At 32.5% G+C, this 288,358-nt stretch overlaps 3 protein-coding genes across 6 annotated transcripts; 2 read left to right on the top strand and 1 right to left on the bottom strand.

Annotated features, from left to right (window-relative positions):
* Positions 1 to 36,455: 36,455 nt before the first annotated feature.
* LOC143082702 (protein FAM72A-like) lies at positions 36,456 to 42,623 on the top strand. Its single transcript, XM_076258520.1, has 4 exons — positions 36,456 to 36,681; positions 40,251 to 40,328; positions 41,541 to 41,665; positions 41,995 to 42,623. Exons 1-4 carry the CDS (start codon positions 36,503 to 36,505, stop codon positions 42,081 to 42,083), a joined length of 471 nt encoding a protein of 156 aa, XP_076114635.1. The 5' UTR covers positions 36,456 to 36,502; the 3' UTR covers positions 42,084 to 42,623.
* Positions 42,624 to 49,306: 6,683 nt separating this feature from the next.
* On the bottom strand, positions 49,307 to 153,723 carry LOC143082719 (plexin-A4-like). 2 transcript variants are annotated; one of them, XM_076258553.1, is made up of 34 exons: positions 153,567 to 153,723; positions 147,885 to 149,015; positions 147,069 to 147,257; positions 139,867 to 139,995; positions 103,875 to 103,975; positions 98,999 to 99,137; positions 97,179 to 97,347; positions 85,504 to 85,600; positions 78,638 to 78,755; positions 77,508 to 77,636; positions 76,975 to 77,088; positions 76,559 to 76,661; positions 75,995 to 76,164; positions 75,431 to 75,582; positions 74,294 to 74,405; positions 73,197 to 73,333; positions 72,335 to 72,499; positions 71,717 to 71,813; positions 69,182 to 69,445; positions 68,541 to 68,699; positions 67,453 to 67,693; positions 66,797 to 66,948; positions 64,065 to 64,255; positions 63,579 to 63,656; positions 63,089 to 63,155; positions 62,621 to 62,767; positions 62,023 to 62,179; positions 59,260 to 59,387; positions 58,656 to 58,755; positions 58,299 to 58,405; positions 57,582 to 57,850; positions 56,611 to 56,899; positions 55,934 to 56,008; positions 49,307 to 54,953 (listed from the first exon to the last, which is right to left on the bottom strand). In XM_076258553.1, the coding sequence occupies exons 2-34, from the start codon at positions 148,998 to 149,000 to the stop codon at positions 54,852 to 54,854; spliced, it is 5,763 nt and encodes a 1,920-aa protein (XP_076114668.1). In that variant the 5' UTR covers positions 149,001 to 149,015; positions 153,567 to 153,723; the 3' UTR covers positions 49,307 to 54,851. The 2 variants fall into 2 exon arrangements, with proteins under 2 accessions (XP_076114668.1, XP_076114675.1); XM_076258560.1 differs by having other exon boundaries at positions 59,260 to 59,363.
* LOC143082734 (hepatocyte growth factor receptor-like) lies at positions 153,685 to 227,591 on the top strand. 3 transcript variants are annotated; one of them, XM_076258579.1, is made up of 30 exons: positions 153,685 to 153,704; positions 165,330 to 165,369; positions 178,155 to 178,267; positions 183,299 to 184,339; positions 190,064 to 190,252; positions 190,977 to 191,102; positions 192,699 to 192,799; positions 193,661 to 193,799; positions 194,074 to 194,242; positions 197,811 to 197,901; positions 198,695 to 198,785; positions 199,162 to 199,281; positions 200,063 to 200,167; positions 200,628 to 200,727; positions 201,692 to 201,858; positions 202,332 to 202,483; positions 203,421 to 203,526; positions 204,198 to 204,334; positions 208,555 to 208,719; positions 209,508 to 209,601; positions 210,854 to 211,111; positions 211,476 to 211,634; positions 217,736 to 218,018; positions 219,179 to 219,298; positions 220,536 to 220,619; positions 223,176 to 223,360; positions 223,658 to 223,767; positions 224,360 to 224,519; positions 225,725 to 225,861; positions 226,291 to 227,591. In XM_076258579.1, exons 4-30 carry the CDS (start codon positions 183,308 to 183,310, stop codon positions 226,466 to 226,468), a joined length of 4,758 nt encoding a protein of 1,585 aa, XP_076114694.1. In that variant the 5' UTR covers positions 153,685 to 153,704; positions 165,330 to 165,369; positions 178,155 to 178,267; positions 183,299 to 183,307; the 3' UTR covers positions 226,469 to 227,591. The 3 variants fall into 3 exon arrangements, with proteins under 3 accessions (XP_076114694.1, XP_076114703.1, XP_076114686.1); XM_076258588.1 differs by lacking the exon at positions 153,685 to 153,704 and adding an exon at positions 153,705 to 153,750 and having other exon boundaries at positions 194,074 to 194,236; XM_076258571.1 differs by lacking the exon at positions 153,685 to 153,704 and adding an exon at positions 153,705 to 153,750.
* Positions 227,592 to 288,358: the final 60,767 nt, after the last annotated feature.

The following is a 288,358-nucleotide window of genomic DNA, read 5'->3' as shown; positions in this document are numbered from 1 at the left end:
ATTTACTTGCTATCCAAACAACATATTACTGAATAAGGTATACCTATGTATACTCTATATTCATAAAATCAAAATACACACATTCTACACATTCCTAAGGTTACAACATTCTTGATGACATCATTCTGACAATTGCTGGAATGTCACTTATTTGAACTTTGATTGACCTCCTGTGTCCTTAGATCATTACTCAATCCAAAAGTTGTTCCAGAACGTGCATAACTGTGATTGTTTCCCTTAGAAAAACTTAGTAGATACAGCCGTAAGCGGTTGAGCTAAGGAAGTACTTCTTTAGCTCAGTCGGTATACTCGCTGCCTTGTAACACATAGGTCCCGGGTTCGAGTCCCGGAGGAGACAAGCAATTTTGTAATGAAATTCGTGCTCTCCGGTTACATAATCCTCAGCCGGAAGTTGTGCCAGAACGTGCATAAGACTACTACTCAGACATTAGGTCTACGACAAATAGACAGGTCGACACATTGTATAGTATAAATTCAACAGAAACAATCAAAGATCTGCTATTAATACTCAATTCTCTAAATAAAGTGGAAAAAAGAAGGGAGGCATAACCATTAAGATATGATAAACGACCTTTCACGACGACGTACCTGACGTGGGACACACACACATGTTTAACAAAATGTAAATGACCTGTTAATATATATAAAGCTTATGTTTTTTTGAAATGTTATTTGTAACGCCCCCCCCCCCCCCCCCCCCCCCTTTATCGTAGATCTTAAACTGAACAGAAAAGGACTACTAGCAACTAAGATTGTAATCTTTCGCCCCATTGAACGTACGGGTTTCATTCCGTCCCGTCGAAGGCTAAGTTCCCAACAGACCTAGACATGGTTACTAGACTGTGGTATGATAATGTAGCATCCAATGCAAACCATGCCAAGTAATTGCCTCCGTTGAAATTTTTCAATCATCCCATAGAGCAAATTACATGGAAGATTATTATTAACTATTTGGTATATGGCCGTGTTCTAAGCGACACGTACATGCAGGTCATAAATTAATTTGTTGAATGAAATCCAATCTTTAACTACTAATAGGTGCCGCAGGAGGTCAACCGGAATTTTTAGCGAGGATTTCTTGGCATGTAACAGATAGAAAACTCAGGGTAAGAATTTAAAGAGCAGACAAGGGGCAGTGGCAAATATTTCATGTATATTATGAACACAGAGAAGATTACCCCGGCACCCTTTGCCCAAAAAAAATCTTTTTCTTCCATGTGCCTTTGGACTTTGAATTGTAGTTTCACTTTCCATATTCGGTATTCATTCTAATGTAAGCTCCACGTGGCAAAAATCACGTGATGCAGGAATATTGTATCTTGGAGTTAGGCTATTTCTTTCTTTTCGGGCGGGGACTCCAAGCAGACAACATGCATGTTTTATAACGCAACTGTATATTTTCTTATTAAATGAAGAAAGTTGCCGGTCCAGTACAAGAATAGATCGGTTAGAAAGCAAGGTTTTAATTTTAATTAGATTGGAAAGCTTAATTTGAGAGTTAAAATCGGAGAGGACGAAAAAAAAGGGGGGGCGGGTTCATCCACAGGGAATATTTTTATCTAAGAACTCTACATTAGAAAGTTTTTTTTAATTATTTATTTAAAAAAAAAAAGAAAGGGAAAAACAATTGTAAGGCAAATTGTGAAGGTTCTTTCTTCCTTTCTCCCGTGGGGCTATCTCACATATATCTGGTTTACCGTCAAACCGAGCGCATGCGTGTCTTTTGGTTGTTTCTGTCACTAGGTGGCTGTATCATTGACGTTAATCCCATATTTTCATATTGAAGCACAATGCACACGTAAATATTGTTTTTAGAACATGAATTTAAAGTTTCATGCCATGCATACTAAAGTAAAGAAAAGCAAAAAAGCGACTCAAAGAACTAAATAGAAAAAGACGAAATGATTTGATTTTCTGTACCTCAATTTTTTTAACTCAAACAAAAAAAAAATGACTTCACTGGGAACTCTCGAGCTGAAACCTACACTCTTCAGGTTAGCAGGGACAATACTCTGTCTTTAATTTTGTCATTTTTGCGCATTGGATCGTTAAAGACCCTGTCAGTGGTTCAAAGTATTGCTTATCAAAGACATGTCTACTAAGTTAACGAATGCTGCATTCGAATAGGGACAGCTCTATTCATTCTCAAAAATTTTGCAATCTTTTGACATAGAAAACACCCTTTTCTATTTAAAATAGATATTCTACATTATAAGGTGTCGACTTTAAGTTAGGAATGGAACTTGAATAACTTTGAAAAGTTTAATTTGTTATAAAACTTAAACAAAAGGTTGCCACATATGTAATATGATGGTCACACCAACCTTTAATGACAGTACCCTTTTATGTTCCCTTATCCTTGGAAATCTTAAAAATCTTAAATATCTTCTTATTAATTTTTGGTTTCCCCTTAAACATCTGACATTAATTTAAAATAGTTCTGCTTTAAAATTCATCTAGTAATCTTTCTATTATTTAAAATTATTAAAGGTTAAGCTTTTTCATGTCCAGCGGCACATATTACAGTGTTATCCGGATTCATCGTTATACGATGCGGGGAAAAATGCTATTGTCAAGTTCAATTTCAAATAAATAGATTCGTGTTTGAACAAAACTATGATCTGATGTACAATGATTGGTGTATTCATTGTTGGTCTTTAATGCCACTTTTATCATTATTTGCTATTTCATGGCGCCCAGCTGTTTTTGAGTGTAGAAAGCTGAGACGCCCGGAGAGAACCACTGACCTTCGGCAGGGAAACTGTCAATCCTAGTCACTTAAGATTGGAGTCGAACCAAGCTACCACGTGTAGGAATATTGTATCTTGGAGTTAGGCTATTTCTTTCTTTTCGGGCGGGGACTCCAAGCAGACAACATGCATGTTTTATAACGCAACTGTATATTTTCTTATTAAATGAAGAAAGTTGCCGGTCCAGTACAAGAATAGATCGGTTAGAAAGCAAGGTTTTAATTTTAATTAGATTGGAAAGCTTAATTTGAGAGTTAAAATCGGAGAGGACGAAAAAAAAGGGGGGGCGGGTTCATCCACAGGGAATATTTTTATCTAAGAACTCTACATTAGAAAGTTTTTTTTAATTATTTATTTAAAAAAAAAAAGAAAGGGAAAAACAATTGTAAGGCAAATTGTGAAGGTTCTTTCTTCCTTTCTCCCGTGGGGCTATCTCACATATATCTGGTTTACCGTCAAACCGAGCGCATGCATGTCTTTTGGTTGTTTCTGTCACTAGGTGGCTGTATCATTGACGTTAATCCCATATTTTCATATTGAAGCACAATGCACACGTAAATATTGTTTTTAGAACATGAATTTAAAGTTTCATGCCATGCATACTAAAGTAAAGAAAAGCAAAAAAGCGACTCAAAGAACTAAATAGAAAAAGACGAAATGATTTGATTTTCTGTACCTCAATTTTTTTAACTCAAACAAAAAAAAAATGACTTCACTGGGAACTCTCGAGCTGAAACCTACACTCTTCAGGTTAGCAGGGACAATACTCTGTCTTTAATTTTGTCATTTTTGCGCATTGGATCGTTAAAGACCCTGTCAGTGGTTCAAAGTATTGCTTATCAAAGACATGTCTACTAAGTTAACGAATGCTGCATTCGAATAGGGACAGCTCTATTCATTCTCAAAAATTTTGCAATCTTTTGACATAGAAAACACCCTTTTCTATTTAAAATAGATATTCTACATTATAAGGTGTCGACTTTAAGTTAGGAATGGAACTTGAATAACTTTGAAAAGTTTAATTTGTTATAAAACTTAAACAAAAGGTTGCCACATATGTAATATGATGGTCACACCAACCTTTAATGACAGTACCCTTTTATGTTCCCTTATCCTTGGAAATCTTAAAAATCTTAAATATCTTCTTATTAATTTTTGGTTTCCCCTTAAACATCTGACATTAATTTAAAATAGTTCTGCTTTAAAATTCATCTAGTAATCTTTCTATTATTTAAAATTATTAAAGGTTAAGCTTTTTCATGTCCAGCGGCACATATTACAGTGTTATCCGGATTCATCGTTATACGATGCGGGGAAAAATGCTATTGTCAAGTTCAATTTCAAATAAATAGATTCGTGTTTGAACAAAACTATGATCTGATGTACAATGATTGGTGTATTCATTGTTGGTCTTTAATGCCACTTTTATCATTATTTGCTATTTCATGGCGCCCAGCTGTTTTTGAGTGTAGAAAGCTGAGACGCCCGGAGAGAACCACTGACCTTCGGCAGGGAAACTGTCAATCCTAGTCACTTAAGATTGGAGTCGAACCAAGCTACCACGTGTAGGAATATTGTATCTTGGAGTTAGGCTATTTCTTTCTTTTCGGGCGGGGACTCCAAGCAGACAACATGCATGTTTTATAACGCAACTGTATATTTTCTTATTAAATGAAGAAAGTTGCCGGTCCAGTACAAGAATAGATCGGTTAGAAAGCAAGGTTTTAATTTTAATTAGATTGGAAAGCTTAATTTGAGAGTTAAAATCGGAGAGGACGAAAAAAAAGGGGGGGCGGGTTCATCCACAGGGAATATTTTTATCTAAGAACTCTACATTAGAAAGTTTTTTTTAATTATTTATTTAAAAAAAAAAAGAAAGGGAAAAACAATTGTAAGGCAAATTGTGAAGGTTCTTTCTTCCTTTCTCCCGTGGGGCTATCTCACATATATCTGGTTTACCGTCAAACCGAGCGCATGCATGTCTTTTGGTTGTTTCTGTCACTAGGTGGCTGTATCATTGACGTTAATCCCATATTTTCATATTGAAGCACAATGCACACGTAAATATTGTTTTTAGAACATGAATTTAAAGTTTCATGCCATGCATACTAAAGTAAAGAAAAGCAAAAAAGCGACTCAAAGAACTAAATAGAAAAAGACGAAATGATTTGATTTTCTGTACCTCAATTTTTTTAACTGAAACAAAAAAAAATGACTTCACTGGGAACTCTCGAGCTGAAACCTACACTCTTCAGGTTAGCAGGGACAATACTCTGTCTTTAATTTTGTCATTTTTGCGCATTGGATCGTTAAAGACCCTGTCAGTGGTTCAAAGTATTGCTTATCAAAGACATGTCTACTAAGTTAACGAATGCTGCATTCGAATAGGGACAGCTCTATTCATTCTCAAAAATTTTGCAATCTTTTGACATAGAAAACACCCTTTTCTATTTAAAATAGATATTCTACATTATAAGGTGTCGACTTTAAGTTAGGAATGGAACTTGAATAACTTTGAAAAGATTAATTTGTTATAAAACTTAAACAAAAGGTTGCCACATATGTAATATGATGGTCACACCAACCTTTAATGACAGTACCCTTTTATGTTCCCTTATCCTTGGAAATCTTAAAAATCTTAAATATCTTCTTATTAATTTTTGGTTTCCCCTTAAACATCTGACATTAATTTAAAATAGTTCTGCTTTAAAATTCATCTAGTAATCTTTCTATTATTTAAAATTATTAAAGGTTAAGCTTTTTCATGTCCAGCGGCACATATTACAGTGTTATCCGGATTCATCGTTATACGATGCGGGGAAAAATGCTATTGTCAAGTTCAATTTCAAATAAATAGATTCGTGTTTGAACAAAACTATGATCTGATGTACAATGATTGGTGTATTCATTGTTGGTCTTTAATGCCACTTTTATCATTATTTGCTATTTCATGGCGCCCAGCTGTTTTTGAGTGTAGAAAGCTGAGACGCCCGGAGAGAACCACTGACCTTCGGCAGGGAAACTGTCAATCCTAGTCACTTAAGATTGGAGTCGAACCAAGCTACCACGTGTAGGAATATTGTATCTTGGAGTTAGGCTATTTCTTTCTTTTCGGGCGGGGACTCCAAGCAGACAACATGCATGTTTTATAACGCAACTGTATATTTTCTTATTAAATGAAGAAAGTTGCCGGTCCAGTACAAGAATAGATCGGTTAGAAAGCAAGGTTTTAATTTTAATTAGATTGGAAAGCTTAATTTGAGAGTTAAAATCGGAGAGGACGAAAAAAAAGGGGGGGCGGGTTCATCCACAGGGAATATTTTTATCTAAGAACTCTACATTAGAAAGTTTTTTTTAATTATTTATTTAAAAAAAAAAAGAAAGGGAAAAACAATTGTAAGGCAAATTGTGAAGGTTCTTTCTTCCTTTCTCCCGTGGGGCTATCTCACATATATCTGGTTTACCGTCAAACCGAGCGCATGCATGTCTTTTGGTTGTTTCTGTCACTAGGTGGCTGTATCATTGACGTTAATCCCATATTTTCATATTGAAGCACAATGCACACGTAAATATTGTTTTTAGAACATGAATTTAAAGTTTCATGCCATGCATACTAAAGTAAAGAAAAGCAAAAAAGCGACTCAAAGAACTAAATAGAAAAAGACGAAATGATTTGATTTTCTGTACCTCAATTTTTTTAACTGAAACAAAAAAAAATGACTTCACTGGGAACTCTCGAGCTGAAACCTACACTCTTCAGGTTAGCAGGGACAATACTCTGTCTTTAATTTTGTCATTTTTGCGCATTGGATCGTTAAAGACCCTGTCAGTGGTTCAAAGTATTGCTTATCAAAGACATGTCTACTAAGTTAACGAATGCTGCATTCGAATAGGGACAGCTCTATTCATTCTCAAAAATTTTGCAATCTTTTGACATAGAAAACACCCTTTTCTATTTAAAATAGATATTCTACATTATAAGGTGTCGACTTTAAGTTAGGAATGGAACTTGAATAACTTTGAAAAGTTTAATTTGTTATAAAACTTAAACAAAAGGTTGCCACATATGTAATATGATGGTCACACCAACCTTTAATGACAGTACCCTTTTATGTTCCCTTATCCTTGGAAATCTTAAAAATCTTAAATATCTTCTTATTTATTTTTGGTTTCCCCTTAAACATCTGACATTAATTTAAAATAGTTCTGCTTTAAAATTCATCTAGTAATCTTTCTATTATTTAAAATTATTAAAGGTTAAGCTTTTTCATGTCCAGCGGCACATATTACAGTGTTATCCGGATTCATCGTTATACGATGCGGGGAAAAATGCTATTGTCAAGTTCAATTTCAAATAAATAGATTCGTGTTTGAACAAAACTATGATCTGATGTACAATGATTGGTGTATTCATTGTTGGTCTTTAATGCCACTTTTATCATTATTTGCTATTTCATGGCGCCCAGCTGTTTTTGAGTGAAGATAGCTGAGACGCCCGGAGAGAACCACTGACCTTCGGCAGGGAAACTGTCAATCCTAGTCACTTAAGATTGGAGTCGAACCAAGCTACCACGTGTAGGAATATTGTATCTTGGAGTTAGGCTATTTCTTTCTTTTCGGGCGGGGACTCCAAGCAGACAACATGCATGTTTTATAACGCAACTGTATATTTTCTTATTAAATGAAGAAAGTTGCCGGTCCAGTACAAGAATAGATCGGTTAGAAAGCAAGGTTTTAATTTTAATTAGATTGGAAAGCTTAATTTGAGAGTTAAAATCGGAGAGGACGAAAAAAAAGGGGGGGCGGGTTCATCCACAGGGAATATTTTTATCTAAGAACTCTACATTAGAAAGTTTTTTTTAATTATTTATTTAAAAAAAAAAAGAAAGGGAAAAACAATTGTAAGGCAAATTGTGAAGGTTCTTTCTTCCTTTCTCCCGTGGGGCTATCTCACATATATCTGGTTTACCGTCAAACCGAGCGCATGCATGTCTTTTGGTTGTTTCTGTCACTAGGTGGCTGTATCATTGACGTTAATCCCATATTTTCATATTGAAGCACAATGCACACGTAAATATTGTTTTTAGAACATGAATTTAAAGTTTCATGCCATGCATACTAAAGTAAAGAAAAGCAAAAAAGCGACTCAAAGAACTAAATAGAAAAAGACGAAATGATTTGATTTTCTGTACCTCAATTTTTTTAACTCAAACAAAAAAAAAATGACTTCACTGGGAACTCTCGAGCTGAAACCTACACTCTTCAGGTTAGCAGGGACAATACTCTGTCTTTAATTTTGTCATTTTTGCGCATTGGATCGTTAAAGACCCTGTCAGTGGTTCAAAGTATTGCTTATCAAAGACATGTCTACTAAGTTAACGAATGCTGCATTCGAATAGGGACAGCTCTATTCATTCTCAAAAATTTTGCAATCTTTTGACATAGAAAACACCCTTTTCTATTTAAAATAGATATTCTACATTATAAGGTGTCGACTTTAAGTTAGGAATGGAACTTGAATAACTTTGAAAAGTTTAATTTGTTATAAAACTTAAACAAAAGGTTGCCACATATGTAATATGATGGTCACACCAACCTTTAATGACAGTACCCTTTTATGTTCCCTTATCCTTGGAAATCTTAAAAATCTTAAATATCTTCTTATTAATTTTTGGTTTCCCCTTAAACATCTGACATTAATTTAAAATAGTTCTGCTTTAAAATTCATCTAGTAATCTTTCTATTATTTAAAATTATTAAAGGTTAAGCTTTTTCATGTCCAGCGGCACATATTACAGTGTTATCCGGATTCATCGTTATACGATGCGGGGAAAAATGCTATTGTCAAGTTCAATTTCAAATAAATAGATTCGTGTTTGAACAAAACTATGATCTGATGTACAATGATTGGTGTATTCATTGTTGGTCTTTAATGCCACTTTTATCATTATTTGCTATTTCATGGCGCCCAGCTGTTTTTGAGTGTAGAAAGCTGAGACGCCCGGAGAGAACCACTGACCTTCGGCAGGGAAACTGTCAATCCTAGTCACTTAAGATTGGAGTCGAACCAAGCTACCACGTGTAGGAATATTGTATCTTGGAGTTAGGCTATTTCTTTCTTTTCGGGCGGGGACTCCAAGCAGACAACATGCATGTTTTATAACGCAACTGTATATTTTCTTATTAAATGAAGAAAGTTGCCGGTCCAGTACAAGAATAGATCGGTTAGAAAGCAAGGTTTTAATTTTAATTAGATTGGAAAGCTTAATTTGAGAGTTAAAATCGGAGAGGACGAAAAAAAAGGGGGGGCGGGTTCATCCACAGGGAATATTTTTATCTAAGAACTCTACATTAGAAAGTTTTTTTTAATTATTTATTTAAAAAAAAAAAGAAAGGGAAAAACAATTGTAAGGCAAATTGTGAAGGTTCTTTCTTCCTTTCTCCCGTGGGGCTATCTCACATATATCTGGTTTACCGTCAAACCGAGCGCATGCATGTCTTTTGGTTGTTTCTGTCACTAGGTGGCTGTATCATTGACGTTAATCCCATATTTTCATATTGAAGCACAATGCACACGTAAATATTGTTTTTAGAACATGAATTTAAAGTTTCATGCCATGCATACTAAAGTAAAGAAAAGCAAAAAAGCGACTCAAAGAACTAAATAGAAAAAGACGAAATGATTTGATTTTCTGTACCTCAATTTTTTTAACTGAAACAAAAAAAAATGACTTCACTGGGAACTCTCGAGCTGAAACCTACACTCTTCAGGTTAGCAGGGACAATACTCTGTCTTTAATTTTGTCATTTTTGCGCATTGGATCGTTAAAGACCCTGTCAGTGGTTCAAAGTATTGCTTATCAAAGACATGTCTACTAAGTTAACGAATGCTGCATTCGAATAGGGACAGCTCTATTCATTCTCAAAAATTTTGCAATCTTTTGACATAGAAAACACCCTTTTCTATTTAAAATAGATATTCTACATTATAAGGTGTCGACTTTAAGTTAGGAATGGAACTTGAATAACTTTGAAAAGATTAATTTGTTATAAAACTTAAACAAAAGGTTGCCACATATGTAATATGATGGTCACACCAACCTTTAATGACAGTACCCTTTTATGTTCCCTTATCCTTGGAAATCTTAAAAATCTTAAATATCTTCTTATTAATTTTTGGTTTCCCCTTAAACATCTGACATTAATTTAAAATAGTTCTGCTTTAAAATTCATCTAGTAATCTTTCTATTATTTAAAATTATTAAAGGTTAAGCTTTTTCATGTCCAGCGGCACATATTACAGTGTTATCCGGATTCATCGTTATACGATGCGGGGAAAAATGCTATTGTCAAGTTCAATTTCAAATAAATAGATTCGTGTTTGAACAAAACTATGATCTGATGTACAATGATTGGTGTATTCATTGTTGGTCTTTAATGCCACTTTTATCATTATTTGCTATTTCATGGCGCCCAGCTGTTTTTGAGTGTAGAAAGCTGAGACGCCCGGAGAGAACCACTGACCTTCGGCAGGGAAACTGTCAATCCTAGTCACTTAAGATTGGAGTCGAACCAAGCTACCACGTGTAGGAATATTGTATCTTGGAGTTAGGCTATTTCTTTCTTTTCGGGCGGGGACTCCAAGCAGACAACATGCATGTTTTATAACGCAACTGTATATTTTCTTATTAAATGAAGAAAGTTGCCGGTCCAGTACAAGAATAGATCGGTTAGAAAGCAAGGTTTTAATTTTAATTAGATTGGAAAGCTTAATTTGAGAGTTAAAATCGGAGAGGACGAAAAAAAAGGGGGGGCGGGTTCATCCACAGGGAATATTTTTATCTAAGAACTCTACATTAGAAAGTTTTTTTTAATTATTTATTTAAAAAAAAAAAGAAAGGGAAAAACAATTGTAAGGCAAATTGTGAAGGTTCTTTCTTCCTTTCTCCCGTGGGGCTATCTCACATATATCTGGTTTACCGTCAAACCGAGCGCATGCATGTCTTTTGGTTGTTTCTGTCACTAGGTGGCTGTATCATTGACGTTAATCCCATATTTTCATATTGAAGCACAATGCACACGTAAATATTGTTTTTAGAACATGAATTTAAAGTTTCATGCCATGCATACTAAAGTAAAGAAAAGCAAAAAAGCGACTCAAAGAACTAAATAGAAAAAGACGAAATGATTTGATTTTCTGTACCTCAATTTTTTTAACTGAAACAAAAAAAAATGACTTCACTGGGAACTCTCGAGCTGAAACCTACACTCTTCAGGTTAGCAGGGACAATACTCTGTCTTTAATTTTGTCATTTTTGCGCATTGGATCGTTAAAGACCCTGTCAGTGGTTCAAAGTATTGCTTATCAAAGACATGTCTACTAAGTTAACGAATGCTGCATTCGAATAGGGACAGCTCTATTCATTCTCAAAAATTTTGCAATCTTTTGACATAGAAAACACCCTTTTCTATTTAAAATAGATATTCTACATTATAAGGTGTCGACTTTAAGTTAGGAATGGAACTTGAATAACTTTGAAAAGTTTAATTTGTTATAAAACTTAAACAAAAGGTTGCCACATATGTAATATGATGGTCACACCAACCTTTAATGACAGTACCCTTTTATGTTCCCTTATCCTTGGAAATCTTAAAAATCTTAAATATCTTCTTATTGATTTTTGGTTTCCCCTTAAACATCTGACATTAATTTAAAATAGTTCTGCTTTAAAATTCATCTAGTAATCTTTCTATTATTTAAAATTATTAAAGGTTAAGCTTTTTCATGTCCAGCGGCACATATTACAGTGTTATCCGGATTCATCGTTATACGATGCGGGGAAAAATGCTATTGTCAAGTTCAATTTCAAATAAATAGATTCGTGTTTGAACAAAACTATGATCTGATGTACAATGATTGGTGTATTCATTGTTGGTCTTTAATGCCACTTTTATCATTATTTGCTATTTCATGGCGCCCAGCTGTTTTTGAGTGAAGATAGCTGAGACGCCCGGAGAGAACCACTGACCTTCGGCAGGGAAACTGTCAATCCTAGTCACTTAAGATTGGAGTCGAACCAAGCTACCACGTGTAGGAATATTGTATCTTGGAGTTAGGCTATTTCTTTCTTTTCGGGCGGGGACTCCAAGCAGACAACATGCATGTTTTATAACGCAACTGTATATTTTCTTATTAAATGAAGAAAGTTGCCGGTCCAGTACAAGAATAGATCGGTTAGAAAGCAAGGTTTTAATTTTAATTAGATTGGAAAGCTTAATTTGAGAGTTAAAATCGGAGAGGACGAAAAAAAAGGGGGGGCGGGTTCATCCACAGGGAATATTTTTATCTAAGAACTCTACATTAGAAAGTTTTTTTTAATTATTTATTTAAAAAAAAAAAGAAAGGGAAAAACAATTGTAAGGCAAATTGTGAAGGTTCTTTCTTCCTTTCTCCCGTGGGGCTATCTCACATATATCTGGTTTACCGTCAAACCGAGCGCATGCATGTCTTTTGGTTGTTTCTGTCACTAGGTGGCTGTATCATTGACGTTAATCCCATATTTTCATATTGAAGCACAATGCACACGTAAATATTGTTTTTAGAACATGAATTTAAAGTTTCATGCCATGCATACTAAAGTAAAGAAAAGCAAAAAAGCGACTCAAAGAACTAAATAGAAAAAGACGAAATGATTTGATTTTCTGTACCTCAATTTTTTTAACTGAAACAAAAAAAAATGACTTCACTGGGAACTCTCGAGCTGAAACCTACACTCTTCAGGTTAGCAGGGACAATACTCTGTCTTTAATTTTGTCATTTTTGCGCATTGGATCGTTAAAGACCCTGTCAGTGGTTCAAAGTATTGCTTATCAAAGACATGTCTACTAAGTTAACGAATGCTGCATTCGAATAGGGACAGCTCTATTCATTCTCAAAAATTTTGCAATCTTTTGACATAGAAAACACCCTTTTCTATTTAAAATAGATATTCTACATTATAAGGTGTCGACTTTAAGTTAGGAATGGAACTTGAATAACTTTGAAAAGTTTAATTTGTTATAAAACTTAAACAAAAGGTTGCCACATATGTAATATGATGGTCACACCAACCTTTAATGACAGTACCCTTTTATGTTCCCTTATCCTTGGAAATCTTAAAAATCTTAAATATCTTCTTATTAATTTTTGGTTTCCCCTTAAACATCTGACATTAATTTAAAATAGTTCTGCTTTAAAATTCATCTAGTAATCTTTCTATTATTTAAAATTATTAAAGGTTAAGCTTTTTCATGTCCAGCGGCACATATTACAGTGTTATCCGGATTCATCGTTATACGATGCGGGGAAAAATGCTATTGTCAAGTTCAATTTCAAATAAATAGATTCGTGTTTGAACAAAACTATGATCTGATGTACAATGATTGGTGTATTCATTGTTGGTCTTTAATGCCACTTTTATCATTATTTGCTATTTCATGGCGCCCAGCTGTTTTTGAGTGTAGAAAGCTGAGACGCCCGGAGAGAACCACTGACCTTCGGCAGGGAAACTGTCAATCCTAGTCACTTAAGATTGGAGTCGAACCAAGCTACCACGTGTAGGAATATTGTATCTTGGAGTTAGGCTATTTCTTTCTTTTCGGGCGGGGACTCCAAGCAGACAACATGCATGTTTTATAACGCAACTGTATATTTTCTTATTAAATGAAGAAAGTTGCCGGTCCAGTACAAGGATAGATCGGTTAGAAAGCAAGGTTTTAATTTTAATTAGATTGGAAAGCTTAATTTGAGAGTTAAAATCGGAGAGGACGAAAAAAAAGGGGGGGGGGGCGGGTTCTTCCACAGGGAATATTTTTATCTAAGAACTCTACATTAGAAAGTTTTTTTTAATTATTTATTTAAAAAAAAAAAGAAAGGGAAAAACAATTGTAAGGCAAATTGTGAAGGTTCTTTCTTCCTTTCTCCCGTGGGGCTATCTCACATATATCTGGTTTACCGTCAAACCGAGCGCATGCATGTCTTTTGGTTGTTTCTGTCACTAGGTGGCTGTATCATTGACGTTAATCCCATATTTTCATATTGAAGCACAATGCACACGTAAATATTGTTTTTAGAACATGAATTTAAAGTTTCATGCCATGCATACTAAAGTAAAGAAAAGCAAAAAAGCGACTCAAAGAACTAAATAGAAAAAGACGAAATGATTTGATTTTCTGTACCTCAATTTTTTTAACTGAAACAAAAAAAAATGACTTCACTGGGAACTCTCGAGCTGAAACCTACACTCTTCAGGTTAGCAGGGACAATACTCTGTCTTTAATTTTGTCATTTTTGCGCATTGGATCGTTAAAGACCCTGTCAGTGGTTCAAAGTATTGCTTATCAAAGACATGTCTACTAAGTTAACGAATGCTGCATTCGAATAGGGACAGCTCTATTCATTCTCAAAAATTTTGCAATCTTTTGACATAGAAAACACCCTTTTCTATTTAAAATAGATATTCTACATTATAAGGTGTCGACTTTAAGTTAGGAATGGAACTTGAATAACTTTGAAAAGTTTAATTTGTTATAAAACTTAAACAAAAGGTTGCCACATATGTAATATGATGGTCACACCAACCTTTAATGACAGTACCCTTTTATGTTCCCTTATCCTTGGAAATCTTAAAAATCTTAAATATCTTCTTATTAATTTTTGGTTTCCCCTTAAACATCTGACATTAATTTAAAATAGTTCTGCTTTAAAATTCATCTAGTAATCTTTCTATTATTTAAAATTATTAAAGGTTAAGCTTTTTCATGTCCAGCGGCACATATTACAGTGTTATCCGGATTCATCGTTATACGATGCGGGGAAAAATGCTATTGTCAAGTTCAATTTCAAATAAATAGATTCGTGTTTGAACAAAACTATGATCTGATGTACAATGATTGGTGTATTCATTGTTGGTCTTTAATGCCACTTTTATCATTATTTGCTATTTCATGGCGCCCAGCTGTTTTTGAGTGTAGAAAGCTGAGACGCCCGGAGAGAACCACTGACCTTCGGCAGGGAAACTGTCAATCCTAGTCACTTAAGATTGGAGTCGAACCAAGCTACCACGTGTAGGAATATTGTATCTTGGAGTTAGGCTATTTCTTTCTTTTCGGGCGGGGACTCCAAGCAGACAACATGCATGTTTTATAACGCAACTGTATATTTTCTTATTAAATGAAGAAAGTTGCCGGTCCAGTACAAGAATAGATCGGTTAGAAAGCAAGGTTTTAATTTTAATTAGATTGGAAAGCTTAATTTGAGAGTTAAAATCGGAGAGGACGAAAAAAAAGGGGGGGGCGGGTTCATCCACAGGGAATATTTTTATCTAAGAACTCTACATTAGAAAGTTTTTTTTAATTATTTATTTAAAAAAAAAAAGAAAGGGAAAAACAATTGTAAGGCAAATTGTGAAGGTTCTTTCTTCCTTTCTCCCGTGGGGCTATCTCACATATATCTGGTTTACCGTCAAACCGAGCGCATGCATGTCTTTTGGTTGTTTCTGTCACTAGGTGGCTGTATCATTGACGTTAATCCCATATTTTCATATTGAAGCACAATGCACACGTAAATATTGTTTTTAGAACATGAATTTAAAGTTTCATGCCATGCATACTAAAGTAAAGAAAAGCAAAAAAGCGACTCAAAGAACTAAATAGAAAAAGACGAAATGATTTGATTTTCTGTACCTCAATTTTTTTAACTGAAACAAAAAAAAAATGACTTCACTGGGAACTCTCGAGCTGAAACCTACACTCTTCAGGTTAGCAGGGACAATACTCTGTCTTTAATTTTGTCATTTTTGCGCATTGGATCGTTAAAGACCCTGTCAGTGGTTCAAAGTATTGCTTATCAAAGACATGTCTACTAAGTTAACGAATGCTGCATTCGAATAGGGACAGCTCTATTCATTCTCAAAAATTTTGCAATCTTTTGACATAGAAAACACCCTTTTCTATTTAAAATAGATATTCTACATTATAAGGTGTCGACTTTAAGTTAGGGATGGAACTTGAATAACTTTGAAAAGTTTAATTTGTTATAAAACTTAAACAAAAGGTTGCCACATATGTAATATGATGGTCACACCAACCTTTAATGACAGTACCCTTTTATGTTCCCTTATCCTTGGAAATCTTAAAAATCTTAAATATCTTCTTATTAATTTTTGGTTTCCCCTTAAACATCTGACATTAATTTAAAATAGTTCTGCTTTAAAATTCATCTAGTAATCTTTCTATTATTTAAAATTATTAAAGGTTAAGCTTTTTCATGTCCAGCGGCACATATTACAGTGTTATCCGGATTCATCGTTATACGATGCGGGGAAAAATGCTATTGTCAAGTTCAATTTCAAATAAATAGATTCGTGTTTGAACAAAACTATGATCTGATGTACAATGATTGGTGTATTCATTGTTGGTCTTTAATGCCACTTTTATCATTATTTGCTATTTCATGGCGCCCAGCTGTTTTTGAGTGTAGAAAGCTGAGACGCCCGGAGAGAACCACTGACCTTCGGCAGGGAAACTGTCAATCCTAGTCACTTAAGATTGGAGTCGAACCAAGCTACCACGTGTAGGAATATTGTATCTTGGAGTTAGGCTATTTCTTTCTTTTCGGGCGGGGACTCCAAGCAGACAACATGCATGTTTTATAACGCAACTGTATATTTTCTTATTAAATGAAGAAAGTTGCCGGTCCAGTACAAGGATAGATCGGTTAGAAAGCAAGGTTTTAATTTTAATTAGATTGGAAAGCTTAATTTGAGAGTTAAAATCGGAGAGGACGAAAAAAAAGGGGGGGCGGGTTCTTCCACAGGGAATATTTTTATCTAAGAACTCTACATTAGAAAGTTTTTTTTAATTATTTATTTAAAAAAAAAAAGAAAGGGAAAAACAATTGTAAGGCAAATTGTGAAGGTTCTTTCTTCCTTTCTCCCGTGGGGCTATCTCACATATATCTGGTTTACCGTCAAACCGAGCGCATGCATGTCTTTTGGTTGTTTCTGTCACTAGGTGGCTGTATCATTGACGTTAATCCCATATTTTCATATTGAAGCACAATGCACACGTAAATATTGTTTTTAGAACATGAATTTAAAGTTTCATGCCATGCATACTAAAGTAAAGAAAAGCAAAAAAGCGACTCAAAGAACTAAATAGAAAAAGACGAAATGATTTGATTTTCTGTACCTCAATTTTTTTAACTGAAACAAAAAAAAATGACTTCACTGGGAACTCTCGAGCTGAAACCTACACTCTTCAGGTTAGCAGGGACAATACTCTGTCTTTAATTTTGTCATTTTTGCGCATTGGATCGTTAAAGACCCTGTCAGTGGTTCAAAGTATTGCTTATCAAAGACATGTCTACTAAGTTAACGAATGCTGCATTCGAATAGGGACAGCTCTATTCATTCTCAAAAATTTTGCAATCTTTTGACATAGAAAACACCCTTTTCTATTTAAAATAGATATTCTACATTATAAGGTGTCGACTTTAAGTTAGGAATGGAACTTGAATAACTTTGAAAAGTTTAATTTGTTATAAAACTTAAACAAAAGGTTGCCACATATGTAATATGATGGTCACACCAACCTTTAATGACAGTACCCTTTTATGTTCCCTTATCCTTGGAAATCTTAAAAATCTTAAATATCTTCTTATTAATTTTTGGTTTCCCCTTAAACATCTGACATTAATTTAAAATAGTTCTGCTTTAAAATTCATCTAGTAATCTTTCTATTATTTAAAATTATTAAAGGTTAAGCTTTTTCATGTCCAGCGGCACATATTACAGTGTTATCCGGATTCATCGTTATACGATGCGGGGAAAAATGCTATTGTCAAGTTCAATTTCAAATAAATAGATTCGTGTTTGAACAAAACTATGATCTGATGTACAATGATTGGTGTATTCATTGTTGGTCTTTAATGCCACTTTTATCATTATTTGCTATTTCATGGCGCCCAGCTGTTTTTGAGTGTAGAAAGCTGAGACGCCCGGAGAGAACCACTGACCTTCGGCAGGGAAACTGTCAATCCTAGTCACTTAAGATTGAAGTCGAACCAAGCTACCACGTGTAGGAATATTGTATCTTGGAGTTAGGCTATTTCTTTCTTTTCGGGCGGGGACTCCAAGCAGACAACATGCATGTTTTATAACGCAACTGTATATTTTCTTATTAAATGAAGAAAGTTGCCGGTCCAGTACAAGGATAGATCGGTTAGAAAGCAAGGTTTTAATTTTAATTAGATTGGAAAGCTTAATTTGAGAGTTAAAATCGGAGAGGACGAAAAAAAAGGGGGGGCGGGTTCTTCCACAGGGAATATTTTTATCTAAGAACTCTACATTAGAAAGTTTTTTTTAATTATTTATTTAAAAAAAAAAAGAAAGGGAAAAACAATTGTAAGGCAAATTGTGAAGGTTCTTTCTTCCTTTCTCCCGTGGGGCTATCTCACATATATCTGGTTTACCGTCAAACCGAGCGCATGCATGTCTTTTGGTTGTTTCTGTCACTAGGTGGCTGTATCATTGACGTTAATCCCATATTTTCATATTGAAGCACAATGCACACGTAAATATTGTTTTTAGAACATGAATTTAAAGTTTCATGCCATGCATACTAAAGTAAAGAAAAGCAAAAAAGCGACTCAAAGAACTAAATAGAAAAAGACGAAATGATTTGATTTTCTGTACCTCAATTTTTTTAACTGAAACAAAAAAAAATGACTTCACTGGGAACTCTCGAGCTGAAACCTACACTCTTCAGGTTAGCAGGGACAATACTCTGTCTTTAATTTTGTCATTTTTGCGCATTGGATCGTTAAAGACCCTGTCAGTGGTTCAAAGTATTGCTTATCAAAGACATGTCTACTAAGTTAACGAATGCTGCATTCGAATAGGGACAGCTCTATTCATTCTCAAAAATTTTGCAATCTTTTGACATAGAAAACACCCTTTTCTATTTAAAATAGATATTCTACATTATAAGGTGTCGACTTTAAGTTAGGAATGGAACTTGAATAACTTTGAAAAGTTTAATTTGTTATAAAACTTAAACAAAAGGTTGCCACATATGTAATATGATGGTCACACCAACCTTTAATGACAGTACCCTTTTATGTTCCCTTATCCTTGGAAATCTTAAAAATCTTAAATATCTTCTTATTAATTTTTGGTTTCCCCTTAAACATCTGACATTAATTTAAAATAGTTCTGCTTTAAAATTCATCTAGTAATCTTTCTATTATTTAAAATTATTAAAGGTTAAGCTTTTTCATGTCCAGCGGCACATATTACAGTGTTATCCGGATTCATCGTTATACGATGCGGGGAAAAATGCTATTGTCAAGTTCAATTTCAAATAAATAGATTCGTGTTTGAACAAAACTATGATCTGATGTACAATGATTGGTGTATTCATTGTTGGTCTTTAATGCCACTTTTATCATTATTTGCTATTTCATGGCGCCCAGCTGTTTTTGAGTGTAGAAAGCTGAGACGCCCGGAGAGAACCACTGACCTTCGGCAGGGAAACTGTCAATCCTAGTCACTTAAGATTGAAGTCGAACCAAGCTACCACGTGTAGGAATATTGTATCTTGGAGTTAGGCTATTTCTTTCTTTTCGGGCGGGGACTCCAAGCAGACAACATGCATGTTTTATAACGCAACTGTATATTTTCTTATTAAATGAAGAAAGTTGCCGGTCCAGTACAAGGATAGATCGGTTAGAAAGCAAGGTTTTAATTTTAATTAGATTGGAAAGCTTAATTTGAGAGTTAAAATCGGAGAGGACGAAAAAAAAGGGGGGGGCGGGTTCTTCCACAGGGAATATTTTTATCTAAGAACTCTACATTAGAAAGTTTTTTTTAATTATTTATTTAAAAAAAAAAGAAAGGGAAAAACAATTGTAAGGCAAATTGTGAAGGTTCTTTCTTCCTTTCTCCCGTGGGGCTATCTCACATATATCTGGTTTACCGTCAAACCGAGCGCATGCATGTCTTTTGGTTGTTTCTGTCACTAGGTGGCTGTATCATTGACGTTAATCCCATATTTTCATATTGAAGCACAATGCACACGTAAATATTGTTTTTAGAACATGAATTTAAAGTTTCATGCCATGCATACTAAAGTAAAGAAAAGCAAAAAAGCGACTCAAAGAACTAAATAGAAAAAGACGAAATGATTTGATTTTCTGTACCTCAATTTTTTTAACTGAAACAAAAAAAAATGACTTCACTGGGAACTCTCGAGCTGAAACCTACACTCTTCAGGTTAGCAGGGACAATACTCTGTCTTTAATTTTGTCATTTTTGCGCATTGGATCGTTAAAGACCCTGTCAGTGGTTCAAAGTATTGCTTATCAAAGACATGTCTACTAAGTTAACGAATGCTGCATTCGAATAGGGACAGCTCTATTCATTCTCAAAAATTTTGCAATCTTTTGACATAGAAAACACCCTTTTCTATTTAAAATAGATATTCTACATTATAAGGTGTCGACTTTAAGTTAGGAATGGAACTTGAATAACTTTGAAAAGTTTAATTTGTTATAAAACTTAAACAAAAGGTTGCCACATATGTAATATGATGGTCACACCAACCTTTAATGACAGTACCCTTTTATGTTCCCTTATCCTTGGAAATCTTAAAAATCTTAAATATCTTCTTATTAATTTTTGGTTTCCCCTTAAACATCTGACATTAATTTAAAATAGTTCTGCTTTAAAATTCATCTAGTAATCTTTCTATTATTTAAAATTATTAAAGGTTAAGCTTTTTCATGTCCAGCGGCACATATTACAGTGTTATCCGGATTCATCGTTATACGATGCGGGGAAAAATGCTATTGTCAAGTTCAATTTCAAATAAATAGATTCGTGTTTGAACAAAACTATGATCTGATGTACAATGATTGGTGTATTCATTGTTGGTCTTTAATGCCACTTTTATCATTATTTGCTATTTCATGGCGCCCAGCTGTTTTTGAGTGTAGAAAGCTGAGACGCCCGGAGAGAACCACTGACCTTCGGCAGGGAAACTGTCAATCCTAGTCACTTAAGATTGGAGTCGAACCAAGCTACCACGTGTAGGAATATTGTATCTTGGAGTTAGGCTATTTCTTTCTTTTCGGGCGGGGACTCCAAGCAGACAACATGCATGTTTTATAACGCAACTGTATATTTTCTTATTAAATGAAGAAAGTTGCCGGTCCAGTACAAGGATAGATCGGTTAGAAAGCAAGGTTTTAATTTTAATTAGATTGGAAAGCTTAATTTGAGAGTTAAAATCGGAGAGGACGAAAAAAAAGGGGGGGCGGGTTCTTCCACAGGGAATATTTTTATCTAAGAACTCTACATTAGAAAGTTTTTTTTAATTATTTATTTAAAAAAAAAAAGAAAGGGAAAAACAATTGTAAGGCAAATTGTGAAGGTTCTTTCTTCCTTTCTCCCGTGGGGCTATCTCACATATATCTGGTTTACCGTCAAACCGAGCGCATGCATGTCTTTTGGTTGTTTCTGTCACTAGGTGGCTGTATCATTGACGTTAATCCCATATTTTCATATTGAAGCACAATGCACACGTAAATATTGTTTTTAGAACATGAATTTAAAGTTTCATGCCATGCATACTAAAGTAAAGAAAAGCAAAAAAGCGACTCAAAGAACTAAATAGAAAAAGACGAAATGATTTGATTTTCTGTACCTCAATTTTTTTAACTGAAACAAAAAAAAATGACTTCACTGGGAACTCTCGAGCTGAAACCTACACTCTTCAGGTTAGCAGGGACAATACTCTGTCTTTAATTTTGTCATTTTTGCGCATTGGATCGTTAAAGACCCTGTCAGTGGTTCAAAGTATTGCTTATCAAAGACATGTCTACTAAGTTAACGAATGCTGCATTCGAATAGGGACAGCTCTATTCATTCTCAAAAATTTTGCAATCTTTTGACATAGAAAACACCATTTTCTATTTAAAATAGATATTCTACATTATAAGGTGTCGACTTTAAGTTAGGAATGGAACTTGAATAACTTTGAAAAGTTTAATTTGTTATAAAACTTAAACAAAAGGTTGCCACATATGTAATATGATGGTCACACCAACCTTTAATGACAGTACCCTTTTATGTTCCCTTATCCTTGGAAATCTTAAAAATCTTAAATATCTTCTTATTAATTTTTGGTTTCCCCTTAAACATCTGACATTAATTTAAAATAGTTCTGCTTTAAAATTCATCTAGTAATCTTTCTATTATTTAAAATTATTAAAGGTTAAGCTTTTTCATGTCCAGCGGCACATATTACAGTGTTATCCGGATTCATCGTTATACGATGCGGGGAAAAATGCTATTGTCAAGTTCAATTTCAAATAAATAGATTCGTGTTTGAACAAAACTATGATCTGATGTACAATGATTGGTGTATTCATTGTTGGTCTTTAATGCCACTTTTATCATTATTTGCTATTTCATGGCGCCCAGCTGTTTTTGAGTGTAGAAAGCTGAGACGCCCGGAGAGAACCACTGACCTTCGGCAGGGAAACTGTCAATCCTAGTCACTTAAGATTGGAGTCGAACCAAGCTACCACGTGTAGGAATATTGTATCTTGGAGTTAGGCTATTTCTTTCTTTTCGGGCGGGGACTCCAAGCAGACAACATGCATGTTTTATAACGCAACTGTATATTTTCTTATTAAATGAAGAAAGTTGCCGGTCCAGTACAAGGATAGATCGGTTAGAAAGCAAGGTTTTAATTTTAATTAGATTGGAAAGCTTAATTTGAGAGTTAAAATCGGAGAGGACGAAAAAAAAGGGGGGGCGGGTTCTTCCACAGGGAATATTTTTATCTAAGAACTCTACATTAGAAAGTTTTTTTTAATTATTTATTTAAAAAAAAAAAGAAAGGGAAAAACAATTGTAAGGCAAATTGTGAAGGTTCTTTCTTCCTTTCTCCCGTGGGGCTATCTCACATATATCTGGTTTACCGTCAAACCGAGCGCATGCATGTCTTTTGGTTGTTTCTGTCACTAGGTGGCTGTATCATTGACGTTAATCCCATATTTTCATATTGAAGCACAATGCACACGTAAATATTGTTTTTAGAACATGAATTTAAAGTTTCATGCCATGCATACTAAAGTAAAGAAAAGCAAAAAAGCGACTCAAAGAACTAAATAGAAAAAGACGAAATGATTTGATTTTCTGTACCTCAATTTTTTTAACTGAAACAAAAAAAAATGACTTCACTGGGAACTCTCGAGCTGAAACCTACACTCTTCAGGTTAGCAGGGACAATACTCTGTCTTTAATTTTGTCATTTTTGCGCATTGGATCGTTAAAGACCCTGTCAGTGGTTCAAAGTATTGCTTATCAAAGACATGTCTACTAAGTTAACGAATGCTGCATTCGAATAGGGACAGCTCTATTCATTCTCAAAAATTTTGCAATCTTTTGACATAGAAAACACCCTTTTCTATTTAAAATAGATATTCTACATTATAAGGTGTCGACTTTAAGTTAGGAATGGAACTTGAATAACTTTGAAAAGTTTAATTTGTTATAAAACTTAAACAAAAGGTTGCCACATATGTAATATGATGGTCACACCAACCTTTAATGACAGTACCCTTTTATGTTCCCTTATCCTTGGAAATCTTAAAAATCTTAAATATCTTCTTATTAATTTTTGGTTTCCCCTTAAACATCTGACATTAATTTAAAATAGTTCTGCTTTAAAATTCATCTAGTAATCTTTCTATTATTTAAAATTATTAAAGGTTAAGCTTTTTCATGTCCAGCGGCACATATTACAGTGTTATCCGGATTCATCGTTATACGATGCGGGGAAAAATGCTATTGTCAAGTTCAATTTCAAATAAATAGATTCGTGTTTGAACAAAACTATGATCTGATGTACAATGATTGGTGTATTCATTGTTGGTCTTTAATGCCACTTTTATCATTATTTGCTATTTCATGGCGCCCAGCTGTTTTTGAGTGTAGAAAGCTGAGACGCCCGGAGAGAACCACTGACCTTCGGCAGGGAAACTGTCAATCCTAGTCACTTAAGATTGGAGTCGAACCAAGCTACCACGTGTAGGAATATTGTATCTTGGAGTTAGGCTATTTCTTTCTTTTCGGGCGGGGACTCCAAGCAGACAACATGCATGTTTTATAACGCAACTGTATATTTTCTTATTAAATGAAGAAAGTTGCCGGTCCAGTACAAGGATAGATCGGTTAGAAAGCAAGGTTTTAATTTTAATTAGATTGGAAAGCTTAATTTGAGAGTTAAAATCGGAGAGGACGAAAAAAAAGGGGGGGCGGGTTCTTCCACAGGGAATATTTTTATCTAAGAACTCTACATTAGAAAGTTTTTTTTAATTATTTATTTAAAAAAAAAAAAGAAAGGGAAAAACAATTGTAAGGCAAATTGTGAAGGTTCTTTCTTCCTTTCTCCCGTGGGGCTATCTCACATATATCTGGTTTACCATCAAACCGAGCGCATGCATGTCTTTTGGTTGTTTCTGTCACTAGGTGGCTGTATCATTGACGTTAATCCCATATTTTCATATTGAAGCACAATGCACACGTAAATATTGTTTTTAGAACATGAATTTAAAGTTTCATGCCATGCATACTAAAGTAAAGAAAAGCAAAAAAGCGACTCAAAGAACTAAATAGAAAAAGACGAAATGATTTGATTTTCTGTACCTCAATTTTTTTAACTCAAACAAAAAAAAATGACTTCACTGGGAACTCTCGAGCTGAAACCTACACTCTTCAGGTTAGCAGGGACAATACTCTGTCTTTAATTTTGTCATTTTTGCGCATTGGATCGTTAAAGACCCTGTCAGTGGTTCAAAGTATTGCTTATCAAAGACATGTCTACTAAGTTAACGAATGCTGCATTCGAATAGGGACAGCTCTATTCATTCTCAAAAATTTTGCAATCTTTTGACATAGAAAACACCCTTTTCTATTTAAAATAGATATTCTACATTATAAGGTGTCGACTTTAAGTTAGGAATGGAACTTGAATAACTTTGAAAAGTTTAATTTGTTATAAAACTTAAACAAAAGGTTGCCACATATGTAATATGATGGTCACACCAACCTTTAATGACAGTACCCTTTTATGTTCCCTTATCCTTGGAAATCTTAAAAATCTTAAATATCTTCTTATTAATTTTTGGTTTCCCCTTAAACATCTGACATTAATTTAAAATAGTTCTGCTTTAAAATTCATCTAGTAATCTTTCTATTATTTAAAATTATTAAAGGTTAAGCTTTTTCATGTCCAGCGGCACATATTACAGTGTTATCCGGATTCATCGTTATACGATGCGGGGAAAAATGCTATTGTCAAGTTCAATTTCAAATAAATAGATTCGTGTTTGAACAAAACTATGATCTGATGTACAATGATTGGTGTATTCATTGTTGGTCTTTAATGCCACTTTTATCATTATTTGTTATTTCATGGCGCCCAGCTGTTTTTGAGTGTAGAAAGCTGAGACGCCCGGAGAGAACCACTGACCTTCGGCAGGGAAACTGTCAATCCTAGTCACTTAAGATTGGAGTCGAACCAAGCTACCACGTGTAGGAATATTGTATCTTGGAGTTAGGCTATTTCTTTCTTTTCGGGCGGGGACTCCAAGCAGACAACATGCATGTTTTATAACGCAACTGTATATTTTCTTATTAAATGAAGAAAGTTGCCGGTCCAGTACAAGGATAGATCGGTTAGAAAGCAAGGTTTTAATTTTAATTAGATTGGAAAGCTTAATTTGAGAGTTAAAATCGGAGAGGACGAAAAAAAAGGGGGGGGCGGGTTCTTCCACAGGGAATATTTTTATCTAAGAACTCTACATTAGAAAGTTTTTTTTAATTATTTATTTTAAAAAAAAAAGAAAGGGAAAAACAATTGTAAGGCAAATTGTGAAGGTTCTTTCTTCCTTTCTCCCGTGGGGCTATCTCACATATATCTGGTTTACCGTCAAACCGAGCGCATGCATGTCTTTTGGTTGTTTCTGTCACTAGGTGGCTGTATCATTGACGTTAATCCCATATTTTCATATTGAAGCACAATGCACACGTAAATATTGTTTTTAGAACATGAATTTAAAGTTTCATGCCATGCATACTAAAGTAAAGAAAAGCAAAAAAGCGACTCAAAGAACTAAATAGAAAAAGACGAAATGATTTGATTTTCTGTACCTCAATTTTTTTAACTGAAACAAAAAAAAATGACTTCACTGGGAACTCTCGAGCTGAAACCTACACTCTTCAGGTTAGCAGGGACAATACTCTGTCTTTAATTTTGTCATTTTTGCGCATTGGATCGTTAAAGACCCTGTCAGTGGTTCAAAGTATTGCTTATCAAAGACATGTCTACTAAGTTAACGAATGCTGCATTCGAATAGGGACAGCTCTATTCATTCTCAAAAATTTTGCAATCTTTTGACATAGAAAACACCCTTTTCTATTTAAAATAGATATTTTACATTATAAGGTGTCGACTTTAAGTTAGGAATGGAACTTGAATAACTTTGAAAAGTTTAATTTGTTATAAAACTTAAACAAAAGGTTGCCACATATGTAATATGATGGTCACACCAACCTTTAATGACAGTACCCTTTTATGTTCCCTTATCCTTGGAAATCTTAAAAATCTTAAATATCTTCTTATTAATTTTTGGTTTCCCCTTAAACATCTGACATTAATTTAAAATAGTTCTGCTTTAAAATTCATCTAGTAATCTTTCTATTATTTAAAATTATTAAAGGTTAAGCTTTTTCATGTCCAGCGGCACATATTACAGTGTTATCCGGATTCATCGTTATACGATGCGGGGAAAAATGCTATTGTCAAGTTCAATTTCAAATAAATAGATTCGTGTTTGAACAAAACTATGATCTGATGTACAATGATTGGTGTATTCATTGTTGGTCTTTAATGCCACTTTTATCATTATTTGTTATTTCATGGCGCCCAGCTGTTTTTGAGTGTAGAAAGCTGAGACGCCCGGAGAGAACCACTGACCTTCGGCAGGGAAACTGTCAATCCTAGTCACTTAAGATTGGAGTCGAACCAAGCTACCACGTGTAGGAATATTGTATCTTGGAGTTAGGCTATTTCTTTCTTTTCGGGCGGGGACTCCAAGCAGACAACATGCATGTTTTATAACGCAACTGTATATTTTCTTATTAAATGAAGAAAGTTGCCGGTCCAGTACAAGGATAGATCGGTTAGAAAGCAAGGTTTTAATTTTAATTAGATTGGAAAGCTTAATTTGAGAGTTAAAATCGGAGAGGACGAAAAAAAAGGGGGGGGCGGGTTCTTCCACAGGGAATATTTTTATCTAAGAACTCTACATTAGAAAGTTTTTTTTAATTATTTATTTTAAAAAAAAAAGAAAGGGAAAAACAATTGTAAGGCAAATTGTGAAGGTTCTTTCTTCCTTTCTCCCGTGGGGCTATCTCACATATATCTGGTTTACCGTCAAACCGAGCGCATGCATGTCTTTTGGTTGTTTCTGTCACTAGGTGGCTGTATCATTGACGTTAATCCCATATTTTCATATTGAAGCACAATGCACACGTAAATATTGTTTTTAGAACATGAATTTAAAGTTTCATGCCATGCATACTAAAGTAAAGAAAAGCAAAAAAGCGACTCAAAGAACTAAATAGAAAAAGACGAAATGATTTGATTTTCTGTACCTCAATTTTTTTAACTGAAACAAAAAAAAAATGACTTCACTGGGAACTCTCGAGCTGAAACCTACACTCTTCAGGTTAGCAGGGACAATACTCTGTCTTTAATTTTGTCATTTTTGCGCATTGGATCGTTAAAGACCCTGTCAGTGGTTCAAAGTATTGCTTATCAAAGACATGTCTACTAAGTTAACGAATGCTGCATTCGAATAGGGACAGCTCTATTCATTCTCAAAAATTTTGCAATCTTTTGACATAGAAAACACCCTTTTCTATTTAAAATAGATATTCTACATTATAAGGTGTCGACTTTAAGTTAGGAATGGAACTTGAATAACTTTGAAAAGTTTAATTTGTTATAAAACTTAAACAAAAGGTTGCCACATATGTAATATGATGGTCACACCAACCTTTAATGACAGTACCCTTTTATGTTCCCTTATCCTTGGAAATCTTAAAAATCTTAAATATCTTCTTATTAATTTTTGGTTTCCCCTTAAACATCTGACATTAATTTAAAATAGTTCTGCTTTAAAATTCATCTAGTAATCTTTCTATTATTTAAAATTATTAAAGGTTAAGCTTTTTCATGTCCAGCGGCACATATTACAGTGTTATCCGGATTCATCGTTATACGATGCGGGGAAAAATGCTATTGTCAAGTTCAATTTCAAATAAATAGATTCGTGTTTGAACAAAACTATGATCTGATGTACAATGATTGGTGTATTCATTGTTGGTCTTTAATGCCACTTTTATCATTATTTGTTATTTCATGGCGCCCAGCTGTTTTTGAGTGTAGAAAGCTGAGACGCCCGGAGAGAACCACTGACCTTCGGCAGGGAAACTGTCAATCCTAGTCACTTAAGATTGGAGTCGAACCAAGCTACCACGTGTAGGAATATTGTATCTTGGAGTTAGGCTATTTCTTTCTTTTCGGGCGGGGACTCCAAGCAGACAACATGCATGTTTTATAACGCAACTGTATATTTTCTTATTAAATGAAGAAAGTTGCCGGTCCAGTACAAGGATAGATCGGTTAGAAAGCAAGGTTTTAATTTTAATTAGATTGGAAAGCTTAATTTGAGAGTTAAAATCGGAGAGGACGAAAAAAAGGGGGGGCGGGTTCTTCCACAGGGAATATTTTTATCTAAGAACTCTACATTAGAAAGTTTTTTTTAATTATTTATTTAAAAAAAAAAAAGAAAGGGAAAAACAATTGTAAGGCAAATTGTGAAGGTTCTTTCTTCCTTTCTCCCGTGGGGCTATCTCACATATATCTGGTTTACCGTCAAACCGAGCGCATGCATGTCTTTTGGTTGTTTCTGTCACTAGGTGGCTGTATCATTGACGTTAATCCCATATTTTCATATTGAAGCACAATGCACACGTAAATATTGTTTTTAGAACATGAATTTAAAGTTTCATGCCATGCATACTAAAGTAAAGAAAAGCAAAAAAGCTACTCAAAGAACTAAATAGAAAAAGACGAAATGATTTGATTTTCTGTACCTCAAATTTTTTAACTGAAACAAAAAAAAATGACTTCACTGGGAACTCTCGAGCTGAAACCTACACTCTTCAGGTTAGCAGGGACAATACTCTGTCTTTAATTTTGTCATTTTTGCGCATTGGATCGTTAAAGACCCTGTCAGTGGTTCAAAGTATTGCTTATCAAAGACATGTCTACTAAGTTAACGAATGCTGCATTCGAATAGGGACAGTTCTATTCATTCTCAAAAATTTTGCAATCTTTTGACATAGAAAACACCCTTTTCTATTTAAAATAGATATTCTACATTATAAGGTGTCGACTTTAAGTTAGGAATGGAACTTGAATAACTTTGAAAAGTTTAATTTGTTATAAAACTTAAACAAAAGATTGCCACATATGTAATATGATGGTCACACCAACCTTTAATGACAGTACCCTTTTATGTTCCATTATCCTTGGAAATCTTAAAAATCTTAAATATCTTCTTATTAATTTTTAGTTTCCCCTTAAACATCTGACATTAATTTAAAATAGTTCTGCTTTAAAATTCATCTAGTAATCTTTCTATTATTTAAAATTATTAAAGGTTAAGCTTTTTCATGTCCAGCGGCACATATTACAGTGTTATCCGGATTCATCGTTATACGATGCGGGAAAAAATGCTATTGTCAAGTTCAATTTCAAATAAATAGATTCGTGTTTGAACAAAACTATGATCTGATGTACAATGATTTGTGTATTCATTGTTGGTCTTTAATGCCACTTTTATCATTATTTGCTATTTCATGGCGCCCAGCTGTTTTTGAGTGTAGAAAGCTGAGACGCCCGGAGAGAACCACTGACCTTCGGCAGGGAAACTGTCAATCCTAGTCACTTAAGATTGGAGTCGAACCAAGCTACCACGTGTAGGAATATTGTATCTTGGAGTTAGGCTATTTCTTTCTTTTCGGGCGGGGACTCCAAGCAGACAACATGCATGTTTTATAACGCAACTGTATATTTTCTTATTAAATGAAGAAAGTTGCCGGTCCAGTACAAGGATAGATCGGTTAGAAAGCAAGGTTTTAATTTTAATTAGATTGGAAAGCTTAATTTGAGAGTTAAAATCGGAGAGGACGAAAAAAGGGGGGGGGGCGGGTTCTTCCACAGGGAATATTTTTATCTAAGAACTCTACATTAGAAAGTTTTTTTTAATTATTTATTTTAAAAAAAAAGAAAGGGAAAAACAATTGTAAGGCAAATTGTGAAGGTTCTTTCTTCCTTTCTCCCGTGGGGCTATCTCACATATATCTGGTTTACCGTCAAACCGAGCGCATGCATGTCTTTTGGTTGTTTCTGTCACTAGGTGGCTGTATCATTGACGTTAATCCCATATTTTCATATTGAAGCACAATGCACACGTAAATATTGTTTTTAGAACATGAATTTAAAGTTTCATGCCATGCATACTAAAGTAAAGAAAAGCAAAAAAGCGACTCAAAGAACTAAATAGAAAAAGACGAAATGATTTGATTTTCTGTACCTCAATTTTTTTAACTGAAACAAAAAAAAATGACTTCACTGGGAACTCTCGAGCTGAAACCTACACTCTTCAGGTTAGCAGGGACAATACTCTGTCTTTAATTTTGTCATTTTTGCGCATTGGATCGTTAAAGACCCTGTCAGTGGTTCAAAGTATTGCTTATCAAAGACATGTCTACTAAGTTAACGAATGCTGCATTCGAATAGGGACAGCTCTATTCATTCTCAAAAATTTTGCAATCTTTTGACATAGAAAACACCCTTTTCTATTTAAAATAGATATTCTACATTATAAGGTGTCGACTTTAAGTTAGGAATGGAACTTGAATAACTTTGAAAAGTTTAATTTGTTATAAAACTTAAACAAAAGGTTGCCACATATGTAATATGATGGTCACACCAACCTTTAATGACAGTACCCTTTTATGTTCCCTTATCCTTGGAAATCTTAAAAATCTTAAATATCTTCTTATTAATTTTTGGTTTCCCCTTAAACATCTGACATTAATTTAAGATAGTTCTGCTTTAAAATTCATCTAGTAATCTTTCTATTATTTAAAATTATTAAAGGTTAAGCTTTTTCATGTCCAGCGGCACATATTACAGTGTTATCCGGATTCATCGTTATACGATGCGGGAAAAAATGCTATTGTCAAGTTCAATTTCAAATAAATAGATTCGTGTTTGAACAAAACTATGATCTGATGTACAATGATTGGTGTATTCATTGTTGGTCTTTAAAGCCACTTTTATCATTATTTGCTATTTCATGGCGCCCAGCTGTTTTTGAGTGTATAAAGCTGAGACGCCCGGAGAGAACCACTGACCTTCGGCAGGGAAACTGTCAATCCTAGTCACTTAAGATTGGAGTCGAACCAAGCTACCACGTGTAGGAATATTGTATCTTGGAGTTAGGCTATTTCTTTCTTTTCGGGCGGGGACTCCAAGCAGACAACATGCATGTTTTATAACGCAACTGTATATTTTCTTATTAAATGAAGAAAGTTGCCGGTCCAGTACAAGGATAGATCGGTTAGAAAGCAAGGTTTTCATTTTAATTAGATTGGAAAGCTTAATTTGAGAGTTAAAATTGGAGAGGACGATAAAAGGGGGGGGGGCGGGTTCTTCCACAGGGAATATTTTTATCTAAGAACTCTACATTAGAAAGTTTTTTTTAATTATTTATTTAAAAAAAAAAAAGAAAGGGAAAAACAATTGTAAGGCAAATTGTGAAGGTTCTTTCTTCCTTTCTCCCGTGGGGTTATCTCACATATATCTGGTTTACCGTCAAACCGAGCGCATGCATGTCTTTTGGTTGTTTCTGTCACAAGGTGGCTGTATCATTGACGTTAATCCCATATTTTCATATTGAAGCACAATGCACACGTAAATATTGTTTTTAGAACATGAATTTAAAGTTTCATGCCATGCATACTAAACTAAAGAAAAGCAAAAAAGCGACTCAAAGAACTAAATAGAAAAAGACGAAATGATTTGATTTTCTGTACCTCAAATTTTTTAACTGAAACAAAAAAAAAAATGACTTCACTGGGAACTCTCGAGGTGAAACCTACACTCTTCAGGTTAGCAGGGACAATACTCTGTCTTTAATTTTGTCATTTTTGCGCATTGGATCGTTAAAGACCCTGTCAGTGGTTCAAAGTATTGCTTATCAAAGACATGTCTACTAAGTTAACGAATGCTGCATTCGAATAGGGACAGCTCTATTCATTCTCAAAAATTTTGCAATCTTTTGACATAGAAAACACCCTTTTCTATTTAAAATAGATATTCTACATTATAAGGTGTCGACTTTAAGTTAGGAATGGAACTTGAATAACATTAAAAAGTTTAATTTGTTATAAAACTTAAACAAAAGGTTGCCACATATGTAATATGATGGTCACACCAACCTTTAATGACAGTACCCTTTTATGTTCCCTTATTCTTGGAAATCTTAAAAATCTTAAACATCTTCTTATTAATTTTTGGTTTCCCCTTAAACATCTGACATTAATTTAAAATAGTTCTGCTTTAAAATTCATCTAGTAATCTTTCTATTATTTAAAATTATTAAAGGTTAAGCTTTTTCATGTCCAGCGGCACATATTACAGTGTTATCCGGATTCATCGTTATACGATGCGGGAAAAAATGCTATTGTCAAGTTCAATTTCAAATAAATAGATTCGTGTTTGAACAAAACTATGATCTGATGTACAATGATTGGTGTATTCATTGTTGGTCTTTAATGCCACTTTTATCATTATTTGCTATTTCATGGCGCCCAGCTGTTTTTGAGTGTAGAAAGCTGAGACGCCCAGAGAGAACCACTGACCTTCGGCAGGGAAACTGTCAATCCTAGTCACTTAAGATTGGAGTCGAACCAAGCTACCACGTGTAGGGTTCGAACTCTGAAATAAGCAGTGAAGTAGTAATTTTTACTAACGAAAGAAAGTTGTTTCTCACTTTATCCAGTTTTCGTTTGATATATAGTTTTGTTTTCTATTATTCAAATTGAAGAAACCAAGACGTTTTAAAAACGATTTGAAGAAAACAATGTAGCCGAGTGCATAGTTCTTTCAAACATATTATTTTATCGCTAGAAGGCTGTGTCGTCATGCCAAGAAATTGCCTCCGTTGAAATTTTGCAAACATCCCATAGAGCAAATTACATGGATGATTATTATTAACCATTTGGTATATGGCCGTGTTCTAAGCGACACGTACATGCAGGTCATAAATTAATTTGTTGAATGAAATCCAATCTTTAACTACTAATAGGTGCCGCAGGAGGTCAACCGGAATTGTTAGCGAGGATTTCTTGGCATGCTTAAATGTATAGATTATTCAATGAAAAAGGTGTACTATTTAAATTTTTGCAAAATTTTTTTTGTTATCACGAAAAAGCCCGATCAAAGACTCATTTTATGTTTGAGTCGTTGTTTTAAATTTTTAGGGATTGTTAGATTTTAATTTATGCAGGGCACAACTTCAAAATACAAGAAAAACGCCACAAGCCACAAACGTATACTATATGCAAAAACAAGACAGATTTTTGCCAATACCTTCTCTGAGGAAACTTTGCAAATTGGGTACTATATAAGGGTTTCAAACCCATTACATGGTATGCTTACCTCTGAAAGACGAAGCTTGTTTTGTTACGAGTTATGTCTGGAAAACGATTTTTTGGTGTTTTGTGCTTTTTGTTTTGCTTTTGCATTGTTTTGGTATAAATTATTTTATGAAGAAAAGGGGGATACCTTGAAATAGATTTTTCAAATGCTAAACATCAGCTATAAAATGCAAATTACCTTCATTGTTTAGAAAATAAGCAGCAACTTGTTGACACATAAAACAGTCATATGAATCATAGGAGATGCAGTGTATACGTCAATCAAACAGCAAACCAACAACACAAAACTGAACGGTATGGTATGAAATTCGCTGTTTTTGTTTGTCGTATTATTTTAGAAGAATCTCAGTGTTAAAATATACACTTCTGTTCACGTGCAAGTGGTGGAGTTTCAAAAAAGAGTCTGACTATTGTTGATATGAAAAAAGAAATATTCAAGAAAGCCGTGACGGACTGAGGTTTTTTTTTATTTTTTAAATTCTGTTTGGTCATTTTCTTTTTCGTGTAGTTTTTTGCTTATTTGTATGTGTCGGCAGAAAACTAGTAAGACTTACGTAGGTAGAGCTGTGCTTATTTTTCAAAATTGTGTGTGCGTTAACTCCTTTGTGTTTTGTTTCGATTGACACCACCAAGAAGGTATAGATTATTTCGGGTCCGGTCACAAAGAACATACAAGAAGTAGTACATATTTTAGACAAAATGCAGTTCCTACGAGTAGCTGTAACTTTATGTAAAAGTAAAAGAACATGGGTAATGAATTAATATCAATTGAAAGCTTCACGTCACAGAGTGACGGTAGAACCCGTGACGGAAGTTTCTCGTGAAGATATAATAGATATATGAAAGTATGATGGGGCCAATGTTTGCCTTATTGCCCAGAACGGAAGTACCAGCTCTCTTATACTATCCACTTTTCGGCTACCAGTGTGTTCTACTATGTAATATGTTGCTTTTTTCATCCAAGTCAAGTCGGGATCAGATAATTTGGCTTTGAAATAACTGTCACTTTATTCTAACTTAAGTCGAAATAGCCATCAATGCTTAAAAATGCATAGTGCATGGTTTTATTCCAGAAAACACATTTGAGGCAAGTGCGTGTCTGCAATTCTATATCGTTCGGTTTTTTTTTCTCTCCTTCTCTCAGAAAAATACAAATAAAAGCTAATGTTTAAGTAGACTTGAGGTTTATTTCTAAAACAATGGCTTTATTTTGCATGGAATATTTGCCACTGGACGTTAAGCAAAAACAAGCAAATCAATCCACTCACATGATGCAAAGAAACACTGACAGTGCTTAGTCTATCCGATTAATATGATATTTTTTGTCAGCAATTAGTGCACATTGAAAATTAAGTACTGCGTAAATAAAAGGAGATGAGAGGTAATTGTCAATGAGACAGCAACCCAACTACAGAAATAACCAAAAGAAATCTAGAGGGAGACGCGTAATCTGCAACAATAAACAGGTGATCTTACAATATATCACATGAGTTCTGTCAGGTTTATATTTATTTTCAGCCAGCAGTATTCACGTAATAGTAAGTGTGAAATAGAAGGAGAATCGGATGTTGGTTATACGTTTAATTGAACATCAGCACAACGACAGAAAATAAACAACATCTTGATGCAGACATTAAGTTTACGACAAATAGACAGGTCGACACATTGTCGATATGATCTGCTCTGAACTATCTCTATTACATCAAAGATCTGCTAGTAATACTCAATTATCTAAATAAAGGGGAAAAAGGGGATCATAACCATTAAGATACGATAAACGACCTTTCACGACGATGTACCTGACGTGGTACACACACATGTTTAACAAAATGTAAATGACCTGTTATCATAAATCTTTTTTTTTTTAAATGTGATTTTTAACATCCCCTTTTTTCGTACATGTTAAAAAGAACAGAGAAAGGACTACTAGCAAATGAGATTGTAATCTTTCGCACCATTGAACGTATGTGTTTCACTCCGTCCCGTTGGAAGCTATGTTCCCAACAGACCTACCCATGGTTACTAGACTACGGTTTGTTACCATAGCATGCAGTGAAAAAGGTGTACTTTTTAAAAATGTTTTTTTGTTTGTTATCACGAAAAAGCCCGGACAATGACTCATTTTATGATTGAGTCGTTGTTTGTTTGTATTTCACAATTTGTGTCTGTATTTTCTGGATAATGATGCACAAATAATGCATTTTGCAAGTGTATTATATGATTGTACAAAGAGAGTTTAAAAATGCAAATTATAAGATAACTGTATTATTGTTCTAAAACACAAGTAAAAATACTTGTATAATATCATTATACGACAGTGTAAACGTAATACTTGCTGTTATATACATAATAAATGATAAATATCATGATGTAAATAAATGTTTCTCATTTTGTTCCTATCAATATTAACTTCCTTGTAACTAAAATTGTTTTCTTTTGCATGTTCTTTTAATATTTATTGGAATAGGTAATTTTAATAAAAAAAAAAATATGTTGTTTTCTTGTCGTTAAATAGTCTCTTGACGCTTCTTGTCGCTAATAAGTGAGACCACATTTTTCAATTCCGTTTGAAAATATTTCCCCCCTGAAGAAATTTTTTTTGTGTTGACTAAAATAAATTGTCAGTGCCTAAGTCGTTTATGTATAATAAATTTACCGAACTAATATTGGGTCTTGTTACAGATAGAGTTCACTTGTTTTAGACTGTTCTCAAATATGCCCAATTAAATTTCTTGTATCAAAAGCAAGAAATGCGTTAGCCTATCAGAAGTTTCGTTACAAAGGTAAACAAGGACATTTTGACAAGTGGTCACGTTCGTTATGGAATCTGACGATAATTTTAAAAAGCAAACAGATATAGGACCCCAATATTCAAATGAACCTGTTTTTACATTACAATGTAACCAATGTGAATCAACTGCGTGTAGGAGAGGAATGAGTGCTGTACTATTAGCAAATGCTGAGGTCCAACTTTTTTCAACTGACTGTCCTGAAATCTGGTAATGACTGGAGAATACGCTTTCGGGTCGATCCGGCCCCACGTCGATCCGGCCCAAGTCGATCCGTCCCACGTCGATCCGGCCCCACGTCGATCCGGCCCATATGTAAAGTCGATCCGGCCCCAATAAAAAATATATTTATAGGGAACAGAAATAAAGATATATAAATGATTTTATTAATAAATGTTTATGATTTTTATTATAATGTAATAGTTGTAGACTACGGTAAAAAAGAAAAATCTTCAGATGAGTATAAAACAACTAGATTGATTATGTTTTTATTACAAGTTTTCAAGATTATCGGGTATAATTATAATTAAAACAATTCAAACATCAACATTAATCAGCAGAAATTAGCAATTTCTTTCAATTGACTTTGATTCTAACAAGTCTTTCATCTTGTGTAATAACAAATAGTTACATACACAACGGTACGTAACTTTAATTAATCAGGATTTGATTTAATTAAGTGATTACAAGTGGCATTACCTTAGTTCACAATCATCAGACAATTGTTGAATAAACAAACCAATTATAGACTAATGATTTGATTAACCATCAAGTCATTATGATGAGTTAATTTTTATAGGTTCCAGTAAATATGTATTTAGATATTCTGTGTATGAACTAAACAAAATGAAATCGCCAAGACATTCAAAGTTAAAGTTATCATTGAAAATAACTTCATATTTTAAAATATGTTGAAAGTGCTATACAACCAGCGACACATTAACTCTCATTTTCGTATCGATTTAAAATAGTTCTTTAACTGGTACTTCAATACTTCACTTACCTTTTGTCACCCATCATCGGACACTTTTTAAAAATTCCATTTATACTGTTGAAATGTGTCACAAATTCCTCCAAAATCAATACAGTTTATTCATATTTTATTATGGGGCCGGATCGACGTGGGGCCGGATCGACGTGGGACGGATCGACTTGGGCCGGATCGACTTGGGGCCGGATCGACTTGGGGCCGGATCGGTTTGGGGCCGGAACGACCGGATACCGAGAATACTAAATCTTTTTATCAAACTTGTTCACATATACATGAAATAATAACATTGACATAACATAAGAAAAATATGTTGGCAATATAAATATGTAGACAGCATGCTTAAAACAGTAGAACATTTAGGGAAAGCATTGTCTAAAGGATGATAAGCACAAAAGCAAGTCCACTATAGACCAATATAGAACTGTTTTTATCAGTTTATATGAATGAATTACACTGGTTTATCTAAAGTACAATCTGCATTAACAGCATCACGGAGCAATCTGTCCTTACTACTTGTTGATAACATAAGCACTGTGAATACACAAACATGTAGGAAATGAATAAGAAAATGTATGAACTTGAAAGTTGTCTATACTTGTATATATAATAGCCTCACCGGACACAATTACAAACGATTTTTTTAACTGTGATTAATATTTTTTTATGTAGACTACTTTTCTTGAATTGTTTATACCATAGAATTTAAGATGTATGAAGGCTTTCCATTTTGCATCATATCCCACATAAATTTTTATTCAGGTTGGGATACTTTAGTAAGATTTGCGTGACCTCGTTTTACGGGTCAAGAGAGCCACATATGGACGCAATTCCGAACTTTATTGCAAAAGAAATCAATGACAACAGTCTAGATTGATAAAGCATACATTTAATCTTTATCTCAAACACATTTTCATAGAGTCTAGATTGATAAAGCATACATTAATCTTTATCTCAAACACATTTTCATAGGAAAATAAGATGCAGAAGTTTGTTTTTTTACTTCAATTACTTCAGCAGTGGTTGCAGACGAAATGTGGGTCATGTGTAAAGGAAAGCTTTCTGATTTTTTTTGTTTTTATTTAAGTTCCTCCTTTAACATGTTTAAAGGAGCACTAAATTCAAGTTTATCCATTTCGATGATTACTTGTCATTCATCTATGATTTTTTTTTTATATAGGTCAACATTTCTTTCGGAGTTCTCTGCACTTTTCAATAAAATTAACGTATTTTCTTTTGGCCATAAATATGGTTACTAGCGTCTAAAAAACGTCAATTGTGGGGTTATTAGGGCAAGATAAAAGGCATCACGCATATGAACAGAATCAGGAGATATTTTTCTTTCTATATATTAACATGTACAATAGAAGGCAATACGTACTTACCTTTATTTTTTTTTATATAACTTGCAGGCCAGATTGCAGTTCTTATGATATTTTCAGACTGATTTTGTCATCGTCATCAACAGTCACCAAGTGCACATAAATTGTATTATCATGAAAACAAGGGAATTTTAATAGGGTTTTTATTTATAAAAACATTTATTGATAAATATAAAGAAATATGATCTCAGAGGGCAAACATTGGAAGTCGTTCGTAATTGTGTCCAGTCATAATTGCGTCCTGTTGGGCTAGGTTAATTATAACAACACATGCAAGAAAAGTTGGTACTCTAATAATTACAAATAACATTATAGCAGTGTAGAGCTTTTTGACCAAACTTTGCAATTATAAAAAATAAACAAGCTAAGGCATGTAAGGTAAACATACATGTAGGTAGCATGCTTACAATAAAATTGAGAATGGAAATGGGGAATGTAGTATACTGTAAATTCAGAAATTATTGTCATGTTTTTATTATTGCGAAAAATGCGACAGGGTTGAAATCGCAAAAATTTAAACTCGCATTTTAAAATTTTGTATGTGAATTTCATAGGATTTTTCTCAACGCAAAAATTAAAATGACAAAATCGCAATAATTTCTGAATTTACATTTACAGTAACATCAAAGGCAAAATATTGTTAAAGCAAGTCAATATTAGTTTCATGTGTAGCAAACCACATATACATGAAAGCAGCTTATTGTTAAAATAAAAACACCATCTAAAAAGTGTATATATTTGATATAATATTTTCTAATATCTACAGGAGCCACATGTGCATGAGCTGCCATTCCAGTTATAATTAACTGTATATACAAAACTTTTGATGACCCCAACATACATGTACATATATATCTTACTAAAAATAATCCAAGACATTTGTTCTCATCTGAAGATTTTCTGCAATATTTATAGATTAATGTGGATCATCTCAACGAGATTAATTTTCTCGCTTGAGCCAGTACGGTGAAAGTGAGAAAAGCAATGGAGTTGAGATGATCAATGATAATCTGTTTATCTCTATTTTACCTATGACGACGATGTCAATTTCATGTCAATTTCATTAGCAACGCCATGTGCATCCTTAGTTTCTAGCGATAATTTTCCATCTCAAGCGAGTAGCATGATATGAAAATTATCACAAAAATAGATCAAAGGAAAAAAGCACAAAATAGCGATAATATTCCTTCTACAAGAATAGATAAACATATATTTTAAACTTAATGTTTTATATCATTTTATTTTGTCACTACCGGTAATTTAGAAAAATTGCCAGTTGTGAAATATTTAAGTAAAGTTCCATCAGATGACATACTGATAATGACTGATTGATATGAGATACCAACATTTTTCCTTTAACTTTGAAAAAGAGACCTTGATCATCTATTGAATGTGATATTTTTTTTCAGTGATGTTGCCACAACCACCAACTTGTTCCTGGCAGAGAATTGTGATTGTTGGTTAGTGAACATGGCATGTATTAATTGGTAAGTATTTGTGTTTGTACATTTGTAAATTCATTTTCATGTGTACATTTTGTACATGTACATTAATTCACAAACTTTATATGTATATAGGTGTTCAGATATTGCTTCTCTTTGGAAAAAAGATTGAGTTGTATTATTACTACATTTATATAATGAAACAAAAAACAACAACAACCTAAATCATACCGCCAGTATGATTCAGGTTGTTTTTATTATGCCCCACCTATGATAGTAGAGGGGCATTATGTTTTCTGGTCTGTGCGTACGTTTGTTCGTCCGTCTGTCCCGCTTCAGGTTAAAGTTTTTGGTCAAGGTAGTTTTTGATGAAGTTGAAGTCCAATCAACTTGAAACTTAGTACACATGTTCCTTATGATATGATCTTTCTAATTTTAAAGCCAAATTAAACTTTTGACCCCAATTTTACGGTCCATTGAACATAGAAAATGAAAGTGCATGTTTCAAGTTAAAGTTTTTGGTCAAGGTAGTTTTTGATGAAGTTGAAGTCCAATCAACTTGAAACTTTGTACACATGTTCCCGATGATATTATCTTTCTAATTTTAATGCGTAATTAAATTTTTTCATCCAATTTCACGGTCCATTGAACATGAAAAATGATAGTGCGAGTGGGGCATCTGTGTACTTTGGACAGATTCTTGTTTTCATTATATTTATGGATATGTAGTTTTATTGTCATACTAATTTTCTATTCTAGTGAAACACGAGAAAGTACCATAAGTAGATCATTGTTTCAGCTTTTTTTATGAAGAAAACACAATTGTGTTGTTAAAAACAATAACTTTCTGATTCTAAACATTCATCGGATAACCTGTGACAAACAATAGGGGCCAGCTGAAGGACGCCTCCAGGTGCGGGAATGTCTCGCTACATTGAAGACCTGTTGGTGACCTTCTGCTGTTGTTTTTTCTATGGTCGGGTTGTTGTCTCTTTGACACATTCCCCATTTCCATTCTCAATTTTAAAACTTCAAAATGGACACATAAAAACAAAGTGAAATACAAGTAAAACATTAGAAGAGAAATTAGCTAAAACATACTTTGTAGTATATAAGTTTTGAAGTTGATTTATGTGGGAACAAGTATAAAAAGCATGTAAAACTGAATATGATAAATCATGCATCTTCATAAAAAAAAGAGATATGGGGTCAGATATATATTAATTTGATGTGACCTATAATTATTATTTTTTTCAGTGGGAATTGCCTTGGTTACAACGTCAGAGTTCCATGTCGTGATTGTCTTTCATCTTCCAATAATGGACATTTATGGATGTTCTATGTAGGTGCTGTTTCCTCATATGAACGATTGAATTATAAAGGTTTGTAAAAACATTTGCCTACAAAATGATATTTGTACATATTAACATGTAAATACTTACTTGTATAATTACTTAAGTGAGATAGCTACCAAAAAGACTTGACATACACCCATAAAACTGAAGATAAGCATATATTTTTCATCAAAAGACAAGTACCTGAAGGATATGCTAAGCTCTTTATGGTCCTCATGAGCTGGTAGTTAAATATGCTGTATTTTTTTATTTAATTTAATTTTTGCAGACATTATTGTGCATATTCTTTCTAGAAACTGAAGTGATAAAATTTGCAGAATACTATTAGAAGGGAATTTGTTTGTTTTTCTTTGCAGGAGAAGAAGTTCTTTTGTGGGGCAATTTAAATGAAGATGAAAAGAAATTTGAACAGTTTTTGAAAGATCAAGATATATGTTGCAGATAATAGATCAAAGATAGAAAAAAAATAATTAGGGATGCAAATAGACGAAGAAGCTAAACAGTGGCCATAATTTGAAATTGTATTCTCTTGCCAGCTGATTAGTTTACAGCAAAATGATTAGAGTGTGTAGGTAGAGGTAATTTCTTTGGTAAGCTTGCTTGCTAGTTGAACCGTTCATTCATTATTAGGTTAGGTATACTTCCCTCCTTGAAGAGTATAGACTAATCCTACATATAGCCAAACTATTTGTCCGTAGGACTAGACTTCTCTGAAAGGAGGGTAGTATAGTTAACCTTATGATGATTTCATGGTTCAGCTAACAAGCAAGCTAGCCAAAGATAAAACCTTTACCTTCACACTCAAGTTATTTTGCTGTAAGTATTGAATGGGATGTAATAAACATATTCAATGCTATTGATCCCTGCATTTCCAAGATTAACCTCCCACCTAGATTTGTCTATTTTTACACTTGCCATTTGATCTGAGGATTCTACTTATAGTTATTTTGAGCCAGGATGGTTTTTTTTTCAAAATTTAAGAAGCAAGAGATTGATTGAAAACTGCTTTAGTTTGTTTTTCATTGTTTTTGTTGTTATTAGTTGTTGTTGGTTGGTTTTTTTTGGGGGGGGGGCATGTATGATTTTAGGAGAACATTGTAAATTCTGTTCTACAATGAAAATTTTAAATCTAAGTCTTTTTTTCAATTGAAAACAAACCAAACACAAATCTTTCATAAACATTTTTATCATATATACCCTATCAGCATAATATGTAGAAGCTATTGTATAATTATTGTAATTTATTATAAAATTCAGGAAATGTTTGTATAAGTATATGCAATTTTAACTATCATTGATAATTGTTTGTTTTAAGTATTAAGAACATTATACAATTATGGCCCGTTGAAAAGGTGATTATCCAAAATTGTCAACACGAGAAGGTTATTTCATTGAGGGCGCAGCCTGAAGTGAAATAAGTTTTAAGGGTTGACAATTTTGGATATTCACCTTTTCAAAGGGCCACTATTGTTTTATTATACCGAGCTAACAGTGGAAGGGCATTTCGACCACTTACTATAGTCTATATTTTTAAATTAACACACAGACAGTGACTGATATTTGAAAATACATTTGTGTTCGAATTTCTCGAATTTACAACAAAAGTAGAATCTTTTTGTAAAAATATTGATGGTCCTGAAAAGGACTGTTTTTTAAGGGATATCATCAGCTGCTGGCACTCTTAGCTCTATTGATGTCCAATGCCTTATTCCCTTGTTTCTCGATGGGCTTCCAGTGTAACACGAACGCTGCCATTTTGTTTATTTACATCTGTGACATCATTTTCACGGGAGGAAACTCAAGTACAAATAAACAAACTCAAAAGGTTATTCACCAGTGAATAATAGGGTTATTCACCACTGGTGTAAATGTTTAGGGTTATTCGTCCTTCCTTACAATTTAATGAAAAACAACTGAATTATTCCATGTCACATGATAACGTTTCACCCAATAGAATTGTTTAAAATATACCGGTATGTAAGGTATAATAATAGCTGTTGTTTTCATTTGTATAACAGCCAATTGCATTGAGTGTGTAGGTGAAGTTAATATAACTGGTTAGCTTGCTTGTTAGCTGAACTGTGAAGTCATTATTAGGTAAGGTAAACTACCCTCCTTTTAAATGAGTATGGTTAACAAATTTATCTGTCTAATCCTAAACTACTTAGAAAGGAGGGTAGTTTACCTTACCTAATCTACACACTCAATGCAAATGACTGTAGGTGTATAACAGATGTCACATGATTGGTTAATACAAAATTATTGAAATGATACTTATTTATTTTCAGCAATTAAATAAATCATAGACCATCAGGTATATTTTAACATCTGGTTATATATTCGAAACATCAGTTTTCTCAGGGTATTTGTTCAATATTATAAACAAATATCAAATTCAAATTAAATTTGTTTTTTTCTCCATACATTTGATATTGTCATAATTTGAAGCAATTGCACTTTTTCTAAAATTGAGAATTAGTCTTCAACAAGAGCTACCTATGCTGTAACTTGTTTGATTACTTTTTGATTTTTGGAATTTATCTACATAATAGATGTATGGGTAATGATTTCACATTGTAATAATCCGTTGAAACATCTGTACCTTACCTATATTTTTTCAAATGGTTGGTGTTATTCAAAATAACAATTTTTCTAATATATGACAATATGTCTTGATTTAAGTATTTTTGCAGTAAAATGGAAAACCCTAGGCAACCATAGTGTTTTATAGATTTCATATTGTATATTAATAGCATGAAACATTCATATGATAGCCAATTTTCTTTGTCTCAATTTTCATTTGGAAATAGTGATGACAAATGAGAATTTTTTGTTTCTGTGTCTGTTTAAACTAATTAAAGGCATCTTACCCCTCAGTACTCTCAAGTGCTTTGATTTTTTTTTAAACTGAAGAGAATATGATTAAGTGATTGTGAAAAAATAAAAGGTTAACACATGAATGGTTTATGCTACAGGGTAACAAACTCAGGCATAACAGGTATTGATATACCAAGCTTTTGTGTGTATATTAAAGTATATATTAGATTTTTTTTATGTAAACTGTGATATCTTTTGTTTATAGTGCTGGCATTATTGTTTATAGTTATGTACTGTGGTTTAAGTATTTTACAAATTTTGTCCAGTCCTTTTTGAGATTTGCTTTAAAGAAAAATAGTAAGGTTGTCATAATTGCTAGTATATTTTCTTGCTACATCTGTTATGCTTTACTACTTTGGAATTCTAAGAAAATAAATAGAATGACAAAACTCATAGGTGCTTGAGGACAGGATCCTGTAACAAGACCCTGAGATAGCCACTCCCCCTTATCATAAATCCTAGATATTTCAATATATATCATGTTGATAGTTAAAATGCATATTGAGAGTAAAATATGTTATATTGGTATATTTATATTACAAAATTACAGGATCCTGTCATCAAACCCCTATGACAAAACTAAGGTCATAATAAGTGAAAATTGGACCAAAATTTCATGTGCTATATGTTTATAAGACCAAAAATACTTAAAGTGACAGGTTTCTGAGGAAGAAGTCATCTTATTTTTATATTGACTTATGTCCTAATGAAAATAATGTGAATTTCATGTCTACCTATAGTTGTACTTATAGTTGAAATCATTTAGGGTTATTAGTAAACTGCAGTATTACGTTTTTTTTTTGTAGTGGTTGTATTGTTGGTGATATTTTCATTACTTGCAATTGTGAGGAAAACATAGCCGATTAGGATGAATTGTGTTGTAATGTAAAGGGGTCTGAAAAATGTGATTTTCAGAAAAGATTGTTGTGTTGCCAATTTTCTTTTTTCAGAAAATATAAAAGTAAACTAAGTGTCTATTAGGTTTTTGAAGATTATGTAAAAAAACCAACTTTTTTTATATAATCATATAAATTTTACTCTTAAACCATGACCTTTGGTAAGTCTTTTTTTATTGTGTGATCAGATTTGCAGTGTACATCAAAATCAAACCTTGACAATATTGGTTTAAACATTTGAAACTAGACAAGAGAGGTAAATTCTTGAGGAAACTATTATGACAAAATGAAAAAAGGAAAAAATACCAATTTTCTCAATAATAAACTAAGATAAGAGTTAATGATTTATAATTCAATCAATTTTATTGTCTTATTTATTATTTACCTAATAAACCTTACAGTCATTTTTCCCCCACTCAATTGTTTTCTGGTCAATTTTGCACATTTTTAGCTCACCTGGCCCGAAGGGCCAAGTGAGCTTTTCCCATCACTTTGCGTCCGGCGTCCGGCGTCCGTCGTCGTCCGTCGTCCGTCGTCGTCCGTCGTCGTTAACTTTTACAAAAATCTTCTCCTCTGAAACTACTGGGCCAAATTAAACCAAACTTGGCCACAATCATCATTGGGGTATCTAGTTTAAAAAATGTGTGGCGTGACCCGGCCAACCAACCAAGATGGCCGCCATGGCTAAAAATAGAACATAGGGGTAAAATGCAGTTTTTGGCTTATAACTCAAAAATCAAAGCATTTAGAGCAAATCTGACATGGGGTAAAATTGTTTATCAGGTCAAGATCTATCTGCCCTGAAATTTTCAGGTGAATCGGACATTCCGTTGTTGGGTTGCTGCCCCTGAAATGGTAATTTTAAGGAAATTTTGCTGTTTTTGGTTATTATCTTGAATATTATTATAGATAGAGATAAACTGTAAACAGCAATAATGTTCAGCAAAGTAAGATTTACAAATAAGTCAACATGACCAAAATGGTCAGTTGACCCCTTTAGGAGTTATTGCCCTTTATAGTCAATTTTTAACCATTTTTCGTAAATCTTTGTAATCTTTTACAAAAATCTTCTTCTCTGAAACTACTGGTCCAAATTAAACCATACTTGGCCACAATCACAATTGGGGTATCTAGTTTAAAAAATGTGTGGCGTGACCCGGCCAACCAACCAAGATGGCCTCCACAGCTAAAAATAGAACATAGGGGTAAAATTCTGTTTTTGCCTTATAACTCAAAAACCAAAGCATTTAGAGCAAATCTGACATGTAGTAAAATTGATTATCAGGTCAAGATCTATCTGCCCTGAAATTTACAGATGAATCGGACAACCTGTTGTTGGGTTGCTGCCCCTGAATTGGTAATTTTAAGGAAATTTTGCTGTTTTTGGTTATTTATCTTGAATATTATTATAGATAGAGATAAACTGTAAACAGCAATAATGTTCAGAAAAGTAAGATTTACAAATAAGTCAGCATGACTGAAATGGTCAGTTGACCCCTTTAAGAGTTATTGCCCTTTATAGTCAATTTTTAACCATTTTTCATAAATCTTAGTTATCTTTTACAAAAATCTTTTTCTCTGAAACTACTGGGCCAAATTAATCCAAACTTGGCCAAAATCATCATTGGGGTATCTAGTTTAAAAAATGTGTGGCGTGACCCTGCCAACCAACCAAAATGGCTGCCATGGCTAAAAATAGAACATAGGGGTAAAATGTAGATTTTGGCTTATATCTCTGAAACCAAAGTATTTAGAGCAAATCTGACAGGGATAAATTGTTTATCAGGTCAAGATCTATCTGCCCTGAAATTTTCAGACAAAACAGACACCCTGTTGTTGGGTTGCTGCCCCAGAATTAGTAATTTTAAGGAAATTTTGCAGTTTTTGGTTATCTTGAATATTATAATAGATAGAGATAAACTGTAAACAGCAATAATGTTCAGCAAAGTAAGATCTACAAATAAGTCAACATGACCAAAATTGTCAAGTTACCCCTTATGGAGTTATTGCCCTTTATAGTCATTTTTTAACAATTTTCATTAATTTTTGTAAATTTTTGTAAATTTGTAGAATATATTTTCCACTGTAATTACTGGGCCAAGTTCATTATAGATAAAGATAACTGTAGCAAGAAGAATGTCCAGTAAAGTAAGATCTACAAACACATCATGATCACCAAAACACAATTTTGTCATGAATTTATCTGTGTCCATTGTTTAATATGCACATAGACCAAGGTGAGCGACACAGGCTCTTGAGAGCCTCTAGTTATGTATGTAATGTAATATAGTGCTTTTGCTCATGCAATAAAAATTAAGATATACATATATAGTGTATTTAACTAGCGTGTATTCCTGAAAGTGATATTGATGATTTTTTGTGTATGTTTTGTATAATTATTTAGACACAGCTACAAAATAGTAGATACTTATGTAAAGTTTATATACAAATGTTTACATTTTTGTTCATGTTACACAAATACATTAAAGTAAATTTTCATTTGATTATGTGTTTCTTTAATTTGTTTAGGGAGCTACCATATGATTTTTACAGTGAAGCTAGTATGGCAAATTTTGTCCAGCATTTTTTTTAGTTGAAATTGATGGTCTTCCCTTTTTAATTTTCACTCTGTTTGGTCCTGCATTTTTTATATTAGTTTATGCTGACTTTTTAAACATAATTTGTCATCCTGTCTTTATTTTTTTGTAAAGTTGCTCATCCTGGCTTATTTTTAGTGGAAGAAGACTTTCAAGTTTTCTAAAGTCCTATACTGCCAGCTGTAAAATCATTGAACTGTTACCAGGAGTGTTGCCATGTCCCTTTCTGTGCTTCACAATTTCATAACAACTTCCATGCCATATCTTAAGCATCTGCCTCATTTTATTAGTTAGCTTGAAAAAACAATCACTCTCATTAGTGTTGTAATTTCTCATGTTTTAATGTATTAATATCTACCCTTTGTATGTAAATTATTAGATTTCATCTCATCTTACATGAACGTTATTTGTTTACTTGTAACCAGATGTTTTTAAAGTAGATTTGGAAGTATACAATACATGAATTTGGTATCGGGTAGGGGTGTCCTGATTGCATGTGTGAGTTCATGGTCTAGTGGTTGAGCCAAATAGCTACAGTGCTGAAGGTCCTGACTCTGGGTGCTTAAAATATCAGTACATCAGAAGGGTGATTTTCGTTCTCTCAGACACATTTGTGGTACCCAGACCTTGTTTTAACAAGAATGGGTAGTTTGGGGGGCCTTGGTTGGTCAAAGTTGGCCCTTCTTTGACCATGAGATCAATCTACTGATATCTCTTATGTTTGTGTTTGTTTAAACAAAAGTTAAAATATTTTTAAAAGTATGTTATTGCGATAATAAAGTGTTAAGTGCACACATGAACCTGCTGGTGTTTTACACATTAAACAATGCACCGTCAGTTGACAGAAATATCAATGAACAAACTAATGTCAGTTGATGGATGCCATTTCAAAAGTAAAAAATTTTCATGTGGGTCATTGTAGGAATGTCCCCAATGATTGCCTTTATTGCCTAACACTATTTAGACAATAATAGTGCAGTGGCTTAGAAACGGAGAAATGTGAGGCTGTGCTGCTCATTGACATATGCCCAAGATATCCTCTTAATTTGTAGATGGATGTACAAGTGACTCCCATTATGTGTGTGTTTGAGAACTTTTAGTGCTCCATGGGATAGGATAATGCATGCAGTTGCAATTATTTCAAGGTGTAGGGTTATTTTGGTCCTCAGTTTTCAGATGCTTTATTTGGAATGGTCTTTCCTTACTTTTGTCTTGTCTCAAGCACTCCTAGAACTGTATACAAAAACATTAAACATACATGAATAAATTATCCAATTAATTCAAAAACAAAAACAAAATCATACTTATATTTTTATTTTTATAAATTTCAACAGTTTTTGACATTTTCTTATATATCAAAATTACTACAAAACGCTTCTATTCTCATACAACTTAAGATAAAAATTTTACAACCATTTTTCAACTTTCACACACTTCAAAATACCTCCTGTTTACATTACTGACTAAATATACGCTACTGTAAACAAGTATTTATTTTCTGATGATATGGGCTTCTTCTTTGCAGCACAAGTCCCTATTCAACTGTTTTTTTTTTATCGTCTTTGAAATCACTTCCAAACTCAGACTGTTTGGAATACTTCTTTAAAATTTTTAATTTTATCCTATTCAATTTTAAAAATAATTTTTATGATTTTTTTGGTAAACTATGTCCAAACAATTAACTTTTAATGTAGGAATTTGAATTTGTTTACACAATAATAAATTCATATACTGTACCCTAAATAAAAGTATCCTTACTTTCTGAAATTGAATACAAAACTACACCATATTCAAAAGAAATCCTAAAACTTAAATAGTTAAAATAAACTTTCAACCAGGAAGTAAGTTCCACACAATCTGAGAAGTGGATTCCACAATGATTATTTTTAGACATCTGTCCATACTACCTGCTCATGATTTTAAATATTTTTCAATATTTTAAAAGTCTTGTACATTTCTTATTAAGCTAAGAAAAAAACATTACTAAACTATATGTGTACATTATCAGTCTCATAAATATAATATAATATTTCTGTGGTTATATTTCTGACTAGAATCAACCTATGTTCATAAGTTTTTAGTATAATGCAAGAAAAATAAATCATTTATAAATGATGTTTACCAACACTTTAGCCTAAATTTAAAGTATAAACTGTATATCCAAAAGATAAATCTACAAGAGCGTACTTTATAATATTAAAGTTTTGATTGTTGAACCGATCTACCGGTAATAAATATATGAAAATGGTTCAGTTTTGAGTAATGTAGCTATCTGTACAATGAATGCAGTTTTAATTTCAAAATAACTTTCTGAAAATTAAAATTTGAAGATGCAAGAAATGAGATTCTATATAGATGGAAATTATATGAAGGTATAATTATTTTTCATTAAAATAATGATTTTCCAAAAATTAAAAGCTATTTAAGGAATGACTGTAATATTTTTTCTGTCTATGAAGAAATAACATAAAAAATGTGGTGCACACTGAATAACGCGTGTAGCGGGTTATTTAACAGTGTGCACCACATTTTTTTATGTTATTTCGAATAGACAGAAAAAATTTATAATTTAATTCAAAATTTCATTTTAAACCGTAGAAAACCATGAAAAAACGTTGATGACGTCATGGTCACATGACCAAATTATAGGCTCATAACAAAATAACGTCAGCCAATCAGAAGACGCGTTACATCCAAAATTAAATTATATCAGTATGGATATAGGGAAACGTAGAACTAACATTCAAAACTTTGTACCTAAATAACTGCAAATTGCCATTTGAAATTTCTAAATTTGCTTTCATAAAATTATGAATATACATGATTTACTTTTGTATAAAATTCTACATTAATGGAAAATAGTTGTTGAAACAATCAACATTCATAAACTTCTGTTATGGTGCAACTAATAGTTATTGCATATACATGATCACTCACAAATAGGCAGAAGACATATAATTTAATTACTTGGGAAAAACTGAAAATACTGTATCTAATGTTTTTTAAAATATTGCCAAAATTGTAATTACAATTAAAATAATTTGCTAGCAGCATTTTGTTTCCAAAATTCGCAATGTTTAATCTCATATTATTTTTTCATTGCTTAATAAATACAGTAATAAATGCATGTAACATCTTTTGAATTTACAGTATTTTGGATATTTCTAAACTCATAATTTTTTCCATAATCTCAATTTTTTTCCAAGAAATTTTAATCTGAACCATTTAAGAGTTATCACACATAAGCAATAACTTCATAACATCAACTACATTCTATTTAGTTTTCTCAGTACAAAATCTGTCTTTTCAAATCTTAAAAATTTGAATAATGACTTTTTTTCATCAAAGCACAATACACTAAAAATACACATACCATAAGCCCTATATCAACTACATTTGCATAGTTAAATCTGAGCAAATATTAAACATTTTAGCACTGTTTGAAATATTTAACTAGTGAAAAATAAAATTACATTCAAAATTAAAGCAAACAATTTAAAACAACCTACTTTTTGCATATTACAATCATTATTGAAATGGAAAACAATTTTCACAGTCAAATATTTCAAAATGACAACAGTTTTGAAATACTACAGGAGAAAAATCAAACTAAAACAAAAACAACCGGCAAAATTCAGTTCTTGTATAGTACACAATCTCGATTCATCTGCAGTATTGGCAAGATCCTAATAAACCTTTAAATCAATATGGACAAATATTTAGGCAAAAATATTTCAAACGTTTAATTACTTCTTTGAAAACTACAACTACATGCTGCAAAATCTACATCTACATGAACACATTGAATAATCAACAAAATATTATCATTTGAAAAACATGTCAATGTATGTCATAAAATCAGTCAAAATTAAAATGAACAAATATTGAAAAACAAAACAAAATGGATGACAGACAGATAGATAACTTGCATTTGAATGAAAATCCATTGAAATTTTGTTACTACTGTTAAAGCTTAAGAATTTATTAAACCTTCTTAACACTACTACTAAGTAAATTTCATTCAAGGATTTGTAAGTATGGTATGTTCTGTTTCAGAAAGTTAATTTACGAATAAGCTTCTCATTGCATAATCTGATGCATTATGGGATTTTCTATTCAGCAGCTTTAGTGGTCCGTCATCCATTTCTATTAGTGCAAACTTACTGGTATAAAAATAACATAAATCTAGAAGGTAAATCCAACTTAAAAATTTCTCAAAGCCACCATGTGACCTAGTAAATCATCATACTTTAATCATTTCAAAGTAACACTTCACAACTTGGTAATTAGAACTTATGCAGTGGGTATTGTATACTGATATTAACTTTAAAGCTGTTTATGTTTGGGGAGTTTCTGGCTACTTTTTTAGGACAACATCAACTTATTGTAAGTATATAAAATATTTTAAAATATTGCCCTACATCAAAACAATCACAGAACTCAAGTGGAATGTTCTGTCACAAGCACCATCGTAATTAATCTACAAAAATAAAAATTACACTAAAATGATTGAAACATCTAATGATTGTTCCATAAAAAATGGTAAAACATTGAAATCCAGACATGTAGCATTCAGGGTATGTATTTGTACTGAGTATAAAGTTTCATCAATAGCAATTTAGAACGGTCTTCCAAGTGTAACGTAAAATTTTATAATATAATTTAACAATACTAAATATCAAATTTTGAAAGCATTAGCTATATGAGAATTCTATTATGAATAGTCACAGGTAAAACTTTTCACTGCTATTTTTATATCGATAACAATAATGCCATAAAATTGTCGGCTAAACGACCAACATTAGATGATAACTGATGGTATATATATTATGAAACTTGAGTATTTTGTTCAAATGAGGAGAAACAAGTTATTATTTTTTAGCAGAAATTTTTTCACCACTAAAATATTAAAAAGGTTTACAAAATATTGTTTTCTTTATGGTAAAAATTCTCCTTATTTCTATACTACTGATGAAATACTTATGTGTTCTGAAATGATAAATAAATAGCTACTGGGGCAAGGTGAGCCAATGAACTGTGTGTTTCCTATTCTATTCTAAAACACTAATTTCATATGCTTAAGCAAAAAATGTATTTTACATGGCCTAAATGAAATGAAATTTAACTTGTAAGGATCACAAATCTATAAACTTCAAACATTTTTCAAAGTAATATTCATATTTTACATAAAAACACCACTCAATTAGATTAATTTCTAAATATTGCATAGTCTGTACAGATTATCATTCTCTTTCATATTTCAGCAAAAAATAAGGGGGGGGGGGTCTATCCTAAGTTATTTATTGCTTAGAATTTTTGGAAGAAATTTCAATTTCAAAATTTCATCTCAGAAAACTTATTGCTTTATCCATATATGGTTGTTCAAAAGTTGCCAAAAAAAAATACAGAATTGTGTAACAATTCAATAAAGCAAAACTATTATTTTCAATTTTGGCAAGAGCATGAAGATCATAAGAAGTATTTATTTTTACTAATTTTAACATGAAACAATCTACATAGAAATGGAACCAGTAATGAGTACTGTTACACAGAAAAATGTTGTTATGGTAAAAAGTGCAAGTCCACAGGAAAAAAATTCCTTTTAAATCTTTACACTTTTTATGATAAAAAGGGGTGTATTCACATCACTATCTCCTGCGTTCAGAATACTGAATATGTATAATGATATTTAAACCTGTTGCAGCAATTTGTTTCTGGAATTTTTTTTTTTTACATAGTTATCATAGTAACTTGTAAACAAATCCATCTCTTTGGTAAAATATGATATGATTTTAAATATAAACAATGTCGTCTACACTAATAGTGAAAGAAAAATCACGAAAATAATTCCCTTTCCTCTATAGCTCTAACAAATGACAAAATTGGACAGTTATATACATCTGACAAAACAGATATATATATATAAAATGAGATCGTATATAAAACATGCATAATTATTGTTTTTATAAATTTGATATTATGAACATATTACAAATTACAAAAACACTATACTAAAATCTTTGGCACAATGGTCAGATTTTCTAGTGATAAAAGTTTTTAACAGTGAGCATTCTGCCTTCTGTCAGAATAAAAATGATTTTTCTATACAAATTCTATTTAAATATTTGTTTGGTAAGTTTAATTCGGCCTCAAAGTCTGAGCTTTGTTTCTTCAAAAAATTTCTAAACTGTGAATAGAAATATATCTTATTGAACTATCAAAGCTATTATAGAAATAATTTATCAGAGAAAATATTGTAAAGCAATAATATTATGGCACCATGAAATCGGTGGCAATGCCATGTCCTGCACGGAACAGTAAAAATATGACAACATTTGTATAAAATATCCTGGATAATACATATTTCACTGCTTAATTGACATAAGAAAATCACACTTCGAAACTTATGTTAAAAAAAAAGAGAGAGTTACTTCCCTTTATAATTAAATTAAAATCCTTTTCTCTCTTTGCTTCAAAAACATTTTCCTCCACGATAAACTTACAAAACAATATTCTTACTTATAACCATACAATTAACAAAGATGACAGTTTTTTATACAAAGAGAGAACACTTTGTAAATTATAAAAATGAGAAAAAAACTTATCTAGGCACAAAAGTCTTATAATACAAGTAGAAACAATTTTCATCAACAAATAATTTTCAAACATTATTAAAATAAACATAAAAAACAAATAATTTGCAATCATCTTTTTCTTTTTTTACAGCATAGCAACTGACTACATGTACATGTTTTTATACAGTTAGAAATGAATACAAATGAATTGATGAAATATGTATTATCACAGCAGTAAACATAGCACTAAAAAGTCCTGAGATTTCTGTCAGCAGTATACTTCTCTGTCCATTGCTAACCTCACTTGCTCTAACTTGAACTGCAGTCTATTTTTCTTTGCAAATTCATCTTCTTCCAATGCTTGCCATAACTACAAAACAAAAATATACTACAGATATGTCCTTTAATATTTCTAAATATACTTTAATGATATATTTTACACATATATTGCTGGGTGTTTGTTATATTCAGCATTGGTTAGAGGTATAGGAGGAGAGTTGAGATCTCATATATAACTTTGCTGTATTTTTGAGCCTGTCTAAGATTATGATCCTCTCGCCTTTGTTAGTTTTGTATGTTTTTTTAATTTTGTTTCATTTATATGTTTCAGAGTTTCAGAGCGTGACTTCCATTTCCTCTGAACTATTCCTCATTTTTGTTTAGGGTCCAGCTAAAGCCTGCCTACCCATGCAGGATCTTCTCGCTGTGTTGAAGACCCATTGGTGGCATTGGGTTGTTGTCTCTGACACATTTCCTGTTTCCATTTTTAATGATATTCGTCATAACCATTGTTATAGAAAACTCATGATTAACAAGGGAAAACCTCAAGCTGACAAATCCACTTTATGCAAATGATTCCTTACCACAGTATCAATAGCATAGACAGATCCAAGGGGGGGGGGGGGGGAGGGGGCCTGGCCCCTCTTTTGTAGGAAAAAATTTGGTTGATTATATAGAGAATCACTGAAGCATGACTGGAGCGGGACCACCTTAGGTCATCAGTCAGCGGGCCCCCCTTATGAAAACTTCTGGATCCACAACTGAATAGGTAATATATATAGCTAGATAAACGTCCTTTGAGTACCTCCAGACTACCAACACCAACACCCCATGTATGTGTAGTACATATATTGTTTTGTGGTCAACAATTATATTTCACTCCCGAGGAATTACCGTCTCTGATAGATTTCAATCATCATAATATGAACTTTGGTTAAAATAATATAATAACACAAAAGTATGAATGTATCAAAGAATGTTACAATGAAATTATTAATCTCAATTTTAAACATATTTTAGTATGCAAGTTTGTTGTCTTTGAGAATGTCTCTATACACAATTTTAACTAACCTCTTCATTATATTTCATAACATATTTATACAATTCATGTAATGCCGCTGTTGTGTTGAATTCATCTTGATGAACCTACAATAAAAATTTCTCAATCAGCAAATATTTCAAATAGATTATCAAATCATTATTTTATTTCTAAAGAGTTTATAAATGGAAAGATAAGTTTTGACACAAATATACCAAAGAAAATTTATCAAACTTCTATACCTTAAAAAATAAATTCACAGGCCTTAGATATCTTTTCTATACTGTTAAGAAATTATTGTGATATTTCTGTAATTATGAAAACAGCGACAGTATGTGTTACATTGACAAATAACTTCAATAGCATTACTGTATGCAGCATTTACTGAAATCACAATAATTTTTCACATATCTGTGCCCATTGTTCAATGACTGCAATAATAAATACATGCAATGATTTCTGAATTTACAATATTTTTCCCATTGAGTTGAAAAAATTATTTTGCCTGAAAGTAACTAATATATATTTTTTCTAAAGTAGTCCATAGTGTGACCAAATATATCATTATCTAATGTGAAATATTTAGTGGCAATGTATTTGCTGATCTGGCCAGTAATTCAAATCATTATCTACATCCCTGTATGATATAAGCAATTAAAAAATGTTTGAAGATCTACAATAAAACTATTTGTAAATTTGAATATATTACCCTAGATTCCTCAGTCATCATGGCTGTCATGTCTTGATCACTGATGGCGGGCATCATCGTAATGTCTTGATAATACCGTTCCACCCATTTCTTAAATTTAGGAATATCCTTAGCGAATAATAGTTTACTAGAAGGTGAGTCCTTCCCCAATCGATGGGGGCTCTGTGAACATGAGTCCATGAATGTTTGAGCTACTACACTTAAACACGAGTCAACAATGTTTGATTTATATATGTCAAATACAAAGTTTGGATTCTTTATCACATTCACCCAGAATCTCAGAGGCAAGCTGAAACAAAAGTAAAATGCAAATTAGAAATGAATAAAATGATTTGAAAATATACAGGTGTACAGCTAAACTTTTCTTCTGCACCTGAAAACTGAGTTTCAAAGGTTAAGATGAGACATTATTAATTTGTGTGTGTGCTTTAATCTGCCAAGATGTTGTTGCCTATAAACATATTTTTGGTCTTGTATATTGTTGAATTTAATTGTCACTGTGATTAACTGCGATAAATATTAGTTTACTATTTTTCCGTTAGCAGGACACACTGTTGATCTATTATTCAGTTTGTAGGTGTCTATTTCTGTAACTGTCTTACTCACAACTATATAATCTATACTACTAAAAGAATAGACCGATTTTATTGAGTCACAACTCCTCTTACAACATACAAAGTCCGAAATATTTGTGATTTGATGTATAAATGTAGTGTTTTGTACTCCTAAATTTGTCTTTGAAACAATCTTTTTTCTACAGAAAACATCAATTTTTGAGAAAATGTTCCAAATCAGAGACTATCATTGATTTGTGTCCAATACACTTTCGCATATGCTCAGTCGACTTACTGCCAGTGAAATTTAAAAATACTTTATTTGAACATTTCCCACTTGTAGCGCAATTTCGCAGGCATCTTCTAGTTTATTCTTTATCTTAAACATTTAGAATTTCCGTTCAGTATCAAACTCACCTATTGGATTTCCATGTGTATACAACTTCTTGGTCCTGTATATTGTGTAACAATGCTTGATCATCTAAGAAATCAAACATATACTTAATGGCAAGAGGGAGTGCATTCCCTCGGTGAGCAATACTGAAAATTCTCTCAAACAAATCATCCACATACTGTTGTAGGGTACCCTTTGTAGCTAGTAACCTCGTCAGATAGATCTCGGACACCATCTTGCTTCCACGATCTGTACCTTCTTTGTTGAAGTTCTCAGTTTCATGTGGTCGCACCTATGAAAAGAAATATTTGATAAAGATTTGTTTCTAATAATGTTCAAGTTAACTGTAGATCTGTTTTGTTAACTTTAAACAAACAGTCATTTCTCTTGTTTTTAAATTTGCCAGCTTATTTCTCCTTTCTTGATGAAATATGATAATCAGATTTATTTCAATTTGGATAAGAAAAACATTTTTGTTTATTTATAAAATTAAGAATAAATAAAAATAAATACACATAGACCATTGAGCTCTGTAATCCAAGTTGTGCTGAGGTAGTGCATTACTTTATCCTTATAAAAAACCTAGCACGCAAGACAACAATGAATATTATGGATAGTATATTATTTTGTGGATTTCCTAAAACAATTTTCCAGATATAATGGAATAACCAAGTTAGCAGAAAAATGTAAAATAAAATGAGTATGTATTCTGAACTCAACATAGATATGACGTAACTTACTAAATGATAAACTTTATTGACACCGGCTATCTCCATCTCCAGTGCTACGTTCTGTGGAGTAACTGTTCTATTTAATGAAGGACTTCTCGTAGAAAAAGGAAAATTGTCTGAAATGAAAAAATTCAAAAGTTAAAATTACTACCTGATATTTCTGGTACAGAAATGTATGAAATGTGTAAAATACCCCAAAACATGTTAATAGAAGTATGTATGTTTTCGACTTAAAAACATTTAAAACAAGTAACAACACCCTGATTTAGCTAAATGTTCCAATTCCTTTGATAAATATCTGATCAGTTACTGATCCTATTTTTAAGCTCACAAAACATATGTTAAAACACTGAAAACAATACTGACCATAGAATTTGGACCCTGATTTCTCTGATGAATTCAGTGAGGACTGATTGAACTGGACTGTCTGTTTTGGCACTAATGACATGTAGGCTCCATCATTAACCTTCAATATAAATATCATAAGATTAGATTTAGTACAAGATGTACTCAAATTCAACTCATAACTCCACTTGTAAGGTATGGTAGCAGTGATCAAAGTGCATGTGAGCACTTGAGATTTAAAATTGCTTTAATATTGCATTGTGAATTTTAAATGAAACTTTGAGAAAATTTGGAAATGAGTTATCTGAATCTCCCTTTGTAGGCAGATCAACCATACTTGTATGATTTTACACACACATTTCATTTTAAAAATTGAATAGATGAGGTTTGAAAAATGGTTAAATATACCAGTAGCTATCCATCCAGTGGCAATGAGGTTTGGAATGCAATTTGTGCAATCTTTACCTTAAAAACCCTAATTGTCCATCATACCATTGCATTTATTGTTTACTGGCCCAAAAAGTTCCTGTTTTGGCTTGTGGTTGATATTTTACAATAAACTGTGATGAGAAAACTTAAACATATTGTTTTGATAAATCTTGCATTATAAACATAATCAATTTACCTTATAATGTAGTAAAGTATTTATCCTTCTGTACTCTCCTTCCTGTTTCGTCGTATTGTCGTCATCTTGTAAGATTAAGCGACCTTTTGTGCCGCTGTTCCATTCTGTAGAAGATGGATCAAACAACACTGTAACCATGGAAATAATACATATAAAAACCCACTCTCAAACCTCTGCAGTGTAGCAGACAATAATCGTCATGGTGATGATGGTGATGATGATGATGAACAAGAAAATAATACAAAACAACAAATTTTGCAACTTCCAAACCTAAGGTCTGAACCTATAAGGATTTACAGCCCATTGCATTGAGGGTGTAGGTAAAAGCAATATGTTTGGTTAGCTTGCTTGCTAGCCGAACCGTGAAGTCATTATTAGGTAAGGTATACTACCCTCCTTTCAGAGTAGTAATATAGTCCTAAAGACAGACAGATCGGTTATCTGTGTGACTAGTCTACCCCTAAAAGGAGGGTAGTTTATCTAACCTAATAACGACTTCACGGTCCAGCTAGCAAGCAAGCTAGTTAAAGATATTACTGTGACTTACACACTCACTGCATTTTGCTGTAAGCTATTATATTCCTCTCATTTACATTAATTTATTCTTGATCATTTGTTGGAAAATTTCCCAATTTTTTGTATTCAGGAAAATGAGGATTAAAAATGATGTATAAATTATCTCCCCTTTTTGTAATTTGAACAGAGAACTGCTTTTTCTAAATGAATGGCATAAATGATAATATTGCAAAAATGCAAAATTTGTTGTTGGATTCAATACCATCAATGAACAACCAAGTGAAATATTTTTGATTATTTTCTTTCAAAAACATGATTTACATTTCTTTGTACCATAGATTTTGAATCGAAACAGGTCAACTTTCATTGATGGTATTAAGAAAATGATATAAGAAAAATCTAAAAATCTAGAACTAAAACTAATTAGAAGAAAAATGAACCAGCAACAAATAACAATTTTCCTTCACCAGTGACATAACATACAACATTGAAAATACAAATAAAAGATAACATATTTTATATCATGCACATACATTTACTATTTCCAAAACTATGTCTTTCAAATCACCCCCCTTGCCTAGTTCAAATAAATAAATAACCCTTAAATATGAATATGAAATCATTTAAGAACTAAAATTGTGTAAAATTTGTGTAGAAATAGCATTTTCACATGGTCCTATATATTTTTTCCAATTTGGAACATAAGCAGTTTAGCATCAGATTACGATCCAAATGACATTGGGACATTTTATCCAATCCTTTTTTTGTTCATAGTTTTTCATTACAAACGTTTTAAAATCTTCAATTTTTTGTCAATAATCTTTAAAATGTACTGATTGACAACTTATAAAACAACATTTTATTCAAGTCTTCAATTTATAGATGCCAGGATATCATATTTTTTTTTCATCCCTTATCAAAATACTACAAAACGTCACTTCCCCTTTTCTTATTTTTTTCTGCATAAAATATAGAACAACGATTTGGAGAAACAAAAAGAAGCTGTTGGAAAGAACATATTTTCTTATTTTGTTTACATGATTTTTCTCCCCTATTTAAAAACAAAGTTAGTAAACATCTACATGCAATATACTTGTTGACACATATAATACACACACAAACAAACACATTAAATAGTAGTTAGTAAGGGATTGTTCTAACAAACACATCAGTCATAACCATGATTACATAGTAACTGTTGTTTTTGACAGAATTTAGTAAAGATTAACAAATGCATCATGCAAATATGACACACCTTATGCTGTTACTAGCAGTAGGGTATGAATAATATATCACAGTTAGCTTGAGTCTATTCAATTCAAGTAGAAATCAAAATTATAGAAAGTGTTTGTTACTTAAAACACCAAAAATTGCTTTTTAATATACATATGCAATTTTGAAAATTCATTTTTTTTTTAAATTTTCATTTAACATTCTTTAAAGTTTTGACTGTTCCATTTAAACAAGTAAGATATCTTTGGAAAGTCTTCAAATTTTATAAATAATCTGTTCGACAAAAATAATTTCCAAAATCACACTACATGTTTCTACTACCAACATTACTGTGACATAGTTTCTATAAATAAATATTGTTAGTATATTACAAGAAGTTATAGATTAGAATTGTTAGTAACACCCTTAACCAAATATAGACCGATAGCCAGATAGCCACCATACACCGATCATCACTCAAGCTTGGGGTAAAGACTGCCATTTGGAAATTTTATCATCATTTTGATAGTGGAAAATTTCAGTCAAATACATCACTGGATTTAACTTATTTAAAAAATCAAACTGCCAAATTTGGAATTTAGCACCTGCCAAAAGTTTTAACACTGCAAAACACACTCACACCCTTTCAACCAATTGCAAACCGAATTCTCCATTAAAATCAACATCTTTGAAAATGACATTACAAATTTTTTTAATTATAAGATCGCAAATCAAATCAATGCGAATGAAAGTAAGACGAAGGCAAAGAAATATTTTAATAGATGCATATGCAATTAATTATTAGAATTGGTTAAATCGACACAATTAGTCAGTAAACAATTAATCATATTAAAAGTTAGATATTAACTTGCAAATAAGATTTTTTCTGCATACAATGCTAAGATTAAGAATTGAACTTGCTATAAATAACTCTTCTAATTTTACATTCTAATAATAGATTTTCAAACAGAAAGTAGAAATAAAAATAATGAAAATCTACAACACACTGCAATACAACATCCTGGTGCTTCTTACCTAAATCTACATCGTCTTTGATTGGTCGACTACTAAATGGAGCATTTTTATAAATAGCATCCAATATTTTCTCTTTCACTTGAGATACAGTATCACAGTCAAGAACTTTAACCGGGTGAGCAGCCTGATACTGTTCCATGTCTTGGACATAAACAGTCTGAAAAAAATATCAAATATATTGTGATTAAAAATTAGTTTGGTTTCCTCTTTCTCCTGAGATAAAAGTTTATTTTGATATTCCAATGTGTGTCTTTTCTGATTATGATATCATGCTTTCTTGCTTTCCTCTGATTTTACATTTGTTAAGATGTTGATCCTTCTTATTATGACAAACAGACAGAATACAATATTTGCAGACGACAAAAAAAATATCCCACCAAATTTATTACTGAGCAATTTTCAGTACTGTAACTAAAGCAATACTACATTTCTACACAAAAATGTTGTGATTGGATAAAAAGGTTCTTAACAATGTAAACTCAACCAATGGCGTGACACTGTTTTCATTTGGGGTATGAACAATGAACAATGAAATTATCAATATAATTATATTATAAAACAGTGAATTCTAATAAAGGTTACAGTTACTTGTACATACCAACTGTCTATACTCTATTTGTTGTCTTATAAGTTTGTCCTCACTAAGAGAGTATCTGGCCTCACTTGTGGCAGAATCTACAGGACCTTTTGCTACTTGTTGTTTCATAGCTAAATATAGCATAAACAGAGGCTCACCAGCAACCTCCTGTATAAAAGTAAAAAAAGAGAACTTAGCACACATTAAATTACTTAAAAAAGTTTTATATTGAAAGCAAAATGAGAAGAAGTAAGATTTTTTTCCTTTCTATATTAGAGATTTAACCTCACAATCAAGATTTCCAAATAACTGATAAAAAGATTAAGTTCTCATATATATCTTGAGAATTTATAGTTAAAATTTTGATGTTAATTAGATATCAAAACCTATTTCCAGCCTGTTGACTGTAAAAAATATTTCTAATGTCTAAAAATGCAATCAACTTAAAGGTTTTTGTACAATCAAGTTAAAATATTTGTCAAAACCTACCTTTAAAAATTTATACAATAAAAATGTAAACCAATTAGTCAACATCTTCTCTGCTACAGATTCATTCCTGAAATATAAAATGAATAAATTGTGAAACACAGAAATGTAATTTCAAATATCTCAATTTTTTCCTGTGGAACTAGATAATCTCAAGTTGTCTCCCTTTTGATGATTTTGATAGTCACATGTCTCACTATGAAGTTAGTCAGCTGGCAAGTTTTAGCATATTTAAATCATTTCAGTTGCAAGATTATGTGCAGGTTCAAATTGTAAATAGAGTAATTTTATAAGATTATGGTGATATATGCAAAGTTATTATATAAAGCAATTCTACTTCCTTCTACCATTAACATGCTAGAATTTATAACTGGTCAAAAAAAAGATTTTTTAAAAATAATAATCCATCAAGTAGTTCTTAGTGAATCAGTATTTCCGTATTTAAGTTTTTATCAGGTTTTAAGTCCACACACAATATTGTAGTATACATTACCTTCTAAACAGAAGCTTAGGTTCTTTCTTCCCATCTATGGATCTTTCTATTAAATCACTCAGTAAAGTTTTTAAGATACTAAAATAAATAAGAGAAGTTTGTATAAAATTCCTTCAACTACATCAAACAAGAAATAATACTTCCTCACCAGGAAAATTAACTAATATTAGTAATAAGTTCTACTTTGTTTAAAATAAAGGCCAAAAATATTTTATTTTAATAAATCTTTTATGGTAAAATATGTGAATACTTTATTTCTGTTTTAGCCCTGAAAAACTGACTTTGCATCAATTTAATTTTGCAATATTATAGCAGATAGTTAATGTATTAAAAAAAATATTATCTAAATCTGACATGTCTATGATGATTATTATGTGATTTTTTTTCTACAAGTGAAAGTTAAAAAAAATATTATGTCACTCAGCAAAAATTGGATAATTAACAAGTTATTTTTGCTATGTAATAACAATATAAGTGACTACTTACTCTGTACTATATTCCATTTTAGTTTGTAATGCTACTGATATCAAGGATGCTACATTAACTTTGTCCTTCATCGAGAAATTTTTATGCGTTTCCAGAGTTCGTATAAAGGTCAAGAGGAATGTTTTGTTACCAATCAACTGAGAGAACAGAGCCAGTCCTTTCTCAACACTATCTCTCCTATTGTAGTCAACCTGCAGAAGGAAATGTTAGTTTAAATTTGTTTTACAAACAAAAAGAGTTCAAAAATTTGCATAATTCCTTTCTTGTTCTCTTAAAAGCAGGAAAGATTTATTGGTAAAGATTTATTTGCAAGTTGTACAGCAGTTTTCATATCATTAATTCTACTTAGCTTTCTATTTCTTATTATAGACAACAAAAATAACCAGATGCTCCGCAGGGCGCAGCTTTATACGACCGCAGAGGTTGAACCCTGAACGGTTGGGGCAAGTATGGACACAACATTCAAGCTGGATTCAGCTCTAAATTTGGATTGTGATTAAATAGTTGACACAGCATAGGTTTCTGACACAGAATGAATGTGGTCTAATGAACTTAAAAAAAAATGTTTGCCTTTGAGCAATTCACTATGCTGTTGAATATTAATCCTTTCAAAAAAATGTTTGAAGAAATTTTCTTTTTATTTATGAAATCTGAAATGAAAAAAATTGACCCTCCAATTTTTTTTTCACATCCCCCTTTCCCTTATTTCAAAACTGATCTCAATTCAAATTTCTAATGAAGTTTGCAACAATAACTACTCATTTAAATACATCATAAAATATTAAAATGTAAAAAAAGTGCTTGTTATCACTGAATGGTAAAGATTGTTTTAATCTATCAGTTGGTAGTAAAAGTGAATATACATTGTATATTGTATAAAACAATGATTTAAGTTGATTCAACTACTATTCTGGACAAAGAAAGATAACTCCAATTGAAATCCAATTGGAATTTCTTGCTATTGCACAATATTGTGCAATTAGATATTTCTTGATATTGTGGAATACTGTGCAATTGAAAATATTTGCTATTGCACAATACTGTGCAATTGAAGATTTCTTGCTATTGCACAATACTGTGCAATTGAAGATTTCTTGCTATTGCTGAATACTGTGCAATTGAAAATTTCTTGCTATTGCACAATACTTAATATAATAATTTTGGATCCTGATTTGGACCAACTTGAAAACTGGGCCCATAATCAAAAATCTAAGTACATGTTTAGATTCAGCATATCACAGAGGCCCAATAATTCAATTTTTGTTAAAATCAAACTTAGTTTAATTTTGGACCCTTTGGACGTTAATGTAAACCAATTTTAAAACGGGACCAAAAATTAAGAATCTACATACACAGTTAGATTCGGCATATCAAAGAACCCCAATTATTCAATTTTTGATAAAATCTAACAAAGTTTAAATCTGGACCCTTTGGGCCCTTTATTCCTAAACTGTTGGGACCAAAACTCCCAAAATCAATACCAACCTTCCTTTTATGGTCATAAACCTTGTGTTTAAATTTCATAGATTTCTATTTACTTATACTAAAGTTATGGTGCGAAAACCAAAAAAAATGCTTATTTGGGTCCCTTTTTGGCCCCTAATTCCTAAACTGTTGGGACCTAAACTCCCAAAATCAATACCAACCTTCCTTTTGTGGTCATAAACATTGTGTTTAAATTTCATTGATTTCTATTTACTTAAACTAAAGTTATTGTGCGAAAACCAAGAATAATGCTTATTTGGGCCCTTTTTTGGCCCCTAATTCCTAAACTGTTGGAACCAAAACTCCCAAAATCAATCCCAACCTTTCTTTTGTGGTCATAAACCTTATGTCAAAATTTCATAGATTTCTATTTACTTAAACTAAAGTTATAGTGCGAAAACCAAGAAAATGCAATTTTTGATAAAATCAAACAAAGTTTAAATCTGGACCCTTTGGGCCCTTTATTCCTAAACTGTTGGGACCAAAACTCCCAAAATCAATACCAACCTTCCTTTTATGGTCATAAACCTTGTGTTTAAATTTCATAGATTTCTATTTACTTATACTAAAGTTATGGTGCGAAAACCAAAAAAAATGCTTATTTGGGTCCCTTTTTGGCCCCTAATTCCTAAACTGTTGGGACCTAAACTCCCAAAATCAATACCAACCTTCCTTTTGTGGTCATAAACATTGTGTTTAAATTTCATTGATTTCTATTTACTTAAACTAAAGTTATTGTGCGAAAACCAAGAATAATGCTTATTTGGGCCCTTTTTTGGCCCCTAATTCCTAAAATGTTGGGACTAAAACTCCCAAAATCAATCCCAACCTTCCTTTTGTGGTCATAAACCTTGTGTTAAAATTTCATAGATTTCTATTCATTTTTACTAAAGTTAGAGTGCGAAAACTAAAAGTATTCAGACGACGACGACGACGCCAACGTGATAGCAATATACGACGAAAAAATTTTCAAATTTTGCGGTCGTATAAAAATTCAAAGGAAATAAAAAAAAAAAATACTCATGAATTAAAAATGTCTTTAAACACAACATTTATAAATGAAAGCTATAATATTAAGGGGTAGGATAGAAATGACTCGATTACATAAAAGTACATTTATACTACATGTATAAAAATTTAATATTGTATTACTTTTAAAAATATTTAGATTACTACAAATTAATTTCAATGGTTGCCCCTGCGGTATGATTGGAAAACATTTAATGCATGACATTTTATGTATTTACCTCCAAATCTTTGATAACTGGATGATCAACGGTATTGTCTTGTGGGAACAAAACTCTCATACAATAAGTCTGATAGTTCCAGAATGGTATTGATACCTGTCCATACAAATCATTTGTCAACTCTGTCATGTCTGTCTGGAGTTCAGCAAAGGCTGGAATTATAAAATTGTCAATTATAATATCAATATGTTGACAATTAATTATATACTCTAATACACATGCTATTTCCATCCAAATCTCATATTTTTCCAAAATTCCACATCGTTTAAAAATATACTTCAGTCTGAAAAGAACATATGACACGCCATCTTGAAATGACCAAGTCATTAAGGTTGTGCATTAAAATTTGACATTAACATTCCCCCCAAGTTTCTTAATTTACAAACAGCATGTTAAAAAAGATTTGATATGATGTATAGGAGAAAAAACCTACGAAAAAATAAGAACTATTTTATCAAAGAAAACACACTTTTATTTTGGCTTTTTATATTTAGAATATTTGTCCATTATCATCTACCAACCATTTCATATATGATTAACCAAGAACTTATTATCATATCAAAGGAACTGCCATTTAATTGTGGCTTTCTATTTATAGAATATTTAGTCATTATCATCTACCGACCAATTCACCTATTTCCCTAACGACTACATACCTTCTTTGCACTCTTTTGCGACTTTCAATTCTAAGTTGTCCATTTGATTTTGCATCTTTTTCATCATGCTGTCGTTCTTCTTTGATTTGACCCTGTACAAGCACAACACCATGATAACAACCAACAGCAGCAATCCACCACCAGCACTGATCAGGATAATATACATTGTAGGAAGACCAATCTCATTTTCGCCATATTTCAGGTTTCCTAATGTCACCGTCAGATTTTTGCCAACACTTATCTGTAGTGAATGAACATAATTAAAAACAGTTTTAACACAATACTGTCTAGAAAATAATCAAGTAGTTAACACAATATCAAAGACCAATGATTTATCTTAATTTTACTGATTTCTCTCTTTTCATTACTGCTTTCAAGGTAAACTCCAAAAACATAAAAAGTTTATATAGATTGCAATTGCTTACATCATCCATAGTTAAAACAAAGGATGAAGTTGGTAGTCTGTAATGTTCTGTAGTCTATTCCTTATAAAAACGAGGCTTGTTAAACCTAATTGAAATCTTAAGTAGTTAAGTTTTAATTCAGTTATTTCCTGTTCAATCATCAAAAATGTTCCCTAATATTAAAATTTCTGTAACTTCCTTAAATAATCACAACTAAAAGAAAGAAAAACTTTGGCACATACACAAAAACTTTATGATAGAAAATTGACAATAATTTGGACTTTGTAAAAATTTATGCAAAGAGATAGTATAACCATTATCCCTAATATATAACTTTATAATCCATAAAGTAAAGGACTAAAATATTCAAAATAACCTTATACTTAAAATATTTCACGTGTTCTTTATAATTAGCCCTATGAACCCTGCCAAAATACATGTATACTGAAAACCAACCTATTTTAGCTGATACTTTATTTTGCATTTAGAAATTTTTAGCCAACTTCACTGAGATTTCTTTTCATGACATTCTAAATTGTTAGATGTATTCATATCAGGAAAGATATAAGATTTGTGTATTTGCAATTTAAATCAACATTAATTTTTCTACTCATAAAAGTGGCGAAAAATAAATCCCTATCAGTTGGTTTACTGTATCAATAAATATTCCAGTTTTTGACTTACAATGACTTCTGGGTATTGTCCTCCACCCAAAGCTGTTGGCTGATTCTTAGGAGGTTTACAACTCAATAAGAACTGTATGGATTTAACTTCACATTCTCCTTTACCAATCTGTACTTTCACTTGGTTGTGTACAAAGCCAGTATCTGTTAAATATTTACCCTGTGGAAAAATATTTATAAAAAACATAAGGTACATGAAATGCTGTGTACTATTTTCAGAAAGAAATTTGGTTAAGCACATAGTTTTCTTGAAAATAATTGCTGATTCAAAAGGTACAAAGGGGTACCTTATCATATTTGCAACATAAATAGCAGACAAAGAAAGACAAAAAAGATTTAACATAAATGCTCAACAATGTTAATAAATTCTGTATATGTTTCACTTGAAATACATTGCATGGTTATCAGAAGTAGAAAGACAAACAAAAAGTTTCAACCATACCAAAAATATCAAAACCATTGTTTACAATTTTGGGTATTTAGCTGAATATGCTCGAAATAACCCTTGATCTCTCTCTGACACCTTCTGATGTCATGTAACCATAACTTTTAAATCATGAATAAATGTGGTTTTCAGGAATGCCAAACAAATTTACATACAAGTGTTAATATGTCTATATCATATCACAAAATTAAACTTACACCAATTGTAAGAAAATCATTAGTCCTTCCACCTGAGAATATCTTGGTACTGGGACTAAATGCTTCAAATTCAGGGTCTGGATAGACTGTGATGTTACCAAATTTCTGATAGGCTTTCACATTATCTAACATAAAACCATACTCTAAGACAATGGATGGGGTCTTTTCCTGTTCTTCTGATCTCTTTCTACGATGTGTAAAGTTGATGGCGACATATGGTGTCCAGCAGGTCATTTCTTGTACAGTTGAACCCTTGTAACAATCCTACGATAAAAATGTATTATCAGCAACAACATTTTTCAGCAGAAGATAACTTTTCATGAATATAGTCCTATTTCCTTTTCATATTTCTTAACTATTGGGTTCAAAACATCCAATATAGATATTTTCTTTATTAACATGTAATGGAAATCTTTGTTTTTATACTTATATGTACATTTGTAATTGAAATGATTTTTTTCTTCTGATGGGACTGAAACATTTTTTTTCCTTATTTAAATGTAATTGAAACGTTTTTTTTTTTAATTTATATATGTAATTGAAATGATCTCTTTTATTCATATGTAATTGAAATGTTGCTTTTATTAATATTGATACATATTTGAAAAGAAGATGTTTTATATCAAAAAACTAGAGGGTCCAAGGACCCTGTGTCGCTCACCTGATATTTTTATTTACAATTGTTGCATGATAAATGCAACTGTTGTACTGTCGTTTAGTTTCAGAGATATAATACTAAAAAGTGCATTTGAAACCTATGTTTTATTTCAGCCATGTGGGCAGGCAGGGTCATCATACACAGTGGTCCCTGGATATCCTAGTGGTGATTTAAACCAAGTTTGTTTAAATTCAACAGTTGTTTCAGGGGAGAATTTTTGTAAAATTTATCTAACAAGAAATGCAAAGTAATGAGAAAGTTGTGAAGTAGTTTTGTTGTTGTGCAACCCCCCCCCCCCCACTTTGCCAAAAAAAACCAAAAAGGTAATAAAAAATTATCATATAAGGGCAATCTATCCTATTAATGATTTCTGCAAAATTCAGTTGATTGTGCAAGGGTTGTATAGCCAGCTGAGGTCGTTAAAAACTCTCTTTCTTTTGTTGTTGCAGATAGATCTTGACCTGATAAGCAATTTTACCACATGTCAGATTTGCTCTAAATGCTTTGGTTTTTGAGTGATAAGCCAAAAACTGCATTTTACCCCTATGTTCTATTTTTAGCCATGGCGGCCATCTTGATTGGTTGGCCGGGTCACCGGACACAATTTTTAAACTAGATACCCCAATGATGATTGTGGCCAAGTTTGGTTTAATTTGGTACAGTAGTTTCAGAGGAGAAGATTTTTGTAAAAGATAACTAAGATTTACGAAAAATGGTTAAAAATTAACTATAAAGGGCAATAACTCCTAAAGAGGTCAACAGACCATTTTGGTCATGTTGACTTATTTGTAGATCTTACTTAGCTGAACATTTTTGCTGTTTACAGTTTATCTCTATCTATAATAATATTCAAGATAATAACCAAAAACAGCAAAATTTCCTTAAAATTAACAATTCAGGGGCAGCAACCTATCAACGAGTTGTCCGATTCATCTTAAAATTTCAGGGCAGATAGATCTTGACCTGATAAACAATTTTACTACATGTCAGATTTGCTCTAAATGCTTCGGTTTTTGAGTGATAAGCCAAAAACTGCATTTTACCCCTATGTTCTATTTTTAGCCATGGCGGCCATCTTGGTTGGTTGGCCGGATCACCGGACACAATTTTTAAACTAGATACCCCAATGATGATTGTGGCCAAGTTTGGTTTAATTTGGTCCAGTAGTTTCAGAGGAGAAGATTTTTGTAAAAGATAATTAAGATTTACGAAAAATGGTTAAAAATTGACTATAAAGGGCAATAACTTCTAAAGGGGTCAACAGACCATTTTGGTCATGTTGACTTATTTGTAGATCTTACTTTGTTGAACATTTTTGCTGTTCACAGTTTATCTCTATCTATAATAATATTCAAGATAATAACCAAAAACAGCAAAATTTTCTCAAAATTACCAATTCAGGGGCAGCAACCTATCAACGGGTTGTCCGATTCATCTGAAAATTTCAGGGCAGATAGATCTTGACCTGATAAACAATTTTACCCCATGTCAGATTTGCTCTAAATGCTTTGGTTTTTGAGTTATAAGCCAAAAACTGCATTTTACCCCTATGTTCTATTTTTAGCCATGGCGGCCATCTTGGTTGGTTGGGCGGGTCACCGGACACAATTTTTAAACTAGATACCCCAATGATGATTATGGCCAAGTTTGGTTTAATTTGGTCCAGTAGTTTCAGAGGAGAAGATTTTTGTAAAAGTTAACGACGGACGACGACGACGGACGACGGACGACGGACGACGGACGACGGACGCCGGACGCCGGACGCCAAGTGATGAGAAAAGCTCACTTGGCCCTTCGGGCCAGGTGAGCTAAAAAAAAAATTAAACATGAAATTCAAGAACCTGAATTCCATTCCCTAATATTCCTTTGAACCTTACCCCTTCGAATGTTTCTTTGTTATCTCCCCAGAAAACTATTCTTGGATTCTGAATGATATGTAACCTTTGACCTGTTACATTGACAGGCATACCTCCACTAAAAGTATAATAATAAAAATAATGTTAAATATATGTTAAATAAATAAAAATAGCTACAAGGACTTGCATAGTAAGCTCCTTACTATACTATTCATTGATAGCTAGATGACCATTTTTTTTTTCATTTTTGTAATGATTTGCCATTTCTTCCACAGTTGAAACTATCCTACTCAAAATTATGTTATCTTATTGTCATTTTATTAATGTTATATCAATTCAGTTTCTAAGGTCCATACAAGACACAATTAGTTGTGTTTGTAAAAAGGCAGCATCTTATCTTATTTTAGTTATCAAATTCTGCAAAATACAAGTAAGCATGTAATGCAGTTATCATCTTGTGGAATAATTTTGTTAAAATAAAATGTATGAAGCATTTTTCAACTATAACCAGTCTCAACATCATTGGTTATTTTCAAAGGGAGATAATTCCACCTTTTTTTTTATTCAAATTAACAAAATTAGCAAAATAAAATATGTAAATAATTCATGTGTTATAATTCAAATAAAACAAAAACATACCTTTTGATAGTTTTTAAAGGTTTTGCATTACTAATGACTGGGTCCTCCATATATGTAAATTTTAAAGGACTTTTTATTGTCTGCAAGTCAAAGGTCATGGTAAGACTCCCGATCTTTGTTTTGTTTGAAGCTTGTGTCGCACAGATCACATTGTCTCGTGTTTTCCTAAAAATCAACAAATTGAAAATTACAATAAATTTTCAAAATGTCATTTTATTAAAATGTTATATCAATTCAGTTTCTTAAGTCCATACAAGACACAATTAGTTGTGTTTGTAAAAAGGCAGCATCAACTAATAAAATCCTAAATGTTAAATTCATACAAACAAACAGTCTTTACATATCTGCTTCAAATGCAATGAATATGCAACAAGGGATTCCTCCTTGCTCATTTGAGAATACATTTTCAGCTATATTCATTTTATGAGTAAAATGAGTCACTTTGACAGTGAAGTTTAAAAATAAGTAATATGTAAAATAATTTGTTTAGTCTTTAGTTTTCTATGTTGTATTTTGTGTACTATTGTTTGTCTGTTTGTCTTTTTCTATTTCAGCCATGGCATTGTCAGTTTATTTTTGACTTATGAGTTTGAATGTCCCTTTGGTACCAATTGAAAGTTCTTTGCATATCTTTTTTTCCAAGTGGCCAGTGGGTAAATGGCTGTCATAATCTTTAAGCCCAAGATATACATTTGAAGGCTACAATGTATTAAAACATCAAAATATCATGAAAATTTGAGACTATAACAATCGGTATCAAATGTGGTCCTTTTCCATGTCACAGGAATATTACATCCAATTCCAAACTCATATAAGCTCTACAAAAGAAGGGATTGAAAGAGATTACAAAATCCCTACTTACTTGATCAAAGTACATGGTATATTATCTATAGAGACTGATATGTTAGTCCCTGCATTCATTGACTGTCCTGTGATTGTGATCTCAGTTCCTCCTGACATGGCTCCTTGGGTTGGTGATAAACTGGTTATGTTAGGTGTCTGTAAGTATCAACAAAATACATTTTAAACAAGTCTTAGAGCGCATTTGTTTCTAACCTAAACGATGTAAACGATTACGCGCGTAGTCGTTTAATCCATTTGTTTCTTACATTTTTTGGTCAACGTTGACATCGTTCACATAAACGATGTACGCGCAAAATAGTCGCGTAGTCGTTGATCGTTTATCGTTGAGACGTGTAAACGATAAATTTGTTTCTGCATCTGTCGTTTAAATATTTACGAGCACGTGTTGTTTTCGCAAAGTCCTGGTTATTTATTTCCCACACTTTTACCTGTTTGTTTACAGTGCGTGAGTGTAATCTATTTCTGTCTGACTACGTGGGGTCGATAAAGTTTATTAAACGATGTATTTGTTTCTAGCAGCTTAACGTTTACTAAACGATAGTCATCGATGACAAAATTTCGGGTTAGAAACAAATGCACTCTTAATGAAACATGACATAATACATAACAATAATAGTAAATTACTTCTAAAAGGTTAACATAGATAGATTGACAGGTTTTGGCCAGATTAGCTTGAATAAAGGTAACACCCAGGGTTAAAAACTTTTTATCTCACATAATCTGTATGCCACTATAATGCTTCTAATTTTGTATCTTATACAGCTATACTGTTAATTCATTTCAATCATAAGATACCTACTAAATTTTTAGTGGATTTTTTGGGTATGAGTAAGAGGCAAATCTAAATGTTCAACAAGAGGTTTGTAAGCAAACTTTTGCAAAATCATAAAATTAAATATCCACGAAATCAGTTGTTCATTAATCCACAAAATATGGTACCCATGAAAATGAATTAATTAAAAATATGTGACTTTAATTGCAACATCCTTTCCCCATTATTATAGTTTTTAGCTATAATCAGTCTCAACATTATAGGTCATTTCCAAAGGGAGATCATTCTAGCTTATTCATTATTCAAGCTGATTATACACATACCACGTAAGAGAATATCTGTTTGGATTCAGCTAGATATTGTCCATTGACTGTGACACGTACTGGTCCTCTTTGTTGAAATGCCTCAAAATATTCCCCAGTCTCACAAACAATTCTAAAATTATAAATGGTCAGATAAGATTGCAATTATAATGGTGCATTTTGTTTTTTTAATGGATTATGTACCTGAATTTTGAAATTCTAGCTTCAATATGTCTGTTATAATGGAAACATTCTGGACCAACAGTTATTTTTTGCAGAGATGTCTTGATATTCTAAAGTGCATAATAAATCATCGGTAAAATATGCCTAATAATATTTAGTTTCAACAAACTCCAATAAAACTTACTATCCCAATAGCAAGTGATTTAATTAAACAGTATTATCATAAATAGTCTCTTTATTTATATATGGGTCAAATTTCCCCTGTCTGGGATCTGTACAAAAAGCAACACATCACTCAGGTTGAGCAGGTACAGCGCAAGGCAGCCAGGTTTGTCTTCAATGATTATAAAGACAGATCACCTGGAGCAGTTTCAAATTTAATTAAAATCCTTGGAATGGGAAAATTAAGAAATAAGAAGGAAAAAAGCTAGATTTACTATGCTATATAAAATAAATTGGGGGTTAGTTGAAGTTCCTAAGGACAATTTAACAATATCTGATAGACGTACTAGGGGGAAACATAAATTTAAGCAAATATCAACAAATAAAGATTTCTATAAATTTTCATTTTATCCTCGCACTATTTCAGACTGGGACTCACTACCCGAAGCAATAGGTATGTCTGACACCCTGGAATCCTTCAAAAGTGGCATATCCACTCTAACATTTGAAGGATCCACAACAACTTATCAAACTACAAAGCCACTGTACATAATGTATATATGTTATTGTTAACGATTTTTCTTTGTCATATTATTTTTAAATTAAGTCCATATGTACATAGCACACAAGTTCCGGGAAGTTTTAGACTCCTATTTAGGAGTCTACTCTCGTATTCGGAAGAAGAAGAAATTTGATCTTTATAACTATTATTGAAATAAAAAGTCTTACAAAATGAAGAAAAATTCATGCACAATACATTCAACTTGCATTTGAACATTAAAATCATTTTTTGGGGGTCTAAATTCTACTAACCTGCTAGGTGGCTGATATTTATCTCTGAGTGGTGAACAAGAAATTCCAGCAACATCAACATAACTAACAATATCTGCATATGTTCTGCCTAAATTTTCTCCTATGATTGTCAACTCTGTTCCACCATTCTTTGGTCCCGATACTGGATTTATCTATAGAATAGAGAAGGATCCCTTGAACTTTACCACTATTTTGAATATAATTTTTAAGCAAATAAAATAAGATATTTTATATGTCAAATGAAATTTTAAAATTTTCTGTACAACTGTAATCTGAGTATGTCTTGAAATTTGTTTATACCACAATTGTTGTTTTTCATTATCATGACAGTTGGTTATTCTTTTGACTATGATAATACTTTTTTTAGTTGTTTCAATCAGGTACTTTAACAAAAATGAAATATTTTGAAATCAACTGCCAGTCAAAAAGCAGTGATCTGGTGCTAACAAGTTTTGAATAGAAATCTACTTTCATTTATAAATCTCCCTTGATTTACCATCTTGAAATCTCTCCTGTCCTTGAAGATGACAATCTCAACACTATAATAGAATCCACTATACTTACGCTAATGATCTTAGGGTTAGGACATGTAGAAGAACTATGTAACCAGATAGAGTCTCTACAATCGCCCTGGATACTACATCTAGAATCACACCAGCCACAATTGTAATCTGTGGGGATGATCAAACATGATCCACAATTGTTCCCCATCATCTCACATTTATACATCTTCACTGTAAAAAATTGAAAAAATTAATAACACAAATTAATCTTATAAACCATGTAAGTATGCATCATGTGGACTAAAACAGTAAAAACTGAAAATATATACTGGGTAAGGTGGTATATAACACTACAGGGAGATAACTCTGTAAAACTCAGCTGAACGTTATAATCAAGTTCTATTGTTAATGAAATATTAAGCTTCTCTGCGATCAAACTTAGTGTTCGTCAAAAAAAGCTATATAATCCAATAATTTTTTTCTGATTAAGTGTGTAAGTTGATCTGTAATTCATATTTATGTATTTAATCTTTATGAGAATTGTCTCAATGGCAATCGTACCACATCTTCTTATCTTTGTATGTACACATCATGTCGACTATTGAAGCTACTAGTATAAACTTACCTTGAACATCTCCAGGATTATCAAATGGCTTGTTCAAGTCTTTGGAACCCCATGTTATTTTGAATGGCACATTCCAAGTTTGTGTATTCTCAATATAAGAAAACTGAAAGTAAATAAGTACAAGATTAACAAAACACAATTTATAAATAAAATCTTCGTAAATCATAACTTAAATACAACAAAACAAGGTACATTTTCTTTTAATCTTAAACTATATATGTAATTTTGTCTTGCTCATGTATGGCACCAAATATTTTTTGACATTTGTGTAAATATTGATACCATATGTTGAAGCTTCTATGACAATTCATTAAGATGTATACATGCAGACATATGAACATGATACAAATATTTTGTGCAAAATAATACATTAAAAAAACTTAAATTGTATGAATGGTGAAAGCCTGGGGCCATACCTCAGTATTTTCACATTCTACGATCTTTTCTGACTCTGTGTGTGATATAAGACGAGCTGTAACAGTTCTTCCAGATCCTATGCTGAAGTAACAGTAGATAGGGTACTGAAAAGCCTGAAAAACAATCAAAACAAAAACTTGTATAATCTCAGCAGAAATATCTAAAATTAAACCATTTGCAATCAAAGAATTTTCAGGTTAACTACATATTATTCAAAAGAAATAATTGAAAGGTTTATATTCAAAGATTAATAGCAAAACATTTTGTACGTTCATAGGAAGAAAAGCTGATTTTTGTAAAACAATTTTTTCTATATATAAAACTGGAAATTTGATGTTCAAAAATAGCACAAAAAAGATGTTTTCCTAGTCATTTTCAACTTTAATGACTAAACTATTTTAACTTTCAAATTTTGATAAAATGTGCCAAGTTTGGCCGTAAACAGAAGCATGAACATTTTTTTATTACAAATATACAAGGGAAACAACCAATCAAGTTAAAAATTTGCCTTGATTGATATCAAATAACCTACCCTGAGGTTATGCGCAAATAGGACAACTTTCTTGTAGTTTCCAGAGGGTACCAGTATTTCTGGATGTCCTTTACTTATCCTGGGACATTTTTCTGGTCCTACTGTATGCTTATGTAAAAATCCTCCACTCTGTAAAAATAAAAGTCTTCTTGTTATTTACTGATCAATTTGTGAAATTTTTAATATACAGTGACATTAAACAGTCTAAAAGATGTTTTTGTATTATTATTCCTTAAATGTGAGGGTATATTTGAATTATGTGGTCACTTTATTTTAATTTACTGTTTGCAAAAGTATGAAAAAAATCGAAATACTTATTTCAGTCATTGAATACCATTGCAATTATAACCGTATTTGGCACAACTTTTTGGAATTTTTCGGTCCTTAATGCTCTTCAACTTTAAACTTTTTTGGCTTCCTAACCATTTTAATCTGAGACTCACTGATGAGTCTTATGTAGACGAAATGCTCATCTGGCATATTAAGTTATAAGTTTGGAACCTTGGATAACTATTGACATATATACTTTGTTGAAAATAAGAATCTAGAATTCGTGCAAGGCATTTCTCTCAAAGAGACATTTTCACATATTGCGATAATATTTTGCATATGTATATTAGAGACAATTTGAGGTTAAGTTACCTATAAAACCAGGTATTCAAGTACAGGTTTAATCCACTATCTTCTACATAAGGAAATGTCTGTACCAAGTCAGGAATATGACAGTTGTTTTCCATTCCTTTGATGTGTTTGAGCTTTTGATTTCACCATTAGAATCTCCCTTGGAGTTCTGTATTTTTGTTATTTTACTTTTTACACAGTAAGTCGTAGGTTGATAGACAATTGATAATTTCAAATAGTTAAAATAATTAACGCTCTTTATAGAAGAAAAAAATCAAGGACATTGCTTTATTGAAATCCCTCTTGGTCTTTAGACTGATCTTTAATGCAAAGTTTTTGAATACTGATTCATTGTCTAGTATCATTGAGAGATCTTTGCAGATCTATTAGCAACTTTCCTGTTTAAGATAAATCCTTCAATTGTATTCAATCTACTTAAGATTTGACTTAAAATTAGAATATACATTTTTAAGATTTCCCACTCTTTTAGGTGGCAGACGTCAACTTACATTCAAAGCTGCTACAAATTCATCTGTTTCACTGCAATCCTGAAGTGGATAATATGTACACATATGGTTCTTGATACACCATGTACAGTTGAACTTGCTCAGACTACACTTGTAACATCTGAAGAGAGAAAAAACATGATTTTTTGAAAATTTTACATATAAGATGTATATTTATTTTGTAAACCATGTTATTACTTTAATTTCTAATTTGGACAATTGTCATTAAGCAAACACCAATCACTCATACCTAATTAGAATCTTGTCCGCCCTCTGTAATTATCGATCAATATCCACCTAAATCAAAATTTGGAGTTACCTGTTTCAAAGTTATGTAGGTGTATCATAATTGTTTTAGCAGCCTTTTTAGTTATGTAAGCATGAACAGACAAATCTAAGTTTAAAACACTTTTGTCCATTCTTTTAAATTTTATTTCAAACAAATAAGACCACAATAAAAGTTTGCATTGTAATTTCTTGTTGTCAACCCTGTGTTTTCCCTAGAAATTTTTGATGCAGAAAGATGGACTATTGAAGCATGAGTGACTAATACACAGCTAAAAGGAAATTATAAATTAAAAGGATGGGGCCTAAATTAATGCATAGGGGCCACTTTGCATAAACCCTATGGGATAAACTTTTGCATGGTTCTATGGATCTGATTAAAACATTGCAATTTATATATGTACAGTGGCAAATATATCATGCATATTCTGGAAAAAAACATTGGCGGATCCAGAACTTTTCATAAGGGGGGCCCGCTGACTGACCTAAAGGGGGCCGCTCCAGTCATACTTCAATGATTCCCTATAAAATCAACCAAATTTTTCCCACGAAAGGGGGGCCTGCCCCAATCCCCCCCCCATTGATCCGCCTATGAAAACCAGGTCAATTCCTATAGATTTGTGTTAAATCACTATGCTCAGAGCTGTATCTATTATACCAACATTGATATATGTAAAAAACATTATCATGGGCATCACTTTACAAACCAATTTTCTGTGGAAACATTTACAGAGAGTCTGGTTAGTATCCCAGCTCGATTAAATAACAAATTTCAACATATACACTAATAATTAATGTCTGTTTTTGATTAAATCGTTACCACATCATTTGGAAAATATTATTTTTACTGTTTTCTGGGGTTTATCTATAAAATAAAAAAAAAGCCTGTGTCTATTATGATAACTACATTAGTGATATGTTTTGTCTATGGCTCCTATTGATTATAATGAAAGTATCATTTTAAAGTCTGTATGATTGATGGACAGCCTGTAAAAATCTTAAATTGCTCTTAGAGAAGATGTATATAACTGTTTCACAGACCTATCATTATTTTCTTATCAGTATAAAATTACAAGTATCAGTAATAATTCTCTATTTTTACTATCTGTTTTGCACTTAAGATGTTTTGAGGTTTTGAGTTTTTTTTAAATTCATAATTTTTACTACTTTTTTTAATTTGTGTATCCTCATACATCAGAACTGTTACGTCAGATATTCCTCTCAATTGCAATCCAACTTAGATAAACTCTAGAAGCAATTTACAAAGCACCCTAGCAATATATTCTACATTTAGTTAGAGGCTTGTACTGTCATTTTCCATAGAGTCAGCATCTAAGTGGTTTACCATACACCCTAACAATATACTGTGCATTTTAGCAAATTAGCCCTTATTTGTGATTTACTATAACAGTAAATAATAGCAATAGGTCCCTAGCAATAAACTGTACATTTAAATTGAGGCTTGGATTGTACTTTTACTTCTACCCTATGAAACAATCCAAATGGAGATTAAGCAGATGATCTTTCTGAAAGTTAGGAGCAATTTCATATGTGCAGGTCCTTTCATAGCATGTTAAAAGTCTATATTCAAAGTGAAGCACTTTTATAACAGACAGACAAACAATTTCACCAAATATATAATAGATTCTTTATTCATTATTATACATAACATTTCTTAAATTTGCAGCAATTGAATCCAGAAGTGCAAATTGGAAGCCAGACAAAGGAAGGCATAAGGATAGTGAAAAGAATAATAAAGTCAAATTTCTGCAAAAAAGTGTTATAAACAGTAATTCCCAAACCACCACTTACACTAATAGAACAATAAATAAGTGACAACTCATTGCTGTGGGACAGAATTACTTGTTAATGGCTTAAAACACCTTATAATGAATATATTCATTTATGTACCAAAGTCTAGACCAACTATCTAGGGAAAGATTCATTTTTTTTATTTTTTCAGCAGTCTGAGTGATTGTTCTCATTAAGCTTTGGAAATTACGATACATGTAAAGACAGTTTCGAAAGTTGAATTTAGAATCCAGATTAACCAGCAGATTGTTTTGATATTAAAATTTCATAAATCACTTAAGAATTAGCATATATGTCAAATACAGGATTAGTTCTGCTTCTCAGGTTTCCACATATCTTCCTACATATCTTACATTTTTTTTTTTTATATCATCCTACAATATATTTGATTTCAATATTAATTTTAATCTTTTGACTAGGTTTTTTCAAAAGATTTAATGTCATAAAATGTCAAAGATTATCATGTTTCTAAAATGAAAGAAAAAAATTATCTAGAAAAACCTATTTTCTATTTTTAATATTTTTTCCGTTAAATTTTAATATTCCTATCTAAATTAATGCAACCTGCATCTAAAGTCATTTTATTGTAAGTCATAAGTGTCATTAAGCTGCCAAACCAAATGAGAGCAAACATAAAAGTATTGCAAAAACCCTGGTATTATAGACATGGAGTCCTAGTTTTTGAATAAATTCCAGATTCTTCTTGCCTAATCTTTTCAAACTGTCACTGAAATTGCTTGATTTCAACCATGAACACTTTAATACCACCAGATACTAATACTTTTATTACCATTCCTTCATATAAATAAAACAAAGATGGCTGATTGATTGCCGCCAAATTGTGATTTATTCTTTTATAAATTGGAGTAAATTAATTGAAAGGAAAAAAACTCTGCATCAGAACAAGAGTGAATCACTAATCATTTATTGAATTGTTAAATCTTCTAATCAACCATGAGCAACAGTTGGCGTTGCGTCTTCTATCAATACTATCAGAGCGACGGCCTATGCAAAGATTTTCAGAGGCATCCTGTTTCAATGGCCAATTCCAGTTCAATTCTCTAATCAACCCTTAGCAACAATTGTCGGCTTAAATTCTAATTTATCATTGTCATGTGCGTCTGTCCCAAATGCTTTAAAGTGTGAACTGTCATATCTGTGTGACAGATTTCCTAACAGTCCCACCATATTAGGACAAAATCAAATCAAGCAATGTCTTAAAACTTGATGCATCTTCATCATTCTAGAGGTAAAGTGTAGAATGTCAAATATTTGTGACAACATATCTAAAAGTCTACAAATTTTCAGGCAAGTCTCAAAACTTGATGTATCTTCAGTTGTTTGTGACAATCTTTCTGTAAATTAAGTCTACAAAATTTCAGGGAAAGTCTCAAAACTTGATACATCTTTGGTCATTCTAGCTGTAAAGTGTAGAATGTCAAATATTTGTGACAATTCTTTCTATTAATTTACAAAATGCATATCAATCTAAGCTTTATTAAATGACAAGTGTACATCTGTAAATTGCATCACACTTATTATGTGACTGTCTGGTCCATAAAAGAATTTCATGTCTTGATGTCTTGTCAGAAGTGTTAACATTTTATGTTTAAAAATCAGGTCAGAAAAGTGGTTGTCATTTTTGCTATGCATGCTTTGTCAGCAGTTACTTGGAAAATAGCTTTTTTCATGTAAATTTGTCTGATCATCTTTTTTCCTGCTTTTGCCAACAAAAAAATCAAAACATTTGATGAAAGTTCTGTTTCCTAAATGTATATAAGTAATGTACAAAATTATACAACTTTCATACTGATAACACTTGGTCATATACATCCTTAAATACCATAATGTCTGCTCACAGAACTACACTTATTTCAATTAATTTCAGGTAAAGGTTCATTCTGTACTGTTGGCTATTAGTTTAGGTCAGCTGATGTCTTGAAGATATACCAAGACACTTTAACATACATAGACCACAATTATTCTGGACCTTAATGAACAAAGCACTCAGACATGAATTTTTATAAATCTGTATACAGTTTATGATATCTCAGTCAGTATAAATGTGTACAATGTATACCCTTTCAAAAGAGTTCTTGTAAATGAAACCTTAGTAAGACATGTAATACACCAAATCAATATAATAAGAGAAATTTTGATCAAGTTACTTATCTTGTAGTAATACAATTTATAGTGATTATGATACAATTATCATCTCCGTCAAATTAATCATATTAAAAAGTTGCCCAAGATTTAAAGGACAATAGATCTAATACAGAAAAGGCTATAATTATTTCCATGGCTTATTAATCAGTGTCAAAACTTGTAAAGAAGCATCATTATATTTGCGGAGAACTTTTACGGAGCAAATATTGGCTAATTTGGACACATAATATCTGTGTAAATAAAAAATCAATCATATTAAATCAGGAGCAATTTCCTGCAATCATGGAGAAAACATTATTAAGTTGACAATATCAAAGTGTCCTAAACAGTTTAATGTTGTAAAATAATTTACATTGTCAATGACATTGGTGTTGTGTACAAAAGAGTTCTACTATCGAAATCAAACATACTGAATATAATGCATTCCATAGTACTATTTGAGATTAACATTAATAAATTACGATAGGAGGAAAAAAATTGGAAAGGCAAAAATATTATATGAGGTGCTAGAAATGCAATTATAACAATGATACTATGTCATAAAATAGCAACCTGAAGAAAAGATCATTTTTTTCTCGAATATCACCTTTGACTCTGGCTTTTGGCAACTTGGTAAAATGACAAAATGGATCCATCACTTCCAAATATAATATGTTAACAATAATCACATTGTTTGTATGCAAATTTGCATTTTGACATTTTAGTCTAGTATCTATCTTTTCATGTTTTAATGTACAATTAAATTCAAAGGGTTTGCATACATACAGTCAGATGAATTGAAAGAACGTTTTTTATAATTTTCTTCAAACGGTTTGAATACAAAATTAAGCTTTGAGATTGATTTATCCTGTAACAATCTAGGTGTCTTTATTAAAGGGGGTGGTAAGGGTCACATGACCCATTTAGGTCAAGGTTCCATTTTTGACAAATAGCACAATGCACAAAAAACTTAACCTTATGAGAAATAAAATAAAAAATTAACCTCCATAGATTAAAGAAAACCGATAAAAACATGTAGCTATGGACCAAAAACCTTATGAAAAAAAAAAAAAAAATTAACCTCCATAGATTAACGAAAAACCGATAAAAACATATTGTATCATATCACAACCCAAAGGTAACAGACAGGTGTACAAATATTTACCTAGACACCCTGAACACAGAAAATTATCAATGACATTCTGGGCGACTGCAGCGTAAGTTTGAACTTTAGGTTAACTCCTTCAGGAAATACCTAATCTTACCTTGCATGTCTTAACACTTTGAGAAGGGGTTTCTGAATGACAACAGAATTTATTGGTTATTGACTCTGAGTCATTCAATGTCTGGTCTATAGTTATGATATGATCGTTTACTTTAGTTGAGTAAAGATAAATGTGACTTAAAGAAACTGTCATAAAAAAAAATGCAAGTCTATCCTAAACTAGTATGATCAACTATTAGCTAACAATCAATCTATTATCAATTCATCCATTATGTAAAAAATATAAAAAAGCTAAACAGTAAACTTCATTGTCCAAATCATGATGGTATATAACACCATAAGTGAATTAGACAATTTTTTTTTGCAAAACTGACAAATATGTCTATCTAAAATTACTGTAGTAGTTATGTTGGTTGGTGAATATTTTAGGATTTCTGGATTTTTAGACTTTTTTTCTTTTTTTTAAAATTAAAGTACTATGTCCTTTTTGAGAAATAGACCCAACTTTGCTTTAGTGACAGGGTTATTGAAAACACCTTTCAAAGTAATTCATCTTAAAATAATGCAGCCAAAAATTTGATCCAACTGACCCAGTAATTTCAGCAGAGAAGATTTCTTTAAAAGTTAATGATAAATGTCACAGACAGACAGACAAAAAGTGATCACAAAAGCTCACACTGGCTTTCCTTTGAACAAAGTGAGCTAAAAAAAGAAGCTAAGAGCAAGTATTATCATGCAGTATCTAGCCTATTTATATCAACTTTCAGGATACCAACAAGTACAGAACTCCGCTTGTAATTGACCCTTACTGCAAGATCACGTCTGTCAACTAAAACACAGGAAGAACTCTCTTTGCCAAACTTGATTGTAATTGACAAAAGAAAGGAAAATACAAATCTTTTATCTTATGAACATGAAATGAAATATATGATAAAATAAACCCTATTTCCTCAATTTGTGTCAACACTTTAAGTACCAATAAACTATTGCTTTGTGTTATAATTCAAGTAAGTCTGGGACTGTCTGGCACATTGTTAACACTTACAAAGACTACAACTAAAGATATGTTTACATAATATTATACAATAATAAATTATATAAAAGTGGCATAATATTAAAGATCCAATCTATACTGTGAATTCATTATTATTTGTTTCGTACTAATTTTTTTAGAAGATTTCATGGGAATAGGTGAACCACAATGTTAAGTTTTAAGCAAAGAACAATTTTCATTTTTGGCTTGATATGAGAATGCTGTAAAAACCTTCCCCATTGCATCCTTGACATGCAACATCACCACCTCTCCTCGTTCATAAAATTAAAAAAAAAGTAAAATTTCTAAAAAAAACCAAAATTGCCTCCTGTCCTCCACCATATAACAAAATCAATAAGATATACTTACGCATCATCACTGTGTACCTCACAATCAAAGAAGGTGAAGTTAGTTGACACAAACAAACGCTTGTCGATGACAACAGACAACTTCATAATTATATGATCTGAAATGGAAAGAAAGAATATTATGATTTTGAAGCAGAAGAAGCTTTGAGACATCAGTTTCTGTTTCTATAATGATGCTTGTATTTTACCTTCACTGCTGTTAGTATTCTGAACAACTTTTGTTTTCTTATTCATTTCATTTTCTTTTTCCCCACTGCATTGGAACAATAATGTAAATATGGTGCTCCCTATCAAAAATCTTTAAGAAGAACTAAATTGCACTAATGATTGTTTTTCGTCACAAGCAAAATGACAGGAATCAGTTGTGGAGCAGAAACATAAATTAACCATTCCTGAGCAAATCACTTCACCCCTAGATAAAGCTTAGCTTCAAGTTGATCAATTTAAGCATATTTTGACATTTTTAAATCTGAACTTGTTGGAAATTAGGATTTTGATACCATTAGAAATATCTTGCAACATAACATTACAGACAAGAAGTATATAAATCTACAACTTATCTAACAAACAGAACTGACATTTCCCTTCAAATCTGTTTGATTATCAGAATTACAAACCAAAATGATATTTTATTATCAGATTAGATTCAACAGTCAGAATTATTATCCCAACTAAGGCTAATGTCATTTATCAAATATTTGTCACTGCACATTAAGCATAACAATAATCAATCAATAAATAAAAACAAATTAACATTAACCAAAGATTTGTAAATGCTTTCATCTGTACTTTGAACTTGATACTATCTACTGCCTACAAATGCAACACAACAATCAATCAATCAATCCACTTTGGACAAAGAGATAATAATACAATCCTGATCAACAGATTTCATTTGATTTTATGTGTGTTAATGCCACTTTTAAGCACCGCTTTTGGGCTATTTCGTGGCGGCCAGTTTTTATTGGTGGAGGAGAAGCCGGAGTGCCCGGAGAAAACCACCAGCCTTCGATAGGAAAACTGACAATCTTAGTCAATAAAGATTGGAATCGAGTGCACCCGCACAAGCAGGGTTCAAACTCGCTACCTCAGTGTTGACTGGCTAGTGATTACAGTAGTAACTACTTAGACCATTCCACCACCTAGGCCCCCTTGATCAACAGATTAAAGTACCGAATTGAATGACTGATTGTATAGTTGGCGTGTAATGCCACTTTCAGTACACTTGAACTTATCATTGCAGCTAGTTTTTATTGATAGAGAAAGCCAGAGTTCCTCCAGCAAAAAGCACAACCCCCAGCAGGCTAAGATTATAGTTTTACATAGTTGCAATTTCAAAACTACTATGCAATTAAAATTTAGTCTTTGTGTGGTCAACATTAGACAGCAGATACCTATAATTCTAGATACTGAAAGATCAATTATCACTTAGTTTAGAAATCATAATATAATAAAGTTGTCTTTCTGCCACTTTATCCTTTGCTTCCGAACAATGCCCTAATAAGGTGTTAATATACCCAAAGGACACACCCCTTCAACAAGGAAGTATAAAAATATTTCCATAATTTTAAACAATTTGTGAAATATGAACCCCCAGGAGAACTTTACTTCCCCTTGCAAAGAAAACAGTTAACACCATTACATAACGCAGAACAACCTGACATGATTCCACCAACCGTCAAACCGCTTTGCCTTGGAATGTAATCAAGAAACAATTCCCCAGATATCACACAATTTTCTTCAGATCTGAAGCAAAGTACATCTATCTAAGTCAGCACTTCATGAACAGGTCATTACTAAGATTCTAATCATCTTAAGTGATATATTCCTCATTTATACTTAAAATAAAGCTTTACTAATGATTGTTTTATTTGATGTCATTATTGTGTATTACGTAATAAACAATGGTCCTTAAAAGACAATTGGAAATTGAAAACAGATGTAATTAAAACATATCCGCTCTAGTAATGCTTTAGAACCTTTCCTACTCTATATCTTTTAACTGGTACAAATATTTCACATGCTTTTTTTTTTACAAGAAAAGATAACTAGTTCTTAAGCAACTCATCAAGACCAAAAGAAGGAAAGTACTAAACTGATTTAACAATTCTCTAATGTCTCTTATTTCAAATGGAAAACAAGTATTTTGTGAGCTGCTTCTTGGATATTTTTCCATATAAACAGAAAATTAAAACAGGGGACCATTCATAATTAACCAATTGAGTTTTGTTGAACTGGTTTTTCGTTAGTTGTTGTGAAAGTTACTAGATAGATTAAATGTTAGCTTTTAAAGAGGCACTGTATCAGTTGTAATTTTTATCTTTAATTTGCTCCAGTTTCAAAGTAAAAACTTTCCAAAATAAATAGGGGTAGATGATGTGCTTTTTCTTTGATCTGGACTCATATATAATAGTCTTTATTTTTTATTAAATAGAACACGCCAGTGTTTTTTCAATTCTGTTATTTAGCTGTAAAATGTCATATTTAGGTTACAAATCTGATCTAACCTGTGGTTACTCTAGTAGTCCATCCTCCTATAGGTTACAATAATATAGAATTAAAAAAAAGTGAAAACCTTTTCTGACATTGATAGTGTTTAAGTTTTCACTTTCAAACCAAAAGCTTTTAAAAATTCATTATTATAACCATAGATTTCACAAAAACCTTTAGACAACTGAAATGAGATAAAACACGCATGTAATCTCATTTATTGTCAATTATAAGTTTTCTCCCATTTAAGATGTCTACATTTTCTTAATTTGAAAGGGGTTGGGGACTGGCACAGTCGTTGCTTTGAATGGGGTGTATATATAACATAGTTCTTTTTTCTATCAGGTAGAATTTCAAATTCTTTTTTTGTTGTTGTAAAAATGTCATATTAAGGGTATGATACTGATCTGATGTGTTGTAATTTTACTGCCCTCCTATAGGTTACAATAACATAGAAAAAAACTCAATAGTGAAAACATTTTCTGACACTGATACTGTTTAAGTTTTCACTTTACATACCAAAACCATTTAAAAATTCATTATTATAACCGTAAATTCCACAAAAACCTAAGACATCTGAAATGTGAGAAAGCAAGCATGTATTCCAATTTAATTGTCAATGATTTCAACATTATACACACCCTTATGTCTTGGAAAATAATTATCTTTTTTTCTCTTCCAACTTTTTTTTTAGAAAAACAATTTAATCAAGATGTACTTGTTGATTCTTGCATCACATGTAAATTAAGCTAATATTCTAATGAGAGTAAGCACATGCAGATGTTACATGAATGCAGAAAATATGCATCTTAGCACCATGAAACCCGTGAAAACAGACGTAACCAAGTTATCCGCAGCGAATATGACTGATTCCGATTACATAATGTTGGGACAAGAATGACAACTATTCTGATTCTAGTCAACGTTCTCACAATACTGCCGGTGTACACAAGACAAAAAACAAGTCTTTATAAGAAAGAATTCTTTTTGTCTGTATGACATTTATTTAATACTAATTTCAAAGACAGAAGCTATCAAGTTCTCAATTTTGGCGGAGAATTCTTCAAACGGAATTGTCTGGCAGTACTTTTATTCAATTACATTATTAATAGTCTTGAGAAGATTGTAAAACAAGGCACAGACAATTATTTAAAGTCAAGATTCCACTAACAGGAAATATGCAACACAGGTTTGTCAATAATGGTGATCTAACCACAAAATATTAACCGACAAAATCAGTCATTGTACAAACTATGTAATATGAATAAAAGAAGGTACAGAGTATATCTCAATATGACAGCAATCCAATAACACAACGACCCAAAAAAACACCTGAGGGTCAATACACAGCCTTACAAAAAAGACAAATATATAATATGTCAATCTCTCAATAGACCCCAGTACCTTAAAAACATAATTGACTTTTGTTGTCCACCATTCTGCTGTGTTTATGTTTAGTGACACATTTAATATCAAAAATGCAGATACAAGGACAATAACTCATACATTATCACAAACATTTTTTTTTTTTCAGTTTGATATTTCATATCTTTAGTAATTATCATGTATTAGTGCCAATGCCTTACAAATTAATTCTACAGATTATAAGCCAAGACATGTGTTGTGATGTATGAATTTAAATTTTTGCACAGCAGTCATCGAGATATGGGCTGTGAGGTGAATCAGGTTAGGCATGTTAATATGTGAGCTGATCTGATAAACAGATGTTAAAATTATGACAAATATGACAACTACTTGTGTAACACGAAATATTTACACTCCATAATCTTTCAAACCTTGCTTTACATTTGGTAACTTTATACTTAAATGAAAAACAACATTCCCCCTTCAAAAAAAAAATATGGAGAATTGGCTTTTAAATAACCCCTCAAAACTTGAAGATATCTCAATCTGTCTCAAAACCATTCTAGGGGTCAACAAAGTCTTTCAAAATTTATGCAAACATGGCCTAATTCATTATCAAATATCCTACCCCTCGCCTAGACTTGCTACAATTCTGTTGGACACTTCATGTTTTAATAATCAGCCAATACCCTACCCCTCTAACTGCATGAACTGTCGGACACTTGATGCCTTAATTGTCTTGTTCTTAACATTGTTACCATTAGCTTGCACAGTGTCCCCTCTCCACCCCCTGTTTATGTATCAATCTATATCATGTATATTGTACTTGTATAAAACCACTACCAATTTACAATTCTTGTCTGTAACAGCTGTGGAGCATGTAAACCCAGATAACACTTGTTTTCATACTTGCTACAATTTCCTGTGATTTGCAGACATATTCTGATAGATAATAATGGCGTTACATACATCTGTATTTCTGATTTTCAACTCTATTTTTTCCACTCAAGTGTTCAATGAACGTTTCAAAACCAATTCTCCAAAGCAAGTGATAGATAAACAGGTTATTAATATATAACCTAGTTTTGAAATTAAGCAATGCAGTATTTGATATACATTCAGGACAATTGAAAATATGTTCCTAAAACTCACAGCTATTTATCTGGGACAATGAAAATGATAATAAAAAACAGCATTCACAAAGGTCCTCATTAAAATGAAATATTTTTTTCTAGCAATCATAATAAGAAATATAGAATAAATCTGTGAGAAAGTAATTTAATATAAACTAGTTATAGCTTGCTAATACTACAGGATATGAAATTCATAAAAGGTTCCCCAAAAATTAAAGATTAGAGGTTTCTATGCTGCCTTTGCAAAAAATGTATATTCCATGTATCCTTATTCTTTGCCCAAATATTCCCTATGATGATAGGAGTTTTTAACGTCCTTGACTGGCTATACAGCCCTCGAACGGTCAGTAATTTCCTAAATTATGCAATGTTATTCTTAATCTCAATGTTGTTCCTTATTACCAGACTATGACACACAGTCATATTGTCATACCAACATACTTGATGTTATCCATGACACTAGCAAACACACCCACTGTCACATAACAGCTTCTCTCTCCAAGGAAACTAGATTATCTAACCAGAAAACCTGCATACTGATTGCATATAATATACTACATGCTTACTATATAAATATATCACATGGCAACAGACTTTGTCAGCTTACAATGTCTAAGAACCACAAGAGAATCAACACCAACACTGTATAACTACTTTACAATCCTATGTCACTTTGTCAAAAATTAATCATATCTGATAATAAAAAAAAATATTCTAAAAAATTCTTGACTACATTTTTGCATGTTTATCAACTTCCTACAAGTTTTAATAAGTTCTAATTTTAAAAATGACATCACTTTGTCCAAAATTAATCATTTATGATAAAATATTATTTATTTAAAAAACTTGCATATATATCACTTCCTGAGCGAATTAGCAAGGACACTACATTATATCTTCTTAAATATATTGTGTCACTTTGAAAAAAATAAATCATATCTGGTAAAAAAAAAACTATTCTAAAAAAAAAAATTTTTGCTTTGTCTTATGACTTTCAGACACAAAATAACATGGACAATGTATAAATTCTACTAAAAAATCCTATGTCACACCAGTAAATTTGATAAAAAATATATTATTTCAATTCTCAGGACATTTTTTACATGTCTTATTGTGACTACCAAAGAGAATTTAGGTGGACATTGCCCAAGTTCTTATTAAAAATCCTATGTCACTTAGTAAAAAATTAATCATATCTGACCAAATATTCTATTCTTAAATCTTTAAAAAAAAATTATAAGTCATTATAATCTGATAAAAACAATCTATTCTGAAAATTTTCAAACAACTTTTCTCATATCTATTGACTTTCCCGACTTATATACATTACAAATCAACAGAGCCAATATTCATAATATCAGTTACCAGGGATTACTACAATCAGAATATAAATTGTCAAGATTAACCCCACTTGTCATTGTATACTCCTTCATATACACCCTAGTTCAATGTCCCCATTGTTTTACGGAATTTAATCATAAGTGCTAACTAAACCATGACAAGTTCTTGTTTCATAATGTGTCCCACTCCTTTTGACGGTAATAAGTTCAACGAGAAGTACTTGTTCCACAAAGCATGGATGAATGAATTAAATTGGCTTTTCAACAGCTGTGGTAAGGACTAGGTTACAAGCAACTTACTAGTAAGATATCTATACTATTAAACGAGAAGACCTCATTTTGGGTGTCGCTTCTCTTCTTTCCACAATTAATTGATCAACACGCCTATGTGTCCTATAGGTACAGTGCATAGTGCCATTTGTCATCCATTCATATGATTATTCAGATTGAGTTATTTTTGGAGAAAAACGAGAAAAAAGGCATCCGGATATTGTCCCGTCATTGGACGAAATTTTAAGTAAGATTAGACTTCCGGTTTTCGTTTTTCTGTATACTTTGAACGTACATATACAAAGAATAAAGTGTATTTTCAGAATTCTATCTGCTATCATTTTCAAGTTTACTATCCACGGCAGTCACAGAGTTTATTAAATAGAGAGGGTCTGTATACTATATCAATGACCACTATGGATCGATTAGTAAACTTAGAATTGAAAGTAAATACACTATATTTATATAGTAATGAATGTTCATAATATACAGATAAGCACTAAAAATATTCATGTGAACTTTTGATACCTTTTCTGAAATTCTCCAGTCATTAAATCTTTTACAAAAATCATTGATTACAAAGAAAGAAGATGTGGTATGATTGCCATGTTGAGACAACTCTCCACAAGAGACCAATATATGACACAGATATTAACAATTATAGGTTACCGTACGACCTTCAACAACGAACAAAGCCCATACCGCATACTCAGCTTTAAAAGGCCCCGAACTGACAATGTTAAACAATTCAAACCAGAAAACTAGCGGCCTTATTTATAATCATTTATGTACAAAAAAATGAACGAAAAACAAATATGTAACACATAAACAAACAACCACTGAATTACAGGCTCCTTACTTGAATGTTCATAACATACTAAATGTATGTTCATATTGAAATTGATAGAAAACCAAAAAAAATGGGAATATTGGAAATAAAGGAGGAGGATAAAAAAAAGCATTTTCCTGTCCCCAATAACCTATGACTTATGATACTTTTGCTGAAATTCTCCAGTCATTAAATAATTAACAAAATTCTTCCAACAACACTTTACATACTTTAAACTACGCTTTGAATGCCCGCGATTTCGCGGGTGTGTTCTAGTCAATATTTAACCTAGAAAGTCACAGGTTATGTATAATACATGTATTACATTTACAAGGAAAAACCTCTACAATTCAGATACTTGTCTCTATTATAAGCAGAGATACTAGATACTATATTTCTACCAGTGCAATAGGAAACCGAGAGTAAAAGAGAACTGTGTGAAACTTAATGATGCATTCCAAACTTTCAAAATAAATAAATATGTTATATCATTTATACAATGTTTTTTTTTCAATGATTCACATTAAGAAAGAACTGAAAATAACTTCTCTAATTGAGATAATGCTTGACGAAAATGAGCATGGATTTTACATTTTCAATCTCCCCCACAAGTTATTTCTGTAAAGTCAACAAATTAGGTATTAGGAAACATGTTTTCAAAGTGAGAGGGTTAGTTAGCACTATAAAACCAGGTTTAATCCACCATTTTCTACATTTGAAAATGCCTGTACCAAGGCAGGAATATGACAGTTCTTGTCCATTCGTTTTCGATGCATTTTGTTATTTGATTTTGCCATGTGATGATGGACTTTCCGAATTGATTTTCCTTTAAGTTCAGTATTTTTTTGATTTTACTTTTTTCTTTTGTACTAAAGTAATCACACCACTTCTTTTATTTTTATTTCTGTCAATGTAATATTACAGTAGTAAAGAGTACATCACAAACTTAAGTATTATGACTTTCAACACTTCTATTAGTAAACAAAGCCAATATCAAAGTATAAGTTAATTATTTTTATGTCTTAAGAACAAATCCCCTGCTCTTGATGTCCCAACCATTCAACTAAATGGTGTAAATGCCTTTAATTACCAATACTAAACAAATCAAAATTGAGAAGTACAAATCGGTCTGGCTACATCTAGAGAGAAGCAGAAAAGTGTCTTGAAAAGGGCCTAAAAAAATTAAACTTCTGACAAGTTTTATTCATTTCTGAATTATTCATTTTTATACAACATGAACAAAACAAAACCCACCAAAACTGGAGGTGATTTCAGGTGCACTGGAAGGGCAATGAATACCAATTTCATATCCTTTTTACTCTCCTATAGTATATCCCTTTTAAAAAATCCATGACACAGAACTAATATGCTAAAAGTATAAAGCAGAAAACAGTCTAAGCCTTTGTGGCTTGTATCAGACATAAAACATTAATGTTTTTATATCTCTCTGGCTGTGTTAACAGACAAAATCTTGCTTATATCCAATCAACTTTAAAAAAATCTTAATTAAAAACCCAAATACGATAAAGATATAATCTTACACAGCTCTGAAAGCACAGTATTTCCAATTACAACCCATCAATATAGTAAGAACTAATCTAAATTTCAAATATCTGTCCTCTTTTGTCAACATCTAGATTTTAATCCCAGAATTCCCAGTAGGAAAATATCAATCAATTTGAACATTTCCCCTGAAAAAAGATTAAGGCAATGAACAAAATTCCAGTTTGAAATCCCTCCTTTAATCAATACTTGTATTTGATAAATAAGATAGAAAACTCTAATGTTTCAATGATTATGTCTGAAGGTATCATTATGTCTTTAAGTTAAAATGGCATTAATCCATATTTATCTTCTCAAGGTCATTTGAAGGTTGAGTAGCAGGTGAATAAACATGCCTTTAATTTGTTTCATTAGAATCTTAAATTTTTTAATGACTTTCTTCTCCATCTGTGCAAGAATGCAAAGTGAAATTCCCAAGGTATCTGGGATTTCCGTAAAAAATTACCATATAATGAAAGGAAATATCTACTAAAAAAATACACAAATTTTGAGAGGATGAGAGGGATGGAAGTCACTGAAAAGGGTAGATACCCTTCTAACCTAAATGTCTACCACTGATCAATGATTGATTTCGATTATGTAGTCTTCAAATATAATGCCAAAAAATATACTGTATATTAAATTATTTTCATAGGTTTCAATTTTTCGTGGATTGAGGAAAACATGCATTTTAGTAGATATTTGATTTTGTGGTTTTGCCAATTTCAGCAAAGAAAACCTGTAGAATTTTGAAATTTGTTAAACATTTGAATTCATGGTTCATCTGAACCCACGAAACCCATGAAAATCAAACAGACAAATAGTATAATGAGACTAAAAGGATTGAAAAATGACTCCCAAAATATGGTCTGACTTGTACAGTACAATACAGTATTTGACCTTCAATCTACCACTACCACATCATATGCGGATCCAGGGGGGGGGGGGTGCCTTTCATGGGAAAAATTTGGTTGATTATATAGGGAATCATTGAAGCATGACTGGAGCGGCCCCCCCTTAGGAAAAGTTCTGGATCCGCCACTGCACATACTCACTTTGAACTGTACTATATGCAACAATGTACCAGAAACAACAAATACTTCTAACTAGGTGGTCAGAAAATACTTCTACCCTTGCTATTTCTTATCAATAAGGTAGTTTTACAAGTCTTCAGCTTACATCTTGCATAACAAAATCTACCATTAACATCAGAGATGTACTTAACAATTAGATAAAGACAAGGTGAAACCAATGAGCTAAATGTTTGACAGAAATTTTAAAAGGAGGATGTACACTTCAATGAATGAAAACTTCCCAAAGGCAAGTAAGACAAAAACTTTTTTTCAATTTGCACTTGACTAACAGGGTCAAAATCTTAATAAATCAGCGTGACAATGCATATAGATAACCATCAAACAGAAGTTTAAATTCTAGTCTAAGTATTTGTTTCTGTGCCGATAGCATCACATAAAAGTTTAAATATTGATAATCAGTTAACAGACAGGTATGCTATCTATGTGTTCTCTGCACAGATAAACATCAAAAGATTTATCTGGACATTATAATGAATGAATTTTGAGGTCACATGATAAGGAAGCTATACTGGTCACCTCTGAAACCGCAGAAGCAATGGTCATCTGATAAGGAGCTACCTAACTGGTTACCTGTGATATCTTACAAGCAAGGAAACAGCTGTGGTCCAGTTAATTAAGAAACTGTATACTGGTCATCAGTGATAACATATAGGAACAGATCATCAGTTTTGTGGGATTGTAGTGAATCATTCTTTAAAACTTTATACTAACTGGTACCCTGTATTAACTCTAGAACCAGCAGGTATCTTGAATTTGCATGAATATGATAAATACATGTACTGGTCACCTAGAACATTTACAAACCAAAGTCAGTTATCTTCAAAACACTTTTCAAAAATAATTTGTATTGCTGAAAGCTACAATTCAGAAAACAGGGAAGCAATTAAGGGTTGGTACTTTTTCCATTCAAATTAGTCCTCAATTCCCGAGAAGTAGTAGGGATGTAATATTGGTTCATCAGATAAGGAATATTTGAGACTAGGGAAATCTAACAGAGCCGGATATCAATTGTAAGGAAATGAATCATAACTCTGTGGTTAACTGATAAATAAATATTGTTCACAGGATCAACAATGAATTAAGTAATCTACGATATCTCTAATATCATAGACTACATGTACCGTATACAATTACGACACATGTATCTCAGACATCTTGGGAGTTGTGTAATAAGTTGAGCATGTACATGTAATTAACCAAAACTCTGTGGTTAACATTTAGCCTGAAGCTATTCAGGGTGTGTTTAATTTATAAAGACCTTGATTTAAATTATTTTGCATATTCCATGGTCAAATTAAGCCTTTGTGTAGATAATAATAGTTTTACATGGCAACTTGGGTTGTATTGAGAAATGCTGCATGTCCATTCCTTATCATTTTTTTTTTTAAATCTTAAACAACTTTAATAAAATTCCCTACTATAACTAAGTGTTTGCCATTGTATTTACTCTTGCAAAAAGCAGAAAACAGTCCAAGCTTGTATACAGACTACGGCCAAAACATGCAATCAAATTTTCTTGATTATGCCTTTTCTTCTAGATACCAAAAAAGTCAGTACCAACATAATTAAAAAAAAATCCTCTTAATTATACCAAGAATTCTATAACCACTTACCGTCACCAACAGGGAATGATGGGAGCTGATTTGGCAATGGTGTTTCACATGTCATGGTGTTTGATGATGTCCTGTTAGCTTTGGTTGACAGTACAGTATTATATCCAGAAAATTGACACACCACGTTCAATGGCTTATATGTTGGTAGATTCGATATATTTAAAGTTAACTGAAAATAAATAAAATACTTCTAAATTTTCACTTAAAAAAATAAAATACTATTAATTTTTTCACTAGAAAAAAATTATTTTGATAACAATATAACATTTGATTGTGTCAAAGGATCAATGCTAATTTCAATATGAAAATTTAATTTCTTATTCTTTCAATTTTCATATGGTATCTTTATCTAATTTGTAAAGCAATTTTGCTCTCGCCAGGAGACAGAATATTTACACTTGAAGCCCCAGTAACTGAAATATCAGCAATATTCAATGATCATTAGCAGCAAAAATATAACGCAATGAACAATGCCGTCCTTAAATTCTTTGAGCTTGTTACATATTTTCCATCACAACATGCACTGAGATTGCATTTACCAATTGAGAAATTCTGAAATGACATTTGGAACAAACAATGTTTTAAGATCGAATAAAAAGATGAACAAATTTGATTTAAAAAAATATAATATAAATATTAGTTCATTCCTATTCAATATCAAATAATTACGATAAATAACTTTATCAATCATAAACGTAATTGACGACGAGTTATGGCTACCCTAGTTTTTTCATAACCATCAAAGTACATATCAAATGTATTGTTAACGCTTTGTGTCATTATGGCAATTTAATCAAATTACATTTTTTTCACCAGACTTCTGATCTATGATTACAAACAAATGAACTTGAGGGGAGCGATTTGTTTGCGATTTGTTACTCTGACAATCCAATTACACTGGAGTAAATAACCAAGTGACTTAGTACAGAATCCTTATACAAGCCAACATGACCATACTCTGACCTTTAACATCGCACAAGCGTAAACGATATACACGTTGGTGACTAATACGGAATGTTGCTTTCAGTATCAGCATCATTTTATATAATTTGTTTTTATCGCATTAATCATAATTTTTGTACAGAACCATGTATCAAATATTGTACTCCAAGTGTGTAATTTAATGCATTACGGGAGCCTAAATTACATTGGCAATTTGCATTCTCGTTACAATTCCATTTCCTTAAACAGTGGAGCTTGCTGACACAATCTTTCTCATATTACCAATTCATTTGATAACAATTTCTAATTATGAAAACAAGTTTATTTTCAGGACATATACTGGTTTAAAATATTCCAATGCAGATTTGAGCGATAGGGGGCTATTTCCATAAAGGATGCCTATTGTTAAATTGGAGATTTTCCCACTCCGATCCCTGACAAAAACACATTAGATTCCAATAAAGATGGAAACTGACTATAGCTACCTGATAATAGTTTTGCAATGAACATTAACTGAATTCTATTTAATATTTGACTTGGAATCAGGTTATTTTAAATGCTTCTGTTATTGAAAATTATTAAAATTTGTATCATTTCATCTTTCAATTTCAAACATCTGAATTTTTAATGTTTCAACAAAATGTTATTATTTTTTCTTATATTTGAACAAGATTTGTCTTAACCAATTCAGCTATTTAGCCATGTGTTGGCCATTAATGTCATAAATGTCATGTTTGAATGTCTATTTTTCTTGGAGGTAGTTGTAATAGTTGGTGCAGGTATCTGCTGTATTGTCTAATACTTTGGTCATTTTAAGTAAAACTGCATTCTTTAAATGGATATAAAGTTGACACCATATTTAATGTGGTAATACATACACTTGTAGTCCTTGAAACTTTGTTGTTCTTCTGAAGTTTGTCTGGGTAAACAGATGTAATATTTGTACACGTTGCTCCTTTGTAGCCCAGCCATCTTAGTTCTGACTCATTAGATTCACATTGTTCTCTAACACTACATCTAAAAACATAAACATAAAAATTTAAAAAAAACTAAAGTTAATTATTATCCTCATTTTTGTCCCATAAATATATATATATCAAAATGTCTGATCACCTATGGAATAGGCAACTTAGAGTCAGGGTCTAACTATATATCAAGACAAACAAGAATGTGTCCATAGTACACAGATGCCCCATTTGCACTATCATTTTCTATGTTCAATGGACCGTAAAAATGGGGGGAAATTTCTAATTTGGCATTAAAATTAGAAAGATCATATCATAAGGAACATGTGTACTAAGTTTCAAGTTTATTAGACTTCAACTTCAACAAAAACTACCTTGACTAAAAACTTTAACCTGAAGCAGGACGATCGGACGGACGAACCAACGAACAGACGAACTGACCCACAGACCAGAAAACATAATGCCCATAAATGGGGCATAAAAAATCACAGCTATGGACTTATATGGGACAACTGCAGTGGTGAGTCACAATTTTATTTAAGTCAGAACTTTTTAGCCATACAATTGCACTTTCAATTTTGGAAAATACCTAAGAAAACATATACTTGCAGCTATAACCTTCACTAAATTATAAGATCTACAGCTTAATCTTATTTTAAACTGACATTGATGAAATTTTTAAACAGTTTATTGATAAAGTTCTCAATAATAGCACATATTTGTTAAATGTTTGCAAATATGAAGTGATATCATCAGCAACAATGTTTTTTGGTAGGGAACCAATTTTTCCTTCATTACCATTTTTACCACATACCCGCAGCCTGTAACTGTAAAAAGCACAATACAAGTAACATCATATTCTTGGAATTCCCTGATGGAACATAAAACAATCAGGAAAGCAAATTTCGTAGCCAGCTTTCCGCTACAACAGGTGACAAAATATCGACAAACAATAGATCATAAACGCAAAACAGATATGTTCATGCGGTAAAAAACTCTGAGATAATTATCTATAATTTCATATCTAAAAGAAATATTTCTATATAGCTGTGTTAAGAGTTTTCCCAATAGGAACATGAAGACTGCAAATTTATCATACATGGTGCCACAGCCATTTATTGTTTACTCCCCTAAGACATCTTATTGGATACATTTATTCTTGGGAACTTGTTAGAGATCAAAGATAATGTTATATAATTTTTAGCCCAACACTTAAAGATACCATCATACTAAACAATACGTTTTTTAAAGGGACTTAAAATTGAAATATGGTCAAACTTGATGTGGGCTTTAAGGGCATACGATACAGTTTTGATCCTGTATTTACAGTTTGATGAAAATTTCCATATAGGCTATTTTGTGCCTGATTAAATCAAATATGTAATAAAAAATATACCTTCATGTGCTATTTTTTGAGTTAAATGAGGTCGAAATTTTGTATAATTGCTAAAAATTCGGATTTGTGGTCGTGTTTTTCCTTTCGAAAGAAAGACATAACTTTTTTGTTTTAAAAGATAAACACAAATTGTTTTTTGTTAAATAATTTGTTATTTCTGTATTTTATAAGTATCCTAAAAATTTAGGCTTTTTTTATTCAGAAATAACTCATATTTATCAAATGGTCATGAATTGAGAAAAAAACGTCATTTTTTGCTGTACATTTATCAAAATTCAAAAAATTGCACTATTTACAGTTTTATAAAATTTGGTCCACATAATCTCCCTGCAAAATGAAACAAAATATCGTTTTAAAAATTTGGGGTCCATGCACTCGTTTTCAAATTAAATCAGTCGAAAAATGCATCTTTTCCCGATATGTCACAGTTTGACGTCGCGAAAATAACATTTTACGTTAGCAACGTCATTACCTCCCCTGTAACTGTATCGTATGCCCTTAAGGCAGTGTTGGTTAAAGGTATAGGACCTGTCTTTTCTAGGAAGAATCCTTTGATTTTTGAATTACAATTGTCCAGAACCTAGGATTCTTTACATGGATTGTTGCTTTTTACGGACTTATGAATGTCTTAAAATGGGTCTTTAATTGAAAATCGAAAAGGTCCTGGACCTTTTACAAATAAATGTGAATGTCCTATATCATGTACATGTATAACACTATAGTTAAATGGTAAATATGAAAGCTGAAATTCAACTGAAAAAGTCATTTTTTCTTGTTTGTCAAGCAGTCTTTTGTGACTTGGAAGCTGTGTAAATATCTGTTGACAAAAACTATAAAAAAGTAAAAGAATCAATGCATTTTAATGTTTACCTTAATTTAACATAAAATGTTTTAAAAAAAGTTTAAAGCCTCAATTCAGGAAGTGAGCATACCTAGTTACACTAAATGATGAGTTTGCCAAAACTATCTAAGTAAAAATAAAACAGTGTTTTTCAGAGTTTGTTTTTGTTTTTCCTATGTAATGCAGAAATGATTGAAAAGCTAACAATGTAAATGCGATTAAGATCTGACGAAATCTAACTGAATAGAAATCAAAAGGCCCATCAAATGTGTTATTTCCTTAATTCCTGATGTTAATGGCAACAACCCAACAATTTAAAAACATTGACTAAAATCTCTGTTTCATCCTAAAAAACAATAATTAAAGTCTGCAAAATGTATAAAGATCATTCAATGAACATAACTTATTGAAATGTTGAAATGGAAAAAGAAAATCTAAAATAACTTTTTAGTATTCTTATGTTTCTATAAAAAAAGAATGCAGAGCTATATTTCAATGTTATTTTCAACTTCTATAAAATATTCTTCACAAGATAGTTTCCAGGAGATAGATTATGGCTATAAATGCCTAGACCAGGAACCAGATTAATGTATCATCAGGGTAACAGTAATATTGATTACATCTTTCATTCTACTTTTCTCAAAAGACGCTCGAAATACCCATGACTATTCATCAAATAATTTCTACCAAATAAAAGAGGAAAGCTCGGAATATTCAATATCGGTCTGCAAAGTAATTTATATGTTCTGTCAAACTTTATACAAGTCCAGTATCCAACGATTGTTCATTACGATATACACGGAAAATTCTTACGCTGCTATATTATATTGGGCAATTATAGCAATTGGTTAAGATGGCATTGAACTGAACAAAACTTAAAGTATGTACTCCTATGAGAAATGAGTCAGTTTAATGGAAAATATCCTAACCAAATTTCCATAATTATTATAATTGACTATCCAGGGAGAATAGAACATCACGGAGAGAGTTGGAAACTATGCAACAACTCTGACAAGTCAAGTTATAAGTCTAACGCACATAGGTCAATACTTCTGTAGCTTTCTGAAAGGAAGGTGAAAGTTTTCTACAGCATCTCTTGAAATGATGCAATTAATAAATAAGCAATACTAATTGAGTTTCAAGATGTAAAATGTTTTTAATTTATTTGCACATAAATCACATTCCTAAATCTCAAACTTCAGGGAAAATACAACCCTTAAGTCCTTGTACAACTGACTTTTAAACTCTTTTATTCATATTTGGGGTGTTCATACAGTATAGGCAATGTGTAGGATATATGCCAGTTTGTAAGCAATTAGGATTACCAATACTTGTTTGTGTCATATTTTACTAAATTTCTTGTTTTTCCTTTGTAATAGTTGCTCATAGCTTTATTATAAGGGTTGCCAATCTTTTATAAAACAGAAACTTTATTTCTAATAGTTGCTCATACATAGCCTTAAGAGTAGTCAATTTCTACAAAATAGACTCTACCTTTAATAGTTGCTCATAGCATAAAGTGCGGTCAATCTTTTTCATTACAGGAGAACTATAAATAGGGCTTAAAACACAAAGATGACAGAGAATTATCTAGAAGAATATTTGACCGAACCTATCCCAGAAGGTCACTGTGAAATGTGTATTAAGCATTCCAACAGCTATTAACAAAGATTAACAGCTATCCTTATTACTTAATTAATTGGATTAGAAACTCAGATCTTTAAAAATCGTTTAATCGGTTTTTGTAATTTAATTCAATTGTACGGCACGTCAGGAATGTGCACAACATTACACAATAGGTATTGTAACAGTAGCTCCCAGGCATCAAAATGTTTTATATTATTTCGATTTATTTATATAAAGTCACAGAATAATCACTCATCTTAATAAAGCACCTGTATTGGATGTTAAATTACCTGGTATGTTAATAATATGTTAAAACATATATAAGACGTCAGATTAAAAATTCGACAATTTTGACACTTCCGTATAAAGGTTGACAACAATCGTTAACTTTGTTTAGATCAACGTCAATAATATGCATAAATAAAAGAATTATGAGTTAAAGATCACCACGAATAATATACATAAATGTAAAATTATGAGTTTATCTTTATCCACAATATTACATAAGAAGAAATCTTTTATCTGCAATATTGTTATTAAAAATAAATCTTTTATCTGCAATATTACATAAGAATTAAGAATTACATAATAATGTAACAGTTTTAGAATTTGATTGTATTCACAATTTTCGTAGAGGCTGAATAGCAGTTGGATACATTAACCAAGTAAAAAATCAAGGACAGAGGGGTGCTCCAACAAAGACAAGGTAACATTCATTAAAATGGTGGAAAGGAGAATAAAATCATTAACTTAGTTAGAATCTAACTGTTAAATTTGTAAAAAGAACCATACTGGGGGGGGGGGGGGGGGGGGGGGGGATTGGAACCTGTTATATTGGTCCAGAGAAGGGAAAACGGATATACCAATTAAGGAGCACTTATCTATTATATTTGTGGAGAGAAGGGTGGCGACCTGTCTAAACTTACTTGTCTTCCAAAGAACACCAGCCACAGAATGGATCATTTGCCCCTCTGCATTCACCACAACTTTTATACTGGCTACAGTCTTGTAATGCCAACTTGTATATCTGGAAAATAAAAAAAAATATAAAATTTTATATAAAGATTATTTAGAGTTAATTCATTTTTCAATTCAAAATAAAGTGTCATATACAGCATTACATAACAAACCATTCATTTCATCTTAAAATTTAAACACTGTCCTTTCTGAAATAAGAAGAGTAGTACAATAAAGCAAGTAGTAAAGAATGCAACATATGCTGGTAAACTCATTTGTTATATACGCAAACAACTGTTATTGCAATATCTACATAAAGCCTTTAAAGACCATGACAAATGAAAATCACAGTATTAGGCATCTATTATCTATGGTTATTTCATCCTTGTCTTTGTCTTATTAGCAATCATAAAACACCACTCATATTTAAATTATATCTTTACTGTATCACACACACATAAAAGGTCTTCTTTTACAATTTGGCATTTGAATGCTTTTAACCTCTTTGATACATTGAATGAGTTTTAAAAGCTGCTTAATGTAAATTCTATTGGATTTCTATTGGATTTCCTGCAGGAAAAAAAAACCCATCTCATGTTCTTATTACCATATAAACAGATCTCTTGTTTCTTAATAATGTATCATATCTTCTTATAGTTAATTAACAGATTAGGAGACATAAGTCTGAGGTTTTATGGTGTTCTGACATGCAAGCTATTTCAACAACATATTGAACATTTTCTCTGTCGATAAAAATTTTCTTTGACTGTAGGCAGTTGCTAAAGGTGATCTCTTTTACTGAAACTTTGGACTAAGGGTGATCTCTATTACTAAAACTTTGGACTAATAATGATCTCTATTACTGAAACTTTGGAAACTAAGGGTGATCTCTATTACTTAAGCTTTGGACTATAAAGGTGATCTCAATTACTGAAACTTTCAAGGGTGATCTCTATTATTAAGACTTTTGACTAAAGGTGACATATATCAATAAGGTTACCATTATTCAGGGTTTTTTAGTGCAGATTAATGCATTTTATGCTATTATCAATATTTGTGATCTAAGAAAAAATTGTTCTTAATTTTAGGGTTTCTTCATTTGCAAAGTTCTATCAAAGTAACTTTCAGCACTACTATGCTTTTTCCTGGCAGTCATTTTTTTATTGAAGCAGGATGCTTGGCAGTGCCTGAAGAAACCCATGATCAGTCACCTTCAGCAGGAAAACTGACAATCCAGTCAATTCAAATTGGAGTCAAACGCACCTGCCTTGGTGTTGACAGGCTAAGTTTATACAGTACCAGTAGTTAGACTACTTACAACTGGTAAGCCACTGAATCCCTTTATCATCAAAGTGAGGAATAGAGCTGTTATAATGCTCCTGTATGCTTATAGAGTAATTGCCATAAAATGTCACAAAAATCAGATCATTTGTTTATGTTTCTGACAGAAAACAGTTTTCCTCTATGAATAATTTATAGAGCTTCAAACTGTATTTAATAAGTCAACATGACTGTATATGACCTAATCATATAAATATCAGGAAAAAATAGAGTAAACACCATCTATAACAATAGCTGTACTCCTACCACACAATTAGTACTTTTAAAATTAATTTAGTATAGAATTGTACTTTTACGTTTTTAGTGCAAACAAGGTATTATATAAATAAAGTGACGAATCTTGGAGACATTCATAATCCAAATTGATTCTTACAAGGGACATAGTTCTTGGTATGATAATGAAGTCGGTAAAATCCTTGGTACAAGTATGTTATAGACTCTGTAATTACAGTAAACAATCTATATTATAGCTCTGCTGCAAGATTAAATCATCTTTATTGCACAATTCTCATTTATAACAGGATATCTATTTAATTTCACAAACTTAAATCATTATTTTAATTTGAAACTACAAAATAAATTGTTTTCTTCCATTTAAAGCTGATCTGTTATTAATATTCATCTTTAACGAAATTGTTACTTTAGGGGAAAGAAATATGAGAGGCTGTCATAACATTTAAGGCTCCAACGGGGAAGGAATGTCATAATACAGTTGATTGTTCCACTGAGAGAACACCTGACATTAAACAATAACTGGAAAAAAGATATAATCTCAGACTCCAATGATAAGTGAACACATTCATTGGATTACAGGAGAGGTATGACATGACACACACTAGATAATCTCCCCTTTCAATATATTGGATGGTTTTAAAAAAATGCAGTCAAATCCATGGTAAAATAAAATCTTTATAGTGCATATGTTCATATATTTTAGAAAATTTATTCAATCTGGTATATATGCATAATTATAACTGCATACTCACATAAGGTATAATTATCAAGAGGTTAAAATGACAGCTTGAAGTTGTCAAAGTCATCATGTGACATTCATCAGAGATGCAAAGTTGAGGTGAAGGCCAAATAATATAACACAGATGAATAAACTCTTTTAAATTTTATTTTTTTAATTTTTGATTGCCAATGAGACAACTTAATATCCATGAGAAACCAAGGGACAAGGATGTAGCAAATCATTTATTGTTACTAAGAAATAGAATAATGAGGTCAAGATTAAAATGACAAGGTCACATCAAAACTTTCTCAATACAATTTTCATTATCCAAGAGTGGGTATAAAATATTTAGGTTATTTAAAAATTGTTTCAGCCGATTTCATTGAGTGTGTAGTCAAAGGTAATATTTTTGGTTAGCTTTCTTGTTAGCTGAACCGTGAAGTCATTATTAGGTCAGGTATATACTGCCCTCCTTTCCAAGTGGCCAAGTCCAACAGACATAAAGATTGGTTATCTGTCAGACTAGTCTACTCTTAAAGGAGGGTAGTAACCAAATATAATAATGACTTCATAGTTCAACTAGCAGGCAAGCTAACCAAAGATAAGATATTACTATGCAGTATGGGCTTTGCTCATTGTTGAAGGCCATATGGTGACCTATAGTTGTTAATGTCTGTGTCATTTTGGTCTTTTGTGGATAGTTGTCTCATTGGCAATCATACCACATCTTCTTTTTTATACCTTTGCCTTCACACTCAATGAAATCGGCTGTAACACCATGTACATATATGAAACAGTTCCCAATTGAAACTCAATTCTAAGAGGCTAGACAAAAAAAATAATCTATTGTCTGAAAAATGTTGTTAGTTTCTAAAGCAAAACCACATCAATGAAAAAATCAAAATCTATTTAATTTGACAGCAAAAGCACAAATACATAAATCATTTTGTCTGGGAGAGAATTTCGTTTTCAAACTGAATGCTCTTTATGTCTATATACTATATATCACAAACAAACCAAGCAGCAGACACCCTAGGGAGAAATAATTTACTATTACAGAAACTTATCTTTCAAATTTGATCAAAATTCACAAATAAGTAGTTACATTATCTTTACATAAACATATCCTTTAATGACATAAGTACCGAAATATGGTAAACATAGAGAAAACATTTAAAGAGAGAAAAGAACCAGATAAGGAAGCAACATCCATGAATCATGAAACAATAGATCCTATCTGTTTAAATGAGAAGGAAGATGGGGATCTTTATTTGAACACCAGGACAATCTCAACCAATCAGAAAAGTCCCTGGTTCTTAATGACAGGATGAGTAACTCACTATCACTAATCACTACAGTTAATGAAGCCTCCCTGGAACTTATCAATAAATAGTAATGTTTTTATCGTGTTTTAATGAAGTATAAATATGAGCTAGCAATATTGATTATACTGCATGTTATAAAATAAACATCCCTTTCATAGCAGTTTTGTAGCTGAGTTTATACGGTGAAAATCTCAGGTCTAGGACTTATTAAGATTATGACACGATAGGGGTCTTATGATTTCAAGTACGATTAAAGCAGACGGGAGGTGAAAGGTCAATAAGATAGCAACACAACAACATTAGATAACCAAAAACCTTAGACCTTACAAATCCATGAACTTTTCTTAAAAAGATTTCAAACTTCTTGGGGAGTCCCTAAATCTTTCTCAACTTTAAATTGTTAATTATCAAATAATATTAAGATGTAAAGATTGCTACTAGGAAAAAAATATTTTTATAAAAAAAAAAATATTTGGAAAACCCAAATTCTCTAACAAAACCTTTACACAACATTATTTTCCATCTATAAAAAAAACCTAATTCAAACATTCGTGTCTATCATTCTTTCAAGTAGTATGACATTATAGAATATAAGTTCTGACAACTTCATTGAAAAGAAACCAAGTGAAACCAATGTTTAAATCCATAAAGACTTTCACCATTATAGCTCTAATTTTGGAAAGTACCAATTGAATATAAGAAATTACAAAACATCTTATAATTTCTTGACATGTATAGGGTTTTGTTCCCTTGTCAACTTGACACAATTCAAAAATTTAATCAAGATTAAATATTACATCGACGACTTCTTGTATTGTGATCTGGGTGTCTCAGGTTTGTCATTATGACTTCTGAAAATCATTAAAAAAATCTCACACACCATAAAACAGGATCACAAATGTTATTTGGTTAGATATGAAGAATTGGTGACAAATTTTCATTAATAAAACAAATGTAATTCAAGGATTTATAACAGTGTCAGCTATCTATTATTCTCCTTTAAATACACTTGAGCTTCATATCAATGACTTAAATTTCATCAAAATCTGTCTATAAACATGTGTTTTGCTTGGTTTTAATAACATTTTATTAAATTTAGTCCACTGTTTTACTTAACCTAAGTCAAATACAAACAAACTTCCAAACTGATCAAAGCAAACGCTAAATACTTTTTTTCCCTGAAAAACATATAAACCTCTCTATCTTAATCATACATTTGTCAAATTTTAAATTAAAAAAATTTCAACTGATTTCATTTTTTTAAAACTTTTTTTTTTCATGGATATATAGATTAATTCTTAACCAATGCCATTTTCAGCAAGCAACTTAGATTAGTATAGTGTCTGGCTAGCCCATTAAATAGTACTGGAACTAATTGTCCGGTTAAAAAGAAGAATTATAAGGCTGTGACTATTTTCCAGCTAGCAAAATATTCAGTGGTGTAGGACTATTTTGTGAAAATGACGGAAGAGGAAGAGGAATAATAATAATAACTGAGCAAAACTAGGCTTCCTCCCTGTGTAACAGAAAAGGAAATATCACAGGAAAAACTGTTGAGTTTACTTTAAATATACATCATATTCTTTAACTAATTTCCTTTACAATACATTTTTAGGAAGTGATAACAAAGAGGGAGAGATTGCAATCCAGTAAAAAAACAGTAACAACTTGAAAATTTTATTTCCGATACACCAATGCTATTTATTGTTAAAGGAAACTTGCAGCACACTCTTTAAACAAGTTAACAAAAAGTCTATGAACACTGTATACTTGGTGTTTGATTTAGTCTTTTTTCCCGATTTTGACAATGCTTACTTAATGAACACATTTTTTCCAAACTTAAACATGTTAAAGCCAAAATTATTGTATTTTTACAAAAAACAATGCTTTCAATCATTAAATACCAAATTAAATAAGTCAGATGTCTTAAAGAATATCATGATTTGGGATTTCTGTTGTCCTCAATGAGTCCCTTTTATAAAGTTTGATATCTATTTTAGTTCATTCTAAGAAATGATTGCAACATCCCCTGGTGCTGCTGAAGATAATATTACATGCATGCACACACATGGTGAAAAGTGACATGCTCATTGCATAATGGTCAGACAAATAGTCCTAGAACTTTTCTTCCGATTAGCCAGACAAACTAAGCCACATCCAATTTATAAGCCTTTAACACTGGACCAATTACCAACATATTTTGGCTCTCTCCTCTGTCATCACAGTAACTTTGATAATGTTACTTATCCTTGGTTTTCAGTAGCCATGTTTTGCATCAAAATTAATTGACACAAACACTTGTGCATTCATTCACAGGAAATTTCATTAGGATATGACATCGACAATCGCAATGTTAACACAAGATTACATAACAAATACCTTTGTCCCTGCCTCATGGTTACTTAAGTTTGATGTTTCAGAATCTAATGCGTTCTGGGTAATCTTATTAAAAGAGACACCACAAAGGTTGAGCTTGTTTATTGCAATTAAACATCATGATTCAGGTAACACTCAACTTGGATTTACCCATTATGTTCATAATCTTAGCAGTTTCAGTTTCAACATTTTTTAACACATTCAAGAAGTTGATAAAAGTTCATGTGTCACCTATGTCTTAGTTTTTCTTATATTTCCTGGAAGCAAGGAGCAATAGGAAAACCTAATGTAAGATAGAGACCACATCAAAAAGTCCCAAGGTCTAATTTCAAACTTTCCATGCTTTAAAACATGACTCATAAATACATGATGTGTTTTCTAATAAATTACATGTATGTTATTTATACATACAGAATCAGATCAAATTAGGAAAAAAATGAGTCTAAATGACTTTAATTATGTATCCAGATTGTTGTAAATTAAAGTGGCTGACATCTAGGAGTACTCCAGAACAGAAGCCAAGGTTGCATCTTTCAAATTGTGTTTGACATTTATGTAATAAGACAATTAAATAATATTAAATGAAGAACTTTTTAAGGACTTAAGGTGACTTTTACTGCAGTGTTTATTACATTGTAGTGATTCATAACCATGCTTATAATGGTTAAAAAAAATTAACCAAATTAAGTAACCTTGCCCTTTGTCCAAGAAAACATTACAATTTTGTATAAAAAATGTAGTAATTCTGACATTGAAAAAGTCAACTTCTGACACTAAAAATGAACTGGATCATGCCCAAAATGCCATTTAAAAGAAATCCTAGTCAAATATTTCACTATTACTTTTACCAATTTGAAAAGCCTTTAGTGAAATCTGCAAGACTTACTGATCCAAATAAGAAAAGTACTGTTTCAACTGTTAGGGTTATCTAAATTTGTAACAAATCTTTCTTTGAGAGAACAAGAACAAATCAAAGATGAAAACATATATAAAATTAGAATTCCAGGAAAAAATCTAAAGACTAACATAATTATGAAGTTGGTTTTTTTTTGTCTTGTTTGGTTGCTGCCACATTGATGTTTACCCATACATGCATTTCTTTTAACCCTTAAAATATTACACCAAAAATAATTGTGTTAAAATCTTGATATAAATTAATCTTATCTTAAGAACAAACTTCAGAAATAAATTGTCGTGATGGATTTATTATAGATCTAAATCAAAAGGAAACTAATTAAATTGATGATTCCTTGTTCATTAGAAATTTTAACTTTTAAAAAAGAAAAATTCTTTTTTCAATTTCAATTTGTTTTAAAGATGAGTTGTTTTTCTTGATTTAGCTTGTTTGTGGTTTTCTTCTCAATTAATTACAACAAATGTAATAAAATAAAAAAAAAAATCATTCAATTAAACGTTAAAACAAATTGTATCTTTATAATTAAAGTAGCGAAGAACTTTGGCTAAGAATCAATCTTACTATTCTAACATTGATTGTGCTATTTAAAATTACCACTCTACAATATTTCTAAGTAACAATCATAGTGGAAAAGTCTTTACAAACTAAAAAGAAAAGTGGCTGAAGAACCATCTCTTCGTCTAATTCTATATAACAAAATTGAACAGCATTACGATAAGATCTGAGGCATAAACTAATGGCAAGTTAAAAAGGCGAGGAATTACAGCATTAGTTGTAGAGCTGTCGATTTTACACTTTTCTACTGCATCACATGTTCTGAGTCAATGAATTTAATTCCAAAGAAACACCAATCAAAGAATTTAATGTCACTTCGTGTTAAAACATGCAACATTAATCGTGAAAGACATGTACATATAAGTACACTTGGTCATAAAGACTTCACTTCCAGAAAAGATTTTCCCAGTACGCTTGATTAAAAGGACATACTGATTGCTGGGACCATTCATCATGGACGATAAAACCACTTGATGATTATATCGAAGCCGTATCTGCAGAAGCAACAGACTCAAGTTAAGCTAGGGAAAATGATGTCATTCTTATTCCAAAGGAAGATGCATCAATTAATGCAGAATTTTCCAAGGGATATGGATAAAGTTTGCATCGAAAAAACTAATTTACTCTGACATCGGCTCGGTCACCTCACTTATCAAGACGCTGTACAGCATCATTTCAACGATTCACTATACTGAAATAATCTTAATTAATTGTACATAAAAATTGATTATTTGGACATTTTAACTGACTCCCAAAAACAAAAATGAGATTTATCTCATTTCCAGAAATAATTAATTTTGATCAATTCCGATTTGATTACATTTTTCCCAATAAAACCGAAAGGAAATGCACCATTGGAACAAAAGTTAGCATTGAAAAGAGAAGAAAATGATTCTTTATAAATTGAATTCCTACATTTTTTCAATGTTCGACCCAACAGAATATAACAGGAAATAAATGGCTAATATAGATTGATGAGTTATGTTCAGTTTATGTTAACCTTACAGCATCATTATGGCCTATGTTGTCCTGTTTATAAAAAAAACATAAATGTCATTTCTGGGTGAATATAACTGGCAAAAAATTCAAATCCGTATACAGTATACTCCAAATGTTTTGAAATTTTCAAGAGGGATTTATTTTCGCTAATTTCACAATCTTGATAAAATCTTGAAAATATCCCATTATGTAAATATATTTAAAAGGAGGTTAACGTTATCTAATCTGGGACAATAAAAGCGTAAAAATAAATCCTTTCCAACAGGTTTGACCCAAGAAATTATGTAATTTAAACTCAAAAAAATCATTGACTTTACAATATAATATATGATAACTTTGATTCACTACCAGTAAGAGGATTACATTGATCGAGTGTGTTCGATGGATTAACTGTAGCCCATTACATTATATGAGGGCTTCTGACAGAATTACTATAGTTAGTACATGTGAGATGCTTTGTTGAAAATCAATAAGTGGCCATCAGGGCTGTTCTGCTCTTTGGTCGGGTTGTTGCCTCTTAGACACCTTCTCCATGGGTTCCATTCTCAATTTTATGGCATGGGATATCTCAGAGGTCCACAAATTTGAAGGATGTAAGAGAGGAACAACTGGGAAGGAATACATTTAGTTAACTATATATATAGTTATTCTTGTCGAATCAATGCAAGTCAAGTTCTTCAATAGTGAGGGGTATAATTTAGTTCATAGCATGTGAGGAATATGTACTTAACTCAAGTACTTTTTAAGGAACTTTAGTCCAGATATGTGAGGCGATAATAATTTCTACATTTACATATGAGATTGGCATTAATAAATTTAGTCCCATCAATGTTAGTTCAGTATATGAATATAACTTTAGTCTAAGTACATGTCCCATCAATGTTAGTTCAGTATATGAAGGGTATAACTTTAGTCTAAGTACATGTCCCATCAATGTTAGTTCAGTATATGAAGGGTATAACTTTAGTGTAAGTACATGTCCCATCAATGTTAGTTCAGTATATGAAGGGTATAACTTTAGTCTAAGTACATGTCCCATCAATGTTAGTTCAGTATATGAAGGGTATAACTTTAGTCTAAGTACATGTCCCATCAATGTTAGTTCAGTATATGAAGGGTATAACTTTAGTCTAAGTACATTTAAGTCAAAACAAGAACATGTGAATGAAAAACAACTGTTTTGCATATGCAAGAGAATCTATTAATAACCCAAAGTATTGATGGGGGACAGTACTGTTTAGACTATCTGTGATTGACTGTTAGACACATAATTGTATCAATATGACTTGTTTATTTTGTATAATGATAAGAAGCGTTTGGATAGAGGAGAATAACTTTTGCATTTGTGCCAACATCTAATGGTAGATTTAATCTTTAATCTTTTCTCTGTTGTTTCTCAATTTATTCTTCTTTAAATAATTCAAGTTCAGTTTAAAATGGGATGATTGTCAAGAATAACAAACATCAGTTGGCTCATAAATTTAGCAAAAATGTTTAAATTTATATTTTTCTGGTTATCAGAATCACACATGCACTGTATTTTAGAATTAGTGGATGTCAGAATGGTACAGAAATTATTGATGTAAGAACCACCCCTACTGTGGAACCATTAGAATAAATCAATTTAGGGTCAGATTGGGTAGGTTGGGTTGGGACAATTTGTAAAGGTTACTCATGAAAGTGAGAGTTATTTAGGTTCAGATGTGGCAGGGTATTAGGGGCAGTGAAAACTAGATATCATTGAGATGGGAGCCATCTCTGTGGGCCCCGCTGTGAATAATGTGCATTAAAAAATTGTATCTTTACCATAGGACATGGGTTTGTCAACTGAAATCAAAGTTTTTGACCTTGACCTTTGACCTAGGAAGTTGTAAATAAATTATGACACACCCTTTGGTGTTGGTTTATAAACATGTCAAGTATAAACTTTGAAATCATAACGGTTCTCAAGATATAGAGCGGTCACGATCTTCACCACAGGACACAGGGTTGTCAACTGAAACCAAAGTTTTTGACCTTGAACTTTGCCCTAGGCAGTCGTTCATAAATTATGACACACCCTCTGGTGTTGGTTCATATACATGTCAAGTATAAACTTTGAAATCATAACGGTTCTCAAGATATAAAGCGGACACACTCTTCACCACAGGACATGGGGTTGTCAACTGAAACCAAAGTTTTTGACCTTGAACTTTGCCCTAGGCAGTCGTTCATAAATTATGACACACCCTCTGGTGTTGGTTCATATACATGTCAAGTATAAACTTTGAAATCATAACGGTTCTCAAGATATAGAGCGGACACGATCTTCACCACAGAACACAGGGTTGTCAACTTAAACCAAAGTTTTTTTACCTTGACCTTTGACCTAGGAAGTTGTACATACATCATGACACGCCCTCTGGTGGTGGTTAATAAACATGTAAAGTATAAAGTATGAAATCATAATGGTTCTCTAGATATGGAGCGGACACAAAGTGTTACGGACGGACGGACGGACGGACAGACTGATCACTATAGGGCGACCCGCCTTTGGCGGGGCCCTAATTAGTAAAGGGTTAATCATGAAAGTGAGATTTATATTCACACATTAGAATGACTATGCAAAAACCATTTTATCAAGATAACATTAAAATTCCAATATAAGACTTTTGAAGTTCAATATATACAAATGCATTTGTAAATTGGAGTTTCTGAATTGATAGGTTGGGGTGGGGGTGGGCACAATTGGTGAAGGGTTAGACAACTAAGTAAGAGTAATGTGTACACATTAGAACTATGTTATGCCAAAACCTTTTTATCAAGATAACATTAAAATTCCAATATAAGACTTTTAAAGCTCAAATAAACAAATATATTTGTAAATTGGGCTTTCTAAATTGAGAATATGTCAATAATCTTTATATCATAGGGTAACCAGATTTTATTCAACTTTAAACACAAAAATTTCAAACTGAGACGATAACATAGATAAATGTACCTTTACAACATTCCATTCTCTAGTGTTATTTTACTTACATATATACCTATTAACTCCCTACATATCAATATTTGACAGGTATGTATTTTGAAAATCATCCAATTTCCATATTAAAATACAAGCCATTATCTTTTTTTCACAGAAAGTGAATATTTTATTAGAGTTTAAAAGGTCATCAACAAAAATAAACTACAAACATCAAAGGGAAGCTAATAATCATTATATCCAGGTACATTTCTGTATTCAAAAACAGCATCAGAGTTTAGTAATAGCTGAGCAAGAGAATTGTTTACAAAAGAAACATGGACTTCAGTAAGGAAGTGATAAAACAGCTGTCGTCCAATCTCATTAAGTCTCTCTCTCTCTTCATGTGACATTATATATATCAGACAAGTTTCTTAGCCAAACATCTGTCATCATGTGACAATTCTTAGTGATTTACTTCCTCCTTGATCAGGCCAATAAGGAATCTTAGACTGATATTGTCCTTGTTTGTTCAGTTTAAATGAGTAGGCATGAGTAGAAAAATGAACCAGACAACTATTAACCCCTATCAAAGACAAATACTTATGATTTACAATTTGTCTTTTTTAAATGAAATATTGTTTATAATGTTGTTTTTTTTTTTGTGTTGTCACAAACACGTTTTTATTTGTTTATATGACAATTTATGTATTCCAGGCTACTAAATTTTGACAAATTTAAGATGAAAAGTACATAATGCTTTGGATCATCATGCATAATCAGAGAAAGGTAAACTGCAGTGAGGCTCATGAAGAGTCATTTTATGGTGAACCCAATTCTTGCTGTTCACTGGTACACTTTTAAGCACCGAGTACATCACTGCAATAGCAACCAGTCACAAGCACAACACTAAAAATAAACTGATGACCAATTAATACATGAAAATTACTTATAAAACAACATCTTGTCCAATGCCAAGAAGAAGTTGTAAAAGTTTAATACAGAAAAGACACTATTGATAAAATTCAACATCATTAAAAAAAAATCTCAAAGTTTACTACATGAACTGCCACTGTCAGGGAAATTAGATCTTTCAATAAACCTTTCATTTACAAGTATTCTCTACCAATCTAATCATAACATATCATTCAATGCCAAGTTCCTTTATACAAATCAGTATCACTTAACTCTCAGAGACGTCTTTCAATAAATACAACATGGGCCATTCAGTAAAGTAACTTTCTCAACATTCAAAATTTTTAAAAATATCTTACAATGCAAGGTTCTGTTGGATCTTGGTAGTTACACTCATATTACAGTTTATGTTAAGATCACCGCAGACATTGATTTGGAACAGATATGGCTGAATTTGAATGATAACCCCATAACTACTTGTGTCAACATTTTTAAATTTTCAGCTTTTTTTTTCATTTTTTATACCCTATCACACTGGTTCTAAAACAGTTTATTTTAACATTTCCAACCGATACAATCATGATTAAGTACTTCTTAGTTTATCTAGACTTTTGATCAGTGTAATATATTCTATAATCCTTGAAGTTTTTATTAAGTTGATGTGAAATACTACTTGGTGAAAAGTTCCATTAAAATATATATGAATTTTTATGATTTTAAATTGGTTTAATTTTTTTGAACTGTAGTCTTATAGTCGTTGAATTTCTCTCATCTATTTGATTTATTTGATTGAAAGATATATCTAAAAAAACTTGTCAGACTAGTGAAAACTTGCTGCCTTTTCAAAATACTAGCCCACCAATATTTTGTCCTTTGTTTTCTTTTCAAAGCTGTTATTATGCTTCTGCCAGATAATGGCCACAATCAACAAACTGATTATACTGCCATGGGTTGGTTGCATATACAGAACAATGCCCCTCCCCCCAAATTATTATATTATTAAAATCAGCTTCGTCATCAAGGCTTTAAAAGCCTTGGCTGACAGTGCTCAGGGTTGGCAAATTAATATGCTGGGAAATACTCATAGAAATGGGTAATTCTGGGCAATACTGGGCAATATGATTTTTTAGTTTATTTCAACCTAAAATAGTGAAGACCAGCGGTGCTGATACAATGTAATAAGGTACCAGCACAGCACAGTTCCTTTTTTTTTAAATCTGGATAGGGTAAGCAGCACTTAATAATGTGATAACATAATTAACATCATGAACCTGGTATCATACTATGTATGTAACATTATTCAAAAGGACATTTAACTTGGATGGAGAGTTGTCTCATTTGCACTCATACCACGTCTTCTTACTTCTATTTAAAGTATTTTTCATCCCAGTCCTACAGCAAAATTTGAAGTCCAATTAGTTCAATTCCTGAGAAAGTACGAACAACAAGATCCCACTAGAGATTAGGGTAACCTGATCCCTTAACATCAACAAAACAACATATATATAAAAGTAAAATAGTCAGACACTCTACAAACACTTGTCAACTGCATTACACTCTAAGTGTCTTATTTTCATGTCACAAGACAATTCTACTTGTAAACTTGGTGTCAATACGAATAACAACTGACTGATTTTTAAATATAAGTATTCCCATGTTTAGATAATGATCTTTTTATAGCAACGCTAAAATTAGAACTGCGAAACATGAACAGTGGAAGGTTTTATTGTAATGAGACTTAGACTATGTAAATATTGGGCCTGAATTCAACGGAAGTGCTCAGACAATATTCATGTTAGCTTATGGATTATTAGAAAACACATTGTGTTTACACAGACTCGACTACCATTCATATACTGCTGATTTCCTTAGAATAACTTTAGAATTTTTTCAATTTTTATTGATTTCAATGCATATAATACGATCTTATCATTTACTTTCTTATATTAATAATGTTTAAATGTAAACGGACCACACTTGACATGAATTTTTCTTTTTAAAATTTTAAATGAAATCTATTTTTGGAAGCTTTAAGGTTTTCATACTTGGACAAATTGCTTAACATTTTTTCTATGTTACGTATAAGATTTCAAACTCTAATTTGCAAATGAATATAATTAATATCCGGGACATATATAAATACAAGTGTATCTCAAATTAATACTAATTCAGTTCTTAGAATCATCATTCCGCGGTCATCCTGCACTTAAAATAAAGTAAATTGTAAGTTTGAATGATTAACCAATGTATCATTTAAAACTAAACATGGAATTAAGATTGCATTTACTACAAAAATATCTATTTTGGGACATTTACAAGACAAGCCTTCATCTTGTCACATTATTAAGCAATGACGGAAACTATTTTTAGAGACATGCAGTAAATTTAAATATAAAAAGACAATAAAGAATGATCTAGTTAATTGAGGATGGTACTTTACTGAGAAGTCAAGACAACTGAAATAGAGTCTCAAGACCATAAATCATAACCCTTTTCTCTTCCTACATGTATGAACAATTTTGTTATAAACTATAAAGACTGAGCTTTGAAAAATACACCAGATAAATATCATCATTAAAAATTTAAGACAACTGAAATTCTCAACCTTCAAATTATAAATCATAACTATTTCTCAACAAACCAGGGAGGTCTCAAATAACCTCCTTGTAACAATGACCAGCAAGCTTTGAACAGTACAAAAATAACACCTGATATATCATAATTCAAAATTATTATGTATGGACACCTTTTATAGTCACACCTCAACATACAAAGTCACTACTGCCTTGTATGAATACAAACCCTATACATAGACCCTATACATAGACCCTATACATAGACCCTATTCATAGATCCTATACATAGATGTACAGTAGTTGTCGTTTGTTTATGTAATATATACGTGTTTCTCGTTTCTCGTTTTGTTTATTGTACAGTAGTTGTCGTTTGTTTATGTAATATATACGTGTTTCTCGTTTCTCGTTTTGTTTATATAGATTAGACCGTTGGTTTTCCCGTTTGAATGGTTTTACACTAGTAATTTTGGGGCCCTTTATAGCTTGTTGTTCGGTGTGAGCTAAGGCTCCGTGTTGAAGGCCGTACTTTAACCTATAATGGTTTACTTTTTAAATTGTTATTTGTATGGAGAGTTGTCTCATTGGCACTCACACCACATCTTCCTATATCTATAGACCCTATACATAGACCCTATACATAGATCCTATACATAGACCTCATACATAGATCCTATACATAGACCCTATTCATAGATCCTATACATAGACCCTATTCATAGATCCTATACATAGATCCTATACATAGACCCTATACATAGACCCTATACATAGAGTAAGACCCTATACATAGATCCTATACATAGACCCTATTCATAGATCGCCATAAATAAATGAATACTGACAAGCCAATATCACAGAATCATCAAACATATTTGTATACATTATAAACAGCATGTAGCTTGGTGTGTGGTCAGTTAAATGAGTTCTGACCAAAGGCCAAGATGACCAGAGATATTAATTTTCAGGATGAAGTTGTCATGAAGATAAATGGTATCTGTTTTCTTTCCTCTTCATCTTAGTATCAAATGGTGTAAAGTTTGTAGATAATAAACCAATTATAGACTCCTCACCTTCACAGTATTTATCTTGTGACTATGATCCTCCCCCACAAAAATCTTGAATCATCACCTGGACTTTAAAAATAATTAAAGGTAAAATAACAAAAATACCCAATTTCAAGGAAAATTTAATACAGAAAGTCCCTAATATCAGATGTCAAAATTAAAAGCTCAAACACATAAAACGGTCATAGTCCTGACTTGGCACAATGCTCATCCAGTACATGAATTACATAGCAAATTCAACTGAAGCCAGGGTAATATAAACAGGTTTCAAACCTTAATTATAAAATCAGAAAGTATTGAAGCCTTGTATAAAGCAACAAACTGTTACAAGCTTACACTCTAAATGAGGAAACACCGAAGCCATGACTCTTCTAAGTATATAAATTTCAATGTCCATCAAATTAAGAAAGGACATATAAGTTGGTGAAGCCATAGAAATGATAGGCATTATCTTTGAACTATTTTAGTTGGAGATTATTTATGATTAAATAATACACCCCCTACGACTGGAAAATATATCATTTCAAACCATAAAACCATCAGATTTATTTTTTTTGCCCTGCTTTTTCCGATGCTCTATCTATTCAGTTTTAAGCAATTATACCCTCTTTTAAAAATCCTGGATCCCCCCTAAATATTGGAAGAACACTATGATCCTGACAGTGTTCCTAGCTGACAACTGCAAGTTTATATAGATAGATGAGTCACTAATCACAAGCACACTTCACTATTAAAGAAACATAAATGATTTCATTTACTTTTAACACCCTCTTAAAAGACTTTATCATCCCTTTCACCTGTCGTATTGACATAAATTTGTTTTTCATTATTGAATTCTGCTATAAAACAATCAGTTCTAAATTAATAATTACCACATAAAACAAATAATTAATTCAACTGTGTACTCTGATAAAAATAAACTAAACAAAAGTCATCATGATGTTTTATGAGGTATGAAACCCAACATGTCTCCTTGGTCAATTATCCCCAACCAGCTGGTAACTGAAATTGATTTCTACAAGTCTTGTTATTCTTCAATTTAATTTTCTTGTCAAGTATTTGATGTGAAAACTTTGATGTATTAAGAAATAAGCCTTATTTTTGTTCATCACAATATTATTGTACTAGGGTCTTTTGATGGTATGGATCTGAAAGAAAGAGAATTTCTTATAAATGTGTCAATTTTTGAATAAATTGCTGAGAACGACAAAGGCGTTTTATTTTCATCGATATTTCCATCTTCCTTAAGTATGAATTTTCAATAGATTAATAATATCTTCAAAGCTTGTGTTTTCCAAGGAAAGCAAGTAAAACATTTCAAGATTCAGGATTTTGAACAAGCAATAAATTGTTTCCTTAATTAAAATATGGTTCCTTCAGATGATCTACATCATGAACTTCATTTCATAATTCAAAGACGAACAGTAATTTATTGTTTGCAATCAGAAATGAAATCTGAATAGACAAACCATTGGTTGCACACTCATTGTTTGTTTGTATGTAAGTTGGTGAAAAATCATTTTCAGCAACTTTTACTATATCATGACTTAGCAGGTGAGTTATTGGTGTTAGGCTGAGCAAGAGAGTGGGGGTTTAATTTAAGAGAACCACTAACATTGTTTAGGACCAATCGTAATTTTTTTAAGTGTCAAATATTACACAGAATGCTTTACTAAGATTCTGGAAAAGCAAATTAGAATTGATATTTGGATTTCAGTAAAATGAAGTCAGATTTTTTTGCAAATTATAATTCCAGCTTTCTTTTTGTCAACACAATAAATAAAACTTTTTTCCCAGCCACCGCAAATATGCTCAAATACCATCAACAAAGGGAGATAATTAAGGAATGACCACCAAATAAGCAGATGGCATTTTCCATAGTCAATCATTTGACTCTTTAATGGTTGACAAAGGATTCAATGAATCACAAAATAATTATTATTTGATATTAAAGGTGATAACATTAGATTTATGGTCACTTTCACAATTATCACTAATTGAATAATGATCAGATCAAAACATAGCCAGCATCTGTAGCTTTTTCCCCACTTAATTGAAATGATCAAAAGTTATTCTGTCAAGGTTAAGCATTAGTATTTTCATTATGAGCCGTGTGTAACGGCATATAAATGCCTTGAAGTGGTGAGACACACACCATACTGACTGAATATTGAAAAACTCAAATTATATGATATACATAGTCACTAGTAAAGTATGACAAGTTTGTAAATGATAGAAATTTAATAAATCTCAGATTTCATCTATTTGAAATGATAGACATTTGAAATATTCTTTGATGTAAAGGCCATCAACCTAACCCTTCTTTCAAGATGTAATAAAAAATAGTATTCATGTTACATTCAACTTTCAAATATAAATATATATGTACATATATCATATAACGGATTTTTATCTAGTTCATGATTTTCAGTCACAATCCCGAACATGAAAAGATAGCACTTCTGACCCAACAGCGTTTTCCTAATTTCCATTTCAAAGCAACATTTTCTGGGATTGGCAAACATATGATGCTAACATACAAAACATAAAAACATCTTATTGAGTCTTAATATCCAACAATATTTTCTTAGCAAGATTATGGAAGAAATACTGTAACAAACTATGTATCATGTTGTTATAAATTTTGACAGCACTACAAGATAAATATAATGTAGGAGGCAGCATTAAATCCCCAGAACTAATCAGAGAAAATCATGACACATCTATCTTGCATAAATCTATTTACACTGTGAGACTCTATCTCATACTGCCCAGTACAAGTATCATGTAATCTTCATTCAATTACAGCATAAACCATTACTGTGTTTTGTAACTTTCTTACAAATGAAACTTACAAACATTTTATGTATTTTTAAGTGTCCAAAGCACTTTTCTGGATTTTTATTCATCAGGAATACTCATTCCTATACATTTGAAAACCAGTAGATGTGTAAATATAAGGTAGAACATAAGAGATGAAATATTACAACTAGTCTGTGAGGTCCAACAAAAAATGTCTACAGATATTTAAATAAAAATAGTTTTATAAATGAAAGAAAAATGAATCTGAGGACGCAGTGCCCTTGCACAAGCTTGAAACAAAAATGAGATGGACAGAAAGATGGAAGGACGAACAGTCAAGGGTAACGTTTAAATGCCCCAGTTGCCTAATGGCAGGGACATGAAATCTTCTAACAGTTCTGTTTAAATAAATAGATGCATATGACATTTCTTGGTGATTAACCGAATTACACCTAAGCAGTTATAGTTTTAACACCTTACAAGACATGAACATATAAAAATCAAATGCCATAAAGCAAGGAAATGTTAACACATCCAGGGTTTTTGGACTGTAAATAATACAAAATCTATTACCTGAATATGTTATTAAAAACAAAAAAATGACTCGGACTTCATTTAATCTATCTGTGCGACTGATAAATGTTATGACATTGATTTTAGAGAATTTACCATTAGCATATAGTTAAAAAGAAACGGTAATACAAAATGACACTGTAACCTGATGAATTCCAGAAATGGTGTATCTCCGCCAATTACATAACAGGAAGTCTCTTCTAATTGACAGACTTGTCTGTATACAGACAACCCATATAGCAGCATTGCAAAGATTAAAGTTTTACGATTTCTCTAAATTAAATCTAATCTTAGGTTGTATTCAATACCATACAATCAGATTTAGATCATTTCAATGACCTGCTTTTTATACATGTAAAATCCTATCTGACATTACTGAAAGTCTATATATAGATTAAGAAATCTTAAACTTAAGGAGAAAACTTTTGCATGCTTAGCTTTTTTAAAGTTTGAAAATTAACACTAAGAACATTAGCACTAAGAACATGAGTTTCACACTCAGCAATGAATTATCCTTAGACACTTTATACAAGATCTGATTTCAAAAGTGCTAATATTTTAAGGCAAATGTGATAATTCAAAGTTTCCAATTGTTAGTAATTAAGCTTTGTAAAATACTGAACTTTACCAGAAGTATTGAATTATAATGTGACTTTTAGTTAGTTTTTGTGAGGACCATACAATTCAATGCCCTGACTTCATTTTGATACAAACTGGCTGGACCAAATGACAGTTTGACATATATACTTAGAATAATGTTAATATGTCCCTGACATTTGTTTTGATATTAAGTGTCAAAACTGTGCATTGTCACCCTTCTCTTTAAATGCTACTACATGAATGTCAACCTTTGCAGAGATATTAAACAGATAACACATGCAAAGTGGAATATGTCTTCTTTGAAGGCTATTTTTTCAGAGCATGCTGTATTATGTTACAATGAATAGTATTCCAGTCTTTTTTGTTTCCATGTCTGTTTTTTCCCCTCTGAGAACTCCAACACATTGTCTTTTATTTGTACCCAACAGTTTACATACTTGTCTAGCTTGTCAACCCATGAGTAAGGTATTACAATGTTTCCCTGGATTACTGAGATATCACAAGAACATCTTTTCTAACAGGGATGGAGTGATACTATCATTACAAGATAAGAACTGCTTTGAATTGTAATTAAGTAATAATGTTTTATTGTCAGAAGATGATTCATGGTTGAGGATCTGATTGCCTGGTCAATTCATCTCATCAATGATTAGTATAGTGCCTAAGACAGTAGGAGTTCCTGGGATGTATGCTATTATAAACATGTGCTTCCAATTTGACTGACCATGTCCATGACACACCTTTTAAGAATATCACGCTTAAAGAACATCAAGGCCAAGAAATATATATTATGAACAATTTTTAGAGGAACAGAACCAGAATAGACCTACATAGAACTATTACGTCTTCACTCTTCTTAGACTTGGGTCAGATTTGCAGGAAAAAATATCAAGGTTTTGTCAACTCTTCAGCTATAAAATTTTGTTGAACTTATAAAATAATTGTAACTAGTTATATTTTCCAGAGGTTTTAAGCCAACTGCAGCAGACTTAGGTATACATCCTGATTACTCTACCAGCCTGTATTATTACAAGGAGTTGGTTCACTCCTCTTGATGTCCTATAAAATAATTGTCGGAAAGAGCACATGCTGCAGTAAAAAAGGTCCTATTGTTGTTATTACTACATAAACAACACATAAAGTGTGTGTGTGTTAATTCAAAGCAAGGACAGGACTACAGAAATTTTTAACCTCATATTCAATATTTTAAATTCAGATGAACAAAAGTGTGATTTGAAAAGGAGACTACAAAGGTCACAACATCTACCAGTATTCTCCTACTACCTCGGATAATGAGTCATAAATATGATAAACTCAATTGGTGGTTTACATGTTGTCCAATAACTTGTCTATTGTGATTTGAACTTGTAAGCTTCAGTGTAAATAATGGAAGTTTGCATATAACAAATTAATATCAGAAACAATCATTGACGAGTGATTCACCATCGAATTCACCGTCAAATCTTATATCTGGTCTTTTATTCAGTTATATCCAGGAAAACTTTATTGAATTCTTTGTCAGTATAAATTTTATGGTTATGCACATTTGCGTGCAGAGTATAAAAATATTTACCCAAAGTAACTATTCTAAATAGAATTTAAAATAAAAGTGACATCATTTATATTAACTTAAACTGACAAACTCACATTAGATTTCAGAAAATGGGAACATTTTGAAAAACCCAGTCTTTTAAGAGATGTCAATCAAATTGATATATACATGTATCAGCCATTTAGTTACATAAAAGTCCATAAACTAAGGAACTTAATCCCATAAAACATAGCCATAAAGATTTCTGAAGGAGCCTCATTTACAATAGACCAAATATTTATCTAAGAATCACTTCCACCAAGTGATAATCAATGGTATTGACAATATTTTCTGATTAAGTACTCTTTAATGTATAACATGGTTTATAATTAATTACCTATAACTTTCACTTTATGATATTATCCTCTATAGCTGGGTTAATCTCCTTTTTATTGTTGCTTTAGATAATTTGAAGATAAAAGATTGTTGACAGTTCCAAAGCTTTTATTTACCATGTTTATTTCTCAATTTATTTGACATCCTCAATGGGAATATAGAGTACATCATTAGAACATACATGTGAAGTGCCAGACATAAGGTATAAATTGATTCACCAGACTTTTACAAGGTCCTCCAGCTTAAAATTGACAACCTGCAGCTGAAATTTGGGAAGTCTCCAGCTACATGTACACGTAGGAGTCTGCAAGACCCATGGATACAGTCAAATTAAAAGAGTTGATAACCTCTTTTACATTTAAGGATATTGGATGCATGGGGATATATCTGATCCAGAGGGAGTCCAATCATTCTTAGAATGATGCCAAAGAATTGGCATGGGACTACCAAATATTACATGTATGATGTAGTATACACATTATTCTGTTCCCTAAATATTATTCAAAATGTGAAAAGACATCAATTTCTCAATGACTTAATTTCACCATATAAGTCTGAGACTTACCCACTGTGGACTTTAGGTAGCAAAACAATTCCTACCATGTGTTTTTCAAACTTTCTCTTTCTGAATTCATTTAGCAATACTATCTTTTTGTCTATATCATAAACATATAATGCCATAACTAAGATTTATATTAAAAATTTCTATTACAAAAAATACCAATATATTTTATTCTCATTCAGTAATTCCTATTACGTCAAGAGACACTATGCCATATCGTGACAAATAGCTGTTGCTAAAAAACCTTTTATAGTCTGAAGGTTTAAAAAACATCTGATCAAACACGTAGATTATGTAAAATGGTAGTACTTGAAAATGCTATTAATTTTCAAGTGTTCAACCAGAGCAGAAATGGTTCTGACAGAAATTTTACAGGCAGTTAAAACATAAACACTTTGGTGCCATGAAAGATTCAAGATTCTAGATAAAATAATTCCAATATGTCAAGAAAGATTTTCAAATAAGCTTTTTTAGTGTTGAAATACATTGAAATGTCAGCATGCACTTGGCAGATAAACACTAGAATCACATAAATGCTTAATAAGTTAAAAATAAACTGTTACACATTTCTTGTTTAATTGGGTCATAATATCTATAAAATATGTTGTTATCTAAATTATACCAATCAAATGATATTTTTTATCATTTATTACATCCAATTTTTCAATTCAATTTTCACTCATGATTGCAGTTTTCTCTCAATTAAATTAAGACCACTTAACTCAATTTGTTCAATAAAATTACCCCTCCTATCATGGCACTGACTAGCTGGTCCAAAAGTTCTGCAAATCAGAAATTTGGAAACTTGGTCAGGAGGGTAATTATTCAGGAGATCTTTAAGAAACCTGGTAAGGACTCACTCAGGGTTACACCCTAACCCAAATCTGATTAATATTACTAAATTGAGAACAACAACAGTTTGTACTTTATAAGTGACAAAATAAACAAACAAGAATTGCATTAACCCTATCAGATTCAATCTACAGCTGGTACATGAATGGATTACAAAATGATAAAATAGAACTTGGGAATATACCAACAAAGCAAATTCTTCCTCAGCAAAAATCATCTTTTACATTACAACACTCACGTTAAAACAAAAACTTGTTTGCTGAAAACAAGGATATTGTTTTTGTTGTTTCTGCACTAAAAGCAACAACCGCTATCTCATTTTCACTCGAATTCTGACACTAAACAATGTGAATTCCCCATTTGCTGTTCGTTATATCATAATTCATATCTTAATTGGAATGAAAGAATGATAAATATAGCTTTTTGGTTTTTTGTAAACACGAACAACCTTTTTCCATGTACGTATATGATACATGGAGGAAACCTTGACTTCCATTTAAAACCGGTCCTCTCCAGAAGTCAACCAGTAAGATATTTTCATCTTGGGTCTAAACTTTAGTTATATGATACATGAAGGAAATCGTGACAGTCATTAAAAGAGCCCTCACCAAAAGTCGACCAGACTGATATTTTCATGGTTATCTTTGGTCTACAGAAGCATTATTTTTTTTCATTCACCCGTAAGAATTAAGATACTACAACCGACCCCATATGAAATCTTTATGAGATGTATACTCAAGTCTAAAGAATTATTACCTTTTTTCATTCAGCATAAGAATTAAGATACAACCTACATATGAAATCTTTATGAGATGTATACAGATTATGAGATATGCAGATATGCTAATATAAACATGTGATTTGCCATCAGAATTAATTTTGGTAAAGATCTCACACCTGACATGTTTGTTTGCCTAGATGTGTAACGTTTTCTGACTGTATAGGTCAGCTGTTATCATCTTCATCAACTGTTGTATAACATAGTTCATCTCTAGACATTTTACACATGTTTTAATCTTGTATATCAAGTCTGCTTCTGATATTGCCCCTGAATTAAATTGTATTTCAAGTAATAATGTAATGAGAAAACTTGTTCACTTTTAATAGACTTCTTTATTGCACTCATACTTCATTTTTCAGAAGTCAAACAAACTGCACCTGTTGTGCTTTTTTATGATTGTATGCATGCTCTGAGAACCTCCAAGATGACAACAACAAAATAACATGGTAAACTTTGTCCTGTTAAAATGTCCTCTGTCAGATGAGTCCTACATATAGGTGCTAATTGTGGCTTCCTATTGCATTGAATTCGTTTATAGCACATTCTTTTTGAAAAATAATAAAAAAAAAAGATTTTCCCTCGATCCACCAAAAAATGGTAAACATGTATAAAACATATGAATTTGCAGTTGTCTACAAGGAGCAATATAAAGTATAATATGATGTTGGTTTAGTAAAGAATTCATCATGTCACGAAATACATCAAATTCATCAAAAAAGCTCATTACATTTCAAATGCATTAGTTTTCCCCATTAAAAAAAAACCATCTACATTTTTAATTAATATTATAACTAACTGCAATATGCATTTCAAAATTGTATGAATACTTAATTCCCTAAAGGTATTGCAACTTTGAATGCTAGATTAAAAATTTCCATTTCACATAGTTTTTTTTTTGTCTTTTCAATAAATGAATACATTTAGATGTCTCATTACAAAGACATTATTACCAGTAGGCTGAATTATATAGGAGGTTGTAAGACAAAAGAATTCCCAGACCTTCATTCTAATTTCTTTATACACATATTTCCACTCTAATCCACTCACCTTCATGACTATTCTGAGAAACAGACAATTAACCTAATCATAGTTTTCAGAACTAAATTGTTGTTTTCATCAACCAGTTTTTGTTTTGAATTTCACAAACAATATTAAAGTTATGGGTTTAGGACATACATCATAATGTACGTGTCAGGACATTAAAAGGTATTTCAGATGGGAAATATAAAAATAAGGAGATGTACCCATCATGTGGCAAGATATTATTGCAAATGACAAAACCACCGATCTCAAACCAAAAGAAAAGGAAGAAAACAACTGATGGTAATCTAAAAGTCATCTAGAATGAAGAAGACCAATATACATCTAGTACATGTGTATGTAATTTCAACTGAAAATATTCCCAAAAAGACTTCTGAAACATATCTTTTCTATACTGTAATGCTGTTTTTTTTTTCTTTTCTTTAAATCTGTAAAACTGAGAATGTAAACAGGGAATGTTTCAATATAACAACAAATCCACCTTAGAGCAGAAAACAGACCATGGTCACAAATGGGTCGTCAACACAGCAAGAAAATCCCCCTCCTGTAGGTAGGCTTCAGCTGTCCCCATAACAAAAAAGTATACTAGTTCAGTATGTATATATAGGTGTAAACTAATATACTGTTATTATATACATAAATATATTAACAAAGGAGACAACTAATTATTCCTATCAGCATCCCACCCCATTTATGAGTCACACTTTTATAAAAATATAAGAATCTGATATGATGTTTTAAATCATTTACATCTTAAGTATATTATTAATAATGCAAGCATGCAAGCATCTCCTTAGTCTCATATTTCTTTATATATATATCTACAGGCAAATGTCCAATAACTGCTTCAAAATGTCTATACATGTACTTAAAACCATCCACTTGACCAAAAGTATATATCTGTCTGAAACATTCATAAATTTCTAACAAAAAACTTAATTTCAACATTTTGCAACCCCCTTTTAAATCCATAGTTGTCTTTACATGTTCTTATAACCATCCAGTCAACCTAACGTATATCTGTTTGAAGCATTAATAAATTGTCCTTCTCTTGATGCCTGTTAAGTTCCCACATCCAATTTTAAACTAAGGAATCTCCATTTTCAACATTTTGCAACCCCCTTAAATTCCATAGTTGGTTTTTTCGTGACACCCACTTATGTTACCCTGTTGATTTAATAAACAGCCATAAAATCTGACCCTGACAATAAACAACCTTCTGTAAAGGTGCTGTTTATAACTTGAAAAAACATTTGAGTTATGTGAAATATTATACTGGAACAAGTAGAATTTTATAATGGAATTTTGATGTACAATCCAGATATGAAAATGGTGGAGCTTTTATGGTGACCTTTTTGTACTGTTATGTAATTGGTTTTGCACGATAAACTTTTCATATTTGTAATGAATGCTTGAAACTCTGACAGATTCAGAAGCTTATCTTTCGTTAACAAGAGGTCTCCTCTGATTTCTTGCTACAAAGACACTTGAGTTGTTTTTCAGTTAACATGTACTTTAAGATAAATGCTGCATGATCAGTAAATTTGTTCCATTATAACCCACAAATTAAATAAAAACTTTTATAAAAAAAAATAATCGTGGAGCTATGCTTCGAGACATGGAAAATCTGTAGTAGCAAGATTATATCATTTGTAATGAAGACGTCACATGTCCTTCTATTCACATTTCCCAGACAAGATTAACCAAAACACAGACTAGCCATCTGTTTCAAAGCATCTAAATGCAACAGAAACAACACAGCTTTGATCCTGCACTGTTGCATTTTAAGAGCAATTTTATGAACAATTGAAAACATTCAACCATGTGCATCCAGTTGTCAAATCAACCCGATCGCTTTAATAATAGTCAATTAAAATTAAAACATACATTTACATGAAAATCAATAAAAACCCTGGGTTTGAAATCACATGAAAACAATATTCAACGACATTTTTGGCGAGCACATACAGCGACAATACTGCTATTGACAAGCTTTATAATAATGAAAATTAAAGAATCGATAAAAACAAAATAACACGACAGGAATTAGATGAACGTCATGGTGTTCTTATTGCTCGTTGAGACCATTATACAGAAATTAGTTCTGATTCTCATTGTTTTTAATCATATTGGCTTCACTTTGAAGTACAAATTCATATTGTTTATAATCATCTTTTATTTTTCTTTGAAGTTCGAATAATGGTATTTCTAGTTAGATATGAATGATCATTTTATAAAATGTAAATAAAATATTTGCTGTTATTGAATAGCTTGTTATGTTCAGAATGAATAAAATACCAATTAGGTGGCTGATTTAAGCATAGATTATCGGGTTTTCTACACATTGATATCGTAAAATATCAGCTGCGAGCCACAATGTGAACCTTTTGGGCGAGTGAGCATAGCGAACGAGCTAAAAAGTTTCACATTGTGTCAAGCGGCTGATATTTTACGATATCTATACGAAGAAAACCCGATTATCTTTTTATCGTTCTATTACTGGTCGTTTCTTTCTCCCTAAGACAGTTTTACGCTTGACAAAAGCAAGCTTCATAACGTCTCCTCTTGCATTGTGACGTCGCTGATAACTTCTCCTCTCACATTGTGACGTCGCTGATAATGCCTGGTCTCGTTTTGAAGTCTTGATACGAGGATTACGGAGCAACAGAGCAGGGTGATATAGGCGAAGAGAAGGACGATAAACATCATTATCAGTGATCACTGTTCTGCAGAAAAGACTCACATTTTCAATCAGGGACCCAACCTTCACAACGATATGAAAGACAGATTAATATAAGCATTATAGAGATTTTCAGTTAAAATTTAGGCCCTAGCCAAAATGAAGATGCCAGGTAAACTTTATTTCTGACGTTAATGCAGCAAAATAGTTAAAGTCAAAGAAATCTGTATATATGCAATTACTTTTTATTTCCTTACATATATTGCCATAACTAGGGTCCTTGATGAATTTTTGTTGTTAGGATGCTGTTTCATTGGTGTCTACCCCATAAAAAAATTGCTTTTATCTTGCTCACTTGCTGAATTTGCATTAAATCATAATCTTATATTTTGACAGATATAACTTATTGAGGATACCGCCCAGCAATCACATGATCTTCAATTGTCTTTGAAGTTTATAAGTAATTATATTTTTAGTTACAATTAACTGATATAAATTTACTCAAGTACAAAACCCTGATAAATTGAAGAACAGCAATAAAAGCAGTGGTTCCCTGCTTTGGGTGTGTTCAAGTGCATGTACGGATTTGTGTCATAAATAAATACCCCGTAACCTTTCTTTTCTTTTCACATGAATTAATGTAAAAATGGATAAACAAATCCAAATTAAGAGCATTAAGATAAAGTATATGTACATGTATAATAATCCTTCAAAGAATTCTATTCAGAAAGACTTTGTTTTATCATTTGGAATTTTTCATATCCATAACAAGAGTGAAAGATTTAGCAGTACATGTAGACTGCCTTTAAAGTATATATTTACATGTCACGTCTATCTTTTTACAGGATTTTTATTATTTACTGATTAGACCTGATAAAGTCACAAATGTTAAATTAATTAGAATTTTCCAATTTGTTAATAGCAATTTATACGATTCCACGCCAACATCAAATGTAAACACGAGCTCTTAAAATCCAAATACAGAAAAACAGTCAACACTATCAAGAAAAATGTCCTTTTAAAACAGACATTAAAAAAATGTGTTGTTTTAATTCTATCAAGCTCAAAAGCAGCCTGTAATGAAGATATTTTAAAGTCTGATGCTATATGCAAACAAGATCAAAGCCAGTATTGTAACTAACCTTAATGATGTTAGTAAAGCTTCAAGCCTTTTGGTTTTTCCTATTAAAACAACACTGATCAAAATTCAAAGAGAACAAATCAGACAAACAGGACGGTAAATTACCGTTGTATGTCGGTGTATATATATGTGTTCTTTTTTTCAATTCCGTTTTATAATGACAATTCTTTATTGTTTGTTGAAAAGCCAATTTGGATTTTAAAGAATCTGATATGTTTCATAAAAATATGCACTGAAGTACTTTATTCGATTAAGTCAACTTTAGACAGAAAAAAACTTTTCATGAAGCTTCTAATGATGCAGACTCAATTGAATATTGCAGCCTCTAGAAAACAGCAATTTTTGTACAAGAAATTAAATTGGCATTTAGTTTGTCTATATGGTTGTCACATGACTGTCACATGATTGGTTGAGGTAAAAAAAAAATGCTTTCTTTAACAACAGACATACTAAAAAAATATGTCCAGCTCTAAATGTCCTTGTCTAGAAAATTTAATTTTGTAAAATATTCCATGGACAATTATCAAATTTTCAAAAACCATTAATATTTTACTAAGGGCAACCACTGACTTATATTTGTGTTAGAAAAACACATGAGTATGTGGTCGGGATCGAAATTTAATTCTGAGCACTACCAAGTTCATTGTGATTTTAAATTTTCTGCATGAATAATAGTAGATGGGGGATGGTTATTGGTGGCTTTTATCTATGAGATTAGGCAACACAAGACCATGTAGTAAAACCACGAAAGATAACTTTTGTTCTGTGGTATTTTTTCTCTTTGTCTAGTGGCCATGGCAATTAACAGTAACATATACCTTGGAAACTTTTCATCCTCATCAATTATCAGAAAGTCCAGAAACATACCAAAGGGCAAAATACTGTCAAGACACTTGACAGGCAAATTCAAACACAGAATTTTTTTAAAGAAAATCATTTGCAAAAATAACAGAAAGGTCAAAATAAATGTGCAATAGAGTCTGAACCTTCAGCAAGTCTAATAAAAAATGCAGCTGTCCAAAGCTTGTTTTTCTATTCAAAGTTGTTTACTTTCTCAGAGTTGCTCTTTTTAAGTTCAATGACCAGGATGCAAGACTAGAGTCTATATGCAGACATTGAGAAATGATTACATTCAATCATATGATTTTAATGACAAATCAACCCAACAGGTGTTTACTGCTTGATTTTTGAAATACTGGCATTTTATCAGCAACAGTGATAAGAAATGATCTAAACTGTGAAAAGTTCTGCTTAAATTAAAATCGACAAACTGCAATTGCCTTTAGGACTCATGTGCACTTGATTGTCAATTCCTGCACTACAAGTGGCACCCATCCTGATACTGACCTGTTGAAAACAACTGATGAAACAAATTCAGATATGGCCATCACATGATAGAAGATAAGGATTCGGAATTAATTCAATTCAACAGAACACGAGTGTATTTGTAACAAGGACTATTCAAACTCAATAAACTAACAAAAATAACTGTTTTAAAACTTTCATTTAAAAAAAAATAATAATGGAAAAACAATTGCAGTAACAAGTCAGTGGTTACTTGACAATACTTAAAAGTTATTTAGAATGATTCAATAGTCACTTAATAGTTAATAGCTGAACAAAAAAATACATATGACCTTGCTAATATATTTCTACAGGCACAAACATTATAAAATAAACCAGGCATCAAAAAACATACATCATTACCAAAACTTTTTAAAAAGCTCTATTTTAAAATTCTAAAACTTCTATACAAATCAATGCTTTCTGATTTTAAATTTCTTCAAAAAATCTTTCATCATTCACATAACATTATTTTTATTTTCCTATTTTGTTTTTAATAGATTCTACAATTGTGAAGATAAAACCTTCAATTTTCATATTAATCTTGTATTAATAAGCCTAATTCTTCATCCATGTCTTAACAATCAAGTTGGTGTATAGACAACAAAAGTCCAATTATTCATCCTTTATGCAACATCACTATCTAGAACAGGTATCTCTCCGTAAAAAATTAGTTGTTTCACCTATCTAAATTAGAAATCTATAATTTATGGTAATTGTATAAAAACTGTATATTGCACCTGGTTCTATACTTCTAAAGATGAATTGGAAAATAAAGATTCACTTGAAGAGTACATTCAAATACATCATGTCTCCTTGTCTGTGTGCTGTAAGGCAACAACCATTTAATTATCCAAGGAGAGGGAGATGTGTTTTTACTTATATATGACAAAAAAATGCAAGCCAGTACACTTTTGTATCAAGAGTGGTAATGAAATAGTCTATGTCACCTAAAGAAAATCAAAGCGCTGTAAGCGCTGAAGGCAGTTAACCAAAAACCAAGGCAACCGTAATTATGAAAACTGTGGCAATGTTGCCTCAACATTAAACATTCATATATAGTACATTCATGTTTATCTAATGATTTATTTATTAAGGCAAATAATTTATATGTTATCAAGGTTTCAAAAGCAATGCATATATCAATGTATATTTTTTATGGTGTGTCTGCAGTGGTACAAGTTCCCAATGATTGCAGTTGTTCTACTTGGTAGTTAACCTTGGTTTTATTTGACTGCTAGAAGTTCAATTTGACTTTGTATGAACATGTAATAGTATGAATGGACTGGTTTCCCTGGAAAGAAAACTGAGTTTGTGTTCTATAGTACAAAAATTCTGAGACACGAATCAGACAAATGTTCACTACAACAGGGTTCAAAGATGAGGTCTGACTGACTTGCCCATAGTAAATGTAAATGATTTGTTATTTTGTCCCATACATATGAATATATATAATTTAGGGGTGGGGATCTCAACGGTTTTCAAGTTATCAAACAGGTAGGGGTAGGCAGAGGATTTAGGGGGCAGGGGGCCCGGCCCCCCCTTTTAGGGAAAAAATTTGGTTGCTTATATAGGGAATCACTGAAGCGTGACTGGAGCGGGCCCCTCTTAGGTCAGTCAGTGGGCCCCACTTATGAAAATTTCTGGATCCGCCACTGGGGGTAGGGTGACCCTAGGGACTTCCCCTACATTTCATTTTATTTGTTATATTGTCCCATACATGAATATATATGGTTTAGAGGTGGGGATCTCATTGGTTTCCAAGTTCTCAAACAGGAAGGTAGGGTGACCCAAGGGACTCCCCCTATATTTCATTTAATTAGTTATATTGATCCATACATGAATATATATTGTTTTGGTGTGGGGATCTTGACCGTTTCCAAGTTCTCAAACAGGAGGGTTGGGATGACCACAGGGACTTCCCTTATATTTCATTTGATTTGTCATATTGTCCCATACATGAGTATATATGGTTTAGGGGTAAGGATCTTGACCATTTCCAAGTTCTCAAACAGGAGTGTGAACAGTGACCTCAGTGACTCACCTATCTTTCATCTGATTTGTTATATTGTCCTATACATTAATATATATAGTTTAGGGATGGGGATCTCGACCATTTTTAAGTTCTAAAACAGGAGGGGTGGGGTGACCCCTAGCGACTCTTCCTATATTTCATTTGATTTTTCATATTGTCACAAACATATGCATGAATATATATGGTTAAAGGGTGTGGATCTCGACCGTTTCCAAGTTCTCAAACAGGAGGGGGTGGGGTAACTCCAGGGACTCCCCCATATTTCATTTTTTATTTATTATATTGTCCTATACTTGAATATATGCAGGGGCGGATTCAGACGGGGGAGGGTTGCTATCCCCTCCTGTTTGATAACTTGGAAACGGTCGAGCTCCCCACCCCTAAACCATATGAGGGGCAGATCCAGGATTTTAGGTTAGGAGGGGCGCAAACTTAAATTTTCGCCGAGCAGAACATGTATATTGTTAGATATATACTGTTCCCAGCTGTCACGTTGTATTGGATTTTTAAATTAAAATTTATCAAAAAGTAATTTTTAGTTTCTGAATAAAATATTTTTCTGCTTTTTCTTTCTTTTACATATATCTTTTGGTTTACAATACTAGTGTTTATATTCATTTACCAAGCATAGATGTATTTTTTCACCTGCTTGGATTTATTTTGTAAATGATTGTCAAACCCGGAATTACCCTTATCCGCTTCCGGAATCGGATCCGATTTTGTAAAATTTTGTCTTCACGGCCGCCATTGTTATGTGTTTACAATGTTGTTTTTGTCAATCAGATACGATTTTACTCGAATTTATACAATATTTGTCGGCGATTTTCTGTATAAAGCTAGCAGTTGAACAAAATGAACATCGCCGTCATGAATAATAATAATAAAAATAAGTTTTTAGCTCGTTTAATTGGAGACTTTGGTGAACATGGTGAAAAGGTTTGCAAAGTAATTTCTTATTTTCTTTCAAATGTAAAGCGACTACGTCGGGCATAGCTAGAAACCAACTATCCTAGTCGAAATTCCGCTTGCAAAAGTGGAAGGTCGCGGACCTCGGACCACCGCTAATTTGCACACCTGCCTCCAAATTTAAAAGCTACGAAAATTTCTTTTTCTAATTTGAAATTGCCGCCAACAGCATGAACAGTTGAACTTATTATATAATAGACTACTGACGTAGTTGTACTACGTATTGATGACAAACAATATTCCTACGACTTTTGTCATTTGGGAAATCTAAACTGCTTGTCTTAAGAGATTTTCGGCGATTAAATATTTCATACAATTGTTCTTTGACATCTTAGCTAAAAGCACAAGTCATAATGAACTACACAAGGATTCTTAATAAGCACTACTTCCTATGTGTAACTTTAAAACTTTTGGATAAATCGACGATCATTTAAGGTTTTTCTTGTCATTTTTTTTGTAATCCAGAATAAAAAGTATTAAAAAAGTGTTCAATTAGTTATATATAACATAGTAACAAGCTAGATAATAACAATGGCAAGTATTTCAGGATTTATTGGGTAGAACACAAATCTAGGGTGCTCGCATAATGCAGCTTAACTGCATAAAAAATCATTTGGATGAAGAAACAAAGAAATAAAATAGGAGGTGCTTAAGTCATGAAAATACATCATGTGATTAAGGTTCTCAAAAGTTTATTGAAATTCTGACTATTCTATCATAAGCTTTAGGAGCAAGGGATGAACTGACACTACACCCACATCACCAAACTGTCCACTTGAACAGAAGTATGATAAAGCATAAGGCAAGACTATTTTATAGTGACAAAGTATACAGCAAATTTTTTGACATTATAAAAAGGTGTCCAAAAAAAAAATCGGCAAATCCTATTATCACTTTTAAGAATGTGTAAAGTATTTCCTCTGGGTGAAAAAAAAGTGGTCAACAATTTTTTTTCTCTTTGATAACTAAAAATATAGGTTAATTTTCAATTTCGGATTCATCATTATCGGAAGCCAGTTGATACTGATGACATTTCAGCATTAACACCTATGTAAATCGTATATACATCAGCTGTCCGACCAAATTTATCCATCAACACCTTACAACGAAAAATCAATGGATTCCCGGAGAAAACATGTGAAAAACAAAAAAGATAGCAATTATTAGTAATGTCTTATCATTTGTAATATGTCAGGCATTGTTATAGACGGATTCAGAATAAATTCAATATAGAAAAGGTTTTTATCATTAGATCTCCGATATTTTCTGCTCCACCGATCGACAGGATTCTATTCGTAGTGATTTCCTTTATAACGCTCTTATCACAAGTTAACTCAGTCGACAAACTTTATAAATTTTTAAAAGCAAAGACTCTATATTAGAATCCAATGAAATTTAAAACATTTTTGATGTCAATAAGTATTGAAAAGCAATTTATAATATATAAGTTGTACAATTTGGTTTTTATATCTTAAATACTGATTTCCTTTCGTAAAAGGCTATTATGCAATTTAATCTGAATTTCACAATATGACAATAGGGTCTTGGCTGTCGTATAACTTATTATCTTTACTTATTATTAACAAATCATATTTTTTGTGAATGTTTAAATTATGTTTGAACTATACAAAAGGACATTCCAAAATTGAGGAAATAAAAAAGTAGGAAAATCCTCATCTACAGCCAAAGCACAAAAAAACTGAAAATGGTTTTCTGATGTAAAAATGTTAAGGTCAAACAATAATGTCATACAAACAATAGAAGGTTTGGGATAAATATCAATAAAACAACAAAATCACACCATAGAAAAACGTTTTCATCCATTTCTTGTCCTGACAATATTAAGTACTCCCAATACTAATATATATAATGTCATATATATATCTGTTTAAAAGGTTAGCTGACTAAACACAAGAAAAGACACCCAAATGGTGTTAAGTATATCTACAACAAAGGTATTATAAGTACTTCTAAGTACTTGTACCTAATAATACTGTTTGCCTTAGAGTGAAAAAACAACACAGAATGTACCCCCTGATGACCATATCACATGTTGAAGTGTGTTTTGACAATAACCTGTGATTGATTAACTTGTCGTCTGTCAATCATTAAAATGTCAATAATAGGTATATATGCAGTGATCACTTATCAGGTGTGAAGCCTTGGCAGTTATGACAACTTTCAAATCTACTGTGGACTCAGTGATTTTTACTGGTATCAATTTTTCCTCCATCTACGAAAAAAAATTCGTCAATGGAGGAAAATTTGTATTTTTGTTGCTATTTGATTTTGTGGACTTGCAGAAGTATAATACTTTGTTAAACATTTAACTTAGTTCTGTGTATTTGTATGTGAGGAGGACTTAACTCATAAAAGTTTATTTCATGATGCTGCTTCTGGTGCATGGCCATGGTAAACAAACATTATGGTTTATATGGTTAAAGCATCTTTAAATCATGTGATATTCCACAGTTAGGGCCTATGATCTCTTCCATAAGGTCCATATTCAAGGGCGTCTGATCTCTTCATTAAGGTCCATATTTAAGGCTCTCTGATCTCTTCCTAATGGATAAAGGTACTGTTAATCACAACTTGACCATAGCACATTTAGTTGTTTCCAGAGTCAAATGAACATAGGGCAAAATATGGCAATGGTTCAATTATAATCTATACAGATCGCAAATATTTTACCTTTTTGTCTGTTATAGTAAACAGATATTTCCCAGCCATATCAAACACCATGTCTTCGTGGATCCTAGCTCCATTTTCAATCACAAGATCTTCATACATGTGGGCTAGTTCTTGAGATTCAATGGCCACCTGAAAGATCATACTAAGTGTTAAATTTGAAAAAGCATGTTTTATTGATCAATGACAGTTTTGGCACAATTGATACATTACCATGGTTATATATTCTATTGGTGGAAACAGCCAGAGTATTCAGAAAGAACCATGACCTTCTGCAGAAAATCTGACTATCCTAGTCAATTATTGTGGACTCAAGCAAACATTGCCATGAGCATGGTTTGAGCTCACAATCTTAAGTTTTGGACTAGTGAACAGTAACATTTTCAATCTAGGGCCCTAAACCGGCCATGTTTTGGCCATAGATCATAATTTATTAGCCTAGGACCTCTGCTTTTTTTCAATACACAAATTTACATGAAGCTCATTTTTACATTGTTGAAAATAAAGTACAACGTGAGAAAGTTATTATTCATTTTATGGCATTAACTTAATAGCAACTCATGTGTGGGCATTTCTATTGAAAAAAGTTATACTGTATAAAACATTAGTCAACATATTGACAAATAGAAAGACATTATACATGTTATATGTACAAAATATCTATTTCATGTATTAAACCACAAAAATTTGGGGGAATTGTCTGATGAATTTTTTAACAAATTTCATTGGTTACATATTAACCACAGTGAAAGAAACAAGAGTTCTTTAGCTAATACAACATATATACATAAATATTCTATTTGACACAATGCATTGTAATTTGTAAAGTAATGTTAACATGTATCATAAATAATATGTGATAAAAAATAATTAATTTTACATTTTTTTGGACAATTAACATTTATTGTTTTAAAATAAAATAATTGTTTTGTTTTGTCTTAACGGATGTCCTTTTTTCAAGGATAACTTATCATTTATTTTTTTTAACTCTAGTTTTCCTTTCTAATTGTTTCACATTTTGTTTTCTCGGGTCCTATAGAAGTTGATCATTGGTTGAAGTGTGACATGATATTGTTTAAATACTTGTTCCTGTGTTTGGGGGGATAGTTGTTGCATTGACAATCATACTACATATCCTTTTTTTTATTTATTTTTGGGGGATAGTTGTTGCATTGACAATCATACTACATATCCTTTTTTTTATTTATTTTTGGGGGATAGTTGTTGCATTGACAATCATACTACATATCCTTTTTTTTATTTATTTTTGGGGGATAGTTGTTGCATTGACAATCATACTACATATCCTTTTTTTTATTTATTTATTTTCATTTTTTAGTAAAAATAAAAACGGTATGTACATACATGTAGATATAGAAAGATGTGGTGTATGGTAAATAGGTAATATAAACAAAATGTACTAAGCACATGCCAGCATACATTCTCAGGATTCTGCCAGAAATATATTTTCATAATTAACTTTATTATTTGTCAACTATTTGGTCTCACATATAGTCAGTACAGAATTTAGGACAGAAAGTCACAGCACAAAATGTCATGGACAAAATGTCACAGCACAAAAAGTCTCAGTTTATATACCTTGTTATATCTTATTTTTTTAGATGAGATTGTCAAAATGTTAATACTAATCTGAAATTTTTTCCAAACTGTCTCATATTTTTTTTCATTGGACAGAAATCTCTGTTTATCAATTAGATGATCTTAACAGTCTTCCCTACAACTCAAACTCATATTTATATGATTTCTAATTTTCATTTATTTCACAATAAAAAGAAATGAAGGGTAAATCAATGAGACAGCTACTAAGCCTAACAACACAAAATAAAAGATCTAGATCGAAGATGTCTTTATACAGTCTGTAAGTGTACAATATGTGTCCTGTTCTAAATCGTCAAAAGTCTAGACTAATTCAAGAGAGACTCTCCAAAATCTGCTGTCAACGCCAAATTCCCTAAAGGACCGAAAAAATACAATGATATAACCACTGATGAGGTTACTGATTCATAACTAGTAAATAAAAAAAAACATGAGGGTTAAACGAAATCAGAAGTCTATCCTCCTCTTTTTGTACTTAAAATTATTTCTATCCAAGCAATAACTGACTTTTCTAAAAACAAAATAAATGCACCAGACTTTATTCCCCAGTAGCAGTTGTTTCAAAAACAAACAATAACTTGGGTCTAAAAAAATCTTCAACAAGCTGTTTCTCATTATAAAACATTGTATATAAATGGCCTTGTATTAATCCTCTATCAATCTATTTGATTGGTTGACTGTCCCCTGAGGCCCCACATGTCAATTCTAAGATGCTTTAGTGTAATTACAAGGCCCTAACTTAAACAAATACTTAGATACACTACATAGATAAGAGATAAAAATCATATCAAACCTGCTATTAATATTACATCTAAAAAAACATCTGAAGGTAGTTATTGACCCATTCAGTTATTTTTTAATTATAACACTGTATTTATGAAATGTTTGCAATCTTGTGGGATTTATCTCCGATTTGGTACAAATACTAGCAACAGGTTCGAAAAAACATTACTAGAATTCCAATCTTTGATATGAATACATTTACATCATCAAGATCTCTTAGCATACAAACATAAGTATGTACGGTAATGTTTTGGTAAAATGCAATCTGCCACAGTAATAAGTTTTTGCAAAGTTCACAGTGGGATATATACACTCAGTCAGTCACTGTAGAAATTCTAAAGAAGGTCAAAGCACACATCAGGGGGGTTACAAAAAATTATTATTAAAGTAGAGATTTACATTGAAGTTTGACTAATATTAAAGTCAGAGCATGGAAGTATTATATAGACAATAGTCAATATAATACTTCCATGGTCAGAGCGTCATGACCCCAAATAACCCCCACTGAGACTTCCTTGCTATGCAAATTATCTTAGGGAGAGCTGAGGTCTTATTCAGCAATGAATATTACAAACTAGAGGCTCTAAAGAGCCTGTGTCGCTCACCTTGGTCTATGTGCATATTAAACAAAGGAGTCACAAATGGATTCATGACAAAATTGTATTTTGGTGATGGTGATGTGTTTGAAGTTCTTACTTTACTGAACATTCTTGCTTCTTACAATTATATCTATAATGAACTTTGCCCATTAGTAACAGAGAAAAATATTTGGTAAAAATTTACATAAATTTACCAAATTAATGAAAATTGTTAAAAATTGACTATAAAGGGCAATAACTCCTTAAGGGGTCAATTGACCATTTAGGTCATGTGGACTTATTTGTAGATCTTACTTTGATGAACATTATCGCTGTTTACAGTTTATCGCTATCTATAATAGTATTCAAGATAATAACCAAAAACAGCAAAATTTCTTTAAAAATTACCAATTGGAGGGCAGCAACCCAACAACGGGTTGTCCAATTCATTTGAATATTTCAGGGCAGATATATATTGACTTGATTAACAATTTAACTCCTTGTCAGATTTCCTCTAAATGATTTGGTTTCAGAGTTATAAGCAAAAAACTACATTTTACCCCTGTTCTATTTTTAGCCGTGGTGGCCATCTTGGTTGGATGGCCAGGTCATCGGACACATTTTTCAAACAAAGTACCTCAAAGATGATTGTGGTTTAAGTTTGAATTAATTTGGCCCAGTAGTTTCAGAGGAGAAGATTTTTGTAAAAGATAACTAAGATTTACGAAAAATGGTTAAAAATTGACTATAAAGGGCAATAACTCCTAAAGGGGTCAACTGACCATTCCGGTCATGTTGACTTATTTGTAAATCTAACTTTGCTGAACATTATTGCTGTTTACAGTTTATCTCTATCTATAATAATATTCAAGATAATAACCAAAAACGGCAAAATTTCCTCAAAATTACCAATTCAGGGGCAGCAACCCAACAACAGGTTGACCGATTCATCTGAAAATTTCAGGGCAGATAGATCTTGACCTGATAAACATTTTTACCCCACATCAGATTTCCTCTAAATGCTTTGGTTTTTGAGTTATAAGCCAAAAACTGCATTTTACCCCTATGTTCTATTTTTAGCCGTGGCGGCCATCTTGGTTGGTTGACCGGGTCACGCCACACATTTTTTAAACTAGATACCCCAAAGATGATTGTGGCCAAGTTTGGATTAATTTGGCCCAGTAGTTTCAGAGGAGAAGATTTTTGTAAAAGATTACTTAGATTTATGAAAAATGGTTAAAAATTGACTATAAAGGGCAATAACTCCTAAAGGGGTCAACTGACCATTTCGGTCATGTTGACTTATTTGTAAATCTAACTTTGCTGAACATTATTGCTGTTTACAGTTTATCTCTATCTATAATAATATTCAAGATAATAACCAAAAACAGCAAAATTTCCTCAAAATGACCAATTCAGGGGCAGCAACCCAACAACGGGTTGACCGATTCATCTGAAAATTTCAGGGCAGATAGATCTTGACCTGATAAACATATTTACCCCTGTCAGATTTCCTCTAAATGCTTTGGTTTTTGAGTTATAAGCCAAAAACTGCATTTTACCCCTATGTTCTATTTTTAGCCGTGGCGGCCATTTTGGTTGGTTGACCGGGTCACGCCACACATTTTTTAAACTAGATACCCCAATGATGATTGTGGCCAAGTTTGGTTCAATTTGGCCCAGTAGTTTCAGAGGAGAAGATTTTTGTAAAAGTTAACGACGACGGACGACAGACGACGGACGACGACGACGACGACGACGGACGCCGGACGCAAAGTGATGGGAAAAGCTCACTTGGCCCTTCGGGCCAGGTGAGCTAAAAATATGTGAATGAATATCAGAAAATGTATGTTCAGATGGTAAAACTATCATTATTATTATGACAAACAGATCTAGACTTAGCCCACTTTCTGGCGATACATTCCAAAGGCTTTTATTTCAGACATTTTGAGTTGAGTGCACTTTTTTTAATTGTTGCAGCATGTAAATCAATCTACAGATGACAGTTTAAAGGTCATTTTTTAATGGCGGCAAGATGTAACTCAATACTACTTTAGAGATTTATGAAATGATAAACCTTGGTAATGTAGTGTTGAAAAAAGTTTCCAACATTTTACCAAAATTTCTTTTGATACAAATCCAAGCTAAACACAAATATTTGAAGGGCAAAAAAATACATAAAAAAATATAGCCATGATATCAATATTGAGAGATATTTTTCGGTTAATTTTGAATGGTGGAAAAAGGTGTGTTAGCAGGTAAACACACAGGTAGGTCATGTTTGTATACACTTCAGAGTTCATTGAAGCACTTCAGGTCAATGTCTGAACTATATGAATAGCTTTATAAAAAATCCTCTCAGCGTGTCACTGGTTTGTATGGCTATAATATTTGGGCTTTTGTTCCTTTAGCCCACAATACAGACTGTGTCACTTATATCAATGATTTAACTATACAATATTTTAAGTATGCTGTAAAACTGGCTTTAAATTACTAAAGTACAATTTATGTTAATGCACTAGATTTAGTTTTCACAATGTGCACATGGTTCAGAAGGAAGTTAAAGTGAAACAGTAGAAAAAAAGAATTAAGTTTATTTTGCCTTAAATTTTTATGGGATTGTTTTCACTGCTGAAAAAAATAGGGGGAGGTCTCAATTATCAAAGGGGTAATAGGTTTTAACTATCAGAAAGGAGACACATCAGCATTAACCTCTTACATTTCAGCATAAGCAATGATAAGCAGCTGTTTTGAATCTTAACACATTTACCAAATACTAATCAAAAAATAATTTCATATTTCCCCGTTCAATCATAATCACTAACATTTAATTATTCATTGCATCATATTTTTTAAAATAAATTCAAACTCTATGGTCACATCCCATAAATCATTCAAAAAAGGTAGAAATCTGTTCACAATAAAACTTAATGAAACAGTTTTGCATGAAAAATTCTGAATGTAACTGTACCTAATGCACCCGGAATATCTATGTACATAACAAAACTGGTAAAAAGGACGATATCATTTTATTACTGAAATTATACATATGAATATTCCTTGGTTCAGTAGATTTCTACTAGCATGATTAGTGTATGCAAATACATGTATAGATAAGCAAGCGTTGTTTGTATTCCTAATTGTGTCAAGGCTTCCTAGATACATCTACATTTATTCTTATCACCTTTGAATCATCCTAAAGTGCCAGTACATTTTTTTCTTGAAGAGGAAGATTGCAACACAGATGTTTTTGAAGGTTAACCTGTCTTTATTTGAAGATCCTGCAGACATAAACTGCCTGTCATTAAAGGTGGTACCTAACACTACAGGGAGATAACTCTGTAAAGTCAGCTAAACGTTTTAATAACGTTGGGTTGTAAATGGAATATTAAGCTTCTCAATTATCAAAATTGGTGTTTGTCAAACTGCTATATACCAGTGTTATTTTTCTGACAAAAACGGTTGGTTCAAAATTTTTGAATTTTTTATATTTTTGTTAAAGGGTCAAAGTAAATAATTTGACAAAATTTTATGAAAATTAAACGAGCCAAATCAATTTTGGTGAAAGTGTTGGGTACCACCTGAAATTATGCAGTATTAGCTGAAGGCCGAAAGCAAAATTTAGTCAGTATTTTTAAGGTCTATCTATTAGTAACATCAAAATAAACTGATTTTAGGTTACTGTGGATTCATTTATTTTCGTGGGTACCAATTTTCGTGGATTGAGGAAAACTTGCATAGTCATGGATATTTAATTTGTGGTTTTGGCAATGTCTGCATACATTCCTTTAGAATATTTATCATTCGTTGAATATTTAAATTCATGGTTCCACTGGCACTGTACCCACGAAATCCACAAAAGTGAGTACCCAACAAAATATAATGAATCAACAGAATATGACCGTCTGCTCAAATAAAGTCAATTGTACTCTTTTTGTTTGTTTGTTTGTTTGTTTGTTTGTTTGTTTGTTTGTTTGTTTGTGTCTACCACCACTTTCAGTGACTTTCAGGGCTCTAACCCCCACATCATGGCAGCCAGTTTTTATTGACTGAAAAGCCAGAGTATCAAAATAGAACCAACAACCTTCTGAACAAAAGTTACAATCCTCAACAATTAAGATTTCAATTGAAATCACATGCCATGAGGGACTTCAAACTCAAGAGAGGTGACTAAAGTCTTGACCACTGACACCAACATCAAATTTCCAATATTCATATATTTCTTACCTTTAAAATATGTCCATTTTGTGTACCAATAAAGGCTATTGTGTAATCATATGTAACAGCAACTGTTATTGCTGACACCTTTGTTTTCAGCGTCAGGGCTGCACTCGCTATAATTGGATGTTCCCCATCTATGGGATAATTGAAATCCAGTTCTCTGCAGTAATCCAAAGTAATCTGTTTAATAAAACCCTGCAGTACAGATAAGAAAAAAAGTTCAACAAAAAATCAAAATATGCACTGCCTTTTATATACATGTACCAGTATATACTGCAAATCAACATTTATGATAATCTTCTTATGTATATACAATGTATGCTTTAATTGATCTTTTTGACTCTGATGAATAAGACTTTATAACCACTTCTGCGTGAGTATTCATTAAAAATTAACAGACACTGTTTGGCAGCCTCCAACCTGTCCATAGACCGGCACAGTACATTCCAAAAACAATAAACAATATATTTTTTTCTCGAAAATACATTTTTGATAGATCAATTTTTAGCATCATGTTCATGTATTGCACTATAAAGTATTAATGTCAGACCCACAGACCAGTAAACATAATGCCCCTCTACTATCGTAGGTAGAAATTAAAAAGGATATACTAATTTTTCTTTCTTCAAACCGAAATATGAAGTGATTCTTGAACTGTATTTTGCAAATGTATCATGCATGTCATACATGTCAGTTTTCTTCCAAAGGCATTACAACAGCATGGTAAAATTATCATAAATGTGGTGCTTTAATTTTTGGGGAATGGTGCCAGGAAGAACACTGAAACATAGGAAGATTCTACAAAGTAATGTGATAGCTTACTTCTGCTTTCTGGCATTGCGTTCTATCTACAATGTGATCAGGTCCTATTCTTGCAGTTCCATTAAAACAATTTTTAACATTTTCAATAAATTTTGACTTGATTGCTTCTAATTGGTAAATGCAGACAGCTGTATCATTCAAAGCTTCAGTTGAATGTGCTTTGCCTATGGAAAATGTAGCAAAGAGAACGTCCTTTGACATAGTTATGCCCAAAGCTTCAGCTAACAATTTCCCAGGTTTAGCTTTGCGGGCTGCCTGCAGTAAATTATATTTAGCTCCATTATGCTCACAGACTAGTTCAACCTCTGTATAAGAATAAAGTTTTTCATCATTTTGACAGACACGAATTAACTTTGAGATGTATTTTTCTGATGAAGTGCTCTTTCTCTGCACAGTCGCCATATAACTGAAAGAATCTGATGAGAAACCATATATGTAATTCACTAAAAAGGTATGGCGATGAGTTCCTTCAACGAATTTTGAGGACTTCACAAAATCACCTTTATAAGCTATATCAAGCGTGTTAATATTCCTAGTACAAAATGCCGGAATATCATCTCTTATGAATTTATAACCAGAAGTTGTATAAGTTGTTCCAACATACATTACGTTTGGCTGTGCAAGCTTACCATCTTCTGCCGGACCAGGTGCTATGAAAGCAACAGTACTGGCTGTTGCATTATTTGCAACTACGTACTTATTTTTAGAAGAGTCATTATCAAATTTAGTAATGTCTGACAAATGGTATTTTTTACATGAACCTTGGAAGAGACTTGAACAAGCGATGAGCCTTTTTCCTCGGTCGTCAATCATGAGAGCTTTGCTGTAACTATCCGTCATCTTTTTGGTTTTACACAAGTTCAATTCGTGTGGAAAACAATTTATATCATCAAGCCTTGGTCCAGTACTTATGGACTGTAGCACTGTAAAATTTTCATTTAATTGTATAATTCTATTGACTCCAGCAACATAAATAAGGCCTGTAGCTTTATCTTTGATCATGTGTCGAAAAGGCTCTTTGGAGTTAGGATTTGGATAAGTATCTTTAATGAAAGTCAATTCTGCAGCCGCAAAAACTACCAGGTGTAGTGTCACCAGTAAAATCTCCATTTTCATCTTTCTTTTTCAAGTCTGAAATTAAAAAAACATATGTATCAATAGCTTAAATAAATGATAAATAATTCAACAATAAGACAGTATAAAAATATTTTACAATATATATTTAATTATTTATTTATGTACTACAAAATATGCTTATAATGACAAAGAACAACTATAAAAGTGCTGTTCCCTTGCTTTTTATGTGTTCTTTTTGCTGTGTATATACAAATGTACTGTTTTTTTGTCATGGATCAGGATGGATGCCCCATATCCTTTGTTTTTCTATTATATACTGTCCTCATAAATAATCAGTAAAAAATCAAAATGTCTTTCTACAGAAAGATGGAAAGACCAATTTATATTTGAAATATTCTAATTGGTTTTGAGTAAACTCATCCTAAGACATACCAGTCAAAAATATTGGATGGACTTACATGTACAGGTACCTTTTTCACAAATGTGATAAATTAAATATACATAAGCAAGAGCATAACCAGATATTCGTTATATATACTGTGGATTTTTTGTAATTTGTTGGATACCTCCCCCCCCCTATATTTTACCAAAAAAAAACAGAATCTGGTGGTAACAACTGATGTTATTTTTCTACTTTCATTTTATGGACATAGTAGCTAGTGGTATAAATAACTGGTAATTGTTCAAATTACTTCTTTCATCTTAATGTGTTATTTCTAAAGCTTACTACTTTCATTTTTAAAAGTTTTGAATAGACTGTTATTAGCTTTACATCATTAAATTGGCAAATATTTCATGCATATTCACCTTGTTATCAAATTATGATGTTGTGATAATACATTATGAAAGTTCATTTTTTGTTGCCTGATAATTTTCAAGTTATTCCTCAAGGAAATTTACTGATTCTTTTTCATCCACCAATTCAATAACCCTGACAAACATTCTCTGATATGATGTACGATATAAATGTCTAAACAGATTTTTTTTCTGCTTGTAGATTCAATTAGTCTATGTAGATACAATTACATGAATGTAAGTACTATGTATGAGTTTTGCTCATTGTTCAAAGTCGTAAACAGTAATCTATCCCACATAAATATACATTTGTACTTCTATGTTATTTGGTTTCTGGTTGAGAGTTGTCTTATTCATCATAACACATCTTCTTATATTTATATATATCGTCAATTGCATTAATAACAATGAATTCTACAATATAGATTATACCTTGAACTTATAAGGCCAAATAAAAATATATATTTGTGTGGTTCCAGTAACCCTACCTTCCCTGCTTTTTCGGCTTAAAAATAGCCTACCCTAAAGATTTTATTGTCATTTTTCATTAAGCACTGTTTAAGTCAGAATGTTGCTTCCATAGACTCAATGTAAAAAAAAAAAACGTAAAATAAAAACAAATCCCTACCTACCTACCCGAACTTTTTTTTAGATGTAACTGGAACCACACATACTTTTTTATTTGGCCTAATAGTAATACATTGAATATCTATTAGTCCCAGAATATACACCATCAGTTGCATACAAAACAACATATTCTGCAATACACATTACAATAATTTGTGTAAATTCCTTATAAGGTCTAAAGCTAAAAATAAATCCTTGAAATTCCCTTTCCAAATTGATTACCCCATATCTGTTAAATCAGGTGTATAAATCTCAGGTAATATATGATGCAACCTGTAATAACACTGTAAATCACAGGTAAAACAATCAGGTGTGGACATACAAAGTGTCACCTACCTACTCATTATAAATAATGACCATCATCAAAACTGACAAGCTTGTTTGAGGTACACAAAATTTACTGCTTTTGATATTTTATTTATCTCTGTACATGTATTTGTGATGTTGCCCATAAAAAAATTCCAAATATTTCTTTTCGTCATATCTTACAGTAAAAATAAGACATATGCAATTCAACTCAGTTTATAACCTTCAACAGAAGCTTAATTCCTACCTTCATAATATATGATGATATATATACAAAACTAATATGAATCAGGCTCTACACTACATACCAATCTAAAAAGTTGTGATTATACAAAACTAATATGAATCAGGCTCTACACTACATACCAATCTAAAAAGTTGTGATTATACAAAACTAATATGAATCAGGCTCTACACTACATACCAATCTAAAAAGTTGTGATTATACAAAACTAATATGAATCAGGCTCTACACTACATACCAATCTAAAAATTTGTGATTATACAAAACTAATATGAATCAGGCTCTACACTACATACCAATCTAAAAAGTTGTGATTATACAAAACTAATATGAATCAGGCTCTACACTACATACCAATCTAAAAAGTTGTGATTATACAAAACTAATATGAATCAGGCTCTACACTACATACCAATCTAAAAAGTTGTGATTATACAAAACTAATATGAATCAGGCTCTACACTACATACCAATCTAAAAAGTTGTGCATTTCCAATGCAAAGTCAACTACAGACTGAATCAAGATCATTAAACACGTTAAATACAAGAAACCCTCTAAGTGCTAATAAGTAAATGTCAGATGAAGCGACTAGAATAAAAGAAAAACCTGTGAGCAGTCTCTAATAATAAAGTTTGTACCCAATATTATATCAATTCTTTAACAGGCCCATCAATTATTCCTTAATTATTTTTACATAAAATCCAAATCAATTGAGTTCTAAGCATTATGTGCCTCAAGCATTTCAAATAATTTGAAAAAACTAATAAAAAACTTATTGAAAATGTCTACCTACATATCATGATATATATACCAAAACTTTGAGATAAGATTTGTATGAAAAGAAAAGACAGACTTACAATTCATAGTGTTAGTCAACAGAGTACTTTTTGTAATTTGTGTCAGACCACAACTTTTATAACAAAATGAAATGAATACTATTTTGCTTTGATCATAATTTAGTTGTATAAGAACATTTTTTTTTCTGTTGAAAGGATTTTATGTTAGTGACACAGACAAAATAATGTAGTGTACTTGCTTGACTTGTTAGTTAATTTAATTAGAATTTAAAAGGGTTATAAAAAAAAACAAAGAATTTCTACATTGTACAATGTTGTACAATTTAGCAAAAGTATTTTTTGTCATGTACCTGTTTTTCAGTAACATATATATAACAGGGAAATCTTGAACGTTTTTTCATGGTTGTAATTTCTTTTTAGTGTATACAGATTAATCTGTGCCTGTCTACATGTATTTCTCATGAAGATAATTTTACATATTAGTTGGATGTGATGTTATCAGTTGCTGTTCTGGGGATACCAGAAACTTGAGTGTAAATTAACCCCATTCCAAAGGCTTGCAATTATGTAATTTTATTTGTTAACTGTAATTATACAATAACAATATCTAATTACTGGAATTAAAGATCTATATATATGTATCTTATCTTGGGAATAAACATGTGGATTTGATTGCATAGTTTGTCAATATACAAATATACATGTATAATGTAGAGAAAGATGACCATCTACATGTATAATATTAAAATAGTTTAGCAAAAAACTTAAAATATGCACATGTACCGATAGATTGGAAATATATTAGTTGAAAAATCTGATTTGATGTGTATATTACATTTTGAAAAAAATATTTGGATCAGCTACCAGATAAACTTTTGCTTTGTTATCAAAATGTATTGGTTTTTTTCTCAGTTATAATTTAACATTTAAAACATTTGGACATGGCTTTTTAAAACATAATGGTTTACTTATAATACTTCAATCTAATAAAATCAAATCTTAGCTACACCTACAGAATCCCAGGGTTTCGGATGTGAATTATATTGATTATCTCATAGAAACTCAATATACATGTAGTAATTATTATTAAACTAATGCTTATATAATATGTGCTAATCAAGAGTTATTTTCGTCATTACTTTAAGAAGCACCGCTGTACCAGTACATATATTTTAATATCAAACTAACTGAAAAACAGTAAAACAATAAAAGAAGCCGAATTCTAAAAAACTATTTGAGATTTTTTAAAGACATGTAAAATTATGATTTTGAATGTTACTAACACTCAAAAAACCTGGGACATACTGTATATTGACTGTCCCAGGAAAAAACTATTTTCTCTTTAAAAAATCATTTCACAACTTTTTGGAAATAATTCTGAAAAACCGAAGCTTAACATAGTTTATTAAAAGACTTATACAACCCCTCAATATTTCCTAAATAAACATGATAAATCATAGTTTCTGACTTATCAAGGTTCATGACTTCCAAAAAAATAATATCACTTTCTTTTCCAAGTCTACGATCTTGACAACAAATTGAACAATAAAAAAAATCATGTACTATTTAATAATATACTTAACTGATATTGAAAGATAAACTCCTACACATTATATGAACATCCACATTTTATGACTTAATTATTCACAGTCACATTCCTTTTGAACAGTAATAAATATCGTAATCCACTTTAAATTTACCGGATGCCTTTTACCGAATTTTTTGTCAATGAACTTACCTGCCCCGCTTTTGTCGACAATTTTTAATAAAATCCATGTATAAAAAAATCCTCACATTTTGAATGTGTGATAAAGAATATCCATTTAATTACTTACCATTACTATGTATGTGTGTTTACCACTACAATTCAAATAAAATAAACTTTTTAGGCTCCTGTTATTTTCGTGTTTATTTTTCTTGCTCTTTTTAGCACTTGCGCAGCAGAACCGGAAGTAGCATGGTGTTCTATCGAGGTCAGTAGTCTCTTTGTTTGCTTTGTTTGTTGTTTGTAAGCATCAGGTATATGGCGGTAACATTTAAACGTTTAATGCACTACTTGATTTTTTAAAACTAAATAATTGAAGTATAAGCTACTGATTAAACAGGACGCATCCATGTTCGCGAAAAAAAATTTCTAAAAGATCTTTTACTAGATGTGAGACAGTGTCATGTCTTTTTGAAAGATACTTCATTACTTGGAAAGCAAAAAAGAATGTCAATATAAAATTTAGGAAGACTTTATATTGATTTGAACTGGCATTTTTTTTTGAAATATTGAAGTGATTGTTACTACATGATTAAATTTTGACAGATTGAACTTTATGCATTTAGGAAGGTGACAACCTTGTTTATGAGTGCCTGTGTTTGTCGGAATTGGACAAATGATTTGTATACAAATCCTTGATTGGAATAAATAATTGAAAAATTATAAGGTCTACTTATGGTACCAGCCTACCCGGTAACACTTGCCTAACAATACTGAGGTTGTGAGTTCCAGTCCTGCACATGCAACCTTATTTGACTACGATTGTTAGCTTTTCAATAGACAATCTACCGTTCTCTACTAATAAAACTTGACTACCAAGAAATAGCATATTTGTGCTGAAAGTGGCATAAAATACCAATCAACCAATCAATATTGAATTTTATAAGCTAGTTTACCCTTCAAAAATGCAGCCAAGGGAAATAAGTCAAACTCTAATTAAGTTCATCTTATAGAAAATAAACAAATGCTATAAAGGGGCATTAGCTGTCAAATTCTATTTCTCTATTTACAATAAGTCTAAATTAAGCAATTAACAATGCTGGACCTGATTAAATGAATCATCATTTCATGTAACAGTGTTCCAGCTAGGATTTTAAAAGGGCAGGGTGCCAATCCTGAAAAAGGGCATGACAATATGAAAAGGGCATGTTTTAAACAAATAAAACGATGTCTTTCACAAGTTGTTTATGGTTTTCAACTTTCTGTCATTATGTTTTCTCCATTACACTACTGTAAACATTGCAAATTGTGCCCAAGTTCTTCAAAGATCATTGCCGACTGGACATGACCGATTTTATTTGAATGAATTAATGTTGATGATCATTAATGACCCATCCAATAAACGAATTACCTATAACAACAGATTATGACACCAGTTGTAACCGTTGATTAACTTGGGGTCGTAAACAAAGTCAAACTTTTCGCCTGGTAAAATTTAGTAATTAGCGGATCATATCAATACGAACAAAATAATATACAATCGATCTTCAAAAAAGGCTGGGCACCCTGGAAACTAAAAAGGGCACAGGGTGGTACTCGGGAAAGGGCAGGCGCTGCCCCCTCTGAAAACGGCCTAGCTGGAACACTGTGTAATTTTAGGGACCCTGCATAATTTACTATTGAGGGGCCTTCGTGGCCAATGGTCTAAGTAGTTCTACTTCTGTTATCACTAGCCAGTCAACACTGAGGTTGTGAGTTTGAACCCTGGTCCTGTGGGTGCACTCGACTCCAATCTTAATTAACTATGGTTATCAGTTTTCCTATCGCAGGTCAGTGGTTTCATTGAGTCAGATATGACCTCTGAAGACTGCTGACAGTCATATAGCCAGATATAAATATAAACTTTTAATGACCATGTGGATTTGGACTATTCTAGGATAGGTCTGTTTGATTTCAAATTATAGGTTAAAAAAAATTGTAATTTGCATTTTTTCCTGTACATGTATAAGAATTATTTTTTGATCGAATACCTCAACCAAATGCTTAATCCTTTGTTTACACTCTCAATGTTGACATTCTTTAACATGGTTTTAGTAGAGTCAATTATTTTGACCAGGATTTAGAACTATTTGAAAAATAAAGTCTCAGACTCTCCTCAACAAATGGCAGTTGTTTGATTTAACATGTCAATCATGACGGTACAAATGTACATGTATGACAAATAAATAAAACACAGTATGAAAACTTGTGACTGAGCAGCAAGAATCCAACCAAAAAACAGATAGTAATATATTTTTATTTGCAGTTAAAGACAGTTAAAGAGATCATTATTTTGAATATGTGTAAAAAATATGCCATAAATCTGCTCCGTTTCTACTTCATTTAATTGTAAACTTAACTCCTAATTATCAAAGCTAAATTTCAAGTTGATAGCCAATTTAATTTCCTAATTGAAATCTGTTAGAATACAAAAATGTACATGACTTTTAAAAGTCTAATTTTGAAGCTGTTTACATGTAATTAATGATTATCTATAAATTGAAGGAAAAACCATAGGGAATTCCAAATTAGAATGTGTTTTTAAAGGTAAAGGTAGAATCAATATCGAATTTATTTGTATCATTTACATGTAACAGCCTAACAGGCTATTATTTGAACTTGGAATTATTTTTAATTATGGAATTTGCATAATTTCTTGTGTTCAAATTTTTTTTATAAATTCCATGTTTATTTTGTATTATGATCTTTTGAGTGGTTAATAACACTTTCCATACAATGTATTTTGGTTAGATAGTGTTGTGCGAGGCACAGTACATTCTATTGAAAATATACTATTTTCTTTGTAATAGAAAGTGTTGTGCGCAGCACAGAACATTTCAGTACAGAATAATCATGGAATTTATTAAAAATTTCAATAACAAGAAATCAAGCAAATTCCATAGTTAAAAATAATTCCAAGTTCAAATAATAGACTGTTATGTATAATCATGAATAGAAAATACATTGTATAAATCTTGTTCAAGATAAAAGTCTATTAGAGACAGCATATTAATAATAAATGAAGCAAATTAGTTTTTTTTTTTCATATAGATCTAATATTGAATGTCTATACATTGTATTTGATTTATTATTTATGATACTAGTTGACTAGAAATATCATTCATTTCGTCCTATCATGACATGGTACTCATTTTGGAAATGCATGCATAATAAATAATAGATATCATTGCAGACTGCAGTGGCGGATCCAGGTGGAGGTGTTCCGGAGGTTGGAACCTCCCCTTTTTTTTGGCCGATCAATGCATTTGAATGGGAGCATATAGTTGGAACCCCCCCTTTACTCTGGGTTGGGAATCCCCCCTTTTTAAAATGGCTGGATCCGCCACTGGACTACAATATCAAAATCATACACAAGATACATTGAATGTTGAAATTGGTCATGACCATTTAAATTTTGGAGTTGTTTCCCTTTCAATAGAAAAACAACAATGACTACATAACTTTAGAACTATTAGACAAGTAAAATATCAGACTCTCCACTACAAATGACAGTTGTTTGTTTCAACATGTCAATCATGACAGTACATAAAACGTTCTAGTATATATACATGAACATGTATTTGAATGCAAAAAAAGACTTTTTAATTGTGTTTTTTTTCTATGATAGTCTTAAAGGCAACCACAGTTATCTCCCCTTGTAGACTTGAAGGCAACCCCAGTTGTCTCCCCTTAGAAAAGAAATATTGTATTCAGTAATTTCCTCATTTGAATTATTACAAATATTTGTTTTTATCAATTGCGGTCTTGCTTTTTATAATATAACATTTTTTGGATGTGTATATATTTATATGTTTGTTTAATAAATTTTTAAATATTCTGTACTTAAAAGAGCTTGAATCACTTAAAAATTAATTAAAAGAAATTCTGTGTAATTGGGAATGAGACCGATATCAATCAACATAGTAAAATTGAAAAAAGGATATTTAGGGATCAACTTTTGGTCCTCAATGACAGATTAGTGTCCATACCAAATCAGTGCCTTTTAGCATTTTGGTAATGTGATGCTATCTGAATTGGGTTTCTTATAAGATACATGTAGTGTTATGAATGTGATGCTATAAATTTTAGAATCATGGTATTCCAAATTCCCCTGTTTACCAGGATGCTAAATAAAGTGTCTGGAGAGAACACTGCCAAATGTTAAGCTCTAAAAAGATCTTCAGAAGTCTTATCCAATTGTTTTTGAGTTCAATGTAGATTATCAAAATGGAATAGTTTAATCATTTTAATATTGGTAGGCATAACATTTACAAAAATCTCTTATTTTTAGTAGACTATAACTTCCCCTAAATGGTTGATCAGATTTTTATCAGCAAGTGGTTCATTTGATCTGCATAATCAATGGTCAAAATTCAATTATGACCTCAAATTTTCTAGCTCATCTCTGAATGCTCTCTTGTAATGTCTAGTACAGTCTGGTATTGTCACATGCAAAAAATACATCTTTTTCCAAATCTTTGAAAAAGAATGATAAATTTTGTCACCATTTCATGCAGTAATCATTAAAGTTTCCATCCCTATTCAAGTGCAAAATTATAATTTTTCATTCTCTAATCATGTCAGAGTTAATATTGACAAACATACAATACAAATCCTTTACGTCAATTTGTTATACATCAGTAACATGTATCCTTCTTCAGGGACAAAAACAAAATGATAAGACACTATATATTAGTACTTATTTTTACTTTTCCAAACTTTAATGTATATGAAATTCAAGTTATGTACATAGTTTTCAGTTAAAAGTTTACATTTCTTCATGTACATGTACTTTAATTTTTTTAATCTAGAGTTATCTCCCATCTCACAATCTACAAAATTCAAGTTTCTTTTTTTTTTAGTAGAAAACCTCCAGATATTCATATGGATACAGTATACATTTACGATCTTGCAAAATTTACACCCATGGATCTAAATGACACTTAAAGTCTTGACTATTTCACCCTACCTGATATACTTTCCTTTTAAAGACTTTATAAAAAAAAATGCTGACAGAAAAATTAATCCATTTTTTTACCTCAATTATTGTTCTGTTTATAAAGAACCACACATTTTGTAAATATCAATTTTATTATGCCCTCTTCTGTTGTTTCCGTTCTCTAATTTCAGTTTGACTCAACCAAAACTTTTACACAATACTGATTTCCACAAAACACAGATCAAGTTTAATATTTTTGTGAAGTCATTTTAATTGTTCTAGAGTTATGCCCCTTTACAAATGAAAAAAATGTTTAATTTTTGCATTTCCTTTTTCTAACTTAAGTTTGCATCAACCAAATTTTATGAAACTTATACACAATAATTATTACCACAAAACTCAAGTTAAAATTTGGGTAAGGTAACTTTTACTGTTCTTTCCCACATGTGATTTATAACAATAACTTAAAATATTTAAATCTAAATTACAAAAAAACACAACCAAATACTATAGAAACAATTACCAATGCATGAACTTGATATAATATATCAGCAGATTTAAGACTAAACACCATCTGATTAATTAAGGAGGCTCGCGGGTACAAGATTTTCAGAAAAAAATTAAACATTTATTTTTCATAACAAATTCTATTAATTACCTTTAGTAGTTGTATACTTTATCATATGATACAAAAATCATTCCAAAAAATTAATTAGTGTTGGCCCCAGGTGACTTTTAAAATGGAGATATCATTGAAAAAGCTCCAACTTATCTCCCTTTGGTGCAAAAATGCAATTTTTTGTCATTAAAATTGAAATATCTTTTTTAACTCATTGATGACCTATATTTTTTGTTGTTGTTTTCGAATAAGCTGTACATAACTAAGTAATTGTAAAATTTTATCGATTTCTGTAATTTAGTTCTTTTTTTATTTCGATATTACCGCTATTTCGCCAATTATTTCAACAGAAAAAAAGGACATTTACAAAAATGTATGCTTCTTTCAAAGGCAGATTGTGAGTGTAAATGAACGGTGACCCCATTTTTTTATTTCTTTTTTCTATTAAGTATAAGATAAAGTTCATTTATAGAAAAAAATAGCGAAATCCTATATTAAATAAAAAATTTGATTAAGACCGGCAAGCCTCCTTAACTGAAATTTCATCGAAGACTGCAGACAGACTTATGACCTGTTATAAACATAAATATAAATATAAAGAGACCAACAGAAACATGTAATTATGTAATGATGATTGTTCTAGGTCTGTTTGATTTCATTTTAAATGTTAATCATGGTTTTACCTGTATGTGAATGATTCTGGGACCAATCTGTCAATGAAATGTTATTATCTGGTGGCTTTTCAATGTCAACTTTCTTTTCTCTTAAATAAGTGAACACAGTCAACATGCACAACCCAGGATCAAGTAGGCATGTTCAAAATACGTATTTAATGATATGATTGAATAAAGTTTAAATGACAAAATGCACTTAGATATATAAGAGATTAATATTAGTTGGGGAAACACATGATTTTTACCTCAGGCTAAAAAAAAAATATATGTCTGTTTACGGTACCTGACCGTCCCTATTTTTTTTAGCGCTGACCCTAAGTCATTTTATTTTTGTCGTAAAATAAACTGAACTTGTGTCAAAAGTGAAGTTAGTGTTGCCAAAAATATAAATTAATTGTGTGATACATCCCAATGTTCACAATTGTGAATACGATAGCTGTTTTAAGGAAATTCGCGACTCGTGTGATGAAGTTACAACTTTGGCTCCATTTTTTCCAACCAATAAGAAAGGGAAATAATCCAATCATTAAAAATTTAGGTAAACTCGGCCCATGATCAACTCGGTCCACGACAAGACGAAATGGCATGACACAAAATTATGTCACAAAAAAATAAAATGAAAAAATAAAATGAAATGAAAATACCAACCTACCTACCCTATTTTTTAAAGCGTGTAACCTTAAACAGACATATATATTATTTGTCCTCACCTTGTATCTTTTGCTTTCATTTGGCATCCTTTGTTGTTGTCTATTGCACACTTTGTTCAAACATCTTTTATAAGTTATAATTAGAATCAAAGAAATTAAAGAAGGTGTGGAAGGAGTTGATTGAGGATTTTTTTTTACTCATTTCTTGCATTTTTGGCAATTTTATCATAAAAGCTATATTAAATGCTAAGGTATAATTGTATATGGTCAGTACATACATGACATAGTATCTACATATAAGTCAGTGTCACTGAAGATAGGAGTTTATGGAATGACAATTTTCATTTTTTTATGCTTTTTTTTTTGGTGAATGATCCTATTATAAGTTATAATAGGTAGAGATGAACGTAAACTACACACAAAAACAAAGAAGAATAATAAATCTACAAATAAGTCAACGTGACCTAAATTGTCAATCACCTCCTTATAGATATTATCTTGAGAACTATAATAGATAGTCACAGAAAGAGAGAAAACGTGTCATATCAGCAAAAAATATCAGCAGATATGATCTTCCAGTGCAAGCAATTAAAGTGACGGAAATTGTCAATTGACTCCCTTTTGTAGTGGTAGTGCTTGAATAACTAGAATATTTTTTTTTTTTACACTTGATGTTTTCCAATTAGATCTGAATAATTAGACCTGGTTGATTGACTTTGTGGATGGACTCCTTAGAAATAAAACTTGCTCATTGATGAAGGCTGTACAGTGACCTATAGCTGTTAATTTCTTTATCATTTGGTCTCATTAGTCATTCAATGTCAAACTTTAACACATCCTCTTTTTTATATCTAATATATAGTTCAATGGAAATTTTAGACCAATTTAAGGATATTTTTTTGCAATTTTTTTGAAGATAATATACATGTACAGTATAGATATACAGTGAAAATGAAAACTGCAAAAATATCTACCTGAAATTGAAGTGATTTTCTTTTGACTTTTTTTTGAAGATTTTGTCCTTAAAAGCATGATTTGCCTTTAATTCTATTAAAACAATCTGAATTGAACCTGATTATAATTTTGATTTGTGTGTGAAAGATGACTGCCAATATTTCTAATGATTTGAATGTTGCATATATGTGCCATATGCACAATTCAGGCTACTGGGAGCCTCTTGTTTTAGTTTGTTATGTATTACAATTTATTGTGGTATTCTTCTTCTTACTTGCTTTCCAATTTCCAGATATAATTTGTTGCTACTCTTGCCTAATATTCAAGTAATTCAAAGCCATTGTTATGATTTGTGGCTACTCTTGCCTAAGATTCCAGTGATATTGTTTGCCTTAAATAAGTGGAGAATAAAGGCTTTTTCCCCTGGAGAAGAATCCCAATTTGAAAATAAAATGGCTTAAAATTATTCCCAAAAAGACAACTTTTTTCCCAAACAGTGCAGTCTCAGTAGTAATTGTGCATAAATACAAACTGAAAAAAACACTCATTTAAACAATTTTCTTGCCTAAAATGACTATATGTGCACATTTGAGGGTCTATTTATATATAATCACTCACAAAATGGAGTTTTATTTTAAAGCAGAGTTTGACTCTTGAAAATGGGTCTGTAAATTAAAGTTTCAGTCAAATTTATGGTTTATTTTAAATTTCCCAATTTGATGAAAATGATGCATATTTTCCATATAAAAAAGGGTAGAGGTAGTTTTGAAAAAAAGCCAACAATATCACTGGATTCAATTAATTCAAAGCCCTGGGTAGCTATGATTTGTGGCTACTTTTGCTTAATATTCAAGTAATTCAAAGCCATTGTTATGATTTGTGGCTGCTCTTGTCAAATATTCAAGTAATTCAAAGCCATTGTTATGATTTATGGCTGCTCTTGCCCAATATTCAATTAATTCAAAGCTATTGTTATGATATGTGGCTGCTCTTGCCTAAGATTCAATTAATTCAAAGCCATTGTTATGATTTGTGGCTGCTCTTGCCTAATATTCAAGTAATTCAAAGCCATTGTTATGATTTGTGGCTACTCTTGCCTAATATTCAAGTAATTCAAAGCCATTGTTATGATTTGTGGCTACTCTTGCCTAATATTCAAGTAATTCAAAGCCATCGTTATGATTTGTGGCTGCTCTTGCCTAATATTCAAGTAATTCAAAGCCATTGTTATGATTTGTGGCTACTCTTGCCTAATATTCAAGTAATTCAAAGCCATTGTTATGATTTGTGGTTGCTCTTGCCTAATATTCAAGTAATTCAAAGCCATTGTTATGATTTGTGGCTACTCTTGCCTAATATTCAAGTAATTCAAAGCCATCGTTATGATTTGTGGCTGCTCTTGCCTAATATTCAAGTAATTCAAAGCCATCGTTATGATTTGTGGCTACTCTTGCCTAATATTCAAGTAATTCAAAGCCATTGTTATGATTTGTGACTGCTCTTGCCTAATATTCAAGTAATTCAAAACCATTGTTATGATTTGTGGCTACTCTTGCCTAATATTCAAGTAATTCAAAGCCATCGTTATGATTTGTGGCTGCTCTTGCCTAATATTCAAGTAATTCAAAGCCATTGTTATGATTTGTGGCTACTCTTGCCTAATATTCAAGTAATTCAAAGCCATTGTTATGATTTGTGGCTGCTCTTGCCTAATATTCAAGTAATTCAAAGCCATCGTTATGATTTGTGGCTACTCTTGCCTAATATTCAAGTAATTCAAAGCCATCGTTATGATTTGTGGCTGCTCTTGCCTAATATTCAAGTAATTCAAAGCCATCGTTATGATTTTTGGCTACTCTTGCCTAATATTCAAGTAATTCAAAGCCATCGTTATGATTTGTGGCTACTCTTGCCTAATATTCAAGTAATTCAAAGCCATTGTTATGATTTGTGGCTACTCTTGCCTAATATTCAAGTAATTCAAAGCCATTGTGATGATTTGTGGCTGCTCTTGCCTAATATTCAATTAATTCAAAGCCATCGTTATGATTTGTGGCTGCTCTTGCCTAATATTCAAGTAATTCAAAGCCATTGTTATGATTTGTGGTTGCTCTTGCCTAATATTCAAGTAATTCAAAGCCATTGTTATGATTTGTGGCTGCTCTTGCCTAATATTCAAGTAATTCAAAGCCATCGTTATGATTTGTGGCTGCTCTTGCCTAATATTCAAGTAATTCAAAGCCATCGTTATGATTTGTGGCTACTCTTGCCTAATATTCAAGTAATTCAAAGCCATTGTTATGATTTGTGACTGCTCTTGCCTAATATTCAAGTAATTCAAAACCTTTGTTATGATTTGTGGCTACTCTTGCCTAATATTCAAGTAATTCAAAGCCATCGTTATGATTTGTGGCTGCTCTTGCCTAATATTCAAGTAATTCAAAGCCATTGTTATGATTTGTGGCTACTCTTGCCTAATATTCAAGTAATTCAAAGCCATTGTTATGATTTGTGGCTGCTCTTGCCTAATATTCAAGTAATTCAAAGCCATCGTTATGATTTGTGGCTACTCTTGCCTAATATTCAAGTAATTCAAAGCCATCGTTATGATTTGTGGCTGCTCTTGCCTAATATTCAAGTAATTCAAAGCCATTGTTATGATTTTTGGCTACTCTTGCCTAATATTCAAGTAATTCAAAGCCATCGTTATGATTTGTGGCTACTCTTGCCTAATATTCAAGTAATTCAAAGCCATTGTTATGATTTGTGGCTACTCTTGCCTAATATTCAAGTAATTCAAAGCCATTGTTATGATTTGTGGCTGCTCTTGCCTAATATTCAATTAATTCAAAGCCATCGTTATGATTTGTGGCTGCTCTTGCCTAATATTCAAGTAATTCAAAGCCATTGTTATGATTTGTGGCTGCTCTTGCCCAATCTTCAATTAATTCAAAGCCATTGTTATGATTTGTTGCTACTCTTGCCTAATATTCAAGTAATTCAAAGCCATTGTTATGATTTGTGGCTACTCTTGCCTAAGATTCAATTAGATTGAAGATGATATTTCTGGAGAACCTTTATTGTTATTGGAATCAATCACTTTACCTTCCACTGAGGTTATTCTCTCTATCTTTCTCAGGGGCGGATCCAGCCATTTTTAAAAATGTGGGGTCTTAACCGAGGATAAAGGGGGTTCCAACCATGGCATAGGCGGATCCAGCTCCCCCCTTTTTATGCCCCACCTATGATGGTAGAGGGGCATTATGTTTTCTGGTCTGTGTCTCCGTTCCTTCGTTCGTTCGTTCGTTCATGCGTCCGTTTGCTTCAGGTTAAAGTTTCTGGTCAAGGTAGTTTTTGATGAAGTTAAAGTTTTATCAACTTGAAACTTAGTACACATGTTCCCTATGATTTGATCTTTCTAATTTTAATTCCAAATTAAAGTTTTGACCCCAATTTCACGGTCCACTGAACATAGAAAATGATAATGCGAGTGGGGCATCCGTGTACTATGGACACATTCTTGTTGGATGAAAAATTTGGTTGATTATACATATATAGGGAATCACTGAAGCATGTACTGTACAAATCCTTGTTTTAAGTAAAATCCCCTTTTCACTTTAATGATGAAATGACTCAAATTTGCTTTTACTGAATCTCATGAAATCTTTACATAACAATCAGATCAATACTGTGTCAATGCTATGACAAATTGTGAAGTTGTTATGGAGGAAAAAGTGATACAACATGTAATATTTATGACATGCATTTACTCAACAACTGCTTTAATGTTGCATGGCTCAAAATCTGGTTTAACCTTGAAGGATAAAAGTAATGTTTTTATGTAAAAGATGAACAAGGAGAAATGCCATTATTTTGATATAAAAATCCTGTTATTTTTATTAAAAGCGATCACATTGTCATACTTGAATTTAGCGGGACAGCTTCTCAATAAACAATTATATTTTATCTCTTTTTTAAAGGGAGTTACTAATTTAAAGTATTATTTATTTATTTGCAGATGTTTATTGTTAATCGACTGAGAAGATTGTCACCCTAAGGTAAGGTGCAACAATAAATTAATAACAACAATAATCAATACTAGCGCCCCAGACTCTTGTATGACTAATATCATGATTCATTTCATATTGGAAACAAATCCGGGTGAGTTAAATAATACTTTTTTTCCACATAAAAATAAATTTCCATACAATTATTCTTTAAATTATTGATTTGTATCTGAGATACTGCTTTTAGGAATAAATATAATTTTTAAAAAATCTAAAAATATTAGAGGAAAACAAATAATATTTTTGTATTTTGATATAAGTTTCAATTGATGAAAGTTTCAATGGATGAATTCTGTTTCCAGTACAATCGTAGCCTTTCTGAGTTATATATATCTGATTGTTAATGTAACATTTTTGAATATATATTATTAATAAGACGTTATGACAAAAAGCTCTTTGATGTATTTTAAATTACACCAGGATTTGCACTTTTAATGGAAATATGAGTAAAAAAATCAAGAATTATAGGGTTCATGTCACTGTGACATTGTATTGAAATAATAGGGTCAAGAAATTAATATTATGTTGTGGTTTTTCATACTATTACAAGTGTAATCCAAAAGAAAAAATGTGGTTGTCTCATTGACAATCACACAAGCTCTTACTTTTATACTGAATATAAACACAATGCTTTCCTGTGTGACAAAAATAAATCCTGTTTCAAGACACAAGAGAGAGATATAAATAAGTAATCCTGAAATTTTCTAGCTGCAATCATCATTTATTGTACAGACACTTCAGGTTCTCTACTATTGACTATATAATGAACTCTTTCTAATGTGTTAATGCATATATAATGTATATATCTTCTTTTACTCAGAATAACTAGATTTTTTACCTTCAGAAATTCAGCGGCGGATCCAGCCATTTTAAAAAGGGGGGTTCCTAACCCAGAGTAAAGGGGGAGGGTGTCCAACTATATGTTCTCATTCACATGCAAAGATCGTCCAAAAAAGGAGGGTTTCAACCCCTGGAACCAACCCCTCCTCCTGTATCCGCCTCTGGAAATCAGAGCATGTTTTAATGTTATATATGAAGATATACATCTACCAAAAATTATAGTACAATGTAAAATGTACTACTTTGACTCGAAATTGAAATTCTTGCATTTTTTATATAATATAATGTATATGAATTCAGCTTGTCTACCCAAAGAAATAAACACAGTTTCATTTTTCAACCCATACTTTTTTACACCTTAATTTTACACTTAACAGAGAGCATAACACTTTTGATTTAGATGATGTAGATATAAGAGAGTAAGTCATATGTACCTATTGCTGTCAATGTCAAAATAATTAATGTCCAATCTAAGATGTTTCTGTTACACTGGTAACCATCTGGGATAAGTTTTCTCCTTGTATCAAAAGATATCATCAAAAAGCACAAAGTAGATTGAATGTTAGAATTCCTTTGTACATAGACATCTGATATGATATCAGAAATTTCATCTTATAATAGTGTTAACAATAAGGCCATTATTAAAAAAAAATCATATTTGCTGATACACATTTTTTTTTTGGAGCGGGAAGGTAGTTATAGGGGACAAGGTTTATATTCTATGTTCAAACTAAAAAAAAAAAAATTGTGAGAAGAAAAATTACAAAAATACTGAACTACAAAGAAAATTAAGAAAAAAAGTTAAATAACAAAAATAGTTATTCTGAATATATACCATTTAAATAGGAAATTCAAAATTGCAAATTCAAAAACTCAAACACATCCAATGATTCCAAAACAACTTTCATATTTCTGACTTGATACAAGCATTTCCTAATGTTGAAAATAGTGGATTAAACCTGATTTTATAGCTAGCTAAACCTCTCACTTATATGATAAACACACAAAGTTCCATTATACATTGTATATAGATTCTAGAATTAGAGAAATATATTTACAACTCTTTAACAAGATGAAAGGAAATAGCTTCTCTCTGTAGAAATCCAAGGTTGGGATGTTTTTATTCAATTCTTATAATTATTTATTTATGCTCCAACCATATAATTATACCCCCTTTAAAAAAAGGGGAGTATACTGTTTCACCTCTGTCTGTCCATCCATTTGTCGGTCCGTCCGTCCCTCCATCTGTCAGTCTGCTCATCAGTCCGTCTGTCCCATGAATATTTTTTCGTCGCATTTTTCTCAGGAACTACAATGCCAGGATTTCTGAAATTTGGATTCAGGGTTTATATAAATCAGCTATACCTTTCGATGCATTCTCAGATTCATCACTTAACAACTTCCTGTTTACTGAACACATGCATCATTTTACACATGATAACCAAGTAGAAATTTTCGTCACATTTTTATGATTTGTATCAAACATTTTGCTTGTTTTCATATGCATTGTTGATACACGGTAGTGTGGACTACATGCTTTCATGCATTTTATGAAATTTTATTATGGAATGCCACTTGATTGTTGTCTGCCATTCAAAGGTACAGATTCTTATGAAACATACATGTAATGTAACTACATCTGCTTAAAATTCCTTGTTATTTTAAAAAAAAAAATCATTTATTTTGTGGTAATCGAACAATTTCAGTTTACTTAAGAATCTGTTTGATCTGTTTTTGACAAATGTTCCTCTCTTAAACAAGACAGACATTTACGCATTCCTCATATATTTCTACCTTTTAAACTTGGTCTGTTTGTAATGAAAGCCTTTGAAAATTTTAGTAACAACCCAAGATGAGCTAACAAAGGTTATTAACTGAGATAATAAGGATATCTTTATTGCTGTGTGATGTAAGAAATATTACTGCAAGTCAATAGATCTTCTATGCTTTACTGGAAATAAATTAGCATGAAAGTTTCTAATGTGCTCTACACAGGAACTCTACTTCAAATATTAGATGTTTTTATATAAAGCCCAATGATTTCGTTCTCTGAGCATTATGTGGTTAAAAATTGCAACATTTGCTGAAGACATTTATTTGTGTGTAATGAGTATTTTTAATCTGTATGTATGGAAACATTTGCTGCTCAAAGCCAATTTTGTTATGTGTGATAGACCAAGAAGGGAATGTCATCTTTCTGTATTAACACATTCTTTTATTTTGGTATTATTTGTTCATATTGACCCTGGCATAGTTCTATGTTTGTCGATCATAGACACAAATTAAAAGGGAGGAACTTGGAGAAATGGGAAGGTGTCTTAAACGTAACAGTATGACATTTCTCTAGATGTCTGTTTTTGTCTCAGCTGTATTATAAGACTAAGGGAAAGTAATACTGCAGCAGCAGTGTGTGGTTATCTTTGTGTCAAGCTCATATTTCAAATTGATACACCTTATATTAATCTAGTATACAAATGCCTTATGGTCTGAGGGTTCTGTCTGTCATGTGTCTATTGTCCTTGACCTCAATTTCATGGTTTAGCTGCTACCAATATCACATGATTTTTCAATAAAAATGAGTAATTGGACAATTACATTTATTATGTTATAGATATACATATTTGTCAGAGAGAGTTACCTAATTTTATGGTTTTGTTGCTAAGTTATTTTGAGATTTAAGGGCTGACCTCAGATAATCTCAATCAATAGATAATCTGTTTTTAGATTGAACATATCTGAGGAATGATCTGAATCAGAATGTGATGTGTACATGTCTGTCAGACTGGGTTTATCTTACCTTGACCTCATTTCCATGGTTCATTGGTCAAAATTAAGATTTTATGATGAAGCTGTTTCTCAGATACTTTGAATTATGATATAAATATATTTGTATATATATATATATATTTAATAGATTGTATGACAAAGTTTATCAGACCTTGGCATGATTTTCATTGAGCATTCATAATGATAAGTGTTAGTGATCAGCACATGAAGTAAAACATTCTACAAGGCATGCAAGGAGTCCAATGACTGCTTAGATAACTTTTTAACAATTAGGTCATCATTTCTGTGACATAGGATATTTGGTCGATGTACTCAGTCTGATTTCAGAGACTTTATAATAAAAGCAAAAAAATCAGTTAAAAATTTCAGAGTGTGGATTCTTTATTTAGATTCATATATACATTTACATTTAAATAAATATACATTTAACCTTGATAGAATTGTTATTCTTTGTAAATTAAACTGTTAAAAGGACACCACTTTAAAGGAAAAGTTCAAACACCTTTAATTTCTGATCAACTCATGATTCTCTTTGAGATGAAAAATGGCAATGAACAAACCTCACATTCAATGACTTATTTATTGATAAATTAGAAAATATTTTATTAATTTGTACTAGGAGTATTATAACCCTTGATAACAGTTTAGGAGTTCCTCAGACCACATAATTATCATATTCAATGTATGTGTAGTTAATAAATTGATACTTTTATGAGCCATTTATTTTAATGTCCTCTCTATAAAGCTGTACATCTTAGTAATAAGTGGTATGTTCTCTAAACAACATCAGACTCATAAAATTGTAATATCTGCTATGATCAAGAAAACCTGACCAGACAGTCAGAGTAGAGTTTGAAACTGCATGTACAGATCCTAATAGTTATTTAAGCACATCAAACAGACGGGAGAATTCTGCATTAAAGTGATTGTGATTACGTAAGAAGATCTGAGAGAAGTGCAGTTCGTTACGATTTATACCGTAAGTTATAACATACATTTAGGTTTTCAGATGCCAGGAAGCCATTTGTTTCTCTTTAAAAAGTCATTTTATTTTTTAACTGTTTTTAATAATATACTTTTTGCATGTAGTCTTATTAATTGATTAGTAAGTGAATGCTTGTCTAAAAGTAAATTGATTGGTCAGTCTAGCCTGAAGTGTAGTACCATTGTAGTTCCATTGCCCATTGTAGTACCATGAGCTAATTCCTCTTTGAAGTCTGTCTATGACTTATGATATTTTTCTAGTGTTTTACATATTAGTTGTACTGTAATACAGAGTTGACACATCTACTGCTAACACAACTGAATTAATATCGCTTTGTCTTGCATTCTGAACCATAAATATAGAGAGGTCTATATTTGATTTTTAACAAAATGAACTCATCAAAGATACATCAGTCCTACAAAGTTGAATGCCAAGCACATGTTTAGTCTTCAAAACACTCATTTAGTGATGAAGTTAAATGCCATTTAAAGTCGAAATTGAAGAGCATTGAGGACCTAAAATTACAAAATATTTTACAAAATATAGCTGTGGTAGAAAATTCTTAATTCAAACTTAAGTTTTGTAAACAGTTAAATTATAACATAAGACCATAGCAATGATAACTTGCGTGTTAAAATACAAAATGTAATTCTCCAATTCACCAAAATTTGACATGCCAGATCTCACGGTAACAGTTATGATTAAGATATGACAATCTATGCCTGGACACATTACTCTTGGTTTTGAATAGCGATTCTTTGCTCTTACTCTTGCATGCAGAAGGCTTGGTTGAAAAACAGCAAATACCAGTTTTAAAGTCTTTTGGCGCGGAGATTTAACCCATGACCTCCCACTCCCAATATGAACATGCCACAACAAAACCACCGAAAGGTTTTGCAAATTATATACACCACTGTCCTAGGTTAGAAGGAGAGATCGGCACCAACAAACATGTTTATCCCTGCCACATTAAGAGCATATCTCATGTCAATGCCTGTTATATAGTTGTTGTTAACTTGTTTGTAGATACTACTTAGGCCACACAGCCTCAGTGTGGAAAACTGACAGTCCAGATTGGAGTCCAAGCATCTGCCATGTGTTGGTGTTGACAGGCTTAAGCAATATGGTAGATATACTACTTAAGCCACACAGCCTCAGTGTGGAAAACTGACAGTCCAGATTGGAGTCCAAGCACCTGTCATGTGTTAGTGTTGACAGGCTTTAGCAATATGGTAGATATACTACTTAGGCCACACAGTACAGCCTCAGTGTGGAAAACTGACAGTCCAGATTGGAGTCCAAGCACCTGTCATGTGTTGGTGTTGACAGGCTTAAGCAATATGGTAGATACTACTTAGGCCACACAGCCTCAGTGTGGAAAACTGACAGTCCAGATTGGAGTCCAAGCACCTGCCATGTGTTGGTGTTGACAGGCTTAAGCAATATGGTAGATATACTACTTAGGCCACACAGCCTCAGTGTGGAAAACTGACAGTCCAGATTGGAGTCCAAGCACCTGCCATGTGTTGGTGTTGACAGACTTAAGCAATATGGTAGATATACTACTTAGGTCACATAGCCTCAGTGTGGAAAACTGACAGTCCAGATTGGAGTCCAAGCACCTGCCATGTGTTGGTGTTGACAGGCTTAAGCAATATGGTAGATATACTACTTAGGCCACACAGCCTCAGTGTGGAAAACTGACAGTCCAGATTGGAGTCCAAGCACCTGTCATGTGTTGGTGTTGACAGGCTTAAGCAATATGGTAGATATACTACTTAGGCCACACAGCCTCAGTGTGGAAAACTGACAGTCCAGATTGGTGTCCAAGCACCTGCCATGTGTTGGTGTTGACAGGCTTAAGCAATATGGTAGATATACTACTTAGGCTACACAGCCTCAGTGTGGAACAATATCTGCATGATTCTGGAGCACCTGAGATCACACCCTGTTTTTGATTGGGTTGGTGTTGCTTAGTTTTTAGGTTTCTATGTTGTGTCTTGTGTACAGTTATTTGTCTGTTTCTCTTTTTCTTTGTAAGCCATTGTGTTGTCAGTTTATTTTCGATATATGAGTTTAACTGTCCCTCTGGTATTTTTTTTCCCTCTTCTTGCTAAACCCCTTTCAATGATTGACATATCTGCACAATATATTAAGTTTTTTAGAAATCATCCCAAATCTTAAACAAATCCTAAGAGATTTAGTGCACTGCAGTATTTTAGTTGGTCATTGAGAACTCAGTTGGTTTTGTAATTTTAGGTTGTTTATTCCCATACCATTCCTCATTTCATTGCATTCCTTCAGATTCTTTTTGATAACTGTATACATTTTTGATATGTACCAATGTTTCAATTAGAATACACAGACAAAATAATATATATCTGGCTGTGTGAAAGTCATTAGCTTTGCCTCCTGACATCAAAGACGAAGAGATAGTTTGTATTTACTGATCTTTGATTAGGTACTGATGGTTTGCAGATGGTTTCTTCAACAAAAATGTGTAAAGTCGTCTGTAATCATATTTTCATAATCCATTCTTATTTCCTCATCAAATCACAATTAGTAGCTTATTTTTGGTGAGAGGCTCTCATTTAGGTGTTCATTAAAAAATAATTTAGTTGTCATGGATAATCCACTTTTTAACAGCTTTGTCCAAATTGTTTGTTTATTGAGCGGCCATTTTAGTGTTATTAAATTGACGTCTGCTTTATCTTTCCTGTCAATGGCTGCTTGTGTTTATGTTTGTCAAAAGATTTGTTTTATATTAGAACATTTATTTGCAAATGCAGTTCGATTCATGTAAATATTATGACTAAGACCTTACAGACATACTTCATAGTCAGTAGACATTTTCTTTCAAGTTTCAGATGGCTTTTATGCTCTTTGCTGAAGACCTCACTGTCACACCAAGATGGAGCACAGCAATAAAAGAAATGTGTTTTGTGTTTTCTTGGGTTGGTAATGATTTTATGAGCATTTCAGCCCAATTGTTTGATCAAAATAGGTCATTTTAGCTGTTACAGTTTTTCAGTAAAGACTGAATGAGTTATGCTCTTACCTGCAATCAGTTATTTTGTTCCAAAAACATTGTGCTTGTCAGAATGTCCAGAGTAATGTTTATCCAATTGACAACTTCATATTACCGGTATCATGTTTTTTTGCATGAAAAGTTGAGAACTTTTGTGAATATTTATGGTAAAAAATGCACACATGCTGCTCATAGGCGGATCCAGGGCCCCCTTTTAGATGAGGAAAATTTTATTGATTATAAAAGGAATCACTGAAGCATAACAGTAGTGCCCCCTCCCCGTTCCCTCCATTATGAAAAGGTTCTGGATCCGCCACTGTTGCTTTCAACAGTGATTTGGACTGGACTTGTTGAATTGAATTTTTCTTAGAATCCATGATTAATTACAATTCGGTACAAGCATTAGCCTTTCAAAAAGGACTACGGTCGACTCTTAGCTGATGAAAATGGAAAGTGCTCTCGCTTTGTAGGTTTATTCATTTACTAGAATAGCCACGTGCATCAATCAACAAATTTTACCACACACGTGAGGTCACACGTTATGAAGTAATATATATGGTTTAACGTTGTTGTTTACAAAACTCCAGAAGATTCGACTATTTATAGATAAAAGTTACCTGTGTACCAATATCATGAATATGCATGATTAATGACCAGGCAAAATCTAATTGCTAAAATAGAGAGGACAAATCCGATACTCTACGGTATTGAAGGACATTTACTAGGTTTGGATTGTCCTAACCAATCAATAAACTTTGATTATTCACGTCTCGTAATATCTTCCAATCAGGTAGCAAGAAAAATTCACGCACTGACTGTCTATCGTTCAATTCTTAATATCGACTCCTAGGAGTCGATAACAAACATTTTCATACTTTTATGCAAAATATTTAAAACTATCACTATAGCAACTGATTTAATGTTCAGAAAGCAGAGAATAGATTTACTATGATGAAAGGAAATTTTATTGATACAATTTTATAATTTTAAACATTTTCCCGACTTATTACATAATATTTACTAGTGTTAGTACCTTGAAGAACCTTGTAATTACGGAGATAAACAGGTGTTCAAATGATTAAAAACAAAAAATACATGTAACTATTAAAATAAAGATATTTCAAGATTGTTGTAATGTCTACAAATGCTTGTAATAAAATAGATAGTTTATTTTCTCCTAATTGATACAGTTAGCTGGTTAAAAATGCTTGTATTAGAATATGGGCTCTAGTCAGAGCCCCTTGCGGAAAACAGTCACAGTTAAGAAATTGATTCAGGTCACCAGTTTGCTTTTGAGCAACAAAAAAAAACATTTTAATCAAACAATATTGTGATCATTAAAAAGGTCACATGTCCTTTAAACCAGACACCAGGTTGAATGGTCCCTCACCCAGTTGCCAAACAACCCCCCCATCCCCCTCTTTTTCCAAGGTCGCAGATCATAATTGACCATGTTGGAAACACAATTTAGTTAGCTGTTCCCTGATACTAAATTTCTAAGCTCAGGATCTAGATTATAATTATTGCCAAAGAATGTTGCTTATTTTAGTCAATTTTGGGTTTGAGTTAACCATGAAATACCACAAAATACAAATTTTCTTAGATGTATGTCTATCTTGTTAAAATCAGGAATTCACAAATTGGTTTTTTTTCCATCAATCCACAAAAATTGTTAACTTCGAAAAGAAGCATCCACGTTTAAAGTCAGCAACTCAAAAACAATAAAATCAGAAAATAAAGATAGACCTTCAGATGTTAAGGCAACCCCTGAGAGTTGACTGGGATTATAAGTACATGTATTATCATCTGGACGTCTGTCAGAGTGCCATGCAAGTAGGGCATCTATTTGGTTGGGTGTGATCTAAAAATATATATGCAGTCACATCTTACAGAATGGGAAGGTGACAAAGTCTGAGGTCTTGTGTAGAAAGATAACAACACTATTTGAATTATTGCAACAACTCTTTGAGGCAACTTATTGATACCAGTTGTAAGGCAAAACTGCCTTATTCCAATAATATTTTTTAAAGTGGTTGTCTAAATTTCTTGGCTTTCAAATCCACACCAATGCTCTTTGGATTCAAAGGACCAGTTGATTTGGTTCATCTTTATTTTATTTTTTTATGTCCTGAATATGTATGCATGAAATATTTGCCACTGATAGGTAAACTGAAAAACAATTAATACAGATTGAATTATGGAATCACCCTTAGTTTTATCTTTTTTATATTTTAGAAAAAAAGATACATCAAGTATGAAAAGTTGAAACCATAAAAATGGAAATATGAAAACCATTTTTAGCTCACCTGGCCTAAAAGGCCATGTGAGCTTTTCTCATCACTTGGCGTCCGTCGTCGTCGTCGTCGTCGTCGTCGACGTCGTCGTCGTCGTCGTTAACAATTTTTCAAACATCTTCTCCTCTGAAACTACTGAATGGATTTGAATGAAACTTAACATGATTGTTCCTTAGTATATCCTGCACAAAATGTGCGCTTCGATTTTTGATCCGTCAAAAAACATGGCCGCCGTTACTTAAAATAGAACATAGGGGTCAAATGCAGTTTTTGGCTTATATCTCAAAAACGAAAGCATTTAGAGCAAATCTGACATCGGGTAAAAATGTTCATTAGGTCAAGATCTATCAGCCCTGAAATTTTCAGATGAATCAAACAAACCATTGTTGGGTTGCTGCCACTTAATTGGTAATTTTAAGGAAATTTTGCAGTTTTTGGTCATTATCTTGAATATTATTATAGATAAAGATAAACTGTAAACAGCAAAAAAGATCAGCAAAGTAAGATCTACAAATAAGTTAATATGACCAAAATTGTCAATTGACCCCTTAAGGGGTTATTGTCCTTTAATGACAATTTTTCACAATTTGTTCATCATATTTGCCAACTTTAAAAAATCTTCTCCTCTGAAACTACTGAATGGATTTGGTTAAAACTTAGCATGGTTGTTCCTTAGATTATCCTGCACAAAGTGTGTGCTTTGATTTTTGATCCGTCAAAAAACATGGCCGCCGTTACTTAAAATAGAACATAGGGGTCAAATGCAGTTTTTGGCTTATATCTCAAAAACGAAAGCATTAAGAGCAAATCTGACATGGAGTAAAAATGTTCATTAGGTCAATATCTATCAGCCCTGAAATTTACAGATGAATCAAAAATCCAGTTGTTGGGTTGCTGCCACTTAATTGGTAATTTTAAGGAAATTTTGCAGTTTTTGGTCATTATCTTGAATATTATTATAGATAAAGATAAACTGTAAACAGCAAAAAAGATCAGCAAAGTAAGATCTACAAATAAGTTAATATGACCAAAATTGTCAATTGACCCCTTAAGGGGTTATTGTCCTTTAATGACAATTTTTCACAATTTGTTCATCATATTTGCTAACTTTAAAAAATCTTCTCCTCTGAAACTACTGAATGGATTTGGTTAAAACTTAGCATGGTTGTTCCTTAGATTATCCTGCACAAAGTGTGTGCTTTGATTTTTGATCCGTCAAAAAACATGGCCGCTGTTACTTAAAATAGAACATAGGGGTCAAATGCAGTTTTTGGCTTATATCTCAAAAACGAAAGCATTAAGAGCAAATCTGACATGGAGTAAAAATGTTCATTAGGTCAATATCTATCAGCCCTGAAATTTTCAGATGAATCAAACATCCAGTTGTTGGGTTGCTGCCACTTAATTGGTAATTTTAAGGAAATTTTGCAGTTTTTGGTCTTTATCTTGAATATTATTATAGATAAAGATAAACTGTAAACAGCAAAAAAGATCAGCAAAGTAAGATCTACAAATAAGTTAAATTGACCAAAATTGTCAATTGACCCCTTAAGGGGTTATTGTCCTTTAATGACAATTTTTCACAATTTGTTCATCATATTTGCTAACTTTAAAAAATCTTCTCCTCTGAAACTACTGAATGGATTTGGTTAAAACTTAGCATGGTTGTTCCTTAGATTATCCTGCACAAAGTGTGTGCTTTGATTTTTGATCCGTCAAAAAACATGGCCGCCGTTACTTAAAATAGAACAAAGGGGTCAAATGCAGTTTTTGGCTTATATCTCAAAAACGAAAGCATTAAGAGCAAATCTGACATGGAGTAAAAATGTTCATTAGGTCAATATCTATCAACCCTGAAATTTTCAGATGAATCAAACATCCAATTGTTGGGTTGCTGCCACTTAATTGGTAATTTTAAGGAAATTTTGCAGTTTTTGGTCATTATCTTGAATATTATTATAGATAAAGATAAACTGTAAACAGCAAATATGATCAGCAAAGTAAGATCTACAAATAAGTCAATTTGACCAAAATTGTCAATTGACCTCTTTAGGAGTTATTGCCCTTTAAAGACTTTTTTCACAATTTGTTCATCATGTTGACTTACTTTAAAAAATCTTCTCTTATGAAACTGCTGTATCAATTTCAGCCAAACTTAGGCTAAATGAGTTTCAGAGTTTCAGAGTATCTAGTATAAATTTTATATTTCATTTCCTTGTATGTCAAGAAACATAGCTCCTATGGCTAAAATAGAACATAGGAGAAAATGATTTTTTTTTGTTTTTGAAGAAAATAGGACGATTCAAAGAACATTTAAATAAATTGAAAAGCCAAAATAATCATTGATGAGAGATTAAACCAAAAAAATTCAGGTGAGCGATTCAGGCTCTTGAGAGCCTCTTGTTATTACTGAATATGTTAAGATAATGGAGGTATCCTTAAAAAAAATCCATATACTTTTTGAAAAAAATACATATTGCATGTATGAAAATTAAAAGTCATCAGTAAGAGGAAAATAAAAACCATCATTTTTAGAAACTGAATGTGTTGAATATGTTGAAATAATTAATCTGTTCAGGATTTATACTTCAGATGAAAATGAGATGGTGTATAAAACCTCCTCACACTTTGTCTGATCGACTATTAACTATTTCTTACACAAAGTTAAAAAGCAGATATTAGGTCATAATGAATATTTTCTCCATTAACCCAAACTTGAATGCACACATCACATGTTGGCCCTGTTATTAAAGTTATCTATGAGTTTGACAGCAGACGGTTAAGTTTATGACTCTAATAAATCAGTGCAAGCAGACATTACCCATGATGCTTTGTGTTTCAGGAACAGTTTCTGCTGTCTGAGTGAGATGCGTTTTCACCTGTGATTCAGAGTTTTTACCTGTAGATGTGAAAGATAACAAACATTTTTAGTTGGATTTTATATACTACATCAAGGTAAGCTGATTTAAATTTAAATTGAATCTTTTTTCTTTGTTGACGACTTTTTGATGTTTATTTTTAACACCTTTAGGTATATATTCTGTGACTTTTTCAAACCTAGAGTTCAGTAATTTTTGTAAAATCATTTATTAAAGTGCATATCAAATTTAGTCTTAGTAACATGTGTTTTTTGTTTTGTTGATGTACTTTATTTTAACATTTTGTATGGGTAAAAATCTTTTACCTGTTTTTATCGTGATATAAATAAACATATCACATTTTCACAAAAGACTTCTTTTGCATTTTACTGATAAATTATAAGAAAAGGCCACTACTTTATTGAAACCCTGTGTTTTGTGTTTAAATACCCTGTTTGTTTTTACACCCATAAAGAAAGATATTGGAATTTTTATGTATCCAATTTTGACTAGCTTGACAGACAAGACCGGTGTTTAGTTTTAGTCAGACAACAAATAAGACATTCTTTAGATGCTACAGATATTATACAGTAAAGTTGTTTAGGCTTAATTTTCTTCTTTAATGATCTGTTTTTGGTGTTTTCTTTCATTCTTTTTTTTTATGTTGGTGCTACAAATGTATGTCTCACATTTGAATGTTTTTCCATAAAAAAAGAGGATTATTCAATAAAGGTTATTGATACTAGATATATAATACAGCAAAATAGTTTTTCTTCTGTAGTTTTTGTTTTTTTTCTGTTTTGTTTTTTCCCCTATATCTCACATGTTTTTATTTTTTTTTCTCCATCAAAATTGAGTCACCATAATATTGATGTCAGAGAGATTATATAGTGTAAAATTGTATACTAGTAGCCTAAGGTTGGATTTTCTTCTTTCATGATCAATTTTTGCCTTTTCTTTCTCTCTCCTTTTCTTTAATATAACCTCCTACCCCCATGTTTTATATTTAGATTTTTATCCATCAAAATAAAAGTCATTCAATAAAACATATTGAGACTTAGCATAACATCCTGTTGTTTCTGTTTAATGTGAAATAGAACCCTGCATTTTATGCACCCTGTTTCCTTCATATTCAATCTACGCTTCCCCAAGCCATAGAACTTTATAGTATTTCCTGATGCATAAACTCTTTGTGTGGTATTAGAATTGTTCAGTCAATATAACGCAGCATTGAATAGGACACAATTGTCAAAGCATGTTGTCTTAGTGCTGCACATGCATCTAGGTGACTCATTTCCATGCAATAAATTGATTCTTTAATCCACGATAGAATTATTCAGGTCTACTTTTTGTAAGATCAAAGCGAAATGATTTGAATATTTCCCATTTTTAGATTAGGCGTCTGACGTTGTATTGATTCTAACAGCATTATGTTTCTATTGTCTCTTTCTATGTAGTGACATAATATAAATTGCAAATTAAATTAAAAGAGAAAATCAACTGTTACATCATTATACGCTATAAAAATGCTTTTCACTTGAAAGATGAAAGAGTTTCTTTAGCAGATATTTTTTTGATTCATGGACAATCATACCACATCCTAATTACTTTTAAATAAAGTATAGAATGAAAAAGATGTGATATGATTGCAAAGAGACAACTCAGGACCAGAGATCAAATGATGTTGAAGTTAAGATTAGCTTTTTTTACTCCCAAGTTTTAGCAGTCTTCACACCAAACCACAGGCCACCAGTCCAGAGTAAAAATGCTGTCCAGCCTGTAAATGTCATCTCTACAGACCACTAGAATGATAATTGAACTAAAATTTTTGTAAAATTCCGCTTTGGTATTATGAAGTTTATTTTGAAGACTGCATTAGTGAATATAATTTATTTTTGAATAAATCAGGAAATTAAACTAAAGATAAATTCCCAAATAAAAGGGGGTCAGATTCTAGATTTTCACGATTAAAATTTATGATAAAATAGATCCCACTTTGACATAGATTTATATTTGACAACTCAATAATATGTCCATCAGATAACTTCAAGTGAGAATGACAGAAATTGAAATGAAATATATATGTATCTGGTTACTTGTTTAGAAGCAATTTATAATATAACCAATTATTAGTGAATCATTTAAAAATATTAATTTCAACCAATAATGTATTTTATGACTAAAACTTCAAAAGGACATTTTAACATGAAAAGAGAATTTATTAGCAGGCTTTGTAAAAATATTGCACAATCATACACCCATTGCACAATAGCGCCTTTTATGAAGGGGCAATTTAGATTTAATTGAATGTGAATTGCATTCTGGGTTAAATGGGGGAAATATGCATAAACCAGCTAGCTTGAATAAACTGTTATTGGAAACCTTGTACATTTTTATTACCCTCCAATGTAAATAAATTATCATGAGAGAAAAATAAATATCTGACTGGAAAGAAAAAAACAAAGGAGAAAATTGCAAAGGTGAAAGGTCAAGGGTATCTATGAAATTATGTTGCTTGGGAAAAAATATATCAATAGAAAAAAACATTATGTTCGTTTTCATTTGGAAAAAAAGAAATCAAATATTAAATGCAAATTTCGAATGATTTATGTTTTAGAAGTTAAGTGCAGTACCAAATACATCAAAAGAAACATACTTAAAAGCTAAATAAATCCTCAAATAGATATTTAAAGACCAGCAAATAGCAAACAGATGTGATGTACTTAAAAAGGTTGGAAGCATGGTTTGATGGTTTTCCATTGTTATAGGGGGGAGATATAACTGTTAGTAGCTGATTTATGGTGATAACAGGGACTCAATTAAACTGTTTTCAATATGCTGGTGTTGAGGGGTGTTTTTGTAAGATTATTTTAACATGGAGGTACAATTTGAAGAAAATTTTAAATGTAAAAGTTATAATTTTAATTATAAGTACATTGAAAAAAGAATACATAAATGTTCCTGGAAAACAAGTTTATCTAGATTTGGTGGGTACAGGGGACCCTAAGGATTAAGATATGCGTTGAAGAACTAAGTTATTTATTTTGATTGGTAGAAATGATGTAATTAGGAATGTTAAGTTCCCTAAAAAAGCAAATATTTTTTTATCAAACAGGAAAGTTTTTACCAATGAAAATAAATAAATCTACAGTTAAAACAGTATCATTATCTGAGGACATCTGTGATAGAAATATTTCATATGCTCTGTACCATGAATTAGAAATCCCAAAAATAGAACAACATTTTATCTTCATGAATTCTAAACAAATTGTACAATTTAAATCAAATCAAAATAAGATGATGAGTTTTGCAGGAACATTTAACATGCTTCATTGGTCTATGATGTGCTGAAAGATTGCTGTGTTTTGTGAGAATCTCAGGGTGGTCGGGTGCAGAACATTTTATATTGAAATGATATTGACTTCAACAATTGCACCTATCACTTATCAATCAAGTAACATCTTAATTGTTGACTGGGTTAGCAGAGGGAGTATTATCAAGTTGGTTTGTAGGAAGAACATTTCTTCTTTGGAATGATCATATAAAGAAATAAGAAAATGTGGTATGATTGCCAATCAGACAACTTTATAGTCCACAAGAGAGCAAATGGCACAGAAATAAACAACTGCAGGTCACAATACAGCCTTCAACAATAAGTTAAACCCAAACTGCATAGTCATCTACAAAAGGCCTCAGAAATGACAAATATAAATCAATTCAAACCAGAAAACTAAGAGTCTGATTATTTAATGTACAAATTAATGAACAAAAAACAAATATTTTCAATAAATTCCTTTTTGAATAGTTCTTCTTAAAAGTTATGAACTCAAAAATGTAACTTGCTTTAAAATGAAAGAATTCCAGAATTTTTTTAAAAGTCTCAAAGTTTTATTGAAAAAAAATCTGTAAACTGAGAAATATTTGCAATGTTTTCATTTGTGAAATTTGCAACAAGTTCAGGTCGAAATAATAAGAACTCTCTTTTGAACTTTTGATAGCATTAATTATGTGCAGCATATTCATATTTCATTTTTGTCAATCTTTCAGCGTCTGCAATACTCCCAAATTAAACAAAATTCAATCTTTATAAATTATGTCAACACCATGATATTGCTCTGTCCTGTCTGTCTGTATCTCTACCTTGTCTATCCATCACAAATTAAATTTTTCAATAAAAAATCATCTACATAACATGATAGAATTACTTTGCATCATATGTAATTAAATAAATAATTTGTTATGGGTAAAGAATTTTCATGGTTTTTAACTCACTTGCTTCTTACATAACAATTTCCTCTTTATGTTTTAATGGAAATGCTGTAGATTTTTCAGCAGCCATGTTTTAAAGACCGTATTAATGAATAGAAAAGTGTAAAATAAATGAAGTTTAATGACTTGGGGCTCACCTTGGTCTATACTTTATGTCTTATTCAATTTTGTGTCACTGATCTGGGTCAGTATGCACAATAAATTTCAGGTAGTAACATATTCTTCAATTAAATTGACTGTAATGAAAACTTGGATATACATTTGAATGGTGGATTTTTTTTGTAGTAGAGACTTTTATAGATATGGTTCTATTTTCCCAGGTACCTTAAGAGGTTGGCATTGTACTTTTTGGTACTAAGATTTTACAGGAAATAATAAGCTCCATATCTATATAAAACATGAGATGTGGTATAATTGCCAACGAGTCAACTCTTTGACATATGCATGTTTTCTGGATATTTTTGGGGAAAATCTTGTTTTAGAAAACATGCATACCAGATATTCAAAACTTGCATCTACATGTTTTACAGACAAAAAAATATTAAAATATTTTAGAATAGTGATATTTCACTTTGATTTAGGTATCGGTAAGTTGTAAATCAGATAGAAAGGAATAAACTTAACAACAGGACATTTTCCTATGCTCTGGATTCATTTATTTTTCCTGGATTGAGGAAACATTTTATTTTTATTGGACTATTGGTTTTGTGAAAGTTATCATGTACAGAAAATTTGTACCTTATTGAACTTTTGTTGGTTCACCGAAATAATAAGGACCATTGGATTGATGTCAACCTGTTCTTGTTTCTGTAACGATTGTATTATTATAATTAATCTTTTTTTATTTTTTGAATTACAGATTGTCACCATGTTCAGTCTTCCAGTTTTAGCGTTGTTTGTTGTACAAGTAGTGTCAATGAAAGTGGAAAAATCCTACCGGGACCAACATAGACTACAACAATTTGTTGTCGATAAAAACACTGGTGAAATTTATATCGGTGGACAGAACACTCTCATAAAATTGTCATCAGACTTGAGTGTCATACAGAAGGTCAACAATGGACCAAAGACAGATAATCCCCTTTGTCCACCCCCTCAGATACCTTGTAACTTGACGAAAAATTCTATAAATAGTTTTACAAAGGGTCTTGTAATTGACTATAACAGGAGTACACTTATTCTGTGTTCTAATATATACCAAGGATCATGTCAGATTCGTTTATTACAAAATATTGCATTTATTGAGAAGGATATTTATAAACCAGTCGTAGGTCATAATCCAGATTCATCTGACGTTCTATTAATAGCACCCGGATTCGATAAAGAAGTGCTATATATTGGATCAGAATACAACAATATTAACCCTGGAGGGGAATTAAAAGTCTATCGAGATATGGTACCTCATTTATCTAGTCGGGATTTAGAAAACTTGGAATTCTCTTACCGAGATTTGAAAGGAGGGTCTAAAATCTCACTTCTGAATCAGTACAAAATGGATTTCCACGTCAATTTTCTATATGGTTTTATTAAAGGAGATTTTGTCTATTTCATTGCAACACAAGTAAAAGCACTGGATGATAACACTGTTGAAACGAAACTCATTCGATTATGTCAGAAGGATAAATATTTTCACTCCTATGTTGAAATTCCCTTACTCTGCTACAAGGATAGAACACAGCCTTACACAGTTGCTAAAGGTGCCTTCTATTCGGAAACTGCTGGTAATGTTTATGTGATATATGAAAAGACAGGGGACAAGAGCAGTTCATCGTCGGCACTGTGTAGTTATAAGATGGCTGATATTTCTGTTCGTTTTGATTCTACTGTTGATGAATGTCAGAAGGGAAATGGTAACCTTGGACCCGCCCATCTTCATCCAAAAACTCCATGTCCGAAATCAGTAAGTATATAATATAGTGCTGGCCTGAACCTTTATTTTTTGTCTTACCATGGAAAATAGAAATTAAGCCATGTTTATGATATAAGGAGCATTATATTCTTTCAATCTGTGCAGTCAGTCCATCTAATATCAGGTTCCAATTTTGGTTTAAGGTACTTTTTATCATGAAGATGTGGTCAAATCAACTTTTAGTTTAATCATGGAAGTAATATTGATATTATGTTCATTATGATGTGAAATCTTTTTTTAATTTATGCTTGATTATAGTTTAACCTAGATTTTGTTGTTCACTGAAAATGAAAAGTGATTGTGTAAGCAAGGCATGTTGTCCTATGGACTGTATTCCTATTTAATTATTTTTATCTACATAAAAATAAGGAGATGTGGTATGATTGATAATAAGACAACTATCCACTAGAAACCAGGCAACTAAATTGAATTTGAATTAAATGAAGCTCCTGTTCCAAGATTTGCTGTAAGATTTAAGAGAAACAAATTGTCTAAGCCTGCAGACAGTACAACTTCAAACAAGCAGTTATTAAAGTGGGATGAACGTGTGAATGGATAAGAATCCTTAATTCTGTTATCATAACATCAACATGATCAAATACTTTTGTTTTCAAGTATCACAACTGGTCTGGCAGAATTTGTGTCTTGTGTTGCCATGGCAATGGGGTACTAATTTCATCCTCCATTAAAACTGTCAAGTTCAGACACCCTTTTATCATGTAAAACACAAATGTTCAATAATAACATTTTGTCTTTTGTTGTTAATTAATTCTTTGTAACAGTAAAAAGTAATTGAATAAGGAAAGCTCATCAACTGACATCAAGTGAAAGTTGGAAATGAGGCTGACTTTTGTAGTTCTTGTAAAGTAAAACTTCAGAAGTGTTGCAAAAAGTATCCTGAACATTATTGCAGATGAGGTATAAAGGTTTTATTTGCCCTTTATGATGTCTTTTGTGGTCATATAGCTCTATAACTTTTTGGCTTTTTATAAATCCTTTCAAATATTTGGCTTTGATCGTGTGTTCCTGATGAAGTTAAATACAGTAAAACGCTTCTGATGCAAGAAATTTATAAAGAGTGGTTTTCATTTTTTCCCTGCATGATCACTCATACAGAATGAATGAAATTAGATGCGGAATACATGTATCAATGAGACAGCAACCAAACAACTTAGAAAAGAACATGTAAAGGTCAAAATTAAAAGACTTAGTTTTGGAAACTGACACCAAGCAAGAAACACTTGAACTACTGATATCATTCGATAATAATGTAAAAAAGTCATTGTTTTCACTGTGGCAGCAGGTCAGTAGGATAGCCTGTGGTGTGACCGTGTCCAAAAAGCGATAAGGTGTATAAGTCAAATGTTTATATCTTAATGTCAAGCGCTAAGATGCCTTGAATACATTGGCGAGTTGTGAAAAAATTCAGCTGCGACTAAAAAAAAATCGTACATCATAATTTTTTTTAAAAGACTTGATATCTCTATGTCATTTGGTCTGTTGTGAAGAGTTGTCTCACTAGTAATCATACCACATCTTCTTTTATTTATATTAAAACACTTGATATAAGATTTATGCATATGGAATTATTACAAATGTATGTTTAAGAAATAATTCATGGGGGCTTGAATATATCGTGATTTTACCACGGGTTGGCCCTTTATGACAAATATTTTACCCCTGAGCGATAGCGAGGGGTAAAATATCGGCATAAAGGGACAACCCGTGGTAAAATCTAGATATATTCAAGCCCCCATGAATTATTTCGATTCTGATAGGACACATACGGCAATTCTTTTGGATCGAAGCGCTCTAGGTGTAGGCAAATATTTGCCGTTCCCATAAATAAACGCACTAATAAACTAGCGTAAAAGAACGGAGCAAACTGCATTAGTGACATGTTTAAACTATTTAAAATAATGTATTTAGACAGTTTTGGATGAATTTGAATGATAATTTATTTATATGTCTTATATGATGTACAATAAAGGGCTTTTGCCACATTTTAGCATCATTTGTGTATGTTTCCTTGTGATGATTTTCGGATTCACAAGCGTGTATTTTTCCGTAAAATGCTTACATTCTAACGTCATTGTTCTATGACGTCGGGTATCTCATTCATAAAAAAGCATATGACGTGGGAGTACAATCGGAACAGCACTGGCAATATATTCATATTTTACCACGGGTGTGTACTCAAAGCGTTTGAAGGACGTCATATTAGAATTCCAAATTCCTGATGGAGACACATCAGGATTATTTAATTGTCATCTTGAGTTGTAGGTACATCACACTTTGTTAATCCACAACTCCTTAAAAATTGCTTAACAGAATTAATTGTTTTACAAATACTGAGTGAACTTTTGTTTTAAGGATAGGTCTTTGAAACAAAAAGCTCATTATTATATCATGTACCTTGAATGTGTATCAGTCTACATCTGATTCCATTCAAAATGAAGCTGATTTGTAATTTTACAGAAGGAACTAATTATTTACGCTCCTAATGACCACTATTTTAACTGAAATGTGGTTTACATACAGTTACTGTAATCTTTTTACTTCATCAGAATTCAATTAATTTATCTTATTTGTTATAAAATGCTTTCTAAGATTCTGGTAAATGCGATTTTTATGATCATTAACATATGAAATAAGCATTTAGGTAATTGTCCTTGTAAGGCTTAACTGTTCATTGGTATAAGTAATATAAATCAGATCTTCCAGGTTATTTGTGAAATTAAGTGTGATTTATTTACAGGAAATGCAATTGGAAATTGTTCAAATTAGGGGCAGACAACTCTTAAAATAATGTTTGCTTATGAATTAGTTTGTTACATTAAAATAAGTTAGTACAAGACAAAAAGATAAAAGCAGCATGTATATCATGTATATTGAATTAAGATATCATGAGAAATAAAAGGGGGGGGGGGGGGGTAGATTTTCTTATTCATTTACCAACCATATACTTGAAACTATCTGAATTTTATATGGAATGGCAGTTTGAATCACCGTTACAACGGTATAGGTACTAATGTAATAAAAAAACAGAGCAATTCACAAGCTTAAGTCGACAATGAAACAAGACGACACCATGGCCAAAAAGACAAACATTGAAGGAAAGACAAACAACAGTCAACTTAACATAACACTGAAATCTAAAGACTGGGCAATATGAAACTCAACCAAAACCTGGGGGTTACTTAGGTACTCCAGAAGGGTCAGCATATCCTGTTCCACTAAATAAACTGTAACAAAATTTAAAGGGTACATGGACATGATGGACACTAGAACAGTGAACAGTATCTTAATGCATAAAACAGCACCAATGTCAAAAGTGAACATAGGAATTAAGTAAAATTTTGCAATCAATTCATTTATCTAGAAATTACTGTCACCAAACAAATTCTTGAAACCGCAAAAATGTATATAGCCACAAAAGAGGCTAAAAAGAGCTAGATGTAAAAAAAGTTTTAAAAAATATCCTGACCTGAAAAATGATTTGGTTTAAACTACTGACTATATTCTTTAACTTGTTATTAAACCAACATCAGTCTAATCTGTTGAAAAAAGTTTTTTTTTATACTTTGATTTTACTGTAGATGTTAAAAGAAATTACTTTTGACTCAACATACTGCTTTAAACTATTCTAATATATAAAAAAAGGTGCAAAAAACATCGCTTGTGAATCTATACTGTGTTAAAATGTACACTTATCAATGCCAATAGTGGTGAAAGTCATGAATCTTTGATAGGTGATAAGATAAGTGATTTTCTACATGATTTATCTTAAACTTGTAATGTGTGGTATGAATTTTGTTCTTCCATTGGACAATGAAAAATAAGCATTTGTCTATTGATTGAATTTGATATTTATAAACATAATAAATATATATATCCTATTGAAAAATTGTAATGTCATGAATGTTCTTTTAATGTTATTGGTTTTACTGTAAAACATGTTCATCATGTTCATCCTCCATTCAAATATCCTGTTAACTTGACTTTTTTGGGGCACAATGACAACAAATAATTTTTTCATTAATATAAGTAATAAGGAACACTCTAACTTTTTTGGATGTTCTCACTCAGATTGGTCTGGACTTCATTTGCTAAGACGCAGAGACTACATAAGCAGGATGAAATTAAATTGTGAATGGAAATGGGGAATCTGATTTAATTCTGAATATGGTGGTTATCTTGATTTGAAAGTTTACTTGATTTAGTGAGAGTGTATTTAAAAAAAAAATAAAATTATATAATACCGTCAGTTGAATGAAATTAAGTTAAGAGACATTAAGTGTTAAGAACCTGGCACTTAGATTGTATGGGAAAAGGAAAAGAAGGGGAGTTGTTGAATAACACTAGCTCCTGACCCTAAACCCTTTGGCTAGTAAAATTTGTATGCAATTCCTTTAAACTTTTAATACTCAGACATATTATTTCTAAGATGTTAGGTTGGCATCCTCATTATGATAACTTTATCATAGCTGATATTTTCAGTGAGGGATTGAGTTCCAAGGTTTGCCTTGTCTATCCCAGGTCTAAAACCGTAAAGTTACAGCACAAACATTCGTTTGATCCAGATGGTTTGCATCTGGCAGACGACTTTATCAGGGAGCCAAAACTTAGCTCTGTGACTTTGATCTGTTTCACAGGAGTATTTTACAAGGCTATAAAATAGAAATTAAGGTTTTTTACATATCTCTGGGATGCATAAGTATTGGTGCAGTAATTTTTAAGTTCTTTTTATGCAGATTGATTTTGGGATTTAACAAAGTGAGATGATAGCACAAGCAGCTGTCCTGTAAAGATTTATCACAAGTTTGATAATAATTTACAGTTGGCGAGGGTTTTGAAGAGGGATCCATCCTAAATACTGTTTATCTTTCTTGTGGTTGAAAAACTATGCATTGATTTATAATTTTTATCTTTTTGTATTGATGAACCACAAAAATGAACGATGTCTTGATAATAATTTCATGTTTAAAAGTACAGGTTAAAAAGTACATGTACAATGTAGATGGGAAAATTTGTGTTAAATTTTTAATAACGATTTGAGGGTACCAGTGTGTCTTATCATTGCTTATATGATTTGGAACCAGTCTGATATGGGACACAGAGTCAGATGATGAACCATGGCTTCCAAAACAGTCATATTATCTGACATGGATATGGCCAGATGTGACAGATCACTGACTTATGAAATTTTGAACTATAGAGCTACATGTACATCTATAGCACTGTTTGCTATTTTAAGTTCTTTGTCGGCAATTAGATTGAATATGTTGACCCTTAATTTTCACCCATAAGATTATAATATTCTATGTTTGTAAATAATGCTTATATCCATATATCACGTATATGGACTGTGAGAGCTACTCTTTCATATGTACTTTAGATTTGTCTGCCAATAAAGCATGCATACAAGTTACAACCATGAAAATATAATAATGAAAGATAGTGTCCTTTATACACAACAAACCTAAATCAACAAGTATTGTAGGGAAAATTTTGTTTTACATGAGAAAAATCCATTTACGAAAAATGCTTCTTACATTAAAAGGATATATATATATGAGAAGTCAGATTTCATTTAAACTGAGTATAATGACTTGAAAGTGACCTTATACCTTGTCAAACTTTGAAATCCATCATGGTAATTTTTAAGCCACAACACTTTGTGAAACTCATATATCTATTATTCTATAATTCCAGAATGAGCCACTGAGTTTGTGTGGAGAAGGAAAGAATTCAGACCAGTATTCCTCCATAGAAGGTGTAAACCCTATTGACGAAGAAGCATTGATAGAATTTATGGACACATCACTGACTAGTGTTCTGGCTGATGAGAAAACATTGAATAACAACATATTCATAGGGACCAGTAATGGTCAACTGAAAAAGGTACTAAAGAGGGAAATGACATGATTCTTTTTTGAATTTTTTTTAGAGGTATTGAGTTTACATTGTACATGTATGTAATTAAGTGCCCTTTTATCTTTAAGTTAGAAAGCTGGAATACTACATGGTGTTCAAAATATGAAACATCAAATAAATTTTAAATCTGATGTAAAATAAAAACACTGATAAAAGCCGGAAAACATTTAATGCATAAACTGATGAAAAGTTAGTGTTATACATGTATTCAAGCATTTTTACAGGTCCAATAACCTTTGTACTTCTATACCTTGTATACAGTATAAATATTTTTGTTTTACCATGTTGAGTGCACAAATTTTAAAGAATTATTATTCATTATAAACCATGCCAAGTAGGGGGTATACTGTCTATCATATTTTTTTAGCAACTACAATTCATAGATTCTTCACACTTGATATAGAGTATCAAGCTTAATCTTGTGTAACATGTTTTCTGTTGCTGAATCTCTACTTCTTATTAGCTGAAAAATTTATTTCTTGAGGTAGGTATAAGTAGGGTGCAATACATGTAGCTCACACATGTACAGTTCATCTTGTTTTAATGTAATACAAGTTGAAACATTGCTCAGAACCTATTGTTAAAGAAGTGATATAGGAAGGACGCAAGAGAAAAAACTTAAATTATTTTAAGTTTTAATTTTTTTTTATGTTTAAGAAAATGTGATATAAAAATACTATGTTGATTGTAGGTTATTGTTTCCTCTGGTAACCAAGTAACTGTTGTCAAGGAGATAAATGTTGATATTGGTCAGTCTATAAATGAATTACTCTACAGTCCAGACAAATCTAAAGTCTATGTTTTGACATCTAATAAGGTAAGTTACTGGTGGTTATTGCCCTTGGTAACCATGTGACTTTTGTCTAGGACATTAGGTCACACAGGCAACGATGCCTGTTATATGAAAGTTGTGAGTAGAATAATGTTGACTTAGAATAGTCTGTAAATACACAAATGTAAAAGTTTTAGGGCTATTCCAGAAAAAAAATGTATGGGAGGGTTGGAAGGCATGTATATTAATAATACATGGGTGATGGGTATCAGAGCAACTTTTCACATGTATAATGCTCTAGGATTCTTAATTACAATTGTCTGGGTTGTGGGTGCTGTGACAAACTGCCTTCCAACCCCACCATACATTTTTTTCAGGGATAGTCCTTAGCTCAGTCATGACAATTCTGATAAACTGGTTGTTGCCCTTAATAATCTGCCTGTAGTCAAGGAGGGTGATGTTGGCGTGTTGATATCTAATAAGATAGAGACTGCACTAAGATGATTGATATTGGTTAGTTGTAATAAAAACAATTCATCGCATAGACAGTTTTCTTACAATTGGTCGGTTCGTTTCAAATTTTGTTCTAACAGTTATTAATAGATATAAGAAGATGTGGTATGAGTGCCAATGAAACACCTCTTCATCCAATCTCCATTCATAAGCATTGATAAAATTCAAATGAAACAGCATGATTCATGTGACTTTACCTAAATTCTCTGCCAGAACAAATAAAAGTAAATGCTTGCATAAAAAGCCTGGTGTTGAGATAAGTCATAATGTACAAAACCATTGGAAAATTATTGATATTAACACTTGTTTTATTTATCTTCTATTATATCTATAAAAATGTCTGTTAAAAAAGATACAAATTGGTTTTTATTTCAGTAGACGTCTCTTCATTTTTTCTTATCTGTTTTGTTACATGAATTCTGTGTTTTGATAATGCTATCTTTGTTGATTTGAATTTAGCAAATCGGCTGATAAAACTATTTTTGCTGTGTTAGCTTGTTATCACTTTAACATGGAAACTAGATTCCCCAGAGTGATTTCTGTATTTTAGTAAAAATGTTGTTAGAATTCCCAATTAAACCCATGGTACCATAATAATTTACTCTATGCTTATCTTTAACTCAATATTTGTCTGACAAATGACATTTCTCAAATATTATTTAGTTAAACAAATTATGTTTTAATGTTTTCTGCAGCGAGTACTCTCAAATTGTCTGGTAATACATTTTCAAATATTATAAACTATAAGTTTTTGTGGTTAAACAATTTTTATTTTTTTTTGCACTACATGTACATGTACTTGTAAAAAGACACCCAAAAAATGCAAAGTAACAACAAGTCTTAATTTTATGTGTTTGGAGTCAACACACACCTATTGTATAGTTTGGTTTGACCCAACATGGGATCAAATCTGCAACCTCCTCCACTTCAGTTGAGCACATTACCATAAAACCAGTTGCGCAATATTTCTAATGATAAATTAAAATTAGGGATAAGAATCTAGAGAAATAAAACTTTTTAAGCAGGTTTCCCATAGAAATGATAAACCTCATAATGATATATGGTAAACCTGACTTTAGGATAACTTCGAAGAAATGTATAAATCCAAAATTAATTTCTCAATTTCAGCTGCTGATGGTTGACCCTCTACATTGTGGTGAGAGAACATCTTGTGAAGAATGTTCTGTTGGTCAGGACCCAGTTTGTGGCTGGTGTGTCATGGAAAACAAGTATGTATGTTTTGAAATTAAAGTTGGTTGAAATGTGCAAAACCCCTCACTGGAATACTTATAGTCGGCGTCAGCTAAAATTCGTAGCGGTTATCGGTAAAAATAAACTATCAATCGTGTTCACTCGAGATATAGTTTTTCACATTCCATTCATAAATTGTCAAAATAAAAACCACTACTGACCTACCTTTTAAGTGATCGCACTGTAATAATTCTGACCTTCACATTTTCCAGAATGTTTTCCATTGTAATTCCGCCATCTTTGTTTCTATAAGGATCCTTTGTTTACATATGAAAATCGTCTTTTTCTGAGTTTCCTGTAATATTTTTGTCAGTGATGTGATAAAGCTTCCTGCGCTTTATGCAAATGTTCTGAACTTGAACTCCACTGAAACACTTCCGTTAAAAACAATGGCGGATTCCACCATTTGAAATCGTCTGTGAAAATGTGAAGGTCAGGATTATCACAGTGCAATCCCTTAAAAGGTAGGTCAGTAGTGGTTTTTCTTTTGGCGATTTATGAATGGAAAGTGAAAAACTATATCACGAGTGAACATGGTTGATAGTTTAAATTATTTTTACCGATAACCGCTACGAATTTCAGTTGATGGTGCCTATAACAGAGAATTATTTCTGTGGAGTGTAAATTTTGCAATGTCGAGGACCAAACCTATTTGGAGGTTTTATTTGCTTTTTATTGTCCCTTATTCTGATCATCCTAAGAGATAAGGTTTACAAAACTGGAAATTTTCTAATTCTTTTAAAAATATTTCACATGTCACAATATATAGAATTTGTCGTATTATAAAGATACACATAGCGAGATTCTGTTAAAATATGGTCATGTACTTTCTATCTTAGATGCACTGAAGCAGACGCTTGCCCTATGCATTCTGTGATCCCCCATTGGTTGATGCAGAAGTCTTGTGCTAAAATGGTTGAGATCCAACCCACAAGCCTCAGCTATGAGAAGTTTCAACTAGATGAAAAAAAATCTGAGGTAATTTCTTCTTTTCTTTGTAAGTTCATTCCTTTCTCAGAGCACCTGTATTGCATGGTAACACGAAGTGAGACATAAAAGTGAAGACAATTATATATGAATTTGCATAATGGTAAAATGATAATAAAATTTGATTCTTTAGGAACACATTAACATTAATTCTGCTGATTTCTGAAATTAACTTTCAAAATGATAAACATATTTTCAGAATGCTTTCTGTATTAGGATAAAAGCAAAAATTTATTATCTAATCGATTTATATTTTATTCTGTAGATACAGTTCAAATTGGAGACCATTATGTTTGCGCCAAATATTGATCAATTGGATTTGCAATGTTCTTTTGTTTCCATGACAACAAAATCCAAAACTAAAGCACAGATTGACCAGAACATTATAAAATGTCCTTTACCAGATGACCTTCCTGTTGTTATGAGCGGTAAGGGTGAGTAAATGCTGGGCTCACTAACAGTCGCTTCTAGTAAGCTTCTACTAATCTCCATATACCCGCTGTGTTTTGTGATTATAGTGGATTCTTTATTTTTGGTTGGATTCCAATTTTCATGGATTTTGTGGGTCCAGGGGAACCAATAATATGAAAATTTGACAAGTTACAAATTTTCTACAGTAGTATATGCAGACTTTGTGGCCTTTGGCTGTTGTCTGCTCTTTGGTTGTGTTGATGTCTCTTTGACACATTCCCAATTTCCATTCTCAATTTTATTGGTCAAAACCATGTATCCACAAAAGATATCCTCAATCCACGAAATTTCTACCAATCAAAATAAACGAATTCACAAATATCATATTGTACCTTCATGGTGTAGGACTGTCATTGTTTGGCACAAAAATTTATAATAGCAAGCAAACAGACAAAATATGCATGGTATGGCAAATCAATCATTATATTAACAAAACATACAAAACGAAAAATTGACAGACATTTGCTGTAAAAAAAAATTACTAAAATATACTTTTTCTGAAATTTGATGAAATAAAATTCTTCATCCAATCTTAATGAAAGCAAATTAAGATCTGCTTTTAAATGGGTTTTATTTTGGTAGGAAGTGTTTAATTAGTTTCTGGAATTCAATATCATGACTCAGACACTCAATGTTACATCATTAATTATGAAATGTCAACTGTGGAGTTGACAGCAGTTAATAGAAAAGTAAGCATTTTACATTAAAATTGCATCAGAATTAATTGTAATGGGAACTCATTGCATTTATAACATTTCATTATCTCATGTAGAATAGATATGTATGTGTAGATAGTTATATTTAGTGCATATCCTAAACATCACAAAGTGCCCAGTATTTACAGGTTGAGTATCGCATATGTTATTGTGTATATACATTTTTTTTTGCATTTTTCATCACTATTGCAGAAATGTTTTAAAGCATGTTCTCTTGAATTGAAAGCTATAATTTGTTGTTTTAACAAATTTTGATAACATTAAACATATTAGTTTTAAACTCAACTCAAACTCAACTAAACAAAGTCCAGTTTTATCTACTATGGGAAGGCACTTATAGTAAATTATAATGAAACTATTTCAAGCTTCATGGCATACCAGGGTTATGTATGATAAGGTTAAGAAATTAGATATATATATGACAAGGTTGCTGATTCAATCAAAAGTATCTGGAACTAATCCGATGTCGATTTTTAAAGCAATTGCTTTTATGTCGTCGCGTATGGCCATTTTTGTGACCCAGATCAGAGACTCCGCCCAGATCAAGCCATAGTATTTTGTTAAACAGGCTCCTGGTCAGTCATTCTTTAACACCTATGTATGTTTTCTAATGCAATACATAGCTTGAAACTTTAAAAAAAGTTAGTGGATTTAAGAAGTTTCAGAATATGTTCTTGTAGATGTATTTTTGTATTTAAAGGGTCAACCGTTTGACTATCAAATAACATATAAGTCCGAGTGAAAAAAAGTACATTTTTATAAATGCGATTCCGTTTTCCGCCGTTCGTACGATGTTTCAACAAAATATGATTCATTTCAGTTGTTGATTTAGTATTGAAAATTTAACTGAATTATCTCCTAATAAATACGGTTTTTTATGTTTAATTTGTGTTTCTTTAAGAGGTCAGGTGCTCTTGTTCATTCATAAAATTATCGTTCATTCATACATTTATCGTAAAATCAAAATCACTACACAGGTTAATGCGTAGTGTCAAATTATTACCTGTAATCTAAAAATAGACAAACTTTATTTGCGCAAATAATTTAGCGGAACGAAACCCTTGTTGAAAACACATAACAATAAGTTCGTTTTCCTTTTCTGTCAAAACTCCGTAATATTTATCGATCACCTTACTAATGAAATGGACCCGTCCAAACGTAGTAGATGCCAAGTCGGTCCAGATGAAGAGATATTTACAATTTGGAATTTTCTAGTTTATTAATACATAGATTGAAAAAAAGTACGTCTTTTTCATGATCAAAATTCGGTTTGCATAACAAATGTCAGATGAAACCATTATCCTCGTCTTTTCAGTGAACAAGTCTACTACGTTTGTTGACACTCGACGGTCCACCGTGTTAGCAATTTTATTTCACATGTTTTCGAAATATTGAAGATCATGTTTCGCAATGTTTCCTGAAAATTGATAAATATCAAAGCAACGTAGAGCTGTTTGTTCTTGTTCGTATAATAAAATTGAGAATGGAAATGGGGATATGGTCAAAGAGACAACAACCCGACCATAGAAAAACATACAACAGCAGAATTAAGGTCACCAACAGGTCTTCAATGCAGCGAAAAATTCCCGCACCCGGAGGCGTCCTTCAGCTGGCCCCTATACAATATATATACTAGTTCAGTGATAACGATTTAATGTCATGTTTGTCTGTGATGACCTCCCTTTTCGGGATTGCATGAGAATTGTAGTTATCTCGTACCCACATGCACTTGTTTCTATCCATAGGAAGGTCGACTATCCATATAAAACTATTTATATGGATAATCGACCTTCCTATGGATAGAAACAAGTGCATGTGCTCGTACCGCATCAGAAGGACACATATCAACTGAGCAATAATGTTTGGAACTTAGTTTTAAAAATGATGACAAAGTAACATTATGAAAATATTTTTATTAAGCTGAAATATACATTTATTCTTTACATGTTTATGTCTTGTAAGATATTTTATTTCTTTCCCGTTTTTTAACATTTGCGTCTGGAAAGTTGAAATGTTTTAACTTAATCATTTGTGTTAATGGTTAAATATAAATTAATAATGAAAATTGTTAAAATTAAATCAATAAAGGAAATTATTGCCAAGGAAGTTACAAACACTACCAGGGGATAATCCATGATGATTTCTTTTTGAGTTATATGTTTCAGCACATGTATATTTGACCCCAACTTTAGCCTGGTAAACGTGTTGTCTCCTTGTGAAATATAAAACATATTAAAAATGACTTTCTGCTAAAGTCTTTTATTTATATATATAAAGTTAAAACCTTCTTACTTTTAACTAGACAACACTCATGTCAGGTTTAATTCTTGTATATATGTGGATGAAAAATAAAAGTCCCCAAACATTAACATGGCAGCAATTGCTTTTACAGCCTTTAAGGCTTTGATTTTTCCTAAATGCCATTTAAATTGCAGTCATAAATGCCACAGAAAAGTGTCAAATCTACTTATCTCCCCTTGAAATAGCAAATCTTTATAGCATTTTGAATATTTTGTATATAAAAAAAATAAATGATACAGAATGTATTTATGTTATGATATTTAAAATATATAACAGGGAAAACATTCCTGTAATTCAAAATATGTGAAATGTTTAGGATACTTGATGTCTCGGCTGATCACCCCTATACACAAACATTGCAGTGTCCCTCTCCTTTCTGTTAAAATGTAAACATATACTCTGCTTACCATATGAGACATGCAAAATTCCAATGGCAATGGCAAGGTATGAAATAGTAAGACAAAAATTTGTTTGGAAATTTTTCAAGTTTGCAAATGTTTACTTTTACCAACAGATTACCATGATGTAGAAGTAGAGTTCCACATAGAAGGAAGGCCAATAGTCAAACGTAGTGTACCAGTGTTTGACTGTAGAGTTCATGATAGGTTGGTTTTAATACCATTTTTCTATTGTAAATTCAGAAATTATTTGTAAGGTTTTTATCATTGAGAAAGATGCAATTAATGAGTATAGCAATAATTAAATAAAATTGAGAATGGAAATGGGAAATGTGCCAAAGAGACAACAACCCGACCATAGAGCAGACAACAGCAGAAGGTCACCAACAGGTCTTCAATGCAACGAGAAATTCCCCCACCCGGAGGCGTCCTTCAGCTGGCCCCTAAACAAATATATACTAGTTCAGTGATAATGAACGCCATACTAAACTCCAAATTGTACACAAGAAACTAAAAGTTATAATAATACAAGACTAACAAAGGCCAGAGGCTCCTGACTTGGGACAGGCACAAAAATGCGGCGAAAAATCACTTTCCGATATCTGATACATGTATCTGTATGCAGATTTTCCTGAACTCTCAATAATAAATCTTGCATCTTTGTCCTTTCTTCAAAAATTGCAATAATAATTGCACACAATAATATCTGAATGACAGTTTTACAAACAGTAGATTTTCATAATAAAAGCCACTGTCAAACATGTAAGCTCATTTGCATAGTTCCAATACAAAATGTTAAGCTTTAATTTTATATATAGATTATAAATGTACTTTTAAAATAGTTATAAAACTGATAAAAAACAAATCTCTTTAAAAGCAATAATGAGACCCATAGTAATTCTTTTGTAGATTTCCCATATAATGACAAACCCTGCTATTTTGTATTAAATTTTCTAACCCCCCAAAATAATTGCTAAAATCATTAAATTATATATTTCAGCTGTACAGACTGTGCCAAGTCTAACTTCTCCTGTATGTGGCAGTACCAGGACAATACATGTGTCACTACAACAACAAACAATGCACGACAGGTAACCAGTATTTGAATATGCAGTCCTCACGAAAAACTGTCAACATACACCCCTGAATATCAGTCTTTCATAAAAATTTCATTGCATCAGTGAGCTTTTTTCAGGAAAATTTACTAGCCTGGCAACATTTTAATTTGCCTGGGCTGTGAGCATTGTGGTTAATCAAAAGACTCTGTATGCTTTCATTATGTACATTTCAAACTTCAAGATAAATTTAAACAAATTATTCAAAGATATGCTTCTTTGATGGTATAAAAAGGTCCTTTAGGAATAATTTCAATATAATTTAATATTTTTAATTTGGCTTTTTTTTTTATCTGCTTGCACTAATTGTGAAAAGAACTATGCAGCCTAATCTAAGTCTTTACTATTACAGACAAATGGTATAACAAATGCAGATGAGTGTCCACGAGTAGAAAGTCCCTCTAGTGTATCAGAAATAGTGGTCCATTATGGAGAAACTAAACAGATAGCTGTCAGAGTTATAAATCTAAAGGTTAGGCTTTTTTTAACACTAAGAGGTGCAGATATATTTATTAATGACGATGACATTGTAAACAGAGCTGTTATGGCAAATAGAAAAGCTACATAGTTTTAGAATCAGATTTTCCTTATATTTGTTCAACTACTAATATAAAAAAAAGAAGATGTGGTATGAGGACATTGAAGACGACAACACCAACGCAGATGGAATGTAGGATTGCTATGTCTTGCTTTTTCGACTAAAGTCGAAGGCTCGACAAAATTGAATAAAAAACAAATATGTAACACATAAACAAACGACAACCACTGAATTACAGGCTCCTGACTTGGGACAGGCACATACATACATAATGTGGTGGGGTTAAACAGGATCCCAACCCTCCCCCTAACCTGGGACAGTGTATAACAGTAGAACATAAGAACGAACTATAAAAATCAGTTGGGATAGGCTTAACTCATCAGATGGACAAAAATACATGTGGACTTGGCTGGGTATATGAATATTCTTTTATAGTTGTATTGAACAACAGCAAGATGTTTTTAATTTAATTCAATTTACAAAAATGGTTGTAACGTATGATCACTTTTTTACAACTTTATTATTTGTCCCCCACAATATTTTTTAGAAAAGGGCAATAACTAGAAAAAACATTTGTTAAGTTATTGCCCTTTGAAAGGTAACAACATATGTGCATGGGACATTTGAACTCTGTTATTTTATTCCAATACTTTGAATTACCAGTGCAGGTATAAGTAATGCAGCTTAGCCATACAACTTTTTTTTTAAATTTCAGACAGAGCAGAGAGATAACATACATTGTAGTTTCAAGTATAATGCTGTGTCAATGGTTGTCCCAGGCAGTATATCATCATCTTCATTGACCTGTGATTCTGTTCAGGTAAGCTTTAATGGGAACCTTTATATGAAAGGTTGACACACAGATAAATAGAATTTTTTATGAAAAATTACAGCTTTAAATTTTGTAACCTGGATTTTATTGCAAAATGGAAGGAAAAAGCAATCATTGCTTCCATAAAGATTATATAGTGCTTAATTTAAAAAAAGAAGACCAATTCAACATTATAATATGCTTGGGTATCATTGGGAGAGAAAAAAATCCTTGATATCGTTTGAAAAGAATGGTGGTCATACGGAGTGCTTACTACTTTAAGTGAAGTTTTCTCAAAATGTTAAGACATTGTATAAGACATTTTTATACACTCAAAGAGAAAATGTTTGCATCATATTGAGAAATTAAAAGCTAGAGCTAGAAACAAACTTATACCAAATATGTTTTCATGTCTCCTGTCACCACTTGTATGCACATGTAAACAATGATATTTACTTGTATATTTTAGTTTAACTTCAATGCTACAGACAGCCCATCATTGATTGCTGACTTTAAGATTACCTGGGGACAAAATAACTACATGTTAGATAATCCAAATGGAATCTCAGGTATATATACATTACCAATTTTATATTTGAATAAAACTAGAAATATTCAGTCATGTCAGTAAATTGATATGCATTATTAAACAGTCCTAATCTTTTTTAGGGGAAACTGAAAAACAAACAACTTTTTATGCCCCACCTACGATAGTATATATGCCCCACCTACGATAGTAGAGAGGCATTATATTTTCTGGTCTGTCCGTTCGTCCGTCTGTCCCGCTTCAGGTTAAAGGTTTTGATCAAGGTAGTTTTTGATGAAGTTGAAGTCCAATCGACTTCAAACTTAATATACATGTTCCCTATGATATGATCTTTTTAATTTTAATGCCAAATTAGAGGGTTTACCCCAATTTCACGGTCCACTGAACATAGAAAATGATAGTGCAAGTGGGGCATTCATGTACTGGGGACACATTCTTGTTTTATTATTATATTTGCTTATAGATGTAGGTTTATACTAGAATAAGCTGTGAATAGAATTTTGTAGAAATATTTTTAATGCCCCTGCCACAAGGTGAAAGGGGCATTTAATGAACCCTTGTGTCTGTCTACATCTGTCCCAAAATTGAGTTCCATTCTTTAACTTTAGTTTACCTCAACAAAATATAATATGAAACTGATACACAATGCTTATTTATCCAAACAACAGATCAGTTTCAAATTTGTGTGTTGCCTCTTTTACTGTTGCTGAGTTATGCCCCTTTATAACCATATATGCAAGAGGGGGCATCATCTGTGTCCATTTATTCAATTATAATTTATCTGCTACTATTTATCTTGCATTTGGATAATTTTGGTAATGTTATTAAATTTAGGTGTTATTTGCAGCAATATTTACTTAGATCCTTTGTTTCACAACATTCCCGATAGAAACGTATCATTGTTTTGACTTTTATTCCTCTAAGTATATATTTGTAAATTTTCCATAATAACTTGTTCACTCAAAAAGTATTGTTTTATTTTAAAGTGAGAATATTCAAGTGTCCATTACTAGTGACCAATTGTGGACAGTGCCTTAGTTTACAACCAGAGTATGAGTGTGGATGGTGTGGCTCATATTGTTCGCTACAGAAACATTGCAATGCCACGTGGCAGGATAGGTCTGCTACATGTCAGAATCCTCTGATACTTAGGGTAAATATTTTGTTATAGATTTACAGCTATTATCTATTTGAGTGTGTATTTGTGCATAAACTTTAAGTTTGCTTTTGAGTTAGTTGAACCATGAATTTTGTATAATAGAAAAGATATGATATAGGGTATCTATCCATGACACAAAAAAGTATATGCACTGCATAAAATTCCAATAGCATGGGAACAGCACTTTTATTGTTGTTCTTCATCTTGATGTTTAACAAAGCCTTAGCATTGGTTGAGCGGAATTCTTTGTGAATTGACGATCACGCCACAACTGTGAATTAAAGAACGAAGCCATGGAGTTATTTGAATAAAAGGATTCTTTTATTATAGAAACAAATTGATGGTCAAACAAGTTTTTAAGTCATTTCTTTAAAGTCTGCTCAATAATTTGATAGGTCAATAAATTTTTTATGAGAACGACAAGTCCACATGAAATAAAATTAAAAAACATTAACATTTATTTTCAGTTCTCTCCCTCAGTGGGGCCTATAGAGGGAAAAACCAATGTGTCTATCAGTGGAATCAATCTTGGTAAAACAGCTACAGATATACAATCAGGGGTGACTGTCGCTGGAGTAAGGTGTACTGTACTACCTGATCATTATCAACCTTCTTTCATGTAAGTTTGTCATGCAAAAGTATTTACTGTAAATTGAGAAATAATTGCGTGCATTTATTATTGCGATTTTGTCATTTTAGACTAAAATGCGATTTTAATTTTTGCGATATTGAGAAAAAGCCAGTTTTATTCATATAAATAATTTCAAAATGCAAGTTTAAATTATTGCTATTATAACCCTGTCGCATTTTTCGCAATAATAAAAACCTTGCAATAATTTCTGAATTTACAGTATTTACAGTGGGTCTTATTGGGGTCTAAGCGTGACGCGTGATTGCCAATTTTTTGTAAGTTTTTTTACACCTGAAAGTCAAATTATTGTGTCTGGAAAACGGGAAATGAGGTCTAGCGGGACCCGGGAAATGACAGAAAAATGAAAATTGCTTACGTACATAGTGTAAGCGGAATACAGGAATCTGACAAAACAGTAAGCGGGATCCGGGATCGGAACCCCCCAATGAAACCTCCTTTACATTTATTGTATTTCTCAAAAAGGCCTCCTGTGTTGATTGTTATTATTGTGGTGTTTGGTTGTTATGAATTTTTGTCTACATTTTATTATACTAGGATTGCTTTATAAAACACATCTTGGCATAAAGATAGGTGTTTAACTATGCCATTGATTCAGATAACACAAAACTTTAAAATGACAAAAGCTGTCTCATAAGTTTAATGACAACCATTTATTGTGCAATTATCAAGTTTTGTTACCTTTTTTATAAAAGGAGAAAAATTGCTTGACCCTATATTCTTCTTATTTTTTTATATTTTTTTGTCTAACAATTATCTGGACAAGAATTTTGACATCTTGAACCTGCTCCTGCTATCTTTCTGTGAAAATAAATTGTATGTCAAATTTATTGGTAACTGATACCTATTATTTTTACTGTCGAAAGGTTATATCCAGATCATTTTTTATTTTGTTAAACTTTTACAGGTTTAAGTGTGAAACCGAGCCTTCAGGAAAAGCTGGTGGTGGACCAATAAAAGTGACTGTAGGGAAAATCTACACAGCAACATCAGATAACAACTTTACATTTGTGGTAAGATTATCTCCCTTTTCATTGTTTGGGAAAAATTATACTTTTTATAATCTTCAAAATTTGTGGTAGTCTCGTTTTTCATACACCAAAATGAAAATCATGTTATGAAATTGGATGGATGGATATCCATTGTTTAGGAGGTTGTCAGCCAATTGTTTTTGTTTACATTTTTGATAATAAAAATAAGAAGATGTGGTATGATTGTTAATGAGATTAAATAACAAGAATGTAGGCAATTACAGCTCACTTTTCTGTTCAAATAAGGGAAAAACCTATATTGTTTAGTCAGCTATAAAAGGGTACCGCATAAAATGTATGAAACAATTAAAAAAAAATGATAAAAGCTTAATTTATAACAATAGAATTAATTAAAAAAACATATGACAGCCATGAACCCATGACAATCATTAATAACAGGCTTGGGATAGGCACTTAAGGAATGTATTTGAAAAGTGAGTAATATGATATACCAAATCACTTTGATGGAAAAACTTTTCAGACAATTGTTGCAAGTGTGCAAATTAACCTGTTAACATATAATAGAATTAGGGTAAACTTTGTACACAAATAGTTATACTGGAAGAGAAAAGTAAACTTTAACAGTAGAATTCTTGCAATCTGGCAGTCTTTATTTGATCCTTGATTCAATGATATGTTTGTTGTATCAACAGGAGCCTCAAGTTCTATTTTTAACACCAAGAGAGGGACCTCGGTCAGGTGGGACCATGATCACCATTGGTGGAACAGATCTGAATGCTGGGACTAGTGTTACTGTCAATGTTGGGGGCAGTCCATGTGAAGTTGACCAGTAAGTTGGTGTAGTATAAGAGAATCATAGGTTTTTGGTCTTTGAGATCAACTTATTAAAATATACAACAAACCAAGTCATTTTTACTACAAAAAACAATAAATAATATTAGCAATATATTTGACATCACAAAATTACGACAAATCAGTAAATTCATCAATCTTTTGTGGATTAAAGGAAAATTGTACTTCAGTAGAAATTTAATTTCATGAAGTCTGCATACCAATATTTAGAAAATTTCTACTTCGTTGAACATTTAAATGCATACCTTTATGTACGAAATGCACTAACATTGGTATCCCATGTATACTAATGAATCCATAGTATGAATGTGTGTATATGTTACAGTTCATTTGTATAATATGGGATTATGTAGAATCCCTGATTTTTTCAGGGATTATGTAGCATCACTGAAATAATTAGTGATTATATAGATTCCCTGAAAATGACCAGTGATAATTTTAATTATTATTCTACAAATTCCCTAAGATGATTTCAGGAATTATCAATAATTAAAAGCTTCTAATATGATGAAACAAATTAACATAGACAAATTATCATTTTTTTTCCTTATTCCTTGAAACTATTTTCAGCAAACAGTTTTCATTCTTGATCTACTTATATGTGAATCTAAGTGATGAGATTTGCCCTTTATACTTTATTTAAGTGTTGAACCTCATTATGTCACTAACAAATAAGCTCGGCACAGGCACAGATGTTGCTTGGGTTGAAGAAAACGTATACTCAAAAGTTGAGGCAAATTGCAGAGGAAAAACAAAATGCAACATATGCATATCTCATGCCTATTCTACTAGTGATTCCAGGAAAGGGAAATCCAAAAAAACTAATGGTCATTATTCACGAAAAGACTGAAGAAGGATATCACCTTGCCATATAGCATTGAAACCTGCTCGGATCTTTAATACAAGAAATCAGTTTGCCGTTGCTGATTTCCCTTCATTGGTACCTTCAGATGTTTGTGCTGAAAAAACTCTATTTCTCTGAGACGTGCCGTAAAATCTGATTCGATATGGAGGACAAGGTTTTTTTCAATGTTGATATTGTGGTAAAAACAGATGTGAATTTGATAGATAGGCCTGTAGAAAAGCAGGGCAAATGTGTAATAGTAGATGCAATCCAAATTTAGTTTGTAAATAAAATGTTTATTTTTAAAACATTGTGCATAACATAAACATTTATCAAAATTATTGTAGGCATAAAAAATAGTTTTGATAACAATTTCATTTTATTTCATATTCTCAACCTAAAAACAAATGGTAAAACAATACGATAAAAAAAATAATCATTATGCCATTTAATATTTCATATAATTGCCCGTGTGGGCTCGCTTGAAATTATTAATACTGATACAGTCAGTATCAAAAAGTGCTTGCTTGATATTATTACTGATAAAGTCAGTATTAAAAACAAAACATCAATTATTATACGACCGCAAAATTTGAAAAATTTTTCGTCGTATATTGCTATCACGTTGGCATCGTCGTCGTCGTCGTCCGAATACTTTTAGTTTTCGCACTCTAACTTTAGTAAAAGTGAATGGAAATCTATGAAATTTTAACACAAGATTTATGACCACAAAAGGAAGGTTGGTATTGATTTTGGGAGTTTTGGTCCCAACATTTTAGGAATTAGGGGCCAAAAAGGGCCCAAATAAGCATTTTCTTGGTTTTCGCACTATAACTTTAGTTTAAGTTAATAGAAATCTATGAAATTTTGACACAAGGTTTATGACCACAAAAGAACGGTTGGGATTGATTTTGGGAGTTTTGGTTTCAACAGTTTAGGAATTAGGGGCCAAAAAAGGGCCCAAATAAGCATTATTCTTGGTTTTCGCACAATAACTTTAGTTTAAGTAAATAGAAATCAATGAAATTTAAACACAATGTTAATGACTACAAAAGGAAGGTTGGTATTGATTTTGGGAGTTTAGGTCCCAACAGTTTAGGAATAAGGGGCCAAAAAGGGACCCAAATAAGCATTTTTCTTGGTTTTCGCACCATAACGTTAGTATAAGTAAATAGAAATCTATGAAATTTAAACACAAGGTTTATGACCATAAAAGGAAGGTTGGTATTGATTTTGTGAGTTTTGGTCCCAACAGAATAAGGGGCCCAAAGGGTCCAAAATTAAACTTTGTTTGATTTCATCAAAATTGAATAATTGGGGTTCTTTGATATGCCGAATCTAACTGTCATGACTGTGTATGTAGATTCTTAACTTTTGGTCCCGTTTTCAAATTGGTCTACATTAAGGTCCAAAGGGTCCAAAATTAAACTTAGTTTGATTTTGACAAAAAATGAATCAGTTAGGTTCTTTGATATGCTGAATCTAAAAATGTACTTAGATTCTTGATTATTGGCCCAGTTTTCAAGTTGGTCCAAATCGGGGTCCAAAATTAAACTTTGTTTGATTTCATCAAAAATTGAATAAATGGGGTTCTTTGATATACCAAATCTAACTGTGTATGTAGATTCTTCATTTTTGGTCCTGTTTTCAAATTGGTCTACACTAAAGTCCAAAGGGTCCAAAATTAAACTTAGTTTGATTTTGACAAAAAATGAATCAGTTAGGTTCTTTGATATGCTGAATCTAAAAATGTACTTAGATTCTTGATTATTGGCCCAGTTTTCAAGTTGGTCCAAATCAGGATCTAAAATTATTATATTAAGTATTGTGCAATAGCAAGTCTTTTCAATTGCACAGTATTGTGCAATGGCAAGAAATATCTAATTGCACAATAGCAAATTTTTTTTTAATTAGAGTTATCTTTCTTTGTCCAGAATAGTAAGCAAGAAATATCTAATTGCAAAATATTGTGCAATAGCAAGATTTTTTTTTAATTGGGAGTTATCTTTCTTTGTCCAGAATCAACTTAAATCTTTGTTATATACAATATACAATGTATATTCACTTTTCACTACCAACTGATAAATTAAAATAATCTTTACCATTCAGTGATAACAAGCAGTTTTTTTACATCTTAATATTTTATGATGTATTTAAATGAGTAGTTATTGTTGCAAACTCCATTAGAAATTTTAATTGAGATTAGTTTTGGAATAAGGGAAAGGGGGATGTGATTAAAAAAATTGGGTTCAATTTTTCTCATTTGAAATTTCATAAATAAAAAAGAAAATTTCTTCAAACATTTTTTTGAGAGGATTAATATTCAACAGCATAGTGAATTGCTCTAAGAGAAAACAAAAATTTTAAGTTCATTAGAACACATTCATTCTGTGTCAGAAACCTATGCTGTGTCAACTATTTAATCACAATCCAAATTTAGAGCTGAATCCAGCTTGAATGTTGTGTCCATACTTGCCCCAACCGTTCAGGGTTCAACCTCTGCGGTCGTATAAAGCTACGCCCTGCGGAGCATCTGGTTCTATATATATTTTGCTTATAATTTAAATATATTGTGTCTTTCATATTAATATATTATGCCTAATTGTAAAATATTAAGGTTATTATTTTGATATATTACAGTTAACTTTTTTTAAATATATTTCAATATGTTATATATTTTAGTATCATTTCAGTTGTTCTGTATAATCCCTGACGTTTTTTCTAGTAATTCTACATAATCCCTGAATATTTTAGGGATTCTACATAATCCCTGATTATAAAGATTCACTGTAACATATGTACATTGTGTGTAGTCTGAAGTTTGAAAATGTTATGTTTAAAATTTTGTTCCTTTATTCTGATGTTTTCAGTGATTAATTGGTCAGTTCAAACACATGAACCAAAGATGCATCTTATATATCTTAGCTTGCACCCTGTTCATATAAAGCAAATTTATTTATAAGATAAAGATAAGATAAAGATAAGATAAAGATAAGATAAAGATAAGATAAAGATATTTTATTTCCTAATCATAGGGCTCATAACAAGCATGTAATCACATAAAGTAAAAATAAAGACTTTCTCTCCCACTCGAATACACTCACACATACAACTCTCGTTCTGATTATGGATGATTGATTTAACAGTACAACATGTAAATGAAAAATAAAATGCAGATAAAAATACAGACACAAATGTATTATTTTTTTTTTTATGAGGAGTCAGTTGCCTACATTGTATATATGGAACGAAGGATAACTCTTACTGAATTTGAGGTTTACCATTGAAAATATGAAAAGTAATTAAATAAAATGTCAGTAATAACCAGAAATATATGCTGATGTTTTTTTCAGTGTATCTATGAACACTCTGTCATGCCTGACGTCTGCTCAAACAGGGAATGATGAAGCAGAAATTGAAGTTAGTTTTGGAGGATTCAAAAGACTGATGACCCCTAAATTTACATATAAAGAGGACCCTGAAATTCAGGATGTAACTCCCAAGAAAAGTATCTTAAGGTTTGTTATTTTAGATTTAAATATTGAACATGTATGTGTTGATTGACCTGTAATAAAATGATTTATCAGAGTGGTCATAGCAGATTTAAAAAAATTGTAGACTGCATTTGAACATTTCCATATCTGTTTTACCTGCAAAAAAAATTGTTTGTTATGGTCACATTTCCAAAAAGTTCATAGAAATTATAAAGTTCTCAAACTTGAAAGTGTACTGCTGAATGATAGTGATCTGGACATATAAATTGTGACCTCTGTGACATCTAATATTTGAGGGGGGATAGGAGGGGTCTTGATCCCGAAATCCCGGACTTGAAAAAACGAAATCCCGAGGTCCCGAATTTAAATAATGCAAATCCCGACATCCCGAAATCCGAAAAAAAGGATTCCCGGATCCCGAAAGGGTCAATCCCGAAATCCTGAGCTTCAAAACACCCGATCCCGGAGTCCCGATAAAGGTCCTATCCCCCCTCATATTTGTTGGGAAAAAATGATACAAATAAATCACATACTTAAAAAAAGATTTGTTACTTGCAAATCAATATTTCTTTCTTTCTTTTTTTGTTAAATGGAAGGGGAAAATTTATTTTTTCCTTGAACCCAAATCTTGAAACGTTTGAATCCTCCCCAATTTGTATGTTAAAAAGTTAAGTCGTACATTTATTAGTTGTTACATTGACTGTTTAAGGATATAAATGTAATACCAGTAACATTTTTGAAACACAGGTAATATATTGTCAAAAATAAAAATTGTTCCTTTTTGAGTCAATATATTGCATAATTTTTTTCAGTGGAGGGATAAAGATAGATGTTATGGGATCTAGACTCAATATAGTACAGAAAGCTGAATTCTTTGTAGAAGTAGGAAACCAGAAGATCACATCGGTATGTATTCACTGTGGCTCCCATTTCACTGAACTAATATACATTATTGTTTAGGGGCCAACTGAAGTCTGGGTATGAGTTGTTTTTCTCACTGCATTGATGACCCGTTTTTAGCCTCAGGTTGCTTTCTGCTTTTTGTTTATGTTGTTGTACCTGTGACGTATTCCCCATTTCCATTCTCTATTCTATATTAATATTTTCCAAATATTACTACATAGGGCACTTGAGAGAAAAACCAAAAAATGTCCTTAGCTGGCTGTCATAAACAGTTGATCATTATAAAGAGGGTTCTTGAGTGGAAACTGAACTTACTGTTAAGAAAAGTTACCACCATTTTATATTGGTATCTGTTTGACTGTCATATAAATTCTTTAGTGATGGATCACCATATGAACAATGGCAATTCTTTATTGCATGTTTTTAAAATGATTTTTTCTGGGAAGGAGTTTTAAAATTATTATAATGCATAAATGAAATACAGGTAAACCACTCACTCTCCAGGATTTTTAAAATAATTGTATGCGGTTAGTAGCAAGATAGAAATGAATATGAGAACTGTGAAAATGGCTGAAACTATAAGAAATGTTAGTTCTTGAAGCCATGGTTGCAATCATTGCACAGATATGGAATAATACCTCATGAACAGTAAGGAACTGCTTTTGGAATATCAACTTTACTTATTTTTATGAAAAGAAAAAAAATAGACATATCTTTACTTAAAATACTTGATGTACTGTACATTATTATTTATGGGATACCATTTTTGTGGTTTTCATGAGTACAGGTAAACCAAGAAATTAAATGATCAACAAAGTACTTAGCTTGTATGGAGAATTTAACAAAACCACAAAATCAAATATCCATGAATATACAAATTTTCCTAAATCCATGAAAACTGGTATCCATAAAAAAGTAAATGAATATGCAGTTACTAAGAAACGTCTGCTATACAATTTACAAGAAAGAAGAGGGACGAAAGATACCAGAGGGACAGTCAAACTCATAAATCGAAAATAAACTGACAACCCCATGGCTAAAAATGAAAAAGACAAACAGATAAACAATAGTACACATGACACAACATAGAAAACTAAAGAATAAGCAACACGAACCCCACCAAAAACTAGGGGTGATCTCAGGTGCTCCAGAAGAGTAAGCAGATCCGGCTCCACATGTGGCACCCGTCGTGTTGCTCATGTTATTACAAATCTGGTAAAGATGCTTTTAACATAAGATTCATATTATTTTACAGGTGTGTGTTGGTAAAAATATTGGAGTGGCCCACTGGTTAACATGTAGGACTCCTGCGCTATCCTTTCCTGGAGAGAATATAACTCACACCAACCCTAAGGACATACATTATGGATTTAACTTAGATGGTGTGACAGCTTATCGTAACTTATCTCTCACAAAGGGACCCATGGAATACTATCCTGATCCCCAAATTAAGGATTTTAGACAAGTGGATGGAGAATTGAAGTACAAGAAAGAGGAACCACTGATTATAAAGGTAGTGTGAAGGCCAGATTTATACAAATGGTCTATATTGCCATTTTGTTGACTGTCAATATTTCATGTACAAAAGTAGACGATTTCAAAAATTGCAAACTCAGCATTTTTTTAGGATCTTTTTTTGAATTATAACTCCAGCAGTGTTTTTGCAGCTGAAATTTGTTTTCATGCCATTGAAAACATTTAATACAGTGATTAATAGAGTCTTAACTGTATATGTTAACACAGTTCTTCATTGAAAAAAAAAATAATCATTACTATCTAAGACTTATCTTCAGAATAGATTTATATTCTGTTCAGCACTCTATGGAAACAGCACATCTCATTAGTTACATTACTAAATGAAATTTCAATGTTTTCAGGGTAACTTCAATGGTATCCAGCAGTTAGTTATTCGAGATGTTAAAGTGTATGTTGGTATGTCAGTATGTGGAGATATAGTATCAACAGACTACAGCCTGAACTGTACACCTCCTGCTAAACCTAAGGATGTAGATTCTAATGGCAATGCTAAAGTTTATGTGAGTTTGCAATCCATTTTCTCTAATTTTTATGCAGTTAAGCTGCATTATGCGAGCACCCTAGATTTGTGTTCTACCCAATAAATCCTGAAATACTTGCCATTGTTATTATCTAGCTTGTTACTATGTTATATATAACTAATTGAACACTTTTTTAATACTTTTTATTCTGGATTACAAAAAAAATTACCAGAAAAACCTTAAATGATCGTCGATTTATCCAAAAGTTTTTAAGTTACACATAGGAAGTAGTGCTTATTAAGAATCTTTGTGTAGTTCATTATGACTTGTGCTTTTAGCTAAGATGTCAAAGAACAATTGTATGAAATATTTAATCGCCGAAAATCTCTTAAGACAAGCAGTTTAGATTTCCCAAATGACAAAAGTCGTAGGAATATTGTTTGTCATCAATACGTAGTACAACTATGTCAGTAGTCTATTATATAATAAGTTCAACTGTTCATGCTGTTGGCGGCAATTTCAAATTAGAAAAAGAAATTTTCTTAGCTTTTCAATTTGGAGGCAGGTGTGCAAATTAGCGGTGGTCCGAGGTCCGCGACCTTCCACTTTTGCAAGCGGAATTTCGATTATGATAGTTGGTTTCTAGCTACGCCCGACGTAGTCGCTTTACATTTGAAAGAAAATAAGAAATTACTTTGCAAACCTTTTCACCATGTTCACCAAAGTCTCCAATTAAACGAACTAAAAACTTATTTTTATCATTATTATTCATGACGGCGATGTTCATTTTGTTCAACCGCTAGCTTTATACAGAAAATCGCCGACAAATATTATATAAATTCGAGTAAAATCGTATCTGATTGACAAAAACAACATTGTAAACACATAACAATGGCGGCCGTGAAGACAAAATTTTACAAAATCGGATCCGATTCCGGAAGCGGATAAGGGTAATTCCGGGTTTGACGATCATTTACAAAATAAATCCAAGCAGGTGAAGAAATACATCTATGCATGGTAAATGAATATAAACACTAGTATTGTAAACAGGGCCGTAACTAGCCTCATCTAATAGTGAGGCAAAATATATTTAAAAATTATATATATAAAAAAAAAATTGACGAGGGGTTTGGGGGCCGCTCAAGGCCCCCAGAAGCTCTGAGAAAAATTACGAAAAATCGTGCATTCTGAAAGTTTCCCGGACTCTTTCCGACATTAAAACGCAATTAATTGTTTGCTATTTTTCGACAATAATCTGGTCTCAAAGCAAGAACATAGATTCATTGTGATTTAAGACTTTTAGGTTTTATGGAAAACATTAAAAGACCGATATGTAGGATAAAGCAAAAATCGTAATTCTCATAATCATTAATACAGGACCTGTCTTGTCTGTTCTTGTCTTAATTGTATTGTGCTTGGACTATAGTTATTTTTTTATGACTAGATTTAAATAAAGTGACAGATTGTACTTTAAGTACTAGTACTGCTTCAGTCGACAATAGGGACCATCTTGACCCTGTTTTACGGTATTATTGATTCTTTTATTGTTGAAGACCCTCCAGCAACTTTGACCATTGTCTTTTAGAATTTTTTCTATGCATTGACTCTGTGCGATTATGTTTCGTGCACATTTACTCCATATTCCTTTATTTTCTGTTAGAGGGTCTGAACATGACTTAATGCAAGTTAAACCCTTCAATAGAAAAGCTAGGTCATATGGCAATACACTATTGTTTTTTTACCAAATTATTTGAATCCGGGAAATTGGCGACCTTACTTTAATTTAAACCATGTCAGCTTTCTAGTTTTATCTACCCTAAAAAAAAAACAGTTTTTGACACATTCCCCATTTCCATTCTCAATTTTATTGTACTCTTTGATATCAAGTTCAATTCTCCATGCAGAAACGACAATTTTTTTCTGTGTCTTGTAGCATCGTATCTTCTTAAAATATTTTCTCGCACAATATCTGGACATCGGTGGGCATGAAACATTGCAAAACCACACGTTTACAAATGAAAATCAACACTCAGCTATAGTCATAAAGTAGGACAATAAATGAACAAATGACAAACCCGGGACAGTCACATAGAAGTACAAACAATAGACTATCAACTCTGAAAACTAAAAGTAAAATAGAAACATGGATCACGAAAAACATGCAGGGGCAGACACCAGAGAGTGAAGAGAACTTGCTTCTTGCTAGACACTTTCTATGAAATTAATTTGATATTAAGACAATCTTTTGTTTAAGTTTTTTTTTTTGAAATTTCTAACATGAGGCATTTGCCTCATTTGCCTCAATGTAGTTACGGCCCTGGTAAACCAAAAGATATATGTAAAAGAAAGAAAAAGCAGAAAAATATTTTATTCAGAAACTAAAAATTACTTTTTGATAAATTTTAATTTAAAAATCCAATACAAAGTGACAGCTGGGAACAGTATATCTAACAATATACATGTTCATGGTCACAGTCTAAATTTTCTTTATAAATGATAAATGATGATAATGCATGTGAGATGCTTTTAAAGTGTAAACATATTACTGCAATTCGAGGGGTTATTTGTTTTTTTCTCAATTTTGAAGGGTTAATTAAAGTAGCTGAAAGTTTCATTCTTTATTTTCACAAATAATGCAACTATATTATATTTACCTTAATGTAAGTAAATCATATGATATATAGGTGGCATTCTTTGGGCCACTCTACCCCCTCCTGTTTGATAACTTGGAAACGGTCGAGCTCCCCACCCCTAAACCATATGAGGGGCAGATCCAGGATTTTAGGTTAGGAGGGGCGCAAACTTAAATTTTCGCCGAGCAGAGCGAGGCTAAAAAAAAATTGAGGTAAAATTATCGGAATATTCTTTAAGCTGAGAACAACCCATGCTTTGCAAATTTAAGGGGGGTGCAAGCCCGCAACCCTCCCCCGTCTGAATCCGCCCCTGCATATATTCAAGTATAGGACAATATAATAAATAAAAAATGAAATATGGGGGAGTCCCTGGAGTTACCCCACCCCCTCCTGTTTGAGAACTTGGAAACAATCGAGATCCACACCCCTTAACCATATATATTCATGTTTGTGACAATATGAAAAATCAAATGAAATATAGGAAGAGTCGCTAGGGGTCACCCCACCCCTCCTGTTTTAGAATTTACAAATGGTCGAGATCCCCATCCCTAAACCATATATATTAATGTATGGGACAATATAACAAATCAGATGAAAGATAGGGGAGTCCCTGAGGTCACTGTTCACCCTCCTGTTTGAGAACTTGGAAATGGTCAAGATCCTTACCCCTAAACCATATATACTCATGTATGGGACAATATGACAAATCAAATGAAATATAAGGGAAGTCCCTGTGGTCATCCCAACCCTCCTGTTTGAGAACTTGGAAACGGTCAAGATCCCCACACCAAAACAATATATATTCATGTATGGATCAATATAACTAATTAAATGAAATATAGGGGGAGTCCCTTGGGTCACCCTACCCTTCCTGTTTGAGAACTTAGAAACCAATGAGATCCCCACCCCTAAACCATATATATTCATGTATGGGACAATATAACAAATAAAATGAAATGTAGGGGAAGTCCCTAGGGTCACCCTACCCCCAGTGGCGGATCCAGAAATTTTCATAAGTGGGGCCCACTGACTGACCTAAGAGGGGCCCTCTCCAGTCACGCGTCAGTGATTCCCTATATAAGCAACCAAATTTTTTCCCTAAAAGGGGGGGCCGGGCCCCCTGCCCCCTAAATCCTCTGCCTACCCCTACCTGTTTGAGAGCTTGAAAACCGTTGAGATCCGCACCCCTAAATTATATATATTCATATGTATGGGACAAAATAACAAATCATTTACATTTACTATGGGCAAGTCAGTCAGACCTCATCTTTGATCCCTGTTGTAGTGAACATTTGTCTGATTCGTGTCTCATAACTTTTGTACTATAGAACACAAACTCAGTTTTCTTTCCAGGGAAACCAGTCCATTCATACTATTACATGTTCATACTAAGTCAAATTGAACTTCTAGCAGTCAAATAAAACCAAGGTTAACTACCAAGTAGAGCAACTGCAATCATTGGGAACTTGTACCACTGCAGACACACCATAAAAAATATACATTGATATATGCATTGCTTTTGAAACCTTGATAACATATAAATTATTTGCCTTGATAAATAAATCATTAGATAAACATGAATGTACTGTAAAGAAATGGGGGTTCTTTGAAATGGAACTTGTTTTCCCTAAAATTGTGTGATGATGTTGTTAAAACCTTACCGTTAATTGACTGTTTTTATTATATATTTCCTGTGTAACTATGCCTTTGTTAACTTTTTATTATTCTTGTCCATGTTTTTACAAACGAAACAGCTGTGAATTGTTTACTTTAAATGACGTTCACCAATGACGTCATAACCTAATTTTTCTATGACGTCGGCTCTGGGTTTGGTAATTTAGGTAAATGGTAAGCGGAAATGGTAAGCCGAAATGGTAAATTGTAAACCATTTCGGTAATGGTTTACCTAAGTATAAATACGGTGGAGAAAACCGATAAGACTTTAGTACGACTTTACCCTGGGCAAGTGACACACGCTAATTCCAAGCGATTGAATAATCAGAAATAACCAGACTATTTCCGTATAATGTTGGCTTGTTAGTTCCATAACAAGTTGTATTTAGAGAATTACTTCTCGAGAGAAACGTTATCAGTTTTGACATTGAATTTCCGTTACCATTTGCCGATTACCAAACTATCTTGTTCGTAAACTTTCTAGGTATTTATGTATTATAGTTCCGCTATCCATTTTCTTTACGATATTCTAATAAAGTAAGGTATTTATTTGTTAAACTAGAATACTGTTACTTAAGTTATTTATTACGTCTACGAATTGCTGATATTTATTGCACGTATAAAATACAAGTTGATTTTTATTCGATGAGTCTGTTATTCTTACAAAAACCTAAACGGAACCAAACTAAGATCTATCAGAATACCACAACGTACCACAAAACCTATACAGAACCAACTGTAGATCTACCCGAATACCACGATACCAGAGAACCACGTTACCAAAGAAGAGTCGCCAGTTATAACTTTAGTTCATATATTCCAGTCTTATAGCAACACACTAAGGGTTCCAATATTTATAGTTAACACCAAAGCTTGACCGCTCGGTTATCGTTACAGTACTATATATGAATGTTTAATGTTGAGGCAACATTGCCACAGTTTTCATAATTACGGTTGCCTTGGTTTTTGGTTAACTGCCTTCAGCGCTTACAGCGCTTTGATTTAGCTATTTTTTCATTTCCTGACCGGTGTGAGAAGGATAAAAATAATAAGAGAAACAGATTCCACCACTGTAACTCGTGTATTACCATATTTCTCCACTCTCAACAGTTAAATTTTGATTATTTAAAAAGCTCGGCAAGCCTCATGCTTTAAATATTAAAATTTAACTGTCTCAAGTGGAGAAATATCGTAATACACTTGTTGCAGTTGTTGAATCTATATGTATCAATTTCATTTACTGTGGAAATTATATTCGCAAGATGCTAATTACCATGTATTTATTGATATAAGTAAACCATAAATTTAAGACAAAGTACAAATTTTCTTAAGGCTTGTTTACAGACATTAGGAAAACAATAAAATTAGATCCCCTTGAAAATTATTGCTTTCTTAATCCATAAAATTGGTATCCATGAAAATAAATGAATCCACTTTCAAAAGTTTTCTTTAGTTCTAAGCCAGTTTCATCTTTCCTGAATTGGTTTGATTACATATGGAACATTTACTTCCTATTCATTAAAATTGTTAAATGATTTTTTTTGTTGTCCTTATGAAATTCAATTTTTCAATGTCATATATGCCTGATGCTATCTCACAGAAAAATAACAATCCTTTGCAGATCATTTAACATAATATTATGCTTGTTTTCATATCATATAAACACCCTTAAAAACTGTGTTTTGGCATTTAATTCATATTCAGTTTTATTCAATTTTTCATTTATCCTTCACTAACTTTTTCTGAGAAAAAAAATTGATTTGTGATATTTTAGAAGTTAAACTTTTCCCTCAGGTCAAAGATTTAAGTCAGATTTTCTTCTCTCATTAACAGGTTGAATTTGGTAACTACCACAAGGTCATAGGTTATGTGAGTTACTTTGAACCAGAAAATCAAGACAAACCAATAGCATTGGGTATCATTCTTGGTGTGGTAATCCCCATCATTGCCATTATCCTGTTGTTAGCCTTCTGTATCATTAAACGGCAGAGGAAAAATGGACCCACAAAGAATGCCATTCCTGATATGTTAAAGGATTACGACACTGTGAAGGAAGAAGAGGACATAGGCTTGCTATCTGTAAAAGCTGATCTGAATGGACAAATTCCTAATAGTGGTATGTATTGATTAGGTTGATACAACTTTTGAGGAAGTTATTATTAAAAGTATGGGTGGATTGTGAGGTTGAAAAAAATCTATATCATCCTGAGTGTATATATGTTGTGAATAAATTAAACAGGTACAAAAAGAAAAGTTCTGCTATGAATATCAATTCTCCAAATAATAAAACAAAAAAAAACATTGATTAATGACACGATATCTGCTGAGCAGGAAAACATTTTCTATAATTTTTGTGCTATTTTCAAATTTCAAGTTGATGTGAGAAAAACATTTCTCCTCACTTGTGAAGTTTCTATTCTAAGCAAATGATTGGGTGAAATTTATCTATGATGTCTTATTTTCTTGTTGAATTACAGCAGATTCCATTGAGTGTGAAGCCAAAGGTATTACCTTTGGTTAGCTTGCTTGTTAGCTGAACCGTGAAGTCATTGTTAGGTTAGGTAAATTACCCTACTTTAAGAATAGACTAGTCCGACAGAAAACCAATCGATCTGTCTGTTGGACTATGCTACTTTGAAAGGAGGGTAGTATACCTTACCTTATAAAGACTTCACGGTTCAGCTAACAAGCAAGCTAACCAAAGATATTACCTTTGGCTACACACTCAATGGAATCCGCTGTAAATTTCCTATTTAATTAAAATCGATACTAGAAGAGCATTAGTTAAAGAACAAAATAAGCTTAACAAATATTGATAAGTTATGGAGCTCCTTTTTTAGATATTTAATTTTTTTAAATGCGAGAAAACTCAAAAGGATGACTTGGACTTTTACCTTAAATTTTGATTGGTATTCTTTGGGGATCAAATCAAAAGATAAGAAATCTAGAATCTGCTTAAATTTGGTAATTGACTTTTTATGAGGCTTTCATGACTGTAAGTTCAGAAGTTATTGCATTCATTTATTCTTGGGAAAGTTAGACAATAGACACAAAAACAAATTTAATTATTGGATTTTCATTAAAATGGTGGGTACATATACATGTAGATAGTGCTATCAAAATATTTTGAGATTTTATTTTTGAGTTATCAATTTTCACAATAATTAAAACAAAATGCAATGTTTTCAGAATTTACAGTATATTTTTAAAGTTTTTATGAATTTCAGTCTTGCAAGGAATGATAACTGCTTTACTATTTGAATTTATTTATTTCAGATTCTGGTCCATATATTAAAGAGCTATTATCTCGTATTAGTGATGAGGGTATGAAGCAGAAAATATCAACCTACTTAGTGTCACGTAATCAGTTAGATATTGGAGAAATCGTAGCCAAAGGTTTGTTTATAATTTATTTGAAAATCTTAATCTGATATATGAAGATGCGGTATGAGTGCCAATGTGACAACTCTCCATCCAAGTCACAAGTAATCTATATAAAAATTGGAAACACTTATGAACCACACGAACATATGAAAACCACTGAACATAAATTTCCTGACTAAGTCAGGTGCAAACAATGTGAATTACATTTCACAATTGTAAAGAAACAACTGGGTATAGATTTATGAGCATACTGTAATTTCTTTGTTTTTAGTTTACTGACACTGTTGATTTATTTATTTTCGTGTATACCAATTTTCATGGATTGAGGAAGATTTGAACTTTCATGGATTTTTTATTTCATTGTTTTGACAACGTCTGCATAGTAGCCTATAGAAGATATGTACTTTAAAATTGAGAATGGAAATGGGGAATGTGTCAAAGAGACAACAACCCGACCAAATAAAAAACAACAGCAGAGGGTCACCAACAGGTCTTCAATGTAGCGAAAAATTCCCGCAACCGGAGGCGTCCTTCAGCTGGCCCCTAAACAAATATATACTAGTCCAGTGATAATGAATGCCATACTAATTTCCAAATTGTACACAAGAAACTAAAATTAAAATAATACAAGACTAACAAAGGCCAGAGGCTCCTGACTTGGGACAGGCGCAAAAATGCGGCGGGGTTAAACATGTTTGTGAGATCTCAACCCTCCCCCTATACCTCTAACCAATGTAGAAAAGTAAAAGCATAACAATACGCACATTAAAATTCAGTTCAAGAGAAGTCCGAGTCTGATGTCAGAAGATGTAACCAAAGAAAATAAACAAAATGACAATAATACATAAATAACAACAGACTACTAGCAGTTAACTGACATGCCAGCTCCAGACTTCAATTAAACTGACTGAAAGATTATGATTTCATCATATGAACATCAGGCACAATCCTTCCCGTTAGGGGTTTAGTATCATACCATCATAACATATATGATTTGTTTAACATTTAAATTCAATTTTTACCTTTACCAACAAAATCACAAAAATTAGCATCCCACGAATGAAAATGATTCCACAGTATGGTAAAAGATAGTAAAATATTTTTAATCACACTTTGATAAACTTTTAATAACTTTATGCTCCTTTCAGTTCTCTAGTGTGCAGTATTAAAGTTGTAAACACAATTTAATCACTGGCATTTAGTAAAGTAAAGAGGAATAAATATGACATTTATCAATTTTTGTTTTAAGGTTGCTATGGAAACACATATAAAGCAGATTACAAAATATCAGAGGATAAAGATGCTTCAGAAGTTACCATTAAAGTGCTACAAGGTATGGTTGTCATGGTTATACATAATGTGCATTAAATCATATCAATGCGAATGTACAGGTTTTATCAAAAGGTTCAAAATTATATACAAGGTTGAATTTAACAGTTTACATTTAGTTGTTAACAAAGATGCAATTTATTTTAACGCTATAGGGGTAAATTCAGTAAAAAATCTCCCATTGACTTTAATGCTAATCTATGTGTGGAAATAAATTTATACCTGATTTACCTTTAGAAATTAAAAACTTTCATATATCATTCATGAAAGTATAAATGTAGCCCTATCTTTTGCAACAATAAAAACATAGGGTCATGCGGCATTTTTGGGCATTCACATGGCCTTGTTTACAAACAATGTAGATTCGCACTGAATTCCTATACTGACCCCCATTACTTTTCAACCCTGTAGGGAAAAAAAAATAGTACATTCAGAATTTTTTTTAAATTTTTTTTCAACTCTAGTTTTGATCCATCTACCATAAAATATTTATTACAAACATTATCTACCAATCAGAAGACCACATGACTTCACTTTTAGACAGAAAGCTCTCCCCCAAATGGGCGGTCCCTGATGACGTATATTTATTTACTGAATTTACCCCTATAAGGGACTTTTTTACTTCTTTTCCAACTTTTTTTCTAATAAACATGTAATGTATCCATTTTCCAAGTTCCAGTTTCAATACAACCTTTATAAATGCTGAATTTGTAAAGATAGAGCAAAATTTATACTACAGCCCATACTGCGGCCAATGTATATTTGGTATATAAAGTTGCGCATTGACTGTTTTTAAAAGAATGGTGTAAAATACTATGTTTAATAAATATGAATTGTTTTCTGTGTTTGCTTTGACCAGTATTGCAAGTACATCTAGAAACTAAAGTCTTGGTGTACTCTTAGTTAGATTTTTCCTTATATGGAGGTTTTTGATTAAATACCATGAAAAGACCACAAAAAGACTTTTCAAAGGCTTTTTTAAGCAGTTTCATACCAAAAAAAACAACAATTATGTTTCATTATACTAAATCTGTGTTTTAATTACTTGTAAATTTCACAAAATGTCATTGACAATCACTCTGCAGAAATTCCTGTTACCCCAACATCAGGATGGGTTCTTCGCCAAAACTAGACAGCCAGAACTGAAGTAGAAAAAAGTGCCAAATATGAAAAAATAAGATTAGGTATGACCAAACTTTACATTTGGGAGATTCAAGTAACAATTTAAAATATTTAAAAGCTATTATTTAACATAAAAATCCAATTACAAACATTTCAACACTTGTTTCATAGATGAAGGACATGTAATCATGAAAAGTTGTCTAGTATATTCTTTAAATAAAGAAACGCAATGCGTTATGTAAAAAAAAATGAATACCTTCATGCGGTTAGATTATTCGAGTGTTAAGATACTAGAAAAGTGCTTATTTACCACTTGTTCTACAACTTAACATGGGGAACACAGCTAAAAAAAAACCACTATGTCAAAGGGAGGTAATCCATTTTTTTTATATGATTTTATACATTATGAGGAGAAATATGTGCAAAATATGATGTAAATGGGGAGAATATTTATGCCTTTCATTGATATCATAACTCTCAAGTGTAATTTCTATTGTTTCTTTCAATCTGGACACAAAAACTGATTTTTACCATATACTCCATGCTTCTCTCACAGTACACTGAGTGCATCCTGGATAGCCGCAGTTAAAGATAGAAATTTGTGTAAAAAGCAACTTCAAAAGGTTCCAAAATCCTTCCATTACATTAACATTTACAGGAAATGAGTTTTGTGATTATTGTGTGGCCTTGGACAAGTACAGTGAAAAAGTGCATATTTTCCTATAGGGGTAAATTCAGTAAAAAATCTCCCATTGACTTTAATGCTAATCTATGTGTGGAAATAAATTTATACCTGATTTACCTTTAGAAATTAAAAACTTTCATATATCATTCATGAAAGTATAAATGTAGCCCTATCTTTTGCAACAATAAAAACATAGGGTCATGCGGCATTTTTGGGCATTCACATGGCCTTGTTTACAAACAATGTAGATTCGCACTGAATTCCTATACTGACCCCCATTACTTTTCAACCCTGTAGGGAAAAAAAAATAGTACATTCAGAATTTTTTTTAAATTTTTTTTCAACTCTAGTTTTGATCCATCTACCATAAAATATTTATTACAAACATTATCTACCAATCAGAAGACCACATGACTTCACTTTTAGACAGAAAGCTCTCCCCCAAATGGGCGGTCCCTGATGACGTATATTTATTTACCGAATTTACCCCTATAAACATTTTTTTCCAACAGCAACCCCCAAAATTTATTTGGAGCAAAAAAAAACCAAGTACTAAACTTTCATATTCTGTAGAAAAATCTGCAAGTTTGGTCAAATTCTGCTAATCTGTTTTCATGGAGTTGTGAACTAACAAAGTATGGAATGAAAAAGAGCTATTTAAGCTATCCCTTTGTGTAAAGGTTGTCATAGGTGGCAGCTGTCAGGCTTCACAATGTACCTACAGCAAGTGTGTATTTATTTTTTATTTTGTAGGTTTTCCAACAGACACAGATTCTGTAGATAATTTTGTACAACACATGGTCACATACAAAGATGTACAGCATGATTGTCTAGTCCCATATATAGGAGTGTGTTTAGGAGCTGTAGATGATCCTATATTAGTCTCATATCATATCACATGTACAGATCTCAAATCTCATGTTAAAGATGTGTCAAAGGTAGGTCAGATACTGTTTAACAAATTCTGCCATTTGCACAGAAGAATTATATTTTATAATTTTTTTGAATGCCTGCATTTGCGGTTCACATATTTCCATGAAATTCACAAAAAAATGAAATTAAAAACCTTTCATGCTGCATTAAAATTCTTCTCAATTATTGTTCTTGATGAATTGTCTCCCCTTAAAATATTTAGCGACAGCACTTGCAATGATAAGTCCAGTTAGTGGGAAACCATAAGATATATCAATCTGTATAATTGAAATAAAAATAATATATTTTTGATATTTTTACAGAATTTAACAGTTGCAGATTTATTAGACATATCACAGCAGATAGTTGATGGAATGGTATATTTACAAGATCTTGGTCTAGTCCATGGCAACTTAGCTGCTAGAAATTGTTTGTAAGTTATTTATATAAAAAAAAATGCACAGTGTATATACCATACATTGTAAAGATAAGTTAGTAATTATATACTGTAAATTCAGAAATTATTGCGAAAAATATGACAAAGTTGTAAACGCAACAATTTAAACTTGCATTTTGAAATATTTTAAATCGTAAAAATTAAAATCGCAATAATAAATGCATGCAATAATTTCTGAATTTACAGTAGTAAATTATATAAAGGGCTATAAATCTGTGTAGAAATAATAAGAATATTTCAAAGACAACTTAAGTGTTAAAGTATTAGTTATAAGTTAAAGCTTGTGGAGATGACATCTCTCAATCTAAGCATGAAAAAACTGCAAACAACCACACTTGGTTTCAAATTACTGGAGTTTCATTATGCATTTTCTAACAGTTACAAAAAGTTGTTTTACCTGAATTTTTGTGGCCAGAAGTGAGACAGTGTACCAGTGCAAACTAAACAAGCTGATTACTGTAATAAACTGTTGATATATAAAGTCTTATCTTTGCAATTTTCATATTGCTTTATTAGAAAATGATAAAAGATATAATGTACCTAATATATAATGTTTAATGTATTTCAGAATAACAAGTAACAATAAAGTCAGGTTAACAGACTATGGGTATGCACAGCTATTTAATGCTGAGTTTTACCTATCAGAGAATGATAAAAGACAACAAATTATTAAATGGTTTGCACAAGAATGTCTGGAAAGTTTCCAGTTTTCTACAAAGTCTGATGTTGTAAGTAATTGTGTAGTTAGATATCTTTAAGTTATTTTTGTTGTTGGGTTGTACATGGACATATTCTTTTATTTCCAGCCACTATATTATGAGTAAGAATCCCACAAGTTGCTGGTGCATTCAACTCTGAACTTTATTGACTAGGATCGTTAATTTTCCTGCTAAATATGGTGGTTCTCTGTAGACACTGTGGCTCCAATAATATAAAAACTGACTGCCATGAAAAAGCCAAAAGAGTTGAAAGAGGGGATAAACAATATTTCAACCTTTTTTTATTCATGTTGCACACATTTTCTTTCAATTTGCATACTGTCTTAAAGTTATTGACGACTACTGTAAATTCATAAATTATTGCGTGCATTTATTATTAAAAATTTTGTCATTTTAAACTTAAATGCGATTTTATTTTTTACCTTTGTTTAGAAAAATCAAGTTTAATTCAGATAAATTATTTCAAAATGTGAGTTTAAATTATTGCGTTTACAACTTTAAAAAAAACCTCGCAATAATTACTGAATTAACACAATTACAATAACCCTGGCAATAGCATCAGTAAACAGTTCTAGGATTGATTATTATTCAGTTATCTATAATTTGATGTTCAGCTGAATCATAGAGAGATTGGTCATGTGACATAAGAGAAAGGTCACATGACTAATGCAGGGTTCAATGGGTCTGATAAAGATTTTTAATTCATTCTGCATATTAGAAAGGTTTATGTTGGACTTCTGCTCTTCTCTTACTAAAATTTAATTATGAAGTCTTATTTTCTAATTTTCCTCTGATTTCATTATTGTGATGCCTTGAAAAAAAGGTGGCATGCCAGGAAATTTTACAGAATGAAGATTGAAATAAAAGTCTATATCGTAGTTCATTGCATGTTTGATCCATGACCTTATTTGGATTGTAAATGTGATTCAAATTTATTATTACACATAGGTGGATCCAGGGGGGGGGGCCCTGAGGGCCCGGGCCCCCCCTTTCGTGGGAAAAATTTGGTTGATTATATAGGGAATCATTGAAACATGACTGGAGCGGGCCCCCTCTTAGGTCAGTCAGCGGGCCCCCCCCTTAGGAAAAGTTCTGGTTCCGCCACTGTTACATAAGGGTTTCTTGGAAATTTTGTTCATTTTAAAGTAAGAATATTATCAGATATGTCTGGGGTTAATTAGTTAACAGTAAAAGTTTACATGTTTGTTTTGCAGTGGTCATTTGGTATAGTGCTATGGGAATTATTGACAAGGGGAGTAACTCCTTACCCTGATGTGGAATCAAAGAATATAAGAGATTACTTAAATAGTGGGAAAAGATTGAAGAAGCCGAGGCAGTGTCCTGAATCATTGTAAGTTTGTTATAATATCACAGTATATGAAGTGAGGTAGAATTTAGGATTTTTAATGAAATTTGGTATGCCTTAAAAAGCATTGAACTGCATCTGAATATTGATAAATGCAGGCTCATCTTTCTCAAACTCAAAAATTAACCAATCAAAATACATGATTTGATGTTTGAAGCACATATTTTGATCTCTGCAAACTGAGTGAGGACCAAGGATTACATTAGGCTGCAAATCAGCACTTATCCTATTTTTTTCAAACATTACTTACATTTCAATAATTCAGACAGCGAAAACAAAGACATAGCGTTTGGTATTTTCAAGTCACTCATTGCCTTTTTTTTTCTTTTTTTGTTTGTTTGTTTTTCAAATTTTAAATTGTCTTATGGCATAGTTAATGAAGGTTTTATGACATAGAAGTTTTTTTTCTTGCAGATATTTACTGATGTTACAATGCTGGACTGAAACACCTAACGACAGACCTACATTCCAAGATATCCAGGCAGAAATGAAGACATTTATCTCCAAAGAGGACACAAATGACGTCACAGAACCATTGGCAACTAAAATAGAACCAGGAGGTTCATCAGAATATCTAGAAGTGGTTGGTTGAAATTTTGATGTCATAACAGGAAGTCATTAAAGGGAGCAAACTCTCCTAGTACTTAACTATAAATGGTTGTGTTCTGACAATCAGTGTAGGAATTCAAGAGATAATCTCTAATCCTAGAACTATTTGTGATTGAAGATGTTGTAAGGGAAATAACTCTGTTCTGATTAACAAAATGGTTGTACCATTGTGCTGTTATTGAACGTGCCATTAAACGTGTTTGAATGTGGTTGTATACACCAATCGAATTATAGCATTTTATAGTGTGTTGTAACTTATGCATATCATTACATTTTCATTGAGATGACAGTTGTACAATTTTAATAGGCTGAGTTGTTAATCTTTAATGTTTGATTTTAACGCAGCATACTTTTTTAAATGCCTTAATGAAGCTGATTGGGTATCGATACTGCCTGCCGTTTATGTATTCTATGCATTTTTACAAATTTAATATGTATTATTGAATCTCAAGTAACCAGAATGCTCTTTTTTACATGGTCAGTTAAACATATACATTTTATTGACTTATTTTTAAGATGTTTGTCTCCTGTCAAATGTTTCAACCTTTTAAAGTGAATGTTTTTATTTGTATAAACTTTATCTATCATTTTTTAAGGTGACATTTTATAAAACATTTTTTTGATTTTAAGGTTTATAATATGTGATAATTCGATATTCTTATTTGGTTTTGTTTTTCTTTTTTTGGTGGGGGGGGGGGGGGGGGAATAAAAGGGAATTAAAGAATATCTATTTGTATTTATTGTCATAAATAAGGAGCAATAAATAATGCCTAAAGTTTTCAAGTACCCAAACTACATGTCTGCCTGTACAATCAAAGCTACGCAATAAGATTATTTTTTTAGCATTTTTACTTTTTTAAATCGCATAGTTTTAATCTTTTTTGAGATTTTTTACTAAATGTGAGTGTCATGGAACCAAATCTTCACAAGATTATTTTTTTTAACATTTAGTGCCATGTAGATCTTTTTCTTTGTCGTTTCTCTCAAAGAGAGGTTTTGTGTTGTGGTATATTTATGTATTGTGCTTTTTGTACAAATTTTAATGAAGTATTTATATAATTTGTATTGTTAGGAGCAAAGAACTACATTAAATGCTTTTCAGTAAGTTTTTTTGTGTAAATCTGTTTATCTATATTAAGTTTGTTCTAATTCAGGTTAGCTGATTACATTATTTTACCTGCAAAACAAAGTCATCAACATTGACCCTTAATATCATTATCAACACTTGAAGTAAGCATTAACCAAGTTGATTGGGTATGTTAGAGTACCCAAATATTTTGGGAATTCAATCCCACAGAAATTCATGTTTTCAAAGATATATGAAGATGTGGTATAAGTGCCAATTAGACAACTCTCCATCAAAGTCCCAATTTGTAAAAGTAAACCATTATAGGTCAAAATACTGTCTTCAACATGGTGCCTTGGCTCACACCGAACAGCAAACCATAAAGTCCCCCAAAAATTTAATAGTGTAAAACCATTCAAACGGGAAAACCAAAGGTCTAATCTATATAGAAAATAAGAAACGAGAAACATTAGGTTCCTGACTTACAACAGGTGCAAACAAATGTAGCAGGTTTGAACGTTTTAATAGGTACCAACCATCACCCTTACCTGAAACAAAAGTATAACATCACAATATAGAAAGACACAATATAAGAATTAAGATATCAATAGACCACTTTCGAGTTCATCCATCACCGGAAAAAACTCGTCAATTATACGCGCCTTTATGACGTCATTTACCAGATAGAGGGGGTCGCCTAATGTAGAAAACAAGAACTATCTGTATGAAGCACACTAAGGCCTAATAAAAGCACTATGATCAATTGTCTATTTTACACAAGAATTATGTTTTCACTTCCAACTCAAAGCAAAATATTACCTGTGACAGCTAGTCCCGAGTTGATAACTTACAAAATGAGAAAGACTAATGGCGATGTTACCTAGTTAGAGTTTTGGCTTTGTCTTGTCATTAATTATATTTACATTTCATGGACACCTTTTGCTGATTAACTGTCTTATTCTGATTTGTCATGTTCTGCATTTTTGGTAATCCCATGGCAAATGATTGATTGATTCTTTTTTGCTTAACATCCAGTGGCAATTTTTGTATGATCAGGACAAGAACATGTTTGCACAATTTTATACTATAATAGTCCAAGACAATAGGTAGGTCCTGTAATACGGGGTCCAACGGGATGAAGGTTTATAAATTTAGAATTTCCACTGGAAAATGAGAGTAAAATGGATAGGAATAAACAAGACCATATGCCATATTTGAAACTGAAAGTTGTATATCAGACTAAGATTCAAAGCAAGGAGATTTTCCTTGATTTCTTCAGCTTTAACATCATCCGTAGAGATAGAAAAGAATGCCCACATGGAGGGGTGATCAAAGCAGTCTTTGCCTCACAGAGTTTTTTTTTTTTTAGCTATAAAATAAAGCTGATTTCAGGAAAAATCAGAATAGAGACTACAAAATCTCAACTGTTTCCAAATACCACCAAATAAACAGGACATAGCATATATAGATACAGAAATGGCAGAAATCTACGAAAGAAAAATAAGAACCTTTCTGTTCGGAGGTGACTTTCATCTTCCGGACATTGGTTGGACCTCATATGCTACACACAGCAATCAAGTACCAGCACATGTCAACCAAGCTTTCATTAGGATGACTACAGACCTAAGCATCCAAAAACCGGTGTACAAACCCACTAGAAGGAAAAATATTTTTTGTTTATATCACATCCAGGTCATCTCGAAAGATGTCAGACACTTCCACCAATCGGAAACAGTGACCACGACATCGTACTTTTAGACCTAAATCACAAATAATAAGACCACACCCAAAAAGTAGAACCATCAACCTCTGAAAAACTGATATAAAGGGGAATAAAGAAATGTCTTTCTGATAACCTCAATGATATTCAAAACACCAGGTTTGAATAATTTAAAAAACCCATCAAGAATGTAATGACCACATACGTACCAACGATAAAGTCACTCTTTGATGAATAAACAGCTACGGAAAATTAGCAACAGCAAGCAGCGAGCATTCAAGTCTAAAAGAATCAAATTTACTAAAGATTGGAAAGAATACAAATTCCTCAAGGCAAAGTTACAAAGATAATCCAGGGTTACTCATGGATATGCATTGAACATATTAATATTAAACCATCACTTTTAATCTGTATTCACAAAAGAAGACAGAACATACTACACATGGGACCATTTCCAACGATGGACAACATCACAGTCAGCCTGACCGGAGTTTAGAAGCTACTTCTCGAACTAAGACCATTCAAAGTCACTGAGCGTAATGAAATTCCAGCTTTTTTACTTAAAGAATCACTTGTTGAAAAATCGCGATACAGATGGTTTACAAAAAAGAGAAATCCGCTAATTACGTACTATCAACTGCATGGTCACAACTTTAATAGATGTAATTGAGCATGGAAAATACTTAGGAATCACAATTAACCACGACCTACAGTGGTAAACGCATATCTGTCAGACGGAAGGCAATCATCAAGGACACTAGGTTTCCTGCGAAGGAACACATATTAACAATAAAAAAAATTGAATTTTAAATAGTTGAAAAATAATGTAGCTTTCCAAGTGTGTTTATATGAACATCAAGATTGTTTATAGCATGTTTTATAGGTCATTTATCTGTTTGAAAGGCCGTACTTTCAGACCCGTACCGCCAATAGGGCCAGAAATTATTACAGTGATTTTCAACAAAGATTTGACCCTTGAACTTTTCAATTCAATTTTATGGAAATACGAGCAAATATGCATATGATTTATTTTTTTGAGCTCTTGATAGATAAATGTCTATGGCTTCAGGAAAGGTATCACTGTAATGGATTGACATTTTCCTTCGGACCACATTTTGGGGACTTTTGTGACATTTTCACCCCCTGTTAGCAATATTTTGTATCAAATAAATGCAGATTGTTGCCATGGTTACACCAAAAGATGATATTTAACCATTATAACGATTTGAAATCGAATCTATGCGAGGTGCTCTTTCCATAAGTATCCACATGCATTATACACTCAAGAAGATTCCGACTCTGTATTGAAAGAAGAAGAAAATAGATATTTTGTAAAATATACCACCTGCAGACACTGAAATAGTTGATGCCTGGGTTCATAATGCAACTGTGAACGTGGTCTTTATAGTTATTACCTGCTAAAAATATTTTTAAAAAAACGTGAAATTAGATCTGTTTTCTATATTTAATGTATGTTTGTACAATAGAACCAAGGAAGCATGGCATATCTGTTACATAATTTGATAAAATTTCCATTGAATTCTAAATCTGTCAGTGACATACAATATTGTGAAGATTGTGTGCGTATACTGTTTGAATCTTCCTGATCGCTGAAATATTGTATGTAGTGTTTAAACAAAAATGGGTTCAGACAGTAATATAAACACACACTTATATCTTGAATTTGACAAAACATGGGATTACGTAACAGAAACTCAGCTAAACATTGATATAATATTTCGGTACTTATGTTGTCACAACGAGGTATAAGTTTACATCTATAGTATAATGTATAATGTGTGATGTTAATTAAAGATTGAATACAATATATTTTTCTGTCTATGAAGCAATAACACTAAAAATGTGGTTCACACTGTATTTCAGTCAATCACAAATGGCGTTACATTCAAAATAACATTATTATTAAATACTGTACCAAGATTTTAGCAGAACGGTCACATGTGATGTCACTTTGCTATGACTTCATAGATATAGGCAACAGCAGTTCATCGATTACTTTGACCTGTGCAGTAAGGTCACATTTGATGTCACTATGACTTCATAGATATAGGCAACAGCAGTTCATCGATTACTTAGACCTGGGCAGTAAGGTCACATTTGATGTCACTATGAATTCATAGATATAGGCAACAGCCGTTCACCGATTACTTAGACCTGGGCAGTAAGGTCACATTTGATGTCACTATGACTTCATAGATATAGGCAACAGCAGTTCACCGATTACTTGGACCTGGGCAGTAAGGTTCATAGATATAGGCAACAGCAGTTCATCGATTACTTAGACCTGGGCAGTAAGGTCACATTTGATGTCACTATGAATTCATAGATATAGGCAACAGCCGTTCACCGATTACTTAGACCTGGGCAGTAAGGTCACATTTGATGTCACTATGACTTCATAGATATAGGCAACAGCAGTTCACCGATTACTTGGACCTGGGCAGTAAGGTTCATAGATATAGGCAACAGCAGTTCATCGATTACTTTGACCTGTGCAGTAAGGTCACATTTGATGTCACTATGACTTCATAGATATAGGCAACATCAGTTCACCGATTACTTGGACCTGGGCAATAAGGTCACATTTGATGTCACTATGACTTCATAGATATAGGCAACAGCAGTTCATCGATTACTTAGACCTGGGCAGTAAGGTCACATTTGATGTCACTATGAATTCATAGATATAGGCAACAGCCGTTCACCGATTACTTAGACCTGGGCAGTAAGGTCACATTTGATGCCACTATGACTTCATAGATATAGGCAACAGCAGTTCACCGATTACTTGGACCTGGGCAGTAAAGTCACATTTGATGTCAATATGACTTCATAGATATAGGCAACATCAGTTCACCAATTACTTGGACCTGGGCAGTAAGGTTCATAGATATAGTCAACAGCAGTTCAGCGATTACTTAGACCTGGGCAGTAAAGTCAAATTTAATGTCACTATGACTTCATAGATATAGGCAACAGCAGTTCACCGATTACTTAGACCTGGACAGTAAGGTCAAATTTAATGTCACTTTGACTTCATAGATATAGGCAACAGCAGTTCACCGATTACTTAGACCTGGACAGTAAGGTCACATGTGATGTCACTATGACTTCATTGATAAAGGCAACAGCAGTTCACCGATTACTTGGAACTGGGCAGTAAGGTCTCATTTGATGTCACTATGACTTCATACTTCATAGATATAGGCAACAGCAGTTCACCGATTACTTAGACCTGGGCAGTAAGGTCACATTTGATGTCACTGTGACTTCATAGATATAGGCAACAGCAGTTCACCGATTACTTAGACCTGGGCAGTAAAGTCACATTTGATGTCAATATGACTTCATAGATATAGGCAACATCAGTTCACCGATTACTTAGACCTGGACAGTAAAGTCAAATTTAATGTCACTATGACTTCATAGATATAGGCAACAGCAGTTCACCGATTACTTAGACCTGGGCAGTAAAGTCAAATTTAATGTCACTATGACTTCATAGATATAGGCAACAGCAGTTCACCGATTACTTAGACCTGGACAGTAAGGTCACATGTGATGTCACTATGACTTCATTGATAAAGGCAACAGCAGTTCACCGATTACTTGGAACTGGGCAGTAAGGTCTCATTTGATGTCACTATGACTTCATACTTCATAGATATAGGCAACAGCAGTTCACCGATTACTTAGACCTGGGCAGTAAGGTCACATTTGATGTCACTGTGACTTCATAGATATAGGCAACAGCAGTTCACCGATTACTTAGACCTGGGCAGTAAAGTCACATTGGATGTCAATATGACTTCATAGATATAGGCAACATCAGTTCACCAATTACTTGGACCTGGGCAGTAAGGTTCATAGATATAGGCAACAGCAGTTCAGCGATTACTTAGACCTGGGCAGTAAGGTCAAATTTAATGTCACTATGACTTCATAGATATAGGCAACAGCAGTTCACCGATTACTTGGACCTGGGCAGTAAGGTCACATTTGATGTCACTATGACTTCATACTTCATAGGTATAGGCAACAGCAGTTCACCGATTACTTAGACCTGGGCAGTAAGGTCACATTTGATGTCACTATGACTTCATAGATATAGGCAACAGCAGTTCACCAATTACTTAGACCTTGGCAGTAAGGTCACATTTGATGTCACTATGACTTCATTGATATTGGCAGCAACAGTTCACCGATTACTTAGACCTGGGCAGTAAGGTCATATTTAATGTCACTATGACTTCATAGATATAGGCAACAGCAGTTCACCGATTACTTGGACCTGGGCAGTAAGGTCACATGTGATGTTACTTTGACTTTATAGAAAAAAGCATCAGTAGTTCACTGAGGTTTAAATCTTCACAAAAATCTACTAAGAAGACAAAGTAACAAACTTTGGTAATCGCACACACTCTTAAAGGTGCGATACAGGATTTGTGAACAATGTAGTTTGTCTCATTTTATACACACTTAGTAAAAAGGGATCAGCCCTAGACGATATCTGGAAAATCCATATTACAGCTATCTTTGAAACGTTTTTTTAAATCAGAAAACATGACGTACCTGTGAAAATATTACAACAGAATTTCGTTGCGATACTTTCCCTGATTCAAAGTCACTATACTAGCGTTATTCCCTATTTGAAAGGGGCACTAGCTACGAGATATATGAAAAATATAATGTATGATTTTTGTTTTGTTGAAAGTGAAATAGTGAAATACTAATTCGCTTTTAGCAGTCAGTATGGTTCGATTTTGTCAAATTAAGCTAAGAAACATTGATGATGAATTATTCACTTGCATGAAAAATCCAATTGCACGTGTTACCTCTGTATGTACATCTATATTTATGTTTATATCGCTTATATGACCATCGGAGGTATTCGGGAGTCAACTCGATATTTAATAAGATGGTGACAAATCTAAAATTCACACGAAATGAAGCTACATAGTATCGAGCCAATGTCGTGTAAAGTGATTACATTAGACTTTTTATAATTTGGATATATGTTTTACATGGTTATAAATCAAATTTGAGAATTTGAGTCAACTCGGTGAACATGAATTTGGCAGCTAGTGCCCCATTATCTAACTACGTTAATAGTATATGTTATTCAATTTTATATCTAATGTTGAAAACATCCATAACGATTTCCGATTAGATATATCTACAATCTATAATAAAAACCGATACTGCTTTAGCCTTAGATATCAAAAGTTCACTTGTCATTTATTCATTTGTCGTGGGTTATCGCGGTCACCGATAAGATTATGTTTACAAACTGGGCTGTTATATTGAGAGACCATCGAAGGGTACAAGTGAAAACGCTAAAAGTTGCGTACTCTTAATAAAATATTCAATGTATTTTAAACACAATTAAGTGTTCAGTACTCTAAGGATGACTTGAAACATTCTATTTAAAAAAATATTTTCAAAAAAGTGTAGTCACACTGTAACAAAATGTGTATATTTGCACTTTTTTGGGCTCATGATGACATTATAACCTGCAAATTATCTAATATGTCTGTATTATGATAAAATGTTTTAAAAAAAGCCATACAGACAAAATGTGTATGAATGCACCGTTTCCTTTTAAAGTTGACATTAAAGTGCGAATTATTATCTTGTGGTTCTGAATTCTGATAAAATATCAAAAAGAGTATAGACGCACTTGAAATTGCGTATTATTCCACAGTTACAGGTTTATGTGGACATCTTAACCTGCATATTATCTCTGTTTTTGTACATAATGAACATATTATTCATGGCTAAATATTCAAAACAGATACGATTATCGCTAATTAGAAAGTAAGTACAAATTTAAATTGAACAGTGACGATCATTGAGTTAAGATAAGGTAGGTGGGCAGGAGAACTATAAAATGTTGACAATAGTTCAGCATATAAACGAAAATAAGATTCAGTCCAAGTGTGAATAGACTACATTGACTGTAAATATCTCTAATGTTTAAATAAAACATCAACAGGTTATTATAAATCCAGAATAACTATAGAATTGTCAACTAAATTTTCTCTTTGAAACCTACAGGAATTTTTTTTTTATTTTTCACAAAAAAAAAAATGTAACTGGACCATGAAAAAAGGAAAAAAAAACTGGACGAATGGCTCGGTGTTTGTTTACTTCGTTTGAAATCCTGTTCTGTCTTAATTATATCTAATAATACCTCTGACGAATATAACATAAAAATTGTCTATTATGGTAGAACGTTTTGCCTGGAAAAAAAACCAACATGTTATATCCTCTCAGAGCTCAGTTTCATCTGCAACTGCTATCTATAAGGGTCCGGATTGGGGCCTTTCAATTCCGTTTCTTTGATTTTTTTAAGTAATTTTTCTCTATTCATTTTTTGCCAATTATTCTCTATTCTTTATATGTTATCAACTCATTATTCTCTATTCATTTTTTTATTTTGCCCAATGTTTTCAATTCTATTTTTTTTGTAAATTTTTACTGTAGTATTGGTCTTTTATATTATCTATTATGTAAACCACATCCATATCCTCATACATACCCTCTGGCCCATCGTATACGTTATGCGCCTAGTCTTTTATGCCCCGAATATGACGTGTCACAGTATTTGTTTATCCAACATTCACTGTATTTAGTTATGATGTTGCATTTGTAATTCTGATCGGTTGTTGCTAAATGTTTTATCGTTTGTAGTTATTCTATTTTTTTATTTTCAATTCGTATGTAAAATAAAGATAATTAATCACTCAGTTCATTTATAAGATTTTAGTTTAAAGCAACTATATGTACACGATTCATTCATTTTACAGTTTAATTTAGATGAAATACCGACATAGCTAGATAATACAATTAATTATCTATTTACTAACACAATTCTACATAATATTCTTGTAATTGTTATAAAATACATCAAATAACATAATTACGAACCTTTAGTTATGTCAATTTTATAGACCGGTGACGTCACTATTGTGGCGTTGATTAAGTCGTGTGACAGACAGTTCGTAGTTCTGTTGTGCTATGTGTGTGCTATTCTTGGTTGTGTAACGTGTTTGTTTTTATTCTGTGGTTAGCATGTCGAAATGTATTGTTTATTTGTGTATTTCTTTGTCATGAAAGTTTTTCCATTTATTTGTACTGTATTCCTGTCATGCAATGTTGTCATTTTAGTGTTATAATTAACATTGTCATAAAAGCGAGATGTTTGGCTGGCAACATAACCCACCATTTTTTCATGTACCAGATCAGAAAAAGGGCAGTTATCTTATAGTTCGTTTCTGTGTTGCATTGTCGTTTGTTTTGTTTTTTGTTTACTTCAGTGTTTCAGTTGTTTCGTTGTTTCCTTTTATAGTTGATGTGTTTCTTTCAGTTTAAGTTTGTAACCTGGATTTGTTTTCTCTCTATCGAACAGCGGTATACTGTTGCCTTAATTTATATAATCTATACATAACTATTCAAATTGACATACACTTTCGAGTAGTTATTAAATTCTTATAATAGTAATCGTAGTCATTTGAAGACGTTTCATTATTCAATTTTGAAATCAACTTCAGTCTGTTCAGGTGATTTCTTTCAGATCACTGCAACCTTACTATTTAAAAGAAGTGAAACAAAGGTGTATTCATATATCACTTTATTAAGTCATGCATTAATTAGAATTTCAAATATGATCGGATGTCTCCATAAAGGATGCCATAACTGAGGTGTTTGGCTCAAAAGTGAAAGTCAAATATAGACAGATCAATATTAAATATTGAAATATAATAGACTATTGATCATCAAACCCTCAAAAGAAACATGTTTAAAACTTTTCTCTCCTAAGAACTATTTTGTATTTTTATAATCCAAAAAGGGATGGCTTCTTTTTCTCAAGAGGAAGAAATTATGTTAGAATGAGTTTGTTACTAACAGGAATTTCCCCACATGCAGCACGAACCTTCTTTGATTATGAATTTGATCCAGTTTTATTAGAGGCCTCACTAAAGAAAGAGAATGACAAATTATTTGACTTGAAAAAGAAAAATAAGAATCAACCAAACACAATGGAACCTGCTGTTCCCAAAATGTCCTGGTAAGTGCCGAAAGCCATTATATATAATCATACGATCCTTTTAACTCCGTGTAGAAAACCAGCAAAAAATACATCTGTTGTGTGTGCTTACTGTCTAAAAAAACGATTAATTGGTTGAAATTATTTCTGTTATCGAAAATCTGAAGTAATCACAAAAAATATTCTATACATCTAGTAATTTGTGAATATGCAGAGTAACCTCAGTTTACTATGACTTTTGTATCATAACAATTTGATCTTGAGTCCTCCATGAAGTTCTCTCTTCGTTGACGAATAACCTACAATTTTATCTTAATGTAGACCGTGCAGCACAAACATCACTTAAATCTGCGGTCATCTTAGGCGCGTCGGACGGGTGAGCAGATCCAGGTCCACAAACGTCGGACATCGTGTGGTCATGCAAGTACAAACTCAATGATATGTCTTGTTTGGTAGTTCCATTCGGGGGAAATGGTACGGATTTGTGGTAACGACAGTGGTCCGTGGTCAGTTGGGAAACTGATATTCCATAACTATCGATCACGGCGTCATGAACTCGTGATAGCAATTAAAACATCTAATTGCTGCAGCTAATATAAATATAAATATAAGATGATGCAGTATGCATATTAAGAAGACAACTACCCAACAGAGCCAAAATAAGGTGATGTTAGCAATGGACGTCAAGTTGGTTACCTATTCCCTATTCCCTATTCGTTCCCTATTCCCTATTCCCTATTCGTTACCTATTCGTTACTTATTCCCTATTCCCTATTCGTTACCTATTCGTTACCTATTCCCTATTCCCTATTCGTTACCTATTCGTTACCTATTCCCTATTCCCTATTCGTTACTTATTCCCTATTCCCTATCGTTACCTATTCGTTACTTATTCGATTTTTAATATCCTTCCCCCTTTTTAATTAATTATCATTTTTCTTCTTCCTCTTCTTCCTCTTCTTCTTCCGCCACTTTAAAAATGAACTTGTCCGCAGCATTTCTCCAAAACTACTTGTCAGATTTACTTAGGGTTTCATAAAATGTTAGACTAATATGTCTAGGTGAGCCATCAATCGCTCATTTGTGCATTGGGGTCTATTAAGGGGTATTTTTGGGGGGGGGGCAGAAAGAAGGGAGGGGTTTACTATAGAACCCTACAGGATTTTATTTTCTAAAATTTTCAAATGAATATAACTTGAAAACTGTAAGTGATAGATACATGCAGTCTTCAGAAATGATTAAAGGACAATAAAACAAATCACATGAAATATAGGGGAGTCCCTGGGGGGTCATCCCTACCCCCTTCAATTCGAGAATATGCTTTTAACTTGTAAACGGTCCAGATCCGCACCCCTAAACCATATATATTCTTGTATGGGACAATAAAACTAATCAAATGAAATTAAATAAAAGTTCCTGAGGGTCACCCCCACCCCGTTCAATTTGAGAATGTACTATTATCTTGTAAACGGTCCAGATCCCCACCCCTAAACCATATATGTTCTTGAATAGGAAGATAAAACAAATCAAATGAAATTAAATGGAAGTCCCCGGGGGTCATCCCCACCCCGTTCAATTTTAGAATGTACTATTATCTTGTAAACGGTCCAGATCCCCACCCCTAAACCATATATGTTCTTGAATAGGAAGATAAAACAAATCAAATGAAATTAATTGGAAGTTCCCGGGGGTCACCCCCACCCTGTTCAATTTGAGAATGTACTATTATCTTGTAAATGGTCCAGATCCCCACCCCTAAACCATATATTTTCTTGTAGGGGACAATAAAACAAATGAAATGAAATAAAAGGAAAGTCCCTAGGGGGTCAGCCCACCCCCTCTTGTTTGAAAACTTATGAACGGTCAACATCCCCACCCCTAAACTATATATATTCTTGTAAGGGACAATAAAACTAATCAAATGAAATTAAATGGAAGTTCCTGGGGGTCACCCCCACCCCGTTGTAAATGGTCCAGATCCCCACCCCTAAACCATATATGTTCTTGTAGGGGACAATAAAACAAATAAAATGAGATAAAAGGGAAGTCCTGAGGGGGTCATCCCACCCCCTCTTGTTTGAAAACTTGAAAACAGTCAACATCCCCACCCCTAAACCATATATATTCTTGTAGGAGACAATAAAACAAATAAAATGAAATGTAGGTAAAGTCCCTGGGGGTCACCACCACCCCCTCCTGTTTGAATACTTGTAAATGGTGGAGATCCCCACCAGTAAGCCATATATACTCTTGTATGGGACAAAAAATCAAATCAAATGAACATGGGACCATATGAATTGCGAGTTATGGGAGCTTTGTTTGGGAGACTTCGTAACAGCATCCTGTTACAATTACTTCTTGTTGTTTATACTCTTATATCTGGTACTAGTTCTAAATTTGTTGAGGTAAAATGATCTTTTTATGACCTATTTATATGTGATTGTGCTCAACCGATCCTTTTACTTTATGTTCGATACTCATTTGTTCCTTATTTGATTTTTATACGTTCTACCTTTTAACTGCTTTATGTCCGTATGTTTGAAGATGGATCTTGGTTCGAAGGGATGAAATCACCGTGTTAGCGCTTGCATAAAAAAAAAAGATGTGGTATAATTGCCAATGAGACAACAACCAACAATAGACCAAAATGACACAGAAACTATCAACTATAGGTCAATGTACGGCCTTCAACAATGAGCATAGCCCAAACCGTGTAGTCACCTATAAAAGGCCCAGATATGACAATTTTAAACAATTCAAACAACAAAACTAACGGCCGTATTTCATATACAAAAAAATAACGGAAAACAAATATGTAACACAAACACAAACGATAACTACTTAATTTCAGGCTCTTGTCTAGGGACAGGCACATACTAACATAATGTGGTGGGGTTAAACATGTTAGCAGGGTGTACATCGTTTCAGAGCATGCTATTACCTTGTTTAATTCGTTCCATCACTCGCTTATAATTCGCTTATAATACGTGTATCATACGTTGCACCTTTTAAAACATGATTTTCAATTGTTTTGTTGTCTCTGGTGGTAGATTTGGGTTCTTAGAGGTGATATAACTCTATAAGCGCATATGTACCCGTTCCAGCGCTCGGATAATACCCTGTTACTTATTCGTTCCTTATTCGCTTTTAATGCGCGGGGTAAGTATACGTTGCACCTTGAAATAAATCGTTTTTTAATTGTGTTCATGTCTCTGGTGGTAACAATGTGTTCTTAGAGAAGAAATGACCCTATTAGAGCGCATGTACCCGTTCCAGCGCTCGGTTAATACCCTGTTACCTATTCGTTACCTGTTCACTTATAATACGTTTGTTGTACGTTGCATCTTTTAGAAAAGGATTTTCAATTGTGTTCATGTCTCTGGTGGTAACAATGTGTTCTTAGAGATGAAATGACCCTTTTAGCGCGCATGTACCCGTTCCAGCGCTCGGTTAATACCCTGTTACCTATTCGTTACCTATTCGTTACCTATTCGTTACCTATTCGTTACCTATTCACTTATAATACATTTGTTGTACGTTGCACCTTTTAGAAAAGGATTTCCACTTGTGTTCATGTCTCTGGAGGTAACAATGTGTAATTAGAGATGAAATGACCCTATTAGCGTGCATGTACCCGTTCCAGCGCTCGGATAATACCCTGTTACTTATTCGTTCCTTATTCGCTTTTAATGCGCGGGGTAAGTATACGTTGCACCTTGAAATAAATCGTTTTTTAATTGTGTTCATGTCTCTTGTGGTAACAATGTGTTCTTAGAGACGAAATGACCCTATTAGAGCGCATGTACCCGTTCTAGCGCTCGGTTAATATCCTGTTACCTATTCGTTACCTATTCGTTACTTATTCGCTTTAAATACGTTTGTTGTACTTTGCACCTTTTAGAAAAGGATTTTCACTTGTGTTCATGTCTCTGGTAGTAACAATGTGTAATTAGAGATGAAATGACCCCATTAGCGTGCATGTACCCGTTCTAGCGCTCGGTTAATACCCTGTTACCTATTCGTTACCTATTCGTTACTTATTCGCTTTAAATACGTTTGTTGTACTTTGCACCTTTTAGAAAAGGATTTTCACTTGTGTTCATGTCTCTGGTAGTAACAATGTGTAATTAGAGATGAAATGACCCCATTAGCGTGCATGTACCCGTTCCAGCGCTCGGTTATTACCCTGTTACCTATTCGTTACCTATTCACTAATAATACGTTTGTTGTACGTTGCACCTTTTAGAAAAGGATTTTCACTTGTGTTCATGTCTCTGGTGGTAATAATGTGTTCTTATAGATAAAATACCCCTATTAGCGCGCATGTAACCGTTCCAGCGCTCGGTTAATACCCTGTTACCTATTCGTTACCTATTCTTTACCTATTCACTTATAATACGTTTGTTGTACGTTGCACCTTTTAGAAAAGGATTTTCACTTGTGTTCATGTCTCTGGTGGTAACAATGTGTTCTTAGAGATGAAATGACCCTATTAGCGCATATGTACCCGTTCCAGCGCTCGGTTAATACCCTGTTACCTATTCGTTACCTATTCGTTACTTATTCGCTTTATATACGTTTGTTGTACGTTGCACCTTTTAGAAAAGGATTGTCAATTGTGTCCATGTCTCTGGTGGTAACAATGTGTTCTTATAGATGAAATGACCCTATTAGCGCTCATGTACCCGATCCAGCGCTCGGTTAATACCCTGTGACATATTCGTTACCTATTCACTTATAATACGTTTGATGTACGTTGCACCTTTTAGAAAAGGATTTTCAATTGTGTTCATGTCTCTGGTGGTAACAATGTGTTCTTAGAGGCAGCACTCGCACCCGAAAAGCGGAAAGGGGTAAATATAAGTTGCAAAACTTGTTTCCCAATCCACTATAAATAAATATATTTAAATTAAATAATAAAACGTGTGTTATGCGTTGCTCTTTAAAAAAAGAAATATGTTTGTGTCTTTGGTGGTAACTGTCGGTTTTTAGAGGTGAAATAACCCTTATAGAACATATGTACCCGTTTCAGCGCTCGACTGATACCCTGTTACTTATTAGTTCCTTATTCGCTTTAAATACGCGTAGTATATGTTGCACCTTGAAATAAATCGATTATCGATTGCTTTCACGTCTCTGGTGGTAATTATGTGTTCTCTGATCTGAGTTGAAAAAACCCAATTAGCGCATATGTACCCATTTCACCGCTCAGTGATACCCTGTTACTTATTCGTTCCTTATTCGCTTTTAAAACGTGTGTAATGCGTTGCACTTTAAAAAGAAATATTTTTGTGTCTCTGGTGGTAACTGTCGGTTCTTAGAGGTGAAATAACCTTAATCAAACATATGTACCCGTTTCAGCGCTCGACTAATACCCTGTTACTTATTCGTTCCTTATTCGCTTTAAATACGCGTGCTATGCGTTGCATCTTGAAATAAGAAGTAACAAATAGGTAACAAGGTATTAGCCGAGCGCTGGAACGGGTACATACGCGCTAAAAGGGTTATTTCATCTCTAAGAACACATTGTTACCACCAGAGACATGAACACAAATGAAAATCTTTTTCTAAAAGGTGCAACGTACAACAAACGTATTATAAGCGAATAAGTAACGAATAGGTAACGAATATGTAACAGGGTATTAACCGAGCGCTGGAACGGGTACATGCGCGCTAATAGGGTCGTTTCATCTCTAAGAACACATTGTTACCACCAGAGACATGGACACAATTAAAAAACAATTTATTTCAAGGTGCAACGTATACCCTGCGCATTAAAAGCGAATAAGTAACGAATAAGTAACCGGGTATTATCCGAGCGTTGGAACGGGTACATACGCGCTAATAGGGGTATTTTATCTATAAGAACACATTATTACCACCAGAGACATGAAAACAATTGAAAATCCTTTTCTGAAAGGTGCAACGTACAACAAACGTATTATAAGTGAATAGGTAACGAATAGGTAACAGGGTATTAACCGAGTGCTGGAACGGGTACACGCACGCTTATAGAGTCATTTCATCTCTAAGAAGACATTGTTACCACCAGAGACATGGACACAATTGAAAATCCTTTTCTAAAAGGTGCAACATACAACAAACGTATTAAAAGCGAATAAATAACGAATAGGTAACGAATAGGTAACAGGGTATTAACCGAGCGCTGGAACGGGTACATATGCGCTAATAGGGTCATTTCATCTCTAAGTACACATTGTTACCACCAGAGACATGAACACAATTGAAAATCCTTTTCTAAAAGGTGCAACGCACAAGAAACGTATTATAAGTGAATAGGTAACGAATAGGTAACGAATAGGTAACAGGGTATTAACCGAGCGCTGGAACGGGTATATGCACGCTAGTAGGGTCATTTCATCTCTAATTACACATTGCTACCACCAGAGACATGAACACAAGTGAAAATCCTTTTCTAAAAGGTGCAACGTACAACAAACGTATTATAAGTGAATAGGTAACGAATAGGTAACAGGGTATTAACCGAGCGCTAGAACGGGTACATGCGCTCTAATAGGGTCATTTCTTCTCTCAGAACACATTGTTACCACCAGAGACATGAACACAATTAAAAAACGATTTATTTCAAGGTGCAACGTATACTTACCCCTCGCATTAAAAGCGAATAAGGAACGAATAAGGAACAGGGTATTATCCGAGCGTTGGAACGGGTACATATGCGCTTATAGAGTTATATCACCTCTAAGAATCCAAATCTACCACCAGAGACAACAAAACACTTGAAAATCATGTTTTAAAAGGTGCAACGTATGATACACGTATTATAAGCGAATTATAAGCGAGTGATGGAACGAATTAAACAAGGTAATAGAATGCTCTGAAACGATGTACACCCTGCTAACATGTTTAACCCCACCACATTATGTTAGTATGTGCCTGTCCCTAGACAAGAGCCTGAAATTAAGCAGTTATCGTTTGTGTTTGTGTTACATATTTGTTTTCCGTTATTTTTTTGTATATGAAATACGGCCGTTAGTTTTGTTGTTTGAATTGTTTGAAATTGTCATATCTGGGCCTTTTATAGGTGACTACACGGTTTGGGCTATGCTCATTGTTGAAGGCCGTACATTGACCTATAGTTGATAGTTTCTGTGTCATTTTGGTCTATTGTGGGTTGTTGTCTCATTGGCAATTATACCACATCTTTTTTTTTATGCCAGCGCTAACACGGTGATTTCATCCCTTCGAACCAAGATCCATCTTCAAACATACGGACATAAAGCAGTTAAAAGGTAGAACGTATAAAAATCAAATAAGGAACAAATGAGTATCGAACATAAAGTAAACGGATCGGTTGAGCACAAACACATATAAATAGGTCATAAAAAGATCATTTTACCTGAACAAATTTAGAACTAGTACCAGATATAAGAGTATAAACAACAAGAAGTAATTGTAACAGGATGCTGTTACGAAGTCTCCCAAACAAAGCTCCCATAACTCGCAATTCATATGGTCCCATGTTCATTTGATTTGATTTTTTGTCCCATACAAGAATATATATGGCTTACTGGTGGGGATCTCCACCATTTACAAGTATTCAAACAGGAGGGGGTGGTGGTGACCCCAGGGACTTTACCTACATTTCATTTTATTTGTTTTATTGTCTCCTACAAGAATATATATGGTTTAGGGGTGGGGATGTTGACCGTTTACAAGTTTTCAAACAAGAGGGGGTGGGATGACCCCCTCAGGACTTCCCTTTTATCTCATTTTATTTGTTTTATTGTCCCCTACAAGAACATATATGGTTTAGGGGTGGGGATCTGGACCATTTACAAGATAATAGTACATTCTCAAATTGAACGGGGTGGGAGTGACCCCCGGGAACTTCCATTTAATTTCATTTGATTAGTTTTATTGTCCCCTACAAGAATATATATATGGTTTAGGGGTGGGGATCTGGACCGTTTACAAGATAATAGCACATTCTAAAATTGAACGGGGTGGGGATGACCCCCGGGGACTTCCATTTAATTTCATTTGATTTGTTTTATCGTCCTATTCAAGAACATATATGGTTTAGGGGTGGGGATCTGGACCGTTTACAAGATAATAGTACATTCTCAAATTGAACTGGGTGGGGGTGACCCCCAGGAACTTTTATTTAATTTCATTTGATTAGTTTTATTGTCCCATACAAGAATATATATGGTTTAGGGGTGGGGATCTGGACCGTTTACAAGTTAAAAGCATATTCTCGAATTGAAGGGGGTAGGGATGACCCCCCAGGGACTCCCCTATATTTCATGTGATTTGTTTTATTGTCCTTTAATCATTTCTGAAGACTGCATGTATCTATCACTTACAGTTTTCAAGTTATATTCATTTGAAAATTTTAGAAAATAAAATCCCGTAGGGTTCTATAGTAAACCCCTCCCTTCTTTCTGCCCCCCAAAATACCCCTTAATAGACCCCAATGCACAAATGAGCGATTGATGGCTCACCTAGACATATTAGTCTAACATTTTATGAAACCCTAAGTAAATCTGACAAGTAGTTTTGGAGAAATGCTGCGGACAAGTTCATTTTTAAAGTGGCGGAAGAAGAAGAGGAAGAAGAGGAAGAAGAAGAATGATAACTAGATTTGTAATTGCTAGCAATAACGGATGGCACCCTCGTCCCCCCCATTGCCAGGCGAGCGGCAGCCATTTTGGAAATTCCAAACTCAAAGAGTGCATCTACACCTGCATGTTATCATTTTTGCAAAATTTCATTAAGTTTGGAGCATTTTGAAATTTTGGAATATTTTGCTGTTTCCATGGTTACGGCGGCCATTTTGGAAATTCCAACTTCAAAATGCAACTCCGCACATGACAGTCACTATTCCTGTAAAGTTTCATCCAGTTTGCAGCACTTTATTTTTTTTGGAAATTTTGAACATTTGTGCTGCAACCATGGTTACAGTAGATAATTCCAAAATTCTAAAAGCGTACATCTCATTGCCACATGTCATGTTATATATCAATACAGTTTTATTTACTTTGGTGCACTACTCTCTGAAAAAATGCTGATTTTATGCATTTTTCCATAGGGTCAATGCAAAACTTGGCCCCAGTTTCCATGACAACGGCGGCCATTTTGAACTATCCAAATATTGTCTTGACATCTTGGCATACTGGAGAACATTTTCATAAAGTTTCATCCAGTTGGATCTTATAACGAAAGAGTTAGAATTTTTGATATTTAAGCTGTTTCCATGGTAACGGCAGCCATTTTGAAAATTCCAAAGTCAAACTGGAAATCAGCACATGCCAATTAACATTCCTGTGGAGTTTCTTCCAGTTTGGACCACTTTGATTTTTTTCGCATTTGTGCTGTTTCCATGGAAACGGCGGCCATCTTTTACCATTCCATAGCAAGGTGCACAACTTCAAATGGGGTTCCTCATTATAGTTGAGTTCCATAAACATTGGTCTGTTCAATTATGAGAACTCGCGCGGACAAAATGTGTGGAAGAAAAATAGAAATAACTAGATTTGTAATTGCTAGCAATAACGGATGGCACCCTTCCCCTATTGCCAGGTGAGCGGCGGCCATTTAGAAAATTCCAAACTCAAAAGTCAAGTCTACATAAGCTAGGCAACATTTGTTACAAGTTTCCTTAAATTTGAAGCATTTTGAAGTTTTTCATATTTTTGCTGTTTCCATGGTAACGGTGGCCATTTTGAATATTCCAAAGTCAAACCCCTGCTGCATTTTTTGCCCTCCATAATCATATACCATTTAATGTCTCTAGAATAAATTTAACATTGATGTTCTGGAATGTTCTGTGAAAATTCAAAGTTTTGACCTTTTTGCATTGTTTCCAAGGTAACAACAGATATTTTGGAAATTCCAACGCCAAATTCTACATCTTCCAATGTTGCTCATCGTTACTGTGAAGTTTCCTGAAGTTTGGAGCATTTTGAGAATTTAGAAATTTTTGGTGTAGTTTCCATGGCAACATAGTAGTTCCAATGAGTGTCAAAATCATCCAACACCTGTATATAGTGGGCACCTACATTGTATCAAAATATAATGATTCTGAGATAAAGCATCTCCAAACAGTTCACCAAAACAAAAAACTGATTTTTTTCACATTTGTTCTGTTTCCATGGAAACGGTAGCCATCTTGAACCATTCCATGCTTCCTGCAACTCTGCACCTGGGGGTCCTTACTATAGTAGAGTTCCATCAACATTGGTCCATTGGATTTCGAGAAATCACCTGGACAAAATTTGTTGCAAGAAAAATAGTAATAATAATAAGAAAAAAAAGAAACGTAGAATAACAATACGTCACCCCAACTCCGTTGAGGGTGCCATAATAAGAAAAAAAAGAAACGTAGAATAACAATATGTCACCCCAACTCCGTTGAGGGTGCCATAATTAATTAAAAAGGGGGAAGGATATTAAAAATCGAATAAGTAACGAATAGGTAACGATAGGGAATAGGGAATAAGTAACGAATAGGTAACGAATAGGGAATAGGGAATAGGTAACGAATAGGTAACGAATAGGGAACGAATAGGGAATAGGGAATAGGTAACGAATAGGTAACGAATAGGGAATAGGGAATAGGTAACGAATAGGTAACGAATAGGGAATAGGGAATAGGTAACGAATAGGTAATGAATAGGGAATAGGGAATAGGTAACGAATAGGGAATAGGGAATAGGTAACCAACTTGACGTCCATATGTTAGCAACCATTTATTTCGATACGGCCTTCAACAACAAACAAAACCAAAGAATAAAGTATATAAGAAAAGTTTAATAAATGACAAAATGTGAATCATTCAATCAATAAAACCAATAAACCTGATTTATTATCAAACTGTAAGCGAAATACAAAAGCGACAAATAGTATCTCATACTACCTCAAATAACTGGTTATAAACATACAGTACGTGACGGGGATAACATGCCTGAGATCGCTCCTCCCCTTTTCACTCTAACTTCGGACTGTGACGTAACAGCCACACATTATTCAATCAGTTTTAAATGGTTTGATCGTAAGATTTGGCACGAAGCACAAATACTTTCCCCATTAATGAAAAAAGTTAAAATGATAGATACATATATTACTAGAATTGTGATAAGATGATTAAAGCTGTTACAGAGAAGGTATGACGAGTCATCTTGTTTGGCTTCTTTACTCCAAAAGAACACTCACAAAAAAACAGATTATAACTCATAATAAATCATAAGATATTACCCTAATAAGAAATTCTAATATCAACACCAAAAAGCTCAAATAAAATGCCTTCAAATCATTAGTAAGATCATCATTAAAATATACAAATGCATAAGAAAATAAAAAGAAGAGCGCAAAGGGGAGGGGTAGGTTTGTCATAAATAACTAACGCAGTACTAATAAATCATCGGTAGACGGCATGCGAAATCAACAGGAGTGGCATCAATTAGATGAGAAAAAAGTCAACACCAAAGATGTGTATAAAAACACTAATACACTTGTTAGTAAAGCGACAAAATGTATGACAATTTTAACAAGCAAAGTATAGCAGGTTCCCTTATGATGTCCGCCTACCCCAAATCTAACCAGGAATTGAACACCTTACTACTGGCAACAATCACCGCTCGGAACTTGAATACTGCAAAGCTCGGCTTAAAAATTATAAAACCTATTGAATTAATGTGTACTTTAAGGACCTGTATACAGGATTTGAATTTTCACAGTAATACACATATAAATTTGGACTTTAAAAAAGTAAATTCAAATTGGCCGTTTAATATGATCATCTAAAAAAACATATGACTATGAGTTTGTGCGTGACTTTGTCCCTTTAAATAGACAAAAATATGATAAAGACGATTTGTGTTTACACCACACAAATAAGTATTACAGTCCGTAAAATTACCTTATAACTATATAAATTGTGAATATTTATTCATGCACCGTCAGTCAGCAACAAAAGATGAAAAAAACGTGACACTGACACGGCAAAACAATCTTGTCACCTTTCAATTTAATTTATGAAAGTTTAATACGCAATACATTGTAGGTCATTTAAAAAATTCATTTAAATAATTCATTTGAAATTCAATAGTATAAAAAAAATACTCGTTAAAGTGAAGATTTTAGAAATATTCCTACTTCCGGTTGACAATGGGTAAGACGGATCGTAGTTGCCAAAAAAAAAATTCTTGAGAAGGGAATAGATGCGTCCTGAAAAATCTCCAGCTAGGAAATTGTAACATTACAAAAAGGTAAGACTAAACTATCAAGATAGGGAAGGCTGACATGGTCCAATCGAAGTAACTCTTTTGTTGTTTATGCAAAGTGTTCACTTGGTTTGCATTTCATTATATTCACATCAAGCGTTCAGTAGTACACGAACCTAGTTTACTAGAATACATTCTTCAATACCTTGTGGTGTTTGCTGAAATTAATGATTCTTTAATGCACTCAATGAAAATGATATGTGAAAAAGCTTAAGGTGTATATTTATATTTTCTGAAAATTATTGTCACAGTGGCAGTTCTGCATATTCCTTTTTATCGAAATCTTATTTTCCGTCTCGTTGCAGAATTACCTGCATCACAGTTATGTTTCACAATGTTAATTTTCTTTAGTATACATGTAAGGTAAACAAGTAATACACTTTTTATCATTCACGGCTGGTAATCTACACACGCAGAACATTTGGTTCTGCAATAAAAACCGTGAGAGGATTTTCCGGTTGTGCTTGAGTGGAGTAATTGTCACCGCTTCAAAAGGTATGTACATTTCTAAATATAAATTTTCTTATTCAACTGATCAAAATATTGAAAATCGGAGAATGTCATGCTGTGGTGAATACTTTAACGAAGAGATACATGTATCATTTACTGTTGTACGTAGAGTTGAACTCCTACAAAATCAGTTGTCCCACAAGAAATTGCCTAAAAAAGTGACATTTCAATTTTGAAATGGGCGTCAAGTTGGTTACCTATTCCCTATTCCCTATTCGTTACCTATTCCCTATTCCCTATTCGTTGCCTATTCGTTACCTATTCCCTATTCCCTATTCGTTACCTATTCCCTATTCCCTATTCGTTACCTATTCGTTACTTATTTGATTTTTAATATCCTTCCCCCTTTTTAATTATGGCATGGAATAGTTTAATATGGCTGCCGTTACCATGGAAACGGCACAATTGTGAAAAAAATGAGTTTTTGGTTTTTGGTGAACTGTTTGGATATGCTTCAACTCAGAATCATCATATTTTAAAACAATGTAGGTGCCCACTATATACAGGTGTTGGATGATTTTTACGATCATTGAAACTACTATGTTGCCATGGAAACTACACCAAAATTTTCAAAATTCTAAAAATGCTCAAAACTTCATGAAACTTCACAGTAATGATGAGCAGCATTGGAGTTGGAATTTCCAAAATAGGTCTTGTTACCATGGAAACAATGCAAAAAGGTCAAAAATTTCAAAAATAAGAATTTTCCGCAAACTGGATGAAACTTTACAGGAATGGTAACTGGCATAGGCAGAGTTGGATTTTGAAGTTAGAATTTTCAAAATGGCCGCCATAACCATGGAAACAGCAAAAATATCAAAAATTCAAAATGTTCAAACTTAATGAAACTTTGCAAAAATGTTACTAGACATCTGTAGATGCTCTCTTTGACTTTGGAATTGTCAAAATGGCTGCCGCTCACCTGGTAATAGGGGGAAGGGGTGCCTTCCGTTATTGCTAGCAATTACAAATCTAGTTGTTAATAGTCTTACATATGGTAATAATTCTGAATTGGTTGAGGAACCGATCCTTTTACTTCATGTTCGATACGCATTTGTTCCTTACTTGTTTTTTATACGTTCTACCTTTTAACTGCTTTATGTCCGTATGTTTGAAGATGGATCTTGGTTCGACGGGATGAAATCACCGTGTTTACGCTTGCGTAAAAACGAAGATGTGGTATGATTGCCAATGAGACAACACTCCACATTAGACCAAAATGACACAGAAATTATCAACTATAGGTCACTGTACGGCCTTCAACAATGAGCATAGCCCAAACCGTGTAGTCACCTATAAAAGGCCCAGACATGACAACCTCAGACAATTCAAACAACAAAACTGACGGCCGTATTTCATATACAAAAACATAAACGGAAATATGTAACACAAAAACAAACGATAACTACTTAATTTCAGGCTCTTGTCTAGGGACAGGCACATACTTACATATTGTGGTAGAGTTAAACATGTAAGCAGGGTGTACATCGTTTCGGAGCATGCTATTACCTTGTTTAATTCGTTCCATCACTCGCTTATAATTCGCTTATAATACGTGTATCTTACGTTGCACCTTTTAAAACATGATTTTCAATTGTTTTGTTGTCTCTGGTGGAAGATTTGGGCTCTTAGAGGTGATATAACTCTATAAGTGCATTTGTATCCGTTCCAGCGGTCGGATAATACCCTGTTAAATATTCGTTACTAATTCGCTTTTAAAAAGTTTGTTGTACGTTGCACCTTTTAGAAAAGGATTTTCAATTGTGTCCATGTCTCTGGTGGTAACAATTTGTTCTTAGAGATTAAATGACCCTATTAGCCGCATGTACCCGTTCCAGCGCTCGGTTAATACCCTGTTACCTATTCGTTACCTATTCGCTTTTAATACGTTTGTTGTACGTTGCACCTTTTAGAAAAGGATTTTCAATTGTGTTCATATCCCTGGTGGTAATAATGTGTTCTTATAGATGAAATACCCCTTTTAGCGCGTATGTACCCGTTCCAGCGCTCGGATAATACCCGGTTACTTATTCGTTCCTCATTTGCTTTTAACGCACATGGTATTGGTTGCACCTTGAAATAAATCGTTTTTTAATTGTGTTCATGTCTCTGGTGGTAACAATGTGTTCTTAGAGATGAAATGACCCTATTAGCGTGCATGTACCCGTTCAAGCGCTCGGTTAATACCCTGTTAACTATTCGTTACCTATTCGTTACCTATTCATTTATAGTACGTTTGTTGTACGTTGCACCTTTTAGAAAAGGATTTTCAATTGTGTCCATTTCTCTGGTGGTAACAATGTCTTCTCAGAGATAAAATGACTCTATTAGCATGCATGTACCCGTTCCAGCGCGCGGATATTACCCTGTTACTTATTCGTTCCTTATTCGCTTTAAATACGCGTGGTATACGTTGCACCTTGAAATAAATCGATTATCGATTGCTTTCTCGTCTCTGGTGGTAATTATGTGTTCTCTGATCTGAGTTGAAAAAACCCTATTAGCGCATATGTACCCATTTCACCGCTCAGTGATACCCTGTTACTTATTCGTTCCTTATTCGCTTTTAAAACGTGTGTAGTGCGTTGCACTTTAAAAAGAAATATTTTTGTGTCTCTGGTGGTAACTGTCGGTTCTTAGAGGTGAAATAACCTTAATTGAACATATGAACCCGTTTCAGCGCTCGACTGATACCCTGTTACTTATTCGTTCCTTATTCGCTTTAAATACGCGTGCTATGCGTTGCACCTTGAAATAAGAAGTAACGAATAGGTAACAAGATATTAGTCGAGCGCTGGAACGGGTACATACGCGCTAAAAGGGTTGTTTCATCTCTAAGAACACATTGTTACCACCAGAGACATGAACACAAATGAAAATCGTTTTCTAAAAGGTGCAACGTACAACAAACGTATTATAAGCGAATAAGTAACGAATAGGTAACAGGGTATTAACCGAGCGCTGGAACGGGCACATGCGCGCTTATAGGGTCATTTCATCTCTAAGAACACATTGTTACCACCAGAGACACGGACACCATTGAAAATCCTTTTCTGAAAGGTGCAACGTACAACAAACGTATTATAAGTGAATAGGTAACGAATAGGTAACGAATAGGTAACAGGGTATTTACCGAGCGCTGGAACGGGTACATGCACGCTCATAGGGTAATTTCATCTCTAAGAACACATTGTTACCACAAAAGACATGGAGACAATTAAAAATCCTTTTCTAAAAGGTGCAACATACAACAAACGTATTATAAGTGAATAGGTAACGAATAGGTAACAGGTTATTTACCGAGCGCTGGAACGGGTACATGCGCTCTAATGGGGTCATTTCATCTCTAAGAACACATTGTTACCACCAGACATGAACACAATTAAAACACGATTTATTTCAAGTTGCAGCGTATACCCCGCGCATTAAAAGCGAATAGGTAACGAATAGGTAACAAGATTATTTACCGAGCACGGGAACGGGTACATGAGCGCTAATAGGGTAATTTCATCTCTAAGAACACATTGTTACCACCTGAGACCTGGACATAACTGAAAATCCTTTTCTAACAGGTGCAACGTATAAAAAAATGTATTATAAGCGAATAGGTAACGAATAGGTAACGAATAGGTAACAGGGTATTAACCGAGCGCTGGAACGGGTACATGCGCGCTTATAGGGTAATTTCATCTCTAAGAACACATTCTTACCACCAGAGACCTGAACACAATTATAAAACGATTGATTTCAAGGTGCACCGTATACCCCGCGCATTAAAAGCGAATAAGTAATGAATAGGTAACAGGTTATTTACCGAGCGCTGGAACGGGTACATGCGCTCTAATGGGGTCATTTCATCTCTAAGAACACATTGTTACCACCAGACATGAACACAATTAAAACACGATTTATTTCAAGTTGCAGCGTATACCCCGCGCATTAAAAGCGAATAGGTAACGAATAGGTAACAAGATTATTTACCGAGCACTGGAACGGGTACATGAGCGCTAATAGGGTAATTTCATCTCTAAGAACACATTGTTACCACCTGAGACATGGACATAATTGAAAATCCTTTTCTAACAGGTAAAACGTATAAAAAAATGTATTATAAGCGAATAGGTAACGAATAGGTAACGAATAGGTAACAGGGTATTAACCGAGCGCTGGAACGGGTACATGCGCGCTAATAGGGTAATTTCATCTCTAAGAACACATTCTTACCACCAGAGACCTGAACACAATTAAAAAACGATTTATTTCAAGGTGCACCGTATACCCCGCGCATTAAAAGCGAATAGGTAACAGGTTATTTACCGAGCGCTGGAACGGGTACATGCGCTCTAATGGGGTCATTTCATCTCTAAGAACACATTGTTACCACCTGAGACCTGGACATAATTGAAAATCCTTTTCTAACAGGTGCAACGTATAAAAAAATGTATTATAAGCGAATAGGTAACGAATAGGTAACGAATAGGTAACAGGGTATTAACCGAGCGCTGGAACGGGTACATGCGCGCTAATAGGGTAAGTTCATCTCTAAGAACACATTCTTACCACCAGAGACCTGAACACAATTAAAAAACGATTTATTTCATGGTGCACCGTATACCCCGCGCATTAAAAGCGAATAAGTAACGAATAGGTAACAGGTTATTTACCGAGCGCTGGAACGGGTACATGCGCTCTAATGGGGTCATTTCATCTCTAAGAACACATTGTTACCACCAGAGATATGAATTTAATTGAAAATCCTTTTCTAAAAGGTGCAACGTACAACAAACGTACTATAAGTGAATAGGTAACGAATAGGTAACGAATAGGTAACAGGGTATTAACCGATCGCTGGAACGAGTATATATGCGCTTATAGGGGTATTTCATCTATAAGAACACATTATTACCACCAGAGATATGAACACAATTGGAAATCCTTTTCTAAAAGGTGCAACGTACAACAAACTTTTTAAAAGCGAATTAGTAACGAATATTTAACAGGGTATTATCCGACCGCTGGAACGGATACAAATGCACTTATAGAGTTATATCACCTCTAAGAGCCCAAATCTTCCACCAGAGACAACAAAACAATTGAAAATCATGTTTTAAAAGGTGCAACGTAAGATACACGTATTATAAGCGAATTATAAGCGAGTGATGGAACGAATTAAACAAGGTAATAGCATGCTCCGAAACGATGTACACCCTGCTTACATGTTTAACTCTACCACAATATGTAAGTATGTGCCTGTCCCTAGACAAGAGCCTGAAATTAAGTAGTTATCGTTTGTTTTTGTGTTACATATTTCCGTTTATTTTTTTGTATATGAAATACGGCCGTCAGTTTTGTTGTTTGAATTGTCTGAGGTTGTCATGTCTGGGCCTTTTATAGGTGACTACACGGTTTGGGCTATGCTCATTGTTGAAGGCCGTACAGTGACCTATAGTTGATAATTTCTGTGTCATTTTGGTCTAATGTGGAGTGTTGTCTCATTGGCAATCATACCACATCTTCGTTTTTACGCAAGCGTTAACACGGTGATTTCATCCCGTCGAACCAAGATCCATCTTCAAACATACGGACATAAAGCAGTTAAAAGGTAGAACGTATAAAAAACAAGTAAGGAACAAATGCGTATCGAACATGAAGTAAAAGGATCGGTTGAGCACAAACACATATAAATAGGTCATAAAAAGATCATTTTACCTCAACCAATTCAGAACTATTACCATATGTAAGACTATTAACAACTAGATTTGTAATTGCTAGCAATAACGGAAGGCACCCCTTTCTCCTATTACCAGGTGAGCGGCAGCCATTTTGACAATTCCAAAGTCAAAGAGAGCATCTACAGATGTCTAGTAACATTTTTGCAAAGTTTCATTAAGTTTGAACATTTTGAATTTTTGATATTTTTGCTGTTTCCATGGTTATGGCGGCCATTTTGAAAATTCTAACTTCAAAATCCAACTCTGCCATTCCAGTTACCATTCCTGTAAAGTTTCATCCAGTTTGCGGAAAATTCTTATTTTTGAAATTTTTGACCTTTTTGCATTGTTTCCATGGTAACAAGACCTATTTTGGAAATTCCAACTCCAATGCTGCTCATCATTACTGTGAAGTTTCATGAAGTTTTGAGCATTTTTTGAATTTTGAAAATTTTGGTGTAGTTTCCATGGCAACATAGTAGTTCCAATGATCGCCAAAATCATCCAACACCTGTATATAGTGGGCACCTACATTGTTTTAAAATATGATGATTCTGAGTTGAAGCATATCCAAACAGTTCACCAAAAACCAAAAACTCATTTTTTTCACAATTGTGCCGTTTCCATGGTAACGACAGCCATATTAAACTATTCCATGCCATAATTAAAAAGGGGGAAGGATATTAAAAATAAAATAAGTAACGAATAGGTAACGAATAGGGAATAGGGAATAGGTAACGAATAGGGAATAGGGAATAGGTAACGAATAGGCAACGAATAGGGAATAGGGAATAGGTAACGAATAGGCAACGAATAGGGAATAGGGAATAGGTAACGAATAGGTAACGAATAGGGAATAGGGAATAGGTAACGAATAGGGAATAGGGAATAGGTAACGAATAGGCAACGAATAGGGAATAGGGAATAGGTAACGAATAGGGAATAGGGAATAGGTAACCAACTTGACGCCCATAATTTTGAAATGGTTCTATTTACAGACCTACAAGTTCAAATTTAGTTTTTTTTGGGGCAATGGGTATGAATGTTGTTTTTGGCGGCGTGTGCGCTGTCCGCCGTTGATAGACATCTTAATAATTCCAAAAACTGAATTTTTTCATGAAGTCATGCGTGAGGGAATCGGTTCTGATTGAGGACATCGTGAATGCGTGAGGGGAGATACAAATCTTATCTTTATATTCAAGCTATCAGTCGTTGAAACTTACCTAAATTTGGCTACATTGTTCATGAAAAAACACATATGTGAGTGTGCTTAAAAAAGTTTACGAGATTGGATTTTGAAATAATTGTAGGAACCTAGGTTTAATAATATGTTTCACGAAGAATAAAGACAAAAAATGTTGTCAACGATTTTGTTTTCTTGCTACAAGTAAAAACTAGACCGATTATTTGCCCACATCTGCAAATTTGGAGACAGATTTGCAATTCAATAGTTAGACTTTATTCACATAAAGAATATTTGGTGATTTATTGTAAAAATCAAAATCTTTAAACAAATATCAAATTTTGTGTTTTTAGAATCGTCTTTTTTTTTCTAAATAAACAAGTGTGGACACAGATGAGTGTGGATAGTATGTTTGGATGTTTGACAGTGTCTTATGACAAAAGGAGTTCTATGTTTTTCCTTTATGGTGTTATTTTTTTGTCTATCTGATGAGTTAAGCCTTTTTAACTGATTTTTATAGTTTGTTCTTATGTTGTAGGGGTCCCAGGTTAGGGGGAGGCTTGGGATCCCACTAACATGTTTAACCCCGCCACATTATTTTTGTATGTGCCTGTCCCAAGTCAGGAGCCTGTAATTCAGTGGTTGTCGTTTGTTTATGTGTTACATATTTGTTTTTTGTTCATTTTTTTACATAAATGAGGCCATTAGTTTTCTCGCTTGAATTGTTTTACATTGTCTTATCAGGGCCTTTTATAGCTGACTATATATGCGGTATGGGCTTTGCTCATTATTGAAGGCCGTACGGTGACCTATAACTGTTAATGTTTGTGTCATTTTGGTCTTTTGTTGATAGTTGTCTCATATATGTTTTTTATATTATTAACTGTGTTGCACGGTGACAACCAACCTGAGCATTAGAACTATTATTTATTTAATATTTTTTTTTATGTTCATGACAGGCATGGAGGAGACAGTAATAACACTAGTTACCGAAGGATTATGATAGAATATGTTCTACATCTTTGATTTTGGATACATTTTGTATCTAGGAGAGCAACACATAATAGATTAATTTTTTCACACGTTTTTTTTCTATATATGGGAGATGATATCTAGATTTGAGAACATGATATAAGGAGCCTGTAACTCGGTGATTGTCGTTTATTTATGTGTTACATATAAGTTTTTTGTTTATTTTTTTTTTAACATAAATAAGGCCATTAGTTTTCTCGTTTGAATTGTTTTATATTGTCATTTCGGTGCCTTTTATAGCTGATTATGCGGTATTGGCTTTACCTATTGTTTATGTCCGTACAGTGACCTATAGTTGTTAACTTCTGTGTCATTTGGTCTCTTGTGGAGAACTGTCTCATTGGAAAGCATACCACATCTTTTTCATATGTATTTGCTTACTATTGGTATGGTTCACTAGATTTAGTTAAAACAAACTTAAGTTAAGACTAAATAATTCTTCAATGTTTCCATTTGTAAAAGGGCATAACCCTAGAATGATAATCAAAGTGCTTGTAATCACTGAATGGTTATTAAAGACTGCTTTAATTTATCAGTTGGTAGTAAAGTGAATTTTGCATTGTATATTGTATAAAGCATTAATTTAAGATGATTAAACTACTATTCTGGACAGAGAAAGACAACTCTAATTTTCAAAGAAGATTTCATAAAGCATTGGTTTTAGGTAATTCAACAACCATTCTGGACAATTTATGGTCTCGACTCTACAAACATGCTTGTTTTTGGCCCTCAATTCCTCGACTGTTTGCCCCAATAACCCTTAAAATATACCCCAACCTTCTACTTATGGTATTAAACATTATGGTACAATTTCAGAGCAATTGAAATACTTATATACAACTTTTTGTACTGACACTAAATTAATGCTTGTTTTGGGCACCTTTGGAACCTAAACCTTATGGACTATAACCCCCAAAATCAATCCCAAGCTTCCTTTTGTGGTTATAAACATTGTGTTATAATTTTATTTATTTCTTTTTGCTTATAGTTAAGTTATTATATGGAAACCATCTGTCTTCGGACGACGACGACAGGATACTTATTTAGGACCGCAAAAATTTCTGTGGTTGTATAAAAATTTCAAGCATGAACAATGAAATATAGTTTAAGAAATCGATAAGCCTAGATAGAGCTTATCATTTGTTTAACATAATTGAACAAACATAATATGTTTGGTTCAAATTAAAATAGAATGCTTTTATCTCCCTAATACTTACATTGTACATAAGAGGTGATACTACTTTGACAAATCCTTGTACATGAGAGTTGTCTGTCAAATCTTTATTTTACAAAGAAAGAATTGCATAACAATGAACTGAGCTCAAAGCAAAGTAATTTAATAATACACTTAGACAAAGAGCTAAATCCAGTGATATACTTTGTACTACAGGTCCTTCGTGAACATTCATCGACCAAAACCATATCTCAAGAACATTCCATACTACATGGTTGTATTCAGAAGTCCTGAAAAAGACATGATTGTTTTATCGTATTTTAAGTATATATATGCACAGGTTAAAACTTTCTTGTGGTATAATCATTCAGTATCTAGCAACTATCAATTTGCTTTATGCACAAATTGATATAGGTTTAGTGTACATCTGTTGGAAATAAGAAAACACACACCTCCATCTAGTTTTAGTCAACTGACAAAATATTCATAACTATAAAATGTTATCTAAGACCATAGGTGGATCCAGGGGGGCCGCCCCCCCCCTTTTATGGGAAAAATTTGGTTGATTATATAGGGAATCACTCACTGAAGCATATGTAACACATAAACAAACGACAACCACTGAATTACAGGCTCCTGACTTGGGACAGGCACATACATAAATAATGTGGCGGGGTTAAACATGTTAGCGGGATCCCAACCCTCCCCAAAGTCATTTTCAAATTGGACTTCATGATAAAATAAGATTCTATATCTACTACCAATGAAAATGAAATATCCCTCTAATAGACTAGCATTTAAATCACTGTTTTCTAAACTGGTAGCTAGGTCACCATGGATCTTAAATATTTCAAATGCATGTACATTTAATAATATAAATTCTCCAAAATTCACTATATTTTCCCTTTTTTGTCTTCTGTTTGATATACCATTTTTTGAGTCTATATAATGTATATATATATATATATATTGTCCTTTATATTGAGGTCATTTTTCGCAAAATAAACCCACTTAATCTGAACTTTAAATGCAAAAGACCCCTAAATGGCTAACAGACATTGCTATAAAGAATTATAGTCCATGATTCATATACATGTGATTTAAGAATTCATGAAATTTAAACCGATGCACAATACTTTTTTATGAGACCTGTTTTAACTTAAGGACGACACCAAAAGTTCAATGAAGGATAAAAAACTTAATTCACATAGTTTTTTCACTGACCCCCCTACCCCCTTCTTAACTTAATTTGGGAAAAACTGATTGACCCATATGGATATATTTTGCCGCAGTCCAACCCCCAAACTATTTGAATTAAGTTTTTTATCTTACATTGATCTTTTGATGTCGTCCCTTACCGTAAAAACTTTAAACAAAATAATTTTTTACTTCAATTTTAATTTCGAAAAAAGTGGATCATACTATATTAACATGATTAAGGAGCCTCGAGGGTATAAAATTTTCAGAAAAAAAATAAACATTTGTTTTTCATTACAAATTTTATTTGTTACCTTTTGTAGTTGTTACTTTATCATATGGTACAAAAATCATTCAAAACAATAAATTTGTGTTGGCCCCAGATGACTTTTACAGGGACTAAACTTGGGAATTTCAAGCTAGGAGCCCAGACCAGATATTTCATAATTAGTTTGTATATGTTCAACTAAAATTTAACTGAAAGTTTAGGGGCCAAGCTCAAAATCTAGGAGCCATGGGCGACTGGGCCCCCTTTAAGTTTTGTCCCTGTTTTAGAATGTATTCATCATTGAAAAAGTTCCAAATGATCTCCCTTTGGTGGGTAAATGTCATTTTCTTGCTTTAAAATTGAAATATCTTTTTCAACTCATCTGTGACCTATATTTCTGTAATAAATTTCTTTTTTTATTTCGATATTAACTTTATTTCTCCTATTACTTCAACAGAAAAAAAACACTTTTACATAAATGTATGCTTCTTTGGAAGACTGATTATGAGCGCAAATGAAGGGTGACCCCACTTTTTTTATTTTATTTTTCTATTAACTATAATAATATAAAGTTCATTTATAGAAAAATATAGAGAAATCCTATATAAATGATTTAGACCCGCCACCCCCTTAAAGTTTCTTGATGATCGCTTTCTAAAATTTTTACTCCCTCAGCTCTCTACTAAAAAAACTCTATTTTCAGCCACTTGACCCAAACAGGGAGTTGTACATTTGACTGTCTTTTCGAGATTGGATTAAATAGCGATAAGGTGTATTTTTCGTATTTTCCGGGATTGTTGAAAACTTGCATATTCATCACTATCTGATTTTGTGGTTGTAACAATCCAGACAGACAAATGGTTCGAGACCACAATTGTTGTCCCTTGATTTTCGTTGCTCACGAATAAAGTCCCTAGTGTTAATAGTGGGTTACTTGTCATTAATTTTAATACCCCTTCCAAATTAATTTATCCATGTTTAATGCCTCAAATTGTAAGTAAGGGGGTGAAATTACACTGTAAAAAAATTTGGGTCCCGAATTTAAAAGGAAAGTAGTGATTTGGTCCAGGTGAAAAAGGTTGAAATATAGGACTTCGGAAGCTGTCAAAAGATTTCAAGACGCCCTAAAGATAAAATTGTTCATATTTTGAGTTAGAGACGATGAAGTTTTCTACAATTTTGATATAATTTGTCCAAAAAGTAGTACAACACACTGTAAAAGTTTCATTGAGAAAGCGCAGGTGGGATTTTTTTTATTCTCATTTATGTTCTAAAAGAAATGCGCTACCAATTAATTGTGTTCTTGGACCTAAGAGGTGAAGTCTGTCAATATAGAATCTGTACTTGGGCAACTTCCTTAAATGATTTGGTGGTGTCAATTTGTCAAATAGCATGAAACTAAAGGATTCAAACTTTTATTCTATATAATTTCTACAAAAATTACCAATTTTGGCATTTTATGGTCAAAATAGGCATTTTAAGGCTTTTTCAATATTAATGCATACATGGCATCCTGACTTTCTATCGGACAGGTTTTCATGTGTCAATACTTGTGTTTCTATGCCTTTATCTAGTTCCTTTACTTGTTTATGAACTCGGGATCTACAGAAAAGAAGATTATCTCAGACAATATGTGCAAAATGTGTTGTATAAATGACCCTTGTCTAACGCCCTTGTTTGGATGAAGTCAAAAGTGGGGTTCTTGGTACATAAAATTTGAAGTCCACAATAAAGACCTCACTAAATTTGAACCAAAAGCACTTTACAATGTCTATTGTACCTGTTCCATTTCACATATCTTTCTTTTCTTCTGTAGGATAGCAAGTGGTTTAAATATAAGCCTGTTGACACTAAAATTGCATTCAAGTTTTTCACTAAAAAGCCAAAAATCTTTGTATCAGACCATTCTCTCTGCAAGAAAAGTTAATTGCAAGAGCCTTTTTGTGCTCAGATTTGTTGTATCATGTCACACGAGTATAGAAATGAAAAAAAAAGACACAATTTTTTATTTCTTACAGCCTCAATATGCGTTTTTTAATGGAAATATGTGGCACAGCCTAAATTGACCCTTATTTTTTTCGAGTCTTACTTGGCTTAAGACCCTTTTAAACTAATATGATATGATATTTGTAACTTTTCTTTCCATTTCAAGTACATGCAATACATAGATATGTAAGGATTATTTATAACCAAAAAGCTTCACAAATTTAAAATTGCTGGAAAATATTACATCTTCATGAAAGGCCCCCTTTCATTGAAAAACATCAATTTTCAGGCCCAGGCTGATATAAATTTGACTTTTGAATAATTATGCTAAGTCTGATAAATCAAATGAGTACTCTATTGCTTTATGAACATAATAAATGATATATTAAGACATTTCAATGGAAGTTTTTTGCAATATTTTAATTTTTAAAGCCAAACATGTTGATAGTTGAAATTTTCCAATTTTCACGTCAAAATTTAACACGCAAAGATGAGTATAGAATTTAACATATTGTCTATAATGTATATCCTATTGTTGTGAAACTTTGCAAGCAGTGTTATAATTTATTAAGCTTTGGTCATACTAAGTTTTTTTTAAGATTTGTCAACTCTTTCTATCCTATTAGGTCCGAGACCACAATTGTCGTCCCTTGATTTTCATTGTTCATGAATACAGCCCCTAGTGCTAATAGTGGGTTACTTGCCACTAATTTTAATACCCCTTCCATATTAATTTCTCCATGTTTAATGCCTCAAATTGTAAGTAGGGGGGTGAAATTACACTGTAAACAAATTTGGGTCCAAAATTTTAAAGGAAAGTAGTGATTTGGTCCAGGTGAAAAAGGTTGAAATATAGGACTTCGGAAGCTGTCAAAAGATTTCAAGACGCCCTAAAGATAAAATTGTCCATATTTTGGGTTAGAGACGATGAAGTTTTCTTTAATTTTGATAAAATTTGTCCCAAAAGTAGTACAACACACTGTAAAAGTTTCATTGAGAAAGCGCGGGTGGGATTTTTTTAGTTTTCATATATGTTCTAAAAGAAATGCACTACAAATTAATTGTGTTCTCTAACCAAATAGCAATAAGGTGTTTAGGAAAACATGACCTAAAAAGTTAACCTCCTTCATATAAGACAAAAAACGTGGGAAACTGAATGGTGAAATGTGTTCAATATGAAAATTGCAGTTAAGATGGTGAAATCACAAATCGGTCATTAATGTAAATGGACTAAAAGTATGACTTTTGCGCAAATTTAAAGGGAAATGACGGGGAAGGGGCATATTAGTGTTCAAGGGGAGCAAATGCTGTTTAAATTAGTATGCGGTTTTAAATATGGAGGGAAAGTGGAGTTATCTTTTTAGACATTAGTTAAATATAACTTATGTAGACTTATAGTTACCTTCTAATTCTATAAAAAAAACACACAACTCAGAACTATTACTAATTCACTTGGACTATACTGATATGCAGACCTAAAAACAAAAAGAAATATCATAAAATAGTGATTGAAAGATTCATAACACTTTGAAAGGATAATTCAGACACGTGTTACACGGGGAGCATGTATGTTTACAAATAATAATGTCACGTGATCGCGCACTGACCTCCCATGTTGCATCGCCCTTACAATTGACTAATACATAACCATTTTCATGCAAACATGTAACGTGAATGTGATTGGTTATCAAACAATACAGAAATAATGCATGAACCGCTGAAGAAGAAATTATTTCATCAAATAGATGCGATTTTCACTTTCGACACGAATAGGTCGGGTTGACATTTCTGTCATCGGAGATAGTATTGAGATAAATGGGATAAAACGAACCGTCAAAACGGTCTAGAGAAGCACATCAGTAGAACCTTAACATTAATAAGTAATACTTACCAAAAATTCTCTAATTGATAAACTATATGACTAAAATTTCACGAAAATAACAATAAACAGGGGCGGATGCAGAAATTTTCGAAAGGGGGGGTGCTAACCCAGGGCAAAGGGGGGGTGCAAAACATATGTCCCGATACAAATGCATTGATCGGCAAATATAAAGGGGGGGTGCGCACCCCTGGAACCCCCCCCCCCCCTGGATCCGCCACTGATAAATAATTTTGTTGACGGTGATGAAGCTGCTTAAATTGGCGCGAAAAATATTCTTACTCCTATTGCTTGACGTAAAAAAAAATGTATAGAATTGAATTCGACTACAGTTCAGCATAAAAAAACGTGAATATGCAAAAGTCTGGTAATATGTTAATGAAAAAGTGTGTATAAATTTTCGTAAACGAAGTTACCTGTATACTTCACCAAGAATTACATTTGAGCGCAAAGATCTGTATGTGTGATTCGGCTTATGTAACATCGTCAATCGGAACTACTCGGCTATTCACTTCGTGCAATGAGAAAGGCCGAGAAGTTCCGACTGGTAACAAAGTACAACATGATTAATGGAATTTTTTGCGTTGCTATTAAATCATTGAGGCCACGTGATTAAGGCCATCTATTTTTATTGCGGGTTCCACATATTTAAATCGGAATTATAGAAAAAATGGAATGTTGTAAGCAGAATCAAAACAGAAATGATGAACACTGCAACATTTCCAGCAAAATATAAATAGGATGGAGGATCTGTGTATTCACATTATTCGTAAAACTCTCCTTATTCCTGTGAAGCGTGTGCTTTACATCGAGGCTTATTATGCTAAGCATCGACGCCACAGTACTTCAACCAATCAGACAATGTTTATTTGGGGCATTCGATTTATTTTTACTCAGATTTTGGAATATTTTAATCGAAATTATAGAAAAATTGAATATTGTTAGTACATATAAAATAGAAAAAGATGAATACTTTTAGCTAGAGATAATTTGGATGGGGGTTCTGTGTATTCACATTATTTGCACAACTCTCCTTACTGATGCCATATTTTGGAATTTCCGTGACCTAAATGGTTCGCGAAAATTAATATTTTTATATATAGTATAGTAACTATTTTAGGGGAGATAACTCCTTTCGTAAATGTGTATAACATGAATCTTAATTAAGCTTTTTTCAACTGATTTTTATAGTTCGTTCTTATGTTGTACTGTAACGTTATGGGTCATCGTAAATTCGCATTTTACTATTTTTATGTATTATATATAACTTGTTCGTCCGGTCACTTTTTCGCGGGGATCGGTTTTCTCGTGCTTGAGACTCAATGTCCAGACTTATTTAAACAAATAATAAGTTTTCATCGGCGATATCATTTTCTTAGATATATGTGGTGATCTCTGTGACGTATATTTGACGACAGGACTACTCCCAGAGGGTTTAGTTCGCTTCGAGGGCGGGGATAACTTGTATCTCCATGGCTTTTTGTAGAGAGTCAATTTCAGTCCTCTTTTCCTTTTTCCTTTGAACAATGGCATTTTCTGAAATTGAACAAACAATTAATAGTTTGATTTCATTGAATCAGTGATCAGTTTACATCTGTTAAAGTATAAGGATAAATCTGTGCTTTTAATCAGCATTGATCACATTTATTGAGTCAACAAAAGTCACAAAGCCAAAGATTAAAAAAAAATGTCTGTACTTCCCCTCACGCATTCACGATGTCCTCAATCAGAACCGATCCCCTCACGCATGACTTCACGGAAAAATGTTGTTTTTGAAATTATTAAGACGTCTATCAACACAGGACAGCACACACGCCGCCAAAAACAACATCCATACCCATTGCCCGAAAAAAAACTAAATTTGAACTTGTAGGTCTGTAAATAGAACCATTTCAAAATTGAAATGTCACTTTTTTAGGCAATTTCTCGTGGGGCAACTGATTTTGTAGGAGTTCAACTCTACGTACAACAGTAAATGATACATGTATCTCTTCGTTAAAGTATTCACCACAGCATGACATTCTCCGATTTTCAATATTTTGATCAGTTGAATAAGAAAATTGAGATTTAGAAATGTACATACCCTTTGAAGCGGTGACAATTACTCCACTCAAGCACAACCGGAAAATCCTCTCACGGTTTTTATTGCAGAACCAAATGTTCTGCGTGTGTAGATTACCAGCCGTGCATTTGTTTATTTAATTATGAACAAAAGAAAGGAAGGAGATATTTGGAATATCGGCTTTAAATACTTTTTGAACAGGAAGTTTTGTTTCTTTATGAGGACATTATACTTAAGATATTGATAACATCTTTAAAAACAGAACAGGGTTTTCTCTCTCTCCCTCTCTTTGTTGTATTCGTCTGTTAATAATTTCTTTTAAATCACCAAAGATCCACAAGTAATCTCAATAAAGGTTATTTTTCAAATACAATTATCAGGCAAACTATAGATTCGGTCATGTACACTCTTCAAATGGCATGTGAAAGTTTACAATAATGCATCAAATCGTAATATATAAGTTGAACAAAAGCCTTAAAAAAATGCAATGTACCTCGATATTTTGGGGTTTCGCTTACATATTCCTCATCAATGGCAACCGAATTTATAAATGGCTTCGCTGAGCGCAGTCTGATACGACCGCAGAGGTCGAACCCTGAACAGTTAGGGCAAATTTTGACACAATGTTCAAGCTTGATACGGTATAAATTTGGATTGTGATCAAATTTTTGACATCGTATAGGTTTCTGATACACAAAAATCAAAGATCTTACAAATCTATTGCGCAATTATGTGCCATTGAAGGTTTTTTCTTTCTCCTTGAAACTTTTCAAAAATATTAAATTTGAAAAATTGTTCAAAAGAATATGAATCCGTTAAAAATAATCCAAAACTGTTAGCACCATAACCCCCCAAAACATCCCAACCTACCACCTGTGGTATTGAACATTGTGTAACAATTTCAGAGCAATCTAAATACTTATACACAAGTTATTATCCTGAAACTAGAAAAATGCTTTTTATTTGAACCCTTTTGGACCCCTAATTCCTAAACGGTTGGGAACATCATCCCCAAGATCAATCCCAACCTTCCTTTTAAAATAATTGTCCGGAAACCAAATATGTCTTCGGACGATGACGCAGACGACGATGACACAGACAACATCATACCATTACTATGACGTCGCGTACGGTGTTGGTGATAATACGGGTTTTGCTTTCCAGTTCGCCTTTAGTGCATTTGTTAGAAGTTTCGGAATTGATAACTATATAAAATGTATATATCAAAATGTGCGTAATTAAAAGTAGAAATGGAATATGCCTTAAAATCAATACTTTTATTCATTTTGTTACTCGAATGATCCCTCATAATACTGATTTTGAGCGTGTAGACACGTAACACCGCGACATATGATCAGCGTTGCTTTGAAGTTATTCTTGTCATTTTTTAAACTTATTAAAAAAATGTTGTACTCCTAGCAAGAGTAGTCTTTGGTGTTAATGGTGTATGTTTTAATTATGACGTCATCGTTAACTGGACGCGTCTGACCAGGACGAAAAGTTCACTTTGTTTTGTGGTCAAGCCGAAAATAGAAAAAAAATATATGAATAGGGTTGAAGTTAAGAGTGATTTTAAAAGGTAATTCAAATAGATTATTCCGAAAATGATATATCTTTTTATTTCGTATATAATAAGGGAAAAAACTAATAAGTTTTGTTACACAGTGGCGGATGCAGGAATTTTCGAAAGGGGGGGTGCTAGCCCAGGGCAAAGGGGGGGTGCAGGGGGGGTGCAAACATATGTCCCGATTCAAATGCATTGATCGGCCAAAATAAAGGGGGGGTGCGGACCCCCGGAACCCCCCCTCTGGATCCGCCACTGTTACAACATTTCAAAAGATCGTGCCAGAATTCATGATTTTTTGAAATTTGTATTTCTGTCACAAAACCCAAATCTCGCATATTTTTTGGAGCTCTTCAAAATTCGAACGAATGCTGCAGATCCAAACCACAATTTACATATCCAACCTTCTTGTGTCAAAATTATACAATGAATATACAACTTTCTATGTCTTCAATTAGTAAGTATTTTTTAAATTATGTCCTAAATTGTTCATTTTATTAAATCCGTTGAAATGTCACACTCGCCGTTTTCTGACGTTTTAGCGTTTTTGTTGAGTGTCTTATGAATAGTAATAGGCAGTTGCAGTCTTTTCTACGATATGAAATTTTATTCAAACGTGAAAACTATTTTTTTAAGTGTATGAAAAAAAATTGTGTCGAAGTTTTAAGAGAAAATATTGAAAAAAAAATAAACGCATTCTGTTTGTTTTTGTCTAGTCAAAATGTCACAAAACGCCGTTTTCTACATTTTTGTTACAAGTATGATAAGTCATATTATACAGTTTTGGAGGGGGGAAATTTTGAAATTATAATAGCACAAAAATACTATATAACATTAAAATCTACTGTTCAGGATTTTTTTTGAACCCATTTTCGATCACATGTCGGAAGAATTGACGACACAGTCAGCGACTACTTTTGTCTAGTCATAATGTCACACCATGCGTTTTTACTTGTTTTGACGTTACGTTCTCTGTAAAACTTGACATGTAGTGCCTAACGTCGCAAATTACGGAAGCCTTTACGTACCATGCTAATTAACTTTTTCCAATTTGATATGACGAATTATGAATTTGATATAACAGATTATGAATTTGATATAACAAATTATGAATTTGATATAACAAAATATGAATTTAATATAATAAATTATCAATTTGATATAATTATAACAGATTATCAATTTGGTATAACAAATTATCACTTTGATATAACAGATTATCAATTTGATATAACAAATTATCAATTAGAAATAACAAATTGTCAATTTGATATAACAAATTGTGAATTTCTCTACCAATAGTATGATTTAATTACATGTATAATAATGAGATCGATTAAAACATTGCGTAACTCAAATTTTTTTGTGTATTGATTCATTGTTTATCTGACGTCCAGCGACAAATATGTCATTGAATGCTTATTCAAAACTTTCTTAACAGGTTTAATGTTTCTGAAACCCTCTCCCTCCCCTTTTATCTATTATTGAGGCAGTTTGGGGGCCTAGTTTGAACGTTCTCTATTCAGTACATGGGACCTGGTGTCTTAGAACGAACGATTATAATAGAAAAAGGATCAATTTATATTGCACATTTTCAAATCAGAAAGAATGGATAGTGTGTTTCTAGGGACATGGGAACATGCAAGGATAAAAAATGCTTCCCCTTCCTCAAAATCCTGGCATGCTTCTTTATCAATTTCGATGGGCACATACAAGGATTAATGAAACATCCTTAAGTTCATCCTTGCATTTTTCTTTATATGTTTGTTTCAATATTTATTTTGTTTGCACCTTTTTTTTTTTATTAAAAACAAAGACCCATGCGCGAGATCTAGAAGAGAAAACATATGCCCATGCACAATCAGTGCAAAAGGGATCTGATATATCAAATTTATAAATTTTATTTCAATTTTATCATAATTTTGATACAATATTTTAACAGATTTTTATCGAATCTAGTTAAAATTAATATCTGTATCTGTTTCGGCGGAGGACATTTTAGCGCATTGGTAGGACATTTTAGAGAAAAAAATCTAACGTTTTAGCGCCAAAGTAAAGCCCATTTTAGCCCAAAATTTAAAACCCATTCGAGCGAAAATGAAAATTATCAATGCCCATTTTAGAGCAATGCTTTAATCCATTTTATGATTAATGATTAATGATCAATATTTTTTTTAAATAGAAGCAAGACAGCACAATTTAAAAAATATCATGCCCATTAGAATATAACACTAAAATTTTAAAATCGAATTTTAAAAGACCGTTCTAGCCTGGAATTTATATTCAAGAGAACGGAAGTAAAGGGCTCTGGGTATACCCCCTGTACAATACTGTTCATAAAGTTGCAGTAGGAACTGATTTTTCTCTTTACCTTGTCTAGATTGTGGTGCACATTCGTCTATACATTGTATTTTTATATATGTTGTTGTTTACAATTTGATGATAGTATCAAGAAAAACGTAAATACCTGAGTGACAACTGTAGAATTACTTTTATTTCCATGATGAACCAAAGTGAACATATATATATATACATACAACTTTAATATTAAGCCAGCATAAATTAATGCTCGTGGTTTTAGTATTATTCAACTAGGAAAGTTTACGCTAAAATGGGCTATCGAAAATACAGCTGAACGGATTAATCCTGCGCTAAAATGGGCTCTAATGTCTGCGCTAAAATGTCCCCTAGCAGTTTTTCGCTAAAATTATCTGCGCTAAAATGTCCCCTAGTAGTTTTTCGCTAAAATTATCTGCGCCCATCTGTTTTCTTGTTCATAGGTGAGATTAAATTTCCTTTTGTTTATGAATTATGAAATTGGCAAATTTGATTAAATCAACTTTATTGTGGTTAATTTTGAATTTGATTTCAACTGTTGATTCTTTTAACATTTAATACAGGCGATGAAACAAACTATTCAACTAATAAAATTTGTATTTGGAAATTATCAAAAGCGGATAAAAGAATAAGCCCTTGACACCATTTGCGAGTATGATGGTCTTGTAAAATAATGATAGTCCGTCGGAAGGGGGCGATAAATGACTGACCCGTGTTAAGAGAGATCAGTATCTCATGCACGTAAAAGTCACCTTTTTAGATTTTGAAAAGAGCAGGCTTAGGCTACAAGGAAGCACTCGCACCCTCAAAGTGGAAACTGATTAATATAAGTTGTAATAACTTGTTTCACAATCCACTATAAATAAATATGTTTAAACTAAAAGAAAAAGCAGCAGAAAAGACAGGGGTTTAAACTTTTTTTTAAATATCCTGTTTCAATCGAAAAAAGAGAAAATATCTTTGCTCCAAGGGGATACTAATTTAAATGAATATTATTTTTCTGTTTTAATTTAACTGTACTTAAAAACAATATGTGCCGCTTTTGCATTTCGGTTCTATACGTAGCAAGTCAAGCAAACCGCTCATATAAATTATGCTGTATGATTGAGCTGCACGAAATGAAAAAAGTACGACATTATTTATACAATGCATGAAAAATAACGTCAAACTAACGTTACCAAAACTAACACCAACACCGTACGCGACGTCTATACAATCCCAAACTTTTTTTGCGGTAGTATAAAAACTTAAATCAAAATAATGAATACGAAGTTGACTCAAGGACATTGATCGGTATTTGGTATTTATCGTTCAGTATCAAATATGACATGCATGTATATCTTGACTAGAATATGTTGATGTGCTAGTTATCTGTTTGTTCAATATGTTTATAATAACTTTATTTGCTACATCACAAGGTAACAGTCCAAATGAAAAAAACGTCACTCTTTCCCTGACACTTAATTCTGACAAAAAGTCGACCAGTAGTTGTTCTTGCTCTTAATATCCGCTTGCTTAGCGACAAAGCAGATCATAACAGGCGACCACCGAGCGAATTATTGATACGTTGGACTGTCTACAATACAAAACCAACGGACCAATAAATGAGAAATATATGTCGACGCGTTCAACAGCAAGAGCCTGAAAATTACTTGTGTTAAACAAATAAAATAGGATAACAAACGGTCTATTTTATATAAAAGCGGGAAACAAGACACACCTATTTCCCGACCAAGCGAGGGATTTATATCCAGTCAAGGTCGTTAAACACTTCCAGTAAGTACACCTATGAACCACATATACAAACGACAATCACTGAGCAACATGCTCCTGACTTATGATTGGTGCATAACAAAACAGCGGGTGTAAACGTCGGCATCCTTCACCCTAACCTGAAACAGTAGTGTAACATTACATCAGAAAAAGAAACACTTAAAAATTGAAATGTCTTACCACGATCAAAAAGACATTTAAACAAAATCAAGTAAAAATGCACTAAACGAATAAGTTCGTTTCTGTGTGTGTTGCATTGTCGTTTGCTTTTTGTTGCACTTCAGTGTTTCTGTTATTCCTTTGTTTTCCTTTTATAGTTGATGTGTTTCCCTCGTTTTTGTTTGTAAACCGGAATTGGATTTCTCTCAATCGATTTATGACTTTTTATGTTATTCTTTTGTTGTCTTTATTTGATCCAATATCAAAACGTAGGTGCTTTTATTATACCTCAGTTATCATTTTCCATATAAAATAAGTACACATTATTTTTGACTATTTTTTCAAATTGCAAGCGTTGAACTGTTACCGGGCAATAGTTTCCAACTATTGGACCTCGATGAAACTATGTGGCTGCAAGCGTCATTAGATTTCGCAGAATTTCCAATGCAGCCACGGAATTAGAGGATTTTGAAATACCGCGGGAGTAAATTCTACAAGGCAGAAATTAATCAACGTCGCGTTTTACCTATTGTATCTAGGGTTGATGTCGAAGCATTTCTGATTATTTGTGAAGTAAACGTTATGGTTGGGTTTCTGCTTTTTATTATGATAGATGATTTATCACCTCCATTTTATTGTCTGTTGTCTTTTTCGATATAATAAAACACTTACTTACTTACTGGATATTCGTGGAATAGTAAGTTTATTGTACCCTCGGATACAACTATTGCCCTCGGCTACACGTCAAGACAATAGTTGCACCTCGGGGACAATAAACTTACTATTCCACTCAATGACTCATGCCTAGTCAATAATAAGTATACATTACACCCCAGTTTGAGTTTCTTTGTTTGCATGCTTTCCTTTGTTCTGTAACAATGTGGTGGGAATGTCAAATCCACAATCAAACTTGTAATTAATTTTACGGAAAAGACTGTCTATTTACGTAGAAAAAATTTAGTGTCTATATCAGCCCACGACAAATACCACTACACCAGGACATCTGGATACCAACTATTAGTAATTTTTATAAGTCGGTAAACAAGAGTGAATCGATTTTTTTATAAATTGGAGATCTAGTGTGGGCCGATTGGCCAGTGGGGTGATTTGACATTGTTTTATATCTACTCATCGTGTTCGGGGTCATAAAGGGTATACATATAAAGTAATATATAAAGTATATCATAACGGTTGTGTGGCGTTCTAAACTAGATTTTGTGAATTGTTAATGGTTTTTCGTCTAATCAAAAACAGCTGTGATGTAGAATAGTTATCCAACTCGGACTTGGTATGTCAGTGTTAGATCACCCTCTGCATGCCTCCGACCATCGGGGTGATTTGACCTGACACTGACAAACCGCGTCCTCGTGGGATAACTATTACATATAACATAGACGTTACTGTAACACAATAACGTTAAAAGGTAAATTTAAATGTAATATTTTATTTAAACAAAATAAATTGGTTATTCAGAGTAAGAAGGCAGAAGTTAAAATTTATTGTCACACTAAATACTTATCAAAACGGATACATAATAAAAAATAGTCAAATAAGATAAAACCAAAATAAGCAAAATTTGATTTAATAAGTGTATTTCAAATTATGTTAACAGGTCAAATTACCACGAAAATACGAATTGAGGTAACTTGCTAGTAATGAAAGCTAGTTATGTCATCTATTTAATCAAAACATTAGCCACGAATATCCCAATATGTGTGTTTGTTCACTTCCTAGTGTGTCACTTCTTAGACAAAATCTACTACCTTATTATTACTTACAATATTCTACAAGGCAGAAATTAATCAATTTAATTTCATTTTGCGACATAAAGGTGTATAGGAAAGTATGTAACTTTCTGAGAAAGATTACTTTTATTTGTTGTAGATGCAATTTTTATACATCTATATATATTTATGTAGTCACAATCACTGAACAGTCAGGACTCTACTTCGTCAAAATTATCTCCCCATTACGCCAGTTCATTTTCACAATCGTAGAAATGGAAGCCATTGTAGGGTTGACGCGCTACCGATTTTGCTCTTGGAAACCGATATATTTATCCACATTGCACCATTACGATCCTTAAATGTCAGTTGTATTCTAAAAGACAAATGTATCAACTAGCTAATGAGCATCAGTTAATGATCTTGTCTGCATTGATTCAACTTAAAACTATTGTCTGATCGGTTGTCAGGTGGAATTTTCGAAAATTCATGAACATTTAAAAAAAATTCTAATTAGATTTTTCGTGGAAGGGCAGATTAGATTTTTTAGTGGTTGAAGACTATAAACCCTGGTTATTACACACACAAAAATATAATTTTTCGAAGATATGCATTTTCATCATCCAACTTGAAAGACTGTCGTCAAGTACTTTCAGTAAAAACATAGCTATTCGAACACACCTACTCTGTTTTTGTGATTCATTAGATGGGTATTTCACTTACAACCCATATATTTCATCTTTTAGTACTGTGATTTTTTATGTTATCAAGTCAACCTGTAGCTTTGATATATAAAAATGATCAGTAGCGTAGCTAGGTCATTTTAACGTGTACGCCCTAACCTCGGCGAGGGGTCTAAGGATCACAAGTGGGTCCAAGTCAAAGCAATGGCTGGTAGTGTGTTCGAGGGTGCTAGGACCCGAAAGCTAACGAGTTATCGAGAATGAAATACCATTCCGGTCATTTAAACTCATTAATAATAAAATACTTTAGATTTTAAATTATGTAAAATGATAATTGCGTAAAGTCTGTTATACTGAAAATGAACGAAAAAAAATATTTTCAAAATTTTGCTTCATACATATAATCATAAAACGCTTCTGATTAAATTTCTTTAAATTCGATGAAGGTTTGACAAAGTAAATGACGTGTAACAAACTTTAACACCGGACTGAAACTACTTGTTAACTGCAAAAAGAAGTCCTTTTATCAATAAAATACGGGAAAATTTTATAATTCGGTGTTATGTAAAAATGCTGTATTTTCACATGATGAGAGAAATGGTACTTAAAAAAAAAATCTATATATTGAGATTTTCTTTTCTCTGCCGGTGTATTTGTCATTAGAGAATTCCATTTGTGACTTCTACTCTATTTGCTAGCAAATCTCATGGCAGATGGAGAAAACCAAAGAGCATTCAGTGGAATTAAACAGATACATCATGCTTGCAAGGGTTATTTGCAAAAAATACCGGTTAAAAGGTAAAAAAGGTAAAAAAAACAAAAAAGTAGCCTTGCCTAATGGATCTGGACACTTTTTTTTTTTTACCTCTGAACCGGTATGTTTGACAAAAAACCCTTGTAAGCATGATATATTTGTAAATATTTCATCACTATGCTCTGGATACTCTTTTGATCGTAAAGAATTTCTATCAAACTTTCGTAAAATTTCACGAAAACTTACTCACAAACTGAACTAAATATTGACGCCTACGACAAAATTTAGGATCGCCATGTCACAGACTCAACCAAAATGCAAACCACATATCGAATCTCAGCAGATAAAGAATAGCTTTAAACAGAAAGAGAGAATAGAATTAGACTTTGACAGAACAAATGTATAATATGATACCATTTGGTTGAAAAGTAAATTTTATCACTTTTATTCGCAATTACAAGCCATTGAAGAAAGAATTACAAGGCTTGAGTGCTTTTAATCAGTTCTTTTTATTTAGATTATAAAATAATTTTTTTTTTAAAATTCAAGTGTAAACGTAGCTACGCGCCTGATGATAGATGCTGAAGCGAAACGATGTATGAAATATTCTTGCTTTGTACGATAGCAAGACAAAATATTCAACTCAAACACGCCCTAACATAAAAAGGTGCACTCGATTCTCTCTTTTCGATACAATTGTTACCCATTTTTTGGAATTTTTTTTGAGTCACATAATAGAAGGGCAGACACGAAAATTACTGAACTTATCGATTGATATGTTTTTCGTCCGTGGTAAATTAAAAATAAAATCGGAGGTTATGCATTTTCTACATCCAACTTGAAAGATACCCATGTCGTCGACTTGATATATAATTGTTTTGCTTAACTATGCACTAGATAAATTGAAAACTTATGCAAATGGTGTTTTTAAAATTAAACACTTCGTAATTGTGAAGAAAATTGTAATTTTGTTTGTTTCTATTAACTTTTAAATTTTTTGTCATTATAGTAAGCATTTATCGCCTTCTCTAACAAAGAGCTTCGATTCTTTTGTTCTATTTCAACCGGGTTTCCGACTGTGAATACTTAAAGACGACATCAAAAATTCAATGTAAGATAAATATAAAAACTTGATTCACATAGTTTTTTCCAATGACATAGACATGGTATGGCAAAAAATAACAACATTTATTACATAATATGAAACTGTGCTGTCGATTTTTCATATGTATATGTCGTGTACATTTTATTATTTTGTACAGGTAATTACTTGTACAAAAACTGTGTAGGAGTAATTACTTGTATGACGCCATTATACAAATAAAAGTGAACTAGTAATTACTTGTACATTTTTTTGTTGAGAAAAAGATAATATATTGTACAACACAACATCTTCGAGTTATATTCAAAAACGCCTTTTTTAGCTCACCTGTCCCGAAGGGACAAGTGAGCCTATGCCATCACTTGGCGTCCGTCGTCGTCCGTCGTCTGTCGTCGTCTGTCGTCGTCGTAAACTATTTCAAGAATCTTCTCCTCTGAAACTACTGGGCCAAATACTTTCAAACTTTAACTGAATGTTCCTTAGGGTATCTAATTTATAAATTGTATCCGAAGTCTATCAACAAACATGGTCGCCATTGCTAAAAATAGAACATAGGGGTCAAATGCAGTTTTTGGCTTATAACTCAAAAACCAAAGCATTTAACGCAAATCTGACATGGTGTAATATTGTTTATCAGGTCAAGATCTATCTGCCCTGAAATTTTCAGATGAATCAGACAACCCGTTGTTGGGTTGCTGCCCCTGAATTGGTAATTTTAAGGAAATTTTGCTGTTTTTGGTTATTATCTTGAATATTATTATAGATAGAGATAAACTGTAAACAGGAATAATGTTCAGCAAAGTAAGATTTACAAATAAGTCAACATGACGGAAATGGTCAGTTGACCCCTTTAGGAGTTATTGCCCTTTATAGTCAATTTTTAACCATTTTTCGTAAATCTTAGTAATCTTTTACAAAAATCTTCTCCTCTGAAACTACTGGGCCAAATACTTCCAAACTTTAATTGAATGTTCCTTAGGGTATCTAGTTTGTAAATTGTATCCGAAGTTATGATCTATCAACAAACATGGTCGCCATTGCTAAAAATAGAACATAGGGGTCAAATGCAGTTTTTGGCTTATAACTCAAAAACCAAAGAATTTAGAGCAAATCTGACATGGGGTAATATTGTTTATCAGGTCAAGATCTATCTGCTCTGAAATTTTCAGATGAATCAGACAACCTGTTGTTGGGTTGCTGCCCCTGAATTGGTAATTTTAAGGAAATTTTGCTGCTTTTGGTTATTATCTTGAATATTATTATAGATAGAGATAAACTGTAAACAGAAATAATGTTCAGCAAAGTAAGATTTACAAATAAGTCAACATGACGGAAATGGTCAGTTGACCCCTTTAGGAGTTATTGCCCTTTATAGTCAATTTTTAACCATTTTTCGTAAATCTTAGTAATCTTTTACAAAAATCTTCTCCTCTGAAACTACTGGGCCAAATACTTCCAAACTTTAATTGAATGTTCCTTAGGGTATCTAGTTTGTAAATTGTATCCGAAGTTGTGATCTATCAACAAACATGGTCGCCATTGCTAAAAATAGAACATAGGGGTCAAATGCAGTTTTTGGCTTATAACTCAAAAACCAAAGCATTTAGAGCAAATCTGACAGGAGATAATATTGTTTATCAGGTCAAGATCTATCTGCCCTGAAATTTTCAGATGAATCAGACAACCCGTTGTTGGGTTACTGCCCCTGAATTGGTAATTTTAAGGAAATTTTGCTGTTTTTGGTTATTATCTTGAATATTATTATAGATAGAGATAAACTGTAAACAGCAATAATGTTCAGCAAAGTAAGTTTTACAAATAAGTCAACATGACGGAAATGGTCAGTTGACCCCTTTAGGAGTTATTACCCTTTATAGTCAATTTTTAACAATTTTTCGTAAATCTTAGTAATCTTTTACAAAAATCTTCTCCTCTGAAACTACTGGGCCAAATACTTCCAAACTTTAACTGAATGTTCCTTAGGGTATCTAGTTTGTAAATTGTATCCGAAGTTATGATCTATCAACAAACATGGTCGCCATTGCTAAAAATAGAACATAGGGGTCAAATGCAGTTTTTGGCTTATAACTCAAAAACCAAAGCATTTAGAGCAAATCTGACGTTGGGTAATATTGTTTATCAGGTCAAGATCTATCTGCCCTGAACTTTTCAGATGAATCAGACAACCTGTAGTTGGGTTGCTGCCCCTGAATTGATAATTTTAAGGAAATTTTGCCGTTTTTGTTTATTATCTTGAATATAATTATAGATAGAAATAAACTGTAAACAGCAATAATGTTCAGCAAAGTAAGATCTTCAATTAAGTCAATTTGACCAAAATTGTCAATTGACCCCTTAAGGAGTTATTGCCCTTTAAAGACTTTTTTCACAATTTGTTCATCATGTTGACTTACTTTAAAAAATCTGCTGTATCAATTTCAGCTTAGGCTAAATGAGTTTCAGAGTATCTAGTATAAATTTTATATTTTATTTCCTTGTATGTCAAGAAACATAGCTCCTATGGCTAAAATAGAACATAGGAGAAAATGATTATTTTTTTTGGCTTTTGAAGAAAATAGGACGATCCAAAAAACATTTAAATAAATTGAAAAGCCAAAATAATCATTGATGAGAGATTTAACCAAAAGAATTAAGGTGAGCGATTCAGGCTCTTGAGAGCCTCTTGTTTAATTGTTAGTATGGGATTTTGTTGTCAATTGTCAGGTTTTGATAACTATTTTCTCTTTTTTCTCTATTTATCTGTTGTTGTTTTTTTAAATTTTCTTATCATTCAGTGTACGTATTTTTGAAATCTATAATAATTGTGTTTGTTTTTCTGTTCCTTTTTAAGTGTGTATCAGAATTTAGTATTATTTTTGAATTGTCAGAAGATTAAAGTTAACATTATTGCGTGCATTTACTATTTCGATTTATGGAGAATTGACCATAATGCGAGATTAATTATTGTGATTTCATGAAATTCTGCATACAGAAGCATACATCAGATATCAAAATGCGAGTTCTTATTATTGCGATACATACCCAGTCGCAATATTCGCATTAATAAAAAGCATCGCAATAATTTCTGAATTTACAGTATCATATATTGGAAACAAAAGATCAAATAAGCTATTTGTTTGCACGACACAAGGAAGCATAACATCTTGAATTACACAAAGAGTTCAGTCTGTTGCCTTTATATGTGCCTGTCTTACAGCAACCTGAAAGCTGCAGTGAACACTTAAAAAAAGCAAATTGTATTGCTTTCATGACGTTAACCTCAGTGTTCTCTGCATGCCCAACAACTGTGAATCTTTCAATTTGATTTTGAGTCATTAAAGCAATCATGATTCAAACTTGTATTCATATTATGTACCCATTTCGGCAGTATTCAGCACAACCGCTTTGATATTTCTATAGTCCATTGGACCTCAGTCTACTCTTTGCACTGGTATTATAACAATTTCTAAATCTGTTAATCATCTCTTGAAATGTGCTGCTTGAATCAAAGGGTAAAGTTCATCAATTGTACAAATTCTAAATAATTTCGTTTCCTTTGCGAATAAACTCATCATAGATACCAGGACTAAATTTTGTATATACGCCAGACGCGCGTTTCGTCTACAAAAGACTCATCAGTGACGCTCAAATCCAAAAAAAGTTAACTGAGTTTTGAAATTTCTGCTACATTCGAAACAAGAAGAAATATTGTTGAAGTCCTGTCTTTTTGGAAATTTATTTGTTTTCCTTTACATAACTCATATTCTCTGTGTATCTTACGTGTATGAATACCGAATTATCAGAAGATTTATTGTCATGCCACAAATTAGTTATTGCATCATGATATTTTTTTCTACACTGTTTTCCATCTTTACACGTCAACTATTTTGTTAGTTTTGTTCATATATTTGTTATACAAAAAGTACAAGCATGTTGAAAGTTAATACCTTTAGATCTTAGTCATAAATTATTTGTTTACAGGGAAACGATTTCTTGAGAACATCAAATAAAACCAATGTAGAATAATGATTTGTACAAGTTATTATCTTTTTCTATGAAATAATTGTACGAGTAATTAATTGTACAATTGTACAAAATTGTACAAAATTGAATCCTTGGGGTTCTTTGATATGCTGAATCTAAAAATGTACTTAGATTTTTGATTATTGGCCCAGTTTTCAAGTTGGTCCAAATCGGGGTCCAAAATTAAACTTTGTTTGATTTCATCAAAAAATGAATAATTGGGGTTCTTTGATATGCCAAATCTAACTGTGTATGTAGATCCTTAATTCTTGGTCCCGTTTTCAAATTGGTCTACATTAAAGTCCAAAGGGTCCAAAATTAAACTAAGTTTGATTTTAACAAAAATTGAATTCTTGGGCTTTTTTGATATGCTGAATCTAAAACATATACTTAGATTTTTGATTATGGGCCCAGTTTTCAAGTTGGTTCAAATCAGGATCCAAAAATATTATATTAAGTATTGTGCAATAGCAAGAAATCTTCAATTGCACAGTATTGTACAATAGCAAGTAATTTTCAATTGCACAGTATTGCGCAATAGCAAGAAATATCTAATTGCACAATACTGTGCAATAGCAAGAAATTTTCAATTGGAGTTATCTTTCTTTGTCCAGAATAGTAGTTGAATCAACTTAAATCATTGTTTTATACAATATACAATATATATTCACTTTTACTTTTGATTATATGAGGGGAGCTTCTCAAACGTAACCACAACTTAGTTTATTTTGGCTTCTTTTGCAGGAACAGAAAAAAAAAACCAAAAGAATAGCAAAATCTAGGAAAATTTATAATTTTCTGAAACATAAAATGCATTTAAGAATTGAATGCTTTTTTTTGTAACTTTATTGGGGTGTAAAAGTGTTGACCGAAGTACATTTTTTATGAAGCGCTTCCGCGCATTCATTCTAAAAATGTACGCACGGTCAACGCTTTTACAACCCTATGAAGTTACAAAAAGAGGCATTCAATACTTATAATTACATTTTTTAGCTATGATCGTGAAAGCACGAATTTTATATCTTTTTTTATTTCAATTCACCTGTGCACTTTTTTGTGGAATCACGTGTTATCATTAATGATAAGTTTTATTTAGTGATGCAATTGCTTAAGGAATAACACGTGATGTGCAGCTAGCAAATCAGAATAAAATATTATAATGAAACATACATCTAATGTAATTATTTAAAATTTGATTATCTAGTTCCTGCTATAGTTGCATAGGTTTGTCTGCGCTCAAAGTAAAATTTGTGGTGTAAATACGACCATATTAGCCAAAAGGTTAGGATAAATTCAAGTCATGAGTCAGTGTTTGTCGTTTGCTGCTGTGTTACATATTGGTTTTTCTATTATTATTTTGTACTTAAATAAGGCCGATGTTTTTCTCGGTTGAATTGTTTACATTTGTCATTTTGTAGCATTTAGTGCTATCTTATTCTTTACAATTAATCTTATTTTCTTTCCAAACTGTAGATGGCTTCACCTCTGTCAGAAGAAGAGACAAACTACCTCAGAATGGAATTCTTACTCAAAAGTATAAGTCCAGAGGCTGTGCGATATCATTTTGATGTATTGTTTCCCCCAGCTAATCTACTTGTTGATTTGCATAACAAAAAGGCAGCTTTGAAAAATCTGAAACGTCAAAGAATTATAAATGCATCACAATGGAATGTTTTATTTCCAACAGGTATGATATGATCTGATAAAGAATTTATCAAGTTTTATATATATTGTTGACAATCAGGGTGGTTTGCTTTTTAAAAATCATGTTAGATGCCTATTTGAAACGTTTCTGTTTCACATTCTTTTAATTATAATTAACTTGTATTAGAAAACTACGAACGTGTTATGCCTTTCAATTCCAACTTAAGTTTAATGTAAACGGTTGTTATTGCTAATGTGAACAATTATAGACCAATTTTATTCTTCCGACCATTTCTCAAATTTTCGAAAAATCGGTATTTATGCAATGTATGTGAAGTTAGCAGCCGGTTCGTTATTCGATATTCAATATCCAACCGGCTGCTAGCAGTCGATTCGATATTCAAAATTTAGTTGAAAATTATAAGAGTATTAAATACCTGATACAATTAACATTAAAAGCATGATTTTCATAGTTAAAAGGACTGATCTATAAGATCACAGGCGCTTGGGTCTAGGATACAGATTTTTTTAATTTTTTTTTTATTAAAATATTCAATTTTCTATATTTATAATACATATCTATCACTTCTGTGCATGTCTCACCTAGTTTCGAGTGATTTAAACGACCCAGAGAAAATACCCAATTTTACTATCCATACTATTATTAAAGTGTACTAATAAATATAAACTTTAACACTTTTCCTTATTTTGTCTATTATACCGCCATTTATGAAATATCAATTATCTGTGTCAATAATCAAATAGCTATGCAAATTATCTAGTTCTATATTCTATCGTGACAAATTAATGGTAGATAATAAAATATATGTAGCACGAAGCTACATAAAATATTCTCGGGTACATCTATCATACTTATGTAATAATCAAACTTTACGAGGAGAACGAAATCATATAATATAAACTTTGCTAACTTTATCATTTACATGTTAAAATATTAATCATATATCAAAAAAGTTAACTTACATTAATCAGGTTATATATCGTGTCCACACAATGAATGAAAACAATACAGGTATATAAATTCGGGACACACAATATCATACGTTTGCAATTATCAAGTTCCCGTGCAAATCTCCCTGGCCAATACAAAATATAAATTGACCGCGAAATCACAATGACCAATCAAATACGTAATTTTAACTTAGAACCTTTTGAATATTCATGAACTAAATACAAAAAGTAAAGTGTAGATTTGGATTTAAAATAATAATATTCCTTTACCAAAATTCAAGAGTTAAACGTTTATAATAAATACAATTTAATTTTAAGTACTTTAAATATATTTTTACTATTATTTAATAGACTTAAAAATGACCCTACTACATTCTCCCCTCTGTTGAAGAAAATGACTTCCATGTCATTGTGTCTTTCTCCCCTCTTACGACCTTGTCGTCCTCGTCAAGCTATTTACATTAACAACTATTCTGAATAATCTTGATGATAGCCCTCGATAATTCCATCTCTAGACCTCTAAATCGTCCGGTTTCTGCCTGTCGTTCTAACCAATGTACTTTTTCTAACCAATCTGGTTTAGAAGTAGCCTGCTTTGCTGTAGTGACATAATCTTGCAGGTACTTCGGTGGTTGTCGGTTTCTCTGAGGTCTAGCAAGTGTGGTAGGTTCTGGTATGTGACGTGGTGGTGTAGGTAAGTATCTAGGTCTTCTTTCTCTAACTGGTTGTACTGTTGTAGTTTCATCATCTGTGGGTTCATCTGCCATTTCATCTAGAGATGGATCCTCCGTCATCGCACTGCCATTACCTGATTCTAAAGCGTCAGCTTCAATATTCTGACCAGTCGCTGCAGGTTCAACATCCTCTGTTCCAGGGGTAGGTTCTTCAGCATTTCCTATGTCTGAAGGTAAAGCGTCCTCTACTAAACCATTAACCTGGCTACTACCAACGTCATCCTGATCGTCACCCGTGTCGCTGATAGTTACATCATCTATCCTAGGTCTTTCCACCACATCTGCTTCACTGTCAGTGTTGCTAGGTGTACTCCTCCCTGTCTCTATTATCCAATACCCCTGCTCCGACTCCTCATCTGATTCTGATGCAGTCATATTTTCAATGCTGTTCCCAACAGACTTCGTCGGTGGTCGTCCAGACCTTTGCGGTTTACGCCTCTGTCTAGGTGCAGGAGTTATCTCAGACTCAACAGCCTTTGGCAGAAATCTAATTGGAAGTAGAAGATTGCGATGAAGTGTCTTCTTTCTTCCAGTTCCGTTTTCTTTCTTGACCTCATACACAGGTATCTCTTTGTTAGGCTGATTAACAATCTGGTATAGATCTTCTTCCCACTTATCAGCTAGCTTATGTTTTCCGTCGAAGGCCAAGATCTGTACTAGGACTCTGTCGCCGGTTTGTAAGATGGCTGATCTAGCTTTCTTGTTATAGTTGTGTTTCTGTCTATCTTTCCCTATTCTCGAGTGTTTTTATGCTAAGTCGTATGCCTCTTTTAATCTTTTCTGTACGGTTTCAATGTACTTGGTCACTGGTTGCTTCTGTTCATTACCAGGAAGGTTAAAGGCGATGTCAATCGGTAATCTTGGTTCCCTACCAAACATAAGGAAGTAAGGTGAGTATCTGGTAGTTGTCTGTCTGGTGCAGTTGTAAGCGTGTACCAATCCAGCAATGTGTGCTTTCCAGTCTTTCTTCTGTGTTGTTTCAAGTGTACCCAATAAACTCAGTAATGTTCGATTGAAACGCTCTGTATTTCCGTTGCCCATAGGATGGTAAGGTGTAGCACGTGATTTCTGCATGCCTGTGATGTTACATAGTTCTTTAATGATATTTGATCCAAAGTTGGTACCTTGTTCGCTATGAATTCGTTCTGGCAAACCGTAATGTACTACAAAGTGGTTGAAAAATGCTTCAGCTGTAGTCTTTGCTGTTTGGTTCTTCGTTGGAATAGCTAAGGCATACCGGGTAAAGTGATCGGTGATGACCAGAACATTTTCAAAGCCTCCTTTTGATCTTTCCAGTGACAAGTAGTCCATACATACTAGTTCAAGTGGTTGGTATGTTTCAATGCTAACTGTGGTGCCCTTTCATTAGTTGGTGTTTTCCTTCTTATACATCTGTTGCATTGTGTAATCCACTGATCTACATCTCTTGTCATCCCATACCATACGAAACTATCTCTTATAAGTGACAGTGTCTTATCTCGTCCTTGGTGGCCCATGTCATCGTGAAGTGCTTTCAATACTTTCGGAACGCAAGTTTCTGGTAAAACAAGTTGTTTAACTGTTTGGCAATCAAGTGTAGCTTCTCTGAATAGAATACCATCTTTCAGTTGTAACTTATCGAAGTTATTGATGAACCATGTATTCTCTGATGATCTTTCTAGTTGTTCTTTAGTTGGCTTGTGGTGTTCGGACACCCAGTAAATCCATTCTTTCATTCTGTAATCGCTCTTTTGTTCTGATTTGATGTCAACCAAGTGCTGTGCTGGTAAAGATGTGTCATCCACGGTTGCAAGAGTATTCATTGACAGAGTATCGACGAAAGGTTGAGTATTTTGAAGATTGCAGATGGCTTTTACAGAAGTAACATCTAAATTGGAAGGTGAACGTCCAAGTAACTCGGGCAATCTTGATAACGAATCAGCATCGGCATTCTTGGAACCTGGTCTGTACATGATGTTAAAGTTGTACGATGCTAATGCTGCAATCCAACGGTGACCAGTTGCATCTAGTTTGGCTGATGTTAGCACGTACGTAAGAGGATTGTTGTCTGTCAATACTGTAAAGATGTTTCCATGTAAGTAGTCGTGGAATTTCTCGGTGACAGCCCATTTTAATGCCAAAAATTCTAACTTGTGTACTGGATAATTTCGCTCGGTCTTACTGAGTCCTCTACTGGCGTAAGCTATGACACGCTTCTTGTTTTCCTGTTCTTGATATAATACAGCTCCTAAGCCTTGCATGGATGCATCAGTGTGTAATTCAAACTGTTTGTTGTATCGTGGAAAACCAAGTATAGGTGGTGAAGCAAGTGCTGTTTTGAGTGTTTGGAAAGCTTGTTCTTGAAGATCTCCCCATATCCATGATTGACTGTTTGGATCTCGGAGTCTTGGCTTACGTTTCTTTGATGAGCTTTTCGGTGGAGGCATTAAGTCGGTGAGTGGTCTTGCTATTTTCGAAAAATCTTTAACAAACTTTCGATAGTATCCTACAAATCCAAGGAAGCGACGGACTTCTTCAGGTGTTGTCGGACGTGGCCAGTTGGTTTCCTTGTCTATCTTTGCAGGATCTGGTTGTATTCCATCTTTGGAGACGATATTACCTATATACATGTATTTTACTTTCTCTTGAAGGAATGAGCATTTCTTTGGGGATAATTTAAGGTTACTTTCTCTTAACCTCTGTAGTACTTTCTCTAATCTTACTAGATGTTCCTCATAAGTATTGGAGAATATGATAAGATCGTCCAGATAAATAAAACAGATATCAAGATGTAGGTCTCCTAGTATCTCTTCCATTAGCCTCTGATATGTCGCTGGGCTGTTGACTAATCCAAACGGCAAGCGGTTGAATTCGTAAAAACCTAGTGGGCCGACAGTGAAAGCTGTTCTCTGCTGATGGGACTCTTCTACTTCTACCTAATGGTACCCTCTCTTCATATCAAATACTGTATATAGCGTGTTACCTCCTAGAGCGTCTAGTATCTCTTCGCTGCGTGGTAAAGCATAGGAATCCTTCACGGACCTTTGATTCAGTTGTCTGTAATCAATACACATTCTGAGTTTCCCATCCTTCTTTCGACAAAGTACCACATTAGATGACCAAGGTGAGTGAGAACGTCTTATTATGCCAGCTGTAAGTAGTTGTTGTAGATGTGTACGAACTTCATCAAACATGGCTGGTGGTATACGCCTATGTCTCTGCTTGGACGGTGTATCATCAGTGAGGTCTATTCTGTGACGAACTGCATCTGTATGACCAATGTCGGTGTCTGACATACTAAATACATCTCTATACTGTTTAAGAAGTTGTTTACCTTTTTCTAACATTACTGAGTACGTCTGTTGGTAAGTGAACGTCGTTCAAAACATCATAAGCTGTATAATCTGGTGTATCCATATCGGGAATTGAGACGGGTTGCAGCTCACAAAGGATGGCATTAGGTGAAACTGTTATGGTTCTCGTTGTAACATTACTGATATGTACAGGTACTAATCGGTTATCTCTGTATTGGTAGTTGACAAGTGTTGGAGCTATGTCTAGGTCTTCAGGGACTGCTGCCTTATGTGTTGGTTGAAGTATTCCACATACAGGGTGGTACGGCAACTCATGGTCCATATAGCCTTTAAGCATGACATCTTTATTCGGTGGGATGCGAACAGTCTTTCCCTCTGCACATTTAATCAATGCTAATCGATTGCTTCTCTTGTTGAGTTCTTTTTCTCTGAGAAAAAGGCATCGAAACGTCATATACCATGGAGTAATCAAGTTGGCGTTTTGAAAAAATCGATGACCAAAGCGTTGTTTTACATCATCCATTGCTCTATGTAATACGTTGGTACCAAGTAGCAAAGGTACAGTCTTGTTGTAGTTGCTATCAGGGACTGCCAGTAGTAAGCAAGGTTGTGGTTAATCTGATGGTGATGCTCCAGGTAATTCTAAGTCGACAGTGATGTAACCATGATACGGTAAGTTCTCTCCATCAGCACATTCGATGTGTAGAATACGGTTAAGTGTCTGTATAGTATGATCAGGTAAGTATTTTCGATGAAATGACTCGCTGACAGTACTAACTGTGGAACCTGTATCTAATAAAGCTGTAGCTTGAATACCATGTATCTTAACAGTGACTTCATTAGTGTTACCTAGTAGTTGGTCAGTGACATCTCGTTTTGACTGTTGCTGTTGGTATGTATATGTTCTATCTTCAGCGTTGATCTGCTGGAAGTTAAAGGCTTGTCGTGAATGGTCTAATTGTATACGGCAACCCATGGCTATG

Source organism: Mytilus galloprovincialis, chromosome 1 (assembly GCF_965363235.1).
Source record: "Mytilus galloprovincialis chromosome 1, xbMytGall1.hap1.1, whole genome shotgun sequence".
In the NCBI taxonomy this organism is placed as follows: domain Eukaryota; kingdom Metazoa; phylum Mollusca; class Bivalvia; order Mytilida; family Mytilidae; genus Mytilus; species Mytilus galloprovincialis.
The sequence above is the reverse complement of the archived record's forward strand: the minus strand, read 5'-3'. Positions and strand labels throughout refer to the sequence as shown.

What these genes read in the sequence shown, in the direction of transcription:
- LOC143082719 (XM_076258553.1), bottom strand. Translation starts at nt 149,000, where the DNA reads ATGAAAATGGAGATTTTACTGGTGACACTACACCTGGTAGTTTTTGCG. An exon ending in CCTTTAAAAACTATCAAAAG is followed by an intron (nt 71,814 to 72,334) that starts GTATGTTTTTGT and finishes TTATACTTTTAG; the next exon opens with TGGAGGTATGCCTGTCAATG. An exon ending in TTATGAAATATAATGAAGAG is followed by an intron (nt 54,954 to 55,933) that starts GTTAGTTAAAAT and finishes TTTGTTTTGTAG; the next exon opens with TTATGGCAAGCATTGGAAGA.
- LOC143082702 (XM_076258520.1), top strand. Translation starts at nt 36,503, where the DNA reads ATGGAATCTGACGATAATTTTAAAAAGCAAACAGATATAGGACCCCAA. An exon ending in ACTGACTGTCCTGAAATCTG is followed by an intron (nt 36,682 to 40,250) that starts GTAATGACTGGA and finishes ATTTTTTTTCAG; the next exon opens with TGATGTTGCCACAACCACCA. An exon ending in AACATGGCATGTATTAATTG is followed by an intron (nt 40,329 to 41,540) that starts GTAAGTATTTGT and finishes TATTTTTTTCAG; the next exon opens with TGGGAATTGCCTTGGTTACA.
- LOC143082734 (XM_076258579.1), top strand. Translation starts at nt 183,308, where the DNA reads ATGTTCAGTCTTCCAGTTTTAGCGTTGTTTGTTGTACAAGTAGTGTCA. An exon ending in GACTGTAGAGTTCATGATAG is followed by an intron (nt 197,902 to 198,694) that starts GTTGGTTTTAAT and finishes TATATATTTCAG; the next exon opens with CTGTACAGACTGTGCCAAGT. An exon ending in TTAGCTGCTAGAAATTGTTT is followed by an intron (nt 223,768 to 224,359) that starts GTAAGTTATTTA and finishes AATGTATTTCAG; the next exon opens with AATAACAAGTAACAATAAAG.